Genomic DNA, 251,306 nt, shown 5'->3' on the forward strand with positions numbered 1-251,306 from the left:
CATCCGGGACCAACTAACACTAAGGGTAAATACTAAACTATTTTACAAAGAAACGTTCATGAGACAAACTGAACTAAGCGAAAGCTATCCAAAGCAGCAGAAGTTCCAGCACCAGCGGCAAGAAGGAACTGAGGGTGGGGAGGAGCTGGTGGCCCCCTTTATTCTGTGCCATGTGGGCGCCACTCCCTAGGGCACCAGAGCCAGTCCCCTACAGATGCTACTAAGGGAAAAAACTTCCAGCACCAGTGCATGTGGCAAGCACACTAACCAAATATGGAATGGACACGAGCAAGCACTCTAAGAAGAAGAGTAGTTCTGGCACTTCTGAGGGAGCATGCCAGCATGAGCCTGTACCCAGGGAATGAATTTGGCATTTCAGAACTAGCTAACTTGGAATGCATTTTGGAAACCAATCTGAACATGAACAGCAGCCATGGCTCAGACATTGGAGCAGTTGGTTTGTTAGACAGCTGCAGCCTGAAAACAGACAGCTGTAGAGTAGTCCTCACTGTTGGTTTACATCGCTTTTGTCCCCTTCCCTCCACAAAGGTTAGCAGGGGCCAAGTGTGCAGTGGATGCTCTTTGTGGTGGAGGGGCGGGGGGAGAATACTTCCCCCTCAATAGCAATGAGCAGCAGTCCTTTCCTTCAAGGACTAACTATGACCTGGAGCTGTAGGTGTGCAAAAAAAAAAAAAAAAAAAAAAAAAAGGGAAAAACTCCCCTGCGCTTTGACAAGGGCAAGGAGGGAAAAGACAAAAGATCCTGAATGCCCATGAATAAAGAAAGGAATTGATCTGGAAGTTAAAGTGTTTATTGATGTGTTTAAACTTTGTACATTCCCCACAGACCACATTAAGGAGTTTGCAGGTTAAGTTAAATCTGTGCATAGTGGGAAGAGACATGGAAGGGCGGGGGGGAAGGAAAACAAAGTCACAGGAAAATAGAAAAAATACACCACAGGTTACCAGAACCTCCAGATTTAAAAAAAGCCATGAGCATTAACATCAACTATACAAGCATTACAAAGACATGATGGTGAATGGAACAACACCCCACTGCTCTCCTCACGGTCTATGCATCCAGTTTTTTGTAAAATAGACAGTATCCATTTCCTCTCTCTCCCCCCCACCCACCCCTAACTTAAAGTAAAATCCCACGTTATTCAGCTCCCCAGATGCTTGATTATTGCAAAGCTTGGGCATTCTCTGAGCATGCACACAACTCCAGAACAGCCCAGCCTCATCAGAAAGAGATGCAGAGCTCCAAAACCTCAATTTAGAGACTACTTACCATGTGGTAGGGGGGGAGGGTGGACTGGAGAAAGTTACAAAGTAGTAGCAACAGGGCACTGCTAATGCCAGATGGGCACTGAAGGAGGCTGGTTAGAGGATCAGAAGGAGGGATTTAAATTCAATATCAAAGACTTCCAACTGTACAGCAAGACTGAATTCAGAAGATAAGGGGAATGTGCAGACTCCAGAACAACCATGTTCTAACATTCCACTAGAATGGCTATAAACAAAGATGCTAGAAGCCTTTTAACTCCTTGCCTCCAGGGAGTCTAGATTCCTAGAAACCACACCGCTATGCCGCAGAAGTGCACAGATCACTGGCAGGCAGCAGGGGATTTTTATAAAGCTGTTCGTTAACAATCTTTTTGAATTGCACCCTTAGTTATGTTCTCACAGCTCCTAACCCTATTTAATCTCTTTGCAACTTCTGGCAAAATTCACTTAAAAAAAAAGGGAATACTGCTTTATATATAAAAGCCAAAATGACCAAAGAGCCACAAGTGTCTCATTTATACAATGTGGCTGGTACAAATGACCTTCAATATACAAGTGGTCTATCGGAAATAAAAATCAACATTTCCCATTTATATATATATAGTGCTTGTATCAGACAAAAACAGAACCGGGGATTTCAGATTAATTTTTTAAAAAAGAAAAACTACATCTCAGTCAAATATCTGCAATAGATCCATTTTTCCCATTTAAGAAGATTTATATATCATATATTGTTATATTATCATTTCTTCACCCATTTAAAAGAATGGAAATTGCAACTCTACAGTAGTAATTATAGTCTTAATGATCCAGGAGTTCTGAATGTAAGATGAAGTCCTCTTGAAGCAACTTGGTCAGTAGTTGATCCAAAACGCTGGACCATTTTGGCCCTCCCTGCCCTGCCCCTTTGCTGGTCAGGGCTGCTGCATTTTCAGAGCCTTTAAATCTGCATCTGCTCCAGGTATTTGTAAGTTGGGTTCTCATAGCCATGGTTCTGCATCTTGTTCAGATGCCGCTCCTCTGGGGTAAGCATTGGGTCAACCTTAAAGAGACCAGACAGTTACCAAAGTCAATGGAGTCCCCACGGCAATTTGCAGGTCTAACTTCTTTGCAACTATGGCTGTTGGGAAGGTGCTAGAACTATAGGTGGCAAGATGTAACAAATGCCATCAGCCACGGGAAGCAGCTTGTTTATTATTCCCTGACAAGTGGTGCGGTAGCTGAAAAATTCAGTTTTCGTTGTTTCAGAACCAGCTGCCTAGCTACCAAGGCCTTCTCTTGCCTGTCCTCTGCTCCGGACTGAGCAGTGGACAGAGAAGGATGTTTCTTTAGGTCACTTAAACAGCATGTTACAAATATGACCCTCATGCCCATGTGAGACAGATCTGAATTTTACATGCTGGGGAAAGAGGTAAAGCAGCCCATCTGCCGCCACGCTAAGTCACCATTACGACTAGGATAAAACCAAGTTGCTGCTGCTTCCCAGCTCCATGCACTGTAACAGTTGCTACATTGTGTGGAGGGTGAATTACTATAGATCAGACCTGTTTAGTCCCTGGCTCAAGATTTAGACTTGACAGCTCATTTAATGCCAAATCCCATCTTCAGCCAGACAAGAACACCGAGTTGAATTCTTGGTGATGAGCGAATACAACTGTTAAGTGTAAGAGTTTACCCAGCATGACACTAATGAAAAAGATACCTGCAGGCTAAGACATAAGCCACAACCCTGTAGGTGCGGAGATGCTTAAATCGGAGGCTATTGCCCACAGGGGTGTGAGCATCACAAGCGAACGCAATGCTAACAGTTCCCCTGCTCAGTTAGTAGAGCAGAAGCGGTGTCTCACCTCCACAATCCCATGGCTGATGCTCCCGTACTGCCTCTTCCTTAGCATCACCAAGCTGATGACTATGACTGTGGCTATGGCAACTGCAATCACCAAGAGACCGATGAGGGCGCTGCTGCTCAAACTGAAGTCCTCACGAAGGGAACTCTCATTATCCTGCAGAGAAAGAGGAGGGGGTGGGAAAGGAGAGACTTAAATGCCACCCTAGGAGGTAGCCACCAATAAGGTCTTAAACCATCTGTGATATGGAGACATGAGTGATTATGCTTGGCAGCCTGAATATTTAACATCTCCCTGCCTGGTAAAAAGGGAATCTAACTCAAACGGTTTCCCACAAGATGCTGACCCACGCTGCTTATGGGTCCCACAAGGCATTTTTAAACAAGTCAGTGTCATCCTCTTTATTGGTAGCTACTTAGAACTGTAGTTCTAGGGAATAAATCAGAGCAATGCCACTCCCTGCAAGGTGTCAGCAGGGTTCCGCCATTCCCAAAACTTTAGCGACGTCTCAGAGTAAGTGGAGACACAAACACCAGACGTTGAAATTGATTTTGGGATTCACTAACGGCTATTCCCTTTTTTGGGTGGCCACATACATACCGGCTCATCCACCAGTCCACCGACTCGCTCTGCATTGAAAATCATTTCCTTCACATCAAGGGTTTCATCAATTACCTGAAAACAGTCACGAAGGCATTTTATACAAGGAGCCAGGAACAACAGGCACAGGATCGCACGGTTGGAGAAGAGACCTTTACTGCACAATGCAGCAGAGTGCTTCTGCTGGGTCAACAGCCACTCAACTCTGCTAGATCCCCACCATCTTCTCACCCTCTCATAAGAAGGGGATAGCCATCAGCCATTTATAGTCACTGTGCCAGCACCACAACATGCAGGAATAGTTACCTGAGGCCAAGCTGAGAATATCTCAAGGGCCTTTGTTCAACTGCAGGCATTTGCTTTGGGCACATCAGCTGTGTTACATAAATCTATCCTCCTGGCTTTAAAATGAATTTAGAAGTCAAACCCCAGTGTTGATTTTACCCAGGTGGCTGCAACTAGAATTCAACTCATTCATTCCACTGAAGATAGAACCAATCCTACCGGTAAACACTGTATCTACTGTGTCCCTGTAACTGTCTTTCAGTTTTAATGTACAGCAAAGCCTGTTAAACCACTGAAAAGGGTCACCAAAACCATCAGCTGTTTAGTAGATGTGGTCTTATAGTAGAGGTGGAGCAGAACAGCACGCAGTACATTTGATGTGGTCTTAAGACAGGCGGCTGCCTAACAAAGGTGGGTCTTCAGCAGGTTTCATTGTCTATCGAAGAGCTCTGGTTTCTATCTAGGGAAGCCATTTCTAAACCAGACACTTCAAGTCATTCTACAACTGGGGATCTGGATCTCCCCCTTCCCTTGTCCTCCCACACTTGCAACACTAAACAGTATTAGGAAACTATGTTAGTCAGAAAACCGCAACTCCCCTGCACCATATGGATAATGAATACACTGACATTCCGTGAGCACGAAAAAGGCATGGAAATAAGCCACTAATGTTAATTAGTCTCCAAGTCAGGTTGTGCTTTAGAAAATACAGGCAGAGGGCTTACCACATTCTCATCCACTTTGTTCTTGCTGTTGATCACTTTCTCTTCAGCCCCGATCAGTCCATCCAGATCAGCTATGCCAGAACCTACGCCAAAAACGTTAAGTATTACGTTAGATGTAGGCAGACGCCACTCATCAGACCTTAGTGGTAACTAGGAAAGATTGCCTACTCTCCGCAGTGCTGTTGCAGCTAGTGAGATTCAGAGCACAGGCTGCCAATTACTAGCCCTTCTTCATGCTATGTTTCGAGGGGGGGGGGGAGCTCGTGCTAAGCTACAGTGAAACGATTTGGGGGTTTCCTGGTTGATGACGACAAATGTGGTGGGTGTGACTGGAGCGGGGAGGATGCACAAAAAAGGTGTTGGAGTGTAAAACCACAACTATTCTGCTATAAAAAAAAGTGATGGCAACAAAGAAAGGGAGTGGAGGAGAACATCGCTGACCATCATGACTCCAGGAAGGCAGAACACACTCTCCTCTCCATGAACAGTGCACAGGGAGCACTTTACACAACAGCATGGTCAGCACCATCTCTGTCAAGATCAAGCACATCAGCAAGTGCCTCAGGAACAGGAGTCGCAAGGTCACCCAGCACAGCTCTGTAACGAGCTGTTGTCCCGTCACTGGCACAGGCCCAAAAGCGATCAATCCCAGAGAAAGGGAGGAGAAAATGATAAGCTAAGTCCTTGTATCAGAATATCACTCATCCATGACTGGGCTGAAATCTAGTGTGGGCTGCAAAGGAGGAGAACATCAATTAACAACAGGCTGCTCTGCATAAACAGTTTGATCCGGAGCTTTTATAAATAGATCAGATCAACAACAGAAAAGGCTGATGCAACACAACCTAGGTCTACAGCTAACAACCTGGGAGATGGCGAGCATCAAATATCGGGGCCTGCCAAACAAGTGTCCTTCACAACACCTATGACAAAGCAAAGGGGACAATGGGGCTGCAAGCCAAACTCAGCTGAGCCTCCAGTTTCAGAGAGGGGCATGTGGGGAAAATATTACATACAGCACTTAATACTTCTAATTAGCTGAACGCACCTCTCTGCAATTGCTGAGCTTGCAGCCTGGCTAATGCATTATATTCGCTGCTGGAGTTGTTGCAAGTTCTCCGAGGGGGAGGAAAGGAGAATTGGCTCCAGGGCAAGCGTTCACCGTGACAGCTTTTATTGCCGGAAAATGCCAAGGAAACTAATGCCTCACTCCAGCAAGGAGCGGCTGGGGTTTTATTGCATCCCTTTCCCCAGATGCTTCTTTGGAGACATTCAGATTCTAGGCACAGCGACAGTCGCCTGTCACTCCCCAGGGCTGCACACGTGGGTCACGTTGCTGTGAAAGTCAATGGTTTAGAGTTTCTGGAGAGACTAACCACGAGTCTTTCTAGAGAAGCATCTGGTCAACCCTGGCCTGTGGCTGCTCTGCCCAATTCTAAGGAGCCAACATAGCAGACCCTAAGCTGGGAATTCTAGTGCTGTGCCCTGTTAAATAGCCCCAGCTTCTTGGAGCTCAGAGATGCAGCTGGTTAGATTATATACATCCCTGGAAAACAGCAGCTTTTTATGGAATATCCTGAAAGAGGGAGAATGTAGGGCCTGATCCTCTGCCACTGAAGTCAGTGGGAGCTTTGCTATTTACTTAAACGGGAAAAGATTGGCCTGTTCTTCGCTTCTTGAAATCCATGTGAAAGTACCATGTCCACAGTCAGTCAGCTGCCAATTGTTCCAGACCACGAATGGAGCTCACTTCGGTTGCAGTTAAATAAATATTCAAAAATGAACCGAGTTGCAGGCCATCCAGCCTTTGGACTACAACAGTAACTTGTGTGTTTACTAAAAACAATTAAAAAAAAAGTTCTCCCCTTTGGAAATTTTGCAGCAAATTTAGAATCAAAAGCAAGTTGAAGCAAACGGGATCACTTCCAGCATGCTACATGAGCACAACTAAATAGCAAAGGTCTTCATACACAAACTTTACTACAAGACTTGCCTTCTCCTAGAGAAAGCACACACAGACTAGTAGACAAGCCACGTCGGATTCTATAGTATTTAACAAATTAAAGCAATTGGTTTAGTGTCAGTTCTCCACCTCCCTTACAGCCCAGTCAATCCCCCTTCAGCCAGAGTCCTTTGCTACACAAATTAAGCAAGAGCTAGCAATGTTGGTACACCTATAAGCAGAAATAGATGAACAGTGAGAACTAGCACAGTACAAAGACATTCTAGATGTTAAAAACGGAAGATGCAAAGGATACTATAAAGCAGAGTAGATGAATGAATCATTTGCCTGCATGGTACTAGGTCCCACTAGATACATGTCCTGTTGGGTATTGTTTGAGTGCCAGAGTGATTCCTCACCCTCTCTCCAGAGTTGCTCACTCCTGTCTTAGTGCTGTCACCAGATAGGAGGGACACTACAGTACACGAAACAGAGTCTGTATTTGGATTTACCTTCCGTGCAGTCAAATTTCTTTGAACCAGTGCTAAACATTTCTCAAAATAAGATGGTGTAAACTGCTACACAATTCCCAGGGGCACTGCTAAACCTAAATTGCTTTGGGGGGGCAAAGTAACTAATTATGCATTCCTAGAATCCCTGGGATAGGCTGGCAGAAGATCACTGATGCAGTCAAACTAACCTGTTTCTTTAGCAAAACAGGGCATGGCTAAGTCAGCCCTGGTCATCTACACAGCGAGAAGGAAGGTGAAAAGAAGGTGAGAAGGTGAAACTAAAAATGAAGCTACCAAACACTGTAAAGGTAGGGGAGTGATGGGAGACACTGAGGGAGCAGCTTAGAACCAACCTTTTTTCATTGGATGGTACAAATCCGGCTGAGGATCTAGCAGGAGGGAAAACAAAAACAAAAATAGCAGAAAAAGGAGATTAAGAGAGAAAGGAAAAAAGGCTTGTGCGTGATTTCTGACGGACCCTGGATAAAGCTTTTATTTTACAGCTTTGTTATAGCTTAGTCTGTTCAAGCATTTTAAAAAATATTAAAAAAGCCACACAAATGCCAGCTGTCAACACCCTTTGATTAAAAAGAATCCCCCATAGCTCTGCAGCAGTTTTTGGCAATACAGTTCAATGTTACACTGGAGCATTTTGGTTAGAGAAAGAATTCCAGAATCAAGCAAAACAAACAAACAAAAACAAAAAAAGCAAAAATTAGCACACCCTGCAAAGGGAAATTAATAGAACTCCGGAAATGGCCAACAGCATCGAAATGAAGGACAAACTAAGATGGCTATTAGGGATTGCCGATTACTAGCTGCACTGGCGCTGTCCCAAACCAGCAGAGCATCTTCTGATGAGATGGACAGCTTAGGACCCTGCTTAGGTTTTACATCATATAGGCAGCTTTGACAGTAGTGCTCTCATGCGTAATTCTGCATTTCTGGGGCAATTGCTTCAGCCCTGAAGGTTCACAGGGGGATAGAGCACACTGTATTGCATGGGCTCTGATGTCAGTTTAAGCTGAACGTGTTCAGGTTCCCTAAAACCAATGCACACTTTTGGCTCTACATACCTTCATTTCCAGGCAAGGCTGGGAAGGTCTTCACCTGGAATGGACGGAAGGGTCTGCCCTCCTGGAGGGGTATCTCTTCGCTTTCCTCAGAGCTGACTCGGACATCCACCTGGGACTCTGAGATGGAGGATGTGAACTGGTCCATGTCAGCACGCTGCTCCTGAAGCAGTTCATCTGTAAGGGTTAACAAGCAGCCAGGGAGAGGAGTAAGAGGAGGAAGAAACTGTTTCCTATACTGCATGCAGTTGCTAGAACTCCTCATTGCTTCCAAGAACAATGTTTGCTCCTCTCAGAATTCAGTGGTGATAGCTGGTAGTCTTTTATAGGGACTGTGACACACAGAGACCCTAGTTTGCAGAGGCTGCAGCATGAATGTCTGCAATGGGAAACTAAGTTGAACCAACCTGAATACTTCCTAGCCTCTCTCAAAGAACGTTTGAATCATCTTCTGTATGGCCAGGGTTTTAGAAAGGCAATAGCTGCCTCCTTGCCCTATAGAAAACTCCTGCTATTTTGGTAATGTGCTGTATAGCAGCAGCGTGCAGCTGGTCCTTAAGGAAGCTACAACCCACCAGAACTAGGATTATAACTCAGCCAGCTAATGTTTGTTCTTTAGACCATGCCAATTTGTGTCCCTTTGTTTCCACACCTTGCATTGCTTAAGATTAGAATTCTCCCACAAGGTCTACCTAGATTTTCATATGGGTACCCATCAGTGTAGTAGCCGAGTGCTTATGGAAGAGTGGTAGACTTTGAATAAAAGGGATCGAGTACAGATAGACTGAGTCAGCTGGGGGAAAAGGAGGGGTGCATGATCCTTTAAATGTAGTTATGGGGCAGTGAGGGAAGCTGGTTTTCCTGTGGGTTGTGAGACTTAAGACTTGTGTCAACTCTGAAGGAGGATCACCATCCTGAGCTATCAATAAAGACACTGGCTAGAGGCGGTAGCACAATCTGAACCAAGAGACGTTTGAGCTAAGGAGTGTATGGTGGGGGTAAATGAGAGAGAGTCTGACACTCCGATATAGGGCAGGGATCTCCTTTTTACCCAGGGGCAGGGAAGAAAGGAGACTTGAGAGTTATTGCAAAATTTTTGTAGACTTCTAGCTTCACAGTTTAAAGCCAAAAGGGACCTTTACAACAGCTGGTCTCCTATATAGCATAAGCCAGAGAATTTTTAACATTCAATGCCTGCATCAGCCAGATCACTTGTGGTTGAACTAGAGAATAGACTCATAACTGGAAAGGACCTCGAGAGGTCATCTAGTCCAGTCCCCTGCACTCATGGCAGGAGTAAGTATTATCTAGACCATCCCTGACAGGTGTTTGTCCAACTTGCTCTTAAAAATCACCAATGATGGAGATTCCACAATCTCCCTGGGCAAGTTATTCCAGTGCTTAAACCACCTGACAGTTAGGAAGTTTTTCCTAATGTCCAATTTAAACCACCCTTGCTACAATTTAAGCCCATTGCTTTTTGTCCTATCCTCAGAGGTTAAGATCAATTGCTCTCCCTCCCCCTTGTAACAACCTTTTATGTACTTGAACTGTTATGTCCCCTCTCAGTCTTCTCCTCCAGACTAAACAAACCCAATTTTTTTTCATCTTCCCTGATAGGTCATGTTTTCTAGACATTTAATCATTTTTGTTGCTCTTCTCTGGACTGCCTCCAATTTGTCCACATCTTTCCTGAAATGTGGCGCCCAGAACGGGACACAATACTCCAGTTGAGGCCTAATCAGCGTGGAATAGAGCAGAAGAATTACTTCTTGTGTCTTGCTTACAATACTCCTGCTAATACATCCCTGAATGATGTTTGCTTTTTTTGCAACAGCGTTACACTGTTGATTCCTATTTAGCTTGTGGATCCACTATGACCCCCAGATTCCTTTCTGCAGTACTCCTTCCTAGGCAGTCACTTCCCAGTTTGTATGTGTGCAACTGATTGTTCCGTCCTAAGTGCAGTACTTTGCATTTGTCCTTATTGAATTTCAGACCATTTCTCCAGTTTGTCCAGATCATTTTGAATTTTAATTCTAACCTCCAAAGCACTTGCCATCCCACCCAGCTTGGTATAGTCCACCAACTTTAGAAGGGTACTCTCTATGCCATTATCTAAATCATTGATGCAAATATTGAACAGAACTGGACCCAGAACCTATCCCTGCAGGACCCAACATATTATGCCCTTCCAGCATTGGTGAACAACTCTCTGGGAATGATTTTCCAACCAGTTATGCATCCACCTTATAGTAGCTCCATCTAGGTTGTATTTCCCTAGTTTATGAGAAGGTCATGCGAGACAGTATCAAAAGCCTTACTAAAGTCAAGATATACCACATCTACTGCTTCCCCCCCCCATCCACAAGGCTTTTTACCCTGTCAAAGAAAGCTATCAGGTTGGTTTGACATGATTTGTTCCTGACAAATCCATGCTGACTGTTACTTATCACCTTATTATCTTCTAGGTGTTTGCAAATTGATTGCTTAATTATTTCCTCCATTATCTTTCCAGGTACAGAAGTTAAACTGACTGGTCTGTAATCCCCTGGGTTGTCCTTATTTTCCTTTTTATAGATGGGCACTATATTTGCCCTTTTCCAGTCTTCTGGAATGTCTCCCGTCTTCCATGACTTTTCAAAGATAATTGCTAATGACTCAGGTATCTCCTCAGTCAGCTCCTTGAGTATTCTAGGAGGCACTTCATCAGGCCCTGGTGATTTGAATCTCTTAGACAATGATCTTTCTGGGGCACACTTTGCCCTAAGAAATGTGGGCTTGGTATTGTGGGGCGGGGGGGAGGGCTGTCCTAATGCATCAACACCAGCATAGAGAGATACTAACCGATCTCATCCTGGATTTCTTCAGCCACATACGGTACCTTGTAGAGCAGAGATAGGCTTTGATTCATCCTCTCCTCAATCACGTGGAGGTGTGTCATCACCTGACAACACAAAAGGGCCAATTTAAGAGCCATTGAAGGTAATACATCTGTAGTATCATTATCTTACAGAAACAGTACCACACCGGATTTGCCCTAAGAGATCAGACTGAGTCCATCGGTCTATCAAGTCAGATATCCCAACTGTGGCACTGGCTTATACCATGCTTCAGAGGAAGGCAGCCTCCACATAAAGCAACAAACAAGCCATATGCACATTGCTGTAGGAAGTGGGATTCCTCCCCAGCCTCTGCTGCAATCAGTTTTTCCCCAGAAGCATACCAATTGATGCTTCTGATATACATTAACTATGGTCAATATTAAATATTGTTTCTTATAACTGCAGACAATAAGTTAATTGAAAACCCTGCCTCTCTTTGGCAGTGGAGACCTCTAAGTGTGCTAAGGTGTACATGGAAGAGCCTCTGTTCCAACAGACTGCACCTGAGTGCAGAGCCAAAGGATGGCGAGAACGTTTGCAAGCCAAACAAAAAGCATGGTTTTGGCAATACAATACTGAGTCTACACACAGCTTCTGGGTAGAACAGGGTCTTGGTCATGCTGCTGCTTTACAAGTCACAAAACTGCCATGGTTTAAACTTTCTTCTAGTGGAATTCTGAGCTCCCCTCATCACCCACATAGTAGATCGATCTATTAGTAAGTGTAAGTTCAGAGACAGCACATGTTGCTCACTAAGCCCAATTTTCAAACAAGGACATGGGGCATTTTATGCACTTCTCAACCCAATACACAGGCCTATATGCAGCAGTTCACTGCCATCATTTGAAAATTGGGTCACATTGTACATAGCCTCAATTCATCCCATTAGCTCATGTTAAATTTAACAGTAACTCCAAACTTCACCTACAGAGGGTGCTACATGATCAGGGATCATGTAGACTAGAGAAACCATTAATATGGACTGCCAAATGTTGAAGAAAATTAATGAGTTGAATGGACCTGGTTTTATAGTCAGAAGTGAACCTGACCTTTAAAAACTAGGATGAAAGCAATTTAATTTTACATGTGGCCACCTGTCAATCAAGCAAATCGACTGAGAAGCTTAAAGTGCATTGAAAAGTAAAGCGAATTGAAATTGAACTGTACCACCCACATTCCTCACATGTCAATTTGTTGACACTGAAGCCTTCAGAATGAATTAAGGGCTGTTTAGGTCTTAGCTTAAGCTTACAGTTCACATACCCCACTGTGGGGCTTTGGCAGCACAAGAACAAAGGAGTCAGGGGGCGTGTATTTGATATACTGGGCTGTCTCCGACAAGGGTACTGGATATTCTTCATTAGGAGACAGCTCCCAGTCCCTGAGTATTTATTTTAGAACCCTGTCTAATATGTGTAAATCAGGGGTGGGCAAACTTTTGGCCCGAGGGCCACATTGGGGTTGCAAAACTGCACGGCTGTGCCTCCCCAAACAGCCTGGCCCCTGCCCCCAACCCAACCAAGCCCCCGCTCCTTGTCCTGACACCCCCCCTACCCCCCCCCCCCAAGAATCCCACGCCTATCCAATTGCCCCGGCTCCCCATCCCCTAACCACCCCCCCCCATCCAACCACCCCCTGCTCCCTGCCCCCTGACTGCCCCCCAGAACCCGCTGCCCCTTATCAACTCCCCCCCCCCCCCATCCCCTTATCATGCCGCTCAGAGAGGCAGGAGCTCTCAGCCGCATGGCCGGCTGGAGCCAGCCACACCGCTAAGAGTGCAGGTGGTGCATCATGCTGAAGCTGGCGGGGGGTGGGGGGAGAGAAGAAACACAGCAAGGGAGAGGCTGGGGACTAGCCTCCCCGGCTGGGAGCTCAGGGGCCAGGCAGGATGGGCCCACAGGCCGGAGTTTGCCCACCTCTGGTTTAAATCAACAGAGAGGGAACAGTTTGAGGCAGAAAGATCTAAAGACAAAAGTTCAGGCTGATTTGAATTGCTGCTGATGAACTCTGAAGTTCATGAAACCAGATAAGGGATAAGCCCCAGTCCTAGTCTCACTCCCAAAGCCCACGCTTCTCTCTGAAATGTTGCCTTGCATTATTACAAATAAAACCTCAGGTTACTATTAGAGACACTAATGAAAGATACTGGTTTCTTTATTTTGTGCCTCTGACAGCGTACTGCGTAGTCAGTATCGCCGTCTCCCCAATGCAGCCTGTTCCCTTTCGTTTGTGTGGGCGTTTCACACAGCATCAGAGGAACAGCAGCATGGTCCAGTGGCTAGGGCACAGGACTGGAGCTCATGAGGCCTGGGTTCCATTTTCAGTTCCATCCTGAACCTCTGGCACATCAGTTTCTCTCTCTGTGCCTGTTTCTCCTCCCCCACCTTGTCTCGTCTAAGCATATGTAAACTTTTTGGAGCAGGGACAGTCTTTTACTATATGCATGTACAGGAACTAGCACAATAGGGTTCTGATCTTGGTTGGGCCTTCAACATTACTCTAACAAATTTTTGAATGTAAAACCACAGAAGTTACTAAGGGCTGAAGGGCAGATATTGTACAAACTACTTAACAGTTGAACTGGCCAGATGTTGTGGATAATGGATGGCTAAACTGTAGACTATTCCAGGGTACTATCTGAACAGGAAGTATTTAACATTCGGGTAGGTGCTAAGGAAAGCTGTAAGGAGAGCATCTTTAGCACCAGCCAGCATACATTCAAAATGGGAAATGAGAGTTCCTCTTCAGTGCACAAAGATGTTAAGCTATTAAGGTATTCATGCTAATTGGCTAACTAGCTGGAGATGGAATAGCTTCTGTGAAAGGCTTTTCTAGAGAGAGTCTCCAAGAGTAACAATGTTCCCTTGACAGAAACATTCTTTTGTACCTGAGATTTCATCTGTGCAGCCTTTTCTGGGTCAACTGCCAGGACATGCTGATAATGGCGGACAGTGTGCAGACGGTCCTTGTTCTCGGCACGGACGTAACGCTTCAGGGCTTGGAGGATGCGGTGGGGCTGCAGAATTTAAGAGTTAAAATTCTATTGGTGGCACAAAACAGGATCCCATCCAACAATTACACTGAAATATAGATCTAAAATTATCTACTCTGTTTTAGTACTGGACAGAACATCTATTCTAATCTCTCAGCTAATCTCCTTTTACGGTAAGTGCATTGGACACAAACAGCTATGCCTGAAGTACGACTGCAGAGAGAACTAAGTGCAGTTTTCTAGACAGTAAGCAGAGCACTTCAGGAGTTTAGATGCTCTGCTGATAGGTCTTTGGTACCAGTTACCATGATTTGGCACAGCATGCTAACCCATGCCCCCACGTTACAGTCTTCCCCACCTCAGCCCATGTGGTCACTGTTCACGTCGCTCTCAAATGCTCCCACACAACTCACTCGTGGTGGGTCAGCTTGCAGGGCAGCCAAGTAGTTCTCCAAGGCACTCCGACGGCGGTCATTCAACATAGCTTCTACTCGAGCCAGGTGAGTCTCCACAAGCTGCTGCTTCTCGCTGGCTGCCTCTTTCTCTAGAGATTTAACCATGGCCTGGAAGTGCTGGAAAGGAGAGAAACAGAGCTGGTGTAAGTTTGCTACAGCGCTGTAGCAACAGAGGAATGAACCTAGCAAGGACGCCTACTCTAATTCCTTAGTGTACTGAGATGGTCCCATCCCACACTCCCTGCCCAAGGCATCTAACAGTAAGGAGAGAAGGACACAGAATACTGATTTTGACTTCAAATGTGCTGTTTAAAATGATAGTCCCAATATGCCTTTCAAATGTACTTCACAAACAGTTTAAATTGTTTGTGGAGAAGGCAGGAGGTCTTGCAGCTAGAGCATCCGGTCTGGAATCAGATGATCTGGATCATATTTCAGCTCTAGTACAGACCTGACAATTTAAGAATCCACCTATCCCTCAATTGTATAAAATGGGGATACCACCACTTCCTTCCCTTGTAGAGCTATTAATTTAGTTTTATGAAAGGCACCAGATCTAGCATCTGTCCACCTATAGGTACTCGAAGTATTAGAGAGTGAGCTCCCTGGCAGTAGTAAACCATTGTCAACGCTATGCATATTAACACCACGATGGACCAGAGTAGAAACACTGTGTTAAGTTTCGGTATGCGTCATTAGAAACCAAGAAATAAACTATTTCCCAAACTAGGAATAAAATTGGTAGAGAGAAGATACAAAACCATGTGAACAGCCCACACTAGAGAAAGAGGCCTTAGCCGACTAAGAGAAAACAAAACAGCTGTCCTTAGCCTAGTGCGAGTTTACGACAGCCAACTGTTGGAAGATTCTACACCCATCACAAACCCTAGGTCTCCACTGAGATTTCGTTCTCGCAAAGCTGGAGTTCAGCAGTTTGCAAGGAAGCCATTTATTTTCAGCCTCATGGGTTTTCACTAGATCTGCACAAATAGGAAACCTGTGTCCACAGAGAATGTCAGAGCCAGACTGAATAGGGCTGTGGGTTCGTTTGCAAGCACAGCTGAGCAAAACAAACGCAGGAGGTTTAGAGATCCCTTTTGGCAGGGCTGCTGACATGCTGGATGGTCCTGCTACTTTCCTGCTAGTGGTGGAGGGGAGGGAAACTGGTAGTACATAGCACCATTTCCAGTTTTCAGACCAAAAGATGCAATTGAGTCAAGTCTCCCTCTACTAGATGTTCACCCGACTAAGGGAAGGACTGCTTTTCACTCACTGTGCTTTTGGCTTTGAACACTGACAAGCTATCTAGCTTACTCGGGTGAGGATAGATGCCAGGCACTGAACCTCTGGGAACAGAATCAGCTCCCCCTTTTAGATGTCTCAATTCTTACCTGAATGAGAGTTTGCCTCTCCGCCTTAGGAAGATTCTTGGATTCATATTCTGCTTCCTCCCATTCCTTTTTCACCTAAGCAGGCAGAGGGGAGAACAGTTCAGCAAGGCACAGAAACTTATTTCATGTATGTATTTCTGGACTAACTTGTTTTCACATGCACACATGGTGAGATTAATACCTAGCAATGCTGTACTAGAATCGGAGGCCTAACAAGACTGCTGTATCAGAACACCCATAATCACTAACAGATGTTTCTAACCAACCCAGGGTCTAATCTTAGCATTTAACCCCAAAAGGGCAGCCAGTTTGTTACTCCTGCTGACTTCTGTCCCAACACCTAGGAAATGAACGTAAAAAAAAAAAACCCCAGCCACAAAGCTGCATGCTCATGTTGCAAAAGCAACACTGAAGGTAATGGTCAAGGAAAGTCTGGCTAGCCACTGATCTGTAGAGTAGAAGACAGGCAGCAATCGTGCAGCTCAGATGAACGAGATGACGTGAGACACTCACCCGGTCCATGCGGTTGTGGTGTCGCACTTCCAGCTGCTCCTTTGCTTTTTGGAAGCGGGCGTGCTCGTTATCATCGGCTGGGGTTTCAAAATACACATCCACATCATCAGTGGGTACAGGAGTAGGGGGAACTGGAAAGAGAAAGTGAGCGGCTCAGACAATTTCTACAGTCCTGGGTTAGCCTATTGTGATAATGGTTGCAAGGGGTGGGGAGGGAGAGGCACCTTCACACCTGCAGAGTTCACCCTCTGTCAAACAGTGTGTTGAACCACTACCTACCAGGACTTCATTTTGGTATCACTACATTGCCAATTTGCTGCACAACAACATCAGTAAGTTACAACATTCCAAACACACACACACACACACACTAATGCACTGGGGCCACCAGCATCTGTCCAGTCTTCACGTTAATTCTGAGGCAAGTGTTACCCAGCAACAGAGCTACGCTAGGACTGCAGAACACAGAACTTTCTCTTCCTTGCCACGCCAGTTTGTCTCTGCCTGAATATGACATTTTCTGCATTTGCTGCTCACTGACAAACGGGCTCAACAGCATCCGCAAACTCCATGATCACAACAGGGAATCCCCCACACAAATATTAAAGGAGCAACCCATTCCCATGGAGCAAGGGCTTTTACACCTCAATCCTACTTGCCCTATCAGATGCACCAAGCAGGACTAACGGGCAATGGAATGAGACAAGACAGCAACAGGAGGAGGTTCAGCAAGAGGACTTCAACTTGTCCAATCAACTGGAAAGCAAGGAAGTCTCCCGTCTTCTGAAAGCATTCAAATTTGGCAAGAGGAGCAATTACATGGAAGATCCGGATATGAAGTCATACACCACAAAGCCCTTCCCAAATGGACCATGCCAAGCATGGCAGCTACTGCATACTCAGTCACACACAACCTTGATATTAGAGCCTGTGGGGTGAAATGGGGGTGTGGAGAGGGTGAAGGACAGGAACACTGGGTTAGCCCTTATTTATTTTTAAGTGGGACACAACAAACTGGCCTGCCTTAAAATACAGGCAGGCAGGACCCCTGCTTAACATCTAATAAGAGATTGCAAACCTCTAACAGCACAGGCCTCATTTCAGCCTGCACTTTAGCATCAGCATTGGATAGGAGATTTAGTCCCAGTGTGCACCTGAATCCACAACCTCCCAGTCCAATGGGGACAATTATTAGGTGAAATGTTGGCAAGACTGTTAGGCATTATTTCTGCGTGTAAGTGCCATGGCCAGATACATGTTGTATCCTGGGCCTGCTCATAGCATCGCTGAAATGGAGACCTCAATTTCCATCCCCAAATCCCTCTGGGACAGGACAAACTTTGGTACAAAAAAAGCTCCTGACAGCCGCAGCTTTTATTTCACCACTTCAGTCAGATCAGCCCAATCTAATGCACTCGCATGAAACTCCTTTTGTAAACAGGATTAGGGCTGTATAGACAGACTGCCAAGCCCCAGATAACACAAAAAGCCTTTCAAAGGGCTTTCACAGCAGCTGAAGTGGAAGTGCTGGAGTTCAACAATAAGATTAATAAGGAGGTTAAAATGTTTTTGGTAGTTTTATCATCTCCCATAAAAGCCAGCAGAAACTGATGCCAACAACCTCAAGCTATCAAAGACCAGGATTAAATTGCTTTTCATATTTCTAATGGAGCAGAAGGTGGGAACCAAAATTCTGCATTACTTTAGTGAGGATTTTCCAAAGTGCACCAGTAAGAAAAACTTCCTACCAGAAGAATTCTGACTAACAGTCTAGATTGCCAGAGTGATTGAACGAACAGATACATGATACTCTGACTGGGGAAGGCAAGAAGTCGCTACCAGCTGGGTGAATGAACAAATGGAGGAGTTTTATAACAAGAATAGAGATTAAAGAAGTTTCCCAGTCCCTGCTACAAATCTAGAAGAGGATAATTGAGCGCTGTGTTCATTAAGTTTGCAGGCCAAGTGTGGGCTTAGGTTGGAGAGACAGACAGTACATGTTGAGAAGCCAGTTTTCCCCTGCTGCAGGAAGGAATTTTAACCTAAAAAAACTAGAGAAGCACAGAGACAAGAGGAGACTGCTGCAAAAGGACAGACAGAACTGCTGCAAACACCAGAACCAACAGGACGGGCTACACATGTATCCTCACTTGACTTAGGCAAGGAGGAGGAAACACCAAATGCCAGACAGGACAGTGGCTTGCTGCAAAAGGGCCAGTGGCAGGCAGGACTTACTCATCTTTTTACACACAGCCATACAATATTCCTCTGACTCAAAATTGTTCCTGTTGCCTCCGCAGCCTCCATATATAAAGCGAATGCATTTTCTCTTGTATAGGTCGAAGTACCAACGAGGCATCACAGCCCGGCAGGGACCTGTCATCGCCTCCTGGGAGCAGACAGCTGTGTGGAGACGGGTTAGAACATCAGCTAGTGAGGAGTACAGGCTTTGCTAAGCGATTTAAAAGTCACTGCTGGCTCTAGGTGAGAAATTGTGCTGCGGCACTGCTCCTCGCCTCACTCTACAACATGCTTTTTGGGGGGCACTTTTGAAAGTGCCTCTCCGTGTTCTGCTGAGGCTACCAGAGCAGTGCTGCTACTGCTGCTGTTTTAGAGCACGAGCAATGCACAGTCTGGAACACTGGAGCAATTGGCCCAACATGGAGCCTTCATCTGCAAGAGCTATTCTCTTTAAACCAAATAGGTGGAGCCGAGCATTGAATTGGGCTATAGATACATTTCAGAGGTTGTGGGGCCATCCCCCATGCACCCCAATGACAGAGCTTCCACTGTTTAAAATGGTTAAGATTTGATGGAAGGAAAGCCTTTCAGTGCTGCATGAGATATTCGACAGGGAAGACATATTCCACTGCAGTTTGTTTGGATGGAAGCTTGAATTCAGAGCGGCACAGGTATAAAAGCAAGCGGAAAACGCAGGCTATACACATGGAACAGGTCATTGGAGGATAGCAGCAGCTGGATTTTAGAGTTTTAAAAAGCCTGGGGACTAAGCAGGAGAATTCAAGACAACTATTACAGCTACAGCATTTTACACAGAAATGGACATCTCTGCAGTAAGCAGTCAGCACAAGTGGCTCTGTTTAGATGCAGGATTGCAGATCTGCTGTATAGGTTAGTAACAATTTAGCCATCCTGAAGAGGACTGGACTACAGTTACAGCAGGCCTCCTCGTTTCTTTGAAGCACTGTAGAGAGAAATAAATTGGGCATCCCTGGAACAGACACCTCTCAGAAGCTAGCCAGCTACACAGGTCACCCTGTTCCAAGTTTATTTTAACATCGGCAGATGTCAGATAACCCCACATATACATATCGAAGTACTGTTTCAGTGAAATTATCTGCAGCACACTGGCACGTTACCAGCAAGAGTTTTACCCGCAAGACACGAACTGCTAGCAGTGACTCAGTCATCTGTAGTTAATTGAATTTCACTCTTGCCCCCTCCCTCTGCAGATAGACACTCAAAATAAGACAATTTACAGCATGGAATCACAACACAGTTGGCAGATGCTCCTGACAAGAGCGACAGCAAATATTTAGATAAAGAGGTGCGGTTGGTTGGACTGGGTTCAGTTTCCCTAAGGAAGAGAAGGATTTTATGCAGAGCTGGGTTGTTTAAAATAGACCAGGAAAGGAAGCAACTACTGGAAACATTTTGTTCAAGGTAAAGGGGCCAGATTCTGAGCTGGTGTAAATCAGTGTAGCTCCATTATACTCAAAGTTTACATCAGATGAGACCCTGGCCCAACAGTTTTAGTTTTCTCTAACATGGATTCCAGAAGAGGAGACAAATCAAAGCTGGCCACTCAAACCTAGGGAGATATTCCAGTCAGCTAAGTGTCCCAAGATGGTCTATAGTCTCTCCCAAAATTAGGCTATGCAGGTACTGTTTCCTGACTCAACACTGCACCTGGGTAGAAATACTTGTTCTATGTGCCAGCCACTGGGCTTTTTGCCAACAAGACTACCATTAAGTGGCAACATATGGGCCATGCTCTAGAGAGTTAGTGTCACCTTCAATCTTTGAAACATAAGCATCAGCTTTTCTTTGATGACCTATTTGGCAATTAAGGCCTCCGCAGTGGAATCTGTTGGATGGATTGAAAGCACTATCACCAATGCAGAGGTAACAAGATCAACTGGACAGCCAGCCTGAGGGAGCCAGGAGTCGTGTACGCTGTGGAGTAGGACTTACCTTTCATATCACTAATTATTTCCTTTTCAGAAAGAGACCTGTCATTGCTGGACTCAGTAGGGGTCTCTTCATTGTAATCATCTACTTTATAGTTATCATAATAGTAATCCCGATCTTCCACCACTTCCTCCTCTTCCTCATCCTCTTCCTCCTCATCCTCCTCCACAGCTGTGCCTGTGAAGTCTTCCACATCTGGCTCTGTTGGGAACTCGCTAGAGGGATACAATTAAAAGGGAAAGTTCATGCTAATCACTTTGCAGCCAACCTTTGATGTACAAGAATAATGATTCTCTTTTCATTTATCTTAGAAGCACGAGAGGTGGGAGTATAAATGTACCGACCGTTGTTCGCCCAATCAACAGTAGCTACAGAAGTTCTCTCATTACAAATACACCTAGTAGAGCCATAGCTTCTTTCAGCCTCTAGCTCAAAGGGGTTTTTAAAAAAAAGACTCACCCTCCAATTAGCCTTCCTTACCTAAACTAAAGGCTACAGCATTTGGAGCCAAGCATCTGGTAGAGCAGCCAGCCATTTTTGAGTGGCTATGGATGGAGGTGCTCCACTCATTTCAGAGAAGTGCCGTGAATTCATTTTTCCTCCTGTAAACTGCAAGACCTCTCTACTGCCATAATATTTCCCGTCCTCTGAATCCAGGAGCAGAACAAGTTTGCTTTGCCATCCCCGCCCATGAGGGAATCACCGCTGGTAACAACGAGCCAGTGGCCCCATCGTTACTTGTATTACCGTAGCACCTAGTGGCCCTAGTCACAGACCAGAACCCATTGTGCTAGGCGCTGTACAAACAGAACAAAAGGTTTGTTCCTTCCCCGAGGGACTTACAATCTACGTAAGCAAAGACATTAACCCAGACTCTACAAAGTGATCAGAAGCTCTACCTTTTATAAAGGTCGTAGTCATCTTCATCCTCATCTTCGTCCTCTTCCTCTTTGGAAAGAGCTTCATCCACAATTTTTGTCTGAGGGCAGCATACATACTCTGTGCCATGGAACTGGTCCACCCCACAGGGAAGCAGCATGCCGTAACTGTGCAGGATCATCCCCTCTGTCAAACAAGCCTGAGAGGGAAACCGAGGTGAAGTTAAAAAGTTGCATCTTAAAGCGGCACATTTATTGCTCCCCCCTCATGCTGGAGGTTTAAATAGCCTTTACCACTCAGGCAGTGCCAGTGGGAATTCCAATGGTGGAAACTGTATTGCAGACAGGCCACAGGCACTTTTATTCTTTTTGCATCTAACTCTGTACAACGGCAGAAAAATGGGCAAGAAATTTCATGGCATAGACAAAGCTTTGGAAATGTCTGAGACTTGCACCATATAACATTCCTTGCTGTTGATCATCCAAAGAACTTATAGTCATTGGGCCTAAAAATTGACCCTAATTGTGAGCTCAGTTGTGGGAACAGTGAGTAAAACATTTATGAAGTTTTCTAATCACATAAATGCTGATGGGAAAAGGGGCAAAGGAGGACAAAGACCTACATAAAGGTTTCCTGATACAATTCAAGGACTGCGTTTACCAGGCATGATCTTAACAAGAGAAGTGTGGGACCAGAAATCAATGAATCAAAGTTCAGTATGTTGGAAGTTAGGCAGCATTGTTGGACAATACAATGAAGGGATAGGTTACTAAGCTTATCACTCCATTTTGGGGTCCTCAGAAAGACTTGGGGGTGGGAAGCTGGCTACCACAACACTGCTGATTGGAGAAAAGGAAGGAGCAAGCTTCACCATGATGGCTGCCACCCCCCTGTGTCTCCTGGGACCCCGGGATCCAGCATGACCCCTTTCTGTACCTTCATCATTCTGAGCCTTCGAGATGTCCCAACTAGACCAGGCCAGAGAAAGACCTAACCACCACCACCTCCTCCTCCAGCTCCACAACCCCAAATACCATCTGGGAAGTCAGACACTGTCCCACCATGGCTCACCCTGATATGGCCTTTTCCTTCCCCCACTTTATTTCTTCTCTTTCTTCTCTCTCTCTCTCTCCCCGCTTTTGTTTTCTGTCTAATAAGAGCCTGGTTTAGCTGGCCAATACTGTATATTACTGCTCTAAGTCTGACCAGAGATGCAACTGAAAGCAGTTCCCTAAGCAGCCTAATGCTGGTACAAGTTTGCCGGGTCTCACAGTGGCTAATAAGACCAGCCAGTGCCTGTTTATTTCTGGCAATAAGGTGTTCAATTATGGGTAAATAACCAGGCTCTAGGATAAATGACAGACTCACTGTTGGGGCTTTTGTGTTTTGCAGAGTCCAGGTCAACTGACTCAGGCTTGCGCTATGGGCTAGAAACAGCAGAGCAGATGTTCCCACTTGGACTGGAGCCCAGGCTCAGACACACCTCTCTCACTGGGTTTCAGAGCCCAGGCTCCAACCTAGGCAGGGATATCTACACTATTTTTAGCCCCATGGTGCAAGCCCAAGTCAGCTGACTTGGGCCCTGAGACTTGCTTCTGTGTTTTTCTGTTTGTTTTTGTAGTGCAGACGTACCCTTAATGGCAAAGAATAGAAACAGTTTCGTGTCAGGGAGGCAGCACTTCAGAGCTAGAGCTGGGTTTTCCCTCCTTTTTTTGCTGACCATTTCATTACTCATTCTAAAGAGAAAAGTTAAAAGCATAAAAATTGACTAATTTATTTTAACATGCTGCGTCTGGAAATTGGATAATTCAGTATAAAGCCAAATACGAACAGCACGCAGACGCTTCAATTGCACGTTTATTTGAAACTGCACATGTATATGGTTTCATGGCCTGACCAATGAGTGAAATAATGAAAGCTTTATTGGGTACATTGGAGCTCTTCTGTATTTCTTTTATCCATACTTCGGAAAGCAAAGGGAATGATCTAAGCTAGTAATCTGGATGAAGCTGTCAACTACATGTTGAAGGCAAATGATTCAACTTGCTGGGAACAACCACTTAGAAGTTGGCACGATGGCCCTCAATTAATAGGTGGTCTACTGGTACAGATTTCTTAAATAGCTTTGCTTTCCGAAAGCTTTGAAAAAAAAATGGGAATAATCTTTACTGCTCCAAAGCGGATACAATACAGAGCATGTACTCATATGAGAGATTAATTAAACCACTTGGTCTTCGTGAACATAAGATTGAAATGTAAATCTAGATATTGCCATCCATTCATCACCAGCTGAGTGTGCACAGAATTTACATAACTCTTGCCAAATCAAATCAGCCAAAGAGAAAGATGGACCAGGGCTGCCCAGAGGATTCAGGAGGCCTGGGGCAAAGCAATTTCAGGGGCCCCTTCCATAAAAAAAGTTGCAATACTATATTCTCGTGGGGGCCCGTGGGGCCTGGGGCAAATTGCCCCACTTGCCCCCCCGCCCCTCCTCGGGCAGCTCTGAGATGGACTCTATTCATTCTGGGAAAGTGGAGACTTGTACAGGAACTAGTCTGTCTCACACTACTCCAAAAAGGGCACTCAATTCCAAGCTCCAACCACCATATTGTAAAATCTGACCTTCCATTTAAGGAAATGGAGTGCTACATCTATGAAAATGTCTCCCCACCACTCTGGGCCTCATCCCTGGGAGGAAGGATAGTTCAGTAGTTAGGGTGCTAGACTGGGAGACCAGAGTTCAATTCCCAGCTCTGCCACAGACCAGGATTGTGAACTTGGGCAAGTGACTGGACATGTAGGAGCCTACATCTCACTGAAAGCCAAGGAGATGGAGGTTCTTAAGTTCTGAAAGTTTTAACAGAGTACCTACGTTCCAGATCCATAAAGTGAGGATAATGGCACTTTCCTACCTCACAAGAGCTGCTGTGAGGAGAACATTGTGATTGTTAAGATGTAACACTAAAGGAGACCAAGTACATCTGTATCTGGATCTAGTGACAGTCATGTTAATCCTGTTACCTCTTTGGCCACAGTGTGCCAGTGCTGATGACTTTCACACACATCCATCCGTTCCTTGTGGAAGAATCTGCACTTCTCTGGAACCAGCAGGACATCACTTACAAACTCACCCACTGGAAAACAAGAAGTTTCTATCAAATAACAGTTCTTGTCCTGTCAGATACATGTTTGACCTTCAAACTCAAGAGATGACTAGCATTAAAATCTTCAACAATGCACTTCATTACTGACCCCATTAAGAATCTTTATGTTGCTATACAAATCTTAATGACCCAGTTTAGACTAACAGGCACCTTTGGAGACCTGCTCTAATACAGAGCCTTTAGTTCTATTCTTGGAGCTCAGAACAAAAAGTAGGAGAAGCTGAACAACGAAATATGCTAGCCAAAACCTGCAGGTTAAGCTGAATGCAAGTTTATAAAGCATGTCAACGAACAGTTGCTCATGAAATCTGCAGAGAATTGTGAACAAGTTTCTCACAAAGGAAGGATTGCCTAAATTGTGTTCTTTAAACAATTTTAATGATCAACTAATTCCTAAACTGGCTAGTGCGTCACATGGAAGAAGCTATTCCTGGTTGCCAAAAGCTTCAGTAGTCTGGCTATTTGCTGCCATGAGCCTTTTCCAGGACTATAGGGTTCCCTAGCCATTTTCTGCTTATGCAAGAAGAGATGACAGCTAACTCACTCCATTGCGTCAGCTTTGTTGAGGCAGTTTCAGAGTTTAGATTAAAATCCATGTTCTGGGTACCATGCATTTGGAACTAGACTCAGGGCAACTCAGCCCTAGCTATAACTGTTTCCCAATTTGGATACTCCAGCCAAAATGCTAAGAGTAGGAAAATAAAAGCCCTGAAGCCCACACAACTGGGTAAAGCTCAGGGCAAGCTGATTATGTTGTGTTCTGACATACACCTAACCACCAACGCTGTATTTTTGTATTTGGCAAAACCTTAACTACAGACTTCCAACTTGGAACAGTTTGCTCTGTGGTATTTTTTGTAACTTCTGCATTAGCAGGGATTAAAGCAGGTTAAACCTAAACAATCATTACAATGTGAGTTAATAACCATCAAATGCCAGACTAGATGCAGTATAACCACCACTTTCTAGATCATTAGTTCACCTTGGCAGACCTTATGACTGGGAAGGTTTAACATTATAGGCTCAAGTTGAGATAGTCTACTGGATTTAGATGCATCTTCCAGTAATTTTACTCAAAGACATGCCCAAATCTCCTAGTCGGTTTTTTTTTTTTCCTGAACACCTTAAAACCCAGGTGTTTGGGAGCAACAAACCCATGTGAAATAAAATGAACACCCACACACGAGACTTGTAGTCTAACAAAAATGGCTGCATTAGCTCATGTCTGACATTTACATGATGGTCAAAAACTTGACACAGTATATGCTTTGACTAGCTTAAAAACTGAACTCAAGTACATCAATTCCAAGGGGAAGAGACTTTCAACTTGATCTAGAGAGTTGAAATATCTGGCCAAGTAACCTTGAATTTGTCCTTTGCAAAAGGAATCTTGACGGTTGGGTGTGCACAAATTTGCAGCAATCCCATACCGATCATCGGCACTGACTTTCTAATGTGGCCGGGGGGGTACTTCCTCCTGGCTCTGCCCCAGGCCTCACCCCTACTCCACCCCTTCCAAGGCCCCCTGCCTCTTCCCACCCCATCTCCCTGATGCCTCCTGCATACTGTGAAACAGAGGGTGGGAGGCAGAGGTGCTGATAGGGGGGCTGCCAGGGGGTGCTAGGCACCCTCCATTTTTTTCTGTAAGTGCTCCAGGGGAGCACCCACAGAGTCAGCGCCTATGCTACTCATAATACCAAAGACTTTGGAACCCTAAGAGAAACATTTCTTCTGCACATGGATGTGTGCAAGTCAAAACACTCAGCCTATGAAGTAGGTTATCTGAAAACAGGTGCAAAGTAATAAAGGCCACATCCATTCTTCAGTTTCTCAAACTAGAGAGAGGCATTGGTCTCCATCTCCTGCCATCCCTTATAAGTTTAAAGTTATCTCCTCTACTGAAGGCTGGACACAATTTAAGAACAGAACACATCCACAGTCTGTTATGGAATATTTGCCCCAGTGCTTATAAAGCGCTCCCTTTTCAGGGTACATCTCCACTAGAATAAGAGACCTGCAGCATGGCCATGGATAGCCCGCGTCAGCTGGTTTAGGCCCATGGGGCTCAGGCTGCTGGGTTAAAAGTTGCTGGGCAGACATCAGGGCCTGAGCTGGAGCTCAGGCTCTGGGACACCCTCCCCTCATGGGGTTCCAGAGCCCAGGCTCCAGCCTGAGCTCAAATGTCTACATAGCAATTCTACAGCTCCACAGCCCTAGCACAGCAAGCTCAAGTCCGCTGACATAGGCCAGCTGCTTAACTGCTGTGTAGAGGTACCCTCAGCGATCAGAGCCACCCAGGTCAGGCATTTCCCTGCTCACAGCTTCACCAGAACTGCCGGCAGTTTGCCTTTTCACACTTCACCAAACTCAGTCCTCCACCCATCATCCTACTGTTGTGTTTATTTTACAGTTTAGTGACCGTGCTAAGAGGGTCTCATCCCAATCTCTTTAAGAAACTAAAAAAACCTCATCTACAGTGCGCAAAAGGTTAAACTTCACCTGGTAGTGAGATCCTATCTGAAGATGGACAGGGGATTAGTGCAGCATGGAAGACAGAAGCAACAAATGGAACACAGAAGTATTTTGTACATGAGAACAATAGGTACTTTGATTGGAGTCGAATCAGACCTTCGTTCCCAGGGCACAGATATTTGTTTACAAGTGATTTTAGAAATCTACCCTAACAATGAAGGTGTGTTTTATCTGAACACCCCATCACTTGAAACTGGGAAAACAAAAAATAAGGAAGTTGCCCTACATGCTGGGCCTTCATTTTCATAAGAACGGCCATACTAGGTCAGGCCAAAGGTCCTTCTAGCCCAGTATTCTGCCTTCTGACAGGGACCAGTGCCAAATGCTTCAGAGGGAATGAACAGAACAGGGCAATTTTGAGTGACCCATCCCCCGCTGTCTAGTCCCAGTTTCTGGCAGTTGGCGATTTAGGGACACCCAGAGCATGGGATTACATCCCTGACCTTCTTGGCTAATAGCCATTGACTGACCTTTCCTCCAAAGCTTGACAGTCTTTACATGCTCTACTTTAAACTACGATGTTTACTTGCATGTCAGCACTGCTCCGAAACTGTCCTAATTGTCTACAGACTCCAGAGTGGGCAAGATGCTGGCTAGGTATGTTTATGAGAGAGGGGATTTAAAACAGGTCAAATGTTGGGCACAGTCCTATAGTACAGGCATCTTAAAAACCTTGGCTCTTAGTTGAAGGTCAGTCTTGAGGAAGGATTGCCTTGTGTCTTATGGAGTAGGCCAGCAATCAGGAGACCTGGCTTTCATTCTCACCTCTGAGAGAGGCACCCAGAATAACTGTGGACAGGCCATTTACCCTCTGTACCTCAGTTTCCCTATGTGTAAAGATAACATATTTAGTAGCAAAACACCCCTGAGAGAATGGTATTCGTGTTTGTGAAGTGCTTTGAGATCCTCTTATGAAAGATGTTACAGAGAAAGGCAAAACAACCCTGTAATCCTGTGGATCTACTTTACCTAGCTAGACTCTAGCTGCATTCAGCCCTCAAATGGATGCAAAAATCCTTTGAAGCACTTTAGGAGGAGAAACTGATTCTCAGAGCAATTCCTATGAAGCCCTCCTGCAACTGGAACAGTGTTCGATGAGATAGGACAGAATTCTGTTGCAAGTAGCTGAGCAAGTCTGCTTCAGTAAAGAACAGACAAGAAATTGGACCAAGCTCAGTCTGCTGGTAACTCTTGGGGTGGGCAGAATGTGCTTATGGGAGTAGGGACAAGTCACAGGTCAAAAGCCTCGGCTGCAAAAAAGCTGGACATCTTGCCTGATCGATAGATTCAGTAATAAGTACAATTTAATCAATCATGTCCCGGCTAGTGGTCAATTGCAGTTAAAACAGAAGACATTTTGGGATTCCAGTCATAAGAAAGAGGAACCATTTGAAACAGCTAGATATAAATATAGCCTAAAAAAATAGAGATGTCTTGCCAAGACCAAAGCAGGGAATACAAACACACCTGAGTGTTTGAGTCTCCAAGGAACAAAATATTAAAGCTTCACAGAAATAGGATCAAAGTATTAAAGCCCAGTGTTTGTGATACTCTAATACAATAGCCTTTGGGTTTTATGCCCGTGGCATAAAGGTGGGGGTGGAGGGAGGAGATTCCTTTTCCATGCCAGTCACTATTATTACACCAGAGTTATCAAGCTCTTGATCTGGTGAAAAGTGTATAGAATTTCATCTTATAAAATAAGATTTTTTAGAGAAACCTAGACACAAAAGTGGGGATCTGACGTGAAAACCCTTTAGAAGGTCGGTTTCTTCTCTGAGCAAACCAGATAGTGACCTCTGATACCTAAGGGAAAAGATGTTTGAACAAGTTATTTCCCTCATTAGAGGCCTGCTCCACATTAAGTACTTACCCAGACACTTGTAGGGCACAACAATGTGGGTGTGGCCCTTGCACTGCTTCTTGCCTTTCTTACACCAGTTGTCAATGCTGACTGGTTGGTTGGCTTCTACCACATTTGTAATCTGAAGCTCTGGATAGATCTGTTCAAAAAACCCATATGCTAAAAACACAGACCGAGATACATGCACACTAAAACACTGGCAAAAAACACAAAGCGATATAATACAAGTACTCTCTTAATAAGGAATACTGAAGGGGGGGAGGGGAGGAGAAGAGACGTGAAACCAACTGGTTCTCTAAACTAAAGCAAGCTCATTCACCTTAATTGGGTTAAGGAAACCTAAGGTGCAGAATGTATTAATAGTTTAGTTCTCCACAAGTCTAGACACTGGCTTATATTTAGTTAGTGCTACGTAAACGAGATGCAATACTAGTTATATCAGACTTGTAAAATAGTCATGAAAGTTTGCTAGCCCAGCCGCAGTCTGTTCTACCATCTACATCATGCTACCCAAAATAAATAAAATAAAAAAATTACAAGTTATTTGCTTGTCAGCGTTCCTCATCTCAGATGAGGGGATAAATAGATTTTGCAAGGCTGGGTTTCTAGAGCATATTGGCGAGGGAACGGGAGTTTGTCAAAAGAAATAAAAAAAGTTTTCAAACAAACACTGTCAACATTTTCATAAAGACGTTTTCCTAATATTTAGCAGCTTTGTGTTGGCCTGAATGTAATGCCAATGATAACAAGACTGAACTTCAAATATTTAGAGTCGATATGAAACGCGGTCTTGGAATCCTGACAGTGGTTACACTATTTTGCACATATTCTGATTTAAGTGTACATGATGATTTTGGTCATAAAGCTTAAGGCAAGAATGCTCAAAGGAGCCCAATGGAATTAGGCACCCAAGTCCCATTGAATTTTAATAAGACTTAGCAGCTACCTAGCTCACTTCAGCTCCTTTGAAAACCCCAGTCTAAGTCAATACCCAGATAGTCTGAGAAAAGGATCAACAGAACTTTTTTGGTCTTCAACTGTACACTGAAGTTCAAATTATGGAAACACTGTGCCACGTAGTCGTAAATTAAGTCTTCCGTTTGAGCTTTCACCCAGCAAGCATACTAGGTGGGGAACTCAAGCGGTTTGCCAGAAGATTCATTATTATCTGGAAAGCAGTTAAAGCTCAGCTCCAGAGCAGAATCTCCTCACCTCCTCACAGTATTGCAGGATTTCTTCCTTTCTTCCAAAGCAGCTCTTGGTCCCAGAAGTATCAGGCTCCCATTTCCCAGTCTGGATATTCACATGCATATTGAGCTTCCCACAGAACATGGCAATCTGAGGCTCGGCCACTGCAAATCCTGTTCCAGCATTGGCTGCAAGTGCCTGTGAAGAGAGAGATGAAGATACGTTTATTCATATGAAGCGGTCAGTTTCATGTGCTTCAGAGAACTAGAATGGTTTTGTGACAGTGTACCCCATAACGCTTTATGGGGAGGGGGTGCTTATAAATGTATGTATGACATAACTGGAATATGTTTTGTGCTGCCCGTGCCATGTAACATATCTCCGTAAGGGTTGTGATCTACTATATCTATTCATCCTATTTGTACGTATATATCATTTTCTACTCGAGCTTAAGAATATGGGCTGTATGCTTGCCTGATTTCTAAGTAAGCTTTGTGAGGCATTTGGTCAGCTTCTTTAGGAAGGAATTTGCCAGGTTAAGTACCTGATCAGGAGACACTTAGGGAACAATGCATCTTGGAATGCTCCAATCCACATGAGAAGTCTTCCTGGAGACATGCAAGATGCCATGTGGACAATGCAAAGACTGAGTCATGCAGGGGCATGTGACTTGCCCAGGTGACTCCAAAACTCCATCTTGGAGCTGGGCTTTTGCAGAGGAGGGAGGTCTCCACCCACAAGAGAGAGTCTACTTAAACCTGTGGGAGACCCCTCCATTTTGTCTTCAGCTGGCTAAAGAAGGAGCCTCTCCACCCCCCCCAGGATACTTGAAGGAGACTGAAACAAAGGACAGTAACTACAGGGGGTGTGAGTGATTGCTGGACCCGGGCTAAAAGGAGATTAGCCTGTAAAAGGGAGCACTCTGGAACTGGTGAGGAAATTATCTGTATTCAGTTTGATTAGGCATAGATTCGCGCATTTTATTTTATTTTGCTTGGTGACTTACTTTGTTCTGTCTGTTACTACTTTGAACCACTTAAATCCTACTGTCTGTATTTAATAAAATCACTTCCTATTTAGTAATTCACTCAGAGTATGTATTAATACCTGGGGGAGCAAACAACTGTGCATATCTCTCTATCAGTGTTATAGAGGGCGAACAATTTATGAGTTTGCCCTGCATAAACTTTATGCAGGGTAAAACTGATTTATCTGGGTTTAGACCCCATTGGGAGTTGGGCATCTGAGTGCTAAAGACAAGCACGCTACTGTGAGCTGTTTTCAGGTAAACTTGCAGCTTTGGAACAAGTGATTCAGACCCTGGATCTGTGTCTGGAGCCAAACAGGAGTGTCTGGCTCAGCAAGACAGGGTGCTGGAGTCCTGAGCTGGCAGGGAAAACAGAAGCAGGGGTAGTCTTTGCACATCGGGTGGCAACCCCCAAGGGGGTTTCTGTGATCCAACCAGTCACAGGTTTTAATCCCCTTTAAAAGGGGTACAAAGTTTTCTTCTCTAAAGCCTTGCCACCCTTCCTCTATCATTCCACAGCATTAGATAGTTTACTAAAGACCAGGACAAGTCATTTGCAGACTCCAGAACACACTTTGGGGCACAGACTTCTGCAGAGAGTCAAGCGCTCACCTCCAAACACCAACACAGAGGAAAAGTGAGGTTAACAGTTAACATGAGAAAGTCCTCGGCTAGAAGTACCCAACAAGGGCCCTTGAAACCCACCCAACAGCAACACCATTCCTGTGTATCCCAACAGAAAGACTGCCCACTAGCTCAGGCCTGCTCAGAGTTTAAAACAGGCTGTTGCTGAGAAACGAAATGGGTGTGGGGGGGTGGGGGGGAGTTGAGACTCAATCAGTGTTTTTTGAAGTTGGAAAGAGTCAGCCCCCATAAATACATGGTACAAGAGGCAAGGAGCTGCTAATGAACTCTACAAAGCCTGCCATCCCCTCCCTCCTTTAGTGCATTCCTATGGATATTTGTATTGGCACAACCTTGATGCAAAATTCCATCGTCCACTCCATCCACCACCAACTGAGATTGGAGTCAGACGATAGAAACTTGCAGCACATGCCAGTACAGACCCATCTTCTGGGCACACAGCAAATGTATCAATGGACAGGAAAGGAAAGGTCAGGCTGCTGCTTCTGAAATCTCGCTAGCTGACCAAGAGGTGGGGATTAGGTGGACTCATCATGCAACTGAGGCTGGAGTTATACTGGAAATTCAACATCCTGCTTATTTTTTTTTTTTAATAGCCCTTGTAAAGCAATGAGGCTAAGACAGGTGGACCAAAATCCACTCACAATTCTAAAGCAATTCAAGCATTGAACATGGCGAATTGTTATAAGTGTTTCAGACAAGGGGACTAGCAGCAATTAGAGAAGGAGCATTATTGTCTCAGGGCTCCTTTTCTTTAGCAGACATTGAGGCTTTAGGCCACTAACCTTCCCTGCCTGTTTAACCTTCGGAACACACACACACACACACACTCTACTGTTCACACTCCATTGCCTACAGGTCCCTATTAACCTATGTCAACAAGAGTAAATTTAAAGCAGGCAATTGAACCATCAAGTGAAGAATTCAACTGAATCAAGCTGCAGGCAGCCACCAGTTGCTATATATTAAATTAGAGAAACTAACCTGCATAATGACTAGTCACACACACTCCCCTTCTGAATCACTACCAGAGAAGATTTTGCAACACACCTTGAGGCAAGGATTGTATAGCAATGAGCATACTGTTGGCATTTAGGAGATAAAGTCAACTCAATATTTACACATTTTTCCTGATATCACCACAAGAATTTACAATTACCTCGGGAGAGTTCGGCTGTCCTCAAGTAGACAGATGAGGGACTGGCTGCTATTTACTCAAACCACTTACCCAACTGGGGTAGAACTTCACTGCACAGTTAACCCCGGCTTTTTTCTGGGTTTTAGCCCAACAAGCCACCCTCCCTACATCCATGCAAATAAACCTGAGTTGGTTTGGAGGTGCTTTAAGCCCACACTAGCTTATACAGCTGGGATATAGGTTAAAAGTGGGGCTTTGATTTAACTGTCTGGAACCTAACCACTTACCAGCAAGGATGCAAGCCAGAAAACGAAAAAACATTCAAGTGCCGATAGTTCTATGTTCTTCCTATAATTCCCCCCCCCCCGAGGACAGTCATATTATTCCACAACTGACAGGGAAAGAACCCTGGAGATCTCTGGGCATGTCTACACTGTAAACTATTGCCAACACAAGGTACATTACTATAAAAAAACCACCACAGTTAGTATATTGCTTGTGCACGTGCATACTTCGCTCCTTGCATCAGCGCTCTGTGAATTCACCAGGAGTGAATCTTTTGATGTGCAGTGCACCCTGGGTACCATGCAACTCTCCACCATCCAAAACAGTCTTTTGGGAAGTTCTGGCAATGCATGGTAGGGAAGAAACAAATCATGCAGGAGTGATTGAGAGTGCGGGGTCAAATTCCCATCATGCAATTTTCTCCAGCCCATAATGCCATCTCTATCCCATAATTTTCACCCCTATTTTCAAAATCCCACAAACACGCTCAGAACCTGTCACTATCCACCATCTCTGATAGAAGCAGGGAGCCTGCACAGCTCTGCACCATTATCATGAGCATTGCGTGTCTGGGCCCCCGGTACTCCCAGATACATAAGAAAAGCTGCAGGGAACATTGTTTCCTGGAGGTCAGATTGCTGTGGGACGTAGCAAGAAACAATTCAAGATTGTTGGTGGGGTTCACGGAGCAGCTGCAAACAGTGGAGCACTGCTTCTGGGCAGGAGAAACAGGCACTGAGTGGTGGAAGTCGCATTGTAATGCAGGCTTGGGATGATGAGCAGTGGCTGCCAAACTTTCGGGTGTGCAAGCCACATCCCTTGATCCGTATGCTGAGCTCCTCCCAGCGCTCCAGCACGCGGACATCAGACTAAGAGCTGCACTGACAGTGGAGAAACGATCGCATTGTGGAAACTTGCAACACTATTGCTACCAGCCAGACGGAAGTCATTTTGGAGTTGAAAAATCCACTGTGGGGGCTACTGTCATGCAAGTGGGCAGGGTCATTAATCAGTGCCTGCTATTCAGGACTGTGACTCAGCAATATGCAAGGTGTAAGGAATGGATCTGCAGCCATGGGTTCCCAAACTGCAGTGGGGAGATGGTTGGCATCCACATCCCTATTTGGATACCACACCACCTTGCCAGAGTACATCAACAGAAAGGGCTATTTTAGTATGGTTATGCAAGCGATGGGGGATCACTGGGGATGCTTCAACATCAATGTTGGCTGGTCAGGGAAGGTGCGTGATGCTCACGTCTTTAAGAGCATAGGACTGTTCATAAAGCTACAAACACGAATATTCTTTCCTCACTGCAGATTACCACTGGCGACGTTGAAATGCCAAGAGTGATCCTGAGGGACCCAACCTACCTCTTGCTCATATGCAAGACCGTACACCATTCACCTCAACAGCAGCAAGGAAAGATTTAGCTACTGGTTCAGCAGGTGCAGAATGACCGTTCAATCTACCAAAAGCACATTCAAGGGACACTGCTGTTTACTCACAAGATTGGATCTCAGTGAAAAAAAATATCTTAATGGCTATAGCTGCCTGCTGTGTCCTGCATAGTATCCGTGATCCACAGGGGGAAGAAATGTCAATGGGATAGAAGGAGGGGCTGGAGCAGCTGTCTGCTGAGTTTTAACAGTCAGATACAAGGGCTATCAGAAGAGCTCAGTGTGGAGCTCTACAGCTCAGAGAGGCTTTGAAAGAGCACTTTAACAGCAAGCCACAGTAATTCCTTGTGGTATACTGTGCTCCTGCAATTTGGGGGCCTGATACAAAGTGTGTGGTGCTTGGTGAGCATCGACGAACGTAACGCTAACAAGGCACCTATTAATTTTGTTGTGCCTGCCATACACTTATGTTCATTACACTGTCACTGATCCTATGAGTTTATCAAAGTGTATAATCAATTAAGTGGGTGCTTTCAAGATGGCTAGCCACGTTGCAGCATATCTAGAGACACGATCAACTGTTGGCCTCCCTGGCCTCCTCATCTGCCACAGTTCCTTTACTTTCATACAGCACTGCAGCTGATCCCGGTCATATCCCCTCTATGAGCAGATGGCAAGGGGGATGCAGTAGATGCCCATGTTTCTACAGCTGGTCTATAGCTGGGCTTGCACAGTCTATTCTCCCCACTGGCCCAGGAGATCTGTCTACTCCAAGCCAGAGTGTGTCTGGATCGTGTAGCTGGGATAATGGGTTGGGCAGTTGTGCACAACAATGGAGAACTATTAGGTGTGCTCCCCAAGCTAGACAATCAGAAAAAAGCATTTCAAAACTTGGCGAGGCTTTAAGAAGGAGGGAGCCTTCTGGTCCCCATTACCCCTGGGCGTCAGAGTTCATAATTGCAACCAGAGCAGTCAGTGTCAAGCATTTTGGGACAGCTGCTGGAGGACTGTTGAGGTTGACACAGCGTGAATGGGGAAGTTATTAACTATGTCGACCCTAATAGATCAATCATAGCTCAACACCTTCGGGGAAGGAGGTGTTATGCCAGCGTAATGGAGAGCTTACATCAGTGGATACAAGTTTAAAGCACGACTAGGTCAATGCAAGGCAGCTTATTCAACTTAACTTTGTAGTGTAGACCAGGCCTCAGCACAAAAACCCATGGGATTTACCCCCAAACACACAAGGGCGAATGCAGAAACACTGAAAACACAGTAATTGAGGCAGGCCTTTGCAGTGGGGCTGCTCGCACCTGAGCTAGGCGCCAATCACCCAGATTAATTTAGCAACATAGCACAGACACGGGTCTGTGGGACCCGCGTCTCTGGACTCCATGTTTAGAAGTCTGTGCTTCAGCATCTACGCTACAGACTAACATGGAAGCCAAGTTTTGGCTAAGATCTTTTCAGAAGGAGAGATGATTGGAGATGGGAGGGACCACTCAATACAAACCCTGTTAATAGCCATATTCCAGGAACTGAACACTGCTAACACAAAACCATTTCAGATCTTGCTATAGCTCAACACGAGCCCTGTCCAGCAATCTCTAAAAACGGTTTTAAGTCTGTAATTTACATGCTGGTAACTGATAAGCATCCATTCTGTCAACAAATCAAGCTGGCACAAATGAATTGCTGTTTAAAGCAGATCTTATTTGCCATCTCACACAAGAGACCACATATCCAAAATTTAATTAAATATGTGGGGGGGGGGGGGGGAAGAGAGCGCAAATTTATAGCTTAGCCACTGTCTCAAAAGAAAGGAGATGGTTTAAGTGACTTGGTTGTGTTTCTTTCATGGAAGGCTGAGATGGAGCAAGGCCCCAAGAATGACCCTTCCCTCGCCCATCCTGTCCACTTAGAGTAGGTCTACACAGCAATAAAACACTCCTAGCTGGCCTGTGTCAGGCAACTCAGGCTCTCCAGGATCAGGCTGTGGGGCTATAAAATTGTAAGGTAGATGTCTGGGCCTCTTATAGTTAACTTATGGGCCTGTGCTGTGGCAGATGGCAAATAAGATCTGCTCTACATAATGCACTGGTTTGTTCCAGCTTCTTTTGTGGACAGAATAGATGCTTGTCAGTTCCCTGAGACCAGATGTCTACACTTGCAGTTTTACAACCCCAAAGCCCAAGCCCTGTAAGCTTGAGTCAGCTGACGTGGGTCAGCCATAAGTGTTTTATTGCAGTGTTGATATCCCTAGAGGAGGCAGTAGTTGAGAGAAGCTTCAATTGCTATTCTTCTACCTTGGTGTCACATTCCAGAGTACCAAGTAACCACCCTAGAAGATGCAACCTCCTCCAGAGGGACAGGGGCCTGGCAATACCTGCAAGGCACTCCACAGGGGTAGTCACACTGATTTGTTGACAGGGCCAGCAGCGGTGGCAGATTAGCCAATGGGCTGGGCCACAGCCAATTGGCGGGGCCACAGCCAATTGAGGCCCCCAGAAAAATGGGCGCTCTGCCCCCAGCAGACAAGCGCTAGGTGGGGCACGCCCAGGCCCAGCGCCCCCACCCTGTTCCCCAGCAGAAGCACCAGGAAGGGTAGGGCACACCCCAGCACCTGGCTGCAGCCTGGGACTGGAGGAGCTCTGGCTCCCTGCTGCGGCCCTGGGGGACACCGCTTCTCTGGTCTTGGAAGCTCAGTGAGGGGGAAGGGAAGGCAGAAAGGAGCAAACAGGGACTGCGGGGGGGGGGGGGGGGTCGGGGGGACGGGGGGGGACTATGTGTGTGTGTTGGGGGGAAAACAGGGCCCCACAAAACTTTAATCTGCCTCTGGCCAGTAGTGTATAAGTACCTAATTGCATAACAGATTTCTCTCACATCCCGGTGGGGAGTAGGTAGGTATGAAGTGCAAGCCTAGGAATGACGACTTCGCCAAAGGACACACCTAGACAGGACAGAAGTTGGCCTAGGAAAGTCAGCCTTCTCTGGGAACAAAGCTCCAGTCTAGCTTGCTTATCAGGTTACTGCTAAAAAGATGCAGGACCGCAAGATATCCGTTTTTATACTGCACCCATCACTGCAATGCCTGAGCATCTATCTTTCCAGGAAAAGAGACAGCACTACAAAACCTTCAGTTGCCTGGACTCAAGATCAACTCCTCTTCCATGGTTATCCCTGAAGGGCCCCCCCTTGTGGGTACCAGAGAGTGGCTGTTTCATCTCATTGTATGAAGCATTTGAACACAATGGCCAAAAAACCCCAAACCACCACACATCACTCAAAAAAAAAAAACGGAATATCAGAGTGCTGAGTTCAAAGACCAGCACGGGAGTTTCTGCTACTACTACACAAACTCTGGAAAGTCCTGGCCTTCCTTACTATGGTAGCATCCTCCTTCCATCTAAACCATGGCATTTCCACACTTAGATGTAACCTCTCCTCTGGGCTCTTTTATTGTACAATATACATGGTCAAACAAAACAGAGCCATGAACTGATCCTCGCTCCCATCATACCTGTGAGTTAGAGATCATCTCTGTTTTAGAGAGGTGAAGGCTGGCATTTTCAAGACAAGCGTAAAGGGAGCTAAGTACCCAAATCCCATTGAATGGACAAAAAACAGCTGTAATGACTTACTATATCCCAACTACATACCCAGGAAAACCAAGACGAACAAAAGATTGCAAAAGGAGAGAATGGCTTATCTTATGGGAATACACCAAGTAGGTTCCCCAGCTGACAAGACCATTGTAAACCAGTGAATGAGGAATTCAATAATGAGGCTATAAAGTGAAGAGAGTGTCCCTCAGCCATACAAAAAGAGAAGTTTGATACAGGCTCTAAGCTTCTTTGGGGCGGAAAAGGGAGATGTGGCAGAAGTCCAAGGCAGCTGTATGATGGTTCCTACACCTCTCTCCTCTCCCTGGCACCATCATTGCTATACATTTGTATGAACAGACAGGCTTGGCTACAAAATTCCCTAAGTATGAATCCCCTATCTGCCCAGGCAAAGGTCAATCTGCTCATGGGGCTAGCCTGTCAGATCCCATCAGTTCCACAGCAGCGTATTGTAGGATAAACCAATTAGCAGGGGAAAATACTATTTAGTCAACTTACGACATGATTGGTTCCTCTCTCACACAGTTCTGGCAAAGTACAAAAATCTAAAATAAAAGCAGCAAATCTACTCCATGCCCCCGACGTATCATGTTTATCACAAGCAACCAATGATGTATAGGACCCCGCTTACAGTTAAGACTCTCCCAGCTTATGTCTTAGACACCATAATATGCAACAAGAAGCACTGCCTTCTGGTTTATAAGCTCATTACGTGACCCCCACCTGCTCCCATCCTGGCTCTAATGCTTTCTGTAGTGCACAAGACTTACTGTGTTGCAGGACCTGAAATTTATGTTTGGCTTTCCACAGGTGCCTAATTAAAGCTTATCATTTGGTGACATGCTAGCCAACAGATGCATGCTAGTCATCTATTTGTGAATTGTTGTATTGCCTACAGAAATTTGAGATGGAGTGTGTCTCGTATGCTATGTAGCACCAGAACAGAATGTAGTATTTGAGTTATGCATGGACTATGTATGTTTGAAGGAACTGGAAGTCATACGGATCAGTATCAGGGCATTGTATTTGAAAGAGGGATCCTCAGAACAAGTATACCAAATGTGAGTAGACACCTGTGTGTGATATACACCTTGTTCAAATACAGACATCTACAAAATCAAGACCACGCTGCCTCTGAACACTGATGCTATGCATTTATATTTGCTATCTTTCCAGCTTACCACCTTGGTACTATGGCAAAGATCTCTTTCCTCCTCAGATTGTTTAAATAGCTTGCTTATCAGTGGAGTGCTGTTACCATAGTTACTTGGAATATTTTAAACCTTAATTCACAGCCAAATAAACTAGTGTAGTCACTTGCTCAAGAAGTTGATTGCATCACTTTTAATCACATGGAAGCCTTTCATGGATTGCACAACTGCTCCAATAAGTTAATGAACTTGTATGGTACATAAAAGTTGTGTTCAACGGTCTTCAACCCCAGGCAGAATCTCTGTGGATAAGATTTAGAGATGGGAGCCAATCAGCCACCCTCCACTCCCAGCAATCGCAGAGGTTTAACTATTTTCACATTTGTTTCTTGTCCTACTTGTGATGAGAACATAGCATGTACACATTTGAAAGCACTAACAAAACTGAGCAAAAATAAAATAAAACCATTTCCACCCTGATATTTGGCCTCAGATACATAGTTTTACAACAATCCACTAGAGCCTGCCAGCAGTGAGCTCTCCATTTTATGGATGTTTTGAAGACAGTCTGAAGGGAGTTCAGCTAGGTTAAGGCCAGGTGGCTTCCTGGGATCTATTTTACAAAAGAGGGGCATGTGGGAGAGATGGAGCTGAGAGGAAGAACTTCTTCCCTAACCATGTGCTTTGGCACCCGTGCAGGAGAATTACCAGTTCCACATTGCAGAATGGACAGCAAGTTGAAGACACTCATTTTTCTCATGGGTTTTGTTCCCCTCTGCTAAACAGCAACATCAATTTTTATTAGCGTTGGTCCCAACTGGGTAGACCTTTTAGAGGCATTTGAGAGGACTCTGGGAGAGGGAAGTGGTATAGCTATTGAACTGTAGGACTTCAGCCACAGAAAGGATCATTACAAAGTAGGCGGCCAACCTTCAAAATGAAGAGGCAACCAGGCACGCTGGAGATGGGCCAGTCTTGCACATCCCTTGTAAAAAGACTATTAATGCTGTTCTCCCATTAGCAAGATAGGATAAACATCCTTAACAGGAGCCTTAACCCCATGTTATTTGGAGTGTTTGTGTAATAGCTATGAAGACACCCTCAGCTTACTCTCTAGGTTACTAGATGACTTATGGGAAGTTAGTTGTTACTGCACGTGCAGCATGGCTGAGAGCCCTAAGTACAACTTTTTGGTGTTCAGAGGGAAGGGTTTGACAGACTTTTTTGAAGCTGATCATCCTGTTCTTTAAAGGGACAATTCTAATCAATCTTCAAATAGCATTATTAATTTAATTAAATTGAGGCTTACAATATACCACTGAGACCTAAATGGTGATTTCAGAGCTGGCGCAGCCAGATTTCACTGTTAAGATTCACAGGCAACACACCGGCAGGAAGGGAAAGATTTTACAGATTGAAGTTAGCCTTGCCAATAGCGCTTAGCTACAGGAAGCAATTTTGATTGACAGGGCCAGAAAATGGTGGGCGAAGCAACCGCTTAGGGAAAGAACTCCAGGTGGGCCTGATGCCCATTTCAGCTAGCTCTAACTTGCGCATTTTTTTTTTAAAAAAATAAATACCCTCACTGGATCAATTCCAGCCTCTAACAGCAAATGCAACACCAGAGCTCCAATATGCACCACTCCACTTGGTGCAGACAACTACCGAGTCCTCTCTCCAACTGTACCACATGCAAAATGGGGTACTAAGTTCCAATTTCAGACACCACTCAAGGACTGAAATATCTAGTAATGCGTTTACAGAGTCGAGCGGACATGACAGGACTCCCCTTGAAAGCTTTTCCTTTACTCATCTGAGCCTATTTTGCATGTAGGGTCTCCAGTGGATCAAAGTTCCATTGGTTTGAAGTCACTTGCCTAGGTAGTAGTCATTCAGTGTCAGACTGGACTGATCCTACTAGCTAAACAATGCAGTAAGGCGCTATTTGCACTAGCATTTGCACAGATATGCACATTTAAGGGAAGTAAACAGGAAGTGCACAGATATATTTTGGTACAGAATCCATTTTCCTGGGGCTTGGCAGATATTGAGTTTCATGGCAATAAAGCATGGAGTTGGTTAGCTGTTCAACTTGGAACTAATGAGGTTCTAAACTCATCATGGATATCGCTTCTGTGGTAACATTGCCTCTGTTGGTAGCGTGCAACAGGCCCCAAAGCATGATGCTTTCAGGGGCTATTACATAATGCTATTATGGTCAGCCCTTTAGCATACTAGTAAAAGCCAATTTATATGCACATAGTTAGGCTACTGGGAAATCCTTCATTCTCCAGACACCTCCTGATTTCTGCGAAGTCCAAGTGTAATTAAAATACACTGGTTTTAACAAAAAACTGGTAAAAATCGCACACTTGCAAAACTGTAGTTTGGATCCCAAACAAGGGGACTCAACATGTGGAATGCAAACCTTTGTTCTTGCCAGTTCTGCAGGAGCTCTCAGACATTTTAGAAACTGGTCTGGTTTACACTTAATTTAGGTTGACACAGCTCTGTCAGTCAGGGGTGTAAAAAAATCCATACCTGGGACTGACACAGCTATGCCAACCTAGTCTCCAGTGTAACGGCAGCTATTGTCATTTGGGGAGATGCCGTTCAGACTGAAAATCCCTTTTGTTAGCGTAGGCAGCATATAAACTACAGGATTATGCTAGCATAGCTACAGCGACACAGCTATGATGGCATAGTGTCTGTAGTGCAGGGTCTCAAACACGTGGCCCACCCACCCACCCACCGGCCTATCTCCGGCCAGGGGTGGGCAAACTACACCCGCGGGATTGCCCTCCTCGAGCACCACGCCGCTCCTTGAAGCGGCTGGCATCACATCCCTGAGGCCAGGGGGGAGAGCAGAGGGCTCCGTGTGTTGCCCTGGTTTCCAGGCACCGCCGCCCCCGCAGCTCCCATTGGCCAGGAACGGGGAACCACGGCCAATGGAAGCTTCAAGGGAGGTACCTGGAGGAGTGGCAAGTAGCGCGCAGAGCCCTGCGGCCGGCTGCAGGGACATTATTCTAGCTGCTTCCTGGAGCGGAGCAGGTAGGGAAGCAGGCAGCCTGCCCTGGCCCCTGTGTGTGCCGCTGCCACCCCGGAGCCGCTTTAGGTAAGCGGCTCCGGGCCAGAGCCCGAAGCCCTCCTGTACCCCGCCCTCAACTCCCTTCCCTGAGCCCCCTGCTGCATCCCACACCCCTTCTGCACCCCAACCCCCTGCCGCATGCCACGCCCCTTCTGCACCCCAACCCCCTGCCCTGAGCCACCTGCTGCATGCCACGCCCCTTCTGCACCCCAAACCCCTGCCCGGAGTCCCCTGCCTGAACCCCAACCCTCTGCCACACCCCACACTCCCTCCTGCACCTCAACTCCCTGCCCTGAGCCCCCTGCCCTTCTGCCACACGCCAAACCCCTGCCCTGAGCCCCCGCCACATCCTGCACCCTGACCTCCTGCCGCACCCCTCACCCCTCCCTGCACCCCAACTTCCTGCCCTGAGCCCTCTGTCGCACCCCGCACACCTCCTGAACTCCCTGCCCTGAGCACCCATCACACCCCTCCTGCACCCTCTAGGGGCAGGGAGGGGGCAGAGTCGAGGTGGGGACTTTGGGGAAGGGGTTGGAATGGGGGCAGGGCCTCATGGAAGGAGTAGAGTGGGGGCAGGGCCTGGGGCAGCAAGGGGAGGGGTGTCAATGATGCAGCCCTCAGGCCAATGAACTAGTCCTCACGTGGCCCTCCTGGTCATTTGAGTTTGAGACCCCTGCTGTAGTGTAAATACGCCCTCAATTCAGATAATTGTATCAGTGGGAACTACAAAGTGGTTTCTGTCCCAGTTCTTCAGCGGGCTTCAACATTTTGGGGGGAGGGGGGGGGGAGAGTGGGGAACACAGAAAGTATTAAAATTATCGTTTACTTTTCTAATGTAGAACTCTATGGGCAGATCAGGGGATTTTTTTCCAATCAAAATAGAAGAGTAGCTAAGTTTCCCCTTTGCGAAAGGAAAGTCATTATGCCTTGTTTGTTGAAACAGGAAGTGAGAGCTCCTCTACCAGCAGCACAATTTCTGCAGAAAAGTTAAATTCGACTCCATTCTGAATTTTCAAAGATTAATGTTACAGGTGACTGTCCAACCGTCATCTGACAGATTAGTAAGCAGGTCCCAGACTATATCCCCACAAAACCAGAGCAAATAGGAGAATCACAGGAGCTCGGATTCATTTTTCCTCAAACAAGATTTATTGATGCAGCATACGGCTTTCAAAGAGGTAATCTGGAGCATTTGTTATTGAAAATCGTTGGTTCTTGATTACACTTTTCAAACAGCACTTGGATTCAAATTCAGTGTCAAGATACTAAAGTTACAACAAGTGTTACATTCTGTATTTGCAGTGTGCCCCAATTGGAAGTCAGACCTATTGTCAGGTTTATTATATAGTGGACAAGATCTGCATGCATAGGCTCTCATTAAGGCAAATAAAGTTTATTTTACAATTACTACCTGAACCAGTAAGTTGGAAAATGGTTTAAATTTCCAATTAATTTTTAATGCAACAGTAAGCTGCCATACTTTGAGACCGTTTAGCATTTGAATGAATAAGGTGACAAATTTAGCTTTAAGATTTTAGTACCAATAAGAAAAACTGATTTCACAACAGAAACCTCCAATTTGGTATGCCAAAGTAGTCCACTGGTCCATCCAGCCCAATATTTCCACACAGCTGATTTTGCAGTTCTGTACATAGGAACAAATCTTTCTTCTAGTTCACAAATGATCAGCTGACACCCCAAGGCAAAAGATGCAGTTACCCCATATCTTAGAATTGAACTACACTACTGTTCAAATTTATCCATCCCTTTTAAGGATACAGCGAGTAGGAAAACTAAAGTCCGCTTCGTTTGTTTCAAGTTTACCTATTAACTGGGCAACACCCTCTCTCTCTCATTATACGAGTACAGATTTTGCCATATTGGATCAGACCACTTGAGATTTTTCTAGTAAACGGAAGTTACTCAAACTCCAGCCTTAATATTTGTATACTACTAAGAAAAGCCCTGGCCACAAATTATGAGTAGGGCCATAGAATATCAGGGTTGGAAGGGACCTCAGGAAGTCATCTAGTCCAACCCCCTGCTCAAAGCAGGGCCAATCCCCAAATTCTATACCAAATTCACAGCCATGAAAACGCATCACAGACCACGAATCTCCTCCCCCTATGAAATCTGGTCTTGTGTGCTTTTACCCTATACTATACAGATTTCACGCGGGGGGGAGGGGGCATCAGCATTTCTTAAACTGGGAGTCCTAACCCCAAAGGGAAGTGCTGGGGGGGTTGTCGCAAGGTTATTTTAGGGGGTCACAGTATTGCCACCCTTACTTCTGTACTGCCTTCAAAGCTGGGTGGCTGGAAAGCAGTGGCTGTTGGCCAGGTGCCCAGCTCTGAAGACAGCACCCCACCAGCAGCAGTACAGAAGTAAAGGTGGCAATACCATACTATGGCATCCTTACTTCTGCGCTGCTGCTGGCGGCAGCTCTGCCTTCAGAGCTGGGCTCCCGGCCAGCAGCCACCTGCTCTCCAGCTGCCCAGTGCTGAAGGCAGCACCGCTGCCCGCAGTAATGCAGAAGTAAGGGTAGCAGTACTGCAACCCCTTCTACAATAACCTCTTGCAACTCCCCACCCAACTCCTTTTTGGGTCAGGATACCTACAACTACAACACCATGAAATTTCAGACTTAAATAGCTAACATCAAATTTTCAATTTTTAAAATCCTATGATTGTGAAATTGACCAAAATGGACCACAAATTGGTAGGGCCCTAATTAGGAGGGCTTGAGCGGCCACAGATCATATACAGACAAATGGTTATTGAGGGTACTCAGCTCTTCAGAAGGAAGTGTATTTGCTGGATTGGCTTGTATGTCAGACTGGGTTTCCTGCAGGGAATGGCAGCGTTGAGGCACCAGAACCCAATTACTGTTATGGTGATACAAAACAGCATCAGGTATTAAGAGTTTTGAAATTTCAGCTTGCATGTGATACATCTTCATTTCGCTTCAGGGTATTGGAATCCATCACTGCTGTTTCTCTTTAATTATTAAGCTAGAGCATAAGCCCCAGGCAGTAATATTGCTGATAAGTCAGTGTACACTCAATGCAGCTTGACTCATACTTCTGAGTAAGCAGCACAATGCGGGGATTTCTCCACCACGTTGCTGCATAGATCTGGTGCAATAATTGGGGCTAGAATTTTTTTTTTTTTTTTAAAACAGGTAAGTACACAAGGTAAAAGTGAGTGAAAGTTTATAAAGTGTCACAATAACCTACAAGAGAAGTGTTGATGGAAAAAAACTGCAAAAGGGAGACAGCGAATTAGTACAAACAAAAAGGACTACAGATATCATTCAAGGGCTATGTTAATAAGTAATTTCATGCCTGATAAACAGGACAGTGAGAGATGAAAAACTGTCAGAAACTAGGCCTAACTAGTGGACAAAATAATGAGAGGATGGGCTATTCCACCCATCACTCCCTCAGAGAAAGGTTGGCTACTGGAGCAAGCTTCAGCATCATGACCACGACTTCCATCATTCCCCTGGGACCTTCTTCATCCTAATCCTAATAGAAAGTGTCCTGACCAGACCATGCCAGAAAGAGGAAGCCAGAGGACATTGCCCACTGCTACTGACTCCAGCTAAATCCCAACCACTACCTGGGACGTGAGACGGTCTAGCCACTATGTATTCTTTTCCTTCCCCATCTTATTTCTTCTTTCCTCTCTCCCATTTTTTCCCTAAGAGTTTGGCTTGGCCAGACAAGACTGCTTATTATGCAACACTGCTGTCAGCCTGTGACTAGAGAAGCAGTTAAAAGCAATGCCCTAAAACAGCTGGAGGCTGGTACAAGTTGGCCAGGTCTCAGAGTGACTGATAAGTCTGTGTTGGGCCTGTGTTTTCCCAGCAATGATGTTGCAAGTGAAAGTCAGCATCACGGAGAAGCTGCATTTTCTATCTTTACTGTTCTTTTCTCTTCCTTGTGTTTGTCTAATGTTTTCTAAAAGATGAAACAGCTCCAGTCCATCTCAATTAACTTCTTTTCCCTAGAAAGGACAGTTAGCACCATCTCCAATACCATTTAAAACAATGTCAAACAAGAACGTTCTTCCTTCTAAAACTTTTCTCCGGCCAAAGGGAAAGTGAATAAGGACTGCTGTTAAAGTGAAAGCCTTATAGAAAACTTGACATTTAAAATGATTTGTTTTTCCTTCTTCTCTGTATGTTTAATAAAACATACGGATTTGTAATGGTGTGTTTGCCATGGTATTCAGCAGGCCCAGCTCTCTGTTTACCACTGTGATGCTCTCCACCCTGGTGCCAACTCAGGACAGGGCTGCAGGTTAATTCACTCATATGCCAACAGAAATCAAAAGGAGTGTCAAAAGGTATTGTAGCATAATCAGACCAATTCACTTGTGTTAGTTTAGTTCACATGAAAATGTTAGTGGCATTGTCTTCACTTATGTATAACTTATTGACTGCTACTGCATTACATTACATATATCCCTGTAATTAGTTAACCCTAGATCAAAAGTGTATGTTAGTGTTAAGATGAGAATGTTCTTGATGTGTAAGCTTCATGGAAACTAATGAAGGGTGGTTGTTTACTACTATATTATCTTTTATATTGTGTATATCCTGGTAATTAAATTGCCCATCAAATGTGACTGGAGACTTGGAAAAGTAAAAAGAAGAAGAGTGCTAACTTCAAAGCCAGGGCCATTGTGTTTGACAACGGAAATTCACTGGCCCACGTGGGTGAAGTCTGTTCAGACTGCTGTCTGGAGGAGCAACTAAAGTACTGATTCAAAAGGAAGATCCTTTATCTGATTGATACCTTCCCTGTAAGAGTCCAAACAAACGCAAAGTGGAAATCCCCAGAAACATCTGGGTTCCCAGAAGAGACTTTTGGGAAACAGATTACTACTTCTCTGCTATAATTTTGGACTTGCAAACTTTGACTCACCTGTTAATCTTTTTTACCTGCTTTAACCTCTCAATAACTCATTCATTTTTCTTAGCTAATAAATCTTTAGTTAGTTTACTAGAGAACTGTCAGCATTATCTTTGGTGTGAGATCCAAAGTACCAATTGATCTGGATAACTGACTGATCCTTTAGGATTGGAGAAACCTGAGGGTGTGAATTTGGGTTTTAATATCCTTTTATCACAAATCTCAGTTTGTCTGAGTGGCAGGATAGGTGGAGGATCTAAGGGGCAGTCTGAGACTCCAGGATAAGACTGGTATAGTGATCCAGGAGTTAACATTTGTTACTGGCTTGGTGAAATATAATAATACAATATACCACCAGTTTGGGGTGTCTGACCTTGTTTTCTGACAGTCTGCCTTGAGATTGGCTCACAATCTTTCCTGGCAGCATGACAACACCCCAAACCTTGTTTAAAACTAATGTTGGACAGTGACTGGGTTATGTTAACATCTTTGACTCTATTCCATCAAAATACAAGTTACCCTATATTAAGTAAGCCACAAATCCTACAAACAAACCAAACTATAAAATGTATTTTCTATTCTAGTCTGGAGTCCAACAAGGGAGTTGTCACAACTGCAGCCCTTCCTCTGGTGATGCAATATCCATGTATTGGGAGGATACAAGACGAACTCATTTAAATGCACTGGGGAATACTAGCAGTTCCTTTGAAGCAAAGATGAAATTCACTGCTTAGCAGAACTAAAAAAGGTTTTGGGGGCGGGGGGGCGGCGGCTAAGAAAGCAGTCTTTAAAGCTCACGTATTCATCTCTTTTTATACCAAATATTTTACCCCCTTCCTTGGTAGCACCAACATATCAGCTGTTTGTACATGGATTAATCTGTTTTTTGGCGCACAGTTACAAGTGGCATGTTTCTGCCACCCATATGGCTGGAGTGCACGTGGTTCCCTGATCTCCAGAGGAGGCTGGTCCTTGATGAGATTAAAACACAAAAATTGGACAGATGCCTCTACTGGATACAGCTTCAACTGTTTCAGTCCAATCTGAGGCTTTAATCTGAAGCTTTTAGGAAAAAAAACAGAACCCCCTGGGTTCATGATGTAGGATTGAACCCTTCCAGGGCACAAGGTATACAGCAGGGTCCAGAAGAGCCTTCGAGCGTTCACATGGCTGTAAAATGCAATTGCATTTAACGTCGCCTGTGAAATGATGGTTTAGGGCAGGCTAGCATTCAGGAAGCCAACATTTTAATGGGAAAGTTGTAGAAAGCAGAGGGATTTTATACTTGACTGTGTGAATAGAATGCTTGAAATTCACCAATTTTAGTGGGATTTATAACTTCTTGTTAACAGAGAACTTGTTTTGTGCTTCAAATTGTGTTTCGTGCTTTGTTTTTCCAAGCTGCTCTTCCGGCCTTTATTTAGCAGGCTTCGTGGCTGGAACCAAGGAAGACTAATGCCTGACGCAGCAGGCAGTAAATCTACAGACTAGCAGCTCATCCTAGCTTTATTGCTTTATTTTTTTTTTAAATTGCTGATAATTACAATAATGCACATGGGCAGGGGTCCAAGACAGGAAGAATTACTGTCCGCAGGCAGATCTGGTGTGAGCTGATAATACTGGTCTGTGTTTGCTTGTGAATTTAGATGGCAGCAAAGTAGTCTTTGGCTTACTTTAACTTGCTGGAAGAGGTAGAGATTTTCACCTGCTTTTGTGATGGGGAATACAGTACAAACAGCTAACTGGAACTGAATGCAGGAGCTGCAGCTGAAACTAAAATTCCCTCTCAGCTTTGTTATCAATATACAGGCTTGATACAGTGTTTGAAGACACTAACACTTTATATTTTCATATGCTGCAGATATAGTGCATAATATATGAGGAGTCCTCAGGACTTGGTACATTCTTTGCTGGTTCTGCATCCTGCTTCGCCTTTCTAGAGAGGCAGAGATTCGTTAGCCTATGACCTTTCACTCTTTAGAGTGTGTTAATTGGAGGCTGTGGAAAACTCTTTCCTCACCTACTCTAGTTTATTATGCTCAATAAACTAAGCATTCATGAGTCATTGGGCAGATAATCTGCCCATCAGACATTTGCACTCTGGAACTGCAAAGTGCAGATAGGCAAATTGGTACTGTAAGCAGAGTAAATCAGCCTCAGCCAGTGGCAACTGAGCCACACCATGGTTCAGCATCACCTTCACTGCATGCTGAAGGCTGCATAACAAAGTTCCTTCAGCATCCTCTACAATTCCCCTAGAGAGGCCAAGTCCAGATCAACTCAACTGGAACATTCCCTGAAAAAAATATTGCCCAACTCAGAACTGCTGTCTTTAACTAGAGTCAGTGGCAAATATTGCAGGCTTTCAGAGCTGAAGGGTAACCAGGAGGACACTGAAGATTACATCAGATCTACCCTAAAGGACACAGTGTGAGAAGAGTGCTGTGTGGAGAGGTAGCAAACACTATTCCAACCCTGGGAGATCCTATGCAACTTACTGAAAGCCACCAACTTTCTCACTCACAACTGCTGAAGTTTTCTTCATATTGTATTGCCACAATACAAGCAAGTAGTGAACAATCTCCCTTTTTAAATAACCTTACTGGCTTGTTCTGTTGAAGTGCTTTTTACCTACAGGAAAGGTAAGTCAGATGCAGCATGTACATAAAGAGGACCTACTTTACTGCTAAACTACAGTAAAAATTCAAGTGACCTGCCCAAGGTCACAACCAATGGCTCAGCCTGGATTAGTTCCCATCCCCTCATTTCACCAATCTGTGTAATTAGTCTATCTTGTACAGTAAAGATAATTATTGTTTTCCCACGGGAATTCTCTGATCCAGAGAAGCCAACAATGTCTTATTCTGAACTGTGCACTTACTTGAAGAAAATAGATTACATTTATTTTATAAACCAAAGCCCTATTAAAGCAGAAATCAGAGACTACTCCAAGAAAAGGGCAGGGGATGCTCAAACCTTTTAGCAGTATCCCTTTTCTTCTGTAACACACTACAGAAGAAGATGGACATCATAGAATTATCTTAACCATCACTTTATGTATATCTTATCTTGAAAAGGAAAGTGATCTAGAGCAGTTTTAGATCCCTGGACACCCATCTTACTCAGTGACTACAGATGCCCCATTAAATCTAGAAGGTCTGGGGTGCACAACCGACTTAATGCCATCTTATTACATTTAGCAAGTGTGTTCTGGAGTAAAGCAGCTTCGGAAAGGTGAAGCCATTTGCTTTTCCATTACTAACCAAGCTGAAAGTTAACATGACTTACGATTTCCTTAGTGTACAGGCTTCACTAATATCAGCACAACTCTGGGAATAGCATTAGTGGCTGCTAAACCACCTGCTGAAGCTCTTTTACGGATTAAGTGATATTCACTAGCTTAAAATGTCTCTGCTAGATAAGGCTGCATGTGAATGTCTTTACTGGTGCATACTTACCCTCCCAGTTCTAAAATGAGAGCTCTCTACCACCTCAGAAACAGATAAAATAAACCAGAATATATAAGTCTTATTCCAAAGCAAAACTATGCCCCAAAACCCCACACACCAATACAAACCTCAAAGTATTTGGGTGAGAGTCTTCACACCTTTTACTAGTAAATGTAACTGGGATATCAATATAAAGCAACAAGAGACTTTGGTAACATACAGATTTGTTCAAGTCATCTGGTAAGACTGAAAGGGGATATTGTTTTACCAATTCTAACGTAATGACTGCCCCTCTGAACAGTCAGTCCAAAATACTGTTTATTTTAGAGAGCTAATGAGCATGGTAGGTGCTTTACAGAAAACACAAAGTAACAGGTCCATACTTCAAAATGCTAGAAGTCTAAATGATTGTCTTTACAGACAAGTGAGGGGATATATATGACAGAAAGCGGAGTGGCTGGAAGGACGGGGTTTACCAGTGTATGAACTTGTGGTTACTCAGTTTAGCCACATGTCTTATCAGTTCAAGTATTGTGGGTTGGGTGGGGCCGCAGACAAGTTTTTTCCTCTACAAAGATTTAAAGAAGGCAAGCATGAAACTGAAGAGCTTTTTAGGGTGTGTTCTGTACCTTCTTCCAAGCAGCAAGACAGAGGTTTAGAGAGGAAGGATGCTAGGATCCCGTTCAGCACACCGATTCCAACCATTTGGAAGTTCAAACTAACCTCCCATGAAGAACTTATTCGGTACTTAGGCTGGATAGCTGTGTGCACACTGCAACTGTTTCAGAACTTGTCAATACGCGTTTGACATCCTGAAGTTTTGCAACTAGTTTAAGATGGAAGGCCAGGTGAAGCATCAATTTTCCTCCAGTGTGCAGAGATGCCTCAGTATATTAGAACGTTGCTTCCAGGTCATGTTGCTTCCAAACCCTCTCCCAAAATTGTCAACTTTCTTAGACAGGTTTTTAAACAAGCTAATCATTGCAATAAACATTCAATTCCTTTAGAAGTGAAAACCCCTTGAAATACCCAAACCTAAAGTATCAGAACGTCGAGATATCAAAACAGGCAGTAATAGGTTTTTAAAGCATCAGCTTTTCATACTATGTTAATGATTCTCCTGAATGTAGAACGGCCCATTGGTTAAGAACAGGGATACTCGATTCTTTGCTCCCAGCCCTTAGGCTCTGCCAAGCGCGTGCTTGATCCAAACTAAAATTAAACATGTTACCAAAAAGGATTGAAAAGCAAGGCTGTCTTCTCGTCTCCAAACTGCTGCTGCATTTATACTGCAATCTTTAAAATGCTATTAAAAGCATAGGTTAATTGTATAAATTACAGGCCTATGAAAATAGCCAGCAGCTGGTAGATGTCTCTGAGAGTGATCGTCTTTTATAGCTCTTATTCTCTACCGAGTTTGGAGATGGCGCTAATTAGAATTAAATCTAAATGCAGAATCCCACCCCTGCTATTTATTCCAGCCAGTGTAATAATCTTGATGTAAACTGTCATTTTAGACAGCACCTCATGTTGCTGTTTACACCGAAAACCCTTTGACTTCAGGCACCTTGAGTAGATGCTATGGTGATAAGTGCTTTAGAAATGCATGCATCTGCTATTTCTAGGTTGCCATAATAAATGATTCATGCCTGAATTTACTAAGCCACAGCAAGATTTTTATTTCTCATTGTGAAACACAGGGCTTGGGGGGGAAACTCACTTGACCTATTCCAGTAACAAATCAGGAGAGACTTTCCCTTGTAAGTTGAGGATCTGGGGCCAGCAGCTTCATTCAAAACTAGTCTTTCAATAAAAAAGGTCCCTAGCACTTAGGTTGCTACGGTGACATTACAAATATGAACCAACTCAGTGCTGCCTTCCCAAATCTTCAGACAACTCCAGTGCCTTTGTTGCTGCTCAAAGTTTTGGCAATCTGCAACAGAGCAAAAACAGCTATTTTGAACACACTAGGCAGCAGTGAAGCAGGCACATGATCTCCCTCCACTGTCATTCAGAAGACCTATGAGCAAGGGAGAAGGATTCAAGGTTGAAGATGGTCTTATGGGGATGGGGAGTAAAAATTTTATTCTTCTCCTACCAAGCAGGAACCACAGGCCAGGGAAGCAGAAAGGCCAACATTCCTTATTTAAAAAAAGAAGAACAGGAGGACTTGTGGCACCTTAGAGACTAACAAATTTATTAGAGCATAAGCTTTCGTGGACTACAGCCCACTTCTTCGGATGCATATAGAATGGAACATATATTGAGGAGATATATATACACACAGACAGAGAGCATAAACAGGTGGGAGTTGTCTTATGCTCTCTGTCTGTGTGTATATATATCTCCTCAATATATGTTCCATTCTATATGCATCCGAAGAAGTGGGCTGTAGTCCACGAAAGCTTATGCTCTAATAAATTTGTTAGTAAGGTGCCACAAGTCCTCCTGTTCTTCTTTTTGCGGATACAGACTAACACGGCTGCTACTCTGAAATATTCCTTATTTAAGTATTCAGGAAGTATGACATGGGAGAATTGGAAGGGTCAATGTTTGTCATCCTTTCCAGTAACTAAAGTGGTGCAATGTTTGATGTTTCAGATGTCTAGAAGCCAGAATTTAGTGTGAAAGAAATAATCAGCAGAGACCAAGTACAGCACCGGAAATGGAATCCAAGCACTTCCTCCCTCCCTCCCCTCAGACAGGCTTCTAACCTGGGCCTTTCCCCGGGACAGTATGCCCATTCCCTTCCATCTTTGCATCAGCCTCTAGGTGTCTGGTAAGATTTTCAAGCCCAGATTTAAAGCAGTTTCTGAAATGCTTCTGCACCCTCAGAGACCCCCAAAAGGTGCTCAAAGAATGTCATTTCTGCCATCCTCAATCGACTGGATACGTTCCTCTTAATCAGATAAGCATTACTACTATTCTAATAGGAGGCACTGTGGTATCTCAGACACTAGAGACAAACATGATGCTTCTACCACACGAAAATGGATGGCTACAGGAGTGAAACCAAGAGGTTCACACGAATGTGAAGCACTACCACTAGAGTGGTTTCAGATGTGCTTAGAAATGTATAAGTCACAAGACTGTTTGCTTTTCCCCCTGAATGGAGACAGATCTATTAAATCTCATCTTGGTGCAAAAATGCACTGCTGCAGTTTGACTTGCATAGTGTGATTCAATCGTCTGTCCAAGCTCAGGAGAGGGAGTAGACGAATGCTGAACTAAGGCTTGCTTTCTAATTGAACACTGAGCTGAGCTGCAATCATGTTTTAAACACTCAGTAAGAATGACATCTTTTACTTGGCCGGTCCTATGTCAATATGAAAGATGCAGATATGTTTTGCACAAGTGTTCAAGACCCTCCGTCTCTTGAGCCACTTGGGAGATAGTCCAGTGTTTGTAGCCAATATTGCCTCCCCATCACTGGACAACTGTAATTGCCTTGTGCTTTAAAAGTTATTCAGCACAGAAACACTATTTAGTTGTGTGCCAGTTAAACTGAGGAGGAGGGATAGCTCAGTGGTTTGAGCATTGGCCTGCTAAACCTCAGGGTTGTGAGTTCAATCCTTGAGGGGGCCATTTAGGGATCTAGGGCAAAAATCTGTCTGGGGAGTGGTGCTGCTTTGAGCATGGGGTTGGACTAGACAGCCTCCTGAGATCCCTTCCAACCCTGATATTCTATGATTCTAAGATCAGCAGGAGGTGATCCATTAACTTTTTTAGTGAATAAATAGCTTCAAGGCAGATTATTCCCCATCAGACTGTGTGTGTGTAAGTTACTTATATTTCCATCTAATTTGGAAGTGTTCATTAGCATTTTTCCAGAGCTGTGAAATCCAATTGGCTGCCTTTCATCTGTCACAATCCTACCGCACAATAATGTGCCTCTTAAGGCAAGTAAGTGTGTGCATGGAGCATGGGAGGAGAGAAAAGTGACAGTAAGGCTTCTTTTGACACAGGTTACCAGCTAGTATTACTCTGTAAAGGTTTAGTATAGAATCAGTAATGTAGGGCTGGAAGGAACCTCAAGATGTGTACTAGTCCAGCCCCTCACGCTGAGGCAGGACCATGTATACCTATACCATTGCTAACAGATGTTTGCCTAACTTGTTCTTAGAAGTTCCCAATGATGGGGAAATTCCACAACCTCCCTTGGTAATCTATTCCAGTATTTAACTATCCAGTCTAGTATGTTGACTGGCATTTGCTGGTGAAAAACACATGTGTTCAGACCTAGTTAAACTAGAATTAAAACCATTATGTTCTCAGGCTGTAAACTCTTGGAGGTAAGGATTTCATCTTTGCATGTGTACATACAAGGTCTAGTTTGGAGCCTCTGGCCTTGCTGTAATATAAACACTAAGTGATCTACTAATTGAAGAGAGAACTAAAAACCATAATGCCCTACTAGTTAGTCACTAAGGGTACGTCCAGACTAACCGCTGTATTGGTAGGTAGCGATTGATTTATCAGGGATCGATATCGCGTCTCATTAAGACGCGATACATCGATCCCCGAACTTGCTCCCCATCTACTCCGGAACTCCACTGGAAGGAGCAGCAGTAGCGGAGTCGACGGGGGAGCCGTGGCCACCGATCCCGCGCCATGAGGACCCAAGGTAAATCGATCCAAAATACATGAATAGCGTAGCTGAAGTTGCATATTTTAGATCGACCCCCCCCCCAGTGTAAACAGATAAGACAAAATTATTTAGTCACACACCACAATAACTGAAGTCTCTCCCACCCTCTCCATTTTTGTTGGGAAAAGGAAATTTACAACCGCTTTAGGTAGCTCAAACTTTCACTAAGCAATCATGACTAATTTAGCAACAACTTGCTTCTGAAACACTAATTTGTCTGTGTTTTTATTCAGTTATTAAAATGCCATGTTGGGGTTAGACCAGCCCTCTGAAATTTTTGTTGATTGCGGTGAATAGTGTCTCTAAATAGAGATCTGCAGCTCCTTTTAGAACAACAGTTTAATGCTATTAGAAAATTAAGTAATTTACAGCATATAGTAAAGGGGATTGGATCCTAGCCAGCTTAACTGGTTTTACTAGGTCCAAAAAGTCAAATTAGCTGCACTGGGTTTAGCAAGTGCTCTCGTAATTATTGCAGCACTACTGACTGAAGTGTAAATCTGATCTAAGTAAATTTTACTTTTGCCCTTTGTACATGCACATCTGCTTTTTAAATGTACTGGGGTTTGATAGCTCTTGAGTTTATTGAACTAGGTTGGACTGTGGTATTGCCAAGTGAAATCAAAACTAAATGGGAGAAGTGCCTTTAATCTTTGTCAAAGAGCTTTCTAACAGTTATCAACTCTTGCATTCAGCTTCTTGTTTCAAGAAGGAAAAACACAATATGTACAGATGCACAATTGCCTTGAAGTTTCTTTGAAGGATTCCCCCCCCCCCTTTAACTGCTGAAGTTTTATAGTAGTTTAATACTAGGTTGGTGGTGGAAGTGGTTAGTTACTTCAGCTGTTTACGGCTGATAGTCTAAGTCTTTGGTAAAGGGCGTCTAACAAACGAAGCTTCGTAAAGCCCTTAAAGCTTTAGAGTTTGACTATTATTGGTCTGAAGTTTTTAGTATAAAGCAGGAAAGTCAGCTAGTTTTTGCAAAGAGTGGGTGAAGTAATGCAAACATGAGCAATTTCCAAGACTGTATGCAATAGATTGTTTGAGGCTAATCCAGAATGACCTCTAGAACCAGGTCCAAAGTATCTAAACCCCAAAGAACTTTGATCCCTAGATAGAACTTCCTTTTGAAGTTGCTTAGCTGCTTTTAAACGTGGTCTTATGGGAGCACACAAGGCTCAAGTGCCCGCAAGCCACAGGAACACAAGTCTAAAGATGAAGAGACTTATGGAGTTTATTCACTGTTTTGAATGAAAAGCTTGTGGGTAACTGCCGCAGAAAGTTTTGTGGAATCATCTTCTCCTAAAAAAAGGCAAACACTGGGTGTGGTTTTCCAGTGTAGATTTTTCTGGGTGCTCAGATGCTTCTTGCTAGAGGTAATGTGGGCATGAGGTTGCTGGGAAAACAATTGGGGCACTTGTAAAAAGTGTGCACCTGAACGAGTTTGCCTTTATCAAGAAGCGGCAAGACAAGCTGGGTACTAGACAACTGAACAAGCTTTAACTTCCTTGCATTTAAAAAACCCAGACGACACCAGAAGTGCTGACTTAACACACAAATCCCATCAATACTGTGCTGATTTGAGGGCAGATTGATTCTATAGGTCATTTCAGCCTGCGGGTAGGAAACCGGTGAGCAATTTCAGAGATTTTTTCAAAGTCAAAGTATGGAAACATTGCATAAGTCAATTTCCCATTATGGCCCCAGGGTAGGCTTTTTTGATTAGCTGACTCTAGACATGGTCCACTGAGGCCTTTTATGTTTCAGACACATTCATGAATGTGTATGCGTCTCAACCATAGGGATTAATCTCACTGAAATCAAGTGAAATACTGCAGTGGATTAGCCCGGTGAAACATAATATTCTTTTCACGGGCAACTGATCTGCCACTTGAGATGTATCCACACTCTGAACATGCAGAAGCCCACAAGATAGGAGAACACATCACACTGGTGCCCTGCGTGCTTCAATAGCCTTCTGTTTAACAGGTCAAAAGCAAGGTCCTATGCCCGATATTTAAGGCCCTTAATAGACCTAGTTCAGCTACTTTTGAGTAGTTCCATTCATGGCCCAAAATTGATGTGCTCAATAGGGACACAGATTTACATTTGACTGAACTTCACTATACGGCACTGGAGGCAGGGAATGTTCAGCAGAGGACCCAAGATTATAGAAATCCATAACAGATGTTAGACTGAGTCCATACCCAACTATCCTAAGATCACCATGTAAACATGCTGACCTCGCCATACAAAGGAGACTCAAATTACAAAGTAGCATGGAGATGGAGAGGAAAGTAATTTAAACTAATCAAGTAACAGCTGCTGAATTAATAGGCAGAAGAGAACAGGGTCCTTCAGAGGCTAACCTACAGTGCAATTCTAGACAGGATCTGGAGTCTAGATACCAGTGTTTCACCCAACAGAACTATCGGTACACTCAAGCTTTCTATAAAAATCAGCTACCTTATGTGTAGGAGGTTTTTTGTTTGGTTTTAAACCAGAGAAAATTCTGACCCAGGTCTCCTACATCCTGAATTGCTAGCAGTTTTGAGGTTATACAGCTCCCTAGCCATACCCATCCCCACAACTTGTGGGGAGGCTGGAAGCTCCTTCAAGTAGTCAAAATAAGATCTCTAGCCAAAGGGAATGGTCAAGTAGCCTGAAGATCAATACCTACAGTCTGGAACCACAAGTCCAAGTCATAGCAAGGTCAATTCAGCCCTTCGTCTTTCCCTCATTTTTACTTTGTTGAGGTGTTTTGGAGGTGACCTTAGTGTCCACACACAGCACACAACCCTCCACTTCAAAATATCTGCTTAGAGTAGGAGTTGGTCCCAATGGACCCTGAACAAGAGCTTTTCCTCCCACAACTGTTGCGCGGTGTGCTCTGCATCAGTTGATCGTATTTCGGTGGTGTGGATAGCTTTGAAGTCATTTAGGATTCTTTAGGATGAAAGATGCTCTATACATACATTTTTCTAACTTAAATTTCCCAGTAGACTGAATATACTGTAGTAGTGCAGTCTCTAGGGATTTCCTTATTTCATGCATGCCATGTTGTGTGATTTGCCTCTTAAAGAGTCTTAATAAATGTTATTTTTATCCTCTTCGCATCAAATACAAGAATGTATTCTGCAATGAGATGGGCACATTATTGGAGGGATGTCACTCTAACCTTATTAATGACGAAAATATTTTCCCAAAGCACACAGAAATCCTCACCTCATTCCAAAGCAACTGTCACAAGGCAAACCTCTGAAAAAGCGTGAAATACTCCAATACAGTAAAAGCACTAAGTGCTTATAACACTGAGCTACCAGCCCACTAAATAAGTTTTAGACACCCATCAAAAGTCAAGGGCCCAAATTCAGGAGTTCGGGGGGAAAGGGGAGTTCAGGAAGGAAGTCAGCCCACAGGCAAATCAATACCTACAAGTTCAAGTTGTACCTATGAAAGTGATTACACAAGGCTTTCCTAAGTGCCTAGAGTCCATGGGTGGTCAAACCTTAGCTACAAACAGCTACATGCATTAAACTTGTGTCACATAGTGACTATACAGTTAGCTCCAGCTATGTGCTCACTGTTATGTGATCAAGATTTAATAATCACAAGTCTACTATTGTACCTAATAGCAGAAAAACCATGAATAAAATAAAGCCACTTTTTTTTTTTAAATCGGAGTGTAACTGCAAGAGATCCCTCAACATTACAGGCAAGGTGAAAAACCCAGCTGCAGTCAGGACACCAGGCCTACCAAAAGTAAAAGCCACTAAGTTGCTTTGTAACAACTGGTCTTCCACTACCTCTGTTTACTGAAATAGATGCAATCCAAGGGCCAAAGATTTAGGGGTGTTTTCAGAATGTCTCTCTCTAAAGCAAGTGATTTAGTTTCTGTTTGCATTCTCTCTGCTAATGAAAATCATGTTCCCCAAATCTGAATTCCAGTACCCTTGATGTTAATTATACAAACACTGCAAGCAATATACACACACACCAGTTTGTGCTGTGTGGGATGTGCATTAATGTAATGTCCTGTACTTATCTGAAATAAGAAAGTGAATTAACACGATGCAACTGCCATATGGAAGGTATGGGGGGGGGGGGGGGGTTGAGCTGCTCAGGGCCTATTCTGTTTCTCAACCTGAGAAAAAGATGTTCTGAGGCAAGACAGATGTTTAAGGGAACTTTGTAAAGACATAACTAATCTAAAGTTAATGCACATGAGAAAATAGCACTAATGAAGCCAAGCATCGCAGATAGCTGCTGCTCAGAAGAATCCAAGTGTAAAATTATTACTTATTGACTTGAGTATATTCTGAGCTATGGAGTACAATCAGCTATGTATAATGGAAGAGCTTGATCAACGCTAGAACACGTAGCCAAGGACTGGAGGCCCTAAGCAAACTGTAGGCTGAGATGTAGCAAGCCAGAACTCTGTAAGGTCTGATACAGCTCTCTCTGGGCTGGAGCCATACAGGATGTTATACTGAATCAGGACTATGCTCCAATAGCACATCCATCTTCTGCCTTTGCTATTGGTAGATTGTGTCCCAGAAAGTGGCTGTCACCCTAAACAGAAGAGTCACCTACCGACTAGCTTTGGTGCTGAGCAAGAATTGATGCAATTTGAACAAAGCAACAGGGATCAGTGTGTGGGGGAAGGGGTGGGCGACGACAAGTCACACTAGCAGCAGCTAAAAGGTTAGAATAAATTTACCTCTAGGTACAGATTGGCAGTAGGAGAGGGTCATTCATCCACACAGCCACCAAGGTACAAACACAATGCCCATAACTTTCAGGGCTTGAAAAGCTGAACACCTACTAAGACAGAGATTAACACAAAAGGTTGAGGCCCTCATTGTCCGGGGCAATGCCCTGGTAAGAAGCCCGCTGCTAATTCCAAGCAGGGTGCTGTTGCTGGATCACTCCCATCTGTCATATGCTATGGCAAGGAGGTGATATACATGCAAAGGGCCTCCTCCAAATCCCTCTTGCTGCTGGAAAGGAGAAGCAGTCATCCACACATACCATTCATTGCTTCCTCTTACTACCACTTGCCTTACTTCCATTGCAACATCGGAGTTTGATGCTCTATGCCCTTCCTCTCAACTCCATTCCGAGTTCTTTCACAGGATCTGCATCCCCCAAGCAGTAGTAAAGTGAAATGGATGTGATTTTGGTCAGTTTTGCTGATGCCTGTGGGGTTCAGATTTGAAATAATGAAATTGACCAGAGTCTTAGTCCCTCTTGCTACCCTATCCATCTAGAGTGCTGCACATTTTGTTCTTAAGGCAATGAGGATCTTGGTGACATGGATATCTTCCAGGAGCAGGTTCCACAGTGATGGGTCATCTTCTGAGAAAACAGCCTCCGCTACATGCTAGCGGTTGACAGTGCCATTACTGGAGGCTAGAACTCCATTTGCAGACTCAGGAAGACAGCACTGGGAAGACATATGTGAGAGCATCTTCACAACGCGGGCTAGGAACTCATTACTTTTAAATAAAAGCTTAAAGCCATCAGTTTCTACAGAACTGAAGTCTCTCTAATCTCAATGGAATGCTTTTCTACTCACCACTACTGACACAAAATGCAGCTTGTTAGCAGCCAGTGCAGACTGAGATGGCCCTTAATTATTCCTGTTATTATTTACATGGGGGGGAGGAGGGTGTCAACAGCAGCTTGCTCCATTCCAGAGCCAATTCTTTTATGAATCGCATCCTCAATGCAGCACCTTCCCATTTCCCTTCTACTGGAGGGAAGCAACATATAGGTAAGCATGTGTGGGAAAAGACTTGCCAGACCCCACATTCAAACTCTTATTTTTTGGCTGAGTTTGTTGCATGAGCTAATGTGCTTAATTTAGATCCTGACATGGTTTCATGCTCTTCAGTTTCCAAACGTATATGTGATCTTGCTGCGAATGAGGAACCAGACATCAAATTCAATTTCTTTAGCAGGAATTGATAAATTATGCAAAGAAAACCGCATGTTCAAGTGCCGATATATTCACTAGGTGCTCAAACTGCAGGTTTATATCAACATTTTGCATTTAATCTTTTGAACGGAATATTTTAATCTGCCCTTCTATTTCAGGCCACAATTACTGAAAGACTGACTGCTAACACTAGTAACCAGCTTGCAATCAACCTCCAGTTATAGTCAGTTACATTAATTTGTGCAGATTCATTTGTCAAGAAAGTAGTTCTAAAGCGTTCTTTTCCCATTCACATTGGTGCTAATAAATCCAGATGAAAAGCTTATTCTTTAATTCAGATCTGGCAACAAAGCATGCAGAGTCCAAAACCAAAACACAATTTGGTGATTAAGGGCTTTCCTAGATGCAGCCATACATCAAAGCAGAGACTAGCTACTGTTGCAAAATATGCAATTCAAATCTGCTTGAAATCTCAGATGAATGCATAATGTTTATTATAACAGATGGTATCTTCAAGGTTTCTCTTTTTGCTGCTGTCACTTCACACTATGCAGTGACAATTAGTGGGATTCATCCACTAGAGAGCTGAAACAGAAATGGGACAAAGCTGTTGGCAGGGAGCTGGATCTAAAAAATAATGCAAGAGAATATAAGGAAGAGGCTAAAGATTATTTTAAAATGCACAAATCTGACTTTGATTTAGGCATCAAGGCTCAGAATTTAATGTAGGGCAGATCCTGAAAAATGTTTTACCTCCAACTCACCTCAATGTGACAGTAAGTATTTTCTGAATGGTGTAGCGAAAACTGTTACAGAACACGGTTTTATAGGTTTCATGCCCTAGCTATACTTGTGATAAAGTATCAAGTTAAATACCAGCAATGTAGTAGCTATGTAGGTATTAATGTGCTCAGTAAGTAACTTCTTGAGTATCAGATCTTGCTCTATTGTGCAATACAGTAACTGAAGGAAAAGGTAGGCCCAATCAGTAAGTCAGAAATAGACAGGTTTCAGAGTAGCAGCCGTGTTAGTCTGAATCCGCAAAAAGAAGAACAGGAGTACTTGTGGCACCTTAGAGACTAACAAATTTATTAGAGCATAAGCTTTCGTGGACTACAGCCCACTTCTTCGGATGCATAAGAAATAGAAGTGGTCACTTTTTTCGGTGGGAGGGAGAGAGAGGGGGAATAGAAATATTCTGACTTAATCAGAGGTTTGGTATAAAAACTTCCTTGTACAGCTGTCCCCTTTCCCCTATCCTGCCTAAGCTACAGGCCAGTGAAGTGTCACTAACTGGCTGACCCTAGGCAAGCGCACATGAGCCACAAATCTATTTGCAAGCAACTGGCCATCTTGTGGTATGTGAGTAGTGGCTGTGTTTTAGAAGCACTGAATCAGTGATCTCTCTGTTGCAAACAACACTGCTTCTGTAAAATGTTGCAGAGGTGACCTTGGGAGCCCAGCCTCCCTCTTTGTTATCGCCGGCTGAACGGCTGCGCAGAATTAGGAAGTGGCCACGAAGAACTAAGGAGGACTTTACACGTCATGTCATGCATGCTGTGCTCCACGGCTGAAAAACAAGAATTGAAGGAGTGGCAGGACAGCGAGAAGAGGGACCAAAAGGAGAACGCGACGTGCCAGAATGAAGCCACGGAGCGGCTCTTAAATGTTATAGAGTGTCAAGTGGACACGCTCCAGGCGCTACGAGCACTGCAAACCAAGCAGCTTTCATCCTTTCCTTCACAAATACTATGGAGCATACAGCATGCAGCTATGAGTATAGAAATATCGTCATTGGCCAAGTCCAGCCTCCCTTATAGGCAGCGCCAGCAGATCTTTTAAACGTCCACAAGCACACTCAACAGTCATTCTGCACTTGCTTAGCCGGTTGTTGAACCGCTCCTTGCTGCTCTCAAGGTGCTCAGTGTATGGCTTCATAAGCCACGGCATTAAGGAGTAGGGAGGGTTCCCCCAGTATCACAATGGGCATTTTGATTTCCCCTACACTGTGATCTTCTGGGAAGAAGGTCCCTGCTTGCAGCGTCTTGAACAGGCCAGTGTTCACAAAGATGCATGTGTCATGCACCTTTCCAGACCGGCCTGAGAACCATACAGAAATACCCCTGCCAATTAACGTACTCAGTGGCTAGGTGGTCTGGTGCCAGAATTGGAATGTGTATGCCATCTATCGCCCCTCTCCAGTTAGGGAAGCCCATTTGTGCAAAGCCATCCACAATGTCATGCACATTGCCCAGAGTCACGGTCTTTTGGAGCAGGATGCGATTAATGGCCCTGCACACTTCCATCAACTCGAGTCCAATGGTCAACTCCAACTGGTTAGCGACAGATTGGGAGCAGTCTGGAGTTGCCAGCTTCCACAGTGTAATCACCACGCACTTCGCCAATGGCGCAGGAGCTCTGATTCTCGTGCCCTTGTGCCACACGGCTGGGTTGAGCTCATGGCTTTCCTCATCAAGAAGTTTTGCAGTCACTGCTCGTCATCCTAGACAGGCATCACCATGTGATCCCACCACTCGGTGCTTGTTTCCCAAACCCCAAAGCAGCGTTCCACAGTGGTCAGCACCTCCGTGAATGCCACAAGCAATCTCCGGTCATAGCTACTATGTGTGGCAAGATCAACGTCGAACTGCTCTTGCCTTTGTAGTTTAAGGAATAACTCCACTGCCACTAGCAACAGAGCGAGCAGCATATTGGCCAACAGTGCAGGATCCATTCCTGCAGACCGAAGAGGCAGAGCAGAGCGTACAGTACACAAACTGTTGAAAAATGGCACCAAATGTGGATGGAAGCACAGGGGCTGCTGGGATGTGAAGCAATGCATCACAGGGCATTGAGACAGGACCCAGGATGCCCCGTGGCCCCCCCCCGCCTTCCCATAACTCTTAGTGGCAGAAGCGGAAGAGATGCTCTGTGGGATAGCTGCTCAGAGTGCACCGCTCTGAATACTGCTGCAAGTGGGAACATGCTAAAACGCAGGCAGCTGACAGTGTGAACACACAACAGTCGTTTCCCTTCAGCACTCTGAGTGGCACTATAACTGCAGGCACTGTAACTCTGCCAGTGCAGACATGCCCTTGGCATTGTAACTGGGCACAGATGAATCCTAAAGCTCCTGTCAGCAAGGAGCTACCAGAATCCCAGAGGTCAGCAGGAATAAGTTAGTTTGTAGCAGACTATAAAATGAAAACTCAGAAAGTGAAGGTGTCTCATAAGTGTCCACTTATTCACTAGCAAGGCTAAGATTGTGTCAGTTTTTTAGTAAAAAAGTCAGGGATAGGTCACGGGCAATAAACAAAAATTCACAGAAGCCATGACCTGTCTGACATCTACTGCTGTGGCTCCATAGTTCCCCCTCCGCCCACTGCAGCTGGAAGCTGTGGGGTGATCATTTCACCCAAAGAGAAAATGAGACACATTCTGTGACTTCCATGACATAAATGTAGCTTTATTCATAAGAAATAAGCACTTTTATGATCAAGGAAACTGATTTCTTCAAACACTCCCCCCTCCTATTTTTTACTGCTACCGTGGCATTGCATTTTATTTAATCAGATTATTTTTTCAATCCCTTTTTTCCAGTCATTAATACACAGGGCAGGGAGTTGTATTGAACTGCCTTTCAACAATCACGTTTCAATCTAGAACCAAACAAGGAAGAGGCCATCTGACCACAAGTTATGAAATGCAGAGTTACCAAATATTTTGTACACTTATCTCCTGTTTTATGCTCAGTTCATATACTGCACAGCTATCTACTCCAGACCTGCCCTCCATGAGCCAACAAAAATCTTATCACATCACTTGTTTAACACTGAATGACTAACATGCTGTAGTAGCAGTTTGTAGATAATTTTCTATCCAGTCTTTGAACCTTTGCAAGTTTTACTAGTTGTTCAAACAGGCTTACTTTGCTTTCATTTTTCATCTATATGTTAGATTTTGCAGCAGTCTCCAAAACTAAGACTACAACTGTGAATATTTCTTTTTTCATGCTCCCACCCAAAAGATGTTATTTCAAAACTTTCTGACTTCTAATAGAAGAGGATTTTAAGGAAAATTTGTATTCAAACTGTAAGGCAGTTACACTTGTAGTCAACACAACCAGTTCCTGGTAGCTGAATAAAAAAAGTTCTAAGTAGTCTATTTTTGCTACTTTGCCAGCAGAGATGAGGAAGGGATAGCTCAGTGCTTTGAGCATTGGCCTACTAAACCCAGGGTTGTAAACTCAATCCTTGAGGGGGCCATTTAGGGATCTGTAGCAAAAAAAATTGGTCCTCCTACTGAAGGCAGGGGACTGGACTTGATGACCTTTCAAGGTCCCTTCCAGTTCTATGAGATAGGTATATCTCCATATATTGTATTATCTGATCTCACTCCTGGGATGGGCAAAAGAAATTCACCTTCAGCCAAGGTACTATGCTTGGCTTCTGTCTTACAGGCAACATGTAGGAGTAGGTTCAACTACAAGAGAAGTTGCAAGGTCACTTGTCTTCCTCAAGGCAAGTAAGTTAGAGTCGCACAATGCTGTTGAATTTCCTGTATTAATCACCAGAGATGAAAAGGGAAGTATGTTGCCCCAGTGTTCAGGTGCTGTATTTCATAACATTTTAACTTTTGCACCTAAGTATAAACAAGCAGCATACAGATGAGTAAACCAAAAGAGAGAGAACTCCTGTTTGAGTTACTTTAGCTTAAATAAAAATATTTTACCACTGATAACAGCATGAAAATTGATTGCAAGTAATGTGCTTGACTGGCAAATGGTGCAACTATGCCTTTTACACAGAAAGCATATACAGGCCCGCCTCTCCAAATGGGTGTTTATTTTTCCTCCAACTAAACAGATCTAAAAGGTCCACTGTAATGCCTGAAAATGAAGTGCTGTTAAGCAACTTAATTGCACAAGTTTCTGATCAGGTTGATACCTGATTACATAAAACCCTCTACTCTAGAGTATTTTTTGCCGCTACCGAAGTTAATTTAGCTTCACTTGCAGAACCATCAGTATTTTGGTCACCCAGCTAAAGTCAAAACTTAACACTTTCTTTTGGAACGCAATTCTGAAGGTCTGAGTTCTTTGAACTCAAACATTAGCTCAACTAGCTAAGCTGCCATTTTATAGCAGCTACAGGAAGCTAGACAATGAAGTTAAAATGACTTCAGCCTAGTTTCTTTTGAAAAAAAGATTTTCACAGTACCTGTGTGAGGTTGGACTACAGCTGAACCACTTGAATAGTTAGGTATATAAACCATATTCATTCAGTAGGAAAATAGCCTATTATGCAGTCCCATGGCAGACACTACTTAAGTCTCACAACAGGAATTAGTCGTTTAGGGCCTGATCCTACACACAAACACTTACTGCATAAGTAATGATACTTACAAACTTAAATGTTTAGAGGGTATCAAGCACTTAGGTTTCATGTTATACTTGCATGGAGCAGTAAATTAAATATTTTTAAAGCTCGTAGGAGTGGCAATGTGCGATCAACTGAAATTTAAAAAAAGGGTAGAATACCAGAAAACTGTCTGACAGATCCAGATTCTCTTGGAAGTAATGAAAACCCTTTCACTTAAGACAGAGGCACAGTAGATATCCCACTAGAAAACAAACCAAGGAGAGATTGACTGAGCTTAAAATCTTTTCTACCTCTAACAGCTTGGTTAGTCATAAAAAGTATTTTTAAAATTTGTTAGGGTTAAAGTCCATTAAGACATTTTATTTGGAGTTCACCTTTACCTTTGTGAGAAAGTACAAATCTCTTTTTAAAATACCCCTTATATCCTAGTTTAGACAAGCCCTAACTCAATGAAGAACATTCAGGTCCCTTGCACTGTAGGAAGAACTGCAAGTGTCCGTCCCACTACAAGCCCCCTTTAGTCCATTATTAAAGGGACACTTGGAATGGACACCTTCTTGCGTCTTCCCCCCCTTACTATTTGATAACAATCACAGTCAGTGAAAATAATTATTTCTCATTTTCAGTTTTACTTCATGATTTTTACTTTTAGCTATTTTCCCTGACTAACTGGGACTTTCATAGCAATGGGGAAATTCCTTTTGAAAAGAAACCTGACTGCAAAAATCAAGACAATTAACAGGGAGACTCTGGGGGGAGACACCCCCCCCCAAAAAACTTTCAAGATTACACTGAGCTCTTCTTCTCCTGAAGACAAGCTCAGTGTAAGCTCAAAAGCTTGTCTCTCCCTCCTCCTCCCCCCCACAACAGAAGTTGGTCCAAGAAAAGATATTACCTCACCCACCCTGTCCCTCTCGTATCCTGGGAGAGAGACTAACATGGCTACCCCACAACTAGATATCAAGTTGACAGTATCCCTCCAAGATAATCCAATTATAACATTCATGCTTTGCCGACAATCAATTTGTCACTACTGGCTGATAAATGAGTGATCACATACATACACGGAAATTCAACAACAACATGTATTTCAGGAAGAAACAACTCAGGATCCTTCAGCTACAGAACTAGGTGTGAAACTACCAGAATAATGGATAGAACACTACAGGTGTCTGAAGCATCCCAACTATGAGCTATATATCATTGTAGATTAAATGCCATGCTTTCGTCTCGAGAGTATTAATTAAAATCTTTAGTAAAAGTGAGTTTTCCCTCACAAATGAAGACTGAAGGCGAACAGGCCAAAGACTACTTTAGTGTTCAGAGTGTTTAGCAGTTAGTGATGAGGTTAGTTTAAAGTGTTGCAATCTAGCATTAGAGTTAATGGCTCAGTTTTTGTATAATTGATGTGAAACTGCAAAGTGTTATGCTCATTTTGCATTTGCAAGTTACATGAATCTAGGATCAAAGTCTGAACCTTTAATAAAACATTTGTTGAAGATGCTGCAGGCAAAATAAGTTCTGCCTGTAAGATACTTAGCCCATAAACCTTATACAGAACTCTGCATATAGATTACATTAGACAGGTTTACAAGAGTAAAAGATTAAGATACTAAACTTTCCTTGGACTACTGGGTGTTGAGGGGGACAAAGGGGCAATATACAGCAATAGATGCTTTGGCCCTGTTACTTCTATGTTTAGGGGTAAGGAATTAAGCATTACTATTACAATATGTATTTTTAAAAAGTGAATAAATCCATCTCCTACAAGATTACACATCAAATGTGTGAAGACAATGATTACATTTTTTTTTTCTTTTTACACAAACAGGAAATAATGTTTCAAAACAACTACAGGCAAGCAACCTCTACACCTTAAATTCCAGAAAAGCTGAAAACATTCTCCAAATAATGGGGTTTACCTCTCTCCGTCATTATAACTTGCAATAAGAACAGCAGCACCTCCCGGTACTACCTTATGCATGTTTTCTATTTGTCTTTCTTCCTTACATCTAAATACATATCAGAGGGACCTTACCTCTAAGACTTGAGAAAGTCTTTAGATATGCTCATATTGTTTACATATGGAGACTGTGATAAAATGCAGCATGAAACTTAACTACGAAGCTAGCTTGCTTCCAGTTCTAACAATGTGGCTATTAAATTTTGGGAACTGAAATTTTACAGAACTGATTTCTTGGAACTGTAATGTGGGAGTGGTAATTTCCCCAAGTGGTCATCTGCTGAGTCAAAAGAACAAGTCACCGAGGCTGGCAGCAATGGTACAAGACATCTATATTTGAAAATGCCCAAGTGTACCAAAAAAACAACAACATTGACTAAACAATTATGCCTCAAGGTGATCTGGTTTATACCTCACCCAAAACCCTAGTTGTTGTTCAAGATTGCTTATCTATGGGCCATGCCATTCACAATAGCTATATAAAAAGGCCATTAAAAATAAATCTCATTTTTAAAATCTTGTTACGTTTGTATTACTTCAGACTCAATTACATAAAAGGTCAAGCGAATAAAGCAGAAACTTAATGTCTTTAAAGGGCTTGAGAATAGAAATGAAGGAGTTGATAGTTGGAATAAAGACTGAGTTACAATGATTTTTAAGCTTGACATCCAGTGTCTTTTTGAAGCTCTCCTAGCCAACTTCGCAAACAAGAGGCAGGAAGCAGAAGTTCAAATAATTTAAGTCATCTGAACACACACCACTATGCAAGAGAAACCACCATTAGATAGTTGCCACAATCAATGGACCAGCTCTTCTGCTGGGTGTTCATATTCCAATTTTTTTGGAAGGGACCTTGTCCAAGCTACATCTTTCATCAACACATGACAGGGCTCAGGGGAGAAAGTCTGACTGTCACCAATGACAGGTCTTTGCAGAATGCACTGTCCAATATGAAGTTTCATGTACAGATATTTTCCAACAAAACACACACACTGAAATAAGGAAAGGAAAAACAAGTTGTTTGCAGATTACTGGACATACATAAGACAGGCATCTGAGATATTGAAGTGATAGAAAATCCACCGAATGGGAACATGCCAAAGCAAAGCACACACAGTCATGCATTTTCCTACTGCAAGTAACAAGTGTATAATTTAAAATTATCAAAACCATGATATTCTGCAAATTCTAGGAAATGACCTGGCACCCATACTACAGCATTGAACACAATATAAAAATATAGATTGGTGGTGAACTCAACTCACAACAGTTTTAATTCTTGTCTACACTAACATTTCACAGCTGCAATTCTCCACAGGTAATCACAACAGTAGAGGCTGGAGTATCAAATGGATTCAAACTGAGTTGTTTAACCCTACTGAGGGCAGGTTTAAACAACAGTGGTAAATACGCATAAGCTACAGCCTCCACCCTTCATACCACACTAATCTCATGTCCTAATTTTTCTAGTGTAAACAAAGCCTTGAAATAAAATTAAAGCTATTTTTGCTTTCAAACAAAGCAGTTGGCACGCCCCACATGTAGTGCAAGCTCATAAGCAAATCTTTCACAAGGGATGGGTATAAGCAGCTGAACTTGTCTAGGATATGACAGAGGAAGTGGCCTACAAAGTTGGCAGAGGTTTTAACAGGTGCAGGAGATTAAGCCAACTATCTCAGAGAAATACTAAAGGCTCTTCACTGGCAGGTCAGTGCCAAGTAATCTGATCTGGGCTTTAGCTAGAATTCCTCAGGCCCAGCCTTAGTTATCTCCCTGGCAAAACACCACCAAGGCAGATTTTTCAGGATCATGTCCTGTCATCAGCTTACCACCAGGATACATCAGACCTGTAGTAATTTTTGACAGAGAACCATAACGCATGCAAAATAAACAGGTGAAATGCCATTCTCTAAGTGATAGTTGCACAGGAAGGGGGGGAAAAAATCACTGACTATATTAGTTCAACAGAACATCTATGAGGAACCTTTAAAGAAATGTTCTTGCTAGTTGGTAATTACAGAAATCTCGGGGCTTCAGATTTTAGTTCAGTGCTGCTGTAGCCGTTCTGCTTAATCAAAGCTGCTACAGTCTTACAGAAAACTAAGGTGTCAAATCAGGCCATTCATAAATATCCACAACATGTCTGTCCCGCTCTAAAACACTATCAATGCAAGATGGATGTAGCAATTTAATGTATGTATTATGAAATTAGAACCTTTGTATTGGATGATCAGCATGTGCTTAACTACCTATTGTGAGAGTTCACCCTGGTAGACAGATTATGTTGAAAATGGAGTCCTAAACTACCGTGAGATCTTCCTATCTGCCATGTCCTGTAACTAGTTAACTTAGAGAAGTTTGTTGTTTAAGGACTTCAAGGAAGGGAGCCTTAACACTTTTTATTTTATTCTTCCCAATTTGGGGAAAAAAGACATTTAAATATTTCCTAGTCATCAGATGCAAACCCACTGCACTTGGATAAAGCTTTAATCTGAAAGACAATACAATGGATATTTTAAAATTGAAGATTTATTCAGAATCTATTAAGAGGATAATGAAGCCTTGGCCAAATGGATGCATTTAACTGAGGCTTTTCCCTATGAAGTTGCCCTCTAATAGCCTAAGCTTCTAGACGAATCTGAGAAACTCACATTTCTTGTTACCCTGCCAAGAATGCAGAGGTCAGTTCTCATGGGGAGGGGGGGGGGGGGGGGAAGTGTTAGACGAAAAAGGTACCACAGAGGGATTCAGCTAGTTAACCCTGAAATCTGAAACCAGACAGGAAAAGACATTCCCAGCCTAATGCTGCAGCATTATTGTTGACACAAAATGAAAATAAGAATTTGTTTCCTCCTATCCCAGGACAGATTTGCATGAACCTGTCCAACTCAAGACCACAGCATCAGTTCTTTCGACGCAGGGAAAAAAACAAAACAAAAAAAAACGCTTTATATATTCCAGGAATCCTAAATTGTCTTCACAGGCAAAAGGAAATTCCGCTACACTTATCCTTTCAGATCAGAAATTGCTGTTGCTGCTTTAGAAACAACATGTTAAGATGGCGAAATGTCCTCTTTCTACAGAACTGATACCACCTTTCCTGAACCATCTCCTACCTAGATCTGCTGGCCAATGAATATTTCATCGCTTTCTGTTACAAAAGTGCTGCCCTTGGATAGCATTAGATTCTTTTGGTACATGTAAAAAACAGAAGGACACTGATGACACCTTTTCCTTAAGCTCAATTTGCAGACCACTGAATTAGGAAAGCAATTATACCCCGTTGATACTGGACAGCTATAACAAATGGGCAAACACAAGCCAAACATGCCCGCTGGTATGCCAGCATTTCCATGCTATGGCCCGAGACACTAAGGCATTACAAACGTAACACAATCCAGGCGAACAAAATTATCAGAAACAAATCAGGCTGCGAGACTTGCCGTTTCAAGTTCAGCTCCTATATGTGAAGAACGTGACACCAGCTACACCCCGACGCCCCCCGCCCCCAGAGGACTTCAATCACCAAGAGGGCGATGGGGTAACTTCCTTTTCCAGTCCCGTTTTACCCTGATTTGTTATCCCCGAGCTGGGCATTGGTGGGTGGGGTGCGGGGAAAGTCACCCAAAGCTCTAGAGCCTGAATCAAGAGGGAAAATAGGCTGCAAAGCGAGTGACAGTGTTTGATCCCAGAGAGCAAGGCTCTCCTCCCCCCCTCGGAAATGGCCCCCCAGTCAGAAAGTGGGGGTCTCTCCTCCCCCCCCTTCGGAAATGCCCCCCGGTCGGAAAGTGGGGGTCTCTCCTCCCCCCCTTCGGAAATGCCCCCCCGGTCGGAAAGTGGGGGTCTCTCCTCCCCCCCCTCGGAAATGGCCCCCAGGTCGGAAAGTGGGGGTCAGAACAGATAATCTGAGGGGGCCAGACGGGGGGCTGGTGATTCCCCCTTCCCACCCCGCCCTCGGTGCCTTTCACGCGGCCTCTGCGGCGGCTCCGCGGAGGCCGGGCGCCGCCACTGCGCCAAGGCGGGAGGGGGCTCTGCGGCGGGAGCCCCCCCGGCCCACCCACGCAGAAACCCCCACCGCTCCCTGCGGCCCTTACCTCGATGTAACCGGCCAGCGTGGCCGCGGGGCCGGTGAGCGCCAGCAACGGGATCAGCAGCAGCAACGCCAGCTCTCCGCTCGCCACCATCCTGCCTGTCTTCACCGCCGCCCAGCAGCTTCTGCGGCCTTAACGCCCCGAGCCCGGCGACAGCGGGAGCCGCCTCACAAAGCCACGCCCACGCCAATCACAGAGAGCGGAGCCGCGAAACCACGCCCCTGTCCCAGCTCTGGCCAATCACAGCGACGTACAGAGGACACGGCCGCGCCCCAGCTCCAGCCGCTACCAGAGCAAGACCCTGCGAAGGAGGGAGCCACGCCCATCACTCCGAGTCTCCGCCAATCAGAGCAAGAGTGACAGGGGAGCATCCGTGCAGCACCCGCGCCCCCAAGTGCCAGCCAATCACGGGGAGTGGCCCCAGGCTGCCAGCGCCACCACCTGCCACCATGCACTGCCACCCAGGTGTGGGCTGGACTTGGGGCTGGAAAAGGGGCGGGGATTCTGCGGGTCGGAGATAGGGTGACCAGATAGCAAGTGTGAAAAATCAGGAGGGGGGGGGGTAATAGGAGCCCATATAAAAAAAAGCCCCAAATATCAGGACTGTCCCTATAAAATCGGGACATCTGGTCACCCTAGTCGGAGAATGGCTCCACTCATCTCTGACTCCCAGGCCCAAGCCCAATGTCTGGTGAGCAGCCGCTTTCCTAAGCCCTGCAAGAAATTACCACCTTAAGACCCACCATGGGACCATGCAATGAAAGAGAGCATCAGAGGGGCAGAGTTAAGGCTGGGTGGGCAGACTTTCTGGCCTCAGAATGTTTTGGCAGCCTTAGTTTTCTGTTTTCAACGTTTTTGGATTGGATTTCTTAGGGTTTTTTAAAATGAAGAACAAAAAGATATAACAAAAAGCGTAAAAAAGAGCCCCTCTCTCTATAAGAGACAGAAGGAAGCTGGGCTGGTTTGCAAATAAAAGAACCAAACAGCAATCCCACAATCTATTTATTAACTAGTAAATTTCATAAAATGGAACAATTGGTCTGCATTACTGCAATGCCCCTGTAAGGAAGTAGAGGGCCACAAAATCCATTCAGACCCTTTTAGACCATGTTATTTATTTTTAGAGACAACATGTTGCATAACTCAGAAGTGTTTGCTACAGCACAGCATGTTAACATACAACTAACGCTGTAAAAACTGAAGTGTTCTTAAATATAAAAAAACCCTAAATAAATCAAAATAAAGTTTAAACATAAATCTTTCACTAACCTTTTTTGCAGGGGATTACTAAATGAAAATAACAAAGGTTAAAATCTTCTTAACTTTGATGGGCCAAATCATCTGGCTGTGGTCCCCAGACTGCCATTACCCATCCCTGCTCTATACAGTTTTACATTAAGTGCAGGTTTGGAATGCTATGCTCTGCAATTACAGATTCAAATCCCAGTATGGTGAATTCAGCTCTTCATGATTTTGAGAGAGAAAAATTGAATAGTAATAGTAACAGGATTGCAGTAAAACCATACTCCAAATCCGAGCTCCATCGTGTTAGGTACTGTATAAACAAAATGAAAGCACTAAGCTTCAAATCCTGAAAACTGTTTAGGCAGTTTCAACGTCCATTGAAATCAATGAGAGTTAGGTGCCTAAATACCATGGAAGATTTGGGTCTAACTGTGAGTGGAAAAGATTACAATATAATAAACTGCTTTTGGGTTTGTTTGTTTTTGTTTTTAAGGGAATAATATCTACATTAAAGATCTCAGAGCAATTTTTGTAAAATAATATGTTTGCCCCTCGGATGTCACCTACCCCCACTTTTGTGTAGTATGCTGTAGTCCCTTTATTTTTTTGTACTTCACCCAAGAAATGGTTTGATTGCAAATCACAAAAGAGCACAATGTCAACTCAAAAATAATCAGTGTAAACAGACATATTTCTCTACCTATGCCACTTAAAACATCTTAGATTATTAAAACTGAACAAATTTTAAAAATCCTATTTACTTGTCACATTTGTAGCACTTTTTTAATTTTTGCTTTTCTCAGTTTAGAAAAAAAGGCAATGAAATCAATTGTATTGCTGTTGATCATTTCACTTTTAGAGCTTCTGTGCTGTTATGTTTGAATTGCGGCATTTCAGGAAATGTTTAAAATCAATTGTAGCAAATCTGAGTTGACATGTGATTCCACTATGTATATAATTTGTAAAACACTTGAGTCCTTCAGAAAGAAAAACACTGTATCGAGGTAAACCGTTTATTAGTTATTTATTATTTGTTGTTTGGCTTTCACAATGATGTAGAAGATAGTCAAACAAAATGTAGTGGGTGAAATCCTGATCCCATTGAAGTCAATGGCTAGGCATTAATGTCAATGGGGCCAAGATTTCACCCCCAAAATCTAAAAGATGCCACTTCCTAAAACAGAAATAGTTTCTGTAATATAATTAAAAAATAGATATAATTTAATATACATCAGAATAACTTCAGAAGCAATTTCTACATTTGAAAGAATAAACATTATTTAAAACATGTATAAAAACCCATCAGAATTATTTCATGGATTAAATTAAGGAAGCATCTGCTACAATTTACACAGTTTATTCTCCATAATTTTCATAGCCGGATGTGCAAGAGTGCTTACACCGAAAAACAAAGCAAACAGAAAAATCCCAGGATTTTCGGACAATTAGATAAAATTACAAACCCTTTATATTCTTTAACTTTTACATTCTTCACACACAATCACAAGTGATTTTTTTTTTTCTGAAATGGATGCAAGGAAGATTGCTGAAGTGTTGTAAATGGGGACAATCTGTAAGATAGATCAATAAGCAGCCCAGTTTTAATTAAAATGGCCAGCTGGTCCACTAGTCACTTATTACAGTCTCATTTTTTTACAGTACTTGAAAACCTTTAAATCTCTTTTACTGCAGTCCTCTGGCATCTGTAATCTTCTTTTAAACTTACCCAAACCCAGCTGGAATATTAATTGACTCCTTTAAAATAATACATTTTAATGTATATACATTTTTAATGTACAATAAGGGTGTACTTGATTCAATTGAATATATTTTGAGTTAAATTTTTCTCTTTTACAAGGTTATCATTAAGATATTTTTCATTCTCCCCAGCTCCACAAGAACACGTTGTTTATATATCTTTGGGTACAGCCTCTCATAGCAAAGATATCTTGAAGTGCTATATAAATTAATGAGCTAGTAATACTTAGCATTTATGTTTATATAGCACTTTATGAGCATTAATTAATCCTCACAACTCCCCTTTGAGGTAAGTAATTTTGCAGATGATGAAAAGAAGGCAAGGAGAAATTCAGGTGTCAATTTTCAAGTGTCCACTAATTTTGGGTCCCCAACTTGGAACCTGTTAGGGCTTGATTTTCAGAGCTGCTGCAGAGATTGAAGTCAACCGGAGCGTGGGTACTCAGCACCTTTGAAAATCACCCTGCAGGTGTCTCCCGTTGGGCATCCAAAGGCTGAGGCGCCTAAAATTGGTGGACCCTTTTAAAAATTTAGGCTTAAGTGATTTGTGCAGGTCACATGGGGTCAGTATCAGAGGTCAGAATAGAACTCAGGTATCCCTACTTCCCAGGCCCATGTTCTGTCCATTGGATCATCCACATTGCTGCTCCAAAATTACAGCAGTGTAGCAGCTGTACACATAAAGACGGCAGCATCTGTGCATCCTGTAGCCCACAGGATTATTTTGCTAGCTATTATATCCTACTAATCCAGCCAGCCGTATCAAATAATATGTTTATCTTTCTGAATTAATCCATTTCATTCTTATATTTTATCAGTATTAATTCCTATGAATTTAGGATGTGTTGAGGCATATGATATGTGTTTCCTAATAATTATACATAGAATAAGTTTTGCTGAAATGCAAGAAGCCTACCGGCCTGTATCCAGTAAGATTCGCTAAATAGCTAAAAGTATAATCAGTTAAGAGTAAGTCAGCATAAAAGCTGGTAACCTTTGGCACAGATAGAAATGGTCCCTGAACTTTGGGGAACCAAAGGGAGCAACTATACACAACACTGAGCAGGTTTATCCGGCATCTGCAACCAGTTGGTAACTGCAGGGTATACACAAACCTGGAAGTTGCCAAGAGAGCCTAGGGTGGCAGTTTTTGGAGTGAGATAATCCTTATTAATATATAGAGAGTAAGTGTCATAATCCACTAACCTATAGGATAAGGTACCCATACATTTCTTAGGGTACGGAAATAAGATTTGGGTATAGTAGGTTGGGCATGAATTACATAGTGTCAGGATCCTATGAAATACCTTGTAAGAAGGGGGCTTTTAGCTCTTTCTTTTCTTTGTTCTCCTATATTCTATAGACCAGTGGTTCTCAAACTTTTGTACTGGTGACCCTTTTCACATAGCAAGCCTCTGAATGCGACCCCCCCCCCATAAATTAAAATCATGTTTTTATATATTTAACACCATTATAAATGCTGGAGGCAAAGCGAGGTTTGGGGTGGAGGCTGACAGTTTGTGACCTCCCACATAATAACCTCGCGACCCCCTGAGGGATCCTGACCCCCAGTTTGAGAATCCCTGCTATAGACTATCACACTATCAGCTCAGCTTGTGTAGTACAGTATAACTACTCAACTTTCCTAAATATTGGGGAAGCCAGCACCATCATGTTATTGGGCATGCCAGGAGTATGGTCGGTCCTTCACCTCTTATTACCGGGTCTTTAAGGAAGGGCGTGAGTATGTTAGGTTAAGGTACTTATAATAGGAATGTTACCACTAGGAGTTTTGGAATTCTTTTACTGTTTTGCAGTTATAAGTTTCATAGAATTTATTATTCTTTTGTTAATCTCAATAAAGTTTTTATCAGTTTGGTATTGTCCTCAGTGTAAGTGTTTTGCCAAGCACCCTGAGAGTCCTCTCCTGATATAGAACTCTCTGAGTTCTTGGACCCTGCCATCTGAATTGGACAAGAACCTATAAATCTTCTGGTCGGATGTGGTCAGTGGCAAGCCATAACAACTAACCCATAAAATTCAGGTCAACAACCCGATTGTAACTCACCCACAGTTTATACATCTGGAATATGGTTATTGAGAGAGGCAATCCTAGCTAGGACACTGAGGTTATCCTACCCTTCTGGAAAGCACCTTAGTTCTATAACTTCCACAAGGACAGTCACCAGAGAGGAGCAAAAGGGACTGTATTTTAGCTTCTTACCTCTTCTAGTACAGCATCCGCCTACCACTAAGCTGCAGTGTTAGCAATGGGTATCAGATGAAGTCCTGGCGTGGGACTTGAACTCACAATCCTCTAACTCAGAAACCAGAGTAGCCAGATAACCATACTGTCACATTTACACAGGGAAAGAAAAGATAAGTAAAATTGTGGGGCTTCTCACCCATGACATATTTCCCATTAAAACAGATACAACAACAAAATGTGTTGTAACAGGCAAATCTTGCTTTTCACAGGCAGGCACAGAGGGCTCCAGAAGCAACAGAAGTAGTGCAGTTCTGCTGCACAGGGACTAGATTTAAGGGATATATAGTCTTGTTGCAGAGCCAAGGTGTGTTGGACTTTTTCACATTTCCAGGACATGAGTAGTTCAGGGAAGGAGCAGCAGCAGGGCCAACGGATCTGCTACTGTAACGATCCATCAGCCACTGCCTCTTGCGGAATGGGGGGGGAGGGGAGATAAGTGGTGGGTCTAGAAAGGGGCATAATAGTGTTTTCCATTTGACTACTTGTCTAACGCTCGCCACAGAGGATTAATTTCCCTTCAGCAGCTGTAGAATCTCTTTGCACAAAGCCTAGCTAGAAGGGGGAGACTATTAGCCCAAAATGCATTAAAAAGTGTAGCATTGTGGTTTGACAGTAGGTATGATAAACTGATATTTCAGTATCGCAAGACCAGATATCCATCTGGCAGCCTAATTAAAAAGGAATGGAATGTAACATTTTGCAAATGACATGTGGTGCAAAAAACTGTGTTTGGAACTCCTAGGAGAGAAGGAATTTTTAAAATAAAGCTTTTGCTTAAAAAAACACCCAACTGAAGTAGTTTGGGGACAATTTCCAAATCGCTTGTGATAAAATTAATAGGTGCTCTCTATAAAAATAGTCTGATGACATTATCATCTTCTGGGGTTACTTTGCTAAAGCTCAGCTAGGTGCAGATTTCTATGATTGTCTTTGCTGAGTTTATCAAGAAATTAAGGGTGAAGAGGATGATTATTTAAAGCTCAGTATTCCAGTGCTCTCAGCAAGCGCAGAATTCAAGGAGGGGCCGTTGCTATCATCACATGTAAAATGTCCCATTGGGAAGGTTGTTTACTTTATAAAGTCAAAGTTGTGAAATGGGCGGGGAAGTGGGTAAAAACAGGAAGTAAAAGGGAGTTCTGTGGAAAGTAGATGAGTGAGGCCGCATGAGAGTCCGGCAAACTGTTTGTTGTACTGACAAGCATATGACTGTATGGTAAGAACAAGGGCTGAGAGGCAAGACACTTAAGTTCTAATTCTTGGCCCTGTCACTGTGTGACCTTGAGATAATCACTCAAATTCTACTTCATTTTGCCCATTAATAATATGGAGATAATATTTGTCTACCTCAAAGGAGTGAGTGAAGCTTTAATTAATGTTTCCAAAACTCCGATGAAAGGTTCTCTGTAAGTGAAAATATTAATTATTATCTATGTTATTGCCTACAGTTTCTAAAGAGTTCTTAACTCCACTTTGTTTTAGTCTAGTCATGATAGTAGCAGAAACTCTCTGTAGATCAGAAGGGAGATTCTGTGCTGTACATGGGGTACACCACAGAACTCATAGCCCATGGACCGGTGGGGGAAAGCCACCTTTGTGCCCTGCTCCAGGGGTCAGAGTGATCTCCATTGTAATGCAGACAGCCTTGGGGGCTGGGCTGCCGATAGTACCTACCCACAGCACTGTCACTCAGAATCAAAGCACTGCTATGTGCTGTGGCCCAACCCTGACACACCCCTCCTATCCCCAGCACAGTCACCTACACCAGGCCTTTGCCGGGGGGAAGCAGGGTTGGAAAACAGCCTGCAATTGTCTTGCTTGATTGGTTTCTATGCCGGGGAATTTTCTCCAATTGGATCCAGGGCTTTTAGAATCCCCTTTTTTGCTGCTCTGGCCATTTTACCCAGTGTACTTGTGCCAGAGCAGCAGCTCTCACGCTGTGTCTTTGATCAGCTTCTTTTTTAAATGAAAAATCCTTGTGTGTTTGTGTTTCTCCTGTAAATAATGTTCCAGTGGAACCTTTTCTGTTATTTACAACTTGTGAGTCTGCACAGCTGTTTAAAAGGAAAGAGGCGACTCCTGGCTGAAAAGATCTGCCCCCAAGGCATGTTAAGTCAATTGGTAAGGAAGGAGAACAGAAGAGGTTGAGGGGGCCTGTGGTTTGTTCCAGTAGAGAGCTGTGCCAAGAGCATTTGTCAGAATCAAACTCATCGTTGCAGAATGAGTCTATGAGAATCAGAAAGCCCTTGAATATTCCCTCTGCTCCCCTCAACTCTGCAATTGAAAGGTTGTAATTGAACTAGCCTTCAAGCAGTAGTATTATATGGGGATTTTAATTAAAATCTTGATGGAAGATTTAAATGGGATTATGTCATTTGTAATAGTGGTGAATGATAGTTTCATGCAAGCTAGAAATTGCAGAGGTAGAACTGAGCCAAGTCTGGAGCTAAAATACTACCCGAACAAGGAAAATTTGCAGGTGTAAAGATGCTTTCAGCTGTCAGTCCTCTAAGCAGCTTTGTAAAGACACCATGTAAAAATAATTTGATTGCAATTTCCTCCATTATTGTACATAACATTCTTCCAACAAAAGCAACTACAGTAGACGTTAGGATGAGTGAAAAGCCTTTTGCCTTTCCCCTTTGGTCGCATCCAGGCTTCAAAAACAACAGAGTTCATGACACAGCTGATCCAATTACAAGAAACATTGCCAAGTTGTGTCCACACACAGCAGCTTTTTTCAAAACGCAACTAACAGTCAAATGGATGCATCTGTGCACACCTATTCTGCTGCCTGTATTTGTGTCAGAGTGTTTCTGGAAAATCTGGGCAGCTATCCCATATTGCCTCAGCAGCGGATAGAGTATTTGGAGGACATGAAAGCAGAGCAGCAGCATGTGGGGTAACGCACTCTGGGAGGAAGAAGGACTGGCCAAACTGGTTATACAGGCACACAGTGGGGGTCCCTACCCTGTGGCAATACAACCTTACAACTTGCTTTCAGAGGAAACCATGTGCCATCCTAACCATCTGACAAGGGTCAAATACACTTAGGTCCAGATTTTTAAAGGTATGTAGTTGTTGCTGTGCTCAGCATTGCAATGCCTAACTGATTTAGAAGCCTAAATCTCATTTTCAAAAGGGATTTAGGCCCTTAGAAGCCAAAATTCCACTGACAGTAGATGGGATTTAGATTAAGTACCTAAATCACTGTTGAAAATGAGATTTAGGCTACTAAATCAGTTAGGCATTGCAATGCTGAGTGAAGCAATATCAAAATACCTTTAAAATCTGGGCCTTAGCTACTACAATTTATTATTAACTATTTTGTACATGTGCAGCAGCCGCATCTAGGGTCAACCATGCAACTAACTGGTTATTACAAGGCTGGTGAAGAGATGTAGTTTAGACACAGCCTTTACAAGTCAGCTAGGCCCAGATGCTCAAAGGTATTTAGGCACCTATCTCCCATTTTAAATCACTGGTAGTTAGGTGCCTAAATGCCTTTGAGGATCTGGGCCCTACAGCTTGGTCCAAAGTCTATCTACCCAATAGCCTTTGGGTGAGAGTACTTATCTGAAAAACAGTAGATTCCAGGAGAAAGTCACCACCCATACTTGACATTGGTCCCTTGAATTTGGCAATGGAACTTGCTCAGAAAAGGTCCAAGACTCATAGAGAGTCAGAACTCAAACTTGCCCTCGAGAAGATGACATTCCAAGTCACAAAGACAATACACGGGACAAGAGGTGCAAAGACTTCATTGGTAAGGACAGCAATGAAGGAAGCTTTGCTGAGGAAGTGGGTTTTAAACTCTGGTTGAAGGAGAGGGCTCCTGGTGTATGGGGAACAAGAGGCTGCTCCAAGGACAGAGGAGGAGTATGAAGAGGCCTTAAAAACCAGGGAAAATGGTGCAATTCTGACAAAGTAAAAATGACAAGAACTGCTAAGAAGAAGCCTAGGGAATGAGGGGGGATGTGGGACGAAACCCGAATAAATATATATCGTAAGTGGGGTGGAGTTGTGCTCAGAAGACAAGGATAAAGACATGAAAGATGATGCTGCAGGCAAGAGGGAAGCCAATGCAGGGATCTGAGGACGGGAAGTAATGTGGCAGAACGGTGAGAGATTGCTGTATTTGTGGGTAGTGGCAACTCCTTCTGTCCCTCCACACATGCCTATTTTAACAGGGTGGTCTGCCCTTTTCCATGCCAGGAGTCTGGGAACAGCCAGCCCTGTTTGAGTATCAAACCCAGCTGGGAAAGGGTCAGGTATAAAGGGCTGAGAGAGCTCAGTTGAGAGGTACTGTGCAGGAGGGAGATGGGCTCCTGCCGCAGACTCTAAAGTAGGGGGACTGATGGGAAGGGTATGTCTTCCTATTAGCCCTGAGAGAGGCAAGGGGAAAAGCCTCTGGAAGATGTAGCCCAGGATGGGCAGAGGAACTGCTTCGTTTTAATGTCACCTGTTTTGTATTGGCGTTAATAAACCGTGCCCTGTGGGGAGGGCCTGAAAGAGACTTGGGTGTGGCACTGAGTTTCCCATTAGTTTGGTGATGCAGCCCACTGACCTGCAAATCTTTAAGGGGCATGGAATCTATCTTGGGGGACCCCTAACATTTGAAGAGTTCTACTGCTCTATATTCTGCACATAAACATGTACCGTTAATCTGGCTTTCACATAATGATGTTGGGCAGGCATTTTAATTAAACAATTTTTTTGTAAGATTTACATTGTGGCTTATGTTATGTGTTATAGTGATGGATTCTAGTCAGATCCTGTCTCACATACTAGCACAGACTCTTACAAAGAGACCACCAGGTTCTTCTGATCCTTTCGTAAGTAGACTCCAGAATATATTAAAAAAGGGAAAAGTTGTACAAGGATTCTCCATTTGGACTACCTAAATCACACTGAATTAGAGCCGGAGCGGCATGCTCAGGGAGGAGGCGGAGCAGAGGTGAGCGGGGGTGCACGGCTCCGGGGGGGGGGTTAATTTCTCCTTATTTGGAAGCTGTTCCATACCCCAAATAATTTTTGTTGCCCTCCTCTAATTTTAACATATCTTTTCTGAGATGGGGTGACCAGAACTGCACACACTATTCCAGGTGTGGGCGTACCGTAGATTTATATAGTAGCATTGTGATATTTTCTATCTTATTATCTATCCCTTTCGTAATGGTTCCTAACATTCTATTAATTTTTTTAACTGCCGCACATTAAGTGGCTGTTATCAGAGAACTAACCACAATGACTGTTGGACCCTTTCTTCTAGTTCACCTGTGAAGAGCAGGCATCATTGGCCCTTAGACTATTTGGAACAAAGGGTCTAGATAGCAGAAAGGTCAATTGAACTGTTTGTCTCTCCAAGCTAGATAAATTGAATAGCAAGCAGTTTATTGTATAGGGGTCTTTACTATGAGACTTTAAAAAACAAGTCCAGTCTATTTTCTATGGACATTAAAGATCTCATGGACACTTCCACAGAAGGGATTTTCCCTGATGTCCTTGGACATAATTTCTCATCCTCTTTGCACTTCTGCCTGTCAGTTTCCACCCAAAAGAAGATTGTATTTCAGTAGTGATGAATGCCATTACTTTATTTGGCATGAAAGGGCTAAATTCAGACTTGGTAGAAGCAAGGGTAACTCCACAGAAGTCTGTGAAATTGCACTTATTTATCCCAGATCGGAAGTTGGCCCAAATATTCTCTAGAAATGTAAAATATTACAGTTGGATTGTTAATAATGATTTCACACATGATGGGAAGGTGAGCACTGATGTAGAAATAGTTATTTTATGGGAGAGATTTGAACATTATTAATCTACATTTATTTGCCTTCTGCAGTAAAAGAAACTTGAAAATGCAAATAAAAAATGGCTTTTACTACTTACAAGCGAAGGCAGTGATCTGATTCATAACTGAGTTGTTTATTCAGTATTAACTCACAGATTAGAACTGAAATCACCTTAACAAATGACATGGCAAATGAGCAACATGGAATGTGAAAAACCTCAGAACTTGTCCTGTTTGTAAAGATGTCAGATCATCTGCAGCACAATAAAACCAGAAGGGTTTTTTTCCACACTACCTTTTTTGGAAAAAAAAAACTCAGGTGTGATTCAGTGCATATTCAGTCAGACATTATGGAACTAACTTGTGCTAACAAGCTCTTTTACAGCACACTGAGGTTGCCCCTTCATTCTTCTTCATCATTGTTTGTGTGGTTCATAAGCAGCAGGGCGTGTTAAGTATAATATGACACACAGGAAAAGAGGAAAAGTAATTTTTAAAAGTCCAGCAGATATTACATCATGACACGGTAATGCTTTGTCTGTTAACAGGTCGTCTTCTCTGCATCAGTTGCACCAATACCTGATACTTAGGGCTACTTTTTCTCTGTTTTTAGACCAATGTACCTCCATCATTGGAATTACTCCTGATTTACACTGGTTTGAAATCTGAATCAGTGACTGCATCTCTGACTGTCCCATTTTGATAGTCATCCTCAAGCTGTTTTTCCTATTAAAAAAATCATTAAATTGGCAGCCTTGATGGGAGTACAAAGCTTCTCAATTCAAATTCATTCATACTGTAGCCATATTAATACTTATTACTTCTCACAATTCCTCTCCTGGGGAATCTGCAATGTTAAGTGATTTGCACAAGATATACCATGAGTTAGTTGCAATGCAAAAAGCAGAACTCAGAAGTCCTGGCTTTCAGTCCTTTGTGCTAGCACCCATATCACATTTCTGGCAGGAGCCAAGCAGTTTTGTACTGATTTAGGCCCCAGCCTTGCAACTTGATCACTAGCATAGAGCCCCAATTAATATATACAGTCACTTCCTACACAGCCTTGTCGCTAAAAGTCAGCGTGTGTAAACGCTCTTCGTCGGTATTTTGTTGGCACTTTTGCCGATAAAATATTTCCAGCTCCGCTTACAGCGTTAGCTTTGTGACAAAGCCCCGTTCACACTGCCAGTTGCGTCGGCAAAACTTTTGTCTTTCGCGGGGGGCTTTTTTAAGTACCCGGGAAAGACAAAAGTTTTAGTGACAACTTCCCAGTGTAGGCACATACCCTGAGAGATCTGACCAGGAAATGGATCCTGGTGTCTCCAGGGGAAGAAGTGATTCGCCTGCAGCTTACGTCCACTAACTTAGAGTCTTAGAAAGAAATCAGATGACTTAGTTTCTTTCCTGAAGTATTCTGGTGTCTCAGAAGAGAGGTTGTCCCCATGGAGATCTCTGCTTCTCCAAAGCCCAACTCACTTCTCCTAAAGTTTGCTTCTTATTATTGCACCTGCCTTGAAATGAACTGAATTTAAAATGTATCTGGTTTGGGTGGCTGGGTTCTTTGCTGAAGTGTTATTTTACAACTTCTTATTACAGTGTTCCTCAGTGCATAAGAAGAGATAGAGCAGCCCCATGCCTCCAACATTATCAATTCACTTGAGATTGGGGGCCCTGTTTTCTCAGCAGTAGAGGAATACCATTGCACAAAGACAGGCTATGTGGGAGCTCGCATTTTTAACACTGATATCAATAAGACCTGCAGTTTTAAAACAGACTTACAAGGATTATTCTGATTCTAAATTTTCCTCACTTGTCTCAGTCATTTGTTTGAATCCCTAAGGACTACGCTGAGATGTAGCTATCTGGTAAGTTATATAAAGGACATCTTAAGTAGAGCCCTATTGGGGTTTGGTTTTTCCCTTTAAAATGCAAATAGCTGGTAGTTAATTCCCCATTTGGGAATTTAACAGCTGACTTTAAAATATGCAGCTATGATAGAAAAACATATTTCAGACAGCCCTGTAGTGTGGATAAAGAAACATTGTTACATGAGTACAGATTCTTCTAGTTAGTCAGAGATCTTTATTCATCTGCATTTTAAGTACCTTTACCAACAGGTGGCAGTATATTGAAACACATAATTACTCATAACTCATTATTGCTTTTGGCCAAATTCTGCACCAACATACACCTTGGTGCAACCTCACGGAAGTGTATATGAAGGTGAAATTTGACCCTGTTGTCTACTCCGTAAAATACTGTAAAAATTATGCATCAGCACATTTAAATATATTAGTGCAATGATCTCCCTCTCATTAAAAGAAGTCACACTTAAACATTCTGCTTTTTTGAGAACTTAAAAATTCAGCATGTATATCCTGAAAATAGAACCAGCTAACAGAAGGGTTGTTTGCTTCCTTTACCTATTATACACTCACTTATTCTCAGCTTCAAAAATGACAGAAAGACTATCCAAAATAGGTATCTATCCAATGATGAACTGAAAGTGAGATTTCTAAAGGGAAATTTGCCATCTTATTCTTCCATTTCACTTTCCTTTCAATTTCAGTAACTGCCAGTTTTTCAAGTATAAAACATAAGAGAACTGAATAATAACAATAAATAATAAAAGCCAGAAAACACTTACGCCCTTGAACCAGATTATGTTTCAAAAAATCTGCATCATAGTAACGACGATTAGGGTCCAGTTCTCTCGGTGCTAAATGACATTGTCTTCTAGTGAAGTCGTTGGGCCTTCAGAATGTTCACGGGATCGGTCCCTAAGTAGTTAGTTTAACTAGAGTCCTTGTATCTGCTAGTTGTTCCATCTTCTGGAAAATATATTTGATTCTCACATTTTAATATAACCCCTTCCAAAAAGATACATTCGTACACACACACATACACACTCAACAGTTTTAATCTCATTCAGGCCTCCAAAAATGGATTTATTTGTCATAAGTATAGCATGGAATGAATGAAATTTTGTCTAAAAAGGAATGACAAAGCTAAATGTCCATTGTAGTCTAATATTAACAAATAATATCCAGTTTCAAAAATATATAGTACTTGGATAGCCCCAAGATGGTGCTTTATAAACAGGGCACAGATCCTAAGCTGTGGCTGGAGAACATTTGCACAGCTCAGGATGAACATCAGGCTGCTCCGCAGCATAAACTAGAGGAGCCTATAGGCTACTTTAATCATGATGGCTGCTGCCAATGGGCAAGGGGCCATTTTGGCAGCTGGGAGTTGCCAAGACGCCCTTGCCATGTCTTCTTTTCTGGCTATCCTCCCGCTCACCACACTGCCATCCTTGAGTGGTGATATAAGAGTTACTACAATGACACTCCACCACCCGAGGATTCCACTATAGTGGAGGGTGGCAAGGGAAGCCAGTTTTAAGACCAATTTGTATAAGACACTGACTCAAAAATGCCGTAAAGCAGGGCAGGATCTGGGCTGAAGTCTCTGCCTGTATCTAAGGCCCTGATCTGGCAATGGGTTCTGCAAGCATGGACCCTTGTGCACATGCAGAATGCTGTTCACTTCAATGGGCAAAAAGGTAAATCCCATGACAGATCCCTTGGCGGAATCACAGACTAAATAATACCTGCAGATCCCAAAACTTGAACAACAATTAGTTAACAGTGAAAGTATTCCTCAAAGAGGTACTGACATTCGGGGGCGGAAGGGGGGAATTGAATATAAGAAACAAACAAAACTTTTTATGCCTTTCATCTATTTTCTTGATATATTTTTTTCTGATTCTATTTGCTTAGTATCAAAGCTATTGAGGATCTCTTCTCTCTTTAGTGCTAGAGACTGGCTTGAATCAAAACATTAAATCTAAAAAAGCCCCAACTCTGAGGTATTTGAAATCCACTCTTGGATCTTGCTCTCTTCCAGCCAATCCCCTTGTATCTGATTTTGCAGTGAAGCCTGAACTGGGTTTGTCTAATGCACCGTGCATCCCCTATTCCCAGTCAGATTATTCCTGCCAGGAGTGGGAATAATTGACATGGAATGCAGGCTGAATGCGTCTGAGTCAGGGCATATACATGCTAAGATCTGCGGATCCTGCCCTCCTAACTCTTGCTGAGGGCCCCCCACAACATCCTCTTTGCAGGTTTCTGGGGTTCCAGAACCAGGACATGACACTTGCACCCTGTACCTTCTGGCTGTGGCTTTTCAGGCATATGCATACAGAGAAGGATTCAGCCCATAATGGTGTATTTGAGAAGTCATAATAAGTAAGTAAGAAAGTAAATCCATTTATGTATTAGCTGAATATCACTGACATCAAAGCAGAATTTTTGGAAGCCTTCATGATCCATCGCTAACTTTGAGCCCTCAGCAGTTGACTTCCCAGTGATCTGTCACAAACCATCCATCCATCTCCTCGCAAGTCGTCCCTTGGCTATGTCTACACTAGCATTTTTGTTGGCATAACTTATATTGTTCGGAGTGTGAAAAAAGCACCCCTCTGAGTGAATAAGTTACACCAACAAAAGCGCTGGTGTGGACAGCACTATGTCGGCAGGAGACACTCTCTTGCCAACATAGCTACCGCCGCTTGTTGGGGGTGGTTTAATTATGTCGACATCGGCAAAGAGCGGCTACATGGGAGATCTTACAGCGGCGCAACTGCATCAGTACAGCTGTGCTGCTCTAAGGTCACTAGCGTAGACATGGCATAATGACCAAGTTAGTTTATTTTTTGTATAAACGGTTTCTCTTCATTCCAGTTTGTTCCAGTCTGAAATTTCTTCTTTAAATACAGATGAAGAAAACAGACGTGCACACTAAACTGTCCTACTTACTGTGTCTCAAATATTTGCCTATGGGGTTTTCAATAATTATATAATTCATTGGTTAGTAATGCATAGTCACACAACCTCACCTTCTGTGTGGCAGAGGGTTCTTTTATTGCAAATCAATCAAGCAGCCAGATGTTGAAAAATCTAATAAAAGAGCATGAAGCAATAATAATTTCAAGGTGAATAAAGCCATTTAGTGTATGTTAAAGGACTGCTGTAAAGTTGTTTAGGCCTAAATTATGCTATTGATATGCTTTTACCATGGAGGAGTTTTTTTATTTCAATGAAAAAAGCATTTTGTTGAGGTATTAAATTTCCCTGCAGTGTATGCAAGCTAGACATTGTAGCACAAAGTGCCTGAGAATCGGAAAATAAATTAACTAGAAACAAAACCAAACCTCACACTGATTTTCATTTTCAAAGCTAAGTAAAATGTAAGCAGCAAAACAAAACCCCAAAGGGTGAAAAATAAATCAGATTTTTAAAAAAATCTTTCAGTTTAAATAATCATGAATTATTAGTAACAATGGTAAAAGCATTTTGAAATACATATATACGAACCTGAGTGAAAGTGGAACCTGGGCTCTAACCCACTCACCCCCGCCGTGCCAGCTAGCCTGGATTGAAGGCATCAGCAAACTCTAGTGAGAGGTTTGCGTGTCTAGATGGGAGGGATGCTTAGGGGCAACATCCGGGCTAAGTCTGCATTGAAGACATACTCTCTGTGATATTTTCCAATATGATCCAATACGATGTGACCATCAGGCCCAATTTTAATTCTTGTGTAGGATGGAAGCTCAATTTTGTTTATTTGTTTAAATGGAATTAGAACCTAAAGAGTGCACTGCTTGACATGTTACTGTACACAGTATATATGTGACTATAAGAAAATAAAAATTGCTTTTCAAAATCTGGCTAGGTAATACAGCTATTAGGACTATATTTTGTCTCAACCTTTCAGATATATAACACTGTAGGTTGACAAACCAATAAGCCGAACAAACAAACAAAAAACCACAGCATCAGTTTGCCAGGTTCCTTTCTCAGGAACAATTGTATACATTAAGCAAAGAATAAGAGTTACCAAAACACTCTCTAGCTCAGGATTTCTACCCTAGACCTGCAGTCTTGGGTTCAAAGCCCATTTGCTCCTGGAGCAACTTGTTTTATGGCACTATCCACAGAGCCCCTGTATTAGAATGATTGGTTACTAAATACTCATTTGCCCCTAAACCCTGCCATAATCTTTTCATTTTACAAGCTTTCCAAAGCAATGAATTGTATATCTGCAGTGCAGAGACGATGCAGGCAAATTAATCAGTCAGGGCCTTTTAAAAAGTGGATATCAGAATATTTTATGACTATTTATAATGCATTTCTTTTATTATTAGTTATGAAATATTTACTTTCCACCTGACAAGTGGCATGGAGAAATAAAAATAAAATCAATCAGCAAAATTGCAGACATGCAGAGAAATGGCTTTTGTTTAAAATCTCCAGACTGCTTCATCCTTATTCCCAGGGACTGAACAGACATCACTAAATATAACATAATTCACTTCCCAAATATTTCTTTAATAGAGTTAATTGTGTGTGCCTCATGTCCGTCCAAAACATCGGATAGACCAATTCTTAAACCACTGGAAACCAGGAAATACAGAGTCAAGGTACACACTAGCCCCACCCCACAACCTTAACTCTGCCCCTGGAGCTGGCGAGATCCAAATAAGATATATTGTAGGAATGTTTCAGTCAGGGCTGCCCTATAATAGGCAGACATAAGTAAGCGTGCCATTTTATATGGAGTGTTGTGACTCACAGAACTGTACTTTCTCATTCATCTGCATACGCCCCAAACTCTTGACCAAAGGACTCCAAATACGCACCAAAAAAACCAGTCCTGCACCTGTTGTGGCATACCAATATTCAAGATAAATTCACTATGCACATCATTTAGAGCATTTTAAACATTTAAAAGAGCACATAGGATCAGGGGATGAATATTGGGAAGCAAAAGATCAAGTGACCCCAAATTTGCACTCCGAACTCTACTCCAGCACCTGTTGTAACATACCAGTTTTCAAGATAATGTCCCAATGCATGTGGATTACAGAGCACTTTGAAATGTCAGATATTAAACCAGCAGCTTTGGGTTCAGGGGAAAAATTCCAGGAGCCATGCTGAATACAGGCAGAGAGCACCTAATGTGCATAACACATATTCTCAGAAAGCTATGTAGGAAACGACTCAAGTTTACAGTATATGGAGGGGAGGGACAGCTCAGTGGTTTGAGCATTAGCCTACTAAACCCAGGATTGTGAGTTCAATCCTTGAGGGGGTCATTTAGAGATCTGGGGCAAAAATCTGTCAGGGCCAAACTGGACTCCATGACCTTTCAAGGTTCCTTCCAGTTCTATGAGATAGGTATATTTCCATATATATTTTTTTAAAGTGCTGCTTAGGTTCAACAGACACATATCACATACAGTCACCCACTTACTCTGACATCAGGCTACCTGCAAACCCTCTTAGCAATAGAAGCCCAACCCTGCTACTCACACCCAAATAACTTTCTCTGGCCTGTTAACTTGACTCAAGACCCATAGTAAATCCAACTTTTAACCTGAATAATTTTTAAAATATTGGGTTCCATATATTAGCTGAAATCCATCCCAAACAGGTGATATAAGTTTGGGGAGGATTAGAGCCATAGTTTAAGCTACAGGTGTGCACAGAAAAAGTTATAAGAACCATAAAATGTTGATGTCATATGATTTTAGGGGGGGTGCTATCTCTCAAGAACCCCTTGCTCAAATTAAGACTACTAACCCTACCCCAGATCTGCGTGAGAAACAGCAATTTTTAAAACAATCTGACGAGGCATGTGGATTTTAGAGCACTTAGAAAAACTGGTTGTTAAACAGTAAGTTAGTCTTAACCTTGAATTCAGTAGTGTTATTGTCCCACTATAAGTAAGAAAAGTCTAAGCAATACAGTATTAAGAGTCAGAGGGGTAACTGTGTTAGTCTGTATCAGCAAAAACAATGAGGAGTCCCTGTGGCACCTTAGGGTACCTCCAGACTACCCTCCGTATCGGCTGGTAGCGATTGATTTATCAGGGATCGATATATGGCATCTCGTTAAGACAGGATATATCGATCCCAGAATGCACTCCCTGTCGACTCCGGAACTCCACTGGGGGGAGCCACGGCTGTCAATCCCGCGCCGTGAGGACGGGAGGTAAGTCGGAATAAGATATGTGGACTTCAGCTACGGTATTCCCATAGCTGAAGTTCCGTATCTTAAATCGACACCCCCCACCCCTAGTGTAGACCAGGCCTTAGAGACTAACAAATTTATTTGAGCACAAGCTTTCATGGGCTATAACCCACTTGGCTATAACCCACTTCAAGTGGGTAATAGCCCACAAAAGCTTATGCCCAAATAAATTTGTTAGTCTCTAAGGTGCCACAAGGACTCCTCGTTTTTGTTAGTATTAGGAATGTAATTAGGAACTTCTTGGAGGATTAATTGTTATGCATGATCCAAAGTGTAAAGCATCCAGATTCATTTGACAGAAACCACAAAGTGGGATAGGGTGATGGTTTCTCCCAGTGTGCCCAGAACTGTGAATCACCCTGTTACTCCCCCTGCTTCAGGGAGAGAGAGACTTGCTAGTGCGGGTGTCAAGCTCCCTGACACCACCAGTCTATCTGTCAGCCACCCAGACAATCTTCTCAGATCTCTGCCAGCCCTTACTTTACTTTGCAGGGTAATAATAGGTGCAACCCAATCCCTGAGCCCCTCTGAAAACATCCTCCTGTAATATCCAGCCCCTGTCACTGGACGCCCACAGTAATTACCAGGTTTACCATTCCCAAGGGAACAGTGTACACACAGCTTGATTGGTACAACTCAGAATCAGGTTCTTTATAACATAACAGCATAGAGATATATTTACAGTGAAACAATCGTGAGTTTATGATCAAAGATTCGGATTTAAGAGATACTAAGGATAATGGAAACAGAAAAGGCTACGTAACAAAAAGTATAACACACTCCTTAGAGTCTAAACTTAACTGTAACAGGCTACAATCCTTGTCTAAAATAGTTTCCCACCTAAAACAATCTCGTCATCAGTCTACCTGCCTGGGAATTATGGTTCGTGGATTCATAAAGTGCTGTCCTTTTTCCTCTCTGTGTTGGACAACAGGGTGCTGCTCTCCCTGTCCTCCAGTTATAGTCTAATAAACCTTTGAAGTGCACCTCTAGACAAAGCTCTTTTCTTCACCCCTGCTGCTGTTCTCTTCCTGTTGACTTCCCATCCCCCTGTATGTAAACTGGGTTCCAATGCTTAGGCTTCCAATGCTTAATCTACATATGAACCTAGGCAGACCTGAATCTACTTCCCTTTGTCTGGCAAAACCTGTTTGTCCACCCAGCTTTCAGTACATATACACAACTCCTTAAATTTCATCCATACATATATTTTTGCAATGATTATGAGGATCAATCTGACATAAGCTTCAATTAGATACATTACATGATTTTCTTTCTGGATAGATACTATGAAAATGGTGTGGTAGCTGTAGTGACTTTGTCAGGCCTGTTAGGAATTGCTGACATAGAGCAGTGAACCCGTTGCCAACTGGCACCAATGGGCCTTTGTGTCATAGTTAGAGATAGGGGCAATCAGCTCCATTGAGATGTCAAAAATATTCGTAAAATCCATGATGTATTCCATGTTCTGTGCTGCAGGATACACAGGCACTTTCAGCTGGAACTGCAGCAAATTGTTCACTGTCAGTTTGAACATCCGTGAACTAGACTCAGGCTTGTATTAGCAAATCCTAATAAGAAAAGCCAGACTGGGTCAGACCAATGGTCCAGCTAGCCCAGTATCCTGTCTTCCGACAGTGGCCGGTGCCAGATGCTTCAGAGGGAATGAACAGAACAGGGCAATTATTAAGTGATCCATCCCCCGTCATCCAGTTCCAGCTTCTGGCAATGAGAGGCTTACGGATACCCAGAGCATGGGGTTGCATCCCTGACTGTCTTGGCTAGCAGCCGTTGATGGACCTATCCTCCAGGCACTTATCTAATAAATCCTGAATTGTTCCACTGATTGCAAACTGGAATTACAAAAGTTCAAGGCAACAATTTACAATTCCATAATTGTGGAGAAATGCTGAGCTCTAGCATACTTGAGGTTGCAAGAAGGGATAATTACATGCATTGTCAATTTGCTTCCTTGAAGACAACATCTGACCTTTGGGTCCCCAGCCTTCAAACTCTGGGCATGCCTACATCATACGGCGCTTGGATGCATCTGAGTGACATGAAATGAGCTCTGATGACAATAGAATGTCCACATTTTCTAAAAATACAATTATTGATAAACTAATCCAAAAAGCAAAGAAAAAAAATGAAGGATGAGATCAAGGAACCAAATTAACATATTTTAATCTTTAGTATAATTAGCTGCTAGGGTCTGAATTTGAAATGTTCCTGTGCCATCAGACATTTCTTAGACCAAGGCTCCGCCAGCCCTGTCTATCCTGGGCTGCTCTTTGCATCTTCTCTGTGTTAAGTCCCATAATTTTTTCCTCTCCGAGTAGTGTTCGAAGGAGGGAGTCTTTCAGTCACACACTTCTGCATGTTCTTCTGGTTGCACACCTGTCACGGCAGACACTTTTGCTTCATTCTTAACACATGTCCCAAATATTCCCATCTTCTTTCCTGGACATCTTAGAGATAAGGGGTTGCTGAACTCGGACGGATCTTGGCATTTGTTATAAATTCATTCCATTTAATACCGAATATTTTTCTAAGGCATTTGCTTTCAAACACCTTTCTGTACATAGGGTGGAATATATTGATTTCCCAAACTCAGTTTTGTTTCAAAATATCTCATTCCCTTAAATTACTCACCAAGATCAGATTCTCTTCTACCGAGACAAGTATCTTTTAGAGGATATATCCAAATACATTAAAGTGCAAAGAATAAATCAGTAAAAGTGTTTTGACAATAATCCATAAGGTGGCCTAAATCAGTAGGGCTCTATGCTGATGCAGGTGTTTGCCTCTGTTGAGTTCATTGCAGGATCAGTTAATTCACACAGGAAGCTGCAGTCTGGATACAATGAGATGTAGATGACATATGCAGTGCTGCCAATTTTTGCAATAATTGGTGTGTGTCTTAAAACCCCAGCACCTAGGCTGAGAATCTCAGCTTTCATTTAAAAATAGTACATTTCTAGCCCTCATCAATGTGGAGAAAAACATAAAAACTTGATCCCTACAGGCTCAGAAACCAAAAGGCAAATACAGGGAACCCCATTTTTATTTTTTAAGTCTCATGATCTTTAAGTCAACCTCACGATTTTTGGGGACCTGACTCATGATGTTTGAATGCTTGGTGATGGCAGTACCACCTGTGGTCAAATTCAGAGATCTTTTACTCAGACAACCATTGCCTCAAAATGGACTTTTGTGTGAATAAAGCCTTGTCTATAGTATTTTTGTAGCCATCAATATAGCTACACTGATGCATGGTTTACACTGGTCTGAAGCTGGGATATGTTGCAACAGTACACGTTATATCTACACTAGGGGTTTGCACCAGTGCAGATTCACTGATACAACTATATTAAGGTCTGATCTGGTGAGGTGCCAAGCACCGTCAGCTCCCTCTCAAGTTAATGGGAATTATGGGTGCTCTGCTTCTTAGAGGATTAGCTCTTTGGTGGCTAAAAACTACAGCTGGTTAAAAAATGTCCATGGGAAATCATCAATGCTTGAAAAGAAGAGGAAAAGGGAAAAAAATTCTGAAGCACCATTTCAAAACAAAACATTTCACTTTGAATCAATATGTCATTTTCCAATGTCAAAACACTACATTTCAACTGAGAAATGTCATATTTTTCATTCTGAATTGAAATTTTTCAGAACTTACAATTCTGCAAAATTTTTCAATATTTCTACTTGTTTGATTCAGGATGAAAACAAATGTCAAAATGTGGAAAATTTCCCTATTGTTATTCCGGGAAGAACTTAAAAATTGTCATTTCTCATTGATAAGACTGTTCACAATCATGGAAATATTGAAATAGTCAGAGGGACTTCTAAAAACTTGGTAGAAAATTAATTTAATAGATATTCTTATATAATAAATCTAAATAGTACAATGATGGACACACTAAAAGTACTTCCATATAGTAAATATTTAACTAAGATAGTTTAATACTAAGGTTTTCCTTGTTAATTCAACTTGTTTATTTGTAACAAACATTTTTAAGTTTCTGAATATAATTGCTGAGGTTTTGATTCACCCAGCCCTGTCTTTCTAATGGAGCTGAAAGTAACATGGCTCTTTTATTTCCTTCATTGTTTGTACACAACTGATCTCATTGGGAACAATATTAATCTACTGCTTCTGCAGAACCAAGATCACAACAGATTTTTGTGGTTCCTACAAAGATAGCAGCTATCAAAATTGACGGAATGTAATCAGATCTGCTGATATAAAAATCTCCCAACAGGGTTCCAAACATTTTAAGTAGAAGAGTTTCCTAGGTAAGGGATAACTTTCTGTGCTCTAAACTGATAAATAATCCCAGACAAAAGAAATTTAGTTAAATTGGAATTAAAGCTGAAATAAATTTCTCCACTGTAGTTTTCTGGAAAAAGCTCCAATTATTAAAAAGTCCTGAAATCCAAACACCACTGCTTCGCTACTCTTTTATTCACCCTACCCTGAGTGCCCTCCATGTAATGTATTATTATTTTAACTGGGGTAGCACCCAGGAACCCCAATCATGGACTAGGACCAACTGTATTAGGCGCTGTACAGACTCTAAACAAAAAAGTGGTCCCTGCCACCAAACAGCTGACAATTTAAGACGGGGTCTATCAGAAGTATCAAAGCAAGATAACACACAAAACCCTCTTGGCCATTTTATCTGGCCCTCGGCCCCAGGCAAATTTCATAAATGCCACCTTAGGCAGCAGACACCATTATATCAGACATCTGCAGAACTCTTTAAGTTTTCTATTAGAGAATGACAAATACGATTAACTTGGTTTGTGACGATGAGAGATTGAACTGGTTTGGAAAAAAGGAATAAAGCTTTATTTGTATGGTCTTTTGATGCAATGATCCCCTTAATCTAAATTTATGATGGCTTCCTTCTAAATTATTAATCTTATACCAACACCTCCACTATATCTAGTATTCTACCCTTATGGTATAAAACAGTGCAGTGTATTCAAACAGTTCAGAGGTGGTCAGTCAGATGTAAATGATTCTGATAGAAACATAGTCAAGATTGGAAAATTTCAACTCTATCTTCCAATTATTTAGGTTATAGACAGACATAGAGGAGCAGCAGGGGAGTGACAAACTAGTGATGGAATGTTCAATCCAATTTATGGTTCAATTTGCAAACCCTGACTCATGTAAGTAATCATCATGCATATGAGTAGTCCCAGTGACGTCAATGGGGCTACTAATATAAAGACTACTTACGTAACAACTCACAAGGATTTACAAGATTAGATCAATGTTCTTCATACAGATTATATAATTTGTAACCCATAATACTTTACAGAATTAGACAGTACCACAAAAAAGAATCAAATACATAATAGCAAAGAAGGGAATTCAGAGATATAGGCAGGGGAGAATAGAGGTATCTTTAGCTTAGATTTGAAATGAGGTGGAGAGTTGATGAGCTGGAGTTGAAAAAGGCTATTCCAGATGGCTGGAGTTGCAGAGGAGAAGGTTCTTGTACTGACAGTGGCTTTGTTGTGTGAGCGGTATGCCAATAAGCCAGCGGGGTTCAGCCACACAAGTTTTGTGAAGCAGGCTTATACACGGCAATTGGACAAAAAGAAGCCACAAGATCACTTTCTAACTGGATTTTGAAATGAATGAGAAGAAGGCAGAATTGCTGGGAGGAGGTGGGTGTATTGTACATCCGAGAAGGCAGACAGCACCACTCGCAGACTTGCAGAGGCCACAAGGAAGGGAATTGCAATAGCTAAGGCTGGAGAAGATGAAGGAATGGAGAAGAAATTCAGTTGAAGTACCATTGAGGCAGCAGTATACCACGGTGATAATGCTGAGATGTGGGGAAAAGTTCAGGATCAAGGATTACACCAATATTCCACACAATTAAGGAAAATGGGGAATTAATGAATGTAGTTTATTCTGGGTGCCTAGAAAAATACATTGGTTTGACAACAAAGTTCTTTCTTTCTGGGATCTGCGTGTGAATGAGGACACTAGGTAAATGGGCTCTCCATCAAAACACCAGAAACAAAAAGGATTAAAAGAAGGGAAATGTAGGCTTTACATCTGATTTCAAACACAAGAGTTGATGACTCATGATTTTCTGGATTTGGCAGCCCTTTATATCATATGATGTACTGTCTGCTTAGGCCCAATAGTTCTCTTCCGCTAAAGAGGGAAGCAAATACCCATAAATAACCCTTGGATTGTGGCCAGTGCAGGAGGAAGGGAAAGAATGGAGCCAATGCCACATATTCTTATGTGCCAAGTTATAACCCAAGACATGTCTGCATGAAAATATAACACAGTAGCATATGTGTATGTAAGCAAATGTAACAACTTTCCTATTCTCCAATCCAGAACACTAAAAAGGCACTATCAGGTACCATAGGCCTAAAATGCAGATTTGCTTAAAATACATGTTTTCTTTTCAAACTAATATGATTACAATGTTTTCATGAAGTTAAAATAAAATGGAAAATGAACCTGTTTTTCTTTGTTCTTAAACATTTCCTTGCTGTGTTTGCTACTCAAACATTTCAGCATCATGTCAGTGTGAAAGTATGAAATTGACTATAATAATAATACTAATAATAAAGGAAAAGAAGATGACTGCTTTAATCGTCTAAGCAAGCACACAATATCAGTGGAGAAAAACGAAACAGAGCCAAATCTTGCTCCTTTTACTCATGCAAGTAATCCTACTGTCTTCAATTTTTAAAATACTTTAGTTTTAATGATCTCAGGTGAAATTATTGACACAGGTAAGGCAATGTGCATATATGATTTTTAAATTGACAGTGTCCCTGTAGGTTTTAAATTTAAATAATCTAGTAAACATTCAACATTTTAGGAGACTACTTCAGAATACACCCATTAGCCCTTCCAGCATAGAAAAACTGAGCATCATACATCTTAAAAATAGAGGTTCTGAACTAGATCCTCATCTGAAAATCAGTTCTATTGAATCAATAGTGCGACATCAATTTATGTCTGATGAGGATCTAGGCCTCTCTGTGCTCTCGATATTGCTTCTCTGTGGCACTTTTTGTAAGAGTAGTGCTTTGCCTTTGTGTCCTTGATCACAATTTCCCCTTCCCCCACTGCCCTGCTCTGTCAGTTAGCTGCCATACTCCACTGAGTAGATAACTGCTCACAAAGCGGCTGCATTTCAGTGGCGCTGTATATATATCATTTGTAAAGGAATTTGAAATATTATGAGAATGAAAGCTGCTAGGAAGTATTCTTTTTAAAAAAGAACTTGCAAAATAAAATAAATTTCTGGGTATGTGGTAAATAAACACTAAGATAATTAGCAAAAAGAGTATTTTTCTGTGCCATACCAATATAAAGTCTTCCCCCCCCCCCCTAAAAAGAACAGTGGTAACCCCAAGAGAGAATGGAATATCAAACGGGTAGGTCAAGTTTCTGAACTATGCCAATTATTATCCTTGATTTATTTTGGGTGACATTTAAAACTCAAATTTATTATATAACACATGAACAGAAAGTAGAAGTAAATGAGACAAATGATGCAGGAGTCTCCAGAATATATCAGAGCATTATCTAATAGTCAGGAAGCATCACCCCAATTAAATATGCATTTCCTTGTGTACTGAAGTTATCCCTAATAACATTTTATACTTTTCACTTTAGAATACCAATTCTAAGTGAGTCTATGAAGAAACAAACCAAATTTCTGTTTCTTTTATAATTTGCAAATATCCTCTCCCAAAGAATTTTGGGAGAGTGCAGCTAGTGGTAGTTTTAAAAAACCCACCTTTTTCGGCCAGGCTAGACAAAACTCAGAGTAAAATGTGCGTTAAATTAATAATTTTGTATTTACATGTTTTTTATAAACACCTGTGAAGCATTTTGTGTTCACGTCTGTGCTGAAGATGCTATACAAAAATATAAAGTGTAAATGGACTAGGATCAATGTCCTTATTATACAACAGAAGCCAATTGACCACCCCTGCAAACCCACAAAAAACAACAAGAAAAAGAAAACCAACATCCTCAAACAAAAAGTGAGTTTAGGTTAGATTTTAAATTTAATTTCCCCCCTACAGAATAATACAGTGAAGAAGATGAAAGGATCAATTATGTCATCTAGTTCCTCCCTCCATAAAGCATCCCTACAACATGTGCACCATTGCTTTATGTTTACAATATAAAAACAATTCCTTACATTTATAAAGCAGCCTTCATCTCAAAGAATCTAAAAACCCATTACACACAATGCAAACACAAGAATGCCTTTGACTCCAAAATGCAGCCACCTCTCAACGGCAGGGGGCTGCACCCAGTACGCAATGGGGAGGGAGGAGAAATGTAGACCAAGAGTACCGGGGCAGAAGGCCCCTCTTACAAGAAATGTTCTGAGGGCAGAGCAGATGGAGATGCAAGATGGAAGGTCCCATCCCAGAAATGCACACACACAGCAAATGATACTGAACTCAGTTTACCTGGAGGATGAAGGGCTGGCTGAGTCCTGGACTGTAGGGCCTAGAGAAGAGAGAATAGGGTGAGGGGCTGGGTGTCAGGACTCCTGGGTTCCATGCCCTGCTCTGTCACTGCCGAACTAGCCAGCCCAATTCTCCATGTACTCATCTATTTGCTCCCCTTGCCTCTTGGATCATCCCCCCACCAGCAGGGGGCGCTGCTGGGCTTCCCTTCTCCCCGTCTACCCAACAGGGGGCACTACTCTACTCCCCTCACCGCCTCCCACAGCAGGAGGGCGGAGCCCGACGCTGAGAGACACACTGTGATTGGCGAGCAGGCCCCGGCGGAGCTGCGCTTGGATGAGAGCGGTGCTGTGATTGGTGCGTGGTGCTGGGGTGGGGTGGAAGCCCTGGCAAGGGTTCCCCCCTTCTTGTGGATGGGGGGGGCTTTGCTTCACCTCCCCCTGGGGACCCGGCCGCTTTGTGCTTATTTTTTTGTGGGGGGGTGCGTTTGCCCGGTTCCCGCGGGCTAGGGACTCCTGGCCAATCAGCGTGCAGCACTGATAGCTGTTGCCAGGCAGATTATGGTAATGAGGTTCGGGCGGCCGCCCCCCCTCCTGCTCTGCAGCTACCATTGTGAGGTGAGGACAGGTGGGGGGGTTTGGGGCGGCGGCGGGCCCTGCGGCGGCGGCCGGGGCGCGGCACCCACATGGGACCCCCTCAGGTAACGCGATGGGACGGTCCGGGAGGGGACTCTGGCCCAGGGGCACCGCAGATACATGCAAGGGGTTTGGGCTTGTTGTTTTAGTCGCACCCAAGATGGCGCCGGAGCCGGCGGCTCCTTAGCGCTGGGGCCGGGACAAACCGTTCGCTCCCGCGGGTGGGGGGGAGTAGGGCGCTGTCATTCCCCCCCCCTCGCAGGAGAGGTACAGTCCGCTTCTCCCCCCCCTCCCCGATCGGGATCCCCCACCCGCCCCGGACAGGGGGGTAAGGGGCTGCCCCCACCCGCGTTTCCCCCCTCCCGGATGGTACAGTCCGGACCCCGGCACCTCATTAATGGGGGGGGGGGTGTTGGAGCCATTTTACTCCCCTCCCAACATGCCGGGCATTTTGCCCCCGTATGGGCCGTTCATCTTCCCCTGCCCCCGTGGTTGGATCATTCCCCCTCCCCTCGGCTTCGGTCTTCTTCCTCTCCCAGCTCTTGCGGCGCGACCTTTCTGCCTCTTCCCCCCTCCCAGTCCCAAAGTGGTTGGGGCTGAGTGACCGTTGCGTGCCAGGCCAGCCATGGGGGCTGTTGCACCTCCCGCTTTGTCGGGGGGGGGGGGACAGTACTCTGTGCGGTGGAGAGGTCCTTGTTCTGATTGGCCACAGGCTTCGCACCCCTATCTCCCTTTGCGCCTTGGGGGGATCGCGCCCCCTCCTCTGATTGGCTGGTGTTGGGGTCGTTTTGTGTGTATGTTGGGGAGACCGTTAGGCTCTAGGGCGGGGGAGAGGTTCTGTCCCCCACTCTGATTGGCTGGGGTGTGTCTTGTCCCCCTTCTCTGATTGGGGGGGTGAGAGGAGTGGGGGAGACCGTTGGGCTGCTGGAGCCCAATTCTATTGGTGGGGCTGTTTTTCTGCCCAGTGCAGCCCCCCCCCCCCCCCCCCCCCCCCGGTGATTGGTTGTCAGGGGCTGGCTTGGCTGGTGCCCTGGCCTGGTGTGTTGGGGACTGAGGCCCACTGGGTTCCTCCCCATTCCCAGTAGGAGACAGGGGGTTGCCCAGGATGCAGATTGAGGGAAGAAGCCGGGCAGTGGGCATCTTGTGGGTGTTTGGGAGGTGCAACGGGTGCCGCCTCCCCATATCAAAATGAGGATGAGTTGCAAGGCAGCAACCTTTGCAGGACCCAAAATTGACTTTGGGGTACAGGAAAGTTTCAGTATTTCTCCATTTAAGCAATAGCCATCCTAGAAATACTATGGCAGAGCTATCTTACAGTGACTACTTATCCCAGCAATTTTGGGACTGTGCTGTTATTTGTTGGGTGTGATCCTTCCTCCCTAGCTCATGGGACACTATGTGGCCTTAAATCACTGGAGGGTGGCTGCTGAAATGTGCGTATATTGAGATGCTGACAGTTTGGGATCTCGGTCATAGAGCCAGCTTCTGTCTTCCAAATCTTATGAGAAGTTTAAAATAGCATGATACTTTAATCTAGAGATTTAGCAAAAAGATGGAAACATTACTAGAGGAAAGGAGAAAGAAATACAGAATTGGAGCAATTGGGAGATAAAACTTTGGGATGAGTGTGGTGAGCAAGAGGAGGAATACAACAAAATGACAAATGTAGGCTGGGGCAAACCCGAACAGTATTCTAGTGTTGATATGTTTCTGTCACCTCCCTTTATGGAAATCTAAGACTGCTTTGTACCTGGATGTTCTGGACATGTCTGCTTGTGGCACATGTACTTTGACAGGGGCCCTTATTGCTTTGATCTTTTTCAGTTTCTGAGGCCTCTACATTTTTTTCCCATTAGGTAGCTTTATTTTACTACTACACATATTGCTTATATAACACTGTATGGATATGTTGCTATTTTCCAGACAATTTAACAGGCAAGGGCCCTGATTCAAATTGCTTAGAATCTAAGGCTGTCTACACTACAGCTTATGTCGGCAGAACTTAAGTCACTGAGGGGTGTGAACCCCCTGAGCGACATAAGTTACACCTACATAAGCGCAGTGTGGATAGCGCTATGTCATCAGGAGAGCTCCTGCCAACATAGCTTCTGCTGGTTGCTGAGGTGATTTAATTAGGTCACCAGGAAAGCTCTTTTCTGTCAGCATAGAGCGTCTTCACCAGATGCACTCTTGCAGCAGTGTACAGGTAGACATGCCCTAAGTCTGAGCAGTTTGATGTGTGGGAGATCAGTCTTAGTACCAAAAGACAAAGCAGTATCTCAGTGAGAATAGAGCAAAAAATCTTTGTGAAAGAAGGAAGTTTGAAGGAGACTGTACCAAATTTAGTGGGCAGCATAAAGACTAGAAGGCCAAGAATGGGAGAAAGACAAAGGGAGTAGTTAGAGAAGTTGATGTGTAGCAGCTTAGCCAACATGAGGATGAAATGAGGACACAGATTTAGGTAGGAGTTTGATGAAGTTATTGTAGTCCAGTCAAAAAGACTAGCACTGTTTCTTTGAGAGACAGATCTGGATGCAAATTACAGTCAGGAGTTTGTAAAAGGACTCTCATTTCTCTGAGTAGAAGATTCCTGTTATAATTTGCAACCCATGGTCAGTTGGTATGATTGCTTTTTGAAAAAATTCCAGTGTCAGGATGTTACACTGTCCTGGGATTCATTCAGAATGCTTGATTTCCTGTTATACTCCATGGTTAAAATAAACAGATTTTTAGCAGCTAAATTTAATAAACTGCGGGAAACGATTTAGGAACATAATAATGAGATTTTAGGTGATCAGATAATATGATGATGGATGTGATATAAGAACCTAGAGAGATCCATTCCACACAATTTGAGTAAAGATTTGTTTGTGTTTGGCCAAATTATTTTCTTTATTATATGGTTAAATAAATGGCAACCATTACTCCTGTCCTGGAAATAAATAGACTTTTGTGTCCTAGATGTAAGTGTGATTTCCATCTCTAGTCAACCTGTGAAATATAAATCTTGTGGTCATACATTGCCTGATTACAAACATCCAACCAGAATGCACTGGAGCCAGAGTTCCTTGAAATAAATATGTTTTTGATGAGTGAAAAAAGCAGTCATGACTCAGTAGTCAGTGAGGTTAAATATATTGCACCTTCCAGCCCTCTTGCCATGAGAGCAAATTCTTCCAAAGGCTCTCAGGAAATTTACTGACTTACCTCCCATGTGTGCTGGGATAATTAAGTTAAGTGTAGGATACAGCTTTTTTGCAGACACATGTGTTGCTACTTTTGAGCATAATAAACCATTTTGATATTAAAAGCTGGATGACAATTCATAGCATAATTTAGTATAAAACCCACCTTGCATGATGGTCTTGCTGTCCTTGTATATGATTAGTGGTGAAAGAAAGTATTCAATGCTCAGCACCAATAGCATTCAGCTAATAGCCATTGCTGTTTTTGCTGTAAGGAACCTCAGTCAGCATGCAAACCTCTTCTGTAGCCTTGAGTAAATCAAAGCAACCCTTTTATGCACCAGTATTGTAAAGGGATTCTCATTTGAGATATTGCCATGGCTTTATGACTCTCTGAGCCGAGAGGTGGACCATTACACTTGCATAGCTCCAGTTTTCTCCCATCTTTATCCTATCAGAGCAGGGGCAAAAAAGAATGCTTGGAAACCCCTTGATGTTGGTTTCTCTGTGGGATCTCCCAAGCTGGTCTCAGCAGGGGTACTGCTTTAACTCCAAGGGTCCTGCTGCAGAATCTGTCCTCTCTATTTGTCAGTCTTCTGCATATTCTCACTGTTGAGGAAAGGTGCCCTTTCCCCAACAGCAGGAATATAAAAGGCCACACACTTGAAATACAGATACTGTTAAGTATTTTGTGTGTGTGTGTCTACTTCAGGAACCCCTATATCAAAAATCCCCATGGAAGAAGAACCAAAATATATTGATCCCAGCTATTCCCAGGAGAAAAATGCTACCTCCAGCCATGGTTTCCAGCTAAGCGACTCCGATCTGAGACTGCCTACACTACAGCTTATGTCGGTATAACTTCTGTCGCTCAGGGGGGGTAAATAAATCACCCTCCAACCAACATAAGCACCGGTGTGGACAACACTGTTGGTGGGAGAGCTTCTCCCACTGATATAGCTTCTGTCGCTCGTGGAGGCTGGAGTCATTAAGTCAACAGGAGAGCTTAGAGTGCTACATTAGAGAGCTGTGCCACTGTAAATTCTCTAGTGTAGCCGTGCCCTGAGTCTCCTCATAAGGAAATGAAAGAAATCACTCTCCTTCTTTGCTTCCCTGAAAAAAAAGTGGAGAAAGAATTACTGTGGTGGCCAGAAGATACTGGTATGGTGGAAGCTCTTGTTGGATGCCATCAAGCAGGTGTTTGATTTATAGAGCAGGGCTTCTCAACCTTTTTCTTGCTGCGGCCCCCCTCAGTATGCTATAAAAATGCCGGGGCCCGGCAGGGGGTGAGGGGAAGGAGGGCCTTGGGCATAGGCATAGTATTACTTCGGGGGGGGGGCAAGGGCTGGTGGGGCTCGAGTCAACTCCACAAAGCAGAGTCCAGGGAGGGAGCACCACCTCCATCCCCTGACTCACTCCAGAGGCCACCCAGCCTGTCTGGGCTGTAGGGGGATGCAAGCAAAAATATAACTCCAACTGTGGGCTCAGTTCAAAAAGTTTGAAAACCGCTCAGGGTGCAGGGAGAGGGTAGCTAGGGGCTGTGTGAAGTGAGGGGAATAGCTCAGGGTGCAGGGAAGGGGATAGCTAGGGCTGTGTGCGGGCAGGGGTGTAGCTTAAGGTACAGGGAAGGGGATAGCTAGGGGTTGGGGGGGGGCTCCCGGTGCAGCTCCCGGCTTCAGCGGGGAGGGAGGTGCTGGGGTTCCTGGCTTCAGCCATCCACTGCTCCTGGCTTGGGGGGGCGGGCTGCCGGCTTCAGCCCCGTGCCCCTCCCAGCTGAGGGGGGGAGGGGCCGCCAGCTTCAGCTCCATGCTGCTCCTGGCTGGGGCTGAGGGGCCGCCGGCTTCAGCACTGGGGCTCAGGGGAGCTGGGTTTCAGAAACAGGGTTCCACAGCCCCCCTGAAAGGGCTCGTGAACCCCCAGTTGAGAACCACTGCTATAGACAATCACAGATCTGGTTAAAGTCATGGGTGTGCTAAACACCCTTCTTTCTGGTTGGCTGGAAGGAGCAGTTAAATGTTCCTTTATGAAGTGAGATAACTGAAAACTATAGAAGCTTCTGGCCAAGGGAGTAGACTGCATGACAAGGCTTGTGAAAAAACTAACACTGGGAGAGTAAGGGGGTTTCCCTGGGACTGGTTGTAAATGCAGGGGCTAGAAGATTGTTTTGACAGGCTCTGTGTGTGAGATGCAGAAAGCCAGCAGAGAAGCAGTCATGAGCGTGCCCCCGAAAAGGATCAGAGAGACAGCTCCTTGGGCACAGAACTGTCTGGAGGAGCAGATTTGGAAATAGTGAGCAAGGAAACTGCGGGCTGTTTTTTGTTTCTACTGTATTCAGGGATGGAAGACTTTGTGTATATTCTTTGTAAATAAATAGGATTGAACCAAAGAATGTACCTGAGTGCATAATCAGTTTCTCTCCCTAATGGAAACAACGCCGGTATTGGCTAACCATACAGACCAAACAGGCAACACTATCTGTGCCCAAAAAAATGGGAAGCGAATGTCCCGTGCTCAAACACCATAAGAATTTTTGTAATGTAAGAACCTAAACACACCTCTACTCCGATATAACGTGACCCGATATAACACGAATTCGGATATAACCCGGTAAAGCAGTGCTCTGGGGGAGGTGGGGGCGGGGCTGCACACTCCGGTGGATCAAAGCAAGTTCGATATAACGCGGTTTCACCTATAACGCGGTAAGATTTTTTGGCTCCCGCGGACAGCGTTATATCGGGGTAGAGGTGTAGAAGAGAAAAGAAATGGAATCATGTGACAGGAGGAAAGCTCTTTGGAGAGCCTCTCAAGAAAGCAGTTATATAGGCAGTGGACAAGGAGAAGATGCCTTTTCCCTCCAAGTAGATGAAAATATATACACAATTTCATAGGAATAAGCCCTACTTTCGGAGCTTCTCTGCCTCCGTATTCATTGGATCAGAAAACAGATACTTACCATAAGATCACCTCGGAACTGACTCAGAATCAACTTCTTTCAGAGCACTTTGCAGTAACAAGAGCTCAGCATGATTCACCTCAGCACCTTGCCTGCCTAAAGATCTGTGTCCCCTGGGGAAGACTCCTCAACTTTGCAAATCCTGGGGCTTCTGCTTTGAACAGGTAGTAAGGAGTATGCAACAGAATTTCCTAGCACCCTCCCTCCCTTCAATCTCTTCATAATCAATGCTTCCCTCTTCTCACTTTGTCCATTTTTCCCAAGAACTCCAGATTCAGGAAGTTAGTTCAGGCTGGAGTAGTAGAAGTTGTTCCAAGGAAAGAGAGGTACCAGGAAGTTAACTCTTCCATCTTGGTTCTGAAACAATTTGGTGGAGTTAGGAATTCTGGATTTATATCTCTTTCTCCAGAATTTCTGAGTCATCTCCAGTTCAATTTCACTGTTCCCCAATCAATAATCTGCTTAATTTACTGGACTGAGAAGCACAGGGTCAAAGCAGTTCATCCTAAATAGAATTGACCAGATCCACATCAGTGGATACCAGTCATTTCAGCTGGGGAGCCCATTCAAACAATGTTAATGCAGGGGCATTGGTCAACTCTTGCAACATCAGCTTTCCAGAACTAAGTTATGTCGTTAGCTCTCATAAGGTAAAATTATCACCATGTCCTCATTATAGCTAATACTATGACCATGGCCTATGCTAGCCAGCTAGGGGACACCAAACCTCTTCTTTGTATGAGAAAGTGATGTCCTTTCTCAGGTATTCAGAGATAAACATAGCTTCTCTGAAAGCCTTTGATACTGAAAGGGAACTCTTTGCCGCTGTCTTCTGGCTCAGTCGGAAGTGAGTGGATTCATCATAAGGGAGTTTTCAAACCTTCCTTCTCAAGAAGTTAGGAAATCCCAGTAATAACACCATGCAGGGAAAAACAGTGCTTTGGCTAGACCCATAGTTCGTGCATTTTCTGAGGCTGCTAGCAAGAGTGCAAGCTGTGGTTTTGGTGATATGGATATTTGTCCACCGGAACTTGGACTGAGAATCCCATTAAAGCCAATTGCAAAACTCCCATTGACTTCAGTGGGGCTGGATTTCACCTCCCATTCATAACTCACTTCACAGTGATCTGATACTACAGAGACTGATGTAGCCTTCTGATTCAATGAGTGCACTGGAGGGTGGGGAGCTGGGGGGATAAGAGAGGGCCCAGGCCTGTGGGGTTGTTGCCCTCCCTGTGGAGATGGGGGGCTCTGCCCTGTGTGCAGCTGGGGGTCTGCTTCCAGTTCCATCTCTCCATGAGCTCCAGACCCACTGCTGATGGGAGCGGTATCCCCGAATCTGCACCTACCGCCGGGCTCTTGCCCTGGTAGGTTGACTTGGGCCCGGCATAGGGTGACCAGACAGCAAGTGTGAAAAATCAGGACAGCGGGTGGGGGGAGGGGGTAATAGGAGCCTATATAAGAAAAAGACCCCAAAATTGGGACTGTCCCCGTAAAATTGGGACATCTGGTCACCCTAGCCCAGCATGATGATGCCAGTGGTGGTGATAGTGGGATCTGGTACAAGCAAGTTGCTCCCTGCACTACCTATGGCAGGCGCCAAACCTGATTGGTGCTGAAACTGCGAATGTCAGGTAGCAACTCCACTCACTCAAATTTGGCCTGGTCGTCCCTCCGTCACACTAGGACAAACTGACCCTTTGTTGGTGGGGTGGCCAGGCTGCTTTTGAGTGAATGTCATTGCAACCTGGCACAAGGAGTCACTGTGCCACTCTCTCAAATTTGGCCCGGCAGCGCCTCCATTGTGATGGGGGGACAGCTAGGCCAAACTTGAGATGGAGGTCCTATGCAAAAGCACTGAGTGCATATTGGTTGATGTGGGCCTGATTTCTGTAAGTGCAATTGCATCCGTTGACCTCAACTAGAGCTGCCCTGGGATGCTAATAAGTTAGTCGCTACTGACATAAACTGGATTAAATCTTGTGGTCTAGAAATGAAGAACACTGTTCTCTCCTGCCAGCATCTGAAGCCTTCCAAGTGTTTAGAGAGAGAGAGAGAGGGTGTGTGTGTGTGTGTGTGTTTTAATTCTTAATTTGTTTAAAGACATTTTCTGTTACGAAAAATATTTACCAAGTAGAAACATATCAATTTTCATATAAATGGCAGACATTGCTGCTGGAATTCACTCTGAGGTGAGGTCACACTGGTATTATGACTACAAAAGTAGAGGGTATTTATTATTCTGTATATATTATAAAGGTGCCACTGTCCCTGTGCAAATGACTTTCTTAGCTGAACAGTTATTTTCTGCAAGTAAAAGGTTAGACCCCTATTATTCAGAGAATAAATTAAGGAGACAAATTAAGAATTTTACATTTGTAAAATTTAGTAACCAGTATACTAAACTGTTCCTGTCCCTGACGCTGCAGTAACAGAAATACTAAGTGACAGATTATTTGTCATTCTGTAATTCAAAATCCATCATATCAATAAATGGTTGAGCTGTCTTATTTTCTAGTGAACATTTCTCAGATTAAGGGCATGCTGAGATCAGTACCTGAATCAATGTAACTGCAGCTGCTTGTGTATCAGGAGCTCCTTAAAACTGTCTGCTTAGTGCAGTGTCTATACAGGAGATACTGCCTGTTTTCCTCTTCCTGTAACTTCACCTTCAGTCACCATTAAAACAGACTGTGTATTTTCTACACAGTGGACATTGAGGGATCTTTGTTTATTGCGTCAAAAAAGGAACATTTTTTGGTTTCATTGTGATCCAGGACTTTCTGTCCAACCACTAAAAGGTCCCTTCATACTAATTTTTTTAGTCTTTCATATGTGCTATCCTAAAATCCTTCCTTCTCTGCCTTTTATAATGTAAAGTAATATCAAATAAACAATTTAAGCCAGCAGATCTCAACCTTTTACCACTTGGGACCCAGAAACTAGCTATGGCATCTTGCTGTGACCAACCCAAATCCTACAGTTTTTGTGGACCTGTCCTTGGATTCATGGCAAGAAATTATGGCTGGTGTATGGGTCCTGATGCAGGTGGGGCTATTGCTGGGTAGCATGCAGAGGGACAAGTGCTTTATGATGAGGGTATTAATTGATGGTGTTGGGCGGTGGTATGGGTTGGGATGAGATGGAGGGGGATTGGTGCTGTTAGGGAGGATAGTGGTTGGATGGGGAACTGGCTAAGAAGGCTGGGTGGGGGTAGCTTGTGCTGGGGTTAGCAGGGCCCATGAGGGGGTTGATGCTGGGTGCGGAGTTGTGGATGAGGTGCGTCTGTCTATGCCCAGTGCTTAGGGGAGGGGGCAGAACAGGGAGAAGGCGGGGGCAGCCACAGAAGGTGAGGGGAGGAGGAAGAGGGAGGGAATTGCTCCTTCCCTTCCTTGTCCTTGCTCCGGCTGAGTCCTATTACCCCTAGGTACCCCTAGTTTCTTTTATCCTTGTAACGGGTGGTGTGGGTCAAGCCCCTTCACTTGAGAATTCCTGAATTAAGCTCATTATTTTGTACATTTCCAGTTTTCCAAATCGCTGTTGAGGTGCACACCTGCATTTGGTCTTGCCCCAACCTTCCCTCCGATTTTGGGGAATCTTGATGGAATAATATATTATTTTGTGAGCCAACATTGATGAGATTTTGGAAAGGTCAAAGAGGAGGCAAGTGCTGGAAGAGAAGAGGGACAGAGTCTGTGAGGATGGCAGGAGTCCCCAGAGGATTTTAACAAAAGTAGAGCAGTTTAAACTGTATCCTGAAATGAATGAGGAGCCAGTGGAGTTGTTTGAAGAGTTTGCTGAGGGGGTTGCACTTTATAGATTTGAGAAGACAGGCAGCTGCATTCTACATGTGTTGGCATCTGGAGGACTGGACCTAGGGATGACATAGAGGATGGAGTTAAAGAGCTAGGTGTTATTATTACAGGAGAGTAAACCATGGATGAGATTAAATGATCATTTAAATAGATCTTGCAAGAGAATTCTCAGCGGAATCCGGGTGCATGCACCCAAGGCAATATTGTGTTGAATTTAAATAGGTAATTTCCTAATAATAAAGGGAAATGTGTGGGTTTCGCCTCACACCATATCCTGCTGTGTTGTTTATGCTGCATTCTATTGGTATCCTGTTTCTTTCACACTCGAGGATGATGATATGATGTATTTATATCTATTATCATTGCAGCCCTTGTGTCATCACCTGATTCCATACTGAGTGAGGCATGCCTGCTATTTTGAGGAGGAAAATGCTCTCTTCATGGGCGCTGTAAATGGTTTAGCAGCATATTGCACATTGGCATACTGATTAACGTGCTGCTTATGGTCTATATATGTCTCAGGGATGCTATAGAAATGCAAGTAATTGAGTTACATCAGGTTCATATTGCATCTGCATGCATCCCTTCTGACACAGCAGAATCTCCCATGTTTGCACTGATATGCCTATATTTCTAAGGTGTCAAACTTCTACACGTGGTGTGGAAAAGCCCCCAAAATATTTGGAAAGAGAAATGTATACATGTAGAAAATGATCCATAGACAGGTAGCACGGATAGAGAGAAGAGAGCATTCCCTCATTATGCCAGATGTTTGGGTATCCCAGACAAAGGACAAGGCCCGTGCACCCAGCCCTGAAAACTGTGACCCTTACCCACTGCACTCAGTTCCCTGCATTATAGCCATCCTGAAGTGCAGCACTCATTGCACAGAACTCCAGACAGGAAGGCTGAGTATGATAACAGGACATACGCAAATCTGTGATTGTACAGTTCCCCACCCCACCCCCTTGCCCTTTCTGTTTCCCAAGCAGTTGTGTTTCTTTTCAATAAATGAATTTTCTTTTCAATAAATGGATTTTTTGGCTTTGAAAACATTCTTTATTATTGCATAAAGTAAAAGACACCTTAGCCCAGGAAAGCAACAGGCACTGCAAGTCAGTGTAGCAAACACAGATTCCTACTAACATTGGAACCACTGCACTTCACTCCCGTGCAGGGCACCAGACATTACTGGTGGCTTTCAGTCTCAAATTGCTCCCTCAAGGCATCCCTAATCCTTGCAGCCCTTGCTGGGCCCCTCTAATAGCCCTGCTCTCTGGCTGTTCAGATTCAGCCTCCGGGTGTTGAACCTCCGAGTTCCATGCCCGAGTGAATCTTTCACCCTTCCCTTCACAAATGTTATGGAGGGTACAGCACGCAGATATAACCGCAGGGATGTTGTCATTGGCCAGGTCCAGCTTCCCATATAGAGAGCGCCAGCAGCCCTTTAAACAGCCAAAAGCACACTCCACAGTCATTCTGCACCAGCTCAACCTGTTGTTGAACTGCTCCTTGCTGCTGTCAAGGCTCCCTGTGTAGGGTTTCATGAGCCACGGCATTAAAGGGTAAGTGGGATGTCCAAGAATCACAATGGGCATTTCGACTTCCCCTAGGGTGATCTTCTCGTCTGGGAAAAAAGTCCCGGCTTGCAGCTTCCTGAACAGGCCAGTGTTCCGAAAGATGCGTGCATCATGCACCTTTCCGGGCCAGCCTGCGTTAATGTCAATGAAACGCCCACGGTGATCCACAAGCGCCTGGAGAACCATAGAGAAATACCCCTTCCGATTAATGTACTCGGAGGCTAGCTGGGCTGGTGCCAGAATTGGAATAAGCCTCCTATCTGTCACCCCTCCGCAGTTGGGGAAACCCATTTGTGCAAAGCCAGCCACAATGTCATGCACGTTACCCAGAGTCACAGTTCTTCTGAGCAGGATAAGATTAATGGCCCTGCAAAATTGCATCAACATGATTCCATCAGTTGACTTTGCCACTCCAAACTGGTTAGCGACCGATCGGTAGCTGTCTGGAGTTGCCAGCTTCCAGATTGCAATAGCCATCCGCTTCTCCACCGGCAGGGCAGCTCTCAATCTCGTGTCCTTGCGCCAAAGGGTGGGGGCGAGCTCCTCACACAGTCCCATGAAAGTGGCTTTTCTCATCTGAAAGTTCTGCAGCCACTGCTCCTCATCCCAGACTTGCAGGACAATGTGATCCCACCATTCAGTGCTTGTTTCCTGAGGCCAAAAGCGGCGTTCCACGGTGGTGAGCATGTCCGTGAATGCCATAAGCAATCTCGTGTCGTATGCGTTACTGGAGTAGATATCATTGTCGGAGTCCTCACTGTCAGTTTGGATCTTAACGAGTAACTCGACTGCCAAACGTGATGTGCTGACGAGATTCGTCAGAGTATTCCTCCATTCCTGCAGACCGAAAGGGAAGACAGAGCACACAGTACAAAAAATGTTGAAAGATGGCGCCAAATGTGGATGGAAGCACCGGGATTGCTGGGATGTGAACTGATGCATCACGAGGCGTTGGGACAGGACCCAGAATGCCCCACATCCCCTATCCCCTTCCCACAAGCCACAGCTCCAGAATGGGAAGAGGTGCTCTGTGGGATAGCTGCCCATAATGCACCGCTCCCAATGCCGCTGCAAGTATCGCAAATGTGGCCATGCCAGTGCGCTTGCAGCTGTCAGTGTGGACAGACTGCAGCGCTTTCCTTACTGCGCTCTACGAAGGCTGGTTTAACTCAAAGCGCTCTACATTTGCAAGTGTAGCCATACCCTGAATGTAGACCAAACTTCCACTCTTCCTGAGATTTGGCTTTATCAGTAACTCACAGAGCCACAGCAAAAAATTAAACCAAACCCAATGCTTTCTCCCTAAGCTTGGCTGTTCCTAGTGTTCCCCTGCAATGATTATATTATAAAGTTCAGTTTTGGGGCCAAAGAATCATTCCAACCTCCTTTATATTCAACATAGAAGAGCTATTCCTACCACCATGAGTCAGCAGGAATGAATCAGCATCTGCCTTCAAGATTCCAATACCTGTTTAAAGGGTGAGTCAGTCAAAAAAACTCTGCCACCCTGTTACACCATCTGTTAATTGATTATATTCATGCTTTCCACTTAATTCAGTGCTTGGTTTACTTGATCAGATCCTTAGTAACCAAATCTCTCTCTCTGTCGCTCTCTCATGTATATGTAAATAGAATAAATAAACCAAACAATAAAACCTTCAGCATTTATTTTGATCCATTTTGATTGTTTTAGGCAGGTGGTTATTGGATAATTGATTAAAGAACTGGCTATGCAATTACTGCTATTCAATTAATACTGATGGCCAAAAACTTAGAATAAATTGATAGAAAAGGAACGCAAGAAAGATTGTTATGATATTATGATAAATACAGCTAAACGCTGTCTTGTTCAGACTTTGTTATTAATATTATGAACACTGACATGTGCTACACAATCCGTTATATACACCCTGGTGATCATATGGCTAAGAAAATCAGTGAATTATTTCAGTTAAAGTAACAGAAAGGATTAGATAAGAATAAGAAGAAAGTCTTAAAATAATACTTACCTACATTACAAAGCACTTTGAGGTGTTTGGATAAAAGATGCTATAGAAGGTCAAAATACTCTGTATTATTATTTATTATAGTTAATCCTTTCTTTAGCACCTTATAATATAGCCTCTTGGACAGCAGTGTTAGATGATTCTCAGCCCTGACCATTGTTCAGTGCAGCCAATAGTGTTTTTTTCTGACTAGTAAGATCCCTGGCTAAAGCATCACTCATTGATATGGCATTGCATTTTTTCTTACTTCTTCTGCTCTTTGCCCAGATTTTAGGATTGAGTACTATGTGGGGTGTATATATACCATCACTCATGAATGTAACATTTCTGTTTTCTTTTCCCCGGAGTCTAACGGCATGAGTGTATGTGAAGTCACATGACATATCCTACTTTCTTCCATCAACCCTTTGGTTGAGCAACATATGCATGCGAGGTATTTCTTAGCATGAGGGAGTCAGTGGGAGGCTGTTACCAGTGATGATAGCATGACATACTGTCTAATAAAGCACAAAAACCTCTTTCCCCCGTTTGCTGTTTTTCAGTGTGGAGATAGTGTTAATTTTTCCATCACTGCACGGGATGACGTTATAGTAAAGCTTTCCTGAATTATTGCTTTGTGCATTCTTGGGAAAGCCTGTGTAGGATGCATGTGCTCAGATCCTGCACGGCTACTTCATTGTTCGTGAGATTAACAGAAGGCAGAAAATGCCTGCTTTTTTCCCCCTTTTCTTTTACTAGCTTGTCAGTGACGAACCGAATGCCAGAATTTATGGGAATAAATTATGACTGTAATAATTTGCCTTTAAAATGTAAATCGGTGATAGCATCAGTGAGGGACCTTCTGCTTTCTTCCTGGTGCACAGGCAGGTGCCAGCATCAGATCAGCCCAACTAGACAACCAGTATAAAATAAAGTTAATTGGACTTGCTGAAAAATCAAATGGGCTAAGCCTCATGCTAATTCCTAAGTCTGTGATTTAATATGACATTGGAGACGAAGGACTGGGAAGGTGCTGAATGACTGACTAAACCAATCAGCAGAGCTGTAAATTACACTTCTGAGATTCCCAATGGCAGCTTGAGAGGCTCCGATAAAATCGCAAGGGGTGAATAAAACCTACCATGGAAGCAATTTGTCAAAATTTCCAGGCTCACATCGATTAGAATTTAAGCTTCATTGTTCTTCTCTCTCGCTGTTTAAAAAAATGTCTCGTTTAATAGTATCTGAAATGCCAGCTGCACATGGAGAGTTGCCTCTAAACTCATGATTGGTTTAGTGTTGCACTAAAAATTAAACAAATACATTGAGAAAACAGTGGCTTCCTTCCGAACATAATGATTATTTTTGTGAAAGACTGAGGTTCAATTCCCAGCACTGTCTCTTGATCCCTAGGCCACTAGAGGCTGAGAAAGTTGTAGATGGAACATCCTGTTGCCAGGAAGAAACAAACCCTTTCTGACCAGTGCAGGAGCAGCAGTGATGGGCTTCAAAAGGAATCCAGTCTAACCCTAAGCTCATGGATGATCAGTGTAATGTGATGACCTTGAGGGAAGGGAAATGGATCTTTTTTAAACTCCTCTCTCTGCTCTGCAATAATTATCACATTCAGTGCTGCAGGATGGATCTGTTTCTCCCAGGCCTCCTAAGGAGCTCTGCCATTTGCAGTTGTTGGCCTGTTTCCTCATCTACTGTAGATAGAAAATACTGTACAGCAGGATTTGGGAAAGAGAACTGAGAAAAAATATGTTCATAAAATTAAGACTTCTGTCCTAGAAGCACATCCCTGCATGTGGTAGATAGTAACACCTTTCAGCTGCCTTTCTGTTACAATGGAAATTGATTGTACTCGGCTATTTAATATCTTGGGTCTCTTTTCTGTCATAGCCATGTTACAGAAGATCACCTTGTCTTGTGTGAGTAGAGACACAGCGAACAGATGAATCTATTCAGCCAAGCACTGCTCCTGTAATTAGCTGTCACCATGGAGCACCACAGCAGGGACGAGATGGACTCGAAAGAGGAAAGTCCACAGGTGTGGTCTGAATCTGCTGAGCAGGAACAGAATACTGCTCAGGTGACTAGCAGCTCCTAGAACTTTCTCTAATTATTTCTTAGAGTCAGGGATTGAGTTGGGCTTGCTTGCAGCAGGTCAACAAGCTCATACTTTTTGTCCGGAGCCTGCCATCTTGTGCTCCAGAAGCTAAGCTTGAGAAGAAATTGAAGCCTAGCCACTATGTTTGCAAAGTAAAGCTTGAGCAATTGAATTGAGTGTAAACCAATGCTGTGAAGTCTGTCTGAGTTTGCAGACAGCCTGAAACAATAGCTCTGAGAGATATTAACTATCCCTATTCATTTTGAGGGGTGTGATTTCTGGAGCCTACCAATGGTCATTTAAATGTCAACATTGTCCACAATTTCACTGCTAGTATAAGCACACAGCGCCGGGGAACGACAATCATAAGAAGCTTTGCACAATCTGCTGGTAGTGGCATCAGAAATGGACATAGCTGGGCTTGGAAGCATGGGTGGAAGCTTGGGAAAGTACCACAATTTCTTTCTTTCTAATCGGACCTCTGGATAAAGTGTTGTAGTAGTGCAGGAGGAGGTGATGCCAAAAGGAAATATGTAATTTCCAGTGACCACTACAGCCAAATCCTTCTTTTATGTGTAAGAATTCATTGAATTAGTCCAACTGATGTCAGTAGGATTAGTCACATGACTAACACAAGACCATAATACATATATAGTAGATTCCTACTGCCATTTTTTCATTGTAAGCATAACAGAAAGTCACATCACACATCCACTTTGCTTTAATTTTCTAGCACCAATGTGGATCAGTTCAAAGCATTACTGTCAAAAGTAATATCATATATACAGAATTTTTTTTTAAACCGTGGTTATTATTGGGCCTTAGGTTTATAAAAATCTCATTTACTTTACATTGCTTCTGTTTCACTCTTTGTATTCCACTCAGTTTGGACAGCAAAAGCAAGATTCAGTAGTTTCACATTAGTTTCAAATCAGTTTCATGTTTACTTCTCAAATATTAGTAAGATACTGTTGCTCAGGGTCTCAGCAGTGCAGCGGAATGATTTAAAATACACATTAAAAACAATTATTCAATTTTTGTTTAGCTGAATTTGCATAGGATTGTGAGTAAGGCCTTGAAATCCTGGCCGTCCCAATAACTTGCTCTCTGGACTTTGCCAAAAACTGCATTTGTCTGTACCTCAGCTCCTCCTGCTGTAAAATGGGAATAACAATGCTTACTTCCTCTGGCTACTGCAAAGGGATGTTGTGAGGATTCATTAGTATTTTCACAGCATCCTGGAAATGAAAGGCACCGTATGCATGCTATGTATTATTCTCATCATTATTATTAGTTTTTAAATGTCATTTTATTTTCAAGATCTACATTTAGTGCCTAAACTAAGATGCTTATGTTTTTTCTTAGAAAAAATATCCCAAAAGACCAAACAAAATCAATTATTTTATAACAAGTTTTAATAAAATAATATGAATTTTATTTCAAACTCTGTGAAAGTGCAGTACCTGCATATACTCTGGCTAAGATACTTTGGAAATGGATATCTAAAGTTAGGTTCCTAATTCCATATTTAGGTATCTAAATAAATGGCCCAGTTTTCAAAATTTCTGAGCACTTCAGCTCAAAGTTGTCAAGAAGAGAACACTTGCCTACTGGCAACAAGATTGAGAACAACTCATTTCAGACAGGCCATCGTGGACAACAATTTCCAGTCACTACCTGGCTAGATATGAACTGCTGGCCTGGAGGTGCAGTCTCTGTATCCCATTAGCAGCTTTAGGAGCTATCAAATAATTTTTGCAATTATATTTTTTCCCATTCAAATAGCTTTATGCATGTACATCCTACAGGGAAACAATCCCACATATCACATTCCAACATTACAGATATAGTAGTATCACTTGCAGCAGCATCAGTAAGTTAATGAACTATGTTGGCTGTTCAAATAAGAACTAAATAATTACTATCCAAATACAAAACTGAATGAATGAAATAATATAAATCCACAAAATTGTATTAAAATAAATTGAAAAAGTATAGAAACAATTAACAAGGCTTGTTCTGTATCATCTCGACTTCTTTTTGCAAAAAGCAGAAGGGAGAAGAATGATCCAAGAACTAAATGTTAGGAATGGCTGTGTATAAATATTTATGTCTCTAGTTAAAATGCAGAGTAAAAAGGAAAAGGATGTAGTGATTTTTATGTGCAGGATTCTACCTCACTGGCATTTAGATTAGGCTTCTCAGTCCAAATTATACAATGATTTTTGTGTTATGTCCATAACAATTGGCTGTGTAGAATGGACTCAGGAGGTCTTTACATGATGAATATGGCTATTATGAGTGTGTTTGTGGACACTTTCACAGAGACATTTATTTAAGGATATCATCTTCATTTCTTCTCCAGGTGCATTTTGTCCCTGAAGGTGGAACAGTGGCACAAATTGTGTACAGTGATGATCAGGACCGTCCCCCGCAGCAGGTGGTCTACACAGCAGATGGCACCTCTTACACCTCAGTGGACACCTCGGAGCACACGTTGGTTTACATCCATCCTGTGGAGGCTACGCAGGCACGTGTAGTTCCACATCTGTCCCCTTCCTGCCCCCTGTGGGCTGCACAGAATAATAATTTAATTCAGGATTAAAGCCAGCTACCTGCAAAGTTATGTGATTTGTATAATGGCCATCAGCTGTGCATAGCCACCTCTCTCTAACCGTTGGTGAAGAGGGAGTATATACTGTTCATTCCAATCAACTCTGCATATGTGGTAATCAAGGGATGCTGGGGCTATTAACCACGAAGTACTGGCTATTTCACTTCAGTTAGACTGGACTGTAATTAAATCAAAGCTGTTTGTAATCACTGTAGAAATTCTGCCTGCACCTTATTCCATAAAATGCTAAAAGCTCTAGGCTGTGAATACTTAGGAGAGGGAAGAGGTGCTGCTTAATCCATGCTTTTCTTAGAAACAGTCTCTTTATTTTGCACAGCACAGTTCTGGTAATTAATAATAATAATAATAGATTCCGCACTTGTATAGCACTTTTTGTCATAGGATCTGAAAGCATTGGCTCTAACCCAGTAATCCTTATTTAGGCAAAACAATTGATTTGAGAGGCCTGATTTTTGTCCTGCATAATTATTAGATTAAATAAATATCTAATAACTGCTGTTCCTGATAGCATATATTTTATGTGATGTATATGTATGTATCTATATCTCCATGTGTATATATAATATATTTAAAGGGAGAGAGACCTTGTCAAGAGCATTTAATCCCTTTGCTGATATGGCAGCATTCATATTAACATTGTAAAGGAACTGTATTTAGTATATGGGGCAACACCAGAGTTGCCTTTTGCCCCATTTTCCACCTATGTCATACAGCTCTGAGATAGTATATACAGAGTTTATCATAATATAGTGCATAAGCTGCCAGCAATCTTCAAGTCCCATCCAGTTTGAGAACAAAGTGGTGAGGGATTGAGGTGTTGTGAGAGGAAATGGCTCACGAGTGGAAATCGCCTAGAAAGTTACTAATCACGTACCTCAGAAGGCCCTCAGACTTAGTCTTATTGTTCAAAAGAGGCTGTAGTGTGTAAATAGGACACTAACTTACATTTGAGCACACTGCATTATAAAGCACTGATTGAGTTTTGACAGTATTGTGTTTATTCAACCTGCAGCCAGACCCCTTCAAGGGGTGATATTTTTAAATTTCAGAAGCCAAGCAGAGTTGACCTTGGTCAGTACTTAGTTTTCCTAGGGTTTTCTCTCTCCAGATGGGAAGCGGTGATCGTGGTTCACTGGGTGGCACTCCTTCTAGTTACTAAAACAATGCTGGAGGTGTCATTTCTCACATGAGATTAAAAACCAACTTCCTGACCACTTGTAGCCATTAAAAATTGTTTAAATATAGGAGCTGTTTGATACATCTTCTTTTAAGGGGCTAGCTCCCACACTTGCAGAATGATGGAATTAGTAGTCTAACAGTCTTCCATCTCCAACTTCTTTGATCCTGGCTCAATTCCATTTTGGGTAAACATTTTACCTCTCTAAATCCCCCTGTAATTTCAATTGAATCCAATATGTCTAAATTCTTGCCTTAAATTGTTCTGTAGTGTTGCTGTGTACTGTTAAACAGCTGTTGTATTTCATCCTAGAGGTTGTTACCCTTTAGCAATGGAGAAAAATATTATTCCATATATACGATCAGTAAAGTCTGTAAACACATTTTGGGTATCTGAATGAAAGGTGCAATATTAATGTAAAATTATTATCCTTTTATGGAGCTGCCACTAGTCTATATGGAGGCCACTAGTTTCAGTTTAATTTCTACATACATAGGGTTACTGGTATAAATTGAATACAGCTGTGTCTGTAATATGCACTTTAGACTTCAATAAAATAAATAATTCTTACATAGGTTGCTTCTTAGCAGGAGAGTAATTCTCTTTGTGTGATTTGGTAGTAAACTGAGGCCTGATTGATAAGCCTTTTTCACTTTGTTTAGACTCTGTTTACAGACCCGTCCCAAGTGGCTTATGTCCAGCAGGATGCCACAACACAGCAGGTGAGAAGCATTTTTTTTCTACTGGATCCTGAATACCACAGTGAAGGAACTCTCAGGGAATGCAAAGGGGCACTGTCGTGAATTGTGTATTCTACTGTGGTACTTTGAGTTATGTCCAGAACAAATCGTGTTCTCTTTCAGTCATTCAGTTCCAGCTTCTTGGTGATCATGAACAACCAATCTTACAATAACAAGCCAGTGCTATCTTGACCAATGTGTGTATAAATGAGTAGAAAAATTGTAGCAGAATTCAGTTTTAAGCTTTAAAGGGGTTATATTACTACTACTCTGATTTTTTTTCCTCCTTAATATTATGAAAAATCCCTCAACAGTGTCCCTTTAAATGGGAGAATAGATCTGTGTGATTTTGTTTTGTTTTGTTACTTCTTTTGGTTTTTAGTGTAGTCACAGGTAGCCAGGGCTTCTAGGTTTCCTCAGACAGGGTCTGATCCAAAGACCATTGAAGTCAATGGAGTCTTTCTGCTGATATCAATGGACTATTATGGATCCAGTTCTTAATTTGCCAAACATTTCTCAGGTATTTCTTAGGAAAGTAATTGTAAAGGCTAAATAGTTAAATTACTTGGTCCATGTCTGATATGTGTATTCCAGGCTTTCTGCTTGTTGTGCTCACCAGTTTAAAATTGACTAGGAGCAGCATGAAATTGAGGACTGTGGTTGTGAAGGCGGGATGATGCAAGATTTTTTTTTCTGGGTGGGTGGGGAAGGATTGTTTTTCATTTTATCTAATATGTATCCAAGGATTGGATAGTTCAAGGAAATGGTAATAAGATATGGATACTTTCACTTCTAGGTTATTGGTTTAAAGTCAGCCCTGGTCATTACTGATTTAAAAATCATGACCATTTGATAGCAGTTTAGTGACCTATATGAAGTGAGATGGTAGATCTCAATCATTTCCATAGTATAAAAGCTACCACTACAATTGATTCTCTCCTGCAACCTTGTTGACAGTCTCAGCAGAGACTCGAAGGAATGAACAGAGACAGAGAACAAGGTCCTTTCTCACTGCTAGAAGGAGACCCTCCAGATCAGGGTCGAGGCGCATGGGTAGAATGCGAAGGAAGCTTACAGGTCTGTTGTCTGTGCTCCACCTATTCTGTGGATAGAGGATTGCAGTCCGTAGTTGCCATTCTGGCATTTTTTATTAGATTGGATTCACATTTAAAAATAACAAACAACCCCCACCCTTATTATTGTCTGTTTAATCTGTGTTTTTTCAGCAGGCTGTAAATGTCTGATCAAACTTAAAACCAGAAACAATGCAAGTTGTACACTTAAAACACAGCAAAGATACTGGTTCCCATCCCCACACACAGGAGCGGCGCCAGGGTTTTTGGCGCCCTAGGCAGGGGTCCTTCCGTGCTCCTGGTCGTCGTCGTCAATTCTGCGGCACGGGAGACCTTCCGCGCTCCCAGTCTTCGGGACACTTCGGCGGCGGGTCCCGGAGCGAGTGAAGGACCCGCCGCAGAATTGCCACCGAAGACCTGGAGCGCGGAAGGACCCCCCACCGTCGAATTGCCGCCCCCGCAAATCCTGGTGCCCTAGGCAACCGCCTAGGTCGCCTAAATGGAAGCGCCGGCCCTGCCCACACATACGGTATCTCCTGATAATAACAGGATATGCCACGTGGGGACCAAGTGGTTTATTTCTATATCCCCAACCCTCCCACCAAAGTCCTGCCCCTACACCAACATCTTTTAATATCATAATTTTTCCAGGCTAGGCCTTCCATTTGTTTGTGAGCCGTTATCATATCATTAGAGCAGCTGCTGCTTCCGCGGGTGTTATACACATACATTTCCTGTGTGACATCTGAACTAATCATAGCAGTTAAAATGATAAAGAAGGCTCCTCCTGTCTTTCAAAAGAACTCGATATGAAAGGGCCATTCCAAGCTTTTTTTAAAGTAATGTTGATTCCTTACAATGCGCGTCATGGAGATGAGAGTAACAATGTGTTTGAAGCGTGATATATGTGGAGGTGCTAATAGGATATACGCACAGACACAAGCTTTGTGTGAACTCCTCATTGCTGGCAGGTCTGGAGGCATGCCACTGAATAATGATGCCTATTGCATTGCCATTTGGCATCAGGAAATGTCAATACCAGACAGTTAATTTCAGCTGTCTTCTTGGCTGCATCCTGGTCATTTTCACACTGCTCTCTGCAGTCCTAATTTGAAAGCAATTTTATAAATTAGACCAATTAAAACAACAACAAACTCAAAGGAACTAGGAACTTGAGTATCCATGTATTTTGGGGTTTTTGGGGTTTTTTTGTCTGTTCCCTGAGAGAATACTTTGCAGCCTTTTGGGGAATTGCACTAATTTACACCTCTCTAATATACTGGCCAATGCATCCATTCTGTAGTGCCCACTCTAGCCCCTAGTGAAGCCTGGGCTGTTCTAATATTATCTCTTTTAGAGCCGAACTAGAATTAGAAAACATATACCACCTCCATATGTATATATCTATAAGAGGGACTTTCTCCCTCTCTGTTCTTGACTGCACACCTTTTGTTCTGGTTTTTGATCATCATTTAGTTCTCTCAATGCCTCTCTATAGATGGACAAGGGTTTGTGTCTCAGTTGAAAGACTGCTTATATAATTATATGCAACACTAGCACCGATGCAGTGTTAAAGATTAAGAAAGGTGAAAGTTCAGACAGCACAGTGATGAACATCATGTAAAATACCTGCATAGATAAGTAGAAAGCAGCACTCAAAAGTCAGGAAAGGTCATTCCTGCAATATTAATTCAGCAGTCTTACACATCTAAATTGTTCTATGGGAGAGGTAAATTAATACACTCAATAATATTGTAAATTAAGATGTGTGTTACTATAACAAGGAAAACAAGAATAGAAAAATACTACATGTGACGTGTGGCCAACTAAGGAGGGCAGTAGATAATGCTAACTTTTGGAATCCTGAGTTTTGAGTGCTTCATCTCTCAACTTAATCTCTTTATTACTAGTTTCTTTAATGTATTGTTCCTTGGTTTGTTAAAGGAAAAGAAACAGAGAAGAAATTAGGGAGCTATAGTCTTTGTTGCAAGGGAAAGGAAAAGGGAGGGAAAAGTGTGTATGTGGGAAGAACAAAAGAAAAAAACAAAGTCCCTGGTGCATTAGTTCTAGCAGGAACCAGCTAGCTAAAGGGCATTTAAACACACTTGCAGCTAGCATGGTTTTAATCCCAGACTGGAAAGGACCTTAAATTAAAGCTGAAAGCCGGAGATGGAATATGCCAAAGCTGCAAAATTCAGATCTGGATTCAAAACCCTTTCCCTCCAATTCAGGAATGCTTGGGTCCAGGTGCTTGGTTCAGGCCCATCATCTCTACCAAAAACACCTTTAGAACTCTGCATTTTTTTCATCTTGTGAAGAGCTCCAAGAAGCTTTGTATGCAGGGCACTGCCCATGTGTAAGTGACTGATAGAAATGCTGCAGTGCTAAAATGAGTGCCTGTGATTTTAGGTAACTGTGCTCTTGCCTGCCGCTGCTCAGAGCATGAATTCCACCAACCTCTCCGTGCTCGGCAACGTTGCCGAATCCCCACAGCAAATGGCTCTGGAGCAGGGTCCACAAGCAGACAGAGTAAGTTGCCAGGACCCCTTTTCTTTTAACTGTAAAGGTACTCTGATGTCACTGCTCCATGGAAACAGATGATTAAATATGTCTGAGTGATGCAAGAAGCGATGCAAAAAAAAGTTTTAGTGAAGGCTTCTACAGCATTCCATTGTCTTATCATGCAATATGGGGCTTTTTTGAGGGGGCGGGGGATATTTGTTTAATGTATAGTGAAACATGCTCTAGGGACTGTTCTGTCTGAAGCAATCACTTTAAAGCAGCGGTTCTCAAACTGTGGGTCGGGACCCCCTTTGAATGGGGTCTCCAGGGCTGGCTTAAACTTGCTGGGGCCCGGGGATGAAGCCCGAGCCCCACTGCCCAGGGCCGAAGCCAAAGCCTGAGGGCTTCGGCCCTGGGTGGCAGGACTCAGATTTCAGGCCCCCTGCCTGGGACTGAAGCCCTTGAGCTTCAGCTTTGGACCCCCTGCCTGGAGCAGTGGGACTCGGACTTTGCCCCCGCTCCTCCCCGACCTGGGACAGTGGGACTTGGGCAGGCTCAGGCTTCAGTCCCACTTCCTGGGGTCAGGAAATAATTTTTTTTGTCAGCAGTGGGTTGCGGTGCAATGAAGTTTGAGAACCCCTGCTTTAAAGTATTCTCCCAAGGCTTTGAGTATCAAATTTAGTAATCCCTGCTATTATATGTGACCAGTGTCGGTTGTTCTCTTTTTGGTAGTCTGTTAAGACAGGTTTTACAATATACAGGTCTGTTTCATCTTACGCTGGGGTTACGTTCCGCGGTCAGCGCGTAAAGCGAAAACCGCGTATAGTCAAAATTACATTGAGTGTAATGGCGGGCAGAATCGCCCGCACTACATGAACAGTATTTAAATTGTTATTTTTCTCTTTTTTTTGGTTTTGTTTTTGTTTTTGCCGACCGTGTAAAGCTGAATTCGCACATGTTAAATGCGCGTAAGATGCGACAAACCTGTATAATTTTCTTGTTCTCTTTCTGAGAGACCTGTTTTGGAGGTTGGATATTTTTGTACATTGTGGAGAATTTACCTCTGCTTTTTGTGTGGATGAAGACAAAGAAAATCTTCATTAAAATTAGAGCTAAAATGAAACACCCGTTAGCTATTAAGAATCAGCCTTGTTGTCTTACGTTGATAGGATTTTAGATCTTAATTATCTACTGCGTTATTGAACTCTGCCTGTGTGGTGTGTGTGTGTTTGCATGCACGTGCGTGAGAGAGAGTGTGTGTGAGAGAGAGATGGTGAACTCTGCCTCTGTGTGGATGTAAGGGGTTGTTTTCATTTGCTTTCGTGGTAGGAGGGAGAAGATCATATGTCAGAGCATTGAATAATTGCATTTTATAAATCAAAATAAATTAAGATAGACCCAAGGTACTTTCTTCAAGCACGGATAGGGAGTGGGATTTGTTTAGTTGCTAAGACCCTCTGAAGATTCAAAATTCCTCTCATTTGGTGCATCCTCCTGATGTGTCACTGTTTTATGGGGTTGGGTAGATATTTTCACCAAGCGCCTGCCTGGGAAGGTTCACAGTACTATGAACAGTGAAGCATTACAGGGCACATAGGCTCAGCGGTGATATACTTATGATTTCACTCTCCCTCATTTTCTGTTTGGTTACCAAAGGAAACAAAGAGGTGAAGAGTAGATTAGCAATAATCTTGTTTTCTTGCCTTTGTGATAGAGGTGATGATCTAATTGTGAGCTTTGATCCCCTCTGGATAGGAGGGCCATCTAACTTTGTGTTGTGAATTCTTTCCTCAGGCATCATTACCAGTGCATAACCAGGTATTACCTCCTATGGAGGCAGTGGATGGTTCTGATCCTTTAGCACCTTTGCAGAACCCAATGGGGAGGATGGAAACGAAAGAGGAAGATGATGACGATGACGAGGATGATGAAGATGAAGACGAAGACGGGGAAGACACCGACTTGGATGAATGGGACCCAGATCCACCTCGACCCTTTGACCCCCATGATCTGTGTAAGCGTAAGAGGAAGCATTTAGTTTACTGCCCTCTTCCCCCTTCCCTAGTTGGTTGTTTTTTTGGTCAACCATTTGGTAAGTGGAGTCAAAGACCATGCGGGGCTTTAGAGATCATAGCCAACACCTTGGATTGCACCTAGAAGCATATATACTCACACCAGCCTTTATCTGACTTCGATGGTGGGCAGCTGCATTCTCCATTAGCTGGGGCCTCTGAGATGCTTTCAAGGAGTGAGTGCACTGTTTGCTTATAAGTAAAACGTAAGGCTTCTCTTCTGTGTTTCATTGTAAGATGACAGCTTTCTTAAAGCATAAACAGACCATTAGCTTGAGTGCTGTGGTACCTGCAGCAGTTTCTGGCAAATATTCAGGTCAGAGGCAGTTAAAGGGGGATCATATCTTGTGTGTAAGGGCCTTTCTTTATGCCAGTGCATGGGAATTCATGTCCATTATTCATTTCCTCTCTGACTGTGTTGCAGGGTGTGAAGAGTGTAATAACGCACATCCCTCGGTGTGTCCGAAACATGGACCCTTGCACCCAATCCCAAACCGGCCAGTGCTGACCAGAGCAAGAGCCAGCCTCCCCCTGGTGCTCTATATAGACAGGTTCCTGGGCGGAGTGTTCTCCAAAAGACGCATTCCCAAACGCACACAGTTTGGCCCCGTGGAGGGACCGCTGGTCAGACAAACTGAACTGAAAGACTGCTACATCCATTTAAAGGTAACACTCTGAGTGTGTGTGTGTGTGTGAGAGAGAGAGAAAGAGAGACACCTTACACCTACTTGTTTTTCGTGCCCTAGAATCTGTTGTTGTGATTTTATCAGAGGTGTTCTCCCGACACCTTCATCTTACTGCAGTGCAACTGTTACCAACCTGGTACAGCCAGAGAGCTACTTAGTCATCCAAGGTAGTTGCAGGGAGCCACAAAAGAGTCAAGATGCACATCCTGATACTATTGTGCTGTGACATATCTGTCTCATGACACTGAGTGCTATGATTCACTGTTAGTTGACTAAAGCAGAGTGTCAACACAAACGTTGCAACTCCATCTCAGGACATTTTGCAGCCATTGCATTGTGGCATGCTGTGACTTCAGCTGGCACAATTTCTTCTTTCTGACTCTTCCTCCCCTGACTTCTAGACGGAAGGGGGATTTTCTCCCTTTTTCAAATCTGTTTGGATGAAAGAGGAGGGATTTGAATGACTCTGATCTATTTGCTCACTGATTTGCATGCTGGGAGTACTCCTGTATTCAGTGGAGGTGAGGCCACAAAGAGCTTTGAGAATCTGTAGAGGCACAGACTGACGATCACTAGTCCACATAACCTAATACATTGGGTCAGGGATTGGCAACCTTTGGCATGTGGCCCATCAGGGAAATCCGCTGGCAGGCCAGGACGGTTTGTTTACCTGCAGCGTCCACAGGTTCGGCCGATCGCAGCTCCCACTGGCCGCGGTTCACCATTCTAGGCCAATGGGGGCTGCGGGACATCCCTCAGCCCACGCCGCTTCCCGCAGCCCCCATTGGCCTGGAGCGAGGAACCGCGGCCAGTGGGAGCTGCGATCGGCCGAACCTGCGGACGCTGCAGGTAAACAAACCATCCCGGCCTGCCAGCGGATTTCCCTGACGGGCCGCATACCAAAGATTGCCAATCCCTGCATTAGGTCTTTGCCATCTCCAGTTTCCATGGCCTATTTGCAGAAGTACATCAGGTATAGATGAATGAACATAGTTCTTTCACTCACCATCTGAGGGAGGGTCCACTGTCTTTGCATGTCCCTTACAATCATAGATCCCATCTGTGCCTATTTTTAAGCCCCTTCCTAGGTTCCATCTGTTACCGGAGTCCTGTGGGCAAAGTGAAAATCTCAGCTCTGGCTGCATTACCTTCCTCATGGAGAAGCTGTAGTTGTCAGAACAGATTTTTAAGGGCTCAGGTTCCTTTGTATTATGTGACCACTGTGGAATTCGACTACTCTGTGCATTTTGGTTTTTGCCTCAGGTGTCTCTTGAGAAGGGTGACAGAAAAGACAGGGATTTACAAGAGGATCTGTGGTTTGAGCTGTCCAGTGAGGCGCTTTGTAACTGGATGATGTTTGTGCGTCCAGCCCAAAACCACCTGGAGCAGAACCTGGTGGCATACCAGTATGGCCACCATATTTATTATACAACAATTAAGAATGTGGAGCCCAAACAGGAACTGAAGGTAAGAGACTGCAGTGCTCACCCATCATGATTCCCCTTTATAGTGGGAAAGAAGGTAAATTGAAATGTAGAAAATATCCCAAATACCCAACTCAGTTAAGATCCCACCTATGCTACAAATTGAAACCCTGTTATCCCTGGACTTGGTTATAACTTTAGTGTAGACCAGGGGTCGGCAACGTTTGGCACGCGGCTTGCCAGGGTAAGCACCCTGGCGGGCCGGGCCGGGCCAGTTTTATTTACCTGCTGACGCGGCAGGTTGGGCCAATCGTGGTCCCCACTGGCCGCGGTTCGCCGTCCCAGGCCAATGGGGGCGGTGAGAAACCGCGGCCAGCACATCGCTCACCCGCGCCACTTCCCACCGCCCCCATTGGCCTGGGACAGCAAACCGCGGACAGTGGGGGCCACGATCGGCTGAACCTGCCGCGTCAGCAGATAAATAAAACTGGCCCGGCCCGGCCCGCCAGGGTGCTTACCCTGGCGAGCCGCGTTCCAAACGTTGCCAACCCCTGGTGTAGACAAAGCCTTAAACATTAGCATTTATTGTTCTTAAATAGTCTGAGCAATTTCTTAACCTTTTTAGCTTGCTATAGCAGATGGGGGCCTGATCCACAGCCCAGTGAAGTCAGGAGAAAGACTTTCATTGATTTCAATGGGTTTTGGATCAGATCCTAAGTGAGGAAGCTCAAAATAAATGATTACAAATGATCTCTCTCTCATAGTGTACTCCTAGCAGCCATCTTGACTTGTACTCCACTGATTATAACCTAACTAGTACTGCAACAGTGTTATGCTCTGTTTTCCTGTTCCCATTCGTCCCACCTGCACCTGAATATCATTGGCTGCTGGTGTACTAATGCTCTGTAAACTAATGAGGTCTCTTGCTTCACTCAACTTTCCTGTGACTTTTGAAACTTATACTCCACACATAGAATCTAATTTTTAGGTTTCTGGTTAAGAACATGATGAAGTTACTTTTTGTCCCAGACTGAAAACATTTTAATTAAATTGAGCTTAGTGCGGGATGGTTGGGAGAGGTTGTTTTAATTTCAAACATCCATTTTGAGAACTAATTAGAAGGCTGATTGCTGCTGTCAAGAATTTTCTTGCTGTTGTCTGTGTCCTCCTTCTCCCTCTGTCTCTCTCTCTCTTGTCTTGTCTACACACAGAAGTTTCATTAGCTTAACATAAATCTGTTTTAAACCCAAGTAGTGAAATCAGTCCAAAACCCTGTGTAGAGAGACACTTATTTTGAAGTTAGAGTGACATTTTTTGTTTTATCTTAAATCTGTTCCAAATCATTTTAAGCTGAATCAATATAAGCCTAGTTTATATCAGTTTAAGACTGTCAATATGGCCTTTTGTTCCTGTTTAACTAAACCAAATTGAAATCACACTGTGGATAAACCAGCACAAATCTGCGTCTTGACAAGCCCTTAATCTTGTTTCATGTATTAGCAGTGCCATTTGGGGGTAAAAATCAGGCTGATAACAGAGAGTTCAAACATCTCCATAGTATATTTTCCTTTCCCCAATTAGGCATTCATGAAACAGTAAGTTGTGTGTAAGAATGGAGCCAGGAGGGTCATTAAAGCAGGAGCTTACCTTGCTTGACAGACTCATGGACCTTTGTTGTTAATGAGCTGTTAGTTTCCCTTTTCCAGAAAAATTTGTCCTCTCAGTGAGGTGCCTGGGAAATAACAAATACCTGCTAATGACTCCAACAAGAGCATCATTTAGGCTTGGCTTCTGCGATAGAAATGTACTCGGTCCTCCCAGAAGTGAAATACACAAATGTGTCCCACGTCTTTCACTCTAAAGGCTTTGTCTACACTACAGCTTATGTTGCAGGACTTATGTCACTCGGGGGTGTGAATAACCCCCCCCCCTCCCAACATCCTGAGAGACATAAGTTACACCAACATAAGTGCTGGTATGGACAGCGCTATGTCGGCAGGAGAGCTTCTCCCACCAACATATCTACCGTTACTCATTGGAGGTGGATTAATCATGTCGATGGGAGAGCACTCTCCTTTTGGCATAGAGCGGCTACACGAGAGATCTTACAGTGGCACAGCTGCGTCGCTGTACTCTCTCTGGTGTAGACATAGCCTAAAATCCTGTTTAAGGCTCAGCTAAACAAGCCATTTGTAAGTTCAGTCTTTTTAATGAGATGGGTTGGTAACCTCTGAAACAGTACCAGAATCCTAACCTTGACCTTGCCTCTACTGAAATCCTTATCCAATCTGTAGTAATTTTCTGTCTTGCTTACTGCTCTTCCCTCTTCATTAGGCTTCCTAAATCCCTGTTCTCTAAATTACAGGGAGTCCAGGTTTTTCTGTAGGAAGCAGGAGCATGATGCTCCAATCCACTATTACTTTAGACACATTTTAAAACGAATCTCTGCATGCCACGCTGCATATTGTCTGTAAAGAGAAAAACGACCATCTCTTCTGGAAGAATCCCTGCTAAACCTGTATTCCATCTTTTAAGATCATATAGTCAAGTCTAGTGAGATTAACCTCATTTCCTTTCCAAGTAGTGGTTACCATGTGTGAGATGAAGATTCATATTAGGAAACGGTACCTGAAAATCAAATGGATACACTTTGTGAGCAGTGCTGTTTTATTCCTCAGCGGGGGCACAATGAACTCAGCAGGCTTTATCAAGGGTGAGAGGAGCAATACAAGTTATTGGGTCAGATGAGAGGTCTAAATGCAATGCTTAAGAAAGCCTCCAATGAATTCCCCTCATTTCGGGGTTCATCTAAGAAGATGTCTTTTTGCCTTGTGTGTCTGCTCCAGGTGTGGTATGCGGCCTCCTATGCAGAGTTTGTGAACCAGAAGATCCATGACATATCCGAGGAGGAAAGGAAAGGTAGTTTGGTCTTTTCTCTTTCCTCCTTCTCTGTGGCTGTTGTTTTAAAAAAGAGGTGGCTAACATTAAAGTGCCGCCCCTTTCCATTGACCGCCCCAAGCACCTGCTTGCTGTGCTGGTGCCTGGAGCCAGCCCTGCTACTTACAGACACTGCTCAGCACTGATAAACGTTTAGGGCTCTTTGCACCCCTCCAGCGCACAGTATAGAAGGCTGCTAACACACCTGAGTGCTAGCAAAATGCAGTCAGGGAGGCGCATGGGAGGAGAACAACCACTGTGCAAAATGCTTCCCGAGTCCTATGATTCTATGATTATGACCCATTATAATGGTTCCAATCCTTCAGGCAAAAATTCAAATAGGAATCTTACCTATGCCGGAGCTCCAATATGGGGCCCTCCATTTGCTGTTATAACACTAAAATCAGGATAATTCAGCCTCATGCTAAGAGCTTCAGATTATTACCAGAGGGTGGGCACAGATTTTCCCCCCATGTATATGGGTATATTACTGGGGGCTGCAAGAGTGGGGGTTGCTTTTCTCTGAAGTGTCAGGTCACTGATGGCGGTGGAGTCCTGTACTCAAAGTACCAATGGTAGGATCCAGTATGATATATCTGTGTTGCAGTTGTTTTTCTGGGAAGTTTTGCTGGACAGTGTAAAATACAATAAAACCTAACCTATACTAAGGAGAACATCCTCACTTCCCTCCTGTCTTAAATAACTGCTTTAGAGTCTCAAGGAAGTTTAACCACATATACAAAGGAATTGATTTTTGCTGGTCCGATAAGCCAAGCTTACGTTTCTGGGTGTGTTGGCCTGTATTTTTGTAATTATTTACTTGAAAGACTTATCTGTTGTTTAGAAATGCAGCTTAATGTAGGGAATTTGTTAGGTGGGCAGTGTAAATATTTAATCTCCCTCTGGCCTTCAATATAAACGTTCCTCAGTCCCATTCACGACCCTCTGCCTTTTTCTGCAATCAGCTGATGTCAGCCTGTAGATCAGGGGTGCTAAGGGAAAAGCTTGCAAGCCACATAGAGCTATACAGTAGAGTGATTGCAAGACACAGTCTTCAGTATGGAAATGTGGCCCGCAGAGACTACTGGGGACAAAAGGACTTGGAGGAAACTTGGGACATTTAATTGTTGATGACTGAGATGCTGTCATTGATACTTCCAACTTAATATAGTTCTCCGCGACCAAGAGAAGAACTGGCCATGTTATGAATGCAATCGTCGCTTCATGAGCTCAGAACAGCTCCAACAACACCTCAACTCCCATGATGAGAAGCTGGACTTCTTTAGCAGGTATTTATGATTTTGCAGAAACTGAATTTCCCAACTCCCAGCACTTTATATCCTGACTATTGATAGCACTAGTGATAGGTGAATCTCAAAAGGTCTGGCTTTATTATTAATTATATAGCACAGTAGCACTCCCTGCGTCCATCACGAGTACAGTAGTAGTTATTTGCAAACTTGTGACTGGGACCCAGTGGAAGTTTAGGAAGTGGTTGAGATCTCTTGGAGATCTCCGTGTACCGAAGCTGCAGCGGCGCTTGTCGGGAATGGAGAAAACTAGTAAAAGAAAGGGCCTCTGAACCCAGGAGTTTACAGTCCCACTCAGACAAACATGGGACAATGGCTCAGGCAAAAGAATGTAGGGAGATATCACTGGGGAAGTGATTGGCATAGGTGGCTTTGTATAAGAAGTGATTTGAAGGAAGGGAAGGGCACTTGTTATGTGGGAAGTCGGGGTACAATCCTGTCCTATTAAAGTCAGTGAAAGTTTTGCCGTTAACCTCAACAGGGCCAGGATTTTAGCCGTTTGGATGCTTATCAAATTTACCCTGACCTCTTGAGTCTACAGAATTGGGCTAGAAATCTCAAGAGAACCAACCTTCTAATGACATTTCTGGTGCATCAGCTCCCTGTTGGGCCAGAAATTGAAAATACAGAAATGTCCAAAAATTACAAGTGAAAGGTTTGAATCTAGAAATGGATGGCAGGTCAGCAGGAGAGAGGGAAAATATCTCTTGTTTTTTCTGAACTTGATTGCATCTCTCTCATTAGCAAGTAAGTGGGTGCTAAAACATCCACATAAAAAATGGAACCCCTCAGATTGCTGTCTGACATCAGTAGAGAAGCATCTTTCTTGGGACAGATGTTATGCTTTCAGGTTTTAATGTTTTCCAGGATGCCTAGAGGGCTGCTACTGGCAGTCACTGTAGAGGATTTGATAAGAGCCAGTAGCTCCACTGCTTGTCCCTACAGTCCCACATCAAGTGACATATGTTTGTTTGGCATGGGGTTTTATTTCCATTGGGGGGGTGATAGAAGTATGCACCAACCAGAGACCCGGTTTTTGCTCCCAAGGTTTCTTCACTTTTTATAATTTACTGGAGAACATTATTACTGAATTGACTGGGTAGTTTAGGCCTGATTGCTTAGAAAAGGTGCAGGAAAAGCGTGGTCTCCAAATCCATGTCCTCTTTCTCTAACTCGGAGCGCTGTATGTTCTGCAGAGCAAGAGGCAGAGGTCGCGGGCGAGGAAAGAGGAGGTTTGGGCCAGGCAGACGGCCAGGGCGCCCCCCGAAATTCATGCGCTTGGAAGTAACCAGTGAAAATGGGGAAAAGTGTGAAGAAGGAACTCAGGTATATTTGGGGGAGCGGTGGAGAAAAATGTCATCTACGATGTAATCTCTTGATTTATGCCTGTGTTACTGAGGGCAGAATGCGGCCGCTAGTTTTTATTGTTCTGGTAGTTGCACCTCAGTCTGGGGAAAGCACAGTAATTTATTTCTAACTTGCATTTCTACAGCCCTTTTTATCCCAAAGCAATTCACCCCTTACTGGAAAACAGCTACGGGATGGAACCTGGCAGCTGTTTAACAATGCCACAGTAGTGACAGCATTACACAGCTGTGTGGGGTGGACAGTGGAAAAGGTCAGCTCCAGTTGAAACTGCAGGGGGAATTTAGGAAAGCAGTGGAATTTGGCTGGGACACTAGGACCAGGTCTACACTAGAAACTTGCTATATAATAATGTTGGTTAGGGGTGTGATTCTCTACAATATTTTTATACCAGCCAAAAGCCTGAGATGCAGTTATACCAGCATAAAAGGTTCTTTTTCTGGTACAGTTTATTTCATTTGGGGAACTGATATAAGCTATCCCTGCAAAAAAAACCTCTCTTTTGCCAGGATAAGGTGCACCTCACCTGGGAGGTGGGGGAGTGTTGCTGGTATAGCTATGCCAGCAAACTCTTTCCAGTGCACATCAGGCCTAGAGTTAATGCCCTTCTTTTTACGAAAAGTGTCAAAAGTGATCAATGGCTCAGTTTTATGTCTCAGATGAAAACTGACATCTGGAGCAATGATCTGCCCTTTGGCATGTCGCTGGGGCATTGGTTCAGTACTGACTCAGTGGGAAGATTGCATCCATTGCATACAAATGACTCTATTGCATCTTTTAATGCAACACTTAGGAAGAGGCAGATCTATGTAATTGGGGACTCCCTAACTAAGAAGAACAGATAGGCATGTCACCAGAGCTGATCCAGAGAACAGAAGGGAGCTAAGGTATGGGATGTGAACCTGAGGCTGTAGAGGATCCTAATGAAAGCAGGAAAGAATCCACTGATTATCATCCACGTGGGAACAAATGATACTGCTAGATTCTCACTGGGGATGTGTTAAGGAAGACGATGCCAGGCTGGAGAAGATGCTTAAAGAAATGGAGGCTCAGGTGATCTGTAGTGGGAAGAGGAGAGCAAAGGCGAGACAAGATTAAGATGACCAACAGATGGGTCAGGCAGTGGTGCTATAAGGAGGGCTTTGGGATGTTCGTCCACTGGGAGGCATTCTCGAACAGAGGACTGTTCTCATGGGATGAACTCCACCTGATCAGGGAGAGTAATGGACTTCAAGGGTGGAGGTTGGCACAACTGATTAAAAGAGCTTTAAACTAGGAATTCAGGAGAGACAGCTGTAATCTCCATGCCTGATTCCAGTATTGAGTGGGAAGAAAATCAAGTAAAGGAGGATACTGCAATGGAGAATAGAACAACAGCGGGTAGGAGAATGGACATCAATAGGAAAGATGGTGCCATTTCCACTGACAGTAACAGTCAGGTAGGCGATACTGGCAGAAAAATGACTGTACCTAATTTGGCAAGAAATCTGGGTGAGGCCAAGCAGAAACAACAAAGATGTTTGTACAACAATGCAAGGAGCCTAGGTAACAAAATGAAGGTACTAGAACTACTGGTGCAGGCAGCGAAACCAGACATTATAGGGATAACAGAAACATGGTGAAATAATAGTCATGACTGGAATACAGGCATTAAAGGGTTCGTGCTGTTCAGGAGAGAGAGAAATAAAGGTAAAGGTGGTGGAGTAGCATTGTATATTAATGATGAGGTAGACTGTAAAGAAATAAGTGATGGAATGGATAAAATGGAATCTATTTGAGTCAAAATCACTTTGGGGGAAAATGTTAATAGAGGCTCTGCTGGGATGGTGCTTGAGGGTCTGCTACAGACCCCCAGGATCCAAATTGGATATGGCTAGAGACTTGTTTAATACTTTTATTGAAGCAAATGCTACTGGGAATTGTGTGCTTATGAGAGACTTTAATTTCCCAGCTATAGAGTGGAGGACAAATGTTACTAATAGATATTCCTGGATGTGATAGCCAACAGATTTTTTTACCAAATAGTCACTGAACCAACAAGAGGTAATGCCATTTTATAGTTAGTATTGGTAAGTAGCAAAGACCTCATAGGAGAACTGGTTATAGAGGATAACCTTGGTTTGAGTGATCATGAATTAATTCAGTTTAAACTAAATGGAAAGATAAACAAAAATAGGTCTGCGAATAGGGTGCTTGATTTCAAAGGGCAAACTTTAAAAAATTAAGGGAATTAGTCAGGGAAGTGAGTGGACTGCAGAACTCAAGAATGTGAATGTGGAGGAGGTTTGGAATTACTTTAAGTTAAAGTTGCAGGAGCTATTAACAGAAAGCCTACAAGGAATGGAAGAAGGAGTGGATCAGCAAGGAAAGCTCTCTTTTAGAGATCAGAAACTGTAGGGATAAAGTGAGATCTGCAAAAGCCAGAAAGGAAATGCAGATCTAATCTGCCTGGATTTCAGTAAGGCATTTAGTACAGTTCCACAGTGGAAACTATTAGCTAAATTGGAGAAGATGGGGATTAATATGAGAATTGAAAGGTTAGTAAGGAACTGGTTAAAGGGGAGACTACAGTGGGTCATACTGAAAGATGAACTGTCAGCCTGGATGGAGGTTATTAGTGGAGATGAAATTTAATAAATCAAAGTTAAAGGTCATGAATTTATGGAATAACAACAAGAATTTTTGCTATAAGCTGGGAATTTACCCGTTGGAAGCGGCGGAGAAGAAAAGAGACCAGGGTATATTGGTCGGTCACAAGATGACTATGAGCTGTCAGTGTGATGTAGCCATGAAAAAGGCTAATGCAATCCTAGGATGCATGAGGCAAGGTATTTCCAGTAGAGACAGGAAAGTGTTATTACCATTGTACAAAGCACTGTTGAGACTGGAATACTGTGTGCATTTCTGGTCTCCCGCATTTAATTCAAACTGGAACAGGTGCAGGCCTACTGGAAGATGATCAGAAAAATGGAGAACCTGCCTTACAGGAGAAGACTTAAGGAGCTTGGCTTGTTTAGCCTAACAAAATGAAGGCTGAGGGGAGACATGATTGCTCTCTATAAATACATCAGAGGGATAAACACCAGGGAGGGAAAGTAGTTATTTAAGTTAAGGGTCAGTGTTGGCACAAGAACAAATGGATATAAACTGGCCATCAACAAGTGTAGGTTTGAAATTAAGCAAAGGTTTCTAACCATCAGAGGAATAAAGTTTTGGAAGAGCATTCAAAGGGGAGAGGGAGGGCAAAAACCCTAACTTTTGTCAGACTGAGTGTGATAAATTTATGGAGCGATTGGTACGATGAGGTTGCCTACAATGGTATATGGCCTATCCACAAGCGCTATTACCACATACAGTAGAACCCTGTTTATCTGACCCTCCATTATCCAGCTCTCCATATTAACCGAACAACCAGCGCAGACAGGTCCAGAAGTGGGCAATCTCTCCTGTGGCCACTAGATGACACGGTAGCCCTGCACTTTCCCATTATCCAGATTATCTGAATTTTTGATTATCCGATCTGGTTCCAATTAGATCGGATAAACAGGATTCTGCTGTATCTGTAACAGCTGGACACGGGACCCTAGAAAAGGAGTGCTCTGAGTTACTACAGCGAATTCTTTCCCAGGTGTCTGGCTGGCGGGTCTTGCCCACATGCTCCAGGTCTAATTGATGACAATATTTGGGGTCGGGAAGGAATTTTCCCTTAGGTCAGATTGGCAGAGATCCTGGGGGCTTTTTGCTTTCCTCTGCAGCATGGCGCAGGGGTCATTTGCTAGTTTGCACTAGAATAAATGGTGGACGCTCTGTAACTTGAAGTCTTTAAATCATGATTTGAAGATTTCAGTAACTCAGCTAGAGGTTATGGGCCTATTGCAGGAGTCACTGGGTGAGGTTCTATTGCCTGCGATATTCAGGAGGGCAAATTAGATGATCATGATGGTCCCTTCTTGCCTTAAAGTCTATGAGTCTAAGTCTGTCATCTGGCACAACCCTACTTGTCTTAGCAGACAAGGCTCAAGGTGGTATGGCCACAGATAAATATAATTAAGTAGGTCCAAAGGATAGAACTGCTACTACACTCTACAACAGGCACCCTGTGAACACTGCGCCATGTCAACTCTGAGTGCCATAGGAACATCACTGCTAGGGATGGGGGCGGACATGGTGTAGCACAGCATCTCATTTAGGAGGCTCTCAAACTCTGCAGCCACTATAGCTGTGGTAGGGTTGGAGAGTACTCATTACGCTGAGTAGCACAGTGAAAGAGACCTGATGCCCTCCTGACTCACATTGACTCAACTCAGTGCTGTGTGCTATCCACTGCTTAAACGAATGGCCTTGCCCAGCCTTTCGTAGATTTTAAGGTCAGAAGGGACTATCATCATTATCTAGTCTGACCTTCTGCGCAGAACTTCAACCAGGAATTCCTCATCAAGTTCAGCAATTTGTGGGAATTTACCAACCAACCCGGGATTTGAACCTTGGATCCTCAGATTAAAGGTCTCCCCTGACTGAGCATTCAGGGCTCGTAGCTGGATGCATTCCTCCTCGCAGCGCTCTCTTTCTCCTCCCCTTACTGCTGAGCTTTGCCAGGACATCTCTTGAGCTTAGATGCCCTTGGCTCCCCATTCCATGGCTTTCTTCTTACTCAAATTTCTCTAGTTGTTTTGTAAGCAGTTAATATAACAATCAATTATTTTTCTTAAGCTATTGGAATATTCCATCCCAGAATATTTATTGGAATTTGTCAGGGAGGAGAATGTGGGGTTTGGGGCATTCTGCTTCTCACTCCCAACATCCCTTCCTCTTCTGAACTGGTTCAGAGAAACAGAAAAGCAGCTCTGCTGTGTAACAAATGTAAATTCCACACACAGTTTGGTTTTGCTGCTGCCTAGAGAGGTGGAGACTGGGAGTCGGATATGAAAATAAACAGGGCACAATTTTATGTCCTAGTGTCTTACTCCCAGCTTCACCACTCCCGTTAGTTTGCTGGATCAGGCAAACTTTGAACATGAAAATATCATCATATTTCAATTCACTTGACAATTAACTTGCACAAGAGAGAGACCCTCTGTATTTCCCCTGAGGCCTCATCTACACTAGGATTTTCCCTTAAAATTTCCCACTATGGCTAACAGGTTCATCTCCCTTGGTAATAGCAATGGTAGGACACTAATGTAGCTAGGCCACCTGTGGTTTAACCCCTGTGTCATGAGCAGGCTTGGATAATATGGTGGTTAGAACATGGGCTCCCGCCTGCAGCACCAGCTACACTACTGCTCCCAATGTTGCTACCACTGATGGAGCCGAACTGCTGTCAGCAATGGGAAATTTTAAAGGAAAAAGGCAAGTACAGACCAGTGTAATGAGTGTGATCATTTTAACAATATGCAGAAATCCAACCACCTGCCAATTGAGTATTATTAGAGCCTTTCTTGCTGGGTGAGGGAAATAATCACTGGCTGTGTGATTTGCGATTTCAGGACTTGCTGAATTTTTCCAGCAAGGGGCAGTTTGATGAGGCTGGACAAGCCACACTGAATGGGCTGGAACAGCAGGAGCAGACCCCAGTGCCACCAGAGACGCAGTCGGCACTGGATCAACAGCCAGAAGGCCATCCAATGCAACTCCAGCAGCAGCATGATGAGAGCCCGGTGCCTACGCAGAGCACCATGACAGCAGATGACATGCGGCGAGCAAAGCGCATTCGGGTAAGTGAAGATGATGGTGGCCCTTGTCCTCTCCTGCCCTCTCACTTTGCTTTAGGCAGTGGAAGGCTTGGTTGGCCAGTCAGGCAACAGCTGGTCTTTTTCTCCAGTGTAGTGTCTGTCTTCAAATCCCAAACACAGCATCTCAAGCTCAGAAAACTCCCTCGCTCAGAAAGTAAGACAAACCTAATACAAAGAGTTAGTGTGTCATGAGATGCTAGTGAGATTTGGACACCAGTTGGAGCTGGTTCAATTCCAGCACAATAATTCTTTCATAGAAACATAGTCCATCCAAGTTGGCAGGCAGGAGCGCTCCGGACAGCCGTCCAAATCATGGTGCTGTGGCATGGACTAATGGCCTGTTCAGAACACCATCTGCGTGTCTCGCAGATCTGTTGGCTTTAGAAGTCGTTGCCAAAGAGGCATTGTGTCCATTCATTCCTATGATGATGATGATGAAGATGAAGATTTGTAATGATAAAATTATTTCTTTGAGTAGGAAACCTCCTCCCTTTAAAAGCCTGTGCTGAGAACTTTACATACCAACAGCAAACACTTTGAACCTGTGCTTAGTGGCAGCTGAGAAAGCTGCTTTTTCCACCATGTGTGGGAGGGAAATGATTCAGGCAAATAATCCTCCAAGCCATGTAATTGTGAGATTGGTTTATTTAGCCTAAAATCTTTTTTTTTCCCCTCCTCCATGTGTAAAATTTTGATTACAGAAGGAAACAGCTGCAAACAAGTTGAGACTTCATTTTTAGGGGATGAGAGAAAGAGAGAGAGGATTAAAAAAGGAGACAATGAATGATTCTTATGGGGGACACTGAGCCAGATTTTACTCTCAGTGTCCACCAATGTCTATGTGACAGCATTGATGGTGTTACTTAACAGATACAGTGACTTAACTAAGAGCAGAATTTGGCCAAGTCACACTAAAAATGCATGAGTGTGAAACTTATTAAATGCTTGGCATCTACGAGTCACTGTTCTGTGAAGTGGTCTTTCTTTTGATCTTCCTCTCTGTTGAAAACACTAGACTAGTAATGGTGTGTTTATGTAAGTCCACCAGACAGCTGTAACCCAAGAACACTGGGAACATGGCTGGTAGTAGCAGACAGTGGTGGTCAAACTATTATAGAGTAAGGAGCCAGCTGCTGAAGCTCTGACAGTAAATAGCATTGGACCAGTTCCCAAGGCCTGGTCCACACTAACCCCCCACTTCGGACTAAGGTACGCAAATTCAGCTACGTTAATAACCAGACACGATAAATCAATCCCAGAACATCGATTGCCTGCCGCCGGACCCGGAGGTAAGTGTAGACGTACCCCAAGTGTGTCTTGATTCATTTTGCATAAGATAGTACAACTTCTGTCCTAAAAGGTGCAGCCGTGGGTGAGATGGGGAGAGGTGGTTTCATTGGATTTCTTTAATTACTGGATTTAAAAAGGTCTGAAGGTCTCACTCTTGGTTTGGCGGTAACGGGGAAAAGATTGACTTGGTTTGTCTCATGCATTAGCCTGTTTCCTGGAAACTTGAGTTTGGGTCACAAGTGAGATGAGTGTGGTGGTGATTTATTCCTCAGTGACATGTTTGTATCACAGATCTCCTTCCGCAGCTCCCCTTGCAGATTGGCATATTTGACAACCCTTGATTAGCAGAGCCCTAGAGATGTATGGTTCTTCCAAGCAGAGGTTCTTCAACTCAAGGGGGCATTGGAAGAACTGCATGTGGGATGGTTGCATAGAGCCTGCCTAGGTTATGTTAGACTGTGGGCAGTTCTGTCATTCAACCTTAGATTTTTAACCATGAAAATTCACACCGTACTGTGACAGTTTGTCAGAACTTACTCTTCCAATGTGTGCGTGCAATCCACTGTGCCCTGTTATCACAGCGTGTGGCTAGGAAATGTCATAAACCAGCAAAGGGAAGCCCAAGTTATGGTTTCAAATATGTAAAATGTCATTTATTTTTAAAGAACGGATACAAAATTTGTGGCTACCCATTGGGACCTGGAACTAGATAGCTGTAAGTCACCCTGATTACTTAGATAGGATTTCTTACTCAATAGCAATAACTTGCTGCTTGTCTTGACCTGACAGTTGAGAAACTATATAAGAGATATGAAAGTAATTTTATTTTCATCAATCAAGCTTTGTGAACCTCTTCTACCTTTCTAATAAAGGAATAAAGCATGAGGTGATGGTAGGACTGCCCCCCTTCAGGCAAACAATTCCAGTCAAAGATTTAAAAGAAATAATTATCATGAAGAAGCCTTGTGTGATTTTTTCCAAGCCTTTATTAGGCACAAACCTCAGTTTTACTATGTCTCCTTCTGTTGCACTCTGAAATTAAACATAAAAAGGTATCCTGGAGTATGAGTAATATTAAAAAAATAATAAAGCTTTTACATATGTTCAGACATTTGCAACCTAGATGTAACTGAGGGTGCTTTGTTCAGTGAATTGATGTTCTTTAGAAATGACATGATTCTTTTATATCTGCAACAAAGGGGAGCAATATTCTTTGTATTTTAAATAACAAAACTTCTGCATTACAATACACAGTAATAATAGACTAGCTCTTAATGGACGTTTACACTTGTACCATTGCATTAGTGTTTATATCATCCTGTAGGATGCAGCCTCTTGAGAAAAGCATAGTAACATAAACCTATGCGTATGCAAGGCTGACAGTGTGTCCAGTAGAGGGCAGTATGCATGTAGGACTTGATCCAGCCCTTGGCTTCAGTGGGGGCTGGATCAGGTCCACACTGAAGGAAGTACATAGATATATCTGTCATTCCTCTCTTGGGTTTCTTGTTTACAGCTCTGGCATTGATTTGCCTTTGCAGTTCTAGAACTTGTTGCCTGAAGTAGACATGTGGAGGGACATCACCTTTTTGAATGTATTCCATGAAGTAAATAATTCTCTTGAGACATTTTCTGTTTCATTTACTTGTGCAACATCACATGGCGAAGATACAAAGCTGTCATAACACAGTGTTACAACAATCAATATAAATATAAGACTTGCATTTGGAAAGCACCTGTCAAAATCAGGACCATCCTACATGTTTTGGGAAGGTACAGATCTACTTACCAAGAAGGCTACTATTTTTAGGCTCTACGTTAGAGGGAATGGCTTAATGGTTTAAATATCTAGTTTGAAACACAGATTCACTGGAACAATAGGTTCAAATCCTGGTAGGGTCAACACATGCCTTCTTCTGTAGAGTTCATGGAGTTTACTCTGCGGGAGACTTGAGATTAGAGCTTAAACACTGAGGTCCTGCCTTGTTTTGGGTGGACACTAACGACCCTATGGGACACTTTTTGTAAGAGTAGGGTGTGACAGACTGACAATATACTGGACAAACCTTATGGAATTAAGATAAACTTTATTGAATGAATTTAAACCTTATTGAATTAGGTTTAATACCTTGGGGTCCATTGTATTAAAAATGCACTTTTTTATGTGTCATTGTGGAATCACATGTAACTCATCGAGGAGGAAGGGGATGCAAATGTAATTCCTCCGGTTATCAGCTCTTTGAAGCTCCCCACCAGAAAGGTTCGGCTGTACTAGTTCAAACTGGATTCTTCACTGACCAACAGACAAAGAAACGACTTTTGGATAATTAGCCTGGTTTTACACAGGCCCAGGGCTTTCTTCTTGATCCCATAACTAGACAGGACCCCTGGCCCACAGCAGGTCCCAATCCTCAGGGAAGGGCTGGAAGAACTGGGCCTAACGAGGCACCATAAGACTGGAAAAAAGCAACAGAGGGTTCTGTGGCACCTTTAAGACTAACAGAAGTATTGGGAGCATAAGCTTTCGTGGGTAAGAACCTCACTTCTTCAGATGCAAGTAATGGAAATTTTCACAAGCACATAAGACTGGGTGCTTGTTCTGAGATGAAGCTGTGATGAACTTGAAACCTTGGTGGGATGCTGAAGGACTGCTCCTGCAAGAACCCATTTTAGAGTTGGGGTGATCTCTGGTGGCCTGTTAGCACGTGTGTAGGTTCTTTTATTGTTTGTAATGTGTTTTGTCTGTAGTGCTATTACCTTAAGAATAAAAGAGGCTTGCATAAAAAGAGCTTTGTGGTAACTATACTTGTGGGCAGTCACACTGTTAGCCGTCTCTGAAGAGAAAGCCAGCAGGCCAGTTTGAGCAGCCTGTCTCTGCTGGGAATAACATGGTGAAGGCAGGGAACTGTTCAGCCTGGAAATAGCCTCTCAGAAGGACATGAGATGCGTGTCTCCCCTCAAGAGGGGTGACGGCCAGAGGAACCAGTGGGTGTCCTTGCTGAAACATAGGCGGAGAATACAGGTGCAGTTGCCCTGAACTGTGACATAGGGGGTTACATCATTGTCCCTGGCTAAAATAAATGTTTCCTACCCACTGTTGTGCACCATCCAATGTGTTTGTTAGTTGCCACTCTCTGGATGCATTTCAAAAATGGCTGTACTTACCTAGGCTTGATCCTGAATGTTTCTCCGTGTGGATGAAGCCCTACACTCATGCAGAACAGCTTGCAGGACAGAGGTGCAGTTTGTAAAGCACAATGGGATCCTTCAGGCTGAAAGTCACAATGGAAATGTAAGAGATTATTAAATTCTGACGAGTATCGACCAGTAGGACAGCACTTAAATAAATCACTACCCGTTACTTCTCAGCAATCTGATCCTGGCATCCATAACCTCTTTATCTTCCCATAGCTACCACTTCTTGCCAGGCACATTTCATTCTCACTGAGACTCTGAAGGGTTCATTATATAATTTTTAATAAACATGCTATCTGAGAAAACATGAAAGGCAGAAAGACAGTGTGTCTTAAAGGTTATCTGTGATTTTCATCTTCACTCTTACTCACATCTTAACTCCTTCTAGGCAGTTATTAACTGAAGGGCAAATCCTGAACTCCCTGCTTAGCTCTTACTCTCATTGGGAGTTTTGCCTGAGTGAAGAATGAGCTAGGACTTCCAGATCTGGCCCTGACTGATAATGACCCACAGGAGACTGATTTCTGCCAAAGCCAAGTCTTCTGTTTTACGGTCCATTTCATAACATAAATATTTTTCTCTCCCCCAATGCTGCCTGCTCAGTTGGAGCTGCAGGTAGGTTTGGTTTTTATCCTGTGTCTAACCTAATGGAACGAAACAAAATTGCCTGCCATGTCATTTTGTGCAACCTCTGCTTAATGTCTCCAGATGGAATCTGCGTTGTTGATGGTCTTGTGTTTGTTCTTTTGTATACAGATCATGCACAATACTGAGTGTCATCCCAATAACTATGTGTTTGCATAGTTTCTCTTAGTCCCCTTCAGACTGATCCACTGCAAGGAATTAATAATAATTAGCTCTTTAAAAGATGTTTAAATGAATCATCCAAAACTTTAAGCTGGGTATTTAATGGGCTGTCCCTTTGCGGCCCCTGAACCTGATTCAAGTCTGTCTGGTGCACCTCTGTGTACCTGATTTTGGTAGTTTATGTTAGGCTTCAGTGGCTTTAGTAGTCTGGCAGAGTGTGGACCATAACAATATATTTTACACCTTTCTGTCTAGTGCTTTTAACAGTTCCCACTTAGGAAATACCTAATATGGAGTTGCATGCAATTTGAAAGAAACATTTTCAAGTACCTTGGGTTTGACCCGCCTTAAAACTACCTTAAATGTGGTGGTCAGTCATATAGATTCATCTAAATATCTAGTTTTCTAGTGAATTAACATTTCTTGTAATGACTATTAACAGGTATTGTGGTAATAAGCTCCATAGTAATGCCTCTAAATAAATAGTTTTTAAAAATGCAGCACTCGGTTGTTGATAAATATATTTCAACAGCTACCACCACTTGTGCTGGACTCCCAAACGTTCATTGTTGAAACTTTAGGGGGTAAAATCCTGGACCCAGTCAAGTCAAATGGGAGTTTTGTCATTGAGTCAGGATTTCACCCTGGGTTCTTTAGCAATAATTAAAGAGACACTGGTCAACATAAAACTAATTTATAAACAAAATATCCCTTATCTATGTTACTAATAACAACTACAGATATTACAAGTGGGATCATTTTAAAAATCAGGTATACTTTTACTATTTGCTGTTTACTTACTTTGAATGTAAATGCAAAATATTATGTATTTATTTATATTTTAAAATGTGCTTAGCAAATATCTTTAAGCATACTTACATAAATAACACATTCATTAAATAACAAAATAACATACAAAAATTATGCACATCACTCAGTTTTGGCTGAGACTAGTCTGGTCAATATCACTTACGTTTCCAGTCAGTTTCACTTTTCTGGTTCTCATGGCACTAGCACCTTATTGCAGTGTTTGAGTTTATAACATAGTGAAAGGGGAATGTTTAAATTCAGAACTAAATATGGAAAACAAACAAGCAACCGCCTCCCTCCCCAACCAACCGCAAAACCAACAACAACTAGAGAAACATATTTACTGATAATAGGTTTTGTAAATCCCCTTACTTTTTTCAAACTCTAAAGTATTATAACTAGTTGACAACAGTGCTTTAATTAACAAACTATCTCCAGAGCAGATCTGGCATAGTCATGATGTAATTATACATATAGGGTAGTATACAGGAAGTGCCATGCAGGATCAGGCACAGGGTCCAGCTAGTCCAGTATTCCTTCTCGAATACAATATGAGTACCAGAAGTGTCAGAAGAAGGTGTAAAAATCCCACAGATGTGAGACAATCTGCCCCTACATTAGGTCTCATCCTGATTTCTAATAATTAAAGATTGGCTTACACCCAGCTCCATTAAACCATACAAAAAGGAAACGGGATGGATCCTGGAATTGGTAGCTGGGAATCAGAACCTTTCCCTCTTCTTGATCATCTATTCAAATTTGATGACCTTCTTGGTCATCAAACCTAATCAGAAGAAACTGGAGAAGGGACTCATCGCCATCTTATAGCTGCTTTTTGGCCTGCGTGAAATGGGTCTCAGTCCAGTTCCCAGTGAACAGGTGTTTACATCATTATTGGCCCACATTGATTGCCTCTGCTGCGACATTCATGAATATAAGGGGAGAAAAATCTGAATCAAGATGCAGTGGGCTGCTCTGAGAGTGGAATTTTGTTCTGAAATTAAAACCAAGCCTGACTGCTTTTCTAAAAGGCTTTGTTCATTTCAGTTCTCAGTCACATCTTACATACTATCCCATCAAGGAAGAGCCTCATTGGCAGTGGGTGAGGAATCTGAATGATGTAGCGATCTATAAAATAAAATCCAACAAAAGATATTTCCTCCCCCACCTTCTAGCTATCTATGGTTTTCTTTAACTGCGGGTAGATCTTTTGTAACACTTACGTACAACCATGCAGAGTGTGGCTTCGTTGTTTCAAATTCTGCAATTCATTACACTTAGAGTTGAAAAGGGAAAAGGACAGAAGCGATAAGAAAGGAAATATGATTTTTAAACTTCTAAGAGATAAACAGAGGAGAGTATAAAAGTCTCCAAAAGCCTGTTTATTGATCCTCATCTGGGGTAATGAGCGTAGCCTCTTTGACATCAAAGGAGCTATGGCAGCTTATTCTGGATGAGGATCTGGCCTTCTGTTTTGCCACCGTGATAAAGTATTTGTGTTAAATACATTAAGAAACAGTATTGGAGGAGATAGAAATTTGAATTGCATCTGTCTAGATTGTTTGACTTCCTGGTAAATCCCTGTAATTAGCAGAAAATTATGCATGTTTTTATTTCAAAGCACAAGTAAATGGTTATACAAACAATAGAAACATGTAAACCCAAGATTATGGGACAGATTGTATCACTGTGTGAGTGCACGTAGGGAGTTACACCTGCTTACTCTAGGAGTGAATTTGGCCCAGTGTTTCTTAAGAGAAATGTTTCAGAGTAGCAGCCGTGTTAGTCTGTATCTGCAAAAAGAACAGGAGTACTTGTGGCACCTTAGAGACTAACAAATTTATTAGAGCATAAGCTTTCGTGGACTACAGCCCACATCCGAAGAAGTGGGCTGTAGTCCACGAAAGCTTATGCTCTAATAAATTTGTTAGTCTCTAAGGTGCCACAAGTACTCCTGTTCTTTTTAAGATAAATGGTTTTTTTAGCTGTTAGAGGTGGGGACTGTGAGTCAGCACTTCTGGGTTCTGTTTCTGCTTTTGTGTGACTTTGGGCAAATCACCTCACCTTTCTTTGCCTCGGTTCCTCCATCTGTCAAAGGGAGATAACAACACCTCTCAGGGAAACTGTGAGGTGTACTTTCTCATAATTGCAAAGTGCCTTAAGATCCTTGGCTAAAAAGGGGAACAAAGAGGACCCCAGGGAATTACAGACCAGTAGGCCTAAATTTGATACCTAGAAAGATACTGGAACAAATTAGTAAACATTCGGTGTCTAACCACCTCGAGGATAAGAGGGTTATAAGGAATAGCCAGCATGGATTTGTCAAGAACAAATTCCAAACCAACCTATTTTCCTTCTTTGACAGGGTTACTGGCCTAGTGGAAGCAGTGATATATCTTGATTTTTAGTAAGGCTTTTGACACAGTCCGACATAACAGTCTCATAAGCAAACTAGGGAAAGTGGTGTATATGAAATTACTAGAAGGTGGGTGCACAACTGGTTGAAAGATCGTACTCAGAGTAGTTATCAATGGTTCGCTGACAAACTGAGAGGGTGTGTCTGATTTGGTCCCTCAGGAGTCAGTCCTGTGTCTGGTTCTGTTCAATATTTTCATTAATGACTTGGATAATGGAGTGGAGAGTATCTTATAAAATTTGCAGACGACACCATGCTGGGAGGCGTTGCAAGCACTTTGGAGGACAGGATCAGAATTCAAAATGACTGTGACAAATTGCAGAATTGATCTGAAATCAACAAGATGATGAAATTCAGTAAAAACAAGTGCAAAGTACTTCACTTAGAAAGGAAAAATCAAATGCATAATGGCAAAATGGGGAAAAACTGGCTAGGTGGTACTACTGCTGAATCTGGGGGTTATAGTGCATCACAAATTGAATATGAATCAACAACGTGATGCAGTTGCAAAAAAGGCTATTATCATTCTGGGGGGTGTTTTTAGGAGTGTTGCATGTAAGGCACTGGAAGTAATTGTCCTGCTCTTCTCGGCACTGATGAGGCCTCCCCTGAAGCATTGTGTCCAGCTCTGAGTGCAACACTCAGAGGAAAGATGTGGACAAATTGGAGAGAGTCCAGAGGACAGCAACAAAAATGATAAAAGGTTTAGAAAAGCTGACCTTTGAGGAAAGTTAAAAAAAATGGGGCGTGTTTAGTCTTGAGAAAAGAAGACTGAGGGAGGACCTCATAACAGTCTTCAAATAAGTTAAGGGCTGTTATAAAGAGAACGGTGATCAATTGTTCTCCATGCCTACTGAAGGTAGGACAAGAGGTAATGGGCTTAATCTGCAGCGAAGGAGATTTAGGTTAGAATTAGGAAAAACTTTCTAACTACAAGGGTAGTTAAGCTCTGGAATAAGGTTCCAAGGAAGGCTGTGGAATCCCCAGCACTTGAGGATTTTAAGGACAGTTTGGACAAACACCTGACAGGGATGGTCTAGGGTTATTTGGTCCCTGCCTTAGTGTAGGGGGCTGGACTTGATGTCTTCTTGAGGTCCCTTCCAGCCCAGTATGTCAATAATTCTATGAAAAGTGCTGTAGGATTTTGAGGTATTATTGTGTCTTGAAATAAAGACCAACCACCCCAAAATTTGACTCAGTAACTGAGTAACATGCCCCCAGTATAAGAGTATCAGAGGGGTAGCTGTGTTAGTCTGGATCTGTAAAAAGCGACAAAGAGTCCTGTGGCACCTTATAGACTAACAGACATATTGGAGCATAAGGTGCCACAGGACTCAGTCGCTGTTTACAGTATAAGAGTGACTCCCAACTCCAGTGAAGTCCATTATAAGGCACTCGGGATTTCAGCTAAATTAATCACTGGTGTCGCTGAACATTCCAAAATCTTCTGATTGTGACTAGAAATTTTCCTTATGTCATGGGATGGTGTCTGAGATTACATGGGAAAAGGGAAATGTGTGTGTGTGTATATATATATATATATATATATATAGTGTTTTGTCATTTTCTATAAACAGTTGCCGTTACGTTTCGCTTTTACTGGAAAGAGTGGACGGTTTCCTCCTTTACAGTTTAGACAGTGGCGAGAACCATTCAGATTCTCTTCATGTGTCTGTAGCCCAGTACTCCAGAATAACTTCCGAGGTGCCTTCTAATTCTGACAGAGCAGCTTTGAACCCTGCTTCATCAGTATCTGCTGTTTGACACTGACTCAAGAGTAGCAGCGCATGCCAGCCAAGAAGTCCCATAAATAAAGGAGAGTGGAGATGGTTTTAACCAGGGAATTTTGTTCTCTAAGACTCTGTTTACTCTAAAGCATGCTAATAACGAGCATGTTCAAACACAGTAACTAGCAGCATTCTAGCTTTGTTTCCCTGACTAGCATGGATGTGGATTAAAAAAACAAAAATTAGAGAAGCTGAGTGGAAAAGAGACAACAGTAAACACTGGAAGGGAGATCCTGTCTTGAAAGAGTGTAAAAATTCCTTAGATTTCAATAGCACCACAAGAGAAATTGCTGAATCCGCAGACTATTTCAGTCCTCTGCACTGTAATATGGGATTTCATATTTGTCAATGTAGTCTGCTCCCATATGCACTGCCAGCCAGCATAAAAAGTCCCTGGCCACTACTGAAATGCAGGCCCACTGGGCAACCAACTATTTCCACAGGTTGCAAGTCCAGCTGTGACTGCTCCTACAACAGCCAGAGCAGGGATCAGGAGCTGAGCAGGGCTTCGCTGGATTTGTCTAATCTAGAAAGCAGGAGAAGGCAAGAAACAGCAGTTGTTAAATGTTATAGGAAAACTAGATCAAAGGAAAACAGACACTGAAAGAGGGGGCGAGAGAGAGAGAAGAAAAGATATACGGTAGAAAGAAAGAGAGAACGAAAGAAAGAAATGGAGTGAAGGAAAAGGGAAAGAGAAGGAAGAACATAGCAGGAGATACATAGTAAGTTAATTTAAAAATATATATTTAATAGAGTTTAATGTCTAAACATTGTAATGAATAAAAATGCAATTAATGCTTGATTAGATATAATCAAATACCTTTGATTGGCCACAAAATTCTACCAAAGCTCTTACCAGAACTCTGTATGTGTTTCTCTGTGAGTTCACTTCTCTACTTCACTCACAAACACAAACACACTGTGCGTTTAAGGGTAGAATTGTATGGGTTCCCCACAAGATATTACGTGTTGCTCTTGAAGCTGCCTATCTGGCCCTGCTGTAATGTTTTTAAAACTCTCATTCCTCTTTTTTTAACAATACCGAGAAGGTTTAGGTTAGCACAGAGATCCACTTGATCCAGCGTTATTAGTTAGGGGCCAGGCTAAACCACTGCTGCAGATCTCTCTGATGCTCCTTGATGCAGAAACCGACCCCCCAAAAGGCTGCAGATTCCCAGAGGCTCTGCTAACAGACAATGCGTATGAGTAATTGGGAGATGCCTCAATGTGGTGGCTAATCTACAAATATAAATACCCAGAACCTTGTCCTGAGAGATCAGCTACGATGTCCAACACCTCTCAGGCTCAAGCCCACTCTGGAGATGGAAGAGTGAGTTTATGTTACAGAAAAATTATGTGTCAAAATGTGTTTAGAGCAGGGCACGGGGACTCAGGACTCCTGAGTTCTGTTCCTGGCTCTGCTACAGTCTCACTGTGTGACCTTAGGCAAGTCTTGTAACTGCTCTCTGCCTCAGTTTCTCCGTCTGTAGAATGGAGATAATACATTTCAACCTCAAAGGAGTCTTTTGAGATTTAACTGCTCAATATCTTGGCTCACTTAAATTTGACAATACTTGTATGTAAAGTCTGTATGTGATAATAAACACTGATCTTCTTTCTTGGGTGTGTCTTTCAGAATGCAGCTCTTCAGCATCTGTTCATCCGAAAGTCCTTCCGTCCCTTCAAATGCCTGCAGTGTGGGAAGGCGTTCCGGGAGAAGGACAAGCTGGATCAGCACCTGCGATTCCATGGGCGGGAGGGGAACTGCCCTCTGACCTGCGACATCTGCAATAAGGGTTTTATCAACAGCGGCGCTCTGGAGAGTCACATGAAGTTCCACTTGGACCAGAAAACATATTCCTGTATTTTCTGTCCTGAGTCTTTTGACCGCTTGGACCTGCTCAAAGATCACGTGGCAATCCACGTCAATGATGGCTATTTCACCTGCCCTACCTGTAAAAAGCGCTTTCCCGATTTTATCCAGGTGAGTGCTGTGCTGACCAGAAGCAATGGCTTCCAGGTCTTTGGCATGTGTAATGCTTCTCAGTACTGTTTCCATTCAGGCCAGCTTATGCTGTAAGTCTGTATGCTCTTACAAGCTAAGCAGGATCGGTTTGTGGATGGGAAAACTGACAGCATTGCAGGAAGTAGTCACGTTCATTTTGTAGATGGCACTTTTCCCTTTTGGTCAGTAGTGACCCAATACCCCAGCATGGTGTAGTGCGGTTGGTGCAGTCTTTTGGACAACATGAAACAGAATTCTTGATCGTACATGGTTGTTTGAGATGCATGGCACAACAGGTTTTTCCCTCATGCTGGATGCAGTAGACATCAGAATGTACACTTGTCCCTAACTACTAAACTTAGATATTAAAATGCGTTATATATTTAAAATCCCCTGGCCTTTTTTGCAAGAGTAATGCTGTTGACTCCAGGGCAGTAATTCAGAGCAGTTCAGTATGTTCTGCTTCCATAAATTCCTCCTGTAGGTTCAGTTGAGTTCCTCTTCATTTCCACATTCCATACAAGTAGCTGCGTTTGAGTTGTGGGCGATGTAACCCACAATTTGTGCAATTTGTGGGGTCCTTCAAGATGAAAGACATTACAGAAATTTTAGAGGACTGTTTTCTTGCTTGGTGAGAAAAATGTAAACCTACCTTACATACATTCATTACACTTAACATGAATAAAGAAAATGATATATATCTCACTAAGGTACCATGACCGGAGACTAAACACGGAAATCCAGTTTCAAGTCAAGTGATACATCCCGGAACTGATAGGTATTATCCAAAAATTCAAAGAAGAAAAGACGGGGGGGATTATTAATAAACCCCTCCACCCCAAAATAATCCAGCCTCTGTTAACATGGAGCAGAAAGGAAATAACAAGCTAATTACCTAAGCTATGACCATCTCCCCCATCAATTTTCCAGTTAAACTGATCTAGTAATGGAAGGGTTCCCAAATCCTTTCCACTTTTTCATATGCTGCTGTATGAATAATTAAGTCCAGTCACTCTGGGAATTAATTATCAGAAATCATGGTCTACTTCCCTGAGTAATTATTGTTGAGCAGATACAGATACCAAGTGGCTCCATGGTGCAGGAGGAAAATAAGGATTGCGTCAAAGATCCTGTTCTTTTCAGTGCTGGGATTTGGAATTCCAAGCCTTAACAGCTGTTTTATTAAAGATCTTGCTGTGCATCTGATGAGACAAAGACATGCCTAAAACATGCAAAGGAAACTGCATGCAGGAAGGTGTTCAAAATGAACTGCTCCCTATGTTGCGTGCATACTGTAACTGCTACCTAATTCTTTCTGATCCAAAGGAATTAATCTATGTTCTCAGATTTCCTTCAAATGAAAGAAATAGAGGGAATGAGCATCAGCTAACCGTGTAACTTGAAGATGTTGGTCTAGTAAAACCATTGCCACAACATCAGCCATCCTTTTTTATTATCTTTAAAATGCCCAATCATGCAATTGCAGGTGCCTTCAAGAATCATTCCTAGGGAGATCCGAGTGTCCATGCAGATCTGTAACAAAGATTACGAGGATTCATTCATTATGCTGTTAGCATCTGTTAAGCTATTATCAGGACCCCAAGTGTTCTGGTAAACCACATCTTTCACACTGAAGAATTGAGGTTTCCCTAGAACAGACTAGAGAACTCTTAAAAACTCTTCCCATCTCCACATCTCCCAGATATGCAAGAGAATAGGATTCCAAAGCACCACTAGGGAATTGCTTTGTCTAATGTGTTCTTGGAAACTGTTATTCAAGGCTGTTCGGTTTCTTGTGCTGATGGATTCTATCCAAAGAACAGAGCTTCAGTAGTAACCAAGTCTCCCCCTAGTGTTGCTAAGAGCTGCTGCGACGGTTCCGTGGTCTGTTTGCTCCATATCTTGAGTGCCCTGAGTTTTCTGTGTCGTCTTCACTGCCAGGTGAAGAAGCATGTGCGCAGCTTCCACTCGGAAAAGATTTACCAGTGTACGGAATGTGACAAGGCTTTCTGCCGTCCCGACAAGCTGCGGCTCCACATGCTGCGACACTCGGACCGCAAGGACTTCCTGTGCTCCACCTGTGGCAAGCAGTTCAAGGTAACATATCTAATGGGCTCTGGTGTTCCCAAAGCGATACCGGAACAGCATTTTCTCCCTCCTTTGTCAGCAAGATTGTCCTCCCAAAAACAGAAGCAATCAGCACGTGTAGACATGCTAGGTTTGCATGCAGATGACATGCTAGGTTTGCATGCAGATTGCATGCACCGATCCATGCAGTGTGTGTGCTGCAGCATATGTTTTTGAATTACTCTCTCTGTCCTGAGCAAACAATTCAGCTCTTGCTTATAATAAGCTTGTTAACACCAACGGGCAGGTCCATCCTCCTTCCATCCACTTGTAGAGTCAGTTTGTTGCATAGCGTTAGTGCAAAGTGCCACCAACATTGTGCTTCCCATTATTTGGTTTAGGAAATCTTTTTTACTCAGATTAATGGACTAATATCCCAGACAAGCCACGAGAAATAAGTTATAAGAAGTGGCTATGGACATCTGATCCTAAAATTACAACTCTAAGTACAGAATAGACGGAATTAAACTGCTGTAGAGAATTTTAAAGGGACAGTATGAAACTGAACTGGACCAAAGGGGAGCAAAAATCTAATAAACACGTGTGAGAGATTTCTGGTAAGATCCACACTACAATAATGTTGTAAGTTTGGTCACCACAGCATGAAACTATAAGATGCTTCAGCCTCTGAAAAGTTAAGAAGAGTAGCAAAATGTGATCATAGCATCAAACTAGAAGGACAAATAAAACAATGGCATTCATGCTGCCTAGGGAAAGGGTTATTTTAGAGGAAAAGTGACGGAAATACTCTGTTTATGGGAGGAAGTATTGTGTAATGGGCTGTGCCCAAGAGTTGAGACTCCAGGCTTCCATTACCAGCTGTGATCTTGGCTTATTGTGCGGCGTTGGGCAGGTCACTTTAATCTCTCTAGGCTTCAGTTTCCCCATCTGTAAAATGGGTGTAATAATATAAATCCTATGATACCTCAGAAGGATAACAATGCCTATAAAGCATTTTGAGATGACAGCTAATGCAAAAGTGCAAAATGTTACTACATTGTTATAATTATAAAGCCTTTCACAGCATGGATAACATCAGCCCTAGTAGCTATTGTTACCATAATGCAGAATGCAGGACAAAGGTGCATAAATGGAAATGGTTGGGTAGAAAAAATGTACAACAGTGGGCCACCTAGTGAGGTCATTTTTAAGTAGGACTCCCACTGAAGTCAGGAAGATAAGTAAAAATGGATACATGTGCATCTTTGCATTGAACAGAGCAAACTGCAACTGTCCTCTGTATTTTCCCCTTATGTTTTGCATGTGTGTGTGAAAAGTGCCATAATTCAGCCCTGAGACCTCTACCCAGATATAGCCAGTGGAGGTGCAAGCCTCGTCTCTGCCTTTGAGGGACTATTTCTAGAGCTTGCGGGGGAGTGGGGTAGGCTTGGTCTCTGCAGCTTAGTCAGCAGTTGGGCTCTGCCATCAAGGGTTACATTTCGTGCCAACTTGTAGTCATGGGAACCCTTTGCCACTGGGAACTAGACTGAGACCCACCAGCTCATCTCTTAGAGACCAATGAACTAGCATTAGCCAGGTAACAGCTTTCAGTGCCTGCCAACCATAAACTTAGAAATGAAAGGTGTTCTGTAGCTTCTTACTGATCCAGTTCTCCAGTCAGCTTCTTTAATAATGAAGGTGCAGCCCACAGAAGCAAAAGTTCCCAGCATTCCATGCTCTATCCATATCTTAGCAGCCTGCTCCACATTGGAGATGACCGTTCCAAGAATGGACCTCTCTCTGGTATGTTTTGGCCACTCCTTTAACAAACAAATGCTATAAAATTGATTTTTCTTCCTCTCTGACTGTTGTCCTAAACAGAGAAAAGACAAGCTCCGGGAGCACATGCAAAGGATGCATAATCCAGAAAGAGAAGCTAAGAAAGCTGATCGAATCAGCCGCTCCAAAACCTTCAAGCCTCGGATAGCTTCCACCGACTATGAGAGCTTCATGTTCAAGTGCCGACTGTGCATGATGGGCTTCCGGAGGAGAGGCATGTTGGTTAGTGTCCTGATGCTCTTGAGATCTCTGCCTATGAACGTTTGTCAATTAGGAATGATTTACTACATAAGTATTTAGCTTTAGTGAATAATAAAGACATGCCTGCAGACTTCAGGTGATTAGAACAGAGGAATGCTGAGAAAGAACTGCAGGAATTGTAGTTCTTACAAAGGATCCTCTTTTTGTTTCTTTCCTTTCTTTTTGGCGTATCCCCATGGTATATAAGCATTGTGATGTATAATACATCCATCACAGTGCTATCTGGGTACCAAGTTTGAGATTAGTAACACAATTGCATAGTCCAGATGGGACAGGGAGGCTCCACCGCTCAGTTTCCAGACGCTCCTCTATTATTTACTAGGAAGTTTGTTTTATTCCTCTGTCCCCACTACTATTTCTCTCTCTTTTCTCTTTTTTTTTCCTCCTTCCTGTGAGGGATCTCACCAGCCTTTGCCACTGAGGGAAAGCTTGTGCAAACACATCTGTATTGCACGCCACAAGGGCTCAGGCTGGTTGTGATCTCTGCTAATAAAGAGTTACATAGCCAAGGGGCTTCTGATGAGGACACCTTGTTCCCAGCCCTGCAGAATTTGACCCTCTTCTCATCTTATGTGGATCAGGCATGCACATTCTAGTATCTGCCCCACAAGAAATAAAATGCCACTTTGGGAAACAGTCCTTGTGAGATTAGTGGGGAAGGATGCTCAGTGCATTGGAAACCTTGTTACACACACAAACTGTAGTGCTGCCTGGAGCCAGCAAATTCTGGAGTAATGCGAAAAATCAGTCTGAATCAGACTCCCGCCTGGGTTTTCCATGGCACTGGCTTAAACAAAATTAAACTAGCGTGTATCAGAACCATTCACCAAAGGAAATTTGTGTGAGTATATTTTTGCTTTTTCCAATAGCAAGTCTTTCAGCCATAGAAACTGGAAATGGGATGCAGGGTGACTAGGTTCACCTTCAGTAACTGACCACAAATGAATGTGAACCCCAGTGCCATCAGATGGGTAGCAGGGCTGCTGGTTAGCAACGTTTTGGTGGGGCACTGTACTGAGGAATCCATACTCCCTGTGACCAAGAGAAGAGTCCATTGTTTAGCTTCCAGCTGTAATATATTCTCTTATTCTGCTTTGCTTCTTTCTCTTAGGTGAATCATTTATCAAAGAGACATCCAGACATGAAAATAGAGGAGGTGCCAGAGCTAACATTGCCCATCATCAAACCCAACAGAGATTACTTCTGTCAGTACTGTGATAAGGTATGTAAGGAAGTCACCAATCAAAGCAACAAGGAGTCCGGTGGCACTTTAAAGACTAACAAATGTATTTGGGCATCAGCTTTCGTGGGTAAAAACCCACTTCTTCAGATGCGTGGAGTGAAAATTACAGATACAGGCATAGATATACTTGCACATGAAGAGAAGGGAGTTATCTTACAAGTGGAGAACCAGTGTTGACAAGGCCAATTCAGTCAGGGTGGATGTGATCCACTCCCAATAATTGATGAGGAGGTGTCAATACCAAGAAAGGGAAAATCGCTTTTGTAGTGGGCCAGCCACTCCCTGTCCCTAATCGAGCCCAAATTAATGGTGTTAAGTTTGCAAATGAATTGTAGCTCTGCAATTTCTAATTAGGGGGTTGCACACTTTGTAGCTTCTGTAGGCTCAGCTTCTTTCACACACCACAAGCTCCTTGCACTGTTGGAGCCCACGGGACTAAAGGTCTGGTTTTCAGAGGTGCCACGAACCCGCAGTTTCTTTTGACTTCAGCTGGAACTGTGGGTGCTCAGCACTTGTAAAAGGGAATTAGGCACCTATTTACCTTGAAGGATCTGGACCTAAGACTTTTTATTGTGTGCTATCCACTTCTTAGCCACATTCCAGTGATTCCCAGTGTTCGGTGTAGCCTGCAGCTTCTTCTCCTTTACCTTTGGTGGGTGCCTGCTTTTTCTGAGTATGGCCCACTCATTGACCTCCGTTTCTGATATGAACTTTTATTTATTCTGGAAAAGTTGCACCAACTTTTCTTGCCTCCACAATGTGATTCACTGATGCCTCCTATCTGTGGTTTAGAAGAGCATCCCACTCCTTGCTGAATGTTTCTTTAGTTTTGTTTCGCTTGCTTCCTTTTTAGATTATTATAAAAGGTTACTTTGTTGTTTTTCTCTAACTGTAGCTCCTATGATGTGTCTAAAGAAAAACAGACTTGCTGATCCCTTATAGTTTATTAAAGACCCCGTGATGCTTGAGCAACAGTAGAGATGTTAATCCTAGTAGCCTAGGCAAATTCCAATTCCAGTGATGACATTCTGCCTCCCATGACATTTCCCCTTTGAATGTCAGTTGAACAGGGGTTTCCTCCTCAATTCCTGACCTAAGTAGTTGTGTAGTGCTGGGTTTCTGTGCAGTGTGAAGTAGTTATTACGTGCCATCCTGGAGATAGTTGTCTCACTAGCTGGTAAAGTGATACGTGTGTGTGAGAGAGAGAGAAAGAGAGAGAGAGAGAGAAACAACTATCATATAAAATTATTGTACAAATTCCTGTTAAAAAAGGCATGTGAACTTTCTGGATGGAGACACACAAACTCTGTCTGTTTTGGGCACTGCCATTGGTGTTAAGCTGCTTTCATTCAAAAATTTTGACCTATAGGTGTACAAGAGTGCCAGCAAACGCAAAGCCCATATTCTGAAGAACCATCCCGGTGCTGAGCTACCTCCAAGTATCCGGAAACTGCGCCCAGCGGGACCAGGAGAGCCAGACCCCATGCTGAGTACTCACACCCAGCTCACGGGCACAATAGCCACTCCACCAGTCTGTTGTCCTCACTGTTCCAAACAGTACAGCAGTAAGGTACTGTGAGTGTCTCCTTGCGTCAGAACAGAGCCCCTCCCTAGTGACGTTGTTCCACCACAGCTCTTGCATTGGTCAATCCAGGGGTTCAGCCCTTTCATCATGAATCAGACAACAGATTTCAAGCTAACTGAGTACTAACAGTGTGAACACAGTTTACTTGATTTACAAAGAAAGGAAGTGTTTAGTGGTTAGATTAGGGAACTGGTTGTCAGGATTCCTGGGGTCTATTCCAAGCTCTGCCATTGATTTGCTGTGTGATGTTGGGTAAGTTGCTTTATCTGCGTGGGTGTCAGGGCTTGTCTATATGTGGAAATTGACCAGAATAGCTATTGTGGAATAAGCTCTTATAGAATACTTTCCCATGTAGACACTCTTATTACAGAATAAAAGTGTTTACACAGAGTGTTATTCCAGACCCTACCATATTCCAGAAACACATCCCTAAGCCAAAGGAGATACTTACGCCCCTCCTGGGTACATGAGTTTAAAAGAGTGTTTTTTTTCCTTTTCCAGGGTTGAGGTACCCAATATCAGGGCCACTTCTGTGAATTTTGTCCATAGATCTTTCAAAACTATCCCCTTAAGTTTCTTTTGATGGGTCTTTTTTTATGAGATGGGTAGTAAAGAGAGGAAGGAGGGAGTCAGAGACAGAAGAGACTTTCTGCTCTCTTCTGAATGAGTACTCAAAACATTTGACTGTGCGGGGGAGATTGGTCCATGGGGCCATGAAGTTTGAGAGGCAAAAGCTCATCATCAGGCAAGTCTAATTAATATGAACTCCCTGGTCTTTGTGTTTTCTCACTGGTGACCTGAGCATCGCATGGTCTGAGGAATCTCACTGGCCAACTCCCTAACCCTCTTCTCTGCACCCCTCCACAGACCAAGATGGTACAACACATTCGCAAGAAGCACCCTGAGTTTGCTCAGCTCCCTAACACGATACACACGCCCTTGGCAGCAGCCGTCATCAGTTCCACCCCTGCAGTTTTAACCACTGACAGCACTACAGGAGAGACCGTTGTGGTAAGAATGCAAAGGATGGATAACCGTACTCAGAGATAACCATTGTTATTAATGGTTCCCAATCCTGCTGGAAAGGCATAACAAGTGGGGTTCCGCCGAGGTCTGTTTTGGGACCAACTCTGTTCAATATCTTCATTAACGACTTAGATATTGGCATAGAAAGTTTAGTTTCTGCACACGTGATCAGCATGACTTGATCTAAAGCAGAATGGGCACAATGCCAGTCACAGAAGCACTCTCCACAGTGCCAGCCAGCATGAGGAATCTTGACCACCGTGTTGGAAGTTTCTGAATTCCCCTGCTTCCCTTCCATGCAGAGGGAAGAATGAAACTCTTGGGTCCCTCGGCCTATTGCAAGGCAAGAATTAAATCCTTGCACTCCAACAGCTAGGGAAGAGAGACGGGAGATGGAACCCTTGTTCCCTGGAGCCGGGGGCGGAAAAGTGTAGAGATGTGATGACAATCTTGTGAAACTACGTCTGTACAAAATAGCAAGACTATTGGCAAACACTAAATGGATTAAAAACTGGCTAACTGATAGGTCTCAAAATGTAACTGTAAATGGAGAATTGTCATTGATCAGGTCTGTTTCCAGTGGTGTCCCACAGGGATTGGTTCTTGGCCCTACACTATTTAACATCTTTATCAATGACCTGAAAAAAAACATAAAATCATCACTGATAAAGTTTGCAGATGACACTAAAATTGAGGCAGTGGTAAATAATGAAGAGGATAGGTCAATGTTTCAGCGTGACCTAGATGCTTGGTAAACAGGGCACAAGCACACAATATGTGTTTTAATTTGGCTAAGTGTAAATGTATACATCTGGGAACAAAGAATATAGTGCAGGCCATTTTAACGGGATGAAGGACTCTGTCTTGGGAAGCAGTGCCTCTAAAAAGATTTGAGGGATAAATTAGCTGAACATGAGTTCCCAGTGTGACGCTGTGGCCAAAAGAGTTCATGCAAACCTGGGATGCATAAACAGGGGACTCTTAAATAGGAGTAGAGATGTTATTTTGCCTCCGTATTTGGCACTGATGTGACTGCTGCTGGAATCCTGTGTCCAGTTCTGGTGCCCACAATTGAAGAAGGATGTTGATAAATTGTAGAGGGTTCAGAGGAGAGCCAAGAGAATGATTAAAGGACTGGGAAATATGCATTATAATGATAGACTCCAAGAGCTCGTATGCAGCGTTGTTGTAGCCGTATTGGTCCCAAGATATCAGAGAGAGACAAGGGGAGTGAGGTAATATCTTTAATTGGACACTTCTGTTGCTCAGAGAGACAAGCTTTCGAGTTACACAGAGCTCTTCTTCAGCTCTGTATAAGCTTGAAAGTTTGTCTCTCTCACCAATAGAAGTTGGCCCAATAAAAGAGATTACCTCACCCACCTTGTCTCTCAAAGACTTCTATTTAGCTTAACAAAGAGAAGGTTAAGGGGTGACTTGATCACAGTCTGTAAGTAGCTGCATGGGGAACAATAGTTAATAACGGGCTGTTCAATCTAGCAGGGAAAGGCATAACACAATCCAGTGGCTGGGGGTTGAAGCTAGACAAATTCAGACTGGAAATAAGGCATAAACAGTGAGACTAATTAACCATTTGAACAATGTTGAATGGTGGATTCTCCATCATGGTAAATTTTTAAATCAACACTGGATGTTTTTCTAAGAGAGCTGCTCTAAGAATTATTCTGCGGCAGATCTCTGGCCTGTGTTAGACGGGAGATCAGACTAGATGATCCCAGTGGTCCCTTCTGGCCTTAGACTCTATGAACCTATGAACTGTTCTCTCACATTTACTCACCAGCATGACACAGCCATTGCAGCCCCATCACAAGATGTGATTATTTTGTGGTTGTCTGAAATGTCGGTCTTTGGCAAGGTGGCCCACCAGCAATTAAAAGCTGAGCACAGCTGCATCGAGTAACAGGAGAGTAACTCTAAATCTGGCAGAGAATGCAGTTCCTTCCTGTATGCCTTGTCCCTGCCAGTGGTAAGGAAAGAGAGTGAGCATGAAAATATGGGTCCCCCACGATGCAGAACAGAGCATTCCCACTGACCTGATTGCTGACAGAATCTCATTAAGTGGAGCTCCATACACAATAAACTCTTCTAAATTACTGACTAAGCTTCAGTGATTTAGGTTAGGTTAAGTACAAACGTGCAAAGTATTCAGTCCAAGAGATAATCTTGCATGATGCACTGTGTGCCTGTCTTCCTCAGACAACAGACCTGCTGACGCAAGCAATGACAGAACTGTCCCAGACCCTGACGACAGACTATCGAACCCCACAGGGAGATTATCAGCGAATCCAGTACATCCCTGTGTCACAATCTACAGCTGGCCTGCAGCAGCCCCAGCACATACAGCTGCAGGTTGTGCAAGTGGCCCAGGTAGGTAATCTACTGAGGATGTATCTTATATCTCTCCCCAAGCCTAAGTGACACCAGTTTTGAAGACTTTGAAGTCCCTCCCCCTCCCCACCCCCCCGAGACCTGGAGCCAAAATCTGAACGTTTGGAAAGTGTTTGCTTTCCCCATGTATTAACTCTTAGGGTATTCGTCCTCTGTGACATTCAGTAACCCCCTTAAAAATAAATATAGAGGGTAATGGGATTAGTGGAGCTGGGGAAATGGATTTCAGGCAGCTTTGCACAACCAGAGCAGCTCCTTTAAACCCTTCAGCCTCTGATTGCTTGGGTGGATCTGAAAGTGTCAAACAGCTTATATTTGAGCCTGAAATGGGGAGCTGCTTCCTGTCCCTTTGTTGCTCATTTTTAGCAATGCTGCACCCCCTGTTAACGATGGCCTAAATACTGGAACCATTTGACATGAATTTATGAAGTTTTAATGATTCAGCTGCTGAGATTCTGGTGCCTGCAGCTTTGAACTGATTTTAACAAGGTGTGATGTCTCTAATTAAATTACTATAATTAAGCAGAAGTTGGTGCCTCTAAGGGCTTGGCTACACTTGCGAGTTACAGCGCAATAAAGGACCCTTGGGTGCCCTAGCTCACTACTCGTCCACACTGGCAAGGCATGTAGAGCGCTCTGACTCCACGGCTACAGCGGTCCTAGTACTCCACCTCGGCAAGTGGAATAACGTTTGCTGCGCCCCCTTGGAGCGCTGCAGTGCCAGCATGGACGAGTTGTTGCATTACTGCGCTCTGATCAGCCTGCGGAAACGTCCCATAATCCCCGTAAGTCAAGTGGCCACTCTTCTCATTGTTTTGAACTCGCTATAGGAATGCGGATATGCTGTTTGAAAGCTCCGTTTCTGACAGCCGGCTGCTTATCTACTCCAAGACAGATAAGTGTGCTCCGAGACAGATTAGTGTGGAATGCTGTGTGTGAGAGAGAGAGGCGAGAGGGAGAGGGGGGGTCTGCTGCTGTCTGAACTTACAAGACAGCATGCTGACATGCTCTCAGCCCCCCACATACACACAACACTCTGCCTGTCACACTCCACACACACCCCCCATTTGAAAAGCATGTTGCAGTCACTTGCATGCTGGGATAGCTGCCCATAATGCACCGCTCCCAATGCCGCTGCAAGTGCCGCAAATGTGGCCACGCCAGTGCGCAAGCAGCTGCGCTTTCCCTACTGCGCTCTCCGAAGGCGGGTTTAACTCACAGCGCTCTACATCTACAAGTGTAGCCATGCCCTAAGAGTCTTTAATAGGCAAGACACTGGAAACTTCACTTTTCTTTCCCCTAACATAGATCTGTATCTAATCAGAGCATGGATATGCAGTTCTGGAATGTATGAACACAAACATTTACAGAGAGGAAGGATGGTCCAGTAGTTAGGGCACTAGTCTAGGACTTGGGAGTCCAAGTCCCTGATCTGCCACGAACTCCTGTGTAATCTTGGGCAGATCACTTAGCCCTGGTCTACACTACAGAGCTAGGTTGACGTAAGGCAGCTTATGTCTGCCTAACTCTGTAAGCATCTACGCTAAAATGTAGCTCCCACCCATGTAACTTGCCCACTACACCGACTGGATAACTCCACATCCACGAGAGGTGTAGTGCTTAGGCGTAGTTAAATCGACATAGTGTCAGTGTAGACACTGCGTTGCTTACATTGACTGGCGCTGCCTGTCAGAAGCCGTCCCACAATGCCCACACTAACAGTTAAATCTGTGCAAGTGCTCCTGGTGAGGACACGCACTGCCAGCATAAGGAGCGTAGTGTAGACATGCAAAAGCGATTGAATTACTGTGGGGCTGTACGTTGACCTAACTTAGGTCGACTTAATTTTGAAATGTTGACTTGCCCTTAGTCTCTCTGTGCCTGGGATCCCCATCTGTACAGTGAACTTCCCTACCTCACAGGGGTGTTGTGAGAATAAATACATTAAAGATCGTGAGGCGCTCAGATGCTAATTGGCACCATATAAATCGATAGATTTAATAATTAGAGAATTGTCTCTTTGTGCCACTAAATTGCTTATTTACCTTCCATTATGACGCAATTTTTAGCCCTGTTTACAAGTTAGCAACAACCCTGTTGTAATGTAGGCTACTGATCACTCCAAGTGTTGCTTATTGTTTAATATTTGTATTAGGATAGTGCCCAGAGGTCCCCATCAGGATCATGGCCCCATTGGTCTAGGTACTATGCAAACAGAAAGGTGGACACCGTCCCTGCCCCAGGGAGTTTACAGTTCACAGCTCTGCTTTGATTTTCCCAGGCTACCTCACCTCACCAGTCCCAGCATTCCACGGTGGACGTTGGACAGCTGCATGACCCCCAGACGTACACCCAGCATGCCATCCAGGTGCAGCATATCCAGGTCACAGAGCCATCCCCAACAACTCAATCGTCATCACAGGTATCCCATGCTTTCAATGCAAAGAGCATTCTCCGCTGGAGTTTTATGCAGCCCTATGCAGCTGATGCTCTGTCCGTAGGACTCCCATTGTTTCCCATTAGTCACGTAGCTGAAGTTGCGTAACGTACATTGATCCCCACCCCCCAGTGTAGACCAGGCCTAAGAGGAATGTATCTCCAGCAGTACAAATGTGTGTAATCCATATCCTGCTGGCAGATAAATAATTATGTCTATTTTCATGGTGTTGTTCTAGGTGGGAGCTCAGCCATTGAGTCCCTCATCACAACAGTCTCAGCAGGAACTCAGCCCCTCCCAAATGCAAACGACGACATCAGCACCAAGCCAAACTCTCCAGCAACAGCAAGGATCCTCAGTCCAGCACACGTATCTACCCAGCACATGGAACTCATTTCGTAGCTACCGTAAGTATCAGAAATGGAGAAGGTCAGCAATCCCATTAACTCCCTTTGGTACTGGATTCAAGTCTCTTAGCTCCTTTTCCTCCATTTCTCCAGCTGTAAAATGGGAAGTGAAACACTTCCCTACTTCACAGAGAATTGGGAGGATTCATTAGTTAATGTTCATTAAGCTCTTTGAAGGGGAACAGGGCTATATAAATACAAACTATTATTATTGGACTTTCCCCTTTCCAGGCTAGAGTCACATCCTTGTGTTTTAAGTGGTCTGTTTTAGCAGGCTGGTTTCTCTTTTCCAAGGGGCGTGCATTTGGCAAGAATAAGTCTGCCTTGGAGAATGGATTGTTTAAATTCAGAGGAAAGCCCTAACGCATTCTGAAAAGGCTCATTTAAGAGAGGGTGACACAAAATGGACTTTTCACAACTGATGTCAAGTACCTTCCTGTGCAACTCTGGCCAACAACCCTCTATGAATCCTGGAGCAACACATCCTTGAGGAATACTTCCATATATGGCAACAACGGAATATGATGGCTGTGGACTAAAGAGATCCTGAGATGATGTCAGTTGGTGTAGCTCCACTGAAGTCAATAGGGCTATGCTGATTTTCACCACCTGAGGATCCAGCCCTAAGTATCTGATTCTTTTTCCCACGGGAGCTCAAACTTTGCCCAGATGAAGGCTGTGTTGATAACTCACCAGAAGCCCAACACTTAAATTGTACGACCTGGCATCAGTTGCTGCCTAATCTTACGGCCCTTGGAGACTGGGTGCCAGCATGCAACTTCCATCTTCATTTAAGCAGCCGCACTGCATTTCATGCTGAAACTTGTACTCTTTGCCAGTCAGCCTTACCTCTGCATTAAAATGGGGATAGTCACAGGCCCCACTGTAGCACTCCCGGGCTTTATCCATACTAACCTCTGACAGTCTTTAACTGTATTTCTCGATCCTCTCTTCTAGCATCAGAAATTCAGATGATGACCATCCCACAGGGTCAGTATGTGATCGCAGAGACCGCGGTAGGCACTCCTGTCACCACAGTGAACACAGGGCAAGTGAAAGCGGTCACCCAGGTAAGCAGAAGGATGGCAGTCTTTGTTCTGGGAGGATGAATTAGACATAAAGCTCTCGATCTGAACACATTAAAGAAACACCAAAAGAAATGTCAGGGGGACACAAAGTAGGAAACATGGTGGTGTCATACCAAGGATACGTGTAAAGGTGTTTTCTGAAGTTACGTGCCTTACAACTGATAAAAACTGAATGTGTGTGTAAGTGACAGAGAGATAGAACTGTATGATCTAAAAGATCCCAGGCCTTCTGCAACACTTGTACCAAGTGCCATATTGGGGCAGTGACCATAGCTACGCTTGCAGCCCTTGGTTACGTAACATGCTGGGACTCAAGAGACCCAAGGCTGAGGAGCAATGTGGCATTGTTCTTAAGGGTCCAGGAGGCAAGAAATGATCTATTTGGTGGGAAGGTGTCAGTCATCTACTTCAAGGGAAAACACAGTTAATTGTTTATGCAGTACCACAATCCCTATGAGGTGGGGTAGCTGGGTGATCTGCTGCAGAGCTACGGAGCAGCAAGCCCTGGCCTAAGGAGAAGCCCAGCAGGTAGGAGCCAATCATTAGCTGCTGCTTAGTTGGATATGCGGATCATGCTGCTACACACAAGTGAACATGAAGAACCCTGTACTAAAGCATTTCCAGTCTGATGCCACCGTGTGGCTGACATTCACTCGTATGAGTGGCTTTACATGAGCAAATAGTTCCATTTAGCTCATCAAACTGAGTCCAGTAGGACTACTCCCTTGCATAAATGATTGCAGGACCAGGGCCCAAATTAGTAGTATTGATTAGTTATAATACTTCAGATAGGTAAATATTTATTAAAGCCGGCTACAGACAGAAATGAATTTTCAAAACAGTTTTTAGAAACTTTTGTCATTGTTAAACTCTTTGCATAACTGAATGGTGTGAACGGACTCAGTGAAAGCTGCCACGATACTCAGATTGTCTAGCAGGAGATCGAACATACTGATCTAGGATACAGAAAATGCAGCTCCCACTGGAATGTATGGTGAAATAGGAGACTTTCAGAGTTATTGTAAAGTGAGTTAGTTATTTTAATTTTTTGCATGGGTGGGTTAATTATACAGTTGGTTTTAGCCAATGTTAAATTAACCCTTTTTTTATAAAAAGAACAGGAGTACTTGTGGCACGTTAGAGACTAACACATTTATTTGACCATAAGCTTTCGTGGGCTACAGCCCACTTCATCGGATGCATGCAGTGGAAAATACAGTAGGAAAATATATATATACACAGAGAACATGAAACAATGGGAGTTACCATACACACTATAAGGAGACAAGTATCAGAGAGGTAGACATGTTAGTCTGGATCTGTAAAAAGCAACAGAGAGTCCTGTGGCACCTTTAAGACTAACAGATGTATTGGAGCATAAGCTTTCGTGGGTGTGTGCGTCTGACGAAGTGGGTATTCACCCACGAAAGCTTATGCTCCAATACATCTGTTAGTCTTAAAGGTGCCACAGGACTCGCTGTTACTATAAGGAGAGTGATCAGTTAAGGTGAGCTATTATCAGCAGGAGAGAAAAAGAACTGTTTGTAGTGGTAATGAAAATGGCCCATCTCCAGCAATTGACACAAAGTAAAACTATTTCCCCATGCTTCTCCCTACTCCCCCCCCCCCCCGCCCCCTTACAGTTCCTCACATCTTCTTATCAATTGCTGGAAATGGGCCATTTTCATTACCACTACAAACAGTTCTTTTTCTCTCCTGCTGATAATAGCTCACCTTAACTGATCACTCTCCTTATAGTGTGTATGGTAACACTATGTTACCATACCATGTTCTCTGTGTATATATATATCTTCCTACTGTATTTTCCACTGCATGCATCCGATGAAGTGGGCTGTAGCCCATGAAAGCTTATGCTCAAATAAATTTGTTAGTCTCTCAGGTGCCACAAGTACTCCTGTTCTTTTTGCGAATGCAGACTAACACGGCTGCAACTCTGAAACCTTTTTTTATAGTAGTTAAATGAGCCTTACAACTTTGAAATATCCTGTTTGTGGTTTTATTCTGTAAATGTTTGAATGGAATACAGTTTAATTTTACAATCGCTCATTCATATAGACAATATCCCCCTGTGTTGAGACAGAAAAGTTGTAATAAGAAGGTGTGAGAGAAAGATGGCTATTCCGGTGCTCTGAAACATCACTGTAACTTGTGCTTCTACTCTCTGTGCAGACCCATTATGTGATATCTGAAGGTCAACCCGATCTGGATGTAAAACAGAACTCTTCACTCTCCAGTGGGGTGCAGGTGGGTGTGTCTCAGCCATCAGCGCACTGTGACCCCTTGGAATCACAAACAACCAATCAACAGCAAACCACACAGTACATCATCACTACAACCACCAATGGCAATGGGGGCAGTGAAGTGCACATCACTAAACCAAGAACTTTCTCCGCAGAGCATGAATGAAGAAATCCCATTGTGTCACCTGACTTTAAGGATAACCTCTCCCCCAAAACATCTGGGTGTCCTGGAGCTCATTATGTTTTAAAGTATTCATTCACATAACTTCAGCTAGAAGCTTGGAGCACTTGCTGATGCTTTATAAGGGGGTTTAGGTCACAGCAACAACTAAAAAAATACCCTCATAACCCTTTGGGAATGGTGCCATCTTATGCAGATCTTTAAGGAAAAGGAAAAAGTGAGAAACGGAAACTGTGCTTGCCCAGAACTTTACTTTTTGGCATGTCTGATGACCCTTATTTTTCCTTTGTGAAAGTATCACAGTATACAACATTTATTATAAAGGTGGGGGAAAATACTTGCCAAACAAATAGCTAACGGCAGATTATGCCCCATTTACATTTCTACCATCTACAGTTAAACAAAAAGACATCATATAAATTGCCTGTGGTATTCGCTGTATGTCAGAACTGCTCCCTGTGTCTTTATTTTTAAATGGCCAAGGAAGAGGGGAATATACCAGCTAGATAAAGAGCAGACCGCCTGGAAAGAAGGAGCAGCAGCAAATCGGTGATTCCTTGTGTGCGCGTGAGTGTGAGAGGGACAGATGTAACAATGAAGCTGTGAAACTGTGCAGAAGCAGTCAATTAAATTATTATTTTAGCAACCTTTTAGAACTGTTTACATACTGTCTGCGCTGCCCTGCCAAGAAGTTCTGGGGAGAAGGAAAGATGCAGTCTTGAAACCTGAGTGTTTGGAATTGAAATCCTAATAGCACATGACAGTAACACTGAGCCTATACTGTGTTTCCCCTACACTCACAGGGAACTCTTCTTTTCCCTTGTAAACCAATAAAAGGCTCAGTAATGTTTGAACCTCTATTGTAGCTTTGTGCTGTGACCCCTAATGATGGTTGTATGAAGAGAGAATGGGGGGAGGGAGTTTAAAGAAATGGATTTTTTTTTTTTTTTTAACTTTTCGTTGGTAGTTTTAAAGTAAAAAGGCACTCCGAACTCCGTGCCTTACAATTGCTGTTTGAAACTCACTTTAACCTGCAATGTCAGAAGAGAACCTTTGTAACCTGCTCCCTCTGTACACACTTTTTGCAGATGTGGTATACTTATCTCTAGGGCTGCCTCAAATTTTAATTTCTTTTCCCCGTGAAGGTTGACTGGAAAGTTGGTTGCTCTGATAAAGTTGGTTGCTCTGATTTTCCATGTACCTTGTGCTGCAATTCCTATAGACTGTTTCATAAAATGACCAGCCTTGGACTCAGGAAACACAAAAAAAGAATGCTAGTGGACCACTATTATAGGACAATGAAAGCCATCTCAAAGGATTGCTTGATCTGGCAGACCTGGTCTTTTATAGAGCTTGTGTTATAGTTTGGGACCAGGAGAAAGGGAAGCTGTGTCTTTAAAGCAGTTTATTTTTTTCTTACATTGCTCCTCTTTAAGGGTCTATTTGTTTGTTTGTTTTTAAACCAAGGGGAAGGGGGTAATTTTTAGTCCGGTACATAGGAGAATATCACCACAGCTCCACTGACTGTTGATGGGAGATACTAAATATGCCTAAATCTCCACTGACTCTGCTTGAAAAGCTACCCCAGAGTGTCAGTGTCTACTAGGATACATTGTAAACTTTGGTCTCAATGGCCTTTTGGGACATAATAATTAACAGATGAAATCTCTATTTTGAACAACTTTCCTTTGGTGCTGCACTGAAGATCCCTTGCTTACACAAGTGTCCCCGTTGGTTTTGGTGGGGCTACTTGTGAGTGTGTGTAAGAGTTGCAGTAGCAGGCTCGATGATGCCAAACCTTCAACTGAAGTCACAATTTAAAGCCGTAACTGGACAACTACTTGATGGCAAAGCCTGGTGACACATATTGCTGTGGTAAATAACATATCCATTCACATGGACTGGAAACAATGACTGTGCATGATGAGATAAACCCTGTTTAAATATTGGCCGGCTCAGCACTGCTTTAGGGTAGTCTTGAAGCGATTGGCCAAAATGTAGATTAAATTTGTACCTGGGATCTTCCTGCTTTGACTGTCCCGAAATGCTGGGGCATTAACAAGTTAGGGGCTTGGGTTCTGCTCCAAAGCCCATTGAAGTGAATGAGCGTCTTTCCATTGACTTCATGGGCTTTGGATCAAGCCCTTTCTTTGCAGCTGTGCTGAGCAACGGTCATTCCTATTGATTTCAACTGGAGTTGTACATGCTGAGCACTTCTGGAAATCAGGCCCTTGGGATGTTGTTTGTGTAGGAGAAAAGAAGGATGCTCACTGCCCTGACTTTGCCTCACAGCTTCTTATTAATAAAAAGGGGGCTTTTCTCAGATTGCCACATGATCTACTGACTAAAAATGAAGGTATACACGTTCCTCTACACGGTCCTACAAATTTAAAGTCCGATATGTGGTACTACAGATAATGAGAAGTAGGGGATTTGAAAATGTCACATGGTAAATAGTTACTGTTTTACAGGAGTCTTTTCAAGTCTTTAAAGGTCCAGATTCCAGATATGAAGAATAAGCCTTTAAAGCATTGCAAATGTAGGCTTTAAAAAGTAATGTTTTCTTCAACTCTGTTTAGAAAACATCACTTAATGGGGACACTTGTTCTTGTACCAGTTATTTCAAGTTAAAAACTAGCCCATTGTTATGGAATGCAGTTTGAAAATGGCCTTTTTGAGTTTGTATCTTGTTTATCGAGGATTTTTGTCCTGTGTCTCACAGAGGCACCACGTACAAAACCACCAGCCAGAAACAAAAGCGGTGGTTCACTTTGTGTCTCAAATTAATGGATGGATGAGAATACAATATATACAAAGAGAGACCTAATCTTCCCTGGGAATTAAGCATCATGCATATTCATTCCAAAGTAGTGAATTATAATGATTACACAGATCTGGGGAGAGAACAGAAATTTGGTAGTGAAAAATAGTCCTACAGTTGGGTCTGTAGTGCAGGACCCCTCTTAAAAATGAAAATCTGTTTCTATGGCTGTGCGCAGACCTGCAGTGCAGAAAACATATGAATTTCTTTTCTTTTGCTGGAGCCAGCCCGAAGATCTCTGTCTCCTAAATAATGTCCCATCAGAGCTTAATTTTGGAGTACCCTTCATTGTCACTGAGAGCTAAAGGCTGCCCTAAGAATTACATGCTGGGTGCTCCCTTTGGCTTCCATTGGGTACCTCTGCTCATGCATCTGAGCGCAGAAGTTGGCCCTGATTCTCTGCTCTCCAAAAGCGTCTTACTTGCTTCTTTCCAAGAACTGTTAAAACACCTGGGACTAAATCTGGATGTTTCGTGAGACACTGAAGCTGACTGACTAGTTGCATCATTCTGACCCTGTTCTGTTATTTAAATGTGTATGTTTATTGTACATTCAGTGACTGTTATAGTGTTAATAGTATTGTGCTACCTGGCAGGTGTAAAAACAAAATTAATAAATTTTTCTTCTTTTTTAAATACGGAACATGATTTGTGCATTCATGATGGTTGCAGCAGCAGCTGCTGTAGTCAAATATGATTCAGCTTACACCTGTAAGTTACTTATCTTAAGCTTCCAGGCCCTAATTTCCAGTTTTTGCATTCAAGGTGCTGCATAATTCTGCCCCTCCATACTTCTTTTCTTGGGTCTTTTTGTATTACCCTCCACTTTCCCATATACTAATTGTATAATTCTCCAATAAATACCTCCTCATCTTCTTCCATGCTGCCTCCCACCCATGCATGAAATGTCCACCCATAGCTCACGTGCAAGGCCACTATCTTTGCCTGGATCAAATCCTTCCTCAAGATCCAATTTATCATCATGCTAGCAGCGTAATTTGGTATTGTCTTTATTCTATAGATAGCCACTAAATGTCATAAAATTTTTGGTAGCATCCTAATCATACACCTAAACCATGTCTACAATAGAGATCTTATAGCAGCATAACTACCGCTGCAGCTGCACCGCTGTAAGAGCTCCCGTGTAGCCGCTCTATGCTGATGGGAGAGAGCTCTCCCATCAATGTAATTAAATTACCCCCAACAAGCAGTAATAGCCATAGTATAGTGTGGTGGCTACTGGAAATCAGTAGATGAGCAGTTCAAATCCACCATGGGATGATTGTTTGGTGACCTTTGTGAAAATGGGTGTCAGTCCAGTTCTTCATGACAGATGTCTCCAACACATGGGGAAAAAACATGTCCAACCTTTGTTGGCAGTCTCAGCAGTATGAATGGAATGGGCCATGGAGACACCTATCCACTCCTCCCCAGATCTCTCTAAGTTAGGGTTCAAGCACACTGACCAGATGTGGAAAAGCTTGCACTGCTGCTACCCAAGTTGCACCTGTGCTGTGGAGAATCTGAAGACATGAGGTTCCTGGGCTGTCAATCTGGTACCTTTTCACCAAAACTAAATTGATAGGAAAGAAAATAAAAGTTACTTTGTTTTTTCTTGCTCCCCGGCTTGGCAGGGGCTGTGCGTACTACATACTCCTCATCAGCAGCCCTGCCAGCAAGAATGGGGCAGATTCTGAAGGTACTGCTACTTGGGCCTTTGGGACAGGAGAGAGATGGTAGCTATGATACAGGGTATGAAGAGTGGGGATGGGGAGCGGGAAAGAGATCCTCGTGGTTCTGTAAGACATGCTGGAGATGGGAACCCCATAACTGAAGTGTTTACAAAACTGAGGCCTAGACAAAAAAAATGAAATACAGACTATGCTGGTATAACCAAAGATTACACTCAGTGAGCTAAAAAGAAAGGAAAGGATCCCTCTGTCTCACTCAGAGTCACATAGGGCATACTAGCCTCTTGATGGTATCTTTTCTGCAGAAGGATGTACCGATCCAATGATGTAATTATTAATGTAGTCCTTCAGAAAAATAATAGATAGGACTTCATATCTGAAAAATCAGGGGAGCTTTAATCTCGTCATTGCTGTTAATGTATGACCTGGCCATGCAAACAGTGGTTAATTCCAAGGAGAGGAGTGTTACCGAATGATGTAGCATCACATCAGCACCACATGACTTTCCCCTGTGTATTCTTGATGAAGTTTCATTTTAACATTTTAGGCAATGATCTTTCAGAGCAGTATTTGAGGAGCAGAGCTGGCTGCATGGGAGCTGCAGACCCCGGGTCTAGGAGGACAAGAGGAGTTGGGGAGAAGGGTCTTGGGGGACTCGGAGGATTGAGCATTGAGGAAGGGAAATAAAATGAGCATAAACCTGGGCACTGTAAAAAGTGGTCTGATTGTGTGTTTTAATGATGGGAGCTAGTAAGGAACCTCCCCTAACGTCATGCTATTGCATAATTGTCTACTATAGAGACAATTCCTTCCTCCAAAGCACTTGGCAACAGACATTGTTAATAAGGCTACAAATCTGTCATGGATTCTGTGATTTTATGAGACCTCTGTGATGTCTTGAAAATTCCAGTAATTCAGCCACGGGCAGCAGGGCTCTGGCTTCGGCTTCAATAAATCTATGGTTTATTGTCGACATCTTGTCTGTGACTTTTAATAAAAATACCTGTGCTAAAATCATAGCCTTCATTATAAGAGAAAGGATGCTGGATTAAATGGATCTGAGCTAGTGTGGCAACTCCTATGTTCTTAAAGGGTGTAACTGGGAACAAAGGTGGGGAAAAGGGAATGAAATGGATTCCAGGGGAGGAGAGTGGGGGACCACCTACATAACTGTTGCAGCCAAACTGATTCCCAACGAAAAGCTGCCCTCATTAAAGAGCCTCGTACATGTTTCTTAAGACAGGTTTAACCTGGTCTGGCAGCTATCCAGGTGGCTCAGCCACAGCATGTGATAAACCAGTTTTGGCTGCAGAAACGCATCAAGCACGTTTAGAGAGCTTGGAACTAGCAGATGCAAAGTCACTCCTGCAAGGAGAACGCTGAGAAAAGCTCAGACCCCATAAGACCCCCCCACATCTGTACACCCCCCTCCGCACCAATGCACCTCCCCCACATCTGTACACCCCCCTCCGCACCAATGCACCTCCCCCACATCTGTACACCCCCCTCCGCACCAATGCACCTCCCCCCACATCTGTACACCCCCCTCCGCACCAATGCACCTCCCCATCACATCTGTACACCCCCCTCCGCACCAATGCGCCTCCCCCCACAGCTGTACACCCCCCTCCGCACCAATGCACCTCCCCCACAGCTGTACACACCCCCTCCGCACCAATGCGCCTCCCCCCACAGCTGTACACCCCCCTCCGCACCAATGCGCCTCCCCCCACAGCTGTACACCCCCCCTCCGCACCAATGCGCCTCCCCCCACAGCTGTACACCCCCCCTCCGCACCAATGCGCCTCCCCCCACAGCTGTACACCCCCCTCCGCACCAATGCGCCTCCCCCCACAGCTGTACACCCCCCTCCGCACCAATGCGCCTCCCCCCACAGCTGTACACCCCCCTCCGCACCAATGCACCTCCCCCCACATCTGTACACCCCCCTCCGCACCAATGCGCCTCCCCCCACAGCTGTACACCCCCCTCCGCACCAATGCGCCTCCCCGTAACATCTGTACACCCCCCCTCCGCACCAATGCACCTCCCCATCACATCTGTACACCCCCAGCTATACACCTCACACCTATGCACCCGACTTCCTCGCTAAAAAACCTTGTTTCCTATTTTTTCCGATGCCGCCCCCTGCGCGGCGCTAACCCCGCCCGCGGGACTGCAGGCAGCCAGTCCGAGCCACGCCCGCGGGCTACGTGACATTACGCATGCGTGAGAGGCTACCGCGCAGACGCTCGACCTTGAGGTCGCCGGGAAGAGAGGTGCGCATGCGTACGAAGGGTCCGTCAGGCTGAGCTGGGGGCTCCGCCTTCCGGGCACCGTGCTCGCGCTCGTGCTCTGGGGAGAGGGTGCGCGCGCGCGCGCCTCTCCCCCCCCACCCCGCAAACGCCCTGGGTGCTGCGCCCCTCCCCCACGACACTTGGAAGCTGGGTGAGCCGCGTGCGGCCTGGAGCCGGTTGCGGGGGGGCTCCGGGGGGGCTTCTGGGGGTGAGGAGAGGGGGGTCAAGGGCCTGCGGGGAGGGTTCCTGGGGGTGGGGAGTGCGGGGGGGCAAGGGCCTGCGGGGGGGGGCTCCTGGGGGTGGGGAGTGGGGGGGGGCAGGGCCTGTGGGGGGGGTTCTGGGGGTGGGGAACGGGGGGGCAAGGGCCTGCGGGGGGGGGGGGCTCCTGGCGGCAGGGCCTGTGGGGGGGCTCCTGGGGGTGAGGAGAGGGGGGTCAAGGGCCTGTGGGGGGGGGGGTTCTGGGGGTGGGGAGCTGGGTGGTCTATGGGGCGCGGTGGTTGGGTTCCCAGGGATGAGCTACTGGCATGGTGTGAGGGTTCCTGGGGGGCGGGGTGATCCTTGGAGAGAGGGGGGGGCTTTTTGTTGAGGGTGGTTGGCAATGCTCTCCAAGCCACTGTTTGTTACCTGGATCCCTTGAGTGGACATGTGCCCTCAGCCAGGCTATTTTTTTCTTCATTCTGTGCAATTACTGTTTGTTTGATGTAGTGTTGCTGCTGACTTCGGTTATCAACTTCTGTTATTAGGAGCAAGAGCATTGATTTATTTTGGGGGATGAGCACTCCCTGAAGAAATACCTAGACTTTGCAAACAGATCTAACTATGTCCATCCTTCTTTCCCAGGGCTCTTTGGAAGGGACGGTTAGAGGGTGATGGTGAGTGCCATTTGAGGAGTTTGTTTTGTTATATGTTAGCAGGTGTATATTGTTATAGTCTCTGTGGTTTGTGTTTGACCATTTTATTTGTTTTGGTTGCGTTTTATCAATGGTTGATGTTATATTTTGTAAGTGCTTTGAGCCTGGAATAGTCCACAAAATCTAAATAAATTTGGAAAACACTTTTGAAAATAAATGAGGGTGATCTGGAAGAATGATGTGACTCTGCGTCTTATAGTAGCTGATGTAGAGTATCATGAATGTAATATTTTTAATAGGGAATGGTAGGTCAGGCATTGAATCTGCTGTGTAAATGGTCTTTTGGGCAGTGGTAGCAAGGACTGCTGAGATTTATTCCAGACTCTGCCACTGGATTTTAGGCAAGTCCCTTAGCCTCTGTGCCTCAGTTTCTCTCTGTATTGTAGAACTATTTAGTAGGGGGGAGGGATAGCTCAGTGGTTTGAGCATTGGCCTGCTAAACCCAGGGTTGTGAGTTCAATCCTTGAGGGGGCCACTTAAGGATCTGGGGCAAAATCAGTACTTGGTCCTGCTAGTGAAGGAAGGGGACTGGACTCAATGACCTTTCAAGGTCCCTTCCAGTTCTATGAGATACATATATCTCCATATGTTTATTTATTTAGCTAGTATGACTTCCCATACCTCATAGAATTTACAGAGCATATTTTATAAACCCCATTGAAATGCTAGTTGACAATATTGGATTATAATTGTCTTTATTGGCAATGCAGTTGTCTGTTCTCCAATTTATGATGAATTCACATGGTTTAACCAGATTATTTATAAGGCTACAAGCCCTTAAAAAAAGTAAACATGTATTCCCATTTTTCTACTCTTATTGATTAAAGTTCAATCTCTTGTTTTATTCACAGATCAGGTACATTTGAGACGACTTCAGTTCATATACTTTAAATCCGCTTCTCTAATGTTCTTAATCCTTGGCTAGAGTGTCCACGCTTTCTGGAGGCAAGAGGTAATTCCTCCTCTGAACCAATTTAGTTCTGAAAAGGGACTCCTCCACTCTGATATATTGAACCAAACTGCACTAAAGCTTGGAATAGAAATGAGATTTCAAAATTGATTACATTCAGTATTCCAGTGGCTGAACATGAATAAGGATTCACATGTAGGGCAAATTAATGAATGGCTTAATCTTTGTTGTTTGGGCAAGCCTGATGCTGCTGAGTAGTTGGCCCTTTGTAGATGGCGTATTGAAGTCACAACCACAGAAGCAAAGTCGTGAATTCTTTAATGTTATAATGCTACTTATTGTGGCATGTTTTGCGTGGTGGCAGAGAGCTCAAGAGTGGAGGCATGAGAGTAATGTTTAACTCACTTGTAAGAAAGCTTCAGGCTGCTAAGGAAAATAAAGGGAGTATATTTACAGGTTTCGCATCTGGTCAGAGCCATGAAGTATCTTTGCAGACCTGTAGCCTGAGGTCTGGTTTGCTCAGCAGGCAACACCCTCTAATTCCAGTAGCTCTTTCTTCATGATTGTTTATACACTTGTCATCTATCCCCTTGTCTTGGGTTTTTCTATTTCTTGTAGTTTGCATTACTCTACTTACAGGTTTCACTCTCTTCAGAATCCTGAGTTGTGAGGCTTCTGAGCATGCACCATAAACCATGTTGTAAGAGTGTTTCATCCCAAATATTGCAGCAATGATGTAGTGCATAAGACTCAAAGTGAAACTGACCAGGCCAGTCTTTAATAATAAAGTTTAGTGACAGGCAAAATATAAATTGCATATATAGTGAAAAGTAAATTATTAAGAATGCAAACAATTGGTAGTGTTGTAAGTGGAACAAGTAAGAAAAATTTAAAACTATGGTTATTAATCAGCAAATGTCCACTTCTGTTTCCCTAGTGTTCTTTATATATACTCTGTGTATGTTTGTGTGCAGGCGTGTCACCTGAAAGAGTGATAGTCCCTAGTACTTCTATCAGATCTGCATTGTCTATTTCACTGTTTAGTAAATTCACATGGCACAGTTACACAATTCTGTGGAACTTGAATGGATTCTGTTACAACAATTTCTTCATCAAATTGTACCTTCTAAAAAGCAAAGACACCTCCAGTTGTATCTGAGAATTTTGGACTTTGTTGTTGGCAAGTTTATGCCAGCAGATAATAGTTTCTTTTGTTCAGGGACTGAGAGTACAGTAAAGAATGGATTCTCTGGACCACATGCTGACAGACCCATTGGAGCTGGGACCATGTGGGGAGGGAAATGGCACACGGATCATGGAGGACTGCATGCTAGGAGCAACAAGAGTTAGCCTGCCAGAGGACCTCCTAGAGGATGTAAGTAATAGTAAGAGCATTTTCCATTTCCAGAGTGTTTGACAAACATAATTACTTACCTCACAAGGAGGTTGTGGGTATTATTCTCACTGTTTCACAGAGGAAAGTCAGAGCAGTTGTGGGGTGCAGGAAAAGAGGGGTAACATCCCCAGATGTCCCAGGCCCTGCTGAAAAAAGGTGGGTTTTGAAATCAGCTTAAACTAACCAGATTGAGTCAACACAATTGGAACTCTCCCTTCGCCTGACACCTGTATAGAGACAGTTTTAACAGCTAGCAGTTGAGTTACCTTGTTGTGTTGTAGCCTGGGCTCCCTCCTAGATTACAACATAGCTAGCTAAACATGATTTTAAAGGTGCTGAGTGGTGTTTCATGTCACGTTAGCCAAATCTATTTTAAAAGCCACCTTTTTTTCTAGTCTGTTCCTTATCTAGTAAACGTAGTGACTCTCAATCTCTTCTCAGATCTAATATTAGAACATCTTTCTGTTACTTTTATACCTCCTGATCTCTCTCTCCATCTGCTATGGGTTCTCATGACTGGAATCCTTCAATATGTTCGCCTTTCAGTGTTTTAGACTACCGCTTTCCACAGTGTCTTGTGACTTTTATTTAACTCTGGAAAGCCTTGAGGGATAAAGATTTGTTAAAGATTCTGGAAGGCATTTTGCTTCATTCTTGTCTTTGTCTCCTTTAGCCTGAGATCTTTTTTGAAGTTGTCAGCCTATCTACATGGCAGGAGGTGCTGACAGAATCACAGCGAGACCACCTAAAAAAGTTCCTGCCCCATTTCCCGGAAAACAACCCTGAGCACCAGAACAAGCTCATCCCAGCTCTGTTCAGCGGAGAGAACTTCCGCTTTGGAAACCCACTGCACATTGCCCAGAAACTCTTCCGGGGTCAGTGTCCGCTCATTTTGCTTTTAACTTTTTTTTTTTTTTTTTTTTATTGAATGTATATCTGGTGAAAGGTGCCAGGTTGATAGCGAAGGAGACTGAAGCTCTGTTTATTCATGGACTTGGTACAACACAGACCTGTTTGCTGAGACTGTCAACAATGTATTAACTAGTGCCAGCTGTGCCTTTTTTGTGATGTGTACACTTGTCTGCTGAGATCTCCGGATTTATTTCTCAGAGGACACGGTAATGTGGCAAGAACTCTTGGTCATCTGACCTAGAACAGCAAAGCTCCAGATCTTGTCACTCCTCTGAGAATTGTAATCTTTGATATTATACTTAATTTTTCAACAGGTCATGGCTGCTGTAGCATCTGGATTATTTATGTAAAGAAAATAAACTGCAAACTTTTAAAAAGGCTTTAATCTCAGCTTGCAGCGAAGGGAAGTCAAAACAGTTTTTATTCTTTTCTACAGATGGGCACTTCAATCCTGAAGTTGTGAAATACCGCCAGCTCTGTTTCAAGTCCCAGTACAAACGCTACCTGAACTCCCAGCAGCAGTACTTCTACCGACTCCTCAAGCAGATCCTTGCTTCCCGCAATGTAAGTTCTTGCAGGGTGCAGTGAGTTACTTGATGCGTTACATGAAGAACATGGTTTAACTTTGTCTGTTGAAGGATTCGGTGGTGTTCATGTAGCCACTATTCCCTGCTGGAATGTTTTATTAAATACTGCAGTTGTTGTGATTTTAGGCTTGGTTGGTCCCTAAATGTAAAGTTGCTGAAAGGATTCGGGATGCTCAGGCAGATATTTGACAAGTATCTATCTTACCGTGAACCTGCACAGATCCCTCACTCTTCTATGTAACACCTTTTTTTTTTTTTTTTTTTTTCCTTGAGTACCTCATTATTTTATAAACAATTTATAGATTCCACGGTCAGAAGGGACCATTGTGATCATCTAGTCTGACCTCCTGTATAACACAGGCCATAGAACTACCCCCAAAATAATGCTTAGAGTATATCTTGTGGAAAACATCCAGTCTTAAAATCGCCAGTGATGCAGCATGACTCTTGGTAAATTCTTCCAGTGGTAGTTACCCACTCTTACAAATTTTCAGCTTATTTCCAGTCTGAATTGGTTTAGGTTCAACCTCCAGCCAGTAATTTGTTATATCTTCTCTGTTAGACTGAAGAGCCCATTGTTAAATATTTGTTCCCCATGCAGATATGTATAGAGTGTAATCAAGTCACCCTTTAATCTTCTTTTCGCTAAGCTGAATAGATTGAGTTTTGAGTCTATCACTAGAGAGATGGTTTTCTAATCCTTTAATCATTCTCGTGACTCTTCTCTGAACCGTCTCCAATTTATCAACCTTCTTGGATTGTGGGCCCCAGAACTGGACCTCGTATTCCAGCAGCGGTTGCACCAAGGCCAAATATAGAGACCAATTATATTTAGCACTCAGCCTTTCTCCCGTCTCTCTCCTGCTCCTTCCATCCCAGCAAAATAAATATAGTCATTTTATGCATTGGCAAAGTGATGGTCAAGTGACTTCCCCAACATCATGTTGTTCAGTGGCAAAGTTGGGAATAGAATCAGGGAGTTAGGACTCCCTGGGCTAGTCAATTCCCAATGCTGACTTCTTGTCACCTGTGATAGCGAACCACTAGTACTGATTCCAAGTATTTTGCTCTAACCATTAGTCTGCATTCCATGTTCGTTATGGCACTGGTATCTTGGCTTTTAAATGTATCTGACTAGGAGTGCAGTGAAGGGTTGTTTGAGGTTATTTTTTAATATAACAATGTTTTCATCAAGTTGGTTACCTTCATGAAAAATAATACTACCGTATTAAACATTAGATACGGTTTCTCTTCAGATTGTATAAATCTTTCGCCTTCTTTTAAAGCTGGCTGCACGTGTTGTTTGAAGGCTAATTGGACAGTTTTTTTCCTACTGAGATTGAGTTCAGTGTCCAGTTTCTTTTGTAATTGGTCCTAAAAACCTAAACTTATCCACGTAGATGTTACTGATGCCATACCCTTTAGCAGGGGAAACCCAAAACCTGAACTTGAGTCTCTTGGTAGGTAAGGAAAAAGGAACTGACTTCCAAATAAACCATTTATTTGTAATGACGTTGCCACTTCTGCTGTTAGTCAATAGCCTCACCTTTCTTAGGCAGTCCTTAATTAACTATGTGACTCCTGGACCTTTAATCTGAGGATCTTAAAGCGTTTTACAGAAACCAATTAAACTTCACTATCTCTTGAAGAAGCAGTCCTTGGAAGCTGCAGTTTGAGTCAAACTAGACAGTGCAGTGGAGGTACTGTGGTAAGGAGTAGGGAGAGTTTCTTGCCGCTGGCAGGTAGAGCAGGTCTGGACTCATGAAGGGCCACTCCTACCCTGCTCTACTGGGAAGATCACTCGGTCTGTGCTCCTGAAGCAACTTGCCTGTCCCTCAGGCCAGGAATCAGAGAGAGGAGATGTCACAACAGCAATTTAGGCTGGAGGCATATAATTACTGGGCTACATGCCATGATAGTGGCTTCTGGCTAAGGTTAGATAGTCAGGGAGACTGAAGTGTTCCACCTATTGAGTGGGAGGGGAGTTCTTACATTGAGGATGGGAATGGTAGCTGGGAGGTGGGGTTTTCCTGTGGGACAGATCTCTCTTCTTTGTTATCCTAAGGGTTAAACTACTTTTTCATTTTTCTCTTGAAGGATATTTTCCTCACCTGTTTATTTAAAGCCAGTGTTCCAAATCTGTGTTAAGCTTCATGGGGTGCAAACCTCTTCAGGTGCTCTTCCGAACAATGACTAGCCTGTACTTGACAAAATGGATCATATAGAATGAGAATAAGGGATAATGAGAATGGAAAGCGGTGCAGGAATACAATCAGTTTTTAGACTTCCCCTTTATTAAGTACTGGCATACTTTTTGGGATTCCCTGCATACTAAATACTAGAATGCTGTTAGTTAGCTTATAAAGAACTGGGTAGGTGATACCAGCAACCATGTAATGATGATATGTTATAATTTTTAAACTAATTAAATTGACCTGTAGGTGGGTATAAGTTACTCCTTCCCCACAAAGCTGGGCTCTGCATCCCAGAGTCTTCCCTGTGTTGTAGCTGTCTGTCTCTTTACTTCAGCACCTGCTCGACCTAGCTAAGAAAGGTGGCCCTGATCTGACCCTTAAGAAAAAATACCCATCCCCTCCATGTGGCCCAGAAGAACGGGATAGACGGACACATCAGCGCTACCTGAAGGTCCTGAGGGAGGTGAAGGAGGAATGTGGAGACACCACCTTATCGTCTGATGAAGAAGGTAATGTAGCCAGTGTGTTCCCAGAATAGCATGAGAGATTGGGGTGTGGGCTGGGCTGGAAAGCCCTCTGCAGATCCTGGCACAGTGGAAAGCCTACTTTAGACTTGATGCCAGAACTGGATATAGTGATTTTCCCAATTTCCTAGGAATTTTACTTTTTATTGAAGAATAATAAATCCTTCCTCAATATCTTTCTGACATAAACTTGCCTTACACAGTGCAATGGATGGCTCAGGGAACTGATGGATAACTAATAATACAGACTTGCAACTCTGGGTTCCTGGTTCCAGTCCTGTCCAAGATGGTAGTAATCAATGGTTACCACCTTCTGACACACTTTACGCCTAGGTGGTGGTTCAGAGTCAGGTTCCTAGTGGATAGGAGTGCACATCACAGAAACAATCACCTTTATTTACTCTTAAAGTTCATATATTTTCTTTCCCTGACAGTCTTTTGTGTGTTTGTGCAGGTTGGGAAGTGGGTGGACCATGGTTCTCCTGCTTGTCCTGGGGTAGATACTCAGACTGTTTATTTGCAGGTGGAATCAATAACACCTTTTTTTTTTTTCAGAGCTCTACACAAAATTTTATTAATAATGCTTCACAATACTGCTGTTAAGGAGATAAGAATCATTATCCCCATTTATAGATAGGGAAATTGAAGTATTCATGCAAAGATGAAGTGACTTGGACAAAACCATGCACAGCATCCATATCAGTGTTGGGATTAGCACTGATACTCAACTACCAGACTAACTATTAAACCACTGTTCCTCTAATTCAGGTTTGCTTTTCATGGCTCTTTAAATAACCCATCCAGTTGGTGGAAAGGAAGCTGCCAGGAAAGTGAGGGCATGGGGAAAGTGTCTTTTTGACAGAAAAGTAGCTATTGAATTCATGTTTCATTGGCATAGCTCCTTTGAACCCTGGGGATAGAATTAATTGGCTATTTGGGCAGCATTCCCTGTAGAAATAAAATTGAATTTACAACTTTCTGTTTTCTTAGATCTAAGTTCCTGGCTTCCAAATTCTCCAGCACATTGCCCGAGTCCAGCTCTTCCCCTCAGAGTGATCCCCACCTTGTCAACTCTGGATATGAAAACAGCAGGTGAGAACTGAGCGAAGGCACAAGTGAAGTAGTGAGGAGGTGCTTGGAGCTACTTAGGCCATCTCTACCCTACCACGTATGTCGGCAAAACTTCTGTCACTCAAAGGTGTGAAACATGCTCCCCTCCACACCTCTCCCCAAGTGACATAAGTTTTGCCGGTGTAAATGGTAGCGTGCACAGCAGTATGTCAACGGGAGAGCTCTCTCCCATCGGCTTAGAGTGGCTACACAAGAGATCTTACAGCGATGCAGCTGCATCAGTACAGCTGTGCTGCTGTAAGCTCTCTAGTATAGACATAGCATTATTCAGGAAGGGTGATTTCTGCCAGTCCCTTCTGAAAAGTCAAGTACTGAAAGTCAAGGACGTCATGAACGTGATCTTTTGTAATGCTTCACTTTCTTCTTGATCCATGAGTTCTCTAGATATACTCCTTCCGGTTCCCTCCTTTCTGTTGAGGCAAGCTAATATTTTAACACACAGCCATCCTTCCTCTCTGTTGTTGTAATGTGTATGTTCATCATTGTTCACTCTCTAATGGATAAAGCAGTACCCCATAATGCAAGTTGAACAGTATTACTATATATCAAGGGAGCTAATCTTAGGGTTGTCTAGTCAAATCTGCACACTCCTCTTACACACTACTCCCAAGAAAACCACCAAGAAAAGCTGGATAAGAAAGTGTTGTGGTGGCTTTTCATGATCTGGTCTGGTGGGGTCACAGACTGAATTTCAAGCTGTCAAGTAGCATTTAGCTATTAAAACTTGAAGATTGTTGAAGGTGGGGATGGATGAGGAAAAGGTATGTTAAATTACTGTAATAACAGACTGACAGGGAATTCTGGTAATAGTTTTTCTTGGATTTATTTCATTCCAGATAAACTTGATTTTGGGGAGAATGACCTGAAGGTGATGCTGAAGAAGCATCATGAGAAACGGAAACGTCAGCCTGTAAGACACCTAGGAAACGTGGGGCTGGGGATTACCTCTGTTTGTTTTTTAGCTTGTCCGTCAGCTGTAAGGTATAGTGCAGTTATGGCTAGTAAAATTATTGTAATTTCTTAGGGCCCCTCTACTTTCCATCTGTCATATCTGCCTTTTCCCCACAATGAAAAGTTTTTACCTCTTTCAGCCCTGCAAAGTCAAAACAGCTATGGGGAGACCCAAGTGAAATTCTGTCCTTCCTCATGCATCCTCAGCAAAATTGTCAGCTAGGTTGTGGCTTTGGAATCTTTGAGGATGGAAGAAATAAAATTCATCTTGGTTTCCAAATCCCAGAATGTTGGGGAGTTATGGCTTTGCAGGTGTGGTCCCTGAAAGTGCCAGGATTGAGATGTCAGGAGTTAAATGTTTGAGTTCTAAACTGCAGTTTGATTTGGGATCCTAGGGAGAGAATACATCTGGAACTCATAAGGGCTTTGTCACTTGTCAAAGCATAACCACAGTTTAACCTTTATCATGCCCTACAGTTAAGTCTACATGGATATTTACCTTTTGTCTTTTATGCTGACATCTACAGAGGTCTTCTAGAACTCACCAGTGATGTGTTATGGGGAGACTAAATGTTGTTTGTGGACTATATATCATGCTTGTATGAACTATATCGGGGTAGGCAACCTATGGTACCTGTGCCAAAGGCGGCACGCGAGCTGATTTTCAGTGGCACTCACACTGCCCGGGTCCTGGCCACCGGTCCAGGGGGCTCTGCATTTTAATTTAATTTTAAATGAAGCTTCTTATACAACAATAGTTTAGTTATATAGTATAGACTTATAGAAAGAGACCTTCTAAAAACGTTAAAATGTATTACTGGCATGCGAAACCTTAAATTAGAGTGAATAAACGAAGACTTGGCACACCACTTCTGAAAGGTTGCCAACCCCTGAACTATATCATAATTATATGACGGGGTGAATATGGAGGTTCCAGGGGGCTGCTTTGAGGTACAGAGTGTCACAAGGGTTAAGTAGTTTCCTCGGTTCACCTTCAGTAAGTTGAGTTGCTGTAGGCAATCCACAGATAAGTTCTCTGCCATGGCCTCTTCGTTAATTTAACACCCTTCCCTTTTTCTCCGGTGCCTCTTTCCCCTATCCCTCTTTGTCCTGTATAGGACCACCCTGACCTAGTGACAGGGGACCTGACTCTTGATGACATCATGACCCGTGTGAATGCTGGCCGGAAGGGCTCCTTGGCAGGTCAGTGACTTGGGTGCAGTGTTGTCATGGGGATGTGTCCCTTGGGCTTTCTGTTGCTGCAGCTCTACAGAGGGAAGGAGAGTGGTTGGTTGTCCATCAACTTACAGTACAGTTTGTCTCTTACCAATAAACAGCTCAGAATATTAGGAAAAATAAATATAGCTATAGATTTGGGTCTGGAAAAAATTTCCTTTGTGGAAATAACCCCAATTTAATGATTACTTGGTAGGCTATTGGATCTAAATAGTGTAGACACAGGAGATTATGTGCACAAGAAAAGCTGAGGGTAAGTGCAATATGTGGCGTGTTAGATATCTAGGTCAGTGGTTCCCAAACGGGGGTTCATGAACCCCTGGGGGTTCATGAAATGTTACAGGGGGTTCTCCGGGGGAAAATTCCCTACTGGCGGACAGAGCTGTCCCTAGGGACCCTGGGCAGCAAAGGACCAATAGCCTGGAGCCCCTGGACTTCCGAGAGCTAAGCAGATCAAAGCAAGCATATCTATCACAATGAGGAGATTTCAACTTCAAGACTCCTTATAAGCAATGGAAAGGGAGGTGGATATTTTTTGCTGTTTTTAAAATTATTATGAAGAACAAGTTTAAGTTTTGTTGTAACATGCATTGTTTGCCTGGACTGTCCAAGCCCTGAATGCTTGTGTAGGAGGAATGTTTTGAGTTGGCTTCTTAAATACCTTCATGCTGTTTCGCATCTGATACTCCTTGATAAAACATAGGAGCCTTGTCTTATAACAGGCTTATTCAAAGTGCTACAAGCTATGAAAGTGAGATCTTGGAAGAGTGTTGCCATTTTCATAATGTAATAAAAATACTGTAATGATAAATAATAATTATTAGTGTGTAATAAGCATGTCATAAAAACAAATTTTATATTTCCAAGATCACTGCTTTTATATTTTATACTCAGGATAAAGGAGAAAATCGCTTGAAATATTCATTTTTAGGAGGGGGTTCGTGAGACTTGACATTTTAGTGAAAGGGGTTCACAGGTTGTTAAAGTTTGGGAACTACTGATCTAGGTAAATACACCAGTCCTCCCAATCTCAGATGTCCCCTATTTTTTAAACACCCCTTTCCCCAACTAAAGAGTTTCTCTAGTCAAGAGCATTGCACTGAAAGGAAGAGAGGGGGATTTCCTGTGGAATCTCCCTACAAATAATGCAGAAGATTGAATAAGTGCCCTGTGGCAATGACTGCTTATCTTGCAGCAGTTTTGGGCGAGCTGCTGTTGTATGGGGATATGTGTAATGTTATACAAACACCTATAAAGATATAAAAATAGTCACTTGCTCCAAAAAGTTAATCTCGATTCCAGTGGAATAATTTGATGGTAGAATTAAATGCATGTTAAATACATTTCCAAATACATAATTGAGTATCTAGTTCATTTCTGATCCCTAATGTTATACACTGAAATGTTTCACTGAGATTTGTTCTGTCTCCTTTTATCCAAAGCCTTGTTTGACCTTGCCATCATGAAGAAGAAGGTGAAAGAAAAGGAAGAAAAGAAGAAAAAAAAGTTGAAGGTGATTAAATCCGAGGTGGAAGATTTGGCCGACTCCTTTAGCAACGCTGATGGAATCCCCCCAATATCACAGGACCCATCTCCCATTGCTCTGTCAGCTGTTAAAGAAGAGTAAGTGGTTTCCAGAAAGTGAATAGAGGGGTGTGTGGGTGTGAAAGAGAGTGAGTGAGACAGGCTATATCTATACTACAAGCTAAGGACATGATTTCCAGCTCACAAACACACACTCGCATTAGCTCATTGAGAGCTAGCATGAGTATAAATAGTAGTATAGCCACGATAGCATGAGCAGCGAAAGCAGTGGCATGGGTAAGCCATGCTGAGCACAAACCCACCTGAATCACCTGTATGTATTTACATGACTAAGCTATTGCAGCTAAACTACTTTTTATACTCTCGCTAGTTAAATAAATAAATAAATGGAGATATCCTATCTCCTAGAGCTGGAAGGGACCTTGAAAGATCATCGAGTCCAGCCCCCTGCCTTCACTAGCAGGACCAAGTACTGATTTTGCCCCAGATCCCTAAGTGGCCCCCTCAAGGATTGAACTCACAACCCTGGGTTTAGCAGGCCAATGCTCAAACCACTGAGCTATCCCTCCCCCCCACTGAGCTAGTTCTCAACAAGCTAGTATCGGTAGGCAAGCTGGGAATCCCATGTGTAGGTCATAGTGGAGATATAGCTCCAGATCAGGGAAGGTGCCTGCACCCACCAATAACTTTTTTTAAAAGGCATCTGCTGTGTTTAGCTTTCATCCAGACTGCACCCCATTGAGTGTGGTGCAGCATGTGCATTAGAGCTAATGGCCTTCCCTCAGAATCAGTCCTCCCTGTTACAAGCTATTTTATATAACTACAATTGTTAAGCAAAAATGGATAAATGGGGTGGAAATAATCCCTTATTTTGTCAGAAACTCCAAAATAATCCCCATAACACCTCGTTCTGGGAAGAAATGGGATGGGAAAGCATAGACCATGGTTCGAAAATGTGCCTCCTGCTGTGTGTGCAGTTCTTAAGGACCCCACCAGCAGGCCCAGTATAATCAAGTCAGGAATCCCAGTTACAACATGATTAAAAGTTGATTTGGAGATAGGGCACTGTGAAAATTTAAGTTCATTTGGTGCTTGGGACCTTACACCTGAGATACAGAGTCCATTTGGTAAACTGAACCAGGAGCATTCTTTAATACAACTAGTCACAAAGCTTCTCAAGTCAAATGATGGTGGGGTTCAGTGGATTGACTGAGGTGCATTGGCAAAGCTCTGTACAGTTTCCAGAGCTGGAGTAGATGCGCTGTAGCTCGAGACAGAGGTTCATTGGCAGAGCTATGGAACAACCTTTGCCTGTACTGTGTCTGGCCCTAACCCATTCTTAGCAGCTCTTCACTCTTTCATCATTATTGGGGGAAAGTGACAGCTGTCTCCTTTGGTTACGAGCCTTTTCCCCTTTATAATTTTGGGGGGAACCATACAGGAGGCTGCTCGCCTCTGCTCCGTGCAGCTTGTGGTGCATAAGCTTATGTAATTATATAGCATTGATCCTCATTTCTGTGTGTGTGTGAAATGCTGGTAAAATGTTATTAAATCCAATTTATTTAACATTTTGTGTTTTTCTTCATTCAAAGACCTCTTGAAGAGATCAAGCCATGCCTTGGAGTAAATGAAATCTCTTCCAGCTTCTTCTCTCTCCTTCTGGAGATCCTCCTTCTAGAAGGACCTGCTAGTCTCTCTGTGGTAAGGATCTACTAATTGATACTTCTTTGTAGAAGTCTTTCTAGACTCAGCAAAATTAGGGAATTTTGTGCTAGTTACACGTCCGTGATTCCACCCGAATCAAACGAACAAGTCTTTAGATGCCCTTCTTGGTTTTAAACATGTGTTACATAAACTCAGGGGAAGTGAACTTTTGCATCATTCATAATAAATTTGAACCCATCTGACTGTAGAACTTCTCTCTCCCTTTCTTCCTGTTCATATATTAACTACAGATGAGGGGGGGAGCAACTTGTTTTTCACACATGCAGCCTTCATTCACATTGGTGCAAGAGCTTTCTCCTCTGCAGCTTCTGTTGTCTGACACATCCTTCTCCTATGTGTGTCTCTCTTCACAATTCAGCTGGTCACATCTTTTTCTTTCTTGACTACCCTTTCTTTCGCTCTGCTGTGTATTCTATTAATTCTATATATTAAACCTTTAGAGCTTGTATGAAAGACACTATAAATGCATCTTGTTTTCTTTTTCAGCTTGAGGATAAAGTTCTGGATTGGCAGTCTTCCCCTGCAAGCACTCTGAATAGCTGGTTCTCCTTTGCCTCTAACTGGTCAGAACTGGTTTTACCTGCTCTGCAATATCTGACAGGTGACAGCAGAGGTAAAACTCACTTATTCAAACTCCAGTACAAACAAAATTATTATTTTTAATCTGCGCTGGTCCGTATTTTAACCCCAGTCAGCAATTAATTCACAAAAGCACCGAGTCATTGCCAGTGTTGCTTGCACCTCTGATAGGGGTTCTGCAGCATAGTTCAGTGGTGTTGCAGTTGTTTTGTATCCTGTTACCACAGTGCTTGGTTCCTGATATCTTTATAAACTTTGTATGTTGAACTGAGTGCTGGTGAAAGGAGCCTGAAAGAGCCCTGGGAACTGAAGTTCTCTGATTATCCACAGATCAGGTACGACCTGGGTAGTGGCAGTGCAGGCTTCGTCCATTATCAGCCCTGCATTAAGATCCCAACACTGGGGGCACAAAGAGAGTTCAGTCTCCATGGCTCATTTGGTCCCTGGTTCCTTAGCTGAGGCTTCTAAAAGGGGAGCAGCTAGTATTTGTGAGGATGGTCTTTGCAATGTGGATTTTTCACTGGGAACTGGTCTGATGTTTCCCAAATTCATTTCATGTTGGCCAAAGAGCAGCCACTTCTGGTCACTTCTGGCCTCTTTTATTCTGAATAGGATTCAAACTGGCAATCTATAAGTGAAAGGCTCAGTATTCAGTTCTGATCTATTGAGGTTTCCACTGCCACCCTGACCTGCTTTATCAACTCCATATTTAGAGATGTAGTGACTTAATCTGTTAGAGTGCTTTATTTTTCATCATGAGACTATAACTGCAGCTTGAAAGACAGTAGTAAAAGTTTGCATGTGTGCCTTTGTAAGGCATCTGTGGAACATGGACATGAAATGCCTTTGTCTCTTCCATTGCAGATGTTCCTTCCAGCTTTTCTCCCTTTGTTGAATTCAAGGAAAAAACTCAGCAGTGGAAATTGCTTGGTAGGTAACTTGTTTCATACCATTTTTTCTAAATAGTTAAGATCAGTTGTTTTCTCCGGGTGTTTCCTTCCCAATTGGCTGCAGCTTTGAGAAATGAGAAGAGCAGCAATTTCAGTGGTCAGCTACTCTCTCTACTGTTAGCTATGGCAAGGCATCTATAACCTGCAAGCCTTACGAGAAGGAAGTCTTGTCTGGGCCACCAGTAAAGACTCAATGATACACATGGGACAGCTATGTAGCGTAAGTGGCCAGAGGGGATGGAGCATCTTTCTTTGTGTTGTTGACCTTCACTTCCATCCTTCAAGCGTGACTAAAACATTTTTCATGTTTGCACTTCCATAGTGCCTTCCTCCCAAAGATCTCAACGTATTCTGTAGACATTAATTAAGCTCCTCAGTCCTCTGTGAGGCAGGTCAGTGTTGTTACAGATGGGGGAACTGAGGCATAGCTTGATAGACGCTTGCCCAGGGTGTCAGTAAGTAAATGGCAGAGCCAGGATTAGGGTCCAGACCTCTTGACTTCTAGTTCTGAGCTCTAGCCACCAGGCAAAACTTCCTGTCCTTAACCACAGTGATTCTTGCTCATATTCACAGGCTTAAACCGATTGTGAGCTTTGGACTCAGGAAGGTACTCCTGCACTCCCTTCAGAATTTTGGCGTGGGAATTCTCTGCTCAGGGATTGGGGGACTGGGTTTCACTTTCCTGGGGTTCACTTGGAGCACTGAGAGAGGATCATCTGTCAGTATCAGATGCACTTATCCCACACAATCTTGCTTGCCATTGCTGAAGTTTGGGGAGTTGGATCTTGACTGTTATTGTCTTCCTTCACTATACTGCTGTACCCACCTATGGGATACCTAGGGCTTCCTGAACAGCCTGTATGTTTTTAACTCTGGCGTAATCATGGTATGTATGGAGAGTGACTTATCTGTAAGTGGAAGTTGCTCTGGAGCTGAATGTATGCAGAGTGGGGGAGGTGGTGGGAACTGATCAGGATGCACAGGTAGGAGGGTGCTGGCTCCATAAAGAATAAAGAATGTCTCCTAAACATGTTTTTTTTTCTTGGACTTTTTGTACCAGGCTCTTCCCAAGACCACGAGAAGGAACTGGTAGCGCTCTTCCAGCTCTGGTTGGAGACCAAAGACCAGACGTTTTTCAAGGTGAGGCAGTCTCTCCTTTCATAGCACAGATACCAGCGGGGTTGTAGCACAGATAATAGCCGAGATCACAGGCTGACATTTCTCTTTGTTTCTTGACAGGAAAATGAAGACAGCTCAGACGCCACCACACCAATTCCCCGGGTGTAAGTATTTAGCAATGAGGCAGCCTGAAAGCCTAGGCCTGTGATGCCTACTAAAGCTGTGGGGTTCAGTCACCAGGCCTCTGGGCTGAACCGCTGCTTCTAGAGCAGCTGTCACCACATACTGTCCTTCCTCTTGGTAAAGCTTCTGTAAGGGCCACTTAGTCAAGATCTTTGCTGATGACTTTACTAACGACATAAACTGACCTTTATCAGTAAGTCGTGCAGCGCCGGTACAGCACCAGGAGCATGAGCTGGACTCTGTGCTCCTTTTGTGCATTTCTGACCATAGAATCTTCACTACAGACCACATCTGGGTTTCCAGATCTCAGGTGTAGTTTGTTGTCCTGGCCAAATTCCTACTCTGGCAATTTAGTCTCTTCCTCCTTAAATTCCCCCTACCATTTCAGTTAGGTGGTGCTTCTTGTTGTAGATTTCTGTGTAGTCTGAGTGTGCTTTGTTAGACAGACGCTACATTCCATCCTAGCAGTAGCAGCATTTTGATGGTCCCTGTATTACAGATCATGTGCATTTCTGTAGCACCTCTTCCCTCGTTGTTTCAGAGCACTACGTGTTTTAAGAAATCTACCTCACAGGGAGGTTGTGAGACAAGTACAAATACTGACGCATAAATGGGGGTGCAGAGAGGTGACGTGACTTTTCCCACAGTCCAGATAGGATTTCACTGGCAGAGCTGGGGATAGGACCCAAGACTCCTGACTCCCAGAACCCTGCTCTAACCTTTAGATGACGCTGCTTTTCTGTGGATACAATCTGAAGAATGCTTTGAGATCCTTAAAGATGAAAGGCTCTGTATTAATGTAGGTTCATTCAGAATCTGTTCCTCCTGTGAGAGAGACATTTGCAGGTAGGCTGTGTGTGGCTAGTCCTGCTTAATAACCTTTGGACCTGCAGTTTGACTGTAGTCACTGAGGACTGACACTAATCTTTGTTTCAGAAGGACTGACTACGTGGTCCGTCCCAGCACTGGGGAGGAGAAACGTGTTTTCCAGGAGCAGGTGAGGGGAGAAATCCACCCTTGTTTCAACGTGCATGTGCTTAAAAGTCATCTGGCAAGTAGGATAATTTAGAACAGGAGTCCGATATCTTCTGCAAACCACTAACAATGAAAACGAGAACAGTTGTAATAAATCTGTGCTGCCTTCACGTGGGCTTCACAGCTGCTGGCTTAAAGCATGTTGCGTTGAGAATTGAGCCCAACACTTTCAGTTCTACATACACTAGTGCTTCCCACTTGGGATAAAGGAGAGAATATATTCAAATCAGTAATATTAAGGCTTGCATCCATGTTGCAGCTTCCCACCACTTGAGGGTCACCTAATCGGTACTCTTGAGCAGGTCTGATTCCATCCACCTGCAGGCAGTGGAGCATGGTTGCACACACCAGGAAATATTCAGTGTAGAAGATGTTTGTAGTAGATGTTGGTTTCAATGCGTCTTACAGGCTGGCAGTCCATGTAAGGGCCTGTGCATTAGGAGAATTTCTCTTCACCTCTTCCATGTGTAGGCTTCATATTCAGCTTGTGTTCAGCAGTGTGACGTGTATGCAGCGGGTCACTTTGCCACTTAAGGTGTGGTAGAATGGTGGGGTATACATTTGCATGAGAATCCTCGCCACCTGGATGTAATATGGTTTCTGTCACCTGTACTGACTCCATTCACTAAACAGGAAATAAGCTGGTGGAATTCACCTTTCATGTTTGGAATCTCTAAATGATTTGACGCTTGTGTAGTTGCTTAATATTTTGCCACACTTCACATTCCTCCCCCCCTTGACGCTAACTGGTTGTTAGATTAGCCAATTTAAACACAACACATTTCATTTGTATTAAAAATAATCCTTTGTGTAAGAGATGTTGTATTAAATTAGGACCCAAGGGCACCAGTTGTCAGATGCTTCAGTGAGAGGCTTAAAACCCCCTAGTGCACTTCATAGTGCATGGTATTGAATCATGGGAGATATTCCTTCCTGACCTGACTGGTACTGCCTCACACCCTGAAGGGTGAAATGACTATTATTCTTCTTGCAGGTTATAGTGCAGATGCTCTGCTCTTTAGATACATGGCTAATCGTCAAAGGTGCTAAGACCTTTTCCTTCACCATATACCTCCTGCTGAGCTGTGTCCTCTCCCATCTCCCCACATCCAGGAGCGCTACCGTTACAGCCAGCCCCACAAGGCCTTCACCTTCCGCATGCATGGCTTTGAGTCAGTGGTTGGTCCTGTGAAGGGAGTGTTTGACAAGGAGACCTCGCTGAACAAAGCCCGGGAGCATTCTCTACTGCGATCCGACAGGCCTGCATATGTTACCATCTTGTCTCTTGGTAAGGTGGCAGTGTCCTCTGCAAAATACAGCTTTTTTATTTAAAAAAATATTTCATACAAATTGCCTCACACAGCAAAATCTTAGCAGGAGGAATGGGGAATTGGGTGACATAGGCAAGGAAAAAACATGTTTCAGATGAGGAGCTGATAAGGAGCTTGGAGAGATTCAGGGAGGCTGTTCCAGATGGCAGGAACAGCAGAAGAGAAGATGGTTTTTTACAGTTGAGAGAGAGAGAGACAGGAAATGGGGAGGAAAGCAGAGAAGGAGAGAGATGAGGTCCTTGAGGCTGGTTGGAAGAAACCATGGAAGGTTTGGAAATGGGGAGAAGTATTTTGGGCTGGATCCTGATATAAAGGGGCCCCAGGGGAATTGTTGGGTGAAGTGGAGTGAGGTGTATGAGAAGGTGGGTGTCAGCATTCTGCACATGCTGGACTCAGGCAGTACAGAATAGGGACTGCAGAAGCCGAAGTGACAGAAGTTGATGGAAAGATGTGGAGTGGGGGTGAATCCAACTTTGTTCTAGAAAGCTGGCTCTTGTCAAATGCTCCCATGGATAACATATTTGACAGTGTTTCTGTTCTACATTTTTACGCTCAGTGAAGAAAGGGATATGGATCCATTACAGATCAGTTCTTAGTTTTGGAAAGAGCCTTTTAGGAACTATGAGCCATGGGAATTTAACTCATGCCTGAATGCGCTATGGTACTGCCTCTTCATGAAGCGGAGTGTTAAGTCTTCTGGCAGAAGGCCTGAACGCTTAGTCCACAGTACAGGAAGAGATAGCCATGACTCATAGCTGCCCCTCCCTGTAATTACAGTTTGAAGACGTTCTTTAGCAGTTGTGGGTTTCTGTTGCTGAAACAATCTCTATTGATTTACGAGGGAAGTTTCAAGCAGGAGCAAATGTTAGTGCCGAAGGTATTTTGCTTTAAACCATTATAGAAAAGTACATGCAGATTAGATACAGCTCTTGGGCTCCGGGTTGCCAGATTGGCCCTCTGTATTGCAAAGTTTGGGTGCTGAAGTTGAGTGGCAGAGCCAGAATTTGCACCCCTGAGTTAGTCCCTCCAGCCCACAGGGGTTGAAGATGCTGCATGTTGCACTGGAGCTGCCCTTTGCCATCTATGCAGCATCAGTACAGTGGGTTCTGGGAAGGTATCCATGGGAAGCTCTCCTCAGTCAAAGGAAAGAGCCAATGATGGGGAGCCTGTGAATAAGATGGAGAAACAAAACAAGAAAATATAAATTGAAGGGCTTGAAGACAACTGCCTAGATTTGCAGCTGGAGCCCTGACTAAGCCTTGTTTTCCTGTTATCTCAGTTCGTGATGCTGCGGCCCGCCTTCCTAATGGAGAGGGTACACGTGCTGAAATCTGTGAGCTGCTTAAAGATTCCCAGTTCCTGGCTCCCGATGTCACCAGTGCCCAAGTAAGTTGGATGAGCCAATAGCCCATATAGGGATGGTTGCCATTTCTAAGCCTCAGAAACCACCATCCCTTCCTAAAAAATCCACTGATGAAGATAGGCACTATTTGGTGATGGACATAAGGCCCGGTACCTTGTGGCTCATGGAGGTGGAAATGGGAGCTGTATATCATTTCATTGGGCTGCTACAGCACCCGCACCCCCTTTGGGGTTTGGATGGTCAAAATACAGCTAGCAGGCCAAACGTGGCCCACAGAGTTCATACTGTTCTCATCTTTGCTACAGAGCTGAAGGTCTCAGCAATGTGAAGCTTCATCTTGGTCTGGGTAGACAAACAGCAGCATAGGCTGGAACCTGTATTCTCCAAAAGCTGCACCTCCTTGTTCAAATGAGGTTCGCTAATAATTGCTTCCATTTTTATGCCAGATAGGTTCAGCCTTTAAATTCCTGTTGTTTGTGAACATGCCCATTGGTTGGGCAAAGTTTGGGCACGTTTAATTTACTGTGAGTTCTGTTTTTCAGGTTAATACAGTTGTGAGCGGTGCCCTGGACCGGCTACACTATGAGAAAGATCCCTGTGTGAAATACGATATCGGACGCAAACTGTGGATATACCTGCACCGGGACAGGAGTGAAGAGGAGTTTGGTAGGTGCTTGCTGTAGGGAGCATCTTGCATGAAGCATCTGGATTGGACTTGTTTGTGACACTTTAAAGTTCTGTTTAAAATCTCTAGATGAATATTTGAAAGGGTTGGTGTCAGGTTAAAAATGTCCTGGCCTGTTAATACAGCACTAGGGAAGCAGTGGCTCTGAAAACGATTTGGAGGTTGTGGTGGACAATCAGCTGAAAGTGAGCTTCCCAATGTCATGCCCCGGCCAGAAGAGCTAGTGGGATCCTGGGCTGCATAAACAGGGGAATCTCGAGTAGGAGCAGAGAGGTTATTTTACCTCTGTATTGGTCACTATTTAGCTTAACAAAGCAAAGGAATAAATATGTAATAACAGGCTCTTCAATCTAGCAAAGAAAGGTATAATGCAACCCTTTGGTTGATAGTTGAAGCTAGACAAATTCAGAATGGAAATATGGCACAGATTTTTAACAGTGGAATAATTGGAACATTTTACCCAGGGTCGTGGGTGGATTCTCCATCCCTGACAATTTTTAAATCAAGATCAGATGTTTTTCTAAAAGATCTGCTCTCGGTATTATTTTGGGGTAGTTCTATGGCCTGTGTTATACAAGAGGTTAGACTAGTTGATCACAGTGATCCCTTCTGGCCTTGGAATCTATGAAATACCTCTTACATTATTATAAATTAGAAAATGTTAAAAATCTAATTTTCATTTTTCGTGCTGTTTATTATTTGCTCATTTTGGGTATTGAAATGAGTATAGTCGGTTTCACTTCCCTTTCTAGTCAGTTTCTGGTGTTTATGACACCACACCATTAGCTGTTGAACACTGATCAACAGAATAATATATCAAGTTGAAAGACTTGAATGTTTGTCCAGAAAAGTAGTGATCCATGTGCAAGAAATGTATACAGGTGTACATACAGCTGTAGTAGATGCATGTGCAATTATCTTTGTTTTTGTGCACTTTTTTTTTTCACATGGATTTTCATCATTGTGGCCAAACTTTCAGGTCTTTCAGTCTGATTTAGTTTTTGTTGATTGGCAACTGACAACTTTTGAGTGGTGTCTCTCAAGACTAATCTAAAGTTGGTGAATGGCCATTCAAGTCTGCTGCCTCAGTTTTTTTTTATTCGGGGATTGTCCCCCAATTGTTCCTGTCTGCAGAACGGATTCACCAAGCTCAAGCTGCTGCAGCAAAGGCCAAGAAAGCCCTCCAGCAGAAACCGAAACCTCCAGCCAAGATAGTAAGTTGCTTTGTGCAAGTGTGTGGTACAAAGAATACAGGGGATAGGATGGCTTTGGGAGTGGGACACTGAACTTTTCAGCTTGAGGCTGTTGGTTCAAATTCAGTCCACATTGATAGGTCTTCAAATCATTACCATCTGTTGGAGTTACATTCACACATAGAGAATGAATTGGTGAGTCTCAGTCCAGTTCCCAGTGGACAATTGTCCATGCTCCAAAATCCGCCCCACAGTTGGTGCTAATAGTCATCGGTGGTGGTGGGCTCAGCAGAGAGGCCAATGAAATGGAATTATACATCCCTCCCTAGGTTGAGGCTCATTGGCAGGATGGTGTGTGTGACGCTTGTCCTGCCATTGTCCGTGCTGTACTTGAGCTCTGGTTAAATAGAGGACTTCGTTCTCCAGGGCTTCCACTCCAGCATTTTTGATTAGCACTAAATAATTTTTGATCAAAATTATTTCCAGGTAGCGAACTAGCCAGTTGGCAGGGGGCGATATGAGATAGTGGAAATAGGAGACGAAGAAATCTGCATACATCCACCACTACTGAAATGTAGTCACCCCTGAAAGCACCAGTAGCCAAACAGCTGCTGTCACCCTGTGCCACATTGAGAAGGGAGGAGAATCATTAGCCTCTAACCCCAAGGTCCTGCTTTTGTGGAAGGTGCTTTAAGGGCTCATTTACGTCCGCACAGAGAAAAGTGCCTCCATTTTTAAGATCTCACCCACAATATCCCTGCGCAATGAACTACTGCGCTTGTTTCCATCAGGCCCCTCACTCCCGTTGTGCTTTTGTTGCAGAAGTCTAGTAGCAAGGAGAGTTCAGTGAAAGTGTTCCCCAGCAGCACTTCAGAGCCAAGCCAGCTGAGCCTCAGTGACTCCAGCATGCCACCAACCCCTGTGACGCCAGTGACGCCCACCACACCGGCCTTGCCGGCGACACCCATTTCACCTCCTCCAGTCTCTGTGGGTAGCAAGACTGTTCCAAGTGTTGGACCAGAGCCAGCTAAGCCAAGCCAAAGGTAATGTTTCCCCTGCACTCCTTTATGTTCCAGTATCGGCAGAGAACAAGTTCAATGCATGAACTATGGGCACTGTTGGTCTCTCTTGTTGTCTTTCTTTATAGCTTCATTAACCCACTGACTTTCCATTTCTCCATAGCGTTCTCTTGGTGTCATCTCCTCCCATGCCCCAGCTGGGGACACTGCTCTCCACAGGTCAGAGTGCACAGACGCAGGCTGGGCCACAGCCGCCTCCAACCAGGGTGGTAAGCCATACCGCCGCCTCCTCAGGACTCCCGCAGGTCCGAGTGGTCACTGCGCAGTCCAGCCTCCCACCTGTGTCTCAGCAAACCCCAGTGGTAACGCAGCAGCAGCAACCTGCATCGGTGCCTCAGATCCGTGCTACAGCCACACAAACAAAAGTACCATCGCAGGTGAGAATAGACATGTAGAAATGGTGAGCCAGCTCTCAAGTACTCTTCACCCTGATAGATCCCATAGCACTCTGGAGATGATATATACGAATCACTCACCAACTGCTAATAAGCAATCTCATCTGAGGTGAAGCACACCAGCCATGCCAGACCAGCACCGCTGCATAACAGTCTTAGTATTATTTATCACTCACTTATACGGCACCATAAATTTACATAGAAGTTTACAAACATAAAAGACCCAAAGCACTTACAGTCTAAGACAGACAAGCCAAATGAAGGAAAGAATAGAGCAGAAGTTCAGGAAAGGTGGGAGGAGAAGGCTTCCTGGAAGAAGTGGGTTTTAAGGAGGGATTTAAGAGGCACTTAGAACAGGGGAAACTGTTTCAGGGCTAAGAGGCCGCACAGTACAGAGAGAACAAAACTGGGAATGGGAAAATATGGAGGGAAGTAGATAGGTGAGAAGAAAAAGCAGGTGACACAAGATTGTGTAGGGACCTGGAGTTAACATGTGAGACCCTTGTGTTTAGTGCAGTAAGTGGCTTCCTGTCTGTGAGGGGATTCAGATTAAATATGGCTGATATGCTCAGTGACAGGAGAGGAAAGTGAGGTTAGCAGCAATGTTTGGTTTAGACTGGAGGTTGCAGAAAGGAGAAATAGGGAGGCCAGAAAGGAGATGGTTACAGTCATGAATAATGGCTAAGCTCTTTTGGGCAGCAGACAGTCGTCTTGTTCTGTTTGCGCAGCACCTAGCACGATAGGGCTCTGATTCCTGTCTGGGGCTGCTAGGTGCTGCTGCAATACAAATTATTACTAAGTGATGAAGTAAAGAGATGACAAAACCTTTAGCAGTGGAGACTGTAGGCAAAGGGAAGACTTTCATTATAATGAAGTGGTAATGGAGCTTAGCACAGGAACTGGATATAGGGGGAGAAGGAGAGAGAGTAATCACTGATAATAAGGTTATGAGCCTAGGAGGCAGAAGGTAGTGGAGTATCAATGAAGGTAGTGAATGGGAGTGGATCAGGAGGGAGGATGTTAAATTCAATTCTGCAGAAGATGAGTGTGTGGCAGGATGTCCATGAGCAAATGTCAGGGAAGAGCAGAAGATGTTGGTCTGGACAGAAGGGCGTGCATCTGGGGACAGGGTACATAGAAGAGAGCACCTCTGAAGTTATGGGGTCAGGTTTTTTGGTGGGCAACATTAACTATACCTGGTTTGAATTTGGCTAGGTCAGCAGGCTTGACGCTTTTTCTTGTGAAAAGAGCCACGTGATTTTTTTTACCACGTGATCAGGGCCCTTAGAAGGATGGATTAACCTACTCAGAAGTTACCCAAGGAAAAATTGACACTGACACAAGCCACTGCCTGCACCCAATCCCCAACCTTGGAGTATGGGCACCAGCCTGTTTCAATGGGGTGAAACTGTTGTAGGTACAAATTTGTGGTCCAATAAACTTGGCAGCACACACCTTTGCCAATAAGGGTTTGGGGTAGCTGTGTTTCCAGGCCTTAAAGAACCATTTCAAGGAGGGACATGACAAGTGGAGGCATATGAGTCAGGGCAGGGAGAAGGGTCCCGGGCCTCTTGGACAGTGTGCCGGCAAGAAGGGCACAATGGGGAAGTGAATGTCTTGCCTGCGACCATGCGTCTTTTGCCTTCACTTTTTACATTAGGCTGTTATGACCGTACCAGTGAAAGCCCAAACCAGCCCAGTGCAGGTGCAACGGCCAGGCGCATCTGTGACAGGACAGGCAGGTATCGCTGTGACAGCACTCTCTGCGGCGTCCAGCCCCACTGCAAAGCCAGTAACCAGCTCTCCAGGCAGCTCTGCACCATCCTCCTCCTCTTCCACCGCTGTCATCCAGAATGTAGCTGGCCAGAATATCCTCAAGCAGGTGAGAGGCACAAATGGAGAGCTGGACTGTGAGTCACTCTTCTATTCCTTATGGCTTAACAGAAAGCTTAGGTGTCCAGCTGTGAAAGGCTCGTGGAAAACTAAAGCAAGTCCATTACTGCTGGAAGGTTTTGTTGCCCATGCAGGTTCAGGGAGTTGAAGGCTTGCTGTATTTGGACCATGTTTTCAAATTCCGGTGTATGCAGTTGGTCACACTGCATGTGTAAATGTGGGATGTGCGCGTGTGGAACATGCAGACACCAAATGGACATTTTTGACCTCTTTGGTTACCAGCCCGGTAGGCTTGGATATTTCTTCCCCAAGCTTGACTGAAAGGGAACTAGTATCTATCGTCCCTCAATCTCTTGTGTGGTGTGTGAGGGGAGGAAAGAGGTGCCAGCTAATGAGTCATCGACACCATTTCCAGCAGCACAGTGCTCACTAGAACCTTTGTTGGAGAATTGGTTCAATTCTGATGGGGAAGAGGTAAAAAGAGCAGCATCTGCTGAGCAATATCAGCCTGTTGGGAAGTTTTGTTTGTGTCTGGCTGCGTCTCGGGCCATTTCCTCACTGGATGTAACATGATTGTACCTCTTTGGTCTTCCAGGTGGCTATTACAGGGCAACTTGGCATGAAGACCCAGGCTGGAAGTGGCATCCCACTCACAGCTGCTAACTTCCGGATCCAAGGCAAGGACGTGCTGCGCCTGCCTCCCTCTTCCATCACCACGGATGCCAAGGGACAGACTGTGCTGCGCATCACCCCAGACATGATGGCCACCCTTGCCAAGTCTCAAGTCACCACAGTCAAATTGACTCAGGACCTCTTCACAGCAGCTGCCGGAAGCAGCACTAGCGGGAAGGGCATCTCTGCAACTCTGCACGTGACATCCAATCCTGTCCAGTCTGCTGATTCCCCAGCCAAGACTAGCACAGCCACTTCTGCTTCTCCCAGCCCTGCTGGGACCACGGTGGTTAAAGTGACACCTGACTTAAAGACTGCGGAGTCGACCAGTTCAGCTTTCAGACTGATGCCCGCTCTGGGCATGACGATGGCAGATCAGAAGGGCAAAGCCATTACTACAGTGACATCCACTGAGGCTAAGCCAGCTGCCACCATAAGAATTGTGCAAGGACTGGGGGTTATGCCACCGAAAGCAGGGCAGACGATTACTGTAGCCACTCATGCCAAGCAAGTCCCCTCTTCCTCTTCAGTGAGCATGCCTGGCACAGTTCATACCTCAGCTGTTTCTTTACCAACCATGAGTGCCGCGGTGTCCAAGGCAGTTGCTGTGGCCTCTGGGGCAGCTGGCACTCCCATAACCATAGGAACAGGAGCCACTGCTGTGCGGCAGGTACCCGTGAGCACCACAGTCGTATCTACATCCCAGGCTGTAAGTAACTCATGCTGTCTCTTGTGGTTGGGGTGAGAGGGGATAGTCTCATTCCCTCTTTCTGCTGAAACATCCCAGATCCGTCTTAATTAGGGCACTAGCTGATTTTAAAGCATAGAGCATTGAAGGACTAACCAGCTCATAAGAGTTACACAGTGACTGCTAAGAAGCATTGTGCCAGAAAGAGGGGTGGCTTCTGGCCACTAGGAGGCAGGTTCAGTTAGGTCATTTGCCCCCACTGCTGGTTCCCAACCCTCCCCTCAGGCCAGGAACCTGTAGGTTAGAATTGGGTGAGAAGCAGGAAGGCACCCTCATTTGGTAAGTGTGTGGGTTATGGAGTAAGATTTACGAGTGGTGGGAGGGGTCTTACCCATCCCAGTCTCATACCAATGGTCAGAGCTTCTGTTTCAAGGGGAGGGAGATGGTAGCTGAATTTACTTTCCTCCTCCCATTTCAACAAAGAACTGTTTTAATGATAGGCTCTCACAAGTCTACCCTACCTGGGAGCTCAACTGTAGAAAAGTGGATACAAGTTTATAAAGTGTGTCAGTAACAAATGTTGATGGGAAAAGGTATAAAAGGGAGTCAAGAGACTAAGGATGAATCTGCTAAACTGGTTCTAAGGATAACCCATCTATGGCTGCAGTTTATAGTCTTTTTTTTCCATCCCACCCTGTCCCAGATAGGTCACCTTAGTCTGGACAAAATCCAGAGCCAAGGTGGGCTGCAGGGAGAAGACTTGATGCTGATTTCTCCAAATTGTCAGCACATTATTCAATTTATTGATTCTCAGCCCCAGCAAAATATCCTCATCCAGATGGCAAGCAAGGCCCCATGTACTCTGCAAGATGGATGGAAATTATGTGGCAAGATCCCTGGATTCTGCAGCCCACCAGGGCAGCAGGCTGGAGATGCTGTGTTAGCTTTCGATAAACTGAAAAATTTGAGGTTTTCACTGAAATAAATATGAAAAGGAATAATCCAGTCACTGCAGTTTTCCATCCTGTTTAATTTCATATTCAATTCATTATATTTTATGCTGCCCTACAAAGTTGAATTTTTAATATGCTAAAGAATTTTATTTAAAAGTTGCATAACTATTATAGAAGCTGTTGCAGAAGCTGAAGGTTGGGCAGCTGGGTAAGGTAGGGTACAGATGGGGTTGTGGGCATCAGAGGCGGTATGAGAGACAGTCTGTGTGACAGTCCCTGTTACCTGGATGTTAAAACGATCCGCAGTGAAATAATAAGTAGATTTGACAATGAAATTGGCACCTTTAAATTCAACATTAATTCTTTACTGAGGCGAATGGGGGCAGTTTGCAGCTCTCAAATCCCATTGTTGCAGGCTCTCTGCAGACTCCGGCAGATGTCACTGCATTTGTGTATTCTTGGTTCATGTTTGGAAAGCTTTCTTTGCAACCGTAAGGGCTAGAAACCTGGCTTGTAGTATAAAATGTGATTGTGCAGCTAATACCATGGCTGCAGAACCTTGAAATATGCTAGACCTTGGCTAAAAGCTGCCTTCAAACACTGATGGAAAGTGTCTTCCTTCTCTTGTTAAGATAAGTTTTCTCTATGACAAGTTTGTCACTACTACAGTAGTGGCATAAAATTCTACATCTTGTCGCTCAGCCATACAAGCCGCTTTTGCACCTGATAGGATTCTCTGGAACATTTACCTCCTGGAATGGTGTCAGCTTTGGAATTTCATGAGGTGCTGCCTGTGTTGAGCTGGGAGTTCAGTAAAAGTTAACGCCGGCACTTCTTGTTTTTTAATGCCCAAAGATGAGCACCTAAAACTATGTCTCAATAAAGGCAGCCAAATAAGTGGTCTGATAACTTCAGGCTCCCAAGCTGCAAATGTTAACCAAACAACCCTTCCCTGGGAAATGCTGCTGTGGAGACATAGGGTTGAGCAAGCTGTGAGGTAGGGTAGGTAGGGTACATTTTAATGAGCCAGAAATGAGACAGATTTCATTAGCAAAGCTGAGAACTGTTGTTGATTTCTATGCCAGGACTGCAAGTGGCACCTGTATGTTGCCAGGCTCTTTACTGAACTCCCCATTACTCCCAATATTGTCTAATAATCTTCCACTTCCCTAGGGTAAACTGCCAGCTCGAATCACGGTGCCGCTCTCAGTGATCAGCCAGCCAGTGAAAGGCAAGAATGTGGTGACAGCCCCCATCATCAAGGGCAACCTCGGGGCCAAGTGAGTAATGTGCAACCTTCCAGTGAGCAGCATCTCCGTTTGCTCTCTAAGTGAGATGGAGAGGTCCAACAATCAGGTTCATGGAGTTCTAGAAATAGAGGTTGGACACACCACAATCACAGGAAATTTGAGGGGATATACCCATCTTGCATGATCCGAACATGATTCCTACTCACTGCTCCAGAGGAAGGCACCTCCAGATCATTCCTCCAAGACAGTGGTGGGCAACCTGCGGTCCACATGCGGCCCATCAGGGTAATCCGATTGTGGGTCACAAGACGTTTTGCTGGCGTGGACCGTCCTCAGGCACAGCCCCCCACAGCTCCCCATGGCCATGGTTCACCTTTCCTGGCCAATGGGAGCTGCGGGAAGTGGCAGCCAGCACGTCCCTGAGGCCTGCTGCTTCCCGCAGCTCCCAGTGGCCGGAAACAGCGAACCGCAGCCACTGGGAGCTGTGCGGGGCCGTGCCTGCGGACGGTCAACATCAGTAAAATGTCTCGTGGCCTGCAATCAGGTTACTCTGATGGGCCGCATGCAGACCACAGGTTGCCACCACTGCCCCAAGGTCTTTGCCCTGGAGGAGAATTTGTTCCCTACTCTGAACTTAGCTATCAGCTCAGCTCCATTCACATGAGCGAGAATCACCCTGATGAAGTATCTAATCTTATTCATGATCTGAGGCCCAGTCAACATGAGAGAAACTAGCCCAAGTGTAACTGCATCAACATAGATCCCATCAGCATGCAAGTAATGGTCCATTTTCATTTCTAGAATCCTTGTCACATCACTCTAGCCACTACGTCTAGGGCAGGAAATTCCACATGCTGATTGCATTCTGCATTATCTAACCGTCTGGTTAGACTAACCCATTGACAAGAAGCCGGGGTGACCCTCAGAGCTTCCAGTGTTGCAGTCATGTGACTAGCATGCAGTACCTTCTGCCATGCAGCATGGTGAACGTTAGCATAACCTATTCATTCTAACCTCTGTCAATATAGTCACATGAAAAATTTAGAACCAGTGCTAAATGAGGTCAGTGGCTTTCATCTCTTAGCAGCTGAAGAGCAGTTTAGTCAGTGATCAGAGCGGCATAGAAACACAAATACTTTCATACCAAATCAGCAGTTACTGCATTTAGCTAATACAGGTACACTACAACAGAACTGTATTACCATTTGCATTTCCAGCTACTTTTGAAAATAACCAGAATTTGGTAGTGATTCTTGAATGCCAGGGTAGTCCCACTGTCTCACTCAGAGCTAAGTCGGGAGCTGCATGCAGGGCTATATGGGGAGTCCTAGGTTGTGTGACCGAGTTGAGTTGAGTCAGCCCTCTGCATCACTATTGACCTTCAATTGGTTTCTGTCTTTAGCATTAGTGGGCTGGGTCGGAATATCATCCTGACTACCATGCCGGCTGGGACAAAACTGATTGCTGGGAACAAACCAGTGAGCTTCCTGACAGCACAACAGCTACAACAGCTGCAGCAACAAGGCCAGGCCACGCAGGTAAGAATACCTGGCAGGACTATAGGTCTGCCCATTCGCTCTTCACTGCAGTCGCATCTCCATGAAGGTCTTGCCCATGAAGACATAAGGTTCCATTGACATTGGTACCCAATCTGCAAATGTATGTCTTTGGTGGTTGCACTGAGCACATTTAGTTCATCTCCCCACTTCCTTCTATAGCATCTGGATTTATTTTGTTTTAAATTTTAATGAAATGAGCTACTGGATAGTAAGGACGAAGAAAAAGAACAATATTAATGTCAGGCAGCATGCCAGCTTTTCTCCCTCTGCAGTGACTTAGGACTAAAAGGATTGTATCTTACACTTACTGATACTTTTGCACTTCTCTAGCACCTTCCAGCCAGAGGTCTGCAGCTTGAATTCCCTCTGTCTCCTAGGGCAAATCACATCAGGCTTTGTGCATCAGTTTCCTGTCCATAAATTCGGTATAATAGTAACTGGGAAGTTGCAGGGTACTTTGAGAGCCTGTGATATGAGGCCTGTAGAAGTCCAGAGAATCTAACTGATCAAATGCTTTTATTCTGAAAATCTGAAAGCAGCTGAGATTTGGGAATTTATTCAAACTGGTGATTAATCCTTTTTCATTAGAATCTATCTCTTCCTCTCCCCCCTCCCCCCCCCCCCCCCCCCCCCCGTCCCTCCTCCACTGCACTGGATGCTTTGAACTTGCTGATGCCAAACAGTGCAGTCAGTGCCTTTCAGTATTGCTTGTATGGGTGACTTTTGGACTAACTTTAATGGCTGTGACTGAATCAGGTGAAGTCTTTGCCCTGAATTAGTGCTGCTGGCCAATTGGGATTGATGCTGTGTGTGTGCAGTGTGACAACATGTTGTGCTCTGCTGTGAATTAAATGCTCTTTCATTTCAAACAGGTGCGAATTCAAACAGTATCGGCCTCCCATCTCCAGCAGGGAACAGTGTCGGGCTCTACCAAGGCAGTCTCTACTGTTGTTGTGACAACAGCACCATCTCCGAAACAGACACAGGATCAACAGTGAACATCAGTTGTGAAAAGGGATCACTTTCCAAGAGCTTCCCTGGCCTTATTATCCTTCCCCCATCCATCACCAGTCAGGGCTTCTTAGGTGCCAACACAGACCATCCAGAGATTGGACTGGAGCCTCACCTGTGCCAAAAGCAAAACATGGCTTGCCTGGAGCCAGAATTGTGGTATCCAGTGGAAACCTCAGTACAGCAACACAAGACTTTGTATTTAAGAACCTAAACATCTCAGTCCAGAGTTGTAAAATCAAGCTCTATAGCAGTGACTAATTGGAGATTTTACTACGCGTCTTTATTCTCTTCTCATTCGAATTGCCCTTTTTGCAAATGGCAGTGTGCCTTGCTGTCATTGCATTATGTTCTGGGTTAGCCTCAGGAAGTCAGCCTGGGTTCTTCCTTTAGCGGTGAAACTTGCTGCTAGGGGAAGAGGGATTCAGTGACTCTCTAAAGTCATGGACAAGCTTCATTCTTGGTCTTGAAGTCCAGCTATCAGTTCTCTTTATATCCTGTAGAGGTGGCTGTAGTTGGTGGCTGATTTTATTGTTAGGGCTTAATCTGTATGTAATACAAATTCTATATATTTATTTATTTTATAACTTTTTAAGACCTCTCCTTTCACTTCCCAACCCAGATTCTTTATTGACTGTCATCACCATGTCAGATTTCTGGAGAAACTTTCCGTTTGTTATCCTTCCAAAGGCCAGATAGAAGAGTCCTGTCCCATAGCATGCCTGATGAAGAAAACCTCTGCTGTAAAATAGCTAATAACTATTGTATGTATGTATCTGCCCGTATGAGAGTCTGGCTGTGAATGAGCTCAGAGAAAGGACACAGGAAGAAAAGTCTGCCAGGGAATTTCCCTTCTTACATTTCTCAGAGATTGAATCATCAACCAGAGAAGACTACAGCCTGTTTAAAAGGAAAAGAGAACAAGCCTTCAGTTTTGTCCACGCTGCATTCATTCTGACTCAAGCAGAAGCGTTTTACTTTTAACCCAAGTTGATGCTGGCCTGGCCTTATTTGATTTTTATCTGTCTCTGATTTTTATCTTGATATACAAGTTGTTGGGATTGTGCATGTTACAGATCAGGAGATGAACTGACTTCTGCTCCCAACTCTGACATCACTGGAATTCTTTCTCTGAATGAGTCCAGAAGAAGTGTCAGGGTAGGAAAAAAATAACAATGCAGAAAGCAGTTTTATTTACAACCCATGCTCCAGAGATCTAACCACCCTCCTGCTTAGATCCGACCTGCCATCTCCCTTCAGTTCTAGACAGACCATTTCATTTTGGCAAGGAAAGAGTTCTGTCATACTGTCATGAAATGTAGTGTGATCATCTGATCTGCTAAGGGCTAATAGACACTGTTATAAGAAGGTTTCTTAAACATTGTTCCTCTTGTTTTTTTAATACACTGTTTGTTTGCCTGTGATTGATACCGTCATTGAATATAGTCTATTTAAAAAAAAAAAAAAAAAAAGCCCTGCTCTTCATGGTCTTCCAATGTTTAGCTGAATTGTTGAGGCTTGATTCTGCTTGAAAAACTCAGTTGTAGCTACTCACTGCTGGCTCAGGTACTGTTGATCCGGGCAGCATGAGGCTTTTGATTGAATTTAGATTGAGACCTTGTATGTCGTGCACTCTTTATTTTTAACTATAGCCAACCCACTTGGGAAAATCAGATACAAAAAATATATCAAGAAGCAGATGGCAGCTGCATTTGAGCAGAGCTAGGTACCTAAATGCAGCATTTTAAAATACTCTCTTGAATCATGGTTTTTGTGCACTTAACAAGATCTGGAAAGATAAAGCTGCCTTTTCCCTCTTCCCCATATCAGTCACTTCCTGTGGCTTTTCCCTTTTCCTTCAGGATGAAGAACAGGAAGGCTTCTGGTTTTGAAGCTGAATTCTTTAACCCGAGGTTAGCTCAGTCAGGTAACCAAAGCTAGTCAAATATAGAGCTAAACTGAAGTGCTGTCCACAATACTCCTGAAATGTTTTTATTATATAAATCCTATCCCAAATCAGGGTAATCCCCATTTGCTAGTCGTATTTAACAGAGTTATGTCTCAGGCCTTAGAGACGTGCTGAATGTCTTTCTTACAGTGTGCAGCACTGCAGCTTTAATGTAGCCCATTACTGGTAATTAGACATGGTTTGTAACTCTTGAACTCGTGGCATTACACGGGGGGGAAAAAAGCTATATCCCAGCATCAAATCAGGTGCATTATTGTGGTGGGAGATACCCTCCTTCTGCAGAATGGAGGGGTTTACTCTGGGCCAGCCAGGCTCCATTAAACTCCACCTTCTTGAACCATTGCCCCCATTATTTTTGATGGTTTTGAGCTTTTCCTTTTACCAGCTGGTGCCACAGATAAGTTATTTATCATCTGTGTTGTGGTAGCACCTAGAACCTACTAGTGAAGGATCAGGGCCCTGTTGCGTTGGGCACTGTACACAAACACAAGGAAAAGATGGCCCCTCCCCGAAAGAGTCTGTTTAAAACATACTTATCCACTCAACATACTTGATGTATCCATGCAGCATTCATCAGCTCTGCCAGCCCAGGGAGAGCTTGAAAGCCATTTTCACCAAACCTGGTTCGCCCAACAACAATTTATTTGTTTGTTTTTTGCCAAACCATTCTAGCAGTTTAGACAAGTGTTCCACTTGCCTATGCTATTTCTAGGCTTGGCAGAATTCACTTTAAAAAAAATAATTTCAATGGATAATTCAACCTTTATCTTTAAGCATTTTATTTTTATTTTTTTATCAATTTAAATTTTCATAGTTGTGGGAAATCATGGTGGGGTCAGACAATTTAATGACAGTAGATGTTGCTATTCAAAAGTTTAAAGCTTTATAACCAATAAAATACCAATTGTCAATATGTCAAAATGTACAAAGTAAATATCCTTAAATCAAACTTTAATACGTTCAAGCAGCATTTTTCTTACTTTTCCTCTCTGTATACTTTGGTTCTTATCAGTGGAAATATATATATATATATATATATATATATATATATATATATTTTGTCGTTTGTGTGTGTACAGTGAAGTTAAAGACAAGATGGGTGAGGTAATAACTTATTGGACCGACGACTTCTGTTGATGAGAGAGACAATCTTTCGTGCTTACATAGAACTCTTGTTCAGGTCTGGGAAATGTACTCAGTGTTACAAGGTGGAATAGAATAGATTGCATAGCATAGGTAGTTAACTCATATTTCAAGGGACCATTCAAGGTGAAGTGGCCTGTTAACATATTTCCAGTCATAGAAGGAAAGTGGAGGGGCGGGGCGGGAGGGAGATAAATGTGTTACAGATTGTTGTAATAAGCTATAAATCCAGTGTCTTTGTTCAGTCCATTGTTTTTAGTGTCTAGCAAAGTTATTAATTTAAGCTCCCAGGCTTGTCTTTTGAAGGAGCTGTGCCAGGTTTCCTTTGAGGATGAGGGCTGAGAGGTCAAATATAGAACAAACACTTTGTGGAAAGCATTTACCCACAGGTGATAGGATGTTTCTGTCTTTATCATTTTTCTGTGTGAGTTCTTTGAGAGCGTAGTGACAGTCTCGTTTCACCCATATAGTTGTTGTTGGGGCATTTAGTGTACTGGATGAGGTACATCATATGTTGTGATAGGCATATGTAGGACCCGTGGATCTTGAAAGTTGTGTTTCAGGGGGGTGTTGATTATCATAGCAGTGGAGATGCATCTACAGGTTTTGCACCTGTTCTGGCAGGGTCTGGTGCCGCTTTGAATTGGTGTGTCCTGGTCTGTGGGGAGCTTGCTTCTGATGATGAGCTTGAGGGGTTGTTTGAAGGCCAGAAAAGGAGATTCAGAAAAGACTTCAGGATGTGGTCCCCATCGAATGTGGGTTGTAATTGTTTGATGATTTCCAGTGTGGGGTGGTAGGTGACAACTGGGAGTGTGCGTCGAAGGGGGTTTTATTTCTGTATTGAAGCAGGTTCTCCTGGGGTATTTGGGGGGCCTGTTCCATGATGCAATCTACTTCTCTGATGGAGTGTCCTTGATTGGTGAAGGCATTTTTAAGTGTGTTATGGTATATATCCCAGACTTCCTTTTTGGAGTATATTCTGTGGTATCTGAGTGCCTGGTTTCTTGGTGTTTTTGGGGTGGTTACTGGATCTGTGAAGGTAGATGTGATGATCCATAGTTTGCTTGCTTATAGTTGTTTGTGGTTCCATTGCTGAAGCTGATTGTGGTTTCCAGGAAGTTGATGCTAATGTGGGATTGTGGATTTATGGTTTGTTCCAACAATCCTTCCACTTAACCCCCCCACCCCTATTCTTTTTTTGTTTTGTTTTCTCCCTTTCCTCCCTGTGACTAGAGAGGTGTTAACAGGGAGGAAAGGGAGAAATTGAATGGTCCCTTGAATGATGACAATCTTCTCCACGTCTGTTTAGCTCTGACACTGAGTACCTTTCCCAGACCTGAGGAAGAGCTCGAAAGCTTGTCTCTCTAACCAACAGAAGTTGATCCAAAAAAAGCTATTGCCTCCCTCACCTTGTCTCTCTACTATCCTGGGACCAGCATGGCTACAACACTGAAAACAGTGAAATTGATATTTACCAACCATCTAATCCTTTCAAGCCTACCCTATTTCCTACCTCCAGTAGCACTGAGGATAAGAGAGGGGATACCCCTTCCCAGAGAGCTTTTGTAGAAGTCTGATGCTTTACTCTTAAGCTTGCTCTGAAGAGATCTTTCCTACCAGACAATATTCCATGTTTTTTCACTGTTTACTTGAAATGCTGGGGTCATCTGTAGCATTTGATTAAAACTGGACCTTGTACTTCGCTCTACTTGAGGCACTTTTGTTTCTCTGCAGTTAAGAACTTGGGTCTCCTAATTAACTTGCACCTTGTCACAGATACAGTCTGGCTCTCCCTGCTGTGAAGGGAATCCACACCTCTGGATCCCCAGGTACTTTGAGTTTCCATGGCTCTCAGCAGGTTGCATTGTTTCTTCCCTTGGCCTTTCTGACACATTCCCTGGGCACCGACTATGTCTGCTACCCCTTCACGGAAATAACGCCCCTCTGCCCACCTGCTCTAGGCCCCTAGGACCAGTACTGACCCCTGGGTATATTAAATGCACCCTCTCTGTGTTCTACCCGACAAGGCGAGCCTTCTGGTTTACCTTTCCAATGGGTCCCGTGTGAGTTGCAACACACAACACTATTCAAACACTGTTGTTCTTTAATAGTCTGAGAAATACACAGATTACAGATCATATAGAAAACAACAAATATGCTGAATGCAAGCCACTCGCTAGCTCACCTTTGCTCGGTGTCCATCTATGTTCAGGAAAGTAGGCAGGGACCCCTGCTTCATCAGGCTCTCAATGCTGGGTTGCTTCTCCCTCCTTTTCCAGTGGAGAAAAAAGTCCCCCAGAGTAGAGCAGCTCCTGCCCTTTTATAACTTTCAGCCCCCCTTTGTCAACCCAGCCACATCACACAGGGCTGTGAAACATCCACATCCACACCTCCACTGTAGACAGTATTAGGTCAATGAAAGACTTCTTCCATCGACCTGCTCCCACTAGGATTACCTCTCCCTTGGCGGAGGTAATGTCTACAGTGAAGCACTGTTGCAGCTGTACCACTGTAGCGTTTCAAGTGTAGGCCAGCCCTCAGATTCCTCAGGTGATCAGATCCCTGTCAGTGACTTCATTGCCCATGTGACCATCTCCCGAACTTCAGATTTAAAAAAAACTGTTTGCTCTGGGCAGCAGCCATCTCCCTCCATCTAAATGATACGATTATCAATGTTTAATGACTCTCTTATCAGGCCTTTGCCGCTACACGTTGGAATTTCAGAACAACAGGAAGACAACAGTGAAGACGACGACTAGCCCTTTATTTGAAATGGAGTTTGCAGCTTGGTAAAGATACAGAGTTCATAATCTGACAATGAATTTATAAAGTGTACAAGCAAATTCCCCAGATCATCACTCCTCTCTAGGTCTAAATGTTATGTGGCATTTAGGGACAAATTCCTCTGAAATTTTTGAAAAAGCAAAGTTACAGTGTAGATTAAAATGATTAAATTAGCTTATACCAGCCAAGAAACTGCTCTCGGCCATTCTTATTGCAAAACCTGTGCTAACTAGTGTTCAATTGACACTCCTCTCCCCTCACCAAAAGGGTCGAACTTTTAGATCCCTGCTCTTATGGGCTCGTTAAATGGAAAGAGTTCTTCATTCCTTCCCTGTCGCTGCTAAGCTGTTTGCTGACCGTGAGCGGCCCTCCCCGGGTTACTGCTGCTCTGAAGCTCCTTCTACTAGAATTTGAGGTATATGCCCTGCGGTGCAGGAGCAGCTACCTCTGCACAGACCCTTTGGGTGGAAAAGCTACACATGGAGTTAGAAAGAAGGTATGTCTTTTTATGTATTATACGAGTGCCTTAATTCCTCCTCTCTCCACCAGTGGGATAGACACACGTCTCATCAAGAGAGTAACTTCTAGCCACCACCCACAAGGACTAAGGCCTGGTCTATGATACAGAGTTAGGTTGATGCAAGACCGCTTGTTAACTATGGAAGCGGCTACACTTAAATTTCGCTCCTGCCAGTGTAACTGCCCAGTTACGCCAACTTAATAACTCCACCTCCACGAGCGGCGTAAAGTCAAGGTTGATATAGTTAGGTTGACGCAGAGTCAATGTAGATGCTGCGTTGCTTATGTCGACTGTTACAGGCTTTCAGAAGCCTTCCTGCAATGCCCCCCACTAACAGTACAATCAATACAAGCACTCCTTGTGAGGACGTCCACCGCCGACACGAGCAAAGTGTAGACATGTATGAGCGATGTAATTGCGGCGGTGGCTGTGTGCTGATGTAAGTTAGGTCAACTTAATTTTGTCGTGTAGACATGGCCTTAGTAAACTTCCCCTACCCCACACACATCCATAAAATATTAACACCTTTCATGAGAAGCGAAGTCTGCCTTTTTTAACAACTGATGGGTGGGTATGTACTAAAAAAAAACGAAGCCAGTCTGTTCTGTAACTGTACAGGGCACCCTGATGGCTAGAAACTCGCCCTGGAGATACTCCTAGGGTGGTTCTTAATGAAAATGACTTTCCAGACCATGATTTAAATGTTAGGAGCCACTTGTCATCTTCAGAATGCTTTACAATAATTCTTACACTGTAGATGAGGTAGGGAAACCTTTTTCTGACTCTCTCTCTTTAGAAAACGGAAACTGAAGCACGTAACTGCGACATGGCCAAAGTAGCAGTGTGTGTCCCTGGCAGATCCAGATTTAGTACTTGTGACTCCAGTCCTGTACCTGGTGCCTATTTTCAATACTTAGTCATCTTTCTGTCAAGTATTGTTTACGTAGCTCTGGAGCTGACTGCCAGGCCAACGCCTGCGCTTTTGCCTTAAACACCTTAAAGGCACAAATGATGCACCCCAGAGCAACAGGCATCAGAACAGGCAGCGTTGTTATGTGGGAAGGGAGAATGTGCTGCTGTTTCTGTTTAATGGAAAGGGTTTCTGTCTTAACAGCGAGGGTAGGAATGGAATGATGACGATGAGCAAAATTCTCAAAGTGCTTAAGACTCCCACTGTAAGTCACTTTGCTTAAGTTCCTTTATATTCCGCTGAAAGAGAACTGAATGACAGCTAGTGTACATTCATTTGCATTTACAGTAGTGGCTAGAGTCTAGCTGGGTGAATAATTCATTTTTCAGTTGGCCGTTCTGATTTAAAAAAAAGCAGGGGGGGGGGCGCTGATTGAACTGAATTTGAAAACTGAAAAAATGTTGCTGAACTGAAAAAATCTGTTTTGGGTTCAATGAAGCACGTCATTTGACCTGAAACAAATGTTTTTGGACATTCTTAAAGGGCTAGATTCACACAACAAACAGAAGAAGAAGAGGTGGTGATGCCTTTCTTCTGTTTTGTGAATGGCATCTAAGCCGGAGGGGACGATCATGTGAATTGGGGTTGATCAGTATTGCATTTTTTCAGCAAATAAACTGTGAAATATTTTTGCCCAGCTGTAATCTAGAGCATCTAGATCACATCCCCTTTGTGCTAGGTGCTGTACATACATAAGGAGATGGCCTCTGCCCTGGAGAGCTTACAAACTGAATAGACTAGACAGTGGTCGAAAGGAAGTATTGTCCTCATTTTTACAGTTGATTAACCGAGGCACAGAAAGGTTAAGGGACTTGGCTAGAATCACAGGGGAATGTTTGGGAGGAGCTAGGAATTGAACCTCGATCTCCGGCTTCCCCATCCATTTTTCCTCTCACTAGTTATTTGTGGAGCTGCACGTTTGTCATGGGGGTGGGTGGGAATCAGATGCTGTGTTTGGTTTTTAATCCATTGATCCATGATGTCTCTGGGAGGCCTCAGGGCACAGGCGCCCCACTGCAGGGTGAGTGTGAGATGGGGTCACTCTGCAACCTCCCCCAGGGTCTCCCAGCCTTTGGGGGTAGGCCCAATCCTTCCCCAAGGGCCTTCCATCCCCTAGGGGCAAGACCCAACACCACCACTCTACAGTGACCAGACAGCAAGTGAAAAATCTGGATGGGGTGGGGGGGTAATAGGAGTCTATATAAGAAAAAGACCCAAAAATTGGGACTGTCCCTATAAAATCTGAACATGTGGTCACCCTACACCACTCTGACATGTCCCCCTGGTGACTTTAACATTTCTTCCTAAACCTGAGACTTTTAGTAAATGTACTGTGAGCTCGCTGTGATTTTTTTTGTTAAAAAAACACCATGACAAATCTGCAGCCATGTTATTTGGGGGCAGGAAAACCCTCCTGGCTTCTAGGAAGGAAGAGACCCCAGCGTGGAGTCAACATTTTCCACGTTATCCATTCCCAGTAGGAGAGGAGTATACGAACTCATGGTGAACGTCGAACTCCCAACTTTTCCCCGACGGCCATATTTCTTCCACTTCTCAATGCAACTGTAACAGATTAATATTGATACAGGCATAGTTAACAAGCTATGAGAGAGCCTCCCACCTTCAGGAAATGAATCAAGTGAGAGAACTAAGATTTATATGACTTTTTTGCATATTTCTTAATCTTCAGGGTTAAATTTTAACAAGGTCCTGTTGTCTGTGAAGGGTTGCCTCTCATTATGCAGGTCCTAAATTGACGATCCAAATTGTGAGCCATTAGTTTAACCCCAGTGGTGCTGAGTATACCACATATTGGGTAGCCAAGTAGGCATGTTTTCTCCAGGGTACCCTAGGCTCATCTTGCCTATCTACAACATGTAACTCAATGGACTGGATGTTCCGTACCAAACTGTATCTGGAGTGAATTTATATTTTGGCAGCAGTGAAGCAGTTAAATGTCACCTCTGTTTGCTGCTCTAGTGCTTAAATAAGTTCAGAAGGGGGAAATGTTCAGTGCGTTTTATTTTGGATTGAACATCTAAAGTTGCTACGTTAGGGGCTTGTTCACCCATGGAATAAGTCCATATACCTACCATTGACAATGGCTAGGCAGTGCTGAAACGCCTGCTTATTACATCAGTCAGAATAATCTCACTCCCCCACTTGTTTTCTCACCCGATACATAGATGATAAACTCTGTGGGCGGGGCGGGGGTCATATTTTTGTTAGGAATGTGCGTGGGGGGGGGGGGCGACTGATCCCTCACTGGGGGCCTCTTGGTGCTACCACAGTACAAATAATGGGAGTTCTTTGCCCACTGCATATAAGCAGTTTTGTTATCTGTTGTGTGTCACTGACACAAACCAGGGCTAGTTACTGTCATGTCTGCACAGACTGTTCTCCCATCCTGCCTCCCACAACCTGGCCCCATTACGTACCAGTTAACGATGGTGTAGTTGATGATAAAGAGGAGGAGAGCACCTATATAGTGCCAGCTGAAGCACATGGTGAGGAACATGATGTTTTCATGATCAGTCTGGTCCCAGCTTGGCCCTCCCCGTGGTGGGTACAGCACAAACCCGATCTAGTTAGAATAAGTGGTGATATGATGAGCAGGCCAGCTCCTCCAACACCCCATTCTCTCCTTTATTACACAGCTTCAGTATCAAATATGGATGCACTGACCAAAGGCTCCCCATTGTACTCTAGTGTCTGTCTAGGAGATTGCACTTCTTTTGTACCTGTGCCTTCCTGCAGATTTGCACACCAATTTTACCTGCTGATGAGACTGTTCTAACGTGCTGTCTTGGGACTGCCATTGGAAACCATCCAGACACTTCAAGGAATGCAGAATTTGCTTAGTGACAGACTACAATGGGTATATTGCACTGGGTCCTTGTGTGCATCCAGGTGAAATTTCAAGTGTGTTTTTAATCTGCAAAGCCCTATGTGGTTTGGGTCCTGGCTATAGAGACAGCCCATCTGGGGTACTGACATTAGTATAGTAATGGGAGAACTATCCAGTTTTTCTTTATCCTCATAATACCCCTGGGAGATAGGGAGGTATTAATATCCCCATTTTACAGGTGGGGAGTTGAGGCACAGAGACACTAAGTGACTTGCCCAAGGTCACGTAAGTAGTCTGTGGCAGAGCAGGGGATTGAATCCAGGTCTCCCAAGTCCAAGGCTGGCACTTTAACCACTAGCCTATCCTATTTTCCCGATGCACCAGCTGGTCAGCTGAGATCATCTGAGGTGTTTGTCCTGACTGTCCTTACCTTTGAATTTAGTCAGAAGGGGGCAGGACTTAGGTTCTAATCTCTGGAATTTGCTCTCCCTGCTTGTCTGACAGAGCCCAAGGCTGCTGACCTTGAGAGCACAGTGCAAGACTTGCTTGGCTTCTAGATGAGTCCTGATTCTATTAAGTTGTGAATGCAACAAAATGACCAACATTCCCAGGCTGAGCCGCTCTTAGTCTTACAAATGTGTGTCTGTGGTTTTTTTTTCTACCAAATCGGAGGTAAAGTTTTAAGAACCATGTGTACAATTATAACCTGGAGAGAGAATTGCTGTAACCCGGAGAGCTGTTAGTTGTGCTGGTCCCAAGATATTAGTCAATCAGGCTGAAAGTACAGAGTAAGAATTACAAACCTGCAAGAACCAGGATCCTTGGAGAAGGAACATGGTAGTCCTTAAGAGCTCCAGGATTGGGTGATCTCGCATGAACACTTCCAGAAGGGAGCAGAGGGCACCACCAAATATGGCAATGAGCATCAGTGAGTGGATGTGCTGATCCAGCGCGGGGCGGTGATGGGCATGAAAATAAAAGAGAAAACCTGCCAAAATTCAAACCAAATCGTGCTAATACTGCTTAAATGATTAGTGAAGAACTGGATGCAAAGAGCCAACCAGTGACCCTGGAGCCTAGGCTGTGATTGATTGAAGAAGAAATGTTCCCTACTATGGGCACATGCAACTGCTTTTAAAGGAAAAGGTGCCTGCTACGTATTTGGGTCAGATAGTGCAGATCACAGAGAGGATCTATTGTTCTGAAAGGAGATGTTGCCACTTAAAAACTTGAGGCAAGCAAGTAAAGGAAGAATTTCTGGGAAAAGCCAGGTCCTATTGTCCAAATGAGTATGAGGCAAACAGTCTGTCCCCAGTTGACAAGGCAAGTCACCGATACGTGACTGTTGGTAAGTCAGGTTGTGTGAAGTACCTTTCTTCCTGTAAATAACTGATTGTTCTGAATCACACGGTTTTGGAACAGAGCTTTGTCTCTCTTTTTCTTCTAGTGCTGATGCCTGAGTTTCTGCCCATTCTTTGAAAATGTCTCATTCCCTCTTTTTTTTTTCCTTTTGACAATGAAACTATGCCCATGTGCCCAGAGGTTTTCCAAGATTCTCTCTTAGCCATTGATTTGAAACAACGAGCCAAGAGCCTCCCCTGAAATGAAAATCTCAAGTGAATAATTTACAAATGTGAAGGATTTTATAATTATTTAAGCCACATAGGCCTGATCTACACTTAACATTTAAGTTGACCTAGCTCCATTGCTCAGGGATGTGAAAAAATCCACACCCCTGAGCACCATAGTTAAGCCAACCTAATCCCCAGTGTAAATGCGGCTAGGTCGATGGAAGAATTGCTATGCGGGGGGTGGATTACCTACATAGACAGAAAAACTCCTTCTGTCGACGTAAGAAACATCTATGCTACAGCCGCATAGCTGCAATTGTGCCTCTGTAGTGCTTGTAGCGTCGATATAGCCATAGTGTTACTGATGGATCTGAAGAGTTAACAGGATTTCGAAACCTATAAGACAAAGATCCCCAAACTGTGGGTCACACCCTCCTGAGGGAGGCACAGAGGAATGTTTGGAGGGCGCGGTGGGGCCTGAGCCAGTTCCCACAGGATGGGGAGGGAGCACCACCCTGCTCCCGTCTCAGCTGCGGCTGCAGCCTGGCTGCTGTTCTGCACCTGGCCCCGGTCCCAGCCCATGGCCCTGGCCCTGCCCCCAGCTGCAGTCCTGGCCTTGGCTCCCTTACCCCGTCTGCATCCCCTCCCCCCGGGAGCCCCAGACCCACTCCCGGCCCCAACTTGGGGGAGGGGAGCACAGACAGGGGTAAGAGGGGGTGACCCTAAAAAGTTTGGGGACCACTGCTATTAGAGCTTCTGACTCATCTGTTACCTAGGCTGCCGCAGCCTTTTGTCAGTAGTGCTGTTGCTACTAACCTTCAACAAACAGCGCCTGGGAGAGCATGAAGCGATCCAGCCCTGGGGGCAGCCCAAGTGGGAGGGAGATGAGAATATCCACTAGGCCAGCGAGGACATAAGCAAAGTACATGGTTCCATGTGTCCAAGTCAGCAGGTCCACCCAAGTGTGATCCTGGGCGTAGAGATGCAAATGGGGGCCCTCGGGAATAAACTGTCCAGCAAGAATCCCTATCCAACAGGAAAAGGGCAGGTGTGAAGGGAGAACAGGATCCAAGTCACTGAGAAAGCTATTAGCGTTTAACCACCTTTCTGCTCTAGGTTTGGCATGTAGGCGAGTCAAGGATCAGAATCCAGGCGCTGTGCAAGGATCCCCTTACCCCAGCCTTCCAGCTCTGCCTGTGGCGCCCCCCTCTCTCCCCCTTTGCCCTGTTGTGGTACAGGGAGGCAGGTGCAGCTGCGACAGAGGTAAGTACTTTATCAGTATTAACCTAGATGTGACATGGAGTCTGCACTACTGCAGAGCATAGTGAGATCTCTTGTCTTAAGTCTGCAAACGTTTTACGGTGCATCTGCCTTCTTTTAGCTTCAGAAAGATCTATTACTATTCAAAAGCCCAACACAGCCTAACTACGAACTTTAACTGGAGGACAGGGCAGGCTATTGGAGCCTATTGAGCAGATCCTGCCTGCTTTCCCATGGTCTATACGTAGGGCCCTACCAAATTCACGGTCCATTTTGGTCAATTTCACGGTCGTAGGATTTAAAAAATCATAAATTTCATGATTTCAGATATTGAAATCTGAAATTTCACGGTGTTTGTAATTGTAGGCTCCTGACCCAAAAAGGAGTTGTGGGGGGAGTCACAAGGTTATTGTAGGGGAGGTTTCGGTACTGCTACCCTTACTCCTGCGCTGCTGCTGATGGTGGCACTGCCTTTAGAGCTGGGCAGCTGGAGAGCGGCTCTGAAAACAGCGCCGCCACCAGCAGCAGCACAGAAGTAAGGATGGCCTGGTATGGTATTGCCACCCTTATTTCTGCGCTGCTGACAGCAGAGCTGGGCCCTCAGTCAGCAGCCACCACTCTCCGGCTGCCCAGCTCTGAAAGCAACAGCGCAGAAGTAAGGGTGACATGGTATGGTATTGCCACCCTTACTTCTGTGCTGCTGCTGCTGGCGAGGAGCTATCTTCAGAGCTGGGTGCCCGGCCAACAGCCGCTGCTCTCCGGCCACCCAGCTCTGAATGCAACGCAAAAGTAAGGGTGGCAATACCGTGACCCCCCCCCCCAAGTAACCTTGCAACCCCCCTGCAACTCCCTTTTGTGTCAGAACCCTCAATTTGAGAAATGCTGGTCTCCCCCGTGAAATGTGTATAGTACAGGGTAACAGCATACAAAAGACCAGATTTCACAGGGGAGACCAGATTTCACAGTCCGTGATGTGTTTTTTGTGGCTGTGAATTTGGTAGGGCCCTATCTATAGGAGAAAACTTATTTGGTGCTTGTTATTCTGATCGACAAGTGTGGGTGCTGACACATCGGGCAGCTGGGGGAATGACACACTGCTACTAGCTGAAAGGAAGGTAATGAGCTCCAATCCTTACCCACTAGAGCAGTGATAACTTTGCCCATCCCTTCCAGGAGCTCCAGATACTGGTACCACTTATTTTTGCTGATGTATTCATTCTCCCTCTGCATGAGATACTTGATGGGGTATTTCACAGACCACAGGACCCCAACTGCCAGGAAGTAGCACCCTGGCAGGGCATGACCTTCAAAGTTTTTCATCCCTGAGTGTCATGAAAAGAGAAAGCAATCAGTGTTCATGCTGGAAAGCAAATGAGGTTTTCTGATGCTCTTAATTACACAGGTAACTGTGATTTGTATTGTATTACAGCATTTATAACTAGCAAGCAAAATGAGCAATTCTTCCCAGCCTATTCATAAAGGGCTGATTGTTTTTCAAAAGTCCTGAGCACCTACAGATCCTGTTGATTCCTTTACCCACCCAGGTTTGAAAATTTGACTTCAATCATCAGGATTTATTGTGTTTATAATACTAATTCCCACCTCAATCTTTTCTTCTTTTTCTGAGATCCCAGGTAGGTTTCCAGCCACCATGATCATAGAGAGTAAAATGTCACTGGCTTTGGAAAGGATTGTATTTAAAATAGTTTATGGGGACTTTGGCTCTGAAGCCAGAATGGGGTATGGCTTTGCAGGTGGCAATTATTTCATGAGAAAGAGGCTCTGACGATGGCTTTTTTCTATGCCTGTTTCTAGGACTGATGTTGTTCTAGTGACGTGGAAGAGCGGGTGAATAATGAGGTGACAACTTGTTTTATTATTATATATTCTAGCCAGTGTAGGTAGGACTGTGTACAGTTAAGGTTGTCCCAACACTTCCTATTTATAAGACCCTGTTTTCAGTTGCTTATAACTTTGCCAGACGTTACTAGTTTGAGCTGAAATTTCCCATTTAGGTGTCTGCTCAGGCAAAATTTTGGGGGAAAATTTCAGCTAAAACAGCTGGGCCATTTTTGAGAACAAGATTAGGAAAAAACACATTTTGTCCATCTTTTAAAAAAAAAAAATCTTTCAACTGTTTTGTTGAGAAGCTATAGTTCCCCCATGATTTGGAGCAAATACTTGAAATTTAGCGGGGTAGAGGTGGGTGGTGGCTATAGTGTCAGGGCATATGCCTTTGGGCATCCCTGTGAAAATTTATCCAAATTAGCCCAAGTTAGAAGTCTCTGGAAAATCTCTGTTCACACACACATGCAGCAGAGACTTGTTAGAGTCTAGCAACTAAACTCTCCAAAGATTTCCTCTATACAGAGCACGCGCCTTCTCCTTACAGCTCGTAGTGCTGAATAGACTATGCGTCGTTCCCAAAGAACCCACTGAGCATGCGTTGTCTTTGGGGCAGCCAGCTCTGGGCTGGACTTTCCCTTCAACTGCTCTTCAGCCTCTAGGGGTGCTGTGGTGCCAGGTACCAGAACTGAGAGCTTTTGTCCTTTTTAGGGGTTCTTTTTACCTAGGCCAGGAGGAGGGGGAGAGAAAATTTGGCCATATTGTAAATCAGGAGTTTCCTGCTTAGGCAAGAAGAGCAATAGTCTTATCTGCCCATCTTAGTTTCTATTCTTGGAGAAGTGAACCCCTCACTCATCTGTGGTTAGACTAAGCCTGTACAATGTCAGCTGTTTTCTTAGGGTATGTCTACATATTTCCCCGAGGCAGGGAGTCTCAGAGCCCATATCTACAGGCTTGGGCTTGCGCTACGGCACTAAGAATAGCCGTGTAGACATTCCTGCTTGGGCTCTGAAGCCTGGGGCAAAGGGTGGGTTTCGGATCCCCAGTTCCAGTCCAACCCTGAATATCTACAATGCTTTTTATAGTGCCATAACATGAGCCCCTGTAGACCTGGCCTCAGAGACTCAATGCTGCAGGGTTTTTTTATCATGTACACATACCCTTGTTGTCTTTACTTCCTAGGTGGCGTTCAGGACTAGGTCGGTGGATCGTATTTTTGAGTAAACAGATGAGGATAGTTTCTCTGATTTTTGAGGGCCAGGAAGAATTAATGGTTATTATTAACCATTGCAGGCCTATTTTTCACCTGTACCTCTCACATTCCATTGGGAGGAAACCAATGAAGAGCTTACCAAGTATTTTTACAAAGAAAGACCCAGACAGAGAGCAAGCGCGTGCAAGTCACCCCGGAACAGCCAATAGTCTGCTGGCTACAGCACTCACCTGGGATGGTGGAAACTCTGGTGCAAGTCTCTTGTCTGCATCAGGCACCACAGAGACTTGAAGCTGGATCTCCCACAGCTCAGATGGGTGCCCATCCCTCCAAGCTATTGGTGAGTGCGCCTGTCCTAGCTCAAGGAATTGGCATTTTCCGTTGAAAAACCACTATCAAAAAATTCCCGATCCACTCTAATAATAATAATACCTCTGAGCAGTAAAAAAAAAAAAACCCCCAAAAACTTATCTGAAGTTTTTATCAACTTATCATTAATTTTCTAGCTAGCAGTTGTGAATCATATAAAAATTTCAAAACTACCCAGTAATGACTATCTAGCCTTGCTATTGTAATAACCACCTCAAACTCGTATGACTACTGTTTTGCAATGTTACGTATTATTTAGCAGAGATGATTATAGCAGCTTTTCTGAAGCTCCTTGGCCTCTGACTAGAGTTTAACCCATTAAAAAGCTTTTGTATTGCAAAGGCGCTATACAGTATTCTGTATATTCACCTCCCCACCCCGTCTCTCTCCTAGGGGTTCATTCAACAAGGTGGAAGTGTCAGATTCTTTTAGTTAACTTAATAACTTCAGTGATATTTCTCTTTCCATTATTTATTGCTTGTAAACCTGAAGCAGGAGGAGGCTTAAAGTCAGTTTTCCTGGAGATGGGGGAGTTTTGATGGATCCAAAATATTGGTCATACTCTCTGTATCTTCCACCACCACATAGATTAACTCTCTATTCTCATCCTCAACACTATCCATTTGCTTAGGGGCTTGAGGGAGACCCCCCCAAGAGACTTCGGGGAGGTGAGGAGAAGGCATGTAACTGCAGGAATCGCCGTGCCCCCAGACTCACTCCCAGGGTCTTTTCCCTCCCCAAGGACCTGCACTCCTACCAGCAAAGTCTGGATAACAGACCGCACAAAGCTTCGTGGTGTCCCCCTGTGACCACCTCTTTAACATCCAAATGATGCTGCCCCCTCTGATCCATCATCAGTTTCCAGTCTGAGTGGCCCGGCCCCACATAAGTACCTATGTATACAACTGATAGTTATAGTCCCCGTTGTGGGATGAGGAGGAGCCAAGAGGAACTTACCTGTGCTGCCTACGCCACTCTGCTCACAGTCTGTCCGCCTGGCTGCAGAGAGCAAGGTGCATCTGCCCCCTCTTAATCTCAGGATGCTATATGAGCTACGGCAGGCTCAGGGTTGTTCCCCTGGTAATAAGGTGGAGAATAGACAGGAGCATGAACATTCCAAATTTCAAAATCTGTGGGTGTTCGCTTCTTTTGCAACACCTTATCCATAGAACTGCTGAATCTTCTATAATCTCTTTCCCCACATTCATGGTCTTTGTATTAATGAGATTTCCTTACGTTGCTTCACCTCTCTGATTTAAATGTCACTTGAATGTTATAATTTTTTAATTAGTCTCTCATCCCAATTTTGCTTTGAGGCATAAAGGAAAAGTGGGGGAACACGTACGGCTTGTTGTTGTTTTTTAACCTTAGAAATACCAGGAATGGTGTTGGTGGAGAATCTCTGGGAGGTCTCAAGTGCTTTTTTAATTGAGTGGGCAGGGGAACTGAATCGTTAACAAATGTTAAAGAATCAAGGTGAGAAGAAAGTTTAAACAGAAACTGCTTGGGTAATTGGCAAACGTAGTAAGAAAGCATGGAAGAGAATGTGAAATTTGAGTATAATATTTTGCCTAGTTTGAAAGAGTTTTTAAAAGCAAGACCTTTAAGACCTAAATATCAATGTGCTGGAAAATGTGTAGGAGGGGAGGGATAGCTCAGTGGTTTGCGCATTGGCCTGCTAAACCCAGGGTTGTGAGTTCAATCCTTACAGGGGCCACTTAGGGATCTGGAGCAAAATCAGTACTTGGTCCTGTTAGTGGAGGCAGGGGGCTGGACTCAATGACCTTTCAAGGTCCCTTCTAGTTCTAGGAGATAGGATATCTCCATTAATTTAAAACAGCAATCAAAAGCTAAGTTCTGTGATCAGCCCCATGATGTGGCATCCATGAGAGGCCAGTACAAAGGGCCCTCATTTTAGTGTGGACTGGGGCAAGATGTCCCCCTTGCTGGCCCTAGTTAGCATTCCCGGCCCTCTCATCCTAACCCTCCTGTCCTCTCCCCGAGCATGCTGCTCCATGTAGTAGGTCCTAGCCGGGGCTCGACCCTTCCGGGCAGGAGGGGAGCCACACCGACTCCCTACTATGGGAACAAGCAGTCAGTTAGTCCCGAAACTCCGGCTCTTTGGTGCAGAGTCGGAGCAACCACAGTTAAAGCTCAGGCCCTTGACTGCAGGGGCTGAGCGAGCAAGCAGTTCAGAACCCAGGCCCTGGGTCAGGGCGGGGCAAACACGGTTAGCTCAGGCCCTTGTTGCAGGGGCTGAGCAAGCAGTCAGTTCAGAGCCCAGGCCCTGGGTCAGGGCGGGGCAGACACAGTTAGCTCAGGCCCTTGTTTGCAGGGAGCTGAGCGGGCAAATAGTTCAAAGCCCAGGCCCTGGATCAGGGCAGGGCAAACACAGTAGGCTCAGGCCCTTGTTGCAGGGGCTGAGCGAGCAAATAGTTCAAATAAGGTACGCCTAGGCTTTCTGTAGCCGAGCGTTGGGTGAGGGGGAAGCCTGCCACCCGTGCGGAGGGTGGCAGGGGGGGAACGCAGGCCCACCCACTCCACTGCGTTCCAGCCCGGGGCCCTAACAGCGGTTGCTGCCGCTGCTGGTCAGTGGGGTATCCAGACCGCAACACACTGACATAGGCTCACACTCAGTTGCAGCCGGACCGGGGTCGGCTACCCCCGGGCCACTTCCGTGATCCCCCTCAAAGCCTACCTCGTTCGTAGCGCCGGGATCGGGCCAGTCCACCTGCATGGGCTCCTCTCTGCCCGGGCTCGGCTGCAAGTCTGGTAGCTCTGCCGGGAAGTCCGGCCAATGGTCCTCAGGCGGCTCCTCTGGATAGCAGCAGGGGCGAAGGGGTTCGGGTCCAGTCTCACCCTCAGGGTTAGTGGGGTGCGGTTCCCAGGGATTCTCCCAGTGGCGGGCGTGAACGGGCTCTGGCGGCTCCTCCTCGTAGCGGGCCCGGGGTAGCTCGGGCCAGCTAGGGTCCAGGCCTTGGTCTTCTACAGTCTCCTGGCCGGGAGCTCCCGGCCGCACGTCTGCTCCCTGTGGTGGCTGGCCGCCGACTGAGCTCTGGCGGCCGGCCTTTATACTTCCTGTCCCGCCCCTTGACTTCCGGGGGGCGGGGACAGGCGGTGGTGGTCCCGCCCACTCTGGTGCCTGCACGTGGGCTCCCTCTTCCGGGCAGGAGGGGAGCCACACCGACTCACTACACACCCCCCCCCTTAAGACTGGCTCCCGCATGTCGGGGCCAGGTCCTTCCATCTCCCCCATGCGGGATAGGAAGTCCGCATTCGTATGGTCCTTACCAGCTCGATGCTGGACCGTAAATGCGTAGGGTTGTAAGGCGAGGTACCACCGCATAATGCGGGCATTATTATCTTTCATCCGCATTAGCCACCGGAGGGGGGGCGTGGTCTGTGACGAGGGTGAACGGGGCCCTGAGGAGGTAGAAGCGCAGGGCATCGCAGGCCCACTTCACCGCGAGGGCCTCTTTTTCCACCACTGCGTAATTCCTCTCACGGGGGAACAGCTTCCGGCTGAGATATAATACGGGGTGGTCCTTTCCCTCCACTTCTTGGGACAAGACTGCCCCTAACCCTACGCCGGAGGCGTCGGTCTGTAGGATGAATGGGCGTTTAAAGTCCGGGCTATAGAGAACCGGCTCCTGGCAGAGGCACTTCTGCAGTGTCCGGAAGGCCGCCTCACATTCGGGGGACCATCGTACCTGCCGGGGGCTGTCCTTCGTCAGAAGCCCAGTTAAGGGTGCTGCGATGGTCGCGAACCGGGGGATGAACCGTCTGTAATACCCAACGAGGCCCAGGAACTGCCGAACGTGCCGTTTGGTCGACGGGGTGGGACAGTCCAAGAGGGCCTGGACTTTCCCGACGAGGGGCTTGACCCGCCCGCCCCCGACAGTATAGCCGAGGTAGTTGGTCTCTTGCCAGGCAATACGGCACTTTTTGGGGTTGGCGGTCAGGCCCGCCTGTCGTAGGGACCTTAGGACCGCCGCAACCCGGGGCAGATGGTCCTCCCAGCCGCGGCTATAGATGACCACGTCGTCTAGGTACGCTGCCGCATAGTCCTGATGGGGCTGCAGAAGTTGGTCCATCAGGCGCTGGAAGGTGGCTGGGGCTCCATGGAGACCGAAGGGCATCCGCGTGAATTGGTACAGCCCTGTTGGAGTGGCAAAGGCGGTTTTCTCTTTTGAGGTCTCCTCGAGGGGGATCTGCCAGTAGCCTTTGCTGAGATCCAAGGTGGTGATATACTGGGCCTCCCCCAGGCGTCCCAGTAACTCGTCCACACGGGGCATTGGGTAGGCATCGAAGTGCGAGATGGCGTTTACCCTCCGAAAGTCGATGCAGAAGCGGCGGGTACCGTCCGGCTTGGGCACCAGGACCACCGGACTACGCCACTCGCTCTGGGACGGCTCAATGACGCCCAGAGCCAGCATGGCTCTTACTTCTTCCTCGACCGCATCCCGCATCCGATAGGGCAGGGGCCGGGTCGTCTCTCGAACCACTTTCCCCGGCTCGGTCTGGATGGAGTGTTTGACCAGGGACGTGTAGCCCGGTATGGCCGTGAAGGTTCGCTTGAAGGTCTGCAGCAGGCAGTTAGTCTGTTTACATTGCTCTTCCGTGAGCGATTGTCCGAGTTGGGGTGCCGGGGGGTCATCCGTCGAGGGTACGTGGGGTCCCAATTCCGGCTCGGGCGGGCATGGGTTAATTAAGAGGCCCTCCCGGTCCTGCCACCGTTTCAGCAGGTTTACGTGATACCGCTGGGTTTCCTTCCGCTTGTCCGGTTGCCGCACCTCGTAGGTGACGGGACCGACCTTACGCACGACGTCGTAAGGTCCCTGCCACCGGGCTAACAATTTTGACTCACTAGATGGGAGGAGGAGTAGGACACGGTCTCCTGGTTGGAACTCCCGGACTTGGGCTCCCTGATCGTAGGTTCGTTTCTGCCGCTCCTGCGCCGTCTTCAAATTTTCGCGGGCCAGGGCTCCGGCCTGGGCAAGGTACTCCTGTAACTGGATGACATATTTCAGGAGGCCCTGGGCTGGGGATGCTGACTGTTCCCAGGTCTCTCTCATCAGGTCTAAGAGGCCCCGTGGTCTGCGTCCATACAGCAGCTCGAAAGGGGAAAATTTCGTTGAGGTCTGCGGGACTTCTCGGATGGCTAGCAGCAAGGGTGGAAGGAATTGGTCCCAGTGGCGGACGTCCTCTGCGGGGAATTTCCGCAACATGCTTTTCAAAGTGCGGTTAAACCGCTCCACCAACCCGTCCGTCTGCGGGTGGTACACAGACGTCCGGAGTTGTTTGATGCCTAAGAGGGCACAGACCTGTCGCAACAATTGGGACGTGAAGTTCGTTCCCTGATCGGTCAGTATCTCTCTAGGCAGTCCTACTCGGGCGAAGATTTTCAGCAATTCCCCCGCGATAGTCCGGGCGGTAATACTTCGCAGGGGGATGGCTTCGGGGAACCGAGAGGCATAGTCCACCAAAACCAGGATGTATTGAAACCCCGCGGCACTTTTCGGGAGGGGGCCCACGAGGTCCATGGCGACCCGTTCAAAAGGCGTCTCTATCACTGGCATGGGGACCAGGGGTGCCTTGGGGATCCCGGGCGGGGCGACCCTCTGACACTCTGGGCAGGAGGCGCAATATTCTTTCACCTCCTGAGAGATTCCTGGCCAAAAGAAGCGCGCCAGGATTCGAGCGAGGGTCTTCTCTCGCCCCAGGTGCCCGGCGGCTGGCACATCGTGGGCCAACTTCATTACCGCCCGCCGGTGACACAGGGGCACTAACAGTTGGGTTTGTGGTTCCTGGGTGCGGGGGTCACGGTCCAGGCGGTAGAGCCAGTCCCGGCGCAGCTCAAAATGGGGCCACAGGGTGGCCCGCTGGGGGTCCACAATATTCCCGTCTATTGCCGCGAGCTGCTCGTAGAAGCGGCTAAGGGTGGGATCCTCTCGCTGGTCCCGACAGAAATCGGTATCGAAGCGGGGCTGAGGGGCCGGCTCCAGCGGTGGTCCCGCTGCGTCCGTGTCGTCCATCTCGGTCGCCGGACCCTGCTCGGGGGTCTCGGAGGAGGACCCCAACCGATCAGCCTCCAGGGCCGGCGTGGACCGTAGGACTTCCTCAAAGGCCGGCCAGTCCCGACCGAGGATCACAGGGTATGCAAGATGGGGAGCTACCCCAACCACCAGGTGTCGGGTGATCCCCGCGATGGTTAGGGGGACCCGGGCGCTGGGGTATGGTCGGACATCCCCGTGGATGCATTGCAGATGAATACATCCGAGGCGGGTATCACCCGGCGGTACCAGGTCCTTACGGACCAACGTCTGGCCACAACCCGAGTCGATCAAGGCCCGCGTAGTCCGTCCTCCGACGGTCGCCGGGACGGTCAGCTTGGGGTTCATGGCTGGCCTGGCTCGAGTGTGGCCCGCCCACACTTGCCCATAGCTGCAATCCATCTCCGGACAGTCTCGCCGGAGGTGCCCCATCTTCCCACAACTGAAGCAGGGTCCAAGTTCAGGTCGTCTGCTCCGGGGGCCTTCTCGGCTTGGGCTCCGGGGGGGGCTTCGCTGAGCCCTTGGGGGCCCCTGGCCCGGGGCCACTGGTCCAGTCTGAGGAGCGGGGTCCGCGTGCCGGGTCCGGGTCTCGCGGCGGGGGTCGGGCCTCGGTGCGGGGTGTCGTGGTCCGCTCGGGGTTTCCCCTTTCTTTTCGCCGCGGGCTGGTTCGGGCCCGGGGCGTCGGAAGGTGGGTCCTACCGCATCTTCGGCGGCTAGGAAGTCCTCCATTAGCGACACTGCCTGGGCCAGTGTCGTCGGCCGGTGGCGAAGCACCCAGGCGCGCCCTCGGGAGGGTAGGGTGTGCACGAACTGTTCCAACACCACCTGCTCGGTTACCTCCTCCGCCGTCCGGGTGCCGGGCTGTAGCCACCGTCGGCAAGCCTCTTTTAAGGTTTGAGCCACTACCCGCGGTCGGGCCCCGGTGGGGTAAGTCTGGCCCCGAAACCTTTGTCGGAAAGTCTCGGGACTGACGTCGAGGGCGTCCAATATCGCGGCCTTCACCAGGTCGTAGTCCCGTGCTTCCTCAGCCGCCAATCCCCGATAGGCCACCTGGGCCGCCCCCGTCAGGTGGGGGGCTAAGAGGGTAGCCCACTGGTCCCTGGGCCACCCGGCGACGAGGGCTACCCGCTCGAACGTGACCAGGAATGCCTCCGGGTCGTCGTCTGGGCTCATCTTAGTCAAGCGAAGGGGGGCAGCTAACCGCGGCATCTCCGCAGCCTCCCCTGCCGGCCCCGGTGCGGGGCGAGGGAGCGCGACCAGCAGCTGCTGCAGCTGGACTCCCAACTGCCGCACCAGCTGTTGCTGTTGCTCGAGCTGGGCTGTGTGCTGCTCCTGCTGCAACTGGAGTTGGGCGGCATCTCGCCGCTGTTGCTGCGCGAGCTGAGCGGCCTGCTGTTGCTGTTGCTGCTGGGCCGTCTGCTGTCGCTCCTGGCTGTCCGTGAGCAGCTGAAACAGCCGTTCCATATCCATTCCTTAGAACGGGGGGGGGCAACGGCCACTCCCCCTCTAGCCCCTTCTCACAGGGGCAGGGGCTCGTGCCCACGTTGGGCGCCAAATGTAGTAGGTCCTAGCCGGGGCTCGACCCTTCCGGGCAGGAGGGGAGCCACACCGACTCCCTACTATGGGAACAAGCAGTCAGTTAGTCCCGAAACTCCGGCTCTTTGGTGCAGAGTCGGAGCAACCACAGTTAAAGCTCAGGCCCTTGACTGCAGGGGCTGAGCGAGCAAGCAGTTCAGAACCCAGGCCCTGGGTCAGGGCGGGGCAAACACGGTTAGCTGAGGCCCTTGTTGCAGGGGCTGAGCAAGCAGTCAGTTCAGAGCCCAGGCCCTGGGTCAGGGCGGGGCAGACACAGTTAGCTCAGGCCCTTGTTTGCAGGGGCTGAGCGAGCAAATAGTTCAAAGCCCAGGCCCTGGATCAGGGCGGGGCAAACACAGTAGGCTCAGGCCCTTGTTGCAGGGGCTGAGCGAGCAAATAGTTCAAATAAGGCACGCCTAGGCTTTCTGTAGCCGAGCGTTGGGTGAGGGGGAAGCCTGCCACCCGTGCGGAGGGTGGCAGGGGGGAACGCAGGCCCACCCACTCCACTGCGTTCCAGCCCGGGGCCCTAACAGCGGTTGCTGCCGCTGCTGGTCAGTGGGGTATCCAGACCGCAACACACTGACATAGGCTCACACTCAGTTGCAGCCGGACCGGGGTCGGCTACCCCCGGGCCACTTCCGTGATCCCCCTCAAAGCCTACCTCGTTCGTAGCGCCGGGATCGGGCCAGTCCACCTGCATGGGCTCCTCTCTGCCCGGGCTCGGCGGCAAGTCTGGTAGCTCTGCTGGGAAGTCCGGCCAATGGTCCTCAGGCGGCTCCTCTGGATAGCAGCAGGGGCGAAGGGGTTCGGGTCCAGTCTCACCCTCAGGGTTAGTGGGGTGCGGTTCCCAGGGATTCTCCCAGTAGTGGGCGTGAACGGGCTCTGGCGGCTCCTCCTCGTAGCGGGCCCGGGGTAGCTCGGGCCAGCTAGGGTCCAGGCCTTGGTCTTCTACAGTCTCCTGGCCGGGAGCTCCCGGCCGCACGTCTGCTCCCTGTGGTGGCTGGCCGCCGACTGAGCTCTGGCGGCCGGCCTTTATACTTCCTGTCCCGCCCCTTGACTTCCGGGGGGCGGGGACAGGCGGTGGTGGTCCCGCCCACTCTGGTGCCTGCACGTGGGCTCCCTCTTCCGGGCAGGAGGGGAGCCACACCGACTCACTACACACCCCCCCCCTTAAGACTGGCTCCCGCATGTCAGGGCCAGGTCCTTCCATCTCCCCCATGTGGGATAGGAAGTCCGCATTCGTATGGTCCTTACCAGCTCGATGCTGGACCGTAAATGCGTAGGGTTGTAAGGCGAGGTACCACCGCATAATGCGGGCATTATTATCTTTCATCCGCATTAGCCACCGGAGGGGGGGCGTGGTCTGTGACGAGGGTGAACGGGGCCCCGAGGAGGTAGAAGCGCAGGGCATCGCAGGCCCACTTCACCGCGAGGGCCTCTTTTTCCACCACTGCGTAATTCCTCTCACGGGGGAACAGCTTCCGGCTGAGATATAATACGGGGTGGTCCTTTCCCTCCACTTCTTGGGACAAGACTGCCCCTAACCCTACGCCGGAGGCGTCGGTCTGTAGGATGAATGGGCGTTTAAAGTCCGGGCTATAGAGAACCGGCTCCTGGCAGAGGCACTTCTGCAGTGTCCGGAAGGCCGCCTCACATTCGGGGGACCATCGTACCTGCCGGGGGCTGTCCTTCGTCAGAAGCCCAGTTAAGGGTGCTGCGATGGTCGTGAACCGGGGGATGAACCGTCTGTAATACCCAACGAGGCCCAGGAACTGCCGAACGTGCCGTTTGGTCGACGGGGTGGGACAGTCCAAGAGGGCCTGGACTTTCCCGACGAGGGGCTTGACCCGCCCGCCCCCGACAGTATAGCCGAGGTAGTTGGTCTCTTGCCAGGCAATACGGCACTTTTTGGGGTTGGCGGTCAGGCCCGCCTGTCGTAGGGACCTTAGGACCGCCGCAACCCGGGGCAGATGGTCCTCCCAGCCGCGGCTATAGATGACCACGTCGTCTAGGTACGCTGCCGCATAGTCCTGATGGGGCTGCAGAAGTTGGTCCATCAGGCGCTGGAAGGTGGCTGGGGCTCCATGGAGACCGAAGGGCATCCGCGTGAATTGGTACAGCCCTGTTGGAGTGGCAAAGGCGGTTTTCTCTTTTGAGGTCTCCTCGAGGGGGATCTGCCAGTAGCCTTTGCTGAGATCCAAGGTGGTGATATACTGGGCCTCCCCCAGGCGTCCCAGTAACTCGTCCACACGGGGCATTGGGTAGGCATCGAAGTGCGAGATGGCGTTTACCCTCCGAAAGTCGATGCAGAAGCGGCGGGTACCGTCCGGCTTGGGCACCAGGACCACCGGACTACGCCACTCGCTCTGGGACGGCTCAATGACGCCCAGAGCCAGCATGGCTCTTACTTCTTCCTCGACCGCATCCCGCATCCGATAGGGCAGGGGCCGGGTCGTCTCTCGAACCACTTTCCCCGGCTTGGTCTGGATGGAGTGTTTGACCAGGGACGTGTAGCCCGGTATGGCCGTGAAGGTTCGCTTGAAGGTCTGCAGCAGGCAGTTAGTCTGTTTACATTGCTCTTCCGTGAGCGATTGTCCGAGTTGGGGTGCCGGGGGGTCATCCGTCGAGGGTACGTGGGGTCCCAATTCCGGCTCGGGCGGGCATGGGTTAATTAAGAGGCCCTCCCGGTCCTGCCACCGTTTCAGCAGGTTTACGTGATACCGCTGGGTTCCCTTCCGCTTGTCCGGTTGCCGCACCTCGTAGGTGACGGGACCGACCTTACGCACGACGTCGTAAGGTCCCTGCCACCGGGCTAACAATTTTGACTCACTAGATGGGAGGAGGAGTAGGACACGGTCTCCTGGTTGGAACTCCCGGACTTGGGCTCCCTGATCGTAGGTTCGTTTCTGCCGCTCCTGCGCCGTCTTCAAATTTTCGCGGGCCAGGGCTCCGGCCTGGGCAAGGTACTCCTGTAACTGGATGACATATTTCAGGAGGCCCTGGGCTGGGGATGCTGACTGTTCCCAGGTCTCTCTCATCAGGTCTAAGAGGCCCCGTGGTCTGCGTCCATACAGCAGCTCGAAAGGGGAAAATTTCGTTGAGGTCTGCGGGACTTCTCGGATGGCTAGCAGCAAGGGTGGAAGGAATTGGTCCCAGTGGCGGACGTCCTCTGCGGGGAATTTCCGCAACATGCTTTTCAAAGTGCGGTTAAACCGCTCCACCAACCCGTCCGTCTGCGGGTGGTACACAGACGTCCGGAGTTGTTTGATGCCTAAGAGGGCACAGACCTGTCGCAACAATTGGGACGTGAAGTTCGTTCCCTGATCGGTCAGTATCTCTCTAGGCAGTCCTACTCGGGCGAAGATTTTCAGCAATTCCCCCGCGATAGTCCGGGCGGTAATACTTCGCAGGGGGATGGCTTCGGGGAACCGAGAGGCATAGTCCACCAAAACCAGGATGTATTGAAACCCCGCGGCACTTTTCGGGAGGGGGCCCACGAGGTCCATGGCGACCCGTTCAAAAGGCGTCTCTATCACTGGCATGGGGACCAGGGGTGCCTTGGGGATCCCGGGCGGGGCGACCCTCTGACACTCTGGGCAGGAGGCGCAATATTCTTTCACCTCCTGAGAGATTCCTGGCCAAAAGAAGCGCGCCAGGATTCGAGCGAGGGTCTTCTCTCGCCCCAGGTGCCCGGCGGCTGGCACATCGTGGGCCAACTTCATTACCGCCCGCCGGTGACACAGGGGCACTAACAGTTGGGTTTGTGGTTCCTGGGTGCGGGGGTCACGGTCCAGGCGGTAGAGCCAGTCCCGGCGCAGCTCAAAATGGGGCCACAGGGTGGCCCGCTGGGGGTCCACAATATTCCCGTCTATTGCCGCGAGCTGCTCGTAGAAGCGGCTAAGGGTGGGATCCTCTCGCTGGTCCCGACAGAAATCGGTATCGAAGCGGGGCTGAGGGGCCGGCTCCAGCGGTGGTCCCGCTGCGTCCGTGTCGTCCATCTCGGTCGCCGGACCCTGCTCGGGGGTCTCGGAGGAGGACCCCAACCGATCAGCCTCCAGGGCCGGCGTGGACCGTAGGACTTCCTCAAAGGCCGGCCAGTCCCGACCGAGGATCACAGGGTATGCAAGATGGGGAGCTACCCCAACCACCAGGTGTCGGGTGATCCCCGCGATGGTTAGGGGGACCCGGGCGCTGGGGTATGGTCGGACATCCCCGTGGATGCATTGCAGATGAATACATCCGAGGCGGGTATCACCCGGCGGTACCAGGTCCTTACGGACCAACGTCTGGCCACAACCCGAGTCGATCAAGGCCCGCGTAGTCCGTCCTCCGACGGTCGCCAGGACGGTCAGCTTGGGGTTCATGGCTGGCCTGGCTCGAGTGTGGCCCGCCCACACTTGCCCATAGCTGCAATCCATCTCCGGACAGTCTCGCCGGAGGTGCCCCATCTTCCCACAACTGAAGCAGGGTCCAAGTTCAGGTCGTCTGCTCCGGGGGCCTTCTCGGCTTGGGCTCCGGGGGGGGGCTTCGCTGAGCCCTTGGGGGCCCCTGGCCCGGGGCCACTGGTCCAGTCTGAGGAGCGGGGTCCGCGTGCCGGGTCCGGGTCTCGCGGCGGGGGTCGGGCCTCGGTGCGGGGTGTCGTGGTCCGCTCGGGGTTTCCCCTTTCTTTTCGCCGCGGGCTGGTTCGGGCCCGGGGCGTCGGAAGGTGGGTCCTACCGCATCTTCGGCGGCTAGGAAGTCCTCCATTAGCGACACTGCCTGGGCCAGTGTCGTCGGCCGGTGGCGAAGCACCCAGGCGCGCCCTCGGGAGGGTAGGGTGTGCACGAACTGTTCCAACACCACCTGCTCGGTTACCTCCTCCGCCGTCCGGGTGCCGGGCTGTAGCCACCGTCGGCAAGCCTCTTTTAAGGTTTGAGCCACTACCCGCGTTCGGGCCCCGGTGGGGTAAGTCTGGCCCCGAAACCTTTGTCGGAAAGTCTCGGGACTGACGTCGAGGGCGTCCAATATCGCGGCCTTCACCAGGTCGTAGTCCCGTGCTTCCTCAGCCGCCAATCCCCGATAGGCCACCTGGGCCGCCCCCGTCAGGTGGGGGGGCTAAGAGGGTAGCCCACTGGTCCCTGGGCCACCCGGCGACGAGGGCTACCCGCTCGAACGTGACCAGGAATGCCTCCGGGTCGTCGTCTGGGCTCATCTTAGTCAAGCGAAGGGGGGCAGCTAACCGCGGCATCTCCGCAGCCTCCCCTGCCGGCCCCGGTGCGGGGCGAGGGAGCGCGACCAGCAGCTGCTGCAGCTGGACTCCCAACTGCCGCACCAGCTGTTGCTGTTGCTCGAGCTGGGCTGTGTGCTGCTCCTGCTGCAACTGGAGTTGGGCGGCATCTCGCCGCTGTTGCTGCGCGAGCTGAGCGGCCTGCTGTTGCTGTTGCTGCTGGGCCGTCTGCTGTCGCTCCTGGCTGTCCGTGAGCAGCTGAAACAGCCGTTCCATATCCATTCCTTAGAACGGGGGGGGGCAACGGCCACTCCCCCTCTAGCCCCTTCTCACAGGGGCAGGGGCTCGTGCCCACGTTGGGCGCCAAATGTAGTAGGTCCTAGCCGGGGCTCGACCCTTCCGGGCAGGAGGGGAGCCACACCGACTCCCTACTATGGGAACAAGCAGTCAGTTAGTCCCGAAACTCCGGCTCTTTGGTGCAGAGTCGGAGCAACCACAGTTAAAGCTCAGGCCCTTGACTGCAGGGGCTGAGCGAGCAAGCAGTTCAGAACCCAGGCCCTGGGTCAGGGCGGGGCAAACACGGTTAGCTGAGGCCCTTGTTGCAGGGGCTGAGCAAGCAGTCAGTTCAGAGCCCAGGCCCTGGGTCAGGGCGGGGCAGACACAGTTAGCTCAGGCCCTTGTTTGCAGGGGCTGAGCGAGCAAATAGTTCAAAGCCCAGGCCCTGGATCAGGGCGGGGCAAACACAGTAGGCTCAGGCCCTTGTTGCAGGGGCTGAGCGAGCAAATAGTTCAAATAAGGCACGCCTAGGCTTTCTGTAGCCGAGCGTTGGGTGAGGGGGAAGCCTGCCACCCGTGCGGAGGGTGGCAGGGGGGAACGCAGGCCCACCCACTCCACTGCGTTCCAGCCCGGGGCCCTAACAGCGGTTGCTGCCGCTGCTGGTCAGTGGGGTATCCAGACCGCAACACACTGACATAGGCTCACACTCAGTTGCAGCCGGACCGGGGTCGGCTACCCCCGGGCCACTTCCGTGATCCCCCTCAAAGCCTACCTCGTTCGTAGCGCCGGGATCGGGCCAGTCCACCTGCATGGGCTCCTCTCTGCCCGGGCTCGGCGGCAAGTCTGGTAGCTCTGCTGGGAAGTCCGGCCAATGGTCCTCAGGCGGCTCCTCTGGATAGCAGCAGGGGCGAAGGGGTTCGGGTCCAGTCTCACCCTCAGGGTTAGTGGGGTGCGGTTCCCAGGGATTCTCCCAGTAGTGGGCGTGAACGGGCTCTGGCGGCTCCTCCTCGTAGCGGGCCCGGGGTAGCTCGGGCCAGCTAGGGTCCAGGCCTTGGTCTTCTACAGTCTCCTGGCCGGGAGCTCCCGGCCGCACGTCTGCTCCCTGTGGTGGCTGGCCGCCGACTGAGCTCTGGCGGCCGGCCTTTATACTTCCTGTCCCGCCCCTTGACTTCCGGGGGGCGGGGACAGGCGGTGGTGGTCCCGCCCACTCTGGTGCCTGCACGTGGGCTCCCTCTTCCGGGCAGGAGGGGAGCCACACCGACTCACTACACACCCCCCCCCTTAAGACTGGCTCCCGCATGTCAGGGCCAGGTCCTTCCATCTCCCCCATGTGGGATAGGAAGTCCGCATTCGTATGGTCCTTACCAGCTCGATGCTGGACCGTAAATGCGTAGGGTTGTAAGGCGAGGTACCACCGCATAATGCGGGCATTATTATCTTTCATCCGCATTAGCCACCGGAGGGGGGGCGTGGTCTGTGACGAGGGTGAACGGGGCCCCGAGGAGGTAGAAGCGCAGGGCATCGCAGGCCCACTTCACCGCGAGGGCCTCTTTTTCCACCACTGCGTAATTCCTCTCACGGGGGAACAGCTTCCGGCTGAGATATAATACGGGGTGGTCCTTTCCCTCCACTTCTTGGGACAAGACTGCCCCTAACCCTACGCCGGAGGCGTCGGTCTGTAGGATGAATGGGCGTTTAAAGTCCGGGCTATAGAGAACCGGCTCCTGGCAGAGGCACTTCTGCAGTGTCCGGAAGGCCGCCTCACATTCGGGGGACCATCGTACCTGCCGGGGGCTGTCCTTCGTCAGAAGCCCAGTTAAGGGTGCTGCGATGGTCGCGAACCGGGGGATGAACCGTCTGTAATACCCAACGAGGCCCAGGAACTGCCGAACGTGCCGTTTGGTCGACGGGGTGGGACAGTCCAAGAGGGCCTGGACTTTCCCGACGAGGGGCTTGACCCGCCCGTCCCCGACAGTATAGCCGAGGTAGTTGGTCTCTTGCCAGGCAATACGGCACTTTTTGGGGTTGGCGGTCAGGCCCGCCTGTCGTAGGGACCTTAGGACCGCCGCAACCCGGGGCAGATGGTCCTCCCAGCCGCGGCTATAGATGACCACGTCGTCTAGGTACGCTGCCGCATAGTCCTGATGGGGCTGCAGAAGTTGGTCCATCAGGCGCTGGAAGGTGGCTGGGGCTCCATGGAGACCGAAGGGCATCCGCGTGAATTGGTACAGCCCTGTTGGAGTGGCAAAGGCGGTTTTCTCTTTTGAGGTCTCCTCGAGGGGGATCTGCCAGTAGCCTTTGCTGAGATCCAAGGTGGTGATATACTGGGCCTCCCCCAGGCGTCCCAGTAACTCGTCCACACGGGGCATCGGGTAGGCATCGAAGTGCGAGATGGCGTTTACCCTCCGAAAGTCGATGCAGAAGCGGCGGGTACCGTCCGACTTGGGCACCAGGACCACCGGACTACGCCACTCGCTCTGGGACGGCTCAATGACGCCCAGAGCCAGCATGGCTCTTACTTCTTCCTCGACCGCATCCCGCATCCGATAGGGCAGGGGCCGGGTCGTCTCTCGAACCACTTTCCCCGGCTCGGTCTGGATGGAGTGTTTGACCAGGGACGTGTAGCCCGGTATGGCCGTGAAGGTTCGCTTGAAGGTCTGCAGCAGGCAGTTAGTCTGTTTACATTGCTCTTCCGTGAGCGATTGTCCGAGTTGGGGTGCCGGGGGGTCATCCGTCGAGGGTACGTGGGGTCCCAATTCCAGCTCGGGCGGGCATGGGTTAATTAAGAGGCCCTCCCGGTCCTGCCACCGTTTCAGCAGGTTTACGTGATACCGCTGGGTTCCCTTCCGCTTGTCCGGTTGCCGCACCTCGTAGGTGACGGGACCGACCTTACGCACGACGTCGTAAGGTCCCTGCCACCGGGCTAACAATTTTGACTCACTAGACGGGAGGAGGAGTAGGACACGGTCTCCTGGTTGGAACTCCTGGACTTGGGCTCCCTGATCGTAGGTTCGTTTCTGCCGCTCCTGCGCCGTCTTCAAATTTTCGCGGGCCAGGGCTCCGGCCTGGGCAAGGTACTCCTGTAACTGGATGACATATTTCAGGAGGCCCTGGGCTGGGGACGCTGACTGTTCCCAGGTCTCTCTCATCAGGTCTAAGAGGCCCCGTGGTCTGCGTCCATACAGCAACTCGAAAGGGGAAAATTTCGTTGAGGTCTGCGGGACTTCTCGGATGGCTAGCAGCAAGGGTGGAAGGAATTGGTCCCAGTGGCGGAGGTCCTCTGCGGGGAATTTCCGCAACATGCTTTTCAAAGTGCGGTTAAACCGCTCCACCAACCCGTCCGTCTGCGGGTGGTACACAGACGTCCGGAGTTGTTTGATGCCTAAGAGGGCACAGACCTGTCGCAACAATTGGGACGTGAAGTTGGTTCCCTGATCGGTCAGGATCTCTCTAGGCAGTCCTACTCGGGCGAAGATTTTCAGCAATTCCCCCGCGATAGTCCGGGCGGTAATACTTCGCAGGGGGATGGCTTCGGGGAACCGAGAGGCATAGTCCACCAAAACCAGGATGTATTGAAACCCCGCGGCACTTTTCGGGAGGGGGCCCACGAGGTCCATGGCGACCCGTTCAAAAGGCGTCTCCATCACTGGCATGGGGACCAGGGGTGCCTTGGGGATCCCGGGCGGGGCGACCCTCTGACACTCTGGGCAGGAGGCGCAATATTCTTTCACCTCCTGAGAGATTCCTGGCCAAAAGAAGCGCGCCAGGATTCGAGCGAGGGTCTTCTCTCGCCCCAGGTGCCCGGCGGCTGGCACATCGTGGGCCAACTTCATTACCGCCCGCCGGTGACACAGGGGCACTAACAGTTGGGTTTGTGGTTCCTGGGTGCGGGGGTCACGGTCCAGGCGGTAGAGCCGGTCCCGGCGCAGCTCAAAATGGGGCCACAGGGTGGCCCGCTGGGGGTCCACAATATTCCCGTCTATTGCCGCGAGCTGCTCGTAGAAGCGGCTAAGGGTGGGATCCTCTCGCTGGTCCCGACAGAAATCGGTATCGAAGCGGGGCTGAGGGGCCGGCTCCGGCGGTGGTCCCGCTGCGTCCGTGTCGTCCATCTCGGTCGCCGGACCCTGCTCGGGGGTCTTGGAGGAGGACCCCAACCGATCAGCCTCCAGGGCCGGCGTGGACCGTAGGACTTCCTCAAAGGCCGGCCAGTCCCGACCGAGGATCACAGGGTATGCAAGATGGGGAGCTACCCCAACCACCAGGTGTCGGGTGATCCCCGCGATGGTTAGGGGGACCCGGGCGCTGGGGTATGGTCGGACATCCCCGTGGATGCATTACAGATGAATACATCCGAGGCGGGTATCACCCGGCGGTACCAGGTCCTTACGGACCAACGTCTGGCCACAACCCGAGTCGATCAAGGCCCGCGTAGTCCGTCCTCCGACGGTCGCCGGGACGGTCAGCTTGGGGTTCATGGCTGGCCTGGCTCGAGTGTGGCCTGCCCACACTTGCCCATAGCTGCAATCCATCTCCGGACAGTCTCGCCGGAGGTGCCCCATCTTCCCACAACTGAAGCAGGGTCCGAGTTCAGGTCGTCTGCTCCGGGGGCCTTCTCGGCTTGGGCTCCGGGGGGGGGCTTCGTTGAGCCCTTGGGGGCCCCTGGCCCGGGGCCACTGGTCCAGTCCGAGGAGCGGGGTCCGCGTGCCGGGTCCGGGTCTCGCGGCGGGGGTCGGGCCTCGGTGCGGGGTGTCGTGGTCCGCTTGGGGTTTCCCCTTTCTTTTCGCCGCGGGCTGGTTCGGGCCCGGGGCGTCGGAAGGTGGGTCCTACCGCATCTTCGGCGGCTAGGAAGTCCTCCATTAGCGACACTGCCTGGGCCAGTGTCGTCGGCCGGTGGCGAAGCACCCAGGCGCGCCCTCGGGAGGGTAGGGTGTGCACGAACTGTTCCAACACCACCTGCTCGGTTACCTCCTCCGCCGTCCGGGTGCCGGGCTGTAGCCACCGTCGGCAAGCCTCTTTTAAGGTTTGAGCCACTACCCGCGGTCGGGCCCCGGTGGGGTAAGTCTGGCCCCGAAACCTTTGTCGGAAAGTCTCGGGACTGACGTCGAGGGCGTCCAATATCGCGGCCTTCACCAGGTCGTAGTCCCGTGCTTCCTCAGCCGCCAATCCCCGATAGGCCACCTGGGCCGCCCCCGTCAGGTGGGGGGCTAAGAGGGTAGCCCACTGGTCCCTGGGCCACCCGGCGACGAGGGCTACCCGCTCGAACGTGACCAGGAATGCCTCCGGGTCGTCGTCTGGGCTCATCTTAGTCAAGCGAAGGGAGGCAGCTAACCGCGGCATCTCCGCAGCCTCCCCTGCCGGCCCCAGTGCGGGGCGAGGGAGCGCGACCAGCAGCTGCTGCAGCTGGACTCCCAACTGCCGCACCAGCTGTTGCTGTTGCTCGAGCTGGGCTGTGTGCTGCTCCTGCTGCAACTGGAGTTGGGCGGCATCTCGCCGCTGTTGCTGCGCGAGCTGAGCGGCCTGCTGTTGCTGTTGCAGCTGGGCCGTCTGCTGTCGCTCCTGGCTGTCCGTGAGCAGCTGAAACAGCCGTTCCATATCCATTCCTTAGAACGGGGGGGGGGGCAACGGCCACTCCCCCTCTAGCCCCTTCTCACAGGGGCAGGGGCTCGTGCCCCACGTTGGGCGCCAAATGTAGTAGGTCCTAGCCGGGGCTCGACCCTTCCGGGCAGGAGGGGAGCCACACCGACTCCCTACTATGGGAACAAGCAGTCAGTTAGTCCCGAAACTCCGGCTCTTTGGTGCAGAGTCGGAGCAACCACAGTTAAAGCTCAGGCCCTTGACTGCAGGGGCTGAGCGAGCAAGCAGTTCAGAACCCAGGCCCTGGGTCAGGGCGGGGCAAACACGGTTAGCTCAGGCCCTTGTTGCAGGGGCTGAGCAAGCAGTCAGTTCAGAGCCCAGGCCCTGGGTCAGGGCGGGGTAGACACAGTTAGCTCAGGCCCTTGTTTGCAGGGAGCTGAGCGGGCAAATAGTTCAAAGCCCAGGCCCTGGATCAGGGCAGGGCAAACACAGTTAGGTCAGGCCCTTGGTTGCAGGGGCTGAGCAAGCAAATAGTTCAGAGCCCAGGCCCTGGATCAGGGCGGGGCAAACACAGTAGGCTCAGGCCCTTGTTGCAGGGGCTGAGCGAGCAAATAGTTCAGAGCCCAGGCCCTGGATCAGGGCGGGGCAAACACAGTAGGCTCAGGCCCTTGTTGCAGGGGCTGAGCGAGCAAATAGTTCAAATAAGGTACGCCTAGGCTTTCTGTAGCCGAGCGTTGGGTGAGGGGGAAGCCTGCCACCCGTGCGGAGGGTGGCAGGGGGGAACGCAGGCCCACCCACTCCACTGCGTTCCAGCCCGGGGCCCTAACAGCGGTTGCTGCCGCTGCTGGTCAGTGGGGTATCCAGACCGCAACACACTGACATAGGCTCACACTCAGTTGCAGCCGGACCGGGGTCGGCTACCCCCGGGCTACTTCCGTGATCCCCCTCAAAGCCTACCTCGTTCGTAGCGCCGGGATCGGGCCAGTCCACCTGCATGGGCTCCTCTCTGCCCGGGCTCGGCGGCAAGTCTGGTAGCTCTGCTGGGAAGTCCGGCCAGTGGTCCTCAGGCGGCTCCTCTGGATAGCAGCAGGGGCGAAGGGGTTCGGGTCCAGTCTCACCCTCAGGGTTAGTGGGGTGCGGTTCCCAGGGATTCTCCCAGTAGCGGGCGTGAACGGGCTCCGGCGGCTCCTCCTCGTAGCGGGCCCGGGGTAGCTCGGGCCAGCTAGGGTCCAGGCCTTGGTCTTCTACAGTCTCCTGGCCGGGAGCTCCCGGCCGCACGTCTGCTCCCTGTGGTGGCTGGCCGCCGACTGAGCTCTGGCGGCCGGCCTTTATACTTCCTGTCCCGCCCTTTGACTTCCGGGGGGCGGGGACAGGCGGTGGTGGTCCCGCCCACTCTGGTGCCTGCACGTGGGCTCCCTCTTCCGGGCAGGAGGGGAGCCACACCGACTCACTACACTCCACTACCCAAGCAGCTCACATCTCTGTCCCTGCTTGGATTATCACTCTGCTGATCACCAGTCATAGAGACAATGAGGAGTCCGGTGGCATCTTAAAGACTAACCGATTTATTTGGGCATAAGCGTTCATGGATAAAAAAATCCCAGTTCTTCAAATGCATCTGAAGAAGTGGGGTTTTTTACCCACAAAAGCTGAGTCGGTATGAAGACCGCCAGCGAGAGTTGAATAGAGCTAACGCATATGAATGGAGAATCCAGAAGAGACCATGGGAGGCCTGATGACTGAACGTTTCATGCTTAACGGTTGGGAAGCAGAGGCAGGCTGAACGTGTGAACACAGCTGATAAAGGGGGCGGCATTTTGCCGCCCTCGGCGGAAATTCAGCGGCGGGGGGTCCTTCCGCTCCGGGTCTTCGGCGGAAATTCGGCAGCGGGTCCTTCACTCGCTCCGGGACCCGCCGCTGAAGTGTCCCAAAAACCCCAGCCCCCCTGAATGCTCAGAGGAGGAGCGCTGCCGCCTAGGGCAGCAAAAACCCTGGCACCGCTCCTGTCTGGACCCATGGACTTGTGCACGTCCAGCTTTTCTAAATAGTCCTTAACCTGTTCTTTCACCACTGAGGGCTGCTCACCTCCTCCCCATACTGTGTTGCCCAGGACAGCAGTGTGGGAGCTGATCTTGTCTGTGAAGACCGAGGCAAAAAAAAAAAAAAAAAAGCATTGAGTACTTCAGCTTTTTCCACATCATCTGTCACTAGGTTGCCTCCCTCCCATTCATTAAGGGTCCCACACTTTCCCTGACCTTTTCCTTGTTGCTAACATACCTGTAGAAACCCTTCTTGTTACCCTTCACATCCCAAAGAGATGGCCTGTAACTCTGCCATAGGTCCTCTTATCATCTCTCCCCTCCGATTGCAGCTGTTCCACAGCTCATCTGACACACGTTGCTCATACTCCTTCACCCCGTCCCAGCACAAATATTCTGACTTCCTGACTGAAGCGTTCCTCTGCCAATCAAGCTGGTGCAGGGGGCAGGACATTCTCTGATGGACCCCCAGCTCACTCTCCTTGTGAAAGGTGACAAGCAAAGGGAATAAAATTAAACTGTGCCTTTTGCCTCTTTGTGATGAGCTATGCAGAAGTCTTCAATCCCTCCCCCCACCTTTCATTAACCTTAGGAATATCAAGTCTGGCCTCCCCTAGTGCTTCTGGTAGCCTCACTGGAGGTCTCAGAGTTGTGGAGTGTGAGCTTTCTTATTCTTTAATCAAAGGGGTGAGGGAGTCTGTTGACTCTTTAACACCGACCTTTTCTCCCAAGTGTTTCTCTGAGTTAAATACATTGTTAAAATCAGTGTCTAACTAAATATTTCTCATTCAGATTTAAATGCATGAGGTGAATCTGGCCTCCATTGAAGTCAATAGAACGAGGATTTCACCCATAGTACTTTTAATGCCATAATTCTTTTAATTTTCCAGTCATCCATAGAGTCTTCCGAGAAAAATTGGGCAGAGGCGATCTAGTTTCCAGTGCAAAAGCACAAGCAGGAAAAGCCCAGCCACGTGTTAGGCCCTTGCTGTATCTCATAAAGAAGCAAATAAGAGCACCCACTTCCACATTGGCGGGTCCCGTTCCAGCTCCTCAGCTGTGTCATTTTAGAGCTGCCATCGACATGTTCTTTGTATGCTGTCTTCCTGGAGAAATGCCCTCTCCTTTCCGACTGCGGCTGCTTCCTCTTCTGTTGAACATCTGTATTTGGAGCCAAACCCCAATGTCCTCACTTAGTTGTTAGGCAAAACTCCCAAGTAAGCCCCGTTACTCTTCCCAAATCGCTGGTATTTCCATGACTGAGAAAGCAGATCCTCTTTCCTCTTCATCAGATGGCCACCAATAACAGAATAATGTGACAGATTTCAGAGTAGCAGCCGTGTTAGTCTTTATCCGCAAAAAGAACAGGAGTACTTGTGGCACCTTAGAGACTAACAAATTTATTAGAGCATAAGCTTTCGTGGACTACAGCCCATATGCATCCGAAGAAGTGGGCTGTAGTCCACGAAAGCTTATGCTCTAATAAATTTGTTAGTCTCTAAGGTGCCACAAGTACTCCTGTTCTTTTTGAGAATAATGTGAGTTTCATTATTGCCCTCTGGAGGATGGAATAGGAAGCGTTCAGCTTCATCTCAGAGACCTTCCCCATCTACTGCTAACAGTAATTGTCAATTATTGGCTCAGTTGGTGTGTGCTTTTAAAGCAGGAAGAGGCTGTCAACAAGAGGTTTTGAATCTCTGTGCCGGAGAGTGGCCACCATGAAGTGTAGCTAATCATGAATTTGTTTCAGTACTTTACCCTTTGCAAATGTGACTGAATTTACCCTCGTTCCCTTCCTGAGAAGTATGTGATCTCACAGAGAGGGACTGTGGCTCGGAGAGGTGAAATGACTTGCCCAAAGCTACAGAGAATCACTGGCTGAGACAGAAACCCCCCTCCCGGCCCCCAAAACTCCTGAATCCCCATTCTGTGCCACAAACACAAGTTCAAATGCCTTTGTAGGGTGACATTAAGTTCCAAACACCAATTCAGCAGCAACTTTCACTTTAATTGTACTTAACTCTTCTAGATGGCTTTCACTGAGAGCTCTCAAGCACTTTACAGCTGTGTGTTTGTTTGTTTCATCCACCTGTTGCTTTTTATCATTAACATAGACTGTAAATGCTTTAGCACAGGGACTTCTTTTTTACTGTGTTGGTACAGCACCCTGCCTAATGGAGAACCTGCCAGAGAGCCCCAGGCACTATGTCACAACAGATGAGAAACTGAGGCACAGAAAGACAAGGTTACTTACCCAAAGTCACCCAGCAGGTCCATGACAGAGCTGGAAATGGAAAGGAGTCCTATGCCCAGATCCTCAAAGGTATTTCGGCACCTGATTGCCCCTGAAATCAGTGGGAGGTAGGCGCCTTTGAGAATCTGGGCCCTAGTCACTAGCATCCCTAACAGCTTCAGCAACTGCCCCCAGGATGTTTATAGAGTAGCATGGGCATGAAGGACCCTGTCCCTAGGACATGTGCAGTTGTCTGCCCAGAGTCTGGATCACTTCCCTGGTGTGATGCAGACTGTTACAACAGATGTAACTATAGGTAGCATTTATGGATATCGTTGCCCTGGCTGCATTCAGCACTTCCTGTTGCTCAGCACTAACTTGGATTGCCAGATCCTTCTCCCACGTGCTCATTACTGGGAGGGAGGTTCAGGCAGTAGCCTATCTAGTCTGGAAATCCCTCTTCTGAGCACCCTGCTTTCCCGGCAATACGTGTGCTAGTTCTGTTGTTTGATCCATTTTACTCTGATTGCTGCTGCTTGGAGGGCCCGGCTGTGCCTAGCTCTGGAATGAGCTCACAGCGAGAGAGCAGGCACAGGAGAGGTCTCTAGCGTTAGCAATTCTTATAGGAAGCATATAAGGAAATTCCAACAAAGGGAAAGTGTGTGTGTGTGTGTGTGTAAGGAGGGGTGGGGGGATGCAATGCAACCTGCAGCCTGTGGAAGGAGGTAGCAGATGCCACTGCTGTGTGCGGTCCCTGGACCGGTGGGCCTCCCTGAGGTGTGGTATTTCTAGGAGTTGCCTCAAGGGTTGTTCTGTTCTAGTCAGGTTCTTACAGCCCTCGTCAATGTAATATCTGAGCCCCTGCCCGAAGTGCATTAGCATCTTCCCCTGGTGATCCGTTCTTTCTCTGTCACTCTGCTCAGGGAGAAACTATGAGTGGGGATCGTTAATTCTGTTTTACACAAGTGACATGTAAACTCACCTGGACACCCTGCTACCATGAAAACAATTGGAGGAACCACTGCTTGACCACACCCAGTGAACATATCTTAAAGGTGTTAAAAACTGTCTGAGGTAGGTGCTAACACATTTTAAACCCCACTTGATTAAAGTATACTAGCCAGCGTGTGGTTTTTTTATAACAAAATACCATTTCCCCCCCTAAGCTAGACAAGGCCGAAGTCATTAGATCCTGGTTTGCAGTTTCTCAAAGTTACTGGCTCCTGGGTTGACCATTTAAACCTAGACATGGATTAGCAAAAATGGAACCCCCGTAGTGCACTGGAAATTCATAAACATGGTTGTGACAGGTTGGATCACAGAAACCCCCCCTGAGAGCTGCCACCTGATGTGCAAAGACTACCTCTGCTCCTGTTTTCCCTGCCAGCTCAGGACTCCAGCACCCTGTCTTGCTGAGCCAGACACTCCCGTCTGCTCCAACACAGACCCAGGGTCTGAATCACTTGTCCCAAAGCTACAGGTTTACCTGAAAACAGCTCACAGAAGTGTGCTTGTCTTTAGCACTCAGATGCCCAACTCCCAATGGGGTCTAAACCCAAATAAATCCGTTTTACCCTGCATAAAGCTTATGCAGGGTAAACTCATAAATTGTTCACCCTCTATAACACCGATAGAGAGATATGCACAGTTGTTTGCTCCCCCAGGTATTAATACATACTCTGAGTTAATTAATAAGTAAAAAGTGATTTTATTAAATACAGACAGTAGGATTTAAGTGGTTCCAAGTAGTAACAGACAGAACAAAGTAAGTCACCAAGCAAAATAAAATAAAATAAAATGCGCAAATCTGTCTAATCAAACTGAATACAGATACTCTCACCCTCAGAGATGCTTCAGTAAGTTTTTTCCTCAGACTGGACACCTTCCAGGCGTGAGCACAATTCTTTCCCCTGGTACAGCTCTTGTTCCAGCTCAGGTGGTAGCTAGGGGATTCTTCATGATGGCTCCTCTCTCTCGTTCTGTTAATGGCCCACACTTTGCATAATTACAATGGGCCCTCAGAGTTATATTTCATATTTCTAGTTTCAGATACAAGAGTGGTACATTTATACAAATAGGATGACCACACTCATAGATTGTAAGCTTTGTAATGATACCTTACAAGAGACCTTTTGCATGAAGTATATCCCAGTTACATTATATTCACTTATTATCATATTTTTATAAAACCATATAGACTGTACAACGTCACAATGGTCTGTCACTGCAATCCAGCGATAAGCCCTTCAAATCAGCTGCCTGACTGGCACTTCTCAGACTGGGCTGTTCCACTCACTGCGTTTTGCCAGCTCTCGCCAAGGTCTTGCTTTCCAAAATATCATTTCCAACCAGGCTTTGCAGGACTGGGAGAATGATGAAAAGAAAAATGTAAAGGTGCCATACCCTCCCTGACCTGAGGCTAGGTCTACACTACCCGCCTGAATTGGCAGGTAGAAATCGATCTCTCGGGGATCAAATTATCGCGTCTCGTTGGGACGTGACAATCGATCCCCGAATCGACGCTCTTACTCCACCAGCGGAGGTGGGAGTAAGCGCTGTCGACGGGGAGCCGCGGAGGTCGATTTTGCCGCTGTCCTCACAGCGGGGTAAGTCGGCTCCGATACATCGAATTCAGCTACGCTATTCGCGTAGCTGAATTTGCGTATCTTAAATCAACACCCCCTCCCCCCCCGTAGTGAAGACCTGCCCTGAGTAAGCTGCCCGGTCTGATGCTGTGGATTGTGACACTCTTAACCCACTCTTTTCACTCAGCTTTGGATTTTCTTTAAATGTTACGAAAACCTATCAACCCAGATCCCCGTCCACTCCTCGACTTTCGAGTCTGCTCCTCCATTAATACCATTTGTGGCATGTTCCTCTCCACACATTTTTTTTAAACTCTTTAGTTACTTAGGAAGTTGTAAAAGGTTTACAAATTTTGGCTCTGTAAATAGAGGCAAACCAATAATCATCACCACAGTGAGCTTTTGTATAGAGAAATATTATACAGTAATAGGGCTATCACATCTCTCTATTTAAGCGAGTTACCATCTTTAGAGTAATCAGGACATGCTGTTGGTAGTGGTTTTATTAAATTGAGTGAAACCCCTTGTCATAACTATAAAGGGAAGGGTAACAGCTGTCCTGTGTCCAGTACTATAAAATCCCTCCTGGCCAGAGACTCCAAAATCCTTTTCCCTGTAAAGGGTTAAGAAGCTCAGGTAATCTGGCTGACATCTGACCCAAAGGACCAATAAGGGGACAAGATGCTTTCAAATCTTGGCGGGGGGGGAGGCTTTTGTTTGTGCTCTTTGTTTGGAGT

General features: G+C 45.2%; 5 protein-coding genes and 3 long non-coding RNA genes across 27 annotated transcripts; 3 read left to right on the top strand and 5 right to left on the bottom strand.

The window, feature by feature from the left end:
• Positions 1-795: 795 nt before the first annotated feature.
• APLP2 (amyloid beta precursor like protein 2) lies at positions 796-73,396 on the bottom strand. 8 transcript variants are annotated; one of them, XM_005308587.5, is made up of 18 exons: positions 73,098-73,395; positions 30,370-30,543; positions 29,167-29,296; positions 24,619-24,731; positions 21,618-21,796; positions 20,722-20,933; positions 18,742-18,909; positions 16,507-16,637; positions 15,994-16,068; positions 14,561-14,719; positions 14,043-14,171; positions 11,118-11,217; positions 8,274-8,447; positions 7,551-7,586; positions 4,744-4,826; positions 3,734-3,808; positions 3,134-3,289; positions 796-2,328 (listed from the first exon to the last, which is right to left on the bottom strand). In XM_005308587.5, the coding sequence occupies exons 1-18, from the start codon at positions 73,185-73,187 to the stop codon at positions 2,227-2,229; spliced, it is 2,286 nt and encodes a 761-aa protein (XP_005308644.2). In that variant the 5' UTR covers positions 73,188-73,395; the 3' UTR covers positions 796-2,226. The 8 variants fall into 8 exon arrangements, with proteins under 8 accessions (XP_005308644.2, XP_005308645.2, XP_005308646.2 ...); XM_005308588.5 differs by lacking the exon at positions 7,551-7,586 and having other exon boundaries at positions 73,098-73,396; XM_005308589.5 differs by lacking the exon at positions 18,742-18,909 and having other exon boundaries at positions 73,098-73,283.
• Positions 73,397-92,881: 19,485 nt separating this feature from the next.
• Positions 92,882-100,979, bottom strand: LOC135975888 (uncharacterized). The gene is made up of 2 exons (XR_010592960.1): positions 100,738-100,979; positions 92,882-95,110 (listed from the first exon to the last, which is right to left on the bottom strand). It is a non-coding gene; the product is annotated as an uncharacterized LOC135975888 (long non-coding RNA).
• A 26-nt stretch (positions 100,980-101,005) lies between these two features.
• On the top strand, positions 101,006-170,621 carry PRDM10 (PR/SET domain 10). Of its 10 annotated transcripts, XM_042851944.2 has the most exons (24): positions 101,313-101,354; positions 107,554-107,674; positions 116,796-116,985; positions 119,369-119,533; positions 121,478-121,537; positions 125,038-125,157; positions 126,925-127,144; positions 127,627-127,868; positions 129,152-129,355; positions 132,159-132,231; positions 133,421-133,538; positions 134,756-134,885; positions 140,411-140,638; positions 152,598-152,945; positions 154,908-155,063; positions 156,915-157,094; positions 158,245-158,355; positions 159,746-159,946; positions 160,829-160,972; positions 163,202-163,372; positions 165,675-165,815; positions 166,069-166,237; positions 167,195-167,307; positions 169,516-170,621. In XM_042851944.2, exons 3-24 carry the CDS (start codon positions 116,893-116,895, stop codon positions 169,750-169,752), a joined length of 3,624 nt encoding a protein of 1,207 aa, XP_042707878.2. In that variant the 5' UTR covers positions 101,313-101,354; positions 107,554-107,674; positions 116,796-116,892; the 3' UTR covers positions 169,753-170,621. The 10 variants fall into 10 exon arrangements, 9 of the variants coding, with proteins under 9 accessions (XP_065425032.1, XP_042707875.2, XP_042707874.2 ...); XM_065568960.1 differs by lacking the exons at positions 101,313-101,354; positions 107,554-107,674 and adding an exon at positions 101,006-101,094; XM_042851941.2 differs by lacking the exon at positions 107,554-107,674 and having other exon boundaries at positions 101,170-101,354.
• Positions 142,915-176,476, bottom strand: LOC112059011 (uncharacterized). Its single transcript, XR_006174878.2, has 6 exons — positions 176,397-176,476; positions 174,748-174,891; positions 174,054-174,160; positions 167,153-167,334; positions 145,112-145,218; positions 142,915-143,622 (listed from the first exon to the last, which is right to left on the bottom strand). It is a non-coding gene; the product is annotated as an uncharacterized LOC112059011 (long non-coding RNA).
• Positions 176,477-176,517: 41 nt separating this feature from the next.
• NFRKB (nuclear factor related to kappaB binding protein) lies at positions 176,518-211,460 on the top strand. Of its 3 annotated transcripts, none has more exons than XM_008164134.4 (28): positions 176,518-176,726; positions 177,416-177,447; positions 178,338-178,438; positions 179,616-179,771; positions 180,466-180,667; positions 181,141-181,268; positions 183,821-183,995; positions 185,001-185,102; positions 185,978-186,051; positions 187,211-187,295; positions 188,771-188,951; positions 190,466-190,574; positions 191,085-191,211; positions 192,042-192,107; positions 193,188-193,267; positions 193,367-193,410; positions 194,366-194,426; positions 195,578-195,752; positions 197,075-197,181; positions 197,701-197,824; positions 198,978-199,057; positions 199,859-200,079; positions 200,219-200,492; positions 202,171-202,392; positions 202,999-203,784; positions 205,890-205,996; positions 207,369-207,504; positions 208,398-211,460. In XM_008164134.4, the coding sequence occupies exons 4-28, from the start codon at positions 179,637-179,639 to the stop codon at positions 208,521-208,523; spliced, it is 3,927 nt and encodes a 1,308-aa protein (XP_008162356.2). In that variant the 5' UTR covers positions 176,518-176,726; positions 177,416-177,447; positions 178,338-178,438; positions 179,616-179,636; the 3' UTR covers positions 208,524-211,460. The 3 variants fall into 3 exon arrangements, with proteins under 3 accessions (XP_008162356.2, XP_008162357.2, XP_023957660.2); XM_008164135.4 differs by having other exon boundaries at positions 194,369-194,426; XM_024101892.3 differs by having other exon boundaries at positions 176,539-176,726; positions 179,602-179,771.
• Positions 211,461-214,393: 2,933 nt separating this feature from the next.
• LOC101933929 (transmembrane protein 45B-like) lies at positions 214,394-227,864 on the bottom strand. 2 transcript variants are annotated; one of them, XM_065568962.1, is made up of 7 exons: positions 227,727-227,864; positions 225,986-226,105; positions 222,738-222,923; positions 221,158-221,367; positions 219,574-219,758; positions 218,361-218,506; positions 214,394-217,485 (listed from the first exon to the last, which is right to left on the bottom strand). In XM_065568962.1, exons 3-7 carry the CDS (start codon positions 222,919-222,921, stop codon positions 217,344-217,346), a joined length of 867 nt encoding a protein of 288 aa, XP_065425034.1. In that variant the 5' UTR covers positions 222,922-222,923; positions 225,986-226,105; positions 227,727-227,864; the 3' UTR covers positions 214,394-217,343. The 2 variants fall into 2 exon arrangements, with proteins under 2 accessions (XP_065425034.1, XP_065425035.1); XM_065568963.1 differs by lacking the exons at positions 225,986-226,105; positions 227,727-227,864 and having other exon boundaries at positions 222,738-223,051.
• Positions 221,476-224,764, top strand: LOC135975889 (uncharacterized). The gene is made up of 3 exons (XR_010592961.1): positions 221,476-221,604; positions 223,417-223,461; positions 224,629-224,764. It is a non-coding gene; the product is annotated as an uncharacterized LOC135975889 (long non-coding RNA).
• An 11,707-nt stretch (positions 227,865-239,571) lies between the features above and the next one.
• LOC135976051 (uncharacterized) lies at positions 239,572-242,449 on the bottom strand. Its single transcript, XM_065570422.1, has one exon. It carries the CDS (start codon positions 242,245-242,247, stop codon positions 239,572-239,574), a length of 2,676 nt encoding a protein of 891 aa, XP_065426494.1. The 5' UTR covers positions 242,248-242,449.
• Between the last annotated feature and the right edge of the window lie 8,857 nt (positions 242,450-251,306).

Source organism: Chrysemys picta, chromosome 16 (genome assembly GCF_011386835.1).
Source record: "Chrysemys picta bellii isolate R12L10 chromosome 16, ASM1138683v2, whole genome shotgun sequence".
NCBI classification, from domain to species: domain Eukaryota; kingdom Metazoa; phylum Chordata; order Testudines; family Emydidae; genus Chrysemys; species Chrysemys picta.

Bases quoted from the DNA above. Each gene is read 5' to 3' on its own strand.
- PRDM10 (XM_065568960.1), top strand. From the start codon at position 116,893: ATGGAGCACCACAGCAGGGACGAGATGGACTCGAAAGAGGAAAGTCCA. The intron at 125,158-126,924 runs GTAAGTTGCCAG...TTCTTTCCTCAG, and splicing joins AGGGTCCACAAGCAGACAGA to GCATCATTACCAGTGCATAA. The intron at 133,539-134,755 runs GTATTTATGATT...TATGTTCTGCAG, and splicing joins AAGCTGGACTTCTTTAGCAG to AGCAAGAGGCAGAGGTCGCG.
- APLP2 (XM_005308587.5), bottom strand. From the start codon at position 73,187: ATGGTGGCGAGCGGAGAGCTGGCGTTGCTGCTGCTGATCCCGTTGCTG. The intron at 16,638-18,741 runs GTAAGTCCTGCC...TTCTCTTTCCAG, and splicing joins GGCTGTGTGTAAAAAGATGA to TTCCCCCTACTCCTGTACCC. The intron at 8,448-11,117 runs GTTAGTATCTCT...TAACCCTTACAG, and splicing joins AGAAATCCAGGATGAGATCG to ATGAACTGCTTCAGGAGCAG.
- LOC135976051 (XM_065570422.1), bottom strand. From the start codon at position 242,247: ATGGACGACACGGACGCAGCGGGACCACCGCCGGAGCCGGCCCCTCAG.
- LOC101933929 (XM_065568962.1), bottom strand. From the start codon at position 222,921: ATGAAAAACTTTGAAGGTCATGCCCTGCCAGGGTGCTACTTCCTGGCA. The intron at 221,368-222,737 runs GTAAGGATTGGA...CCTGTTGGATAG, and splicing joins AGTTATCACTGCTCTAGTGG to GGATTCTTGCTGGACAGTTT. The intron at 218,507-219,573 runs GTTTGTAATTCT...TATTCTAACTAG, and splicing joins AAGGATCCTGGTTCTTGCAG to ATCGGGTTTGTGCTGTACCC.
- NFRKB (XM_008164134.4), top strand. From the start codon at position 179,637: ATGGATTCTCTGGACCACATGCTGACAGACCCATTGGAGCTGGGACCA. The intron at 186,052-187,210 runs GTAAGACACCTA...TGTCCTGTATAG, and splicing joins AGAAACGGAAACGTCAGCCT to GACCACCCTGACCTAGTGAC. The intron at 203,785-205,889 runs GTAAGTAACTCA...CCACTTCCCTAG, and splicing joins TCGTATCTACATCCCAGGCT to GGTAAACTGCCAGCTCGAAT.